Below are 288,358 nucleotides of genomic sequence, written 5' to 3' on the forward strand. Positions count from 1 at the left end.
TCTTCAGCTCCACTGATAAAGTATGAATCACAATGAAGCAGCACAAAATACCTACCTTGATGTTTGTGAGCTTTGTGACTACAGAAAGAAAGTTATATTCCACCTCTGCAGAATCTAAACTTTATACAAAAATCCTTAAAAAGCAACTGACACTAGATTTTAAAACTTCATAATCATTTTAAAAAATAATTTGATAAAGTTTTCAAAAATACTGAAAACAAGGTACAAAAGAAATATTTTATATAAGGTGAAATTCTTGGTTTAAAGTGCTACCATATCCTCAAGCATCCTTCAGCTCCAGGCCAGTAACAATTGCTCTACACATTTTATCCTCCATGCATTTCCTTCCTGGACTGCAGCACAGCAGCATCCCTGGTCTGATTGTGGAACAGGGCCAGCTGCAAGATGCTTGTCATTCTCCTGCACCTCATTTTCCATATTCATTCAGCCCCCAGTGTGCCATGTGATGGAATACTCATACTCACACAGGTAGTACCATCCCTGTGTCATGAGGGACCCAGCCCCTGTCTGAGCCTGAAAATTCCCAACACTGTGGGACTGTGGTACTGGTCAGGCTCCTGGAAAACCTTCCACCTCCTCTGTGACTTTCCTTCCATCCTCACAAAAGCCCAGGAAAGTGTACAAAACAGCTGAAGGACAATCTTTTTGCTTTCTCAATCAGTAAGAAAGAAAGCAGCTTTATCCATCCCCTAGGCATCACCAGTTCTTTAGCCATCTAAAACTGTTGTTAATCTAGTTATCTGAGTTTCATCCTGTCAGTGGAGACAACATTAAAAGCACCTCAAAAGGACAGTTCTTCCCATATATGCTAGACATCTGTTTTGACAAAATCAGTTGCCCTCTGAAGGAGGTTTTTGTCTTCATTGATTAATAAGACAGACAAGTAGCACAGACCAAGTTCTTAACTGTTAGAGAACAAAAGCTAAGCAGATCTTGTCCCTGATCATATATTTTCTTACCTGAAGGAAGAAGCAAAGAAGACTTCCTATAAAGAGAGACAGATTAAAACTCTGAGCTACAATAAAAAAAGCAAAATTGCAAAAATAAATCTGTTTGATGCCAGTGGTGGACCAACCAGATCACTAGCAGGCATAGCTGGGTAGTACCAGGTGGGGATTGAGCAAGTCCAGTCCCTTTGATTGTATCACATACCCTGGAAGGGAAATCTCAGAGGTAGGTGATTACATCAGGATCACTGGGATGATTTACAGCCAAGGTAACAAGAGCTTTCTCTCATTACATCATTTTTTATGGCAATTATAGACAACTTCTTACACTAATCATTAAAAAAAAATGGAAAAGCAATTTGTGATTTAGGAAAGGCTTTTAAGCTGGCACAGACAATTCATCACACACTGGTATGACAGCAGTGAAATGGGAGCAGCAGGACAGAGATCACTGAAAGTCTCATTGCAAGAGCCTGCTACCACATCATCTGGGATTGCTGTAGCCACTACATTGCCAATACTCTGGTGATGATAGCCTCTCATGCACATATGAGAATGTGTAAAAACAACTTTTGCTTTCTAGAGCCATGTTGAGGAATCTGGTCAGATGTTCCTAATCCAGAAGGGCAATCATCCTGTGCCAACAAACCCTACAGGTCTTGCAGTCCTAGAGAGAAATTCTGGACTGCAGAATAAGGGCTTTGGCAATAGTCACGAGATCTACCACTCATGTAGGACATTTGCTAAGTGGACAGGTGAAGCTTGTTCACTCAGGTGAGGAATAGTCTGAAACAAGCCTGTGATGGATCCCCACTCTCCTTCTCCTCAGGGCCATGAGAACCCTTGGCAATCTCTTCACAAAAGCTGGGTACGGGGAAGGGATGCCTGGAATTCCTGCAGCAGGGCCAAGGTGTTCTTTGCCTTTTCATCCCTTACAGGAGGCAAATATAAATGGGATATGACAGTAGAATAATTATGACAGTAGAATCATTTGCAGTCCTTGGTGTTTTAATCAGTATAGCAAATTCACTGAAAATAAAAATTGGCAAGAGAAAGAGGGTCCATCACTGGCAGGAGAGATGGAGCTGGGGACACACTCTTGGAAGGAAGAGCTCCATGTTAAGGAGTTAAAGGGAGACAGCCTGTGGCTTGTAGGGACAACCCTGGTGGACTGTGGGAATTGGTCATCAACACTAGGGAAAGGACAGCTCTGAGGGACTGTGGCCAGCAGGCAAAACTGTAAGAGGCATGAAGGACAGAGGAAAAAACAGCAAGAATGACAGACACCCAAAGGAATACCAGTAAGGAGAGTGGAAAGGCAGCAGACTAAACCTATTGTGTATATGGCCCCAACCTCTGGGATTATTCAGTGTAACCCACATTAAAAACAGGGGGAGGTGAGACTAGGGAGAATGGAGGAAAGGTGTTCTGCTGAATAGTGCCTGGGGAAGAAGAGTCAAGAAAGCTGCTTACCCAAGTGTTTGCTTAATTGTTCATGGTTTCTTTTTCTCAACACCCAAATCAGTATTAGAAGCTTCTGTTAATTGGCAATAAAGTAAAGTAAGTAAAAGCTCCCTGAGTTGAGCCTGTTTTGCCAGTAACACCACACACTCTGCCTTTTGTTCCTTTGCCTCTTTCACCTTTTGCAAATACTCTTGCTCTCACTGCCCTGGTGACACCAGAGGACCAGTTTTTCCACAGATCCACCTCCTTTCTATCCTGTCTTGCATCTTATCTCTTCATCCATATTTAGTCTTTGTTCTCCTGGCCTGATCAGCTCAGGCTAACAAAAGACAAAGTCACAGCGGAGTCTGGTGAGCAGAGAGCACCTGGACACGCTCAACAAAAGAGAGCAGCTTCATCTCTGTGCCCACGTTGTGAACCCAGCCAGCTCCAACAAAGGACAGTTTGGGACTGAGGGCAGCTTGTGGCTTCCTGTTGATGACTGACAAGCTATTGGAGCCCAGGAGAAAATCAGCATGATGCATTCTTCTGAACTGAGGTGTAACATTCAAGTAATACAAACCATATCAAATACAAATAGGAAGGAAATGGTTTGCAATACTTTGTTTGCCTATGGCATCTCTTCTTACATTTTTCACAAACAATTTCACTGTGTTAGACTCCTGCTGAACTTCAGAAACTTCTGAACAATTTTGGCCTTTCTGCTCCAGAAATATTTGATAGCTTTACCCTGAAGGTGCTTGAATGTTCAAACCTGCTCTTTATTTCCCATTTGAATTTACCTGCCTGCCTCTTCCATTGCAGCTCACCTACCACTCTGTTCAGAAACCCGGGAAAAAACCTTCACATGGTGTAAAATGCAGCATTGTCTCTTTGCTGTTTAACCAGAAGAAAGCACTACACTGCACTGTTGTTATTCAGATGAGAAACAGAACAAGCAAGAAGCAGTGGAATGGAATAAAGGGCAAGAAATGGATTTCACCAATATGCAGAAGGCCAGCACAAGTCTCATATATTAATTACAGGCTGAGTGAGAAGGGGTCTGAAATCTGTTTGGGATTCAGGTAGCACACAGCTGTGTACTGGCATGTACACAAGTCCATGAGTTTCACCTTTCCAGCCTCTGCCCTTAAAAGAGTGACCCCTACCTTGTGAAAGGCCACGGGTTCCCCCTGCCTGGTGAGGGTGGTGGGTGCCCAGCCCTGCTGGGATCTGCATGGAAAGGAGGGAACCAGGAGCAGAGCTGCTGAGTCCAGTAGTGAGATCTGTTGAAAGATATGAGCAGCCTGAGGGTAAGGAGACGCTGAGAGAGACAAGAAAACTCCTAGGGAGTGGTCGAGCTAAACCAACAAAATTCTTTCCCATGCACATGCCTAATACTTAAAATAATAAAAACACCTTTTGGGGACTACTGAGCCATGGGAAAGCCAAACAAAATCTGTTTTGGATTTACTTTAGTCAGCAGATCAGGAATATCAGAGACTCTGCTACATGAACTGGATACTTAAATACTACAAAATTCCAGAGAGTGCGATAAAGATGGACTTTTATTTGCCAAGAGGGGATGTGCTTGTGCAATGTTCTCAGCACCAGTGCATTTACCCTCACCAATGGAGTAGTGCTTTTCCCAGAACTGGTGGGATTGCCTCCTTTACTCAGCCCTTCAGCCCAGTGCTGAATCCTTTAGTAATGACTTGGCCATAATGCAAATAGCTCAGCTATGGACCAGCCCAATCTCTCCATGCAGAGAAATGCTGTGACATTTACACTCACAGTTAAGCAAAGCAGCCTCTACGTTTTGCATTAAATTTTGTTTCTGAATTTTGATGGGCTTTCTCCAGGCTGTCCCCAGTCCCTGCTGGACTTCAGAAATTCAGCAGCTGCAGCAGCAGCAGCTCCCAATCTGGGGTGGGCTGCATAGTTGGATCAGCTCTGAATAGTAGGAGCTGTTTTGGCAGCAATGCATGGGCAAAAAGGCCATGGTGAGCAGAAGGACCTCAAGCTGAAAACCCCAGTGTGTTTTCCCAGTCACTGGGGAAGATAGCTCATCAGAAAGGTACTTTGTGTAGAAAATGTGTTCTTGAGTATGTTTGCCTCTCATTTGGCCTAGGATCAAATTTTGCCTGATGGTATCACTTGGGCAGATGTCTTCAGGCATTCCTTTTTCTTAATGCAATTGTATGCTGGTTCTTTGAAAGACACCAAATTTTTGCTGATTGTGGCTTAGGTGGTGGAGACATCCCTATGGAGACACGGTGTGGAACTGGCAGATGGACACTTTGGCCTCTGCCTGCACTTTGAACAGGATAAATTCTTGAGAGTGAAGGTGATTGGGTGGCAGAATATCTGGAGGACTGGCTCCCCTTCCATGCTATTTGTCCTTTTGCTTTGGGGAGTGCCATGTACATGCAAGATACCCTTTGTGTCTGCCTTCACCCTGGGAAGAGAATCAGGCACAGTGGGGAGCACGATATGGAGACATCTGAAACTGGTAACTCAAATTCAGCACAGTGTAAATATCGCTGGGCTGCTTCCAGACTTGTTGCAGAACATCTGTGCACTGCTGCACACAGCCAGGCTTGGCCTCTCACTGCTCAGGAATCTTTCCATCACGGGGAAGGCAGCCTGCAAAGATGAGCAACCGCTCAGCTGAGGATCAACTGGATGAAGAGATGTGTCAGAAGGCAACGAACAATAGCAGTCATGACCAACATGGTTGGAAAGCACTGAACTAGAGATGTAAGGGATTTGCTACAGATATGTCCCCAGATTTTTCAGGGCCCCAAAAAGAATCCAGGCCATAGCTTGATGATGTTGTAAATACAGCTTTAGCACTCTGATTAGGTCAAAAATGCTGCATCCTTATGCCAAAAAAGCTCTTTTACAAAAAGGGTGAACGGGTGAAGTAGAAGCAAGCACTGTATCTACTATCCAGCCTGCTGATTAAGTGTAACAGTTTTACAGACATATGGCACAGCAATTTCTCTCCTCAGATGCTGTGTAAAAGTGAGATATAAAGAATCTTCAGAGGAAGACTTGGGGCGGGGGGAGGAATAGCTGAACTGAAAGTGCATAACATCATGTTTACAAAGTAAACAATCTGGGAAGACAAAAGCAAACCTTCTCTCAAATCTTTACTTAAAAGAGCCTTGTGTACAGCATGCAGCTATTAGCACCAGCACAGCACAGATGAGACAGAGAGATTTGAAACTGATGTTCATTTAAAGAGCTTACCATGTGGTGCTGCAGCATTAGCTGTCTCTTAAAATCCTGGTTTAGGAACAGACACTATTTACTGGATTACCACCAAGCCTGTCACCAAATTTATTTCCAGTAGTTGTATCAATAGGCACTGAGAACTAATGTCAGTGATAGACTGAACCTGCATCCCCAACAGCCATCAACTACAAACCAACTACACAAACCCTATCCATCACTTCTCCTAAAGGTGCTTTTTGAACCACAGAGGGGATTTGGAATACTTCAGTGCAAAAAGATGAGAGCTGCCTTGTGCAACTGCAGCTTGCCTTACATAGGGGATGTTGCAAGTTTTTCTCCATGTAGAAGAAAAAATCCACAAGTAACTGCTGCACATGGACACCCTGAATAATTAGAGGTCCATGAACAGTGTAAAAACTGGGCTCACTAATCCATCTCTGCATCTCTGTTCCTTCTGTAACCCCAATGTGCTACACAGACATGGAGGCTGTACCTTGAATTACTCAATGAAGTTACTGCTTAGCTTCTTTTTAAGCAAAAATTAGTCAGGTTTGCCTTTGCTGAAGCCAGGTCTGCCCATGAGTGGGGGGCTAAGGTGAGAGCTCCACACAGTCTCATATTGATGCACTCTCACTTAGTGAATCCTGATGCAGGAACTGGCCTCAGTGGCATTTTGTCTTCCTTGGTCTCACTCTTTTTTTTCCCCACAAAAGCCTTGTGGTGATATCCAGAGCTACTACCTTGTGGTAAACCATCAGGCTACTCCATTGTGGATGGGGTTTTGGGAGCAGCCAGTTTTGGTGTTCTTATTGCAGGTGGTAATCTGTCTGTGCAGGGAACATAAGAAGGAGGCTTGAGAAAGGCAGATGGCTGATCATGGCCAGTCTGTGTCCCGGCTGTCCCAGGTGTTAATCTTCCACAGGAGGGCCTGGCCAAGGATGCCTGGGTGCCCTGGTCTAAAAGACTGTAGGAAATTAGACTATAGGCATTCAACACTGAGGCCATTCTTCTCCCAGAATGTGGAAAATTCACTCCTGGATCAGAACACATCCTTGGCTCATTTTATTGGCAAAATACCCTGGAAATGAACCTCGCAGCTCTCACACAAAGGCCCAGAGAGCTCTGGTTTCAGAGGGGTGGGTGAAGGCGGTGGGGCGAGGGGTGGGGGGGATTATGCCTGGCTGTTGTTCTGCTGAAAGTCGGTTTGTTTCTGTCTCATAAAGTATGCAAGAATGTTCCCATGCTCCGCTCGGGCCAGCCCCCAGCAGCATGCTTTGCACATTAGCAGCTGATGCTGGAATGCGGCGTTCCCAGGGCAACTGGGAGCCCCCCATGGGGCACAGCCAGCCCCCAGCATTGTGCAGCCCGGGCTGACGCGGCTTTGTTGGGTGAGGTAATGCCGTGTGTATGCAAACCAAGCCAGCGGCACAAATGGCACTTGGAAACTGTTCCATGACTTCAAAGGGCGGGCTGCCTGGCCCCCAGGAAGGCTGCTTCACCCCAGCCTGCATCTCCCTACCGAATTTCACCTCCTCTGACAGCATCCTGGGCTGCATCATTTGCACAAACCTTCCTGGTATGGTTTAGTGGTACTTGGTCAAAAGTTGGGCTGGATGCTCTTGGATGTCTTTTCCAGCCTTAATGATTCTATGATTCTGTGAAAAGAAGTGTAACCAACAGGTTGAGGGAGTGGTGTCTACTCCACTCTGGTGAGAGCCTGCCTGGAGCTCTGCATCCACCTCTGGGGCCCCCAGTGTGAGAAGGACATGGACCTGTGGGAGTGAGCCCAGAGAAGGACTGTCGTGGTTTAACCCCTGCCAGCAACCGAGCTGCACTAACCACTCTGAAGGAAACTATCCCAGCTGAAACCAGCACACTGGGCCAAATCAGTCACAGGGCTGGAGCATCTCTCCTGTGAAGACAGGCTCAGAGAGATGGAGCTGTTCAGCATGGAGAAGGGGAGGCTCTGGAGACACCTTATAGCAGCCTTCCAGTACACAAAGGGTACTTTTTACACAGTCCAAGGGAGAATGGCTTTAAACTGAAAGAAAGTGTATTAGATAAGATCTAAGAAAGACCTTCTCTTTACAAAGCAGGTGGTAAAACACTGAAACAGGTTGTCGAGATGCCCCATTCCTGGAAACATCCAAAGTCAGACTGGATGCAGTACTGTGCAACCTGGTGAAGTTTAAGATGTCCCTGCTCATTTCATGGTTGTTGGACTAGATGTGCTATAAACCTTTCCAACCTGAAATACTCTTTTCCACAACAGCCCTACCAGAAGTGTGGTAGGAGCTCTGCAGTGGACAGGACTCAGGTGTTGCTATCAGCTTGTCAGCTCAACTTGCTCACCCATGTCTCCCTACATGGACCTATAGCACACAGTCAGAAGGCTTTTTTCCAAATATTTTTATTTCTTGATGCTGGAGTCCCCTTCAGTATGGGACTGAAAAAAGTGCTGCACTGTAAGAAAGAAGAATGATCTGTCCTCTCAGATCCATATTCCAGCCATGGACACAGCTGAATTCTTCTTAGCCACTGCCTTCAATAATTCAACTAATTCTACTACACTGTATCCTCAAGGGATACAGCTTCATATTGATTAGAGGCTTGGGATCCAGCAAGCAGTGACTTGATGTATACCTAATGCTGTGTGAATGTTAAGAAACGTCATTCTTGTCCCCAAAGCTTTGCTGCATTCTACAGGCAAGGAATATTGAGAGAGGAATTAGAGGTTTGCCACCAGATACAAAAAGAGAGAGCAATGTTATTGTTACATTTAAAACCCTTTTATTAGATAGCTGTCTAAATTACATGCAGAAACAGAATACATCAGGGCATTAAAGGGACAAATCAATTCCTTAACACCACCTTGAGTTTAACAAAAATGTTGGCATCAGACTATTTGCTTGCCAGATTGATTGAGAAACAACAGAAATCTGCCTGTTCTTTGAGCCTAGTTTCTGTTCTCAACAAGAAAGTGGAGGAGGTATTTCAAAGGATATTAAAAAAACCTCCAAGTGGAAAATATGCAGTGATCAAAACAATCTTTATGGTATTTTTGGTTGTGCAACAGCAAACCAATATGTAACTACAACTGGGACTGAGAAAACTACTGCCTGGGAACCAAAAGCATCCCAGTTCCACACCTATTTGCAGACTGCAGAGTGCTTTAATTCTGACATCTTGTCCTAGTACATTTTGGCCCAGTTTTTCAAATACACATAGGGTGCCAGAACATGCACATACACATCAGTGACTTAAGTGTTTAATGTTTTGGACCATGTGTCTTCCTATTTGTGTCTATCACTACCAGGACTGTCAAATTCTCAGACATTTCTGTAGCACTTCTGAGAGGCAGGCAAGTCAAGTGCACCAATGATGTTTTTTACCCAGTTCAAAATCAGTAAGCAAAATGGCTGGCACTTTGGTCACTGTCAGTAACAAAACAGGGACAAGAAATCCTCTTGATTCCAGGAGGGTGGGGGCCAATGTTGCTCCCTCAGCTTTCTAGCTCACCTGCCATGCATTGAGGCGATTTCATGATCACACAATGCTTCTGATGGGAATGAGAATGCTCTCTGTAATAAAGATAAAGCAAAATCAAATAAAACCCCATTCTTGAAAGCCAAGAAATTCAAAGGCACTCTTTGAGCAAACTGATAATGTGGAAAGAAAGATTGCTATAAAGCATAAAACTGTCCAATGTGTTCTTACCAAAACTGCAGCAGGAGGGCTTCCACATCAGTTATCCAGCTCCCTAAAAATGAAGCTGAGTAGAGAAACTTCCTGACCTGCTCCAGTGGGACCCAATTCTGCTTCTCTTCAGCTTATACAAAGCTTCCATTACTTTCAGTGGGAACAGCTTAGCAGTTCTAGCAGAGTGAATGGATGCATTATAATGTCAGTAATAACAAATGTCATGCACATTCCATGATTAGCTAGAAAAATGATTCCAGGGTTAAATAGGCATGTCTTATTCAGATGCATGTCACTGAGCTGGGCCAATCACCTAGGTACTGGATGCCATCTCTCTCTATTTCTCCTTCTCCTATTGCTAAACATGCTAATCCTGGGCAGCAACCAAACATCACTATTGCAGGCTTGTCCAAAAACTATGCAGAGACAATTAGCCTCATTGAAAAAAGGTATCAAAGACCTCACAGTATCAATTATCTGTTTCTCTGTGCACACGCACACACACAGGCATCCAAGGGATTTCAAACATAGCTCAAGACAGCTCCCTGTGAATGGCAGTGACTTCATGCATTAAAAACTCTGCATCTCCCCCTGTGGTGTAATGCCTGTACCCTGAGATGAATGGCTTTGCTGCAGCTTTTTGTCCTGAAAGGCTAGGAGAGAGTTAGTCCCAGTCCCAAGGGAGATTGCAGCTGAACGTGCCCTATTACAATCACACTGGCAGCAGAAAGCAGGTGACAGCATCCCCATCAAAATAAACACAGGGATGAATCAAACACCACAAAGTGGACAGCATGGAAACTGGGAAAGGAGAACCTAAAGGAATACAACTGTTCTATCATCTTCTAGGGTATAAGTAGTCTGCAGCAGTAGGAGTTTGTACTTGCAGGCTGCTTTACTAGCATGAACAGCCACAGTGCTCCTGAAAAGTAGAAATTACATCCTATGTCCATCTCCTTTACATTATAAAGGTAAGAAGCAGGAGGTGTGTTCAGTTAAGCTGTTCCCAAATGTAACCCTCAGCATCCACAGAGAGCATGAGGGGTCAGAAAGATGAAAAGTTAGGCAAGAGGGTGCAACAAAGATCCAGATGTTTGCAGAAAGCTGTACATGGTCTGATGTGGCTGTAAAACTTGTGCAGCAGTTTCCATACAAAATGATATTATTAAAGGAGTATTTCTTCCTTTAAAAATGCTTTTCACATATTTTGAAACAGGATTTTATGACCACAATGATTATATTCTGTGGCTTAAAGGAGTTATTTTCTTGTTCAGTGCACGTTTATTACAAGCACATGCTGCAATAGAGTTGTGACAAAATGCCTGAATCACTAGAGTAAAACTGAGTGAATCAGTTTACTGAACACAATACTAAATCACTTCACACTTTATCATTGACAGAACTTGTCAACAGAGAATGTGAAAAAAATCCCACAACTATGTGAAACTGTATTACAAAAATTACAACTGCAATTTTTGTTGAGGACTTGGCAGAGCAGCCACAGCTCCACTAAGTCATGGAATCTGAGCACTTAGGAGCAGCTGATTCTCTGCAAACCTGCTGAAGAGCCTCTGGGCCCAAAAGCTCACTCACTTTTTACAGCTGTGTGAGCTCTTAATGCCACATAATAGCCTTTCTCTGGACCACCGAGGCTGCAAAGGTTTCAATGCTGCAGCTCTTCAAACAGGTGCCCTTTACAGGATGATCCCAAATTGATGGCCATAAATAGGCACAGCCATTCTAAAAACTTAGCTCTTAAGTCTTCTTGAAAATAGCAAGAACTAATTTCCCCAATTTCCCTTGATAAAAATATTTACATGCTCTGAAATAATTTACAGTCTACTACCACCCCTGTGGAAAATCACTGTTGTACCAGATAAGGACATTTTTACATTGAGCTGCTTTTTAAGGGCAAATTAAACCACACTGAAGAGGCTGTCCACAGCCCTTAGGAATCTGCTGTTGTTAATAATTAAACTGCACACCATTTCCTAAAGGTGGTGCTGCAGCCAAAATGCAGTTCATAGGTGGGCAGTAGAAACCAGGCAAAGTAACTGTTCTTCTAATAAGGAACGATTACTGCCTTCAAGCATAATGCTTTTGACAGGCTGGTCTAAACTCTTGTTGGGGTCACAAGGTTAATCTCAGAGCAGCCACAGGCCCCCTCAGTGCTGAGCGTGAACAATATGGTTAACATTTCTGGAATGGAGTTAAATTTCTTTGTCATTCCCAGCCTACACCTGACAGAGGCAGCCCTTTTCTCTGCTTTCATAACCTGCCATCTGGAAGATAACAAATTCTTATCTCGCCAGTTGATCTTCCCTTCAATCGCTATGAATGTTTCCCACCACCGACCAAAAGGCCAGAAAACAGAGTTTACCCACCTGAAATAAACTCTGAGCTTTCCTGAGGCTAATTCCTTCAGATCCTGCAAAATACAGGAATGTGTGACACAGCAGAGAGCTCTTAATACCAGCAGCATTCCTCCGGCTCATCACCACAAGCACCACAGCTCTCATTCCTGGGCTACTGACTAAATACAAATAAATTTTGACATTGTTTTTTGTTCACTATCTCATTGTATTTGGCTTCATTCACTACTTTATCCCAGGTAAGGCTAAGGGTAAGTTAATACAGGATGGATGATGTTACTTAGTTGGTGTACTTACAAAGAAGAGGTTGCACTTTGCTTGAGCACCTGCAGTGACAGTACAATATTTGCCTTTGGTAAATTAGCATGAACAACCAGTTACTGACAATTTCAGGAAGGGAATATACCTGTCCTCATGAAGACTTGTGTCCCAGTCAGGGGGAGTTCTGTAGATAAGTCCTTGCAAACTCTGCAAGTCTTATTTACAGTCCCAAGTCTTACCCAAATGTATACATGGCTCATCATATCTTGTACTTGGGCAAGTTTCTAGTCCCCAGAACTGAAGGTGTCACAGACAGTGTTTAATACCCAAACCTCTCTCATGCCACCTACAATTAACCAAGAAATTCCAAATTTTCTTTGCTAGCAGTGCAATCAAGTACTTAAAGTCCACATAACTGTGGTCTTATTTGCATGCCCAAATTTATTCAAATCAATGACATCAGGTGCCTATGCAGACCTGGACTACTGAGAGCTATTTATGCTGCCCAATTTTACTGTACAGTAATAGAAGAGAAAGGGCCCCCCACAGCCAGTCAGAGATAGGGTTTTCTGCGTCAAAGAAACAGAAATTAAACTGGCCCCATCCAGGGAAGAGGGGAAGAGAATGTACACTGGGAAAGGCAGGGACATCCACTCCCATTCTTCTGCCCCACATCAGATCTAGAAAGCATGAAATTTTAGATTTAGTCCTTTCTTTCTGCAAGGTAGGTGCCACTTGACATTTCAGTAAACCCTACTGAGCAGTGTGTTGCTGCTGAAAAGGTTTTTTGCCACTGCAGCAACTCCAGCTGCAGTCCCTGCCATCCCTCCCTGTATCTTGTTGGAGCAAGGTTCTTCCATTCAGCAGAATTAGAAAAATAAAGCAATTTTTCTAGGGTAGTCCAAATGGACCAATTCACCCTCCAGGGTGCACTCCAAAGAAGCAGCAGTAGAAGACAGAGAGAGGGAGAGGAGCAGAACATTCCCTTTGGCTGGACCAGTTTAGTTGTAACCTGAAACCATATAATAAATGAGGTGCCTTAAACACAGAGAGCAGGAATTTGCCCCTTGCCACCCAGGAGCTCAGTCCACAAGGCAGGGGCACAGTCAGCCACGGCCATGCTCTGTTTGCCTGCTCAGCACATCATGACATCCCTGCTTTCAGGTCCTGTGTGGGCACACTGAAGAGCAATCTTTACCATGGGGCATCCTCAGTGAAGCAGTGCTCCCTCCCCTGAAATAGAGACAGGCCTGGATGCACACATATGGATGTTTATGGATGAAGTAAAATGAGGTGATCAAATTCAAATACTTTTGGGAATACTATTCTCTGTTTCAGAGAGCTTGCAGGGAAGAGAGCAGCTAGAGAGCAAAAATGCTTCAGATATCTGAAATGACCTTATACCTGTCAGTCCAGGGACACTGGACTGGCTTTCTACACCTGATATGTGACTGAAAGCATGACAAGGGTATTTCTCTTTACTTAAAAGTACTTCCCTACTTATTTTTACCCCTGCAGAGTCACAGTAGAGTAAAAAAAAACCAAAAAAACTGATGAGCATAGGTGGCCGTGTAACTGGCATGTGCATGGTGATTGGAAATTATTACCTATTTCTAATTTTCTTTTAATTATTTTCAACACAAAAACTGAAGAAAAAATGCGTTTGTCACCTGAAAGGAAGTCAAACAACTGAAAGAAACATGGGATGGGCATTATAAAGTGCTATGTACCTTTCAATGAATTTTCTCAGTGGCCTGAAAAGGAAGATACCACAGAGTAGGATGCCTGGTTGAAGTGTTTCGGCCTCTTCAGAAAAGCCTCTTTCAGCAGCTCATATCTACATGACCAAGTGCTATGTCTGGGGCAGTGTCCAGACCCCACTGCACCCCCTGAGAATGAGACCCACCTGCAAAGAACTTCTGTGCCAGGAGGAGTTCCCTCTGCTAGAGCTCAGCCCTACCATGGAGATGGTAAGGGGTAACTCTAAAAGTTGCTTTTGATGCTACTGAGATGAGTATTTCTTCTGTCATTTTAATGGAAGGAAGAGAAACTGCTATTTTTAAAAAGTAGGACTCCTTCATGGGATCATTTCCAAGTGGCTCTGGACATCTTCCCCATGGAAAAAACAAACAGTCATGCAAACCCCCAAAACTCAATCCTCAACCTTGAATTAAAAGATTTTAAAAATCAATAATGGTTACAGATTTTATGGGACAAAGAATTAGAGAACACTTCCTACATTTTACAGATTTTGAATACATTTTGGAAGTAACTTTAAGTGAACCAGGCTTGTGTTTCTCATCTTTACTTGATGTATGATGACAAAATGAGATAACCTTGGTATAGATAGCATGATTTATTCAGAACTGAAGTCAGTGAGACATGCTTACCATCACTGCAGATTAGCATCCCCTGTGTGTATATTTTTTATTACTTTTGCCTTTTCTCCACTTACCAGCCATCATCTCCAGCTTTTACTTTGTCTTTGCCTGTCTCAAAGTAATGTCCTTTCTAAAGGACGGAAACCAATCCCACCAGGGATTATATTTCACAGCCACATTCTTTATTTACAAGGGGTTTCAGTGCTCAAGACTTTTTATACTTATAAGATACCTAAGTTGTTTTTATAACTTGATGAAATTTTTATAATGTGATGAAATATTTTAAAGAGATGAGTTGCAGCAGACATTTTAACATTTCCAGGCAGCCTCTAGAAATACTGAAGTTTGGTGAAATGTGATTATTATTTCTTGATATAAGCTTTCATATCAGCTCTGTTTACTTTCAGGAAGAAGGTATCTTTTTCTTCCTGAAGAATAACAGGTTGAAACACTCAATTCCAGGTGAATTGTTTTGTTCTGGCACTAGAAGAACCTTTTCAGAGGCAAGAGCAAATCCTAACTCCACTCTTGGGCATCCACCCAACCACTCAGAAGGAATTAATCAGGAACGAGGTGAGATCTAGAAGCCTCTTTATCTAAAATACTTAAAAATATGCTCTCTGGGTGGAATAAATCCCATACTTCAAGCACTTTTCCTAATCTCACCTCCTGTATGGACAGATATCATAGCACTCTTCCCGGTCATCTCCTGGCTTTGCATGGAGCTGGGAATTAATTCAAAATCTTTACTCAGTGCCAGGTAACGTGATGAGGAAGAAAGCTGACAGGACCTACACATTAGTAATTTTATCCAGAACATGGTGGGGAGAAGAGTATTTATGGAATGTGTCTGTTCAGGAGATTCACACTGTACAGCAGAAGATAACTTTTTGTGAATTCCAACAGCATTTTAAGTCAGGTACAGGCAATGACTTTTCTTCATGTTTGGATCTGCTTTGCCCCAAGTAATGCAAAAATTGGATTTTTTTGGCATTTTAGCCAAACTTACCACAAATTACTTCCATTTGCATTGACATTGTTGTAAATCCAAATGATTTCATTCTAAGATCTTGATTTGCTGGAACATAACAGACTTCTGACCATTTTTATAATCCTTGTTTCACTGGTTCTTTCCTGTCATATTATATTCTGCTTCTGCTGCCTAATTTCAAAGCCCTTGCTGCTTTGACACAGCATACCAGTGTTAATACATAACTGATGCATTTACTAAATGGGCAGGAGGGAAAAACAGATGAGCAAGAGCACGGTAAGCACTTGACTGTAATTATCTCTGAATAGGCTTAGGTTAGCATTGATAATGGTAGAAATAGATTTTACACGTCAGGCTAGATTCATCCTGTGGGCAATTCAAATCATCTTAGTGCCATTGCTTCATGGAAATTTTCAGCCTAAATGTGCCCCTTTTCTTTTCTCCTTTCATCCTCCATTTCTCATTTAAGAAACGGGATGACACAGCACATAAGGGTATCCCTTTGCTTCCCTTAAACTTGCAGGATTGGATGCTTATTTTTGGCTTTCTCTCCATTTTTTTTTCCCCAGTATTTTCTTATCCAGGCACAAGATTTCCCAAGGTAGGGAAGCAGAAGGTAGAGAAAAGGCTGCCGGGGCATTTGCAAGCAGTGGCCTCTGTTGAGCCAATTGTTTCCTGCACGTAGGATTTGGGAGCTGGTGGAGCTGCTCCCAGGCACGTTTCCCTCCCCATGCACTGCAGCCCCCTCCCCACTCCCCCTCCAGAAACACCAGCTCTCCTTTGTGTGGCAGCACAAGGTGCTCCCCAGGCAGGGGCTGCAGGCAGGACCCAGCAGCCAAGATTACATTTCTTCCACATCCCAGTTTGCTGGGGGGTGGGGATCAGAGGGGACACACAGGATTCTCAAAAAAGAGGAAAGGCCAATGCTTCAGGCACAAAAAAACCTGTGGTTTTGTAGAAAACTCGTTCCTGGTTTTACTGCCTTTGTAGATGAATCTTTCCTGACTCTACTGCTTTTTTATTATTGCTCTAACACTATAGAATTGCAGACATTTCTATTATTAGATCTAGGGAAGAACAGAGAAATACAGATTAAAAAAAAAATAAAATTAATATTAGGAAAAAAGCTTAACTATGGAATATTCTTCTAAATATTTTCAAAGTTGATTAGTTTATGTAAAAAAAAAAAATCCACTCTTCCCTATCATCTTGTGGTGTTATTTTTCCTTTTGAACCAAGAATATGTAAGTCAGCTAGAGAGAAAAAGTTAAAAATAGGAAAACAATACTACAGACAGTAATTCTAATCAAAACAGAAGGCTGAAAGGAAGTAAAATGAAGTGAAAAGCCTTTGTGAAACCCACATTCAGAGACAGCAGAAGCCATTTACTCCTTTGCAAGGTATGCTTTGGCAGGATCGTTGTCTTTAGGGGCTGAGAGGAAAACTTGCAGGGAACAGACAGCTGGAAAGAATTCTTTATTAAGCAGTGAATGACAATGTGTGCATATGTTTGCCCTGCCGAGGACATGGAATTATTTTAGCATTGTGATGGAAGCCTAGCACAGACATGATAAGCACTGTGAAACTCCAGGCAGGGATTTTACAGCTCTGGCATTGTTTCAAAGTTGTCAGAAAGTAACCAAAACCTCACAGTTTGAGTTTCAGGGTATGGTGAAATCAGCAGACGACTCCTGTCCCCAGAAAGGAATTTGGATCAGAAGCTCATGCACTTTGTGTGTATTTAGCTGCAGATACCAAGTTGCCAGAGCACCTGTATAGGCAAAGATGCATCAAATGGCTTCTGTCAGAGAGAACCTGACACACTCATGGCCAGTGGCTGTGCCACCACCAGCTGGGATCTCAGGAGGCTGTGTAATGAGCTCAGGTTTGGGCTTGATTAGAACTTGGGTAAGGAAATCTTGAAACCAAGGGCCCTGGGAATTTGGTCAGAGTTAGAATAAAATCATAAGCCTATAATGATGTTAAATGATTTCCTGTTACTGAAAGATTCTGTTTCTCTTTAGAATAAAATGTGGCTTGTGACCATTTTAGTAAATACAGTCCCACAGAGACCCTGCCAAGGGTAAGAGTTACAACCTCTGTGCTCTAGGGCCAAATTTGATTTATGAACCCATTCTCCCTACCCAGATTACCCACCTGGTTTTCAAAGGTTGCTGACGGAGCAACATTATGCAGCTGTTCCCTTACTACCTGAAGGTGTCTCTGTTGAAATGTCAAATGAAAAACTTAATTGAAGAAGTAAATCAGGGTCCTCTGGGATGAAAGATACAATACACAGTGACACATATGGCACCAGAGACAACAAGGTGTAAAGTAAAATCTCCCATGTCCTCCCCAGTCACATGGCACATCCCTGGCACAGGAGACATCCTTCAAGTGCCCACAAGCAGTTTATGGCTCCAGACCTGTACCTTGGCCTCATTTGCAGAGTAATGTAATCAATGATCAGCACAACAACATTGGACTTTTATTTAGTGTGAACTGGTGTCTTAAACCTCACCAATTATATCTATACCTTGCATACAGCATTTGGTAAAATGACTAATTATTATCAATAATGTAACCAATACTGCACTAGCAGATAAGCCATACTCCAACTTTATTTTTATTGTTTACATGCTATTTTAGATATTTCATACATTAAAAAAAAAAATCCCAACCCCAGAGCTCAAAATTAAACCTGATTTTGCAACATGTTAATCATGAAAGCCATAGCATGATGAATAGTCCCACTGAAGCTATTGATCATTTTCTAGGAATAAGGCAAGAGCCAGCAAAATCAAGCTGTAACATGCACTGAGAACATCACCAAATACGATTTTGTTTCAGCATGTATGCCAAGAGAAAGCAGATTATTATAATTTCATGTGTAATACCTATGATGACTGTATACACAATGAAAAACACAAATAATTGCTATTCCTGCAAGAGCTGCAGTATGGCTGGAAAGTCTCTGTATGCAGCTGATTAAACCTGACTCTGAGAATGCAGTTCTGCAAACAGCCTTCCATGCAAGACATTCAAGTAATTTTTTTAAGGCTCTCTGACTACCAGCTCGCTGCAGACACAGTTAGTTCAAACTTTTCCTCGGGATTCATTTCATGCCCTCCTTTCTGCTAATATCCCTGAGATCAATCCTTTCTCTAATGAATAGCTGACCTATTCTTCTTTGATTTGCCATTGATTTCCTCCGCTTACCTCCCAATGCTTTGCCTGTTGATTAAACGCTAGACATAGGAATGCCTCAAATTTCTGACTTCTGAGTCATCCTCTCATGACTTGAACAGCTTGAAGCCAGCTTCAGCTCCCCGACATCATTAGTGAAAACTCCTTTTGTTTTTAAACTCTACAAGCAACCCATTTCTCTCCAAGCTGAGGTGCCGCTCGTGAACTAGACAATAAATAGTAGCAACAAAATTATCTCCTACATGCACTGTGATAATTATTGTAAAAAAGGAAAGGGATACTTTTTCTGAGACAGAAAAGGCAGCCACAGCTTTCCCTTTTGCACTAGAAGATCTTTGTCTACATGCAATGCAGACAAGACCATGAGTAAAGACATCTGCTTATGCAAACTTTTATTTTTGCATGGGGTCCCTCTGACTCCAGCATGACTCTGCATGAGACATCGGCTTGCAAAAGCTGCTTTTTTTTCTGAAAACACCAGCTTTTAGGAACCAATCCACAAATCCCCCTCTCCAGCTTCCACTCTACAGAGCAAGCTGGGTGAAACTGCTTATCAGCACTGCAAGAAGGAGAGCTGGAGCTGATGCTTTGAAAACTTGCAGTGGTATTTACTTGGAACACAGATATCTTCAGACTCCAACACTTTGATGTCTCCTTCAAAAACAAACAGGCTGACACTATCTCAATTTTCCTGCAGTCCTGATGTTTCTCAAAATGCAGCTTGTTTTCTCTAGGGTGACACACAATCCCAGAAGACCAGCTATGTGCAATAATTACTACACTTCCAATTAAGGTAATGGTACCTGACATTCTGTACTATATTCCATCACAAGCACAACTACATTGGGAACATCACCTGCATGACCCACACTTTTCTTACTCTCCTACTCAGAGGTTCTGTGTGAAGGAAACAACCCTAAAGATTCTAGTGCCAATGATGAGGAGAGCAGGTTAAGGTGGTGTGCCACAGAGCACACCCCTGTCTCAACAGCCTAGACGTGATTCTTCCCTCCTGTAATAGCTAAAGCACCTTGTCACAGAAACTGGAGCCATGAGTTTGTAAACTACTGTAACATTTTCTTTTCCAAATGATCAAAACCCAGAAGAGTGCAGCAACTGTTCAGAGCTGTTTGCTAACATTTCAAGTTCTCTACTAGCTGTCAAAGCATGGCAAAAATTCTTACTTTGACCAGACTACTGTGCTCCACTGCAGGCTTTATGCATGGTACAGGGCAGGTTAAATAAGAACAGGTTCAACAACAGAGCCTACACTTGAGCACGAGACTCTGTGCCCTTCAATCAATCCTACAAATTCATGCTAGAAAACAAGAGTAGGTGATATTACAAGATGCTGACTCCAGCATTGACTGGACCACTCCATGAGACAATTTAATCCACCAACACAGCAGACCACTCTTCTAGCAAAAACAAAACCAAACCAACCAACCAACCAAACAAGCTGGGATTTTTCTGTCCATTTAGTGAAATTGACCAGTTTAGCAATCTGAAGTGCTGGTTTAAGGAAGGTGCTACAGCCATGAGCAAAGGGAGTGAAGGAGACAGAAGACGGTAAAGAATAAAAATGAACAATGTGACATGTTTGTATGGACAGAAGGAAGATGTCATGCCAAGTCAGCTGCCCGTGAAACCACACATTAGGCACCTCAGAATAGCATTAGAAACAGCTGGTGTGCTGAGAAGGCAACTACATAGACCAGCTTTGGCTTAACAAATGGACAAGCCATGAAAGACTTCACCTTGGCCATTGGGAGCTGCCTCTATTCAGTCAGCATCCACAGCCCTGGAACCATTCCTGAAATGAGGTGCCTGTTCATTTGCTCAGACAATGAGTAAGACACCAATATTTTCTCTAAGAAGATTGTTGTGAGATGAGATGTTCCCTCTGCTCACAGAGCAGTCTCACTGTTACAGTCCAGCTGGGAAGAGGCAAAAATAAGCTGTCCTCTTTATTATCCATGCAATGATAATGATCTCAGCAAGGCTGAGATTCTACTCAGTCTCGTCCAACCTCAAATGAAAGATGAAAACCTGAGGGTGAATACAGATGACCTGGTGCCCTGCTCACATCACCCTGTCAGGGAGCCACGTCAGACCAGCAAGTCAGGCTCGCTCTTGTGGCTCCTCCTGGGAAATCTCAAATTTTTGCTATGCAGTTGTGCAACACTGAGCAAAAGCCTTCCCACCTGCTCCCCTTCCAGCCTGCTGCCAGCCCAGCTCCCATGCCGGCTGCATCCTCACATGCAACTGGATATGTGGGGAAATTGAGCAACAACCTGCTCGTGAGGGAGCAGCTCAACAGAACTTGGGATGATACCCGCCTTCTTTCAGAAAATTACTACAGTAAAAAGCAGATTGTAACAAAGAATAGGGAGGGAAACAAGGAGGTTTATGCCATGCGTGCAGCACAGCACATCCCCAAACTCCAGGCGCGGAGCTCCCAGACCCGCTCTCGTCTCTTTCACGGCATCTCTTCACACTTTGTTGCCAGCATCGCCCAGCTACCCCGGTGCGGCACCCACCGGACCGACCTCCAGTGACTTGCTGCGGTCACTCTGAATTGCAATTCCCCATCGCAAACTGCACTGAGCACCCACCAAAAGCCAAGACCAGCCCCTCGCCACCGCACTCGGCGGTCTCTCCCCGCTCTGCGCGGCTCGCAGCGCCGGTCCCGTCCCGCCCCCGCGCTTCCCCTCCCCGGTGCCGCCCCGCCGGCCCCGCCCCGCCGCCGGTCCTGCTCCGGGCTCCGGCGTGCGCCTCCGCTGCCCGCTGATGCTGCCCCGGAGAGGCTCCGCGCCGGGGGCTGCCCCGCGGTGAGTGCGGGCTCCGCTCCCGGGACAGCGGCCGGGGGTGTCCCAGGGCAGCGCGGGGAGGCGGCGCGGTCCCGCTGAGCTGCCGGGGGACAAAGGCGAGGGGACGGGTCCCGGGGGGAGCGGAGCGGCGGGCGCGGTGCGGCTGCGGGCCGAGAGAAACGCGGGTGCCCCGCTGCTCCCATCGCCCGGGCCGGGAATGTGGGGCGAGGGGCTGGGGCCGGGGTGCGCTGCCCGCGGAGCCGGGAGAGGCTCCTCTGCAGAGGTCGGTCCTGCCGGGCGGCAGCGGCTGCGAAAGTGTATTTACAACTTTGTGCTGGATGGGCGGTGCGAGCCCCGGCCGGGGCGATCTCCGGCTGTGTCACGTTATCAGGGGGTTTCCCGGCGGAGGCAGGACAGCGTGGGGACAGCAGGGGCTGGGGCTCTGGACGAGCCTGGGCTCGTGGTGACTTATCCGTCCCTCGGTGTCGTGCGCCGGGCACCGCCGCGGGTCTCGCCGGTGCTGGGTGATGGGGCGATGCTGGGATCAGCGATACACCGGCTGCGCGACGGGAGACACCCGGGGCGGCTGGCCGCGTCCCAGAGAGCTGCCGTGCCGTGGCACCATGCGGGACGCGTCCCAGCTGCTGCTCGGGTGGCTGCCACCTGCCCCGCAGGTGCCCAGGGACAGTGACAGGGACGCGGCCCCGCGGGTCCCCCCGTGGGGGATCGCTCCGTCCGTGGGGCTGCCTCGGGGCGAGGGGCTGGGAGCATCTCGGGTGGTCTGACAACCAGAGGGACGGGGAAGGAGCAGAGTGCCCCAGCAGGTGTGTGAGTGCGAGAAGGGGTGGGCGTCAGAAAGGCAAAAGTCTCCATACCTCGTTGTTTTTCCACCTCTTGGGTTCTTTTTTTGGTAACGATTTACAGGGAAAGGCTTTGGGTTTTCTCTGCTGAGAAGTCGTCATCGTCTGCCTCGAGAGATGTTTCTCCTGCTGTTCGGCAGTAACAGGCTCTCAGGTTAACTCCCCTGCGGCATTTAAAATGCACATCTGTGTTTTTCCACCACACCAGAAAACTAGCACACTGTCTGAACCTTGTCCCTTCTTCAGAATACTGCTGTGATGCCCGGGCCCTGACAATAATTACTTCAAAAATGTTTTTAAAAACCCCAAACCAACAAACCACAACTGTTTGAACATTGGTGACCCGTTAATTTGTTTAGCTTTTTTTACTTTTATTTTGTTCCTGGAAAATTTGGAATGACAACAGACTGCCTTGACCTCACTGTTGTTTATTCCTCCCATTTAACTGTACAATTAAACACCCTTACTCAAAGTGTTCTGGCTTCACCACTGGTGGTGGTGGGAGTCTGTGCAGTAGCCTATGTTTTGGCTTCAGATAAAAAGTGCCAAATCAGAAAAAAATGGAATCTAAGAAAGGGGGTGAGGGTTGGGTTTCTTGAAGAGATCACCTTAAGGAAGAAAAGAGGGGAGGAAACAAAAAAATAGTAAGACTAGAATAAGTCTACAGAATGCTGTTGAAGAACATGAGTTTTAGTGGTCTACCAAAAAATACTGTCTGTGCTTTTTTGACAGTTTTTTTTCCCCCCTTAGAATTTTTATTGCTGTAAACTAGATTTTTTTTATACGAACTTGATAAAATGGAATAAACATCAGTAACACCAAAACCATTTGGATTTACATGTGGTTTTTTCATCTCAGCCTTTTTTTTGACACCAGTTTTTAGACCCAGGTGAGGGCCAAATAATTTAGGTTTTTTATGAGTGAATTTTTGTGGGTTTTTGGGGGGGTTTTTTGATTGTTATATTTTTGTTTGTGGTTGCTTAAAATCAAAGCTGATAGTACTTTAAAGCTCCAGCACTTTTCCCAACACTGCAGGTAAAAGGCGTAGGAATCCAGTGATTAGCTCTCTATCAGCTGGCTTTTGTGGTAAAGTCGTTGCCCTACTGTTCCTCCAAAGTGAGACAATGTAAATGACTTGCATGCTTACTGTGCTCCAGGGTTACACTTCTTTTCTCGCAGGAAGTCCCCTGTTACTGCGCTGCTGCGTGGTTATCTCGGTGGTACCTTAACTCGGAGTGTGTGGTTAGTAGCTGTGCACAGACAAACGGTGAGCTTGGCCCGAACAGCATCCTGTGACAAGGAGGAGCTGCTCCCTGGAGAATCGCAGGAGAAGATAATTCGCTTCTTGTTTAACAATTTATTATGTTTGCCTTTTCTTTTTTTCCCCTCTGTTTCCTCTTTTTTGCAGAAAATGCAAAAATGCAGCACTCTGTGAAGCTGGGTTTTTTTTGTTTGTTTGTTCTGTTTCTTTTTTTTTTTTTTTTTTTTTTTGTCTGTGTCTTCCCCATTGCTTTGCTGAAGTTGATGTCTGGCAGTGCTGTGTGCAGTCTCTGAAACTGCATCTAATCATAAAGACCCTGCTGTTTGTGTTAATTTTATCAAGGTATTGGCAGATTGGTATTTTCACACTTGTAACAGAGGCAAGCTGTGTTGCAGGTGGAGTTTTATCTATTCTTTTTGTCCACATAAATCAATATTCCTCTCTGCTCTGAATATTTTCAAGACTAGCTGTACACTGGGGGGGAAAAAAGTTAGAAGCAAACTGATGCAGAAGCTGCCTGGTTGGTCTGAATATTTAGATAGGGATTCAAATGCAATGAGATCAGCAGTGGACTTTCCCCTTCCTCTGGGGAAGCAAGCCAATTTATTTTTTTTTACATGGTTATTACCGGTAGCAAAGCTATTCCGACTCAGAAGAATTTGTTACATTGTTTAAAAAAAAAAAAAAAAAAAGCATGTCTCTCCTGATTTGTCTTGCAACTCAAGGTATTGCTTGTGAAATTATAATTATGCTTTGCTCTTTATTTATTTATTTAATAAAGACTTTGTAGTCTGCTGCTTCTATAGGTGTTACAAGATCTTGGTGAGAATAGAAATGAAGAAATTTTTGGACAGTTCTGCAACAGACTTCTGGAGTCGTAGGGATACATTCAAAATCAGTCTAGCCTAGCTCAAGTGAGAAAATACTATCCCTGTGAAATAAGTTGTGCAAAGACAGGCTTGTAGAAGAGTATCTCTCATCTGTTGTGCTTGAGGCAAGAGTATAATGGATCCCCTTGGGAGAAATCCTGTTTATAGCCTTGGTAGACTAAAAATGGAATATGTTTCCAGCTGGAGAATTAACTGATAGGCTTCTGGGTCGGGAGGTGTCGTGCATTTGCAATTTGCATGGTATGGGAAGGTGCTTCTCTTCTGAATTGCCAGTAGAGAGGCCAGGTCTTGCTGCTGCTCTCCTGCTCTTGCTAAGTTTCCTGACAGCTGCAGTGCCTGTGAAGGAAGCCTGGCTTTCCCTTATTGTAAAGTACTTGCTGCTTGTACTTTGCTTCTCCTGTTTCACATAGATAGAAAAGATGAAGATCTGCCATTTACAAGGCAGAATTGCCAAGCACTGGAGTGCTAAATTGAAATATCTCTGCTTTTGTTCTTACACTGAGGCTCTGGACTGGCATTGTCTTTACTGCACTTCCAGCTGTGCATATGTGTGCCCATAAATGAGATTTCCCTAAGGGTCCATCTCAAAAGAGACATGTTGGTGTTTTTGGGGGATGACAAGGTTGCTGTTACTGCATGAGTGTTCCAGCACTTCATTTCTCTTAACTTTTGCAAGATCTCATACCACATGTGTTGGGATCCAGCTGTGAAAATGGGGCTTGGCCTTTCTGACCAGGCTTGCTTTGCAGCTGCTTTGTGTGAGGTGTAATGGATACTGAGGCTGGCTCATGCCCAATGCCATATTTTGCTGTTTCTTTCTTGTGCTTCTGCAGTTGCCTAGGCCAATTGATACTTTAAATTGCCACTTACTCTTAAACTCTAATTAATGTGCTTGATTTATGAAGTGTGAGGAAGACTTATAAGTGATTGGTATGCAATAAACAAGCCCATGACTAGATTATGCAGCAGTAATGAAATTTATTGCAATGAGAAACTGTTTGTTGGTACTCAGGTGCAATAGGGTACATACTACTACTACTACTGCTTTTACCAGTCAGTGGTAAAGGATCAGTTGATCCACTGATCTTGCCAAAAGAAGATTGTTTGTCTTCCCAGGTAAAAAAGCATTTTGGAAAGGAATTGCATGCACTAGATGCAGACTGTTTAAAATGTGTACATTGCTAACTTTTGCATGTAGTACTGATAAAATAATGTATTTTAAAAGACTGCCTGTTTTGTGTACAAAAGTTCAAAGCTGCTTTCCATCACTTAAAAGCGATGGAAAAACATAATCCCTGTGAGATCCTAATTCGTCTCTTTTTGCCTGAAGCCTTTAATATTCATTGTCTATTTCTTTCAAAGAACTACTGAACTCAGTTTTGTATCACCTAAATATTAAGTTCATAAAGTGATTCATGTTGTGCTGTCCTCAAAGGGAGCAAACTGCTGAGGAGCTTTATTCATCCCATGGGAGAGGTGGATGGAAGCGTGGCAGCTTCCCTGCGTGGTCCTGCCATTGCTGCCCTGCCCTAGCAGGAGCTCCTCCTTTGGTGCTCTGTCCTTTGTTGAGCATTTTTTCCTCTCCTTGAGGACTAGTTAGTGCACCCAAAAGCATGAGTCACTTTTATTTGGCTGAGAGAGAGAGAATGCCACCATCCCTGGGTTAGGAGAGTTGTCCCTATCTTTGAGCTTAATGTCTAGGGCAGCCTACAGAGTATCATAGCAGCACAGTCCCAGGTTAGGAATGGGTGTCCACAAAATTTTGGGAGAGCCCTTCTTCCTAAGCACATTGTGCAGGGGTGCAGAGCAGAAGAGTAGAGCACATTTCCTGTTCTAGGATTCTCTTGTGCTGCTTGATGTGGGGCAGGAAGACTTCATAGCACAAAGGTGGGGAGCCTGAGCAGTCATGCCTAACTAAGAGCTGCATCTAATCCTGCAATGACGACTAGTGAGGATTGCTAGGACTTGCTATTGTTAAAGCTCAGTGTCACCAAGAAGTGCTGCTTGTGCAGGGAGAAAGGAAAAAAGGATGTTGGCTGGTATCTAACACCAATGCTCAGTGATTTCCCCATCTGTCACATCTGCTTGGGTTCACAGCCCTGGAGTTTCTGAAGGCATCTTGCATTGCACCTCTTGAAAAATCCTAAAGGAAAGGTGGGAGCCAGGCCCACACCCCTGCCCTGTGAGAGGACTGTGGTGACACCTGGCCAGGTGCAGAAAGCCTGCTGCATCTCCACCTCCATGGGCTGAAGCTGGTTGTCCCTGCTGTCAGTGTTGCACCTGTGCACAGCCAAGCTGCACCAGTTCTGGAATCCAGTTCTTCAGAGCACCCAAGGGACTGGGAGGTGTCTTGGCTTTACATGGGAGCTTCCTACAAAGTAGTGTGCAGTGTTTGAAGACAGGTGTGTGTTTTACCCCAAAAGCAGTGTGTGGATACCAAATTTGGTACCTTACTTCCCTGTGGCATCTTTGCCCTTGGATGTGTTGTGCTAGTCCTGGAATGATGCTGAGGTAGACACATTTGAAAAGTCAATGTGCTTCTGGGAATTTGCTGCAGGATGTGACCTAGTTGTCCTGACTGCTGATCACAGGTGGCACTTTTCACATCATCTTACAGCCATGACATAAAGCTATTTAGCTGCAATCTTATTTTCTGCCCTGACAAGCAACTTTGTTTCCTCTCCATCCTGGCTGATGCATCTTCTAGGAGAAATTTTCATCATTGCAGGCGTTAGTCAAAGGAGGTGGGTGGTGCTTTTTTAAAATTGCTGACAAAGGCTTACACATGCCATCATGACATCTCCTACTTGCTCAGGCTCTTTATTGCTCTCTTTTGTGGATAGTACTGGTGCCCTACAGTGTGCATCTGAGGGGATAAAACACCTGGAAGGGGAGGGGGGGTTCAGCTTTATGACTGTGTCTCATCATGAGTACAAGGCAGCCCAAGTGTGGGTTGCTGCCAAAGGCAGATTTGTTTCCAGGCAGTTGTCTGTCTGTCTTGCTGCAGGACTGCCTTGATTAAAGCTGCTTAAGCTGTTTGTGAAACTGCAGCCTTAGAGTCTAGTGTTCTTAGAAGCCTAAGACATCTTTGGATGATGTCTGGAAAATATTAAGAAGAGTCTTAATGTTTCTGGACAATTTTTGATGAGAGGCCATAGGGCCACTGTGGGAAGGTTTCCTCAGGAAGATGCTCAGTGCTCATTCTCTATCAGCTCTAGCAAAAGCAGAGGTTTTACTCTCAGAGACCTTAAGGGAGCATGTTGCCAGGTGTTTGTGAGAGAAGCACAGAATTACCTCTGCTTTTTTCTTGATAGATAAGAACTTTGTTCTGTTCTGCTTCTCTGAGTTGGTAAGTTATGGCTGGTTCATCTGTTCCCTTTATCCCCTTGAGATGTGGTTGTAGCATGACCCCAAATTCAGCAGTGCCAGGACATCCTTGTGTCATGGGGTATATGGTGGGGTGTGAGGTGTTTCAGTGAGCCATCCTGCTGACACCTGAAGCTCCTTCCTTTTCATTCAACTCCTTTTCCTCCCATGGAGGGCTCTGCTGCTCTTACCTGACTTGCTGGGTCAAACCTCATCCATTCCTGCTTTGACCCAGCAGGTGCTGAGGTTCTGGCCCTGTCCTGGGAGGCAACTTGAGGGTCTGTGGAGAGAGGAGGGAAGATTTAATTGAGTTTTTATGACCATGCTTGAGCTGCTTAGTGAGAGAAGGCTTGAAGTTAATGACAGGCATGTTTTCCAAAGATCCTCTGCATGTGTGTTTAGGTAAAATAAACACTGCTAAATAAGCTGTGCCACCACTCTGGGCACTTACAAGCCTCCTGTCTGATACCAGAAGGATACAAATAAATAGTGCCTTTGACTCTTAATTGATAGACTTGCTGGGCCTTTGACCAAGCAAAAACATCTCAAAATGCACTTCTACAGGAGCTAAAAGATGAAGTGATGTTAGTTTAAAAAAAAGCAACACAACAAAAGCAACCTGTAGGGTATCCCAGAGGCTGATGATTGACTTCAGCTTTTATTAATTCATCTGCAGTGCATTTGCTGGAGCTTTTATGGTTTAATTGAGGTTAAGAGGTTGGAATCTGTGGTAAACAAAAGAATGGCATATGGGCAGTCTGAAATTGTGTATGTTTAAGTAAGAGCATTCCTTCTGGTCACTTGTTTTCATTGGGCAGTTACTCTTGACTCACAACTTTAAAAAAAACCCGTAAAGGTGTAAACACACATTGCTAGCAAGTTAATGATTCATTGTGTTTTATCACATCCTAACATACCTCTAAAGAAGAGAAGGTTGAGCTGGGCTTGTGTTTGACCTCCCCCTTCAGATTAAGGACATTTTCTCTTTAACCCCTTACCTGTCATGGGAGGGTCCACAAGCTCATTTGTTTTGAATCAGAAGAAGAAAAACACCTTATCTTCTGCCTTTCTCACTTCCCTGTTCTGAGGGTCCACAGTTGTTCTCTTAAAAATTCAAATGGAAAAAGCAGATGTGGGGAAAAAACTTCCCAGAAACTTTTTATTATAGAGGCTGTGGGGAAGTGGGAGTCAGTTTCTTCAGCTGTCCTAAGGAATCTGTGTGCATGTGTTTGTTATTTTATGGTCACTTTTTTGTCCTACTTTCAGTTCTGTTTTGAGCCCCATGAATATCTTCACTGGCTGTGATATCCCCTTGTGAGATGGAACGTGTACTGGCCAGTGCAGCCGTTGGACAATTAAGATAAAACTCATGTTGAAAAGTTCATACTCCGAGGTCTTTATGCTGTTGATAAAGTTTATGGCACGAATTACATCAGCTGGCAATAATAGTGGTGACCTGTTGCCCTCAAGTCGTTCTGCAGACATCTGTAATTTATATACAGCTGTTAATAGTGTGTAGTCCAGAGCCTAAGAGACCATGTCAGTATAATTATTTCAATAAGGGAAGATAAATCAGAATTTTCCTCTTAATATTTAATTTAATAGCAGCCTTCAGATGTCACATAAAGTCAAATGTCTTTTTCTCACTTGCTTTTAGTTTAAAGCAATATTTTAAAAACTCCTAGGTCTTGTTAAACTAAATACTTGTTCTGAAAAGATACTTTAATAACCCCCTTGTCTGCATTTTTGGTGCACTTCTGTCTTACAAGGAATGCTCTATGAAACTTGAATCAAAAATTGCTTCATTAAGAAGCATTGTATATGCTGGCTTGAGGAAGGAGGTGCATGGAACAGTTTCTATATTGGCAAAAGGATGCTCCTGGATCTATCTGTTTCTTGCTTTAAAAAAATAATTTTTAAAAAATTGATGCTTGAATACAGAGTTGAAAGGAGAGGGATAAATCCAAGTTCTATTTGCTGTACTCTACATTATTGTTTGCTTTTCCCATCTCCCACACAAGAATTTGATTCTGCCATAATTTTCTCCTGAACCAGGGCAAATATGATTTTAAACACATGCTTTTTAAACTTGTATGTATGCACATGCACACGTGTACATGCACATACATGTATGTGTGTTGGCATAACATGGCCTGCTGTCCTGCTGCTTGTGATCCCTCATCTTCTGTGCCTTGTGGAGGGTGAAGGGAAAGCCCATGGTCCCCATCACAGCCTGTCCCCTGAAGGTGGGCTGGGCTGTGGGTGCTGGGAGAGGGTGGCACTGCCACAGCGCATTGGGTGCCCTAGCTGGGGTCTCACCTGTCCCCAGGTGTGTGGGGTTTTGGGGACAGGCATCAGCCAGCAGCACCTCTGTTGCTGTGCTGCTGGTGAGTGCCCAGGTGCTGCTGGTGGAAGGGAGTCAACCCCTTTGTTCAGGACAGCTTTACATCAAATCTTGTATGGGCATGGAGTGGACCCTGTGCTTGGTATCTTGCTGGTTCAGGTTTCTGCTGGCATTGATACCTAACCCAGCCTCAGGGAGCCTCTCCCATCAGGTGCCACAGATTACTTCCAGAGAGGAATGCTGAGAGCATTGGGATGGAAAGGGTTATACATAAAATGGTACAAGTTGCTGAGGAAACTGTCTAACCTAGCTGTAAAGTCAAGATGATGTTGGCTACTCTCCATTTGGCCACAAAGAGAACTTCCATCTCTTATTTCTTTTAATATCTGGACTTCAGCTATGAGCTGCTTGTGTAGCCTGGGCTCAAGCCTTGAGAGGAGGGCAGTGCTTACCTCACAAAAGGTGTCATAGAGTGGCTCAGCCTTTTGAGTTTGTGTTCCACCTCCTCCTTTGAGTTGAGGTGTAGAGGATTTCAGGCAGTGGCTTCCCAGGGAGTAGGGATGGAGTGAGGGGGAGGACAGCACAGATGAAGTCCTCTGCACTGACGTGTCTGTTGACAGCCCAGTGAAATCTCTGCTTTGGGAGTGAGCGAGATGCCTGGCTGAAGGATGGGGCACTCCCCCATGTCATGGGGTTTTTCAGGCAGTAGCCCAAGGTGCCACCTTCCTTATCACTTATATGAGTCTGGAAACCTTGAGTCTGGTTTGTTATTCCAGGGAGACCTCATTGCTTTATGGCAGTCTCCTGGGACTTTCAAGCTGTTTAAAAGGTTTATCCTGTGGTGCTGCTGGAAACATTGACTGGCCTTGGAAAATGGATGACTCTTGGGAATGCTTTTGTTTTTAAATTTCTCATCACTGCGAGCTGCTCCCAGCACCAACAAGCACGGCACTGATGCTCTCGCCTTTCCAACAGGTCCATGGGATGAAGGGAGCCTGACACCTGTCTGGAGAGGAGTCCCCAGCCCCTGTGGAGCTGCCCACCATGAGCAGGACCCTGCTGGCAGGCAGGATGCAGCCGGAGATGCGGAGCGTCTGCGTGTTCCTGCCCACGCGCGAGCAGCTCAGCCTGGCCGTGGGGGTGAGTGCGCCGCGGCCACCGCTCAGCCTGTTAGCTCCCTTTGTTCTCCCAAAAGCCTGCTGCAGGTCTGCTGACCCACGGGCTATTAGCCAGCTTAGGGTAATTGGTGCTCCCTTTTCTGGTTGGGCAGCTTCAGCTCATGGGCAGAGTGCGTTAAAAGTCATTGCAGTGTTGGAGGGTGGGTCTCCTCTGTTCTTTTCCTGTTATTTATGTTTGGTTTTGCTGGTAATAATAGTGATAATAATCTAACAATTTTTAAAAAATTGAAGCTGAAATACATTGATTTCTTAGCAAGTGTAGCCAACTGTTCACTCTTGTAAAGAGTCCAGCTATCCCTGGTTTTGATAGCCTGCAGATCCCTTCAAAGAGTCCAAGGCAAACAGCCACTGAGAGTGGGGCTTTTTCCCTCCTATTGAGTACCTGTACACACAAAAAATCGAGGTAAGTCGCTTCATTTCTTCGGTTGCTGCCTCACACGTCTCCAAGTGTGGGTGAGTGGCAGCAGGGCCAGCTCAGCTGGCTGCCCAGGGTGGCACAGTGTCTGCACAGCACGGTGCCTCTTCGTGCTCCTTGAACTTGGGAGAAGCTGAGCTGCCAAGAGGCACTTGGCGTTCGGAGGACAAGCGAGTCTCAAAGATGAGTGCTCTCCTGCGAGCGTGTGTGTGCACTCATGTGTGGGCTGGGGAGATTTGGCTTTGTTTTGGGTAGGTTTTTTCCCCAGCTTGGGGATGAGGAGGGGGAGAAGACAGTTGAGGTGAACTGTTATTTGGAGTACTTGATTGAAATGGTGGCTTTTAAAACAATGCGTGCTAATCTTCAAAATCCATGCCGGAATTTTCCTACCTGCTGTGTGTAAGTGTAGCATCCTTAACTGAAACAGCCTCAAGGGCTGGATGGAATAAAGCTTTCACAGAAAAATCTGGGACGCTCTTCTTCTAGGTTACTGGTTCAAACCCAGCCCATCCACTGCCCCAGAAGGCTTCTGCAATCTGCTGGCATTTGTGCAAGGCAGAAACGATTTAATTAAGTTCTTGGCAGCAGGTGTACAGGCCTGGGTAATGGTCTGTTGCAGCTGACCCTAAATCTCACCTTCTTATGGCTCTTATCAGGGAGGCTAAAGATGGGAGATAGCAGAGCTGGCTGGCCATGGGGAAGGAGCAGGCTGGTGTGCAGGAGGGCAGTGAGGCTGCAGGGCTGACACTGTTTCTGCTCCTCGCTGTGCCTGTGCCTGAAGGGAGCACGCAGCTCTTCCTTCACCACTGGGTCATGCTGCAGTAAATCATGAAAACCTGCAGTTTATCCTAAAATAAATTTGGGGTGAGAAAGACTCTTAAGATTGACTCCTGCTGCAAACATGACACTGCCAAGTCCACCACTAAACCAGGTGTATAAATGCTGCATCTGCATTTCTTTTTTTAATACCTCCAAAATATTCAATAAACATAAGAAATTGTCTTTTGCATTGAGCACAGACAGGGACAGAGGAAAAGTTCTGTGTCCCCTCCTGTTCCCCTGTCCTGTCCCAGCCTGCTGCCCCTCCAAAAATTGGAGTGGCTTGTGCACAACCATGTTGTCCTGCAGAGGAATCCTCCACAGCACCCCTTTGTATTCCTTGGAAAGACTTTTTTTTTTTTTTTTTTTTTGGGTCATTTCTGATATCTCTTAATTCGTGTCTGGGAAATTGGGAAAGTGTGTACTTGGAGATGCCTGCGTGTGAAAGGGAATAGCTGCCTGGGCCAAAACATGAGACCTCAACACACAGTTGTGTCCTAATTGCATAGAGAGTGAAACATGACCTGTTACAGCTGGGCAAGTCACCAGAAACAGCTTTTCATTTGGCTTCTGACTTTACCACAACACTTATTCAAAACAGCAACAAAAATTAAGATTTCACAGCTGGAAAGATATTTCTTTTTTTAAAGAAACATCAAGGCAATTTTCTAGTGATGTTGGTAGAACCCAAATGTAATTAGCACAACCACAGATGATACTTTGTGCATTTATTAGAATAATAACGCCACTACTGAAGATTTCCAAAGCCTTTTAACCTCTTCAGTGTGGAATGCAAATACTAAACAAGCTTGCAGCTCAGTGAGGTAGGTAGGAATGGTTATCTTTCCAGCAGAATAAATTATAGATCCTTCCCATGATAAGCACAGTGTTTATGCAGGTAAGTCCTCCCTCCCTCCTCCCATATAAATTCCACCCTTCCAGATAAGAGTTTACCTATATGTGTTTTATGTGGTCACATATAGATTGAAGCTTGCTCTTTAAATGGATTTGTCTTACACCAATCACAGAGAGTGCTGTTGAAGAGGGAAGAGCAGGAGCCATTTTCAATTCTCTTCCCCCCAATCAAGTATCTCTTAATTAGCTTCAATGTCTACCTTTCTGAATGCACAGTGAATCTGGAGGGATGGTGAGGAGTAAAACTGCCTTCTTAGGATCAACTGTGAGCAGGAGGAGAAGCAGAGCAGTGAGGGGGACTAGTGGGTGCTGCAGCTCACCAGCTACCCTGAGGAGGGCAAGGCAAAGTGGGAGAAATGTTTGGAGTGGAGGAAGTCTGGTGAGGTCCTGTGTGTTGATGAATGCCAAGCATAGGTCTGAAGTCTCTCAGTTGCTCTGTGAACAGGAGAGCCAATGTTGCAAAGCATATTTACCAAGAAAAATAGGTATAGGCAACGAATGCACGTGAATATCTGTACACAGAATGACCTTGGAGTAGCAGTTACCTTCTGTAAACTTCCACTCAGTTTCACTTTGGACTAAATTTCACGTGTAAAGAAGCCCTGAGCCTGACATGGGGCAAAGCTGAGTATCAGTGGAAGGAATGAGTCATAGTATTTCTGGGATCAGTCTTGGCACAGGAGCCACATGCATAGGGAGGAAAGTCCAGAGAGAAGCACCCAGATGAAAAATGCAAAGGGAAGCAATGGTTGCTTTGAGCAGAGGGGAGAGTAAGAGGAGGGAGAAGCAATTGCAAATCTAATGGGTATTGCATAGCCTTTAAGGCTGGGAGTAGAACTTGATACAGAAGGGAAGTGCCAAGAGGAGAGTGGACAAGGTGCTAGTAACATACCTGTTGTGCAAGGAAATCTGCTTAAATCACTCTTTAGAGCTGAGTGCCACAAAACTGTCACTTGAAGTGCTCAGTTCCCTAGAATTAAGTTTCTTAAAGCAGGTTTTTCTTCCCTTAGGTATGAAAGCTTGCCACTTAGAAAATTCATCTCATTGTGTAACATTTACAGAGTCCTGTGCTGCCAGTGACTCTTGTATGCCCCTAACCATTCTGGCTAGAGGTAGCTCACACCTTTCTTAGCAAATCCTTCCCAGGTAGGAGAACCTGCTCAGAGTTTGCTTCTTTGGCAAAGGAGACTGTTCTGTGCCCAGCTCTACCTTCCAAATGTGTGTTCTGGGTGTCTGACCAAACACTGCATCTAGGTGTGAGACTGAAGGCTGCAACCTCACATGGAGACTCATAATAAGGCCCAGATGTGGTTTTGGGTCTTATCAGAACTGTGCACTACCTCCTCCCTGCTCAAAGCTTACACATGTTTGCATTGGTGCAGTGCAGGCTTCAAAGCTCCTGATAAAACAGTAGTGAGTGTCTGGCTCCTGATGCCTTGTCAAGTAGAAGAAAATGAGTACTTAAATGACCTCCTGTTTCCCATTGTCCATGTCTAGTGACATGTCACATCCTGGGGCAGGGAGGCGAGTGCAAGCCAGTTTTTGGGGTGTGTGGCATGCCTACACTACAAGAGCTTGAAAAGTTAGGGTACTGATTGTTTCATAGGAGAATTAAGCAGTGAACTTCTGCCCTGTCACCTTTGTTGTGGGTAAGTAGCACTGCACTATACCCCTGCAGACAACTGCTCCTGGCATTGCTAATCTGCATCATCCTGCAATTCCAAGGTCCTGGCCCATTTTGCAGCTGCACCTGGCTGGACTGAGCTGAGGCTGTCAGTGCTGTTCTGTTCTCCCCATCTGCTCTTTCTCTGAACTCCTTCCCCCGTGTCTCTGTGGGCTGGAGGGTTTGCCTGTGGTTTGTCTGTGGTTTGTCTGCCAGTACTCCTGGGACAGAGGGAAATTAGGCTATAGGTAGGGGGACACTTAGTGGGGGAATCTTCCAGTCATAGTGCACATCCAGGTCTGTGCATGCACTTAACCAGAACCATGCTCCTTCTGGGGGAGTCTGTGCATTACAGGAGGCAGGGGTATTGGAAGGTCTCAGTGTGCAGGGAAACAGGCAGGGGCTTACAGGCTTTTGGTGACAGCTGCCAAAGATGAAGATGTTAATGGCTGTGTGACTACGAGTCAGCAGGAGACAGAACAAGCTCTTCTGTGTGGGGTACAGAACAGCCACATCTCTAACCTATGAGCTGCTCAGAGTCTTGTGTTTGTTTGGGTACTTTTGTTCCTGGTTCTCCTGAATGAAAACTTTTGGTGAGTTTTTTTGGGGTTTTTTTGGGATTTTTTTTTTTTGTTTTGTTTTGTTTTTGTTTTCTCAAAAAAAATCTGCAAGAGAGCAGTATTTTCATTTCTGTAAGTATTAATGATTATTATTCCATGATAATAGCAGTAATACTGAAAACAAGGCATGTTCTCTGGTGTGGTTGTGTTTGGGTGTTTTGCTTTGGTATTGGCCTGCATCTCTTCATTTTGGAGTTGCTCCATCCAGGTGTGTGAGCCATCTGTAACGTTGGATTGGTTGTGTCTTTCAGGTCAAAGCCACTGGACAGGAGCTCTTTCAGCAAGTTTGTGATTTAGTGAAGATTAAAGAGCCTCACTTCTTTGGCCTCAGCATTGTTAAAAGTAAGCAAACTCAATGCACGAGCAAGTGACTTGGCAAACATCCACAGACCCGCTTGTGTATTTACAGTGTGTGCATATATACACAGTGGCTGTGCCTGCAGGGGGAATTGGATTGTAATAAGGTCACCAAGTATGTAGATTATGCAGAGCCTTCCCAGAGCTCTTTTGATCTTTGGTATGTGGGCAGACAAATTGAGTAAAGGGGGGGCTTTTGTTCTCCACCTTTGTTCTTAGATTCCACCTCTTTGTGGAGCTTTCTTTCTCTCCTGTAGTGGGAGTTGCTAGTCAACATATTTGTTACTATAGTCAAAACTATAGGTGGATTTTAAAAGGACTTTGGGGCTGAAAGTGTTACTTGTCCTCTGAAGTCACACACAAAGAATGTGGCACTGGAGAGGAAACTCAAATGGTTGTAAGGGACTGAATGCACGTGTGGGACACATTGGGTTTTGAAATATCACATGGGAAATACAAAGTTTCTTAGACCATGAATTAAATTCAAGTTTGCTTGGTCCTATGGCTTAGTATTGGCCAGAAAATGGTATTAAAATGATGCCTTAAAGAAGCAAATTGATATGAGAGATCACATTTCTAGTATGGTGTAAGCATTGGCATTCCCTCCCACAGCCCAACTCTTAGTAATTAGAAATGGATCTGTTGTCTTGTTTATCTTGCCTCCCCATATTTCCAAAAGCACTAGAAGACTTGTCTTTCTTCCAAAAACTTTTCTCAAATGTGTTATTTACTACTGCAGTTCTAGATATTTCATTGAAATTGCAGTAGTCTTTTATAACTCCTTCTAAATAAGGTTTCTTTTGCCTCTTTATAAATATGTAGGATAAAATAAGGGTTTTTTCTAAGTTTGTCTCGTTTTCTTTATGCTCTCATTCTGTAAGAACTACTTTTTTTTGAGTGCAGCATTCAAACTAAGAGGAACATAAGCTTTTTATCTCCATAAGGTTTGTAAAGGTTTTTAAAGTCTCCATGAGATTCCTTAAACCCAATATACCTGTGATTTAAACCAGTGCAGTTTCTTTTAATGTGAAGAGACCTGAGTCTTCTTTTTTCACAAGTCTGTGTTTCTGGGTCCTCCCCTTTGCAACATTTTTTAACACCTATTTCACTTGCCTATTCCACTTTTGCCTAGTCCACTTGCAGGACATCTTGGCTGAAATTGGAACCCTTGTCCTCTCCTGTAAGACAGGGCAATTTTATTCATATTTTCTTTGAATTCTTCTCCTGTTCTTCCCATGTTTCTTTCAATTTTCCCCCCTTCACATGTTTCTTGTTTCATTTTTTCCTTTCCTCACACCTTTTCTGTGAAGCAGTTTTCTTTACTCTGTCAAGCACAGGGGTTGTGGTCCCAAAATACCCTGTTGTAGTAGATGCCTTTCAACCTGTTGGAAATGCATGGTAACCACTGCATCCCAAAGAGCATAATAAAGCTGTTGTGACTAGATTTTAGAGTACATTGTCCACAGCTTTAAGTGGAAACAGTCTTCTCACTTCATGAAAGTATTCTTCCTTTTTATAGCAGCTAATTCTTCCAGAAAGCTCTTAAAAAGTCAAAGAAGTCCAAGTAGCCTGAATTAGCATCTCTTTTTTGTTTGTTTCGGGGGTTGGTTATTTGCTTTCCTGAATGGAAATAGTTTTTCTGTTCTACAACTTGGTAGTTTTTCTGTTCTACAACTTGGTCTCTCTGCCTTGTTTTGGTCAACAGGCTGATGACCATTGCTACCTATGCTAGTTGAGGTCTTGCTTTTATAGCAAGTGTAGCACTGAGTCTGGCATTTGGAAGTAGCCTTTAAGGCATTGCCTGCTTCTCAGGGAATTTTGACTTCACAACAAGCCATCCTCTCAAAAAAGGGAAGCACTCAGGTCAGGTTAGTGGGGAGGCCTGGGTAAGTTTTGCATTCCCAGGGTTGCCTTGTGGATGCTTAAGTTGGCTGACTGTCAAGTCAGTGTACATTCCACAGAGGCTGGGAAGGGGAGGCCTGGACCTGGTCAGTCAGGAAAGGCTGGACTAGGTATCCAAAAAATGGAGAGGGAGCCATCTGCTTTTTTGAACAAGGTAAACCTCTCCATCATGCTTTCACCTCTGTGCTGCACCTTCAAGAAGACATTTCTTATAAAACAGCCACCCTGTTTTAATAATGGTATCTTTCCCAGCTTCCTAATGTGTATTTATTTTTGGTAGTCTGCTACTGCCACATGCAAAACAAGGTATTCTAATCCACCTGCATCCATTACTTTGCTGCTAATTTGTCAACAAAACCCTGACTGTCAGCAGTAGCAAGAGAATGAAAATTAAAGGATTTCCACAGAACTGTAGCCAATCACACTGCATGGATTATCTGGATTAGGAGCCCATTTGACCTGCAGACGTTGTACAGATACACTAATGCTCAGTTGGTCTCATAGTAAGTATGTGTGTGAGGGGGAGAGGTTGGGGTCCTTAATCATAAACAGAAATTTAACCCCTAAGTGTGCCAAAAAGAGAAATGGCACTGTAAAGCACCATGCAAGCCGCAAACCATGAATGCTGTGAGGTCTAAGTTGTAGGTCTTGGAGTCAGTTTCCCAGCATTTAATGCCTAAATATGTTGCCTCCTCTTCTGGCTGTTGCAGATGCTAAGGGCAAGCTTCAGGATTAAGGGTAACGGTAACAGGATAGAATTTATCTATGTCAGGATAGAATTTTTCATCCCTTCTGCTCTTGAACTGTTTTTTTAATTCTCAGGAGGAAAACTGCTTCAACCAAATATATCTGAGGAGAAAGAAAACTGGTGTCTGTAAGAAGTTGATCACTTTGAAAATCAAGCTCAGGAATGTGCATTAATGGGAGGTCCTACAAACTTTGGGACATGTTGCTCTTCTAGTTTTGTCATAGGTCATCAGGCAGGCTATACCTTGTGTGCTCCTGCTCTGCTGAAGTGCCTTTTTTTTTTTTTTTTTTTTTTTTTTTAACTCGAAGTTTGCTCAGTGAAAGATCCTGCAACCCTGTCAGGTTCAATCTGGTTCCATAAGATTCAGCAGCTGGGTCTCATATGGCAAATCCTCCTGTGGGGTCAGCCTTATCTAGAGCCCTGCAGGAGGTTTCCCCCTTGTTATCAGAAAGTGTGTGCAGCAACACATTCAGTCTTCTAAAACAAAACTGATTGTCAGCAGACAAAGAACAGCCAGGTTTCCTTTGTTGTTATAACCCAGATCCCTTCGATCCTGAGTTTTGGGGTGGTGCCTTTCTAGGAACAAACCTTGCTTGACCTAAGCAGATGGAAGCCTTCAAGACTGCAGCTCCTATACCCTGCCACTGTCTCTCTGTCCTCTTAAGAAATTTATCAGGCTGGCTTTCTTATGAAACTGAATCCCTTAGCTTCAGCTGCCCTGCCTCAAGGAGATACTTTGTTTTGTAAAGCTATGGCTGTTCCCCTTGCCAGACCCATGCTTCCCAGCATATGCTTGCCAAGGAGCTCAGTGATTAACTCTGCCAAAACCACTCTGCCTCCAGTTAACTCTTCTGCATCTGTATATCCTCCAGTCCTGAAGTTCATGGAGAGAATGTGCTGCCAGGTTATCTTTCTATTACATGCGTATCTCTTATAACAAAGGGTCTCTTAGGAGAGAAGTAACAAAAGTTCTCTGAAAAACCTTATGATAATTTCTACACACCAGTTTTTCACTATCCTTGCTTCTTGCCTGTCCTCTCTTAAATCTGCTTGCTTAGTTGAATCTCCTTTATGAATTTCTCCTGTATCCTAACCTAAGGTAGAACTGTGTTACATTAACTTTGGTACCTCAGACGAGTTAAATGCAGTATAAGAAAAACACCTGCAGAAATATATCACCTAAACGGAATTGTGCAGGGGTTCAGATGTTCAGAGAGTATAAAGTACTCCTTGGGTACTTTATGGCCTCTTTCTATGAAAGCAATTTTTGTCTGTACCTGCTGTCAATCATTTCTGCTTTGGTATACAACATCCAGCCAAGTGCTCTCCTGCCTGAGAATTGCAAAGGGTTTGTTTACCCCTGGATGAGTAGTGCTGGAAATGGTTCTGCAGCTCTTCTTGTGCAGAAGACACTGTGTCTTGTGACACTGCTGAAGTCTGAAGATCTTTGCCTGGGCATGCCTTGTTGCTAAATGTAAGATGCCAACATAAAATTCTTGCAGTACCTATCCATTGCCTTTAGCTCAGTGTTCAGAACTCAACAGTTTCTAACAGCACATGATCTCAGGCTTCTTGATCTTGTCTCTTTTCATGCTACCCTCCATATGCCTGTGTGTCCATCCCAGGTAAAGTGACCTCAGCCAGGACCTCCCTTGCTTTACTCCCAGCCTCTGTTGTGATTCTTCCCTTCACTTGGGGTACATGTACTTTTCCAGCTAAGGTTATCCTGAACCAAGTTCTTTTAGACCCTTCAGTAAACTAATCAACGACGTATCAGGAAGTGGACAATATTTATTTCTATTGGCTTGAAAAGTAACACCAGGAGCATTGAGAAGTTATGCAGAGATGGTGGGAGCAGGTGCCATGTGGTTAGTGATTTTCCCAAATTGCTTGGAAGCTTGGGGAAATCCACATGCAAAAGGAATGTGCAGCCAGCTCTTCTTCAATAAACAAACAAAAAAATCCATGCTGGTGTTCAGGTTATGTGAGGTCTACAGCATGTGTTGTCAGGTATTTTTTAGTGTGGGGTTTCATTTGTTTTTGGTTTTTTTTAAGCTTCAGCTCTTCCTAACTCTAGCATCCCCCTGTCCTGCTCTCTTTCCTGTTGCACCTCAGGGGATGTTGCCACAAAGCTTCTTGAAGCATCTGGGAAAAGTTAAGTGCAATAGCCATAGATAATTTTTTCCCTCCTCTTTTAGGCAGAAAATGCTTGCTATGTTGAAATTTGGCTTCACACTAATTCATATTTTATTTGAATCCTATTCTTCTGGACTGTCTAGTTGCATTGCTAAAATATACAAGACTCAGCCAAATTTGTTAATCTTCCTCATTGCCTGTGGGGCCTAAGCACTGACTCTTGTAGGACACCTTTGTGGAATTCCTTGGTGCTCCTAGCTCACAATGGGCACAGGCAGAGAACAGGTTTTTGGCATTCACCATTACTTAGCTTTTATGCAGAGAACTTACTTTTCTTAAAAAATGAGATGAGGAGGAACTGGTTAATGCAAAATAATGGCCTGTAGATTAACAATGACTTGCAACTGATTTGACCCTGTATTACAGCCATAATTTTCTATTCCCATTTTTCCTGCAGTGTAAATAATGCCTATTGTAAGTCTGCATCACTCACTGGAACTATGTCACCTTTTTCTAACTGGGGACCTGGCACATTATTTTTTTGCAACAATGCATGTCCTATATTTTTTTTTTAAATACATAAAATGTGCTAAGCTGATTTTGCAGAGTAGAAGTATTTTTCATTTCTGAACTGCTTATTTTGAAATGTGATTTTTACAGCATAAACTTCCAATCTCATTTGAGAGTTTTTAAAGGTGAAATTAGGAGAAATATGTAAATTGCCTTCCTGCAAAGGAGCTGGCTGTCCAGATGCATTTCTTGGGATTGCAGTGCAGTGCACTGGTGAGTTGTGCCAGGACTGGTGTCTGTACATACCTACATGGGGGAACCTTTCAAGAGAAGTTGATGTATTTGTAAGATCACCTACAGTGCTGAGATTCATGAGCTCTGTGTCAGTAGAGAGTGTATTTTTATGTGTGCATGCTTCTCAGTACCTTTCACTTGTCCTTCAGATGAGGCCAGTGAAGCAATGACAGTTTGTACCTGCTGAGTATCCAGCCCTGTTTGGATCCACAGATCAAATTTATTCTTCCCTGGAAAGGGGGCCATCTGTGCATTTCTATATTGTCCTTTATGGCACTGCTCAGAGGTGCTGCAGTTTGGTGCCCTGCTATTTGTTAGAGATGCTTATTTTCATAGCAGACAGTTTTTGCATCTGGCAAAAGATCTCTTAGGGTTTCATCACTAATCCAGTGTAAAAATAAAAAACAAACCAATGCCTCCACAAAGCTGTAGGGCTGGGGAGGGAAATACCTCTTTGTTTTTGTAGATGGAGGCTTACATTGCAGGTTGACATTCCAGCAATATTAACTTCATTAAGGCAGGAATGCAGGGCTGCATTCTTGCATGGGAGGGAGGATGCTGAACTGGGCTGGGGAGGAGTGGGACCCCCAAGAGGAGATGATGCATTGGGGTGTCCTCCTGTAGCCTGGCTTATTCTTGTGGTTTATGTGTATCTCCAAGAAGGCCTCATAATAACCTGGAATCCTCAGGTATGACATCTGTGCACTCACAAAATCATCTCTAACCTAATTAACATGGCAGATAAAGAGGAGCTGTGGGGTTTGGGTCACAAATGGCTTTACTGTAGAGTAACTGTTCTGTCACACTTTTCCCTTTCTGACCTAATATTCAGGTGTGATGGGATGGTTCAGGGTATGTCACTGTGCTTGCTGTTGCAATTTTCCTCTCCTGATTGAGGAATAATGAATGTGTTTCTCTAAATGCCTCTGGGCATGGGATCATTGTTGAGCTAGAAAGGAAAACTGACCCTTCAGCTTGTTGCAGTCCTTTAACAAGGTGTCAGCTAAAGACCACAGTGCTGGCAGAGCTGATACAGGCTTCACCCAGCACTGCTGTGCCATCAGGACCAACCCCATGCTGTGTGGGGAGCCCATAGTGGAGGGTTTGCCCTGCTCCAGGACTGCCAGAGCCCAGGGAGGGACTGGGTGGCATGCTTATGTTAACCCATACCAGCCACTTGTTGTGCAATTGATTCCCTAAATGAGCTTTTACTTATTTTTTAATACAAGCTTTATGGAGCGATGCTTACCAGCTTGGCAGCTGACAAGGGACAGACACAAGCCTAACATGAACAATCTCATCTCTCTCTCACTGACTAGGACTTCTATCAGCCTCTTCCAGGCAGTGTTATCTGATCTTAATGGACCTAGAGAAGGAAGGGCTGGAGCCATTGTAGCCCCCAGCCACCTTATCTTACAGAAGTGAAGAGGCAGGTGCAAGATGCAATCTCTGTGATGATAAAAACTCTTCCTCTCTTTGTCAAAACAGCAAAAATAACTTCCATATCATCTTGTGTGCTGCAGCACTTAAATTCCCACCACAGACACTTTCAGAAATTCCATACAGCCATTTCAGTGGTGCTGCTAATGCTGTTTTGTTTCTGTATGTTATATGTCGAGTTACTCTATAAACAGAAGTGTAGGTATATTAAAAGTAAAGCTGCAAGCAGTACAATGCAGGAGAGAGCATGGAGACAGAAACAGGACTTTTTTAGGCATTGCCCTTTTTGTATCCAGTGTTACTGCTATTGTACAGAAGGTTTCCTAGTAGGGTGATGTTGATGATTGATGATGAAGAAATAGGCCAGTTCTGGATAGCACCAGATGTGGTTTCTTTAACTCAGGATGGGAGCTGAAGGAGGTGTGATTGGAGGTTGTTGTGCTTGGTTATTTCTTGAAAGAAAGTATTTGTTGTATCTGCCCCTGTAGGATCTGGAATGCTTTGGAAGGGTGTCCATGGGGTAGCTCAGAGCCCCCTTCAACACCTACTGTAACACTGGCCATGCCAGGCCTGCATCTGCCATAAATAGACTTGAATGCAGGCTCTCATTTGGAAATCTGGGCTGGTCTTAAGGGGCAGAAGTTTTTTTTTGTGAAGGGTTCTTTTTTCTTTTTTTTCCTTCCCCTTTTTACTCCTGCTTCTTTCATGTTTAAGGAGCAAGCTCTTCATCTTGGCACTTGTGTCACCTGTCAAAACACTGTCCTAAGCAAGATCAAAGAGTAGAGGGACTGGTCAGGTGAATGTGCTCAGCTGGCATTGCTGCTGCAGCCTGCAACACCTGTCAGGTCTTGTCTTTTTTTTTTTTTTTTTTTTTTTTTTTTTTCTTTCTTAAGAGACTTGAAGACTCAGGAAAAAATCTTTCACTGGCTGAGCTGTTTGTATTTGATAATTGGTAAGCAGTGTTATGAAACATCAGCTTTGAAAGCAGCACAAACCTCTTTCAAGATGATGTGCCATTCAGGCTGTGTCTTGTTCACTCTCACTAAGGTGGAGGGCAAGTCCTGGTCCTTTAGTCTTTTGAGGCAGGCCAGGTTTCCCTTCTTTTCATTCATCTTTTCCCTATATTAAAGAAGTTGGGTGTGAGACCTTCTGAGGAAGGTGTTTGTGTTTGGTTCTCTTGTTTCTCACCCTTTCAGAGGATCCCTTTCACATGCAGAGGATGAAACCTGTCAAACATTCATCTCTGTTTACTTACTTTTGCCATGTTGGACCATGGTGCTACATGATGGCAGAATACAAGCTTGGGTAGGGCTTGCTTGTTTAACAATAAAAAACTGAATCTGTTAAGCTGACAGTACAATTAGCTGGGTAAGATGATGTTTCTCTTTTTTTGTAAATGGCTTCTTGATTATAAAGCAGGAATTCTGCATTTCTGGCTGTATTTGGAAATTTTTAGCCCAGGATCTCTTGAAGGCATGAATGATCTTCCTTCCATTCTACCTGGAGTAGCACATGTACTTAAGAGTACTGGTTTGGTTTTGTTTTTTCTTTTTTTTTTCCCCTGTCTATTCCCTGGTCAGCAAATGTATTGCTTGGAAATAACTTGTAGAGTCATCTAAATGTTTAATGACTAAAAAAGTCCAATTATTTTACACTGAATTCCTTTTTTCTTATCTTTCAGATAATGAATATGTTTTTATAGACTTGGAGCAGAAGCTTAGCAAATACTTTTCAAAGGAATGGAAGAAAGAGACCACCAAAGTAAGAGACGTGTTTAATTTTGGAGGCTGCTGCCTTTTTTATTGGACTGCACAGTGATAATGAAAACTCTTAAACTAAGGTCCATAAAGCATTTCTTGAAGATGTAGAATACTTTTCAGTAGCAAGATGCAGTGGCTTTTGCATAATTTTACAATTAATTAAAAGAGCTAAACCAGCCCCTTATACAACTTCACCTGACCAATAGTTAACACATGTTTGCTGCTTGGCTGCTGCAAACATGGAGAAAGTCAGTTGGTTAGTTTTCCATTTGAATTTAGTCTGGATCTTAGTCTGGAGACCTCATTTTTATCCTTAAGCTAAACAGTTTAAAATAACCTTTTGTGACTTGAATCTGATATGAGGGGAATTACTAGAGCTGTGACTCTTTCCAGAGTGTGTGCAAAAGGATGGTGGAGGGAGAGGAAGGATATTTTGTTCAAGACTAGTCCTGGTTTTTATGGCTAATTAGCCCTGACAAGAGAGGGAAAAGCTACATGAAATCAAGACAAGCCTATGTAATTGTTTAATGCTGTTCATTCAGATATGATAGTGCCTGTTTGTGTGTGTCATTAATAGAGGAGCCATAGTCTGGAACAAAGTATAGCATGCAATTGCTTTCAGATATCTTAACTGGGTCGTTGTAGAAGTTGTAAATGACTTTTTCCACCTTGCTTAAGGGTTTTTTTTTGCAGAGTAGGCACACTTGCAATTTCTGCTGCTTATAGAAGTTTGGAGATTACTAGTGAGGTTTAGGATCTCTCTTACCCCCAGGCATGTGCTCTGCTTTTCCCAAACGAGTGAGAGTTACTTCAAAAACAGCCAGAGTAATGCAGAGGGGTTGTCTGTCCAGCCAGTGAGAGCTTCCCAAAGCAGGTGTTTCTGGTCACCTCAGGATGGGGGATGCTTTGAGGGTGCTCTGTGATTGGATTCTTGCTACACTTTTCTGGTCAGGATAAGTATTGAACCTCTGGTGTGATGTGAATCATAAAAATCTGAATGAGTTGCCATTGGCAGTGCTGCAGTCTGATATGAGTTAGCCTGTTGGACTGGGATAGTTGGCAAGGATTTAATTCCTATGAAGAGGTTTCAGGTGAAAAGCCCAATGACTATGAATAACTTCCAGAAATAAACTGGAGATGTTTGCATGTTCAAGAAGCTGTCTGCATCAGATGTGGAGGGCATGCCATGTACCTTATCCTAATGAGATGGGTCTGACCAGCAAAGCCTTGGAAGTGCCTGTGGGAGCAAAGTTACCTGTGTGAACATTAAAGTGGCAAAGTAGGAAAGATGAGAGAATGAGCTAGTAATTTTCCTCCTGTTCAAACAAGCCTGTAAGTCAGAAAGGCTGTAGTTTTAACAACAGGCCTCATGCTGGCTTTCTTCTAAGAGCACTCCTCAGTGTGAAGCAGACACCAGCACTGCCTTTTGGTCTGTAGCAATGTGTGAATAGCTAACCACGAGAGGCTGGGGGCGGGTACCGGGCTGGTGAGCCTCAGCCCCAGGCAGCGCCTGTGTCCCTGCTGAGTGCTGTGGTGAGGTGCAGGCATGGATGGATGGATGGATGGATGGCTGCTCCTAGGAGTGCCCTGGAAATGCCAGGGCCGTGCCAGCGTGGCACGCTGCCCTGCTGCCTTGCCTGGCGCTTTGAGGGAGGCTGGGTTAAACTTGCTGCGTTCAGCACGAATGTGTTTGTGGTGCTGCCAGGTGCTGAGCTAGGTAATTCTGGGCCAGCCTGGGTGTCCCCAGGCTACACTGGGGCTCTTACACCAGCTCATCCCTCCTATCCAAAAATCTTCTGCTCTTCCTGGGACATTTTGTCGTTCAATATGTCTGAATGTTTTGTGATGCCTCATTGTCATGAGTCTTCAAGACAGTCAGACTCCCCCCTAAAACTTGCCAAGAGCTAAGAGTAGAAAATGAAAAGCAGTATGGGGAGTGAATTTCAGAGGAGAGAACATTACCAGATAGGGTAACAGGAATTCTGGATGCTGATCATAATTTCATTCATCTTCTATCTTTGCTCTAGGGGACAGAGAAATTCAGCCCTCCATTTGTTGCATTCTTTAGAGTACAATATTATGTAGAAAATGGAAGAGTAATAGGGTAAGTTCTCTTCTGTGATAATTACTGTGTTTTGAATTATTCAATGTGTTCTTAAAATGAAAGAAAAATAATGTTTCTTTCTTAAGTTCAACTCTGTGAGTTCATTGAATTAAGCTTTAAAAATCTGCTTGAATTTTTTTTTAAGACCTTCACAGACTTACTCAGCTATGAATGTTTTCTGCCTGAATCATACTCCATATCCCAAGGAAAATTGTGACTGTTTTTCCATCTGTGTTGAAAGAGCATGTTGAATGACAACATTATCAAAACACGATTAAGCACTCTTTTGCTTGTGTCTTTTGGTTGTATGAAAGGCACTGGATGAATATACCAAAAATAGTTATTTATACACCAGAGCACATGCTTTGGATCTGTTTTTTGTATTTGAGCATTGCTCTGTGCAGTCTACTCCTGGAAATGGACTTTCATACATGGACAAAAGAAATTACTTCATAAGTTAGAGTTTTTCATTTGTAGTCTGTTCACATGGAATATGGGCTGCACTCAAAACAGCACCACCCTCACCCATGGTACAGAACAAAGGATGAGGTAGTTAAAAATGAACAACTGACAGAGTTAATTTACATCAGCACTTCTGGTGTGGCTCTGTCCCTGGGGGAAACCAAGAGCTGGGATCATTTAGGTGGATTAAAATCTTTACCAAATTTTTGGCATTTGTTCTTGTCTCGAACAAAGCTTGTGGTTTTCTATGTTTTCTCTCTCCATAGTCTTTCATTTTTGGATACGGGGGAGCCTTTCTTATAGAATCTGTTTGGCTGATAAGTGTTTTTTGTTTCATTTTGCTATTTTTGTACAAAGAGAGATTGTGTATCATTCTGCCACTCCTAAGTTACATATCTTTCACCATCACAGACATATTTCTCTTGCACTAGTAGTTAAATTGGAGAGGTTTGTAGAACCATACAAAGATAGTTATCTGGCCTCTTCAAACTATACTTGCACCCTTTTACAAGCAGGCTGTAGTGTCCAGCACCTCATCTACGTGTACATGTCAGCAGCCTGCTTCCCATGATCTCTGAGGGTACAGGGTGTGTGGGTTATCAAGGCTATGCCATAGTTATTCCTTATCAGGCAATCCCTGTTTAGCAGCTTGAGGAAAAAGGCAAAAACAAACTCAGGGCTCCCATGTCTTTTGATCTACCTTGCAGGGAATTAGCTGTTGAAAAGTATCATGAGCCTAAGGCAAGGTGAAACAAAAAAGCAGTGCCAAGTTTAGAGGGGAAAGGAGGACAGGTGTGCGAGAAACAGGACTGGGAGTCCAAGGAAGTTGACACTCCTGGCTGCTGCAGGCTTTCCAGGGAAACAGAAGTGCTTGATTGTAGTCAGTCTCCAAAACAGGCATGATGTGATTTTTCTTTCATCTACCTTCTGCCCTAACTTCTTAGATCTCATGCTCCTCAAGGTAGAAGCTACCATTCCTTGTGTTTGTACAACACTTAGTGGGAGAGGACCTTGATCTTGGTTTGGTGCTCCTTATAGGCACAATTGTATCAGGGTGGCATTGGCACACATCAGACATGTCAAAGTTTAATCCCTCTTCTCAGCAAGATGATGTTTTTGAGGGGCCTTATCTGAGCTTTGTTCTTGAAGTAAATTTGCCTTTGTCTTGCAGCGATAAGGTGGCACGGCAGCTCTACTACTGCCATCTCAAAGAGCAAGTACTTATGTCTCATTGCAACCACAAAGAAGAAATCTACTTCTTGCTGGCTGCCTACAGCTTACAGGCAGACTTGGGCAACTACAGAGAGAAGGTCCATGATGGCAAATATTTTGAACCTCAGGCTTATTTCCCACAATGGGTAAGTTTGGGGGGAGGGGGGAACATTTCTGTCAACAGATTGTGCATGCAGCAGTGGCTATGGCAAGGTGGTACCTAACTGCAGCCATGCAACTTCCCCATCTCCCACTGCAATGGTCAGGCAGATGGTAGAGTATCACCCTGAAGGTCCCTCAGGAGATATCTCTTGTCTTCCCAATGAATCTGCATGTTCCTGTAGATGCACTGTAGGTTCACTCATCAGTGAGATGGGTGGTAGATCCTTCTTTGGTGATGGAGTGTGTTGGTGTCACATGAATATCTCTGACAGTGCAGGTGTCTTTGTTTAATTCTTCCATGGCTTAAGGGCTGTGTGTTTCCAGTGGTACATCAGCAAGATCTGCACAGCCCAAGCTCTCCAGAAGACCTCAGGGCTGCAAAGCCAAGTCCATTTCCCTTTGTTCCCATCTCTGTAATGCTTGCCTCAGGGATGGATAGATCCAAACCCTACAGGGTAATACTGCTCTGTGCAGTGCCTCTGGTGCCTGCTTTGTCATTAATCTCTCTCAAGTGCAGTAAGAGGAAAGAGAAAGTGTTTGCATGTTTGTTTATAAGCATGTGCATGTGACTTGTGCCCTTCAGGACTTACAGCCAAGAATTGATTTAGTCATCAAATGAAGGCAAATTAGCTAAGACTGTTAGTTGACTGCTTGTCCCAGGCAAGTTGCATCTCCCCTGTTAGATGGCACTGTCTCCTGCTTTGGAGAGAAGGTTCAGGTCAGTGACAGAACTTGTCTTGAAGACTGATAGTCAGTTTTATGCACAAATCCTAGTCTGACTGCCTTGCTGTGCAGCAGCGTGCCTTTCTCCCAGACAAAAGGCTCTCACCCCATGCCATTCCTTATTATGGGGTGCCTGCCAGGCAGTAGCTAACAAAGGGCTGGAAAAGGTGGATCTTGTGTGCTGTTTCTGAAGCAGTTAAAGGGCTTATCACAGACTGTTGCTCACCTGTGCTGAGCCACAACCCCAAGCAAGTATGTGGGTGATTTATTACATCATTACAAACAGCAAAATCTGGCAGGCATAAGGACGCTTCTCTCCCTGCCCTTGGGCTCCCATGGGGAGATAGTGAGCTGTCTCCTCCTCCAACACAATCACTTCCTTCAACACGTGCTTCATATCATTGGCCAAGGGCTGTTCCAAGTCTCGTGCCAGTGAAGAGAGGCTGCCCTGGGCTGACCCACCCAGCTTTGAACTGGCACATCTCCCTCTGCTGACACTGCACAACTGATGGCATCAATATTGTCCTCCACCAAGGCCAGCCTTCCTTGTGGGAGGGCAACTCATCTGGCAGGGCATGCAGAGGTGTTAGCAAACAGAGTAAGCAAATGGTTTAATATAAAATGTAAGTAAGTGGGAATTAGGTGGTGATGGGGTCTGGTTGGTTTGAGCCAGGACAGGTTGTTTCTGGCAGGATGTTCTCAGGTACCCGGTGCAATCTAGTTTCAAATGCCTCTGGTGGTGGGGGATGCTGGGAAGTGAATTCAGCCAATTTATCCTTCTTACCTATCACTGCCACTCCCAGCCTGAAAGGAACCAGCTGGGCATGGGAGAGGGCTGAGCTGCCCCGTAGCCTTATACAGAGAGGACACGTGGGCAAACATGGGAATGGGGCAGGAGCAAAAGGCCCAGTGCAGGTTTTTCTACTGCTTAGTGAAGCCACGTGCCTGCCAACCGCTCCTCATAGATAAAAAATACCTTGAGATAGTGTTATCCACCCCTTTGAGAATGGAAATGCTAAATAAGCCTAATGTGTAGTTTCTGGTCTTAAAAGGAAAACCTAGTATTTCTGCCTCTTCAGAGATGTTGCTGCTGATTGTGCTGGCATGCAGAGGAGTATTTGTTATCTGCCCATAAACATTTATGGAAGCCAACGGTTAGGAAAACTTAATTCCAATACTTAAAAGTGAAAAGAGCTGACCACTGTAGTCTTTGTCTGTTACAGTTTTGCCACTAGGATCTGTTTGGAGACAGTGCCATCTGTGCTGCTTTAAATGCTTATCCTCCAGGGAGGTGGAGGCAAACACAGACTAACATCTTGAGGGAATATATGAACCTCCTCCACCTCCAGCCACTGCTTTGCTGTTGATCACAACTGCCTCTCATGGGGGTTGCTGACCTGTTTGTTTTTTTTGTGGTTTAGATAATTGCAAAGAGGGGGAGCGACTACATCTTGAAACATGCCCCAGAGATGCACCGAGAGCAGCAAGGGCTGAGTGCTAAGGAAGCAGTGCTGAAGTTCATTAAGGAGTCCTGCCTGCTGGAAGATGTGCCCGTCCATTTCTACAGGCTGCAGAAGGTTAAACAAAGAGCTTCTTATTTTGAACTTCTCTCCCATCATTAATTGAGAGCACCATGGCATTTTTCTCTTTCTGTTTGTTTGAGGGACGGTTGCCTCTGATTCAGAGGCAAACAAATCTAAAATGCTCAGCCAATGAGGCCTGTCCTCACAAACAAACCATTGCCAATGTACAGATACAGCTGGAATGTCATTTTGTTCCTTGGCCAAGAAACTGGCCACAGGAATGGCAAAACTTCATATTTGTCCCTGCCTGTCAGTAGAATTGCACCAGGGAAATCAATGAAGGCTCATTTTTTCTGGTTGTAGTTCATTGAAATAATGGCAAGAGGTCAGCCAGCTTTCACACAAATATCATGTAATAGCTGAAAGTGACACTGGGTCATTCCAGCTTTCATATCTCATTCCTTCTCCAGCCCTGCCAGAGTGGTTGCTGTTTTCTCAGCTGTATGAGAGCTGTATTTCCTCAGCAGTTTCGGATTCCTACATTATTGCTTGTTAGACTCCTTACCCAAACCTGCTTAAACAGAAGGTGGTTCATTTTCACATGTTGAGTGTTTAGATCTAGAAGCAGGACTAATGAGAAGTTTTCTGTTCCACTTAGGTGAGTAAAACCTGCCTTTGCAATTAGGAATTGCTTGGGCCTTTTTTCTAAATGGAGATACTCATAATTAAACTATTTGGGTTTTTGTGCTCAGTGGGAATTATGTCTGAGAAGTATCCACGTCCTTTGAACATATCTAACAGCTCTAGTTACTAAAGAAATGTGCATTTTCTAGAGAAAATAAGTTTTGATCAGTAGTCCAGTCTTAGTTCCTTGCAAACCATAAATGCTCACCTACCTACCTTCTGTTCTCTGTTTTGATTCTTGATGTTGTTAATGATGCAGTCATGAGAGAGTTAGTTACACTTGAATGCCATAAGAAATCCAGCTGGCAGGACTGAATTTTATCTCCGGATTTTATATGTGAAAACATCAAGGCTGTGAAATTGGTTGCTCTTAATATTTAAATTCCTGTCTGACTTGAACTTAGGCATCATATATTCTTCCATGTGTTGTTTGATCCTTAATATGTCTTATTCCTGCCGTGTGACACAGTTATCTCATTTTGTGGCCAGAGATGCTCCTCCTAGGTGATGCTTGGGTCACAGATTGCCTCATCAAGTGCCAGGTGAAGGTGTTGGTATGCTGGCTGCCCTGAGATTTCAAAAGCAGTCACTTTTGTGTAAAACCCTCCTCATGGCTTCTACTGAGATTGGGAACTGCAAAAGAAAACACAACACACCCCATATCTCATTCAGACCGATAGTGATTTAGGAAGCCCTTTGTCCTTAGGAGGCAGAAAATATTTCTTAGTGACTTTGAACTGAAGGCATGGATGGTACCAGGGGCAAAGGGTGAGATAATGTGACGTTACAAGGCTTGTATCTTGTAAGCCAGATGAGGAGAGAAAATTCTGATGTAAAGTTTGAGGTCTGTGAGCCCATACATTTTTACTCCCAAAATTTTCTTTGTGCTTTTCCTCCTAACAAAAAAATGCATGTGTTCCCCTCCCTAACTCTGCTGTGTTAGGAGAGGCTGAAAGAATTAGTTTATGATATTTTTTGGTCTTCAAGCAAAAGAATCTTGTTAGAAACCAAGTATGTCATACCAAGATGCAGCATGAGTTAAAAGTCAGACAGTATTTCAACACAGCTAATAAAACTCGTGTAAAAGCACCTACTCCCAACACCAAGGTCAAATATTAGAATGAAAGTCACACTAACTGGGCATTGATTAGTTCCCCCCTAATCTAGCAAACCCCTCGATGGGAACAGATGTGCTGTGGCAAGGAGGAGAGAATGGGCTCCTTTTCTGTTTTGGGCTCTCTGTCATCTGGAGAGCCAGAGTGGTGCATGTTCTTAGGGACAGCAGAGACAGCACATGGTTACAAGAGAGGTTACAAGGTACTTCTGAGAGCATTGTCCATATTCTCAAATCACTAAGCTACAGGATTCCTTGTCCAGGACAGCTAGGACATATGCTGGTGAAATGCCTGAGCCTCCCAGCATGAGGGGATTTTTAGGAGTAGGTATTTCAGGGGTCAACAAGGCAAGGTGCACTTTACAAACATAATAAAAACCAAATGAGCTGATGGCATCTGATGAGGAGTCCTGCTACCTCTCCTGCAGTAGGTGCCAGAACAAGAGCATGCTCTTTGCAGATTAACCTTTGACTCTTCTGTTCTTTTAGGATAAGAAGGAGGATCGACCGACAGTTATCCTGGGCCTGACCCTGAGAGGAATGCACATCTATCAGGTAACAGACTGCTGTGAAAGCCTTCTGGTGTAGCATTAACTCTGCCCAGTTCCCTGTCCTCCCCCCTCACCGCAGCTCCTCTGATTCCCCTGCGAACACCAGGCTCCACATATCTCAAATTCTTGGTTGTTTGCAAATTCTTTGCACGTTGCTGGCTCCACCCTGTACCTGCCAGTCCCTGTGTCACTCTGAGTTTGATGTGTTGCAGGAGGTGAATCACGTTCGCCAGCTCCTCTACGACTTCCCCTGGTCACACATCGGGAAGCTGGCCTTTCTGGTGAGTATGATGGGATGGAGGCCATCTGCCAGTGCCTGCCAGCCTGGGATGTGGCAAAGCTGTTGGCCTGCCCGTGCTGCTGGGTCAGGTCCTGTCACTTGCACACACAAGACCACAACTATCTCTGCTAACTGTGTGGCTGAAAACATGCACTTGCTCATTTCTTTGGCATCTTTCCTCTTTGTGCAGGGGAAAAAATTTGAAATCCAGCCAGATGGTTTGCCCTCTGCACGGAAACTGGTTTACTACACGGGTTGCCCCTTCAGGTCACGCCATTTGCTGCAGCTACTCAGCAACAGCCACCGGCTCTTTCTGAATATTCAGCCAGTTTTGAAGCAGATCCAAAAACTGGAGGAGGCTGAAGGTATGTTAGGGAACACCCAAGTGAGTTTGCTAAGAGGGAGAGTGCAGTGTGTTAGTCTCTCCTGTTGTCTCATGGTGCCTTCTCTCATCTGGTTAATGGTATTTCTGCCTTATCAGGCAGCCAGTGATAGAAACAGAGGTGTTAGGTATGTTTCAAGTCCATTTCCAAGAAGTATTTATGGCTCCCACATTGTAGACTGTGGTCAGAAAGTATGTTTGTGTGAGAGCAGTAGAGGAGTAGTATGTCCTTTCAAGTGGTTTCTGTCTTTCCCCTCAGTGGGGTTACAGCAGTGGCCTTGAGCTGTGTGGGTGCAGCCAGTGGCATGTGCCAATCACCTGTACAAAGGCTCACTGATCAAGTGCCTGTGGGCAAAAAGCCCTCGGTTGTTTTGTGTTTATTAGTGTCTTGTGGATTTCTCAACCACCCTCAGCACATACAAACCATGGGAGAAATAATAAATCATTAATAAATACCAGCCAGAGGAATAAAACCATTTGTTCTTAGCAGACTTCATTCAGTGGTGGGTATTTCGAGAGCCAATCAGTGCATCTGATTTTAAAGATTGAGCACTGAAGTTCACTAATTCCTTTTTTTTTGTTTCCTTTTGTTTTGCTTTGTTGTTATTGACCTTCACTCTGAATCCTACTGTTTTCTGTATTGCTGCCTCTACCTGCCTGTTCTAATTTAGGAGATGCTGGGTTTACTGCAAGTATGACTAATTCTTTTACAACCACCTGAGCATCCATCTGTTGAGCAAACAAAATACAAAGCTGTCCCTGTGTTTGTTCAGTACCTGCAGCAGTTGTTTCTTAGTTGTTGGCTGGTGCCAACTAGATATAGATATAAGTTCCTTAAAGTTCCCTGGTTCCTCCCTTCTCTCGTGCTCAGAGAAGAAGCGCTACCGGGAGTCCTACATCAGTGACACTCTGGACATGGACCTGGAGCCGTGCGACAAGAACTCGCGTGGCAGCGGGAGCAGCGGGGGCAGCCGCAGGGAGCAGCGCCTCTCGCGCCACTCCACGGGCAGCCACGGCAGCTCCCACACCTCGGGCATCGAGGCTGACTCCCGGCACCGCGTCTCCGTGGAGATGTCGGTGGACGAGCCCTTCGGCATCGACCGCGTGCACAGCAAGGAGAAATCCTGCAGCTCCACCATCAGCTACGGCAGCTCTGGCATCGACAGTGGCAGCAAAGGGCGGGCTGAAGATGACGCTCAGGATGATGGTAAAGAATTCGGGCGTGTGGAGCAACTTCTAAGCTGACTTTTGTCTTCTCCTGCAGGAGGGCAGGGAGTAAGAGACTGTACAGCAGCTTGGAGCACAAGTGTAATGCTAACCATTCTCCTGCTGCTCTCTTCCTCCTAGAGCTTGAGCTGGCAGTAGATGAGCCAGAGGAGATGCCTGTAGATGAGCCTTTAGAGGGAGACCAGTTAGAGGAGGCCACTGTGGGAGAATCTGTTGAATCCCTGCCTCTAGATGCTGCTAGCTGCCAAGGTGAGATGGCTTTCTGCTGTTCTTTAAGGCTCTAGCAACAGGTATAATCTGAGGGTTCTATGAAAACTCTTATCTCCCAGTCTATTTACTGCCCTACTGCAACAGGATTTGCAGACAGCTCATCTAGAGTTTACAGGCCAGCATTCTGTATTGTACTGGGCTGCTCTCCTCTGTGCTCCTCAAAGTCTCCCTTCTCTAAATGTGCCAAGCTTGTATTCAGTTAATGACAAAAAGATAATTGAGGTAAACCATTTTTAGAAAAGGAATATGCTTTAATATCTTGTATGCCACAAAACAGCCAAGGAGCTCAACCACAGAATAATGGTATGGTCACAGGAATTCTTAGGTAAGGTTTTGTGGCTTGTGATGCTAGGCTGTTATGCACGAGCTGTCTGGCCTTAATATATACAGCCTTTATAGCAAAGCAAGAAGGGTGAAAATGGGACAAGTTGGCAAGAAACTGTTTTTTTGGAAGTTTTCAAACATTGATCTTTAGGGCCAGAAATGAGTACTTGTAAGCAAAACTCTTGGAGCACTGAGGGTGCTTAATAATGTATATTTATCTTAAGAGGATAGTGCTTTTTGAATGTGGCCTGTGAGAACAGCTTTCCTTTTCTATAGCCCACAAAACCTCAAACTTGCAATGCTTTTCACTTCCTGCTTCTCCTTGCAGCTATAAATCAGGAATCTCTGTCTGTGGTGCAAGTCACACTAATCAAAATGAGAGGCCAAAGTGTGGAATCCCTTCACCAGGTAAGGGAGAAGTTGCTCAGCAGGAGGGTCTGTGTGTGGGCATTGAACTGAGGTCTAGTGTAATGGAGACAGCTGTAAATCAGGACACCTGGATTAGTTTGGATTTCACTGATATTTACATGGTGCAATCAAAACCAGCTACTGGCTAGCTACTGCTCTCAGGAGTAGGATAAGAACAGCATTTGGGCTCAGAATAGGAGCAATCAGCAGGGAGATCTTGCAAACCAGTTATTATCTACCTTTAATCTTCTGGATGAGACATGGAAAATCAACTGCTTCCAGATTTTCAGTGCAATACAGGGCAAAGACCATCTATGCAGTTTGGATGTGAGTTGCAAACTTGATCATCTTGAAGCCAGAAGTAGCTTACATCAGAGCAAAACCAGATGCTCAAGCTCTAGTTGTTATGTCATTTGTGTGATTATAGTCTGTGTGTACTGAAGTCTTTGTTGTCCAGATTTTCTTTTCATCAAACACTTGAGAAAGGGAAACTATGTACGGTAAAGTACGTCACAGAAGAAGTTATATTTGGAAGAAGCTTATTAAAATGTCTTTTTAAGACTTCTTTTCAAAGTATAACTATACCCACTGGGTAGAAGTGTTGTGATTTTTTGGAAAAAAACCCAAGCAAACAAAATGAAAAGCACAAAAAAAGCACCTCTACCCTTTCTTCCTTCTCTTAATCCAAATTTGTCTTATCTGCTGAGAGAATTCAAAAACTCTTAATGAGAATTTCAATAACTTAAGATTAATTTTTTATTTTTTTTTAATTTTCCATGTTTCTTTCTGGACTCAGTCAAAAATGATAAGAAATTTTCATTTATCAGCAAAATAGCCCATAAAGTGCTGTAGGAGATTTGAATAAAGCCTTAGTTATTTTTTTCCAAAGCTAAAGACCATACAGTTCCAATTATAATGAAATTATTCCTCTATCTGAGTGGAAAACTTAAGACCTCATAGTGGACATCTTGCTTACAGCTGTAATGTTTTTAAAGTTATTGCTGTTATCATGCTTACACTGCTAAATGATCATGAGGCATCTGTTTTACAAAAATGGCTTTGCTTAACACAGGACTGTCTATATGACTGCAAAGACCTCACTGTCACTTTTGTGCAACACATACTTGGTGCCTCCTTAGAAAACTATCAAAATCTTCCTTACAAGGTCGTGTAACTAAATGCTGCAGGGTTTCCTTAGCGTTGGCCACACAGTGCAACATATTCCTATTTCTGGGGGTATAGCTGAGCCAGCACAAGGTTTCCTCAGGGCAGTTTTTTAATTCCCCTCCCATGGCTGTGAGAGAAGTGATACTGGGAAGAAGTTTTCTGCGGTGCCAACAGAAGTGTCTTAGTTTCAAAATTATATTCTTGAACTCAGCCATAATATTTAAGAGGTGATTATTAAAGAGGCAGAGCAAGAAAAAAACACAAGTGTTGAAGATGGAAATACTCTTAAATGGTCAATAACTCCTTCACAGAGGCTTGTGTAGCAAGATGGTGCCTCTGGGAATTACTGTTGATTTGTTGCTGCTCTTTATGGAACATTGTTATGTAGATGAAACTGTTTGTTGCAATTACTGGACACTGTAACCCATTAGTTTGCATGGTTGCCTTCTGAACCTTCTGTTCGGTTCATTAGACTTAATGTGTTCAAGCACTAGGGGTAGTTTTTTGTTAAGTGCACTTTGTCCATTTGAGGACAACTGCGTGGATCTGCCAAGAAGTGTGAGGTCATTCAGGTGTCAGTATCTGTTAAATGTTTCATCTATTGTATTGGACGCTGAGGACACAGGGCAGACAGATCAGGATCCAGCTCAGTGTGGCAGCGCAGCTTAATACACTTGTAGTTTCTGAATTGTTTACAGCACTTTGTTTAAACCAACATCCTTCAGAAGGCTAGTGGGGCCCTTTTGAAAGAGGGGAAGAACAATTTTGAGGAACTTTTAGCATGCATAGCCAGCATCCTAAGGCTGTGTCTGAGCTCGCTGTTTTTATCTGTGTGTGTCTTGCTGAACTGGCAGGTGAGATCGCCCAAAAGCCGGAGCTGCATGGACCAGCACAGCCAGAGTTTGGACGATATCCGCTTGTACAAGCGCCAGCACCCGTCACTAAGTGCCACGCTGTCGTCAGACACGTCCCACAGCTACACCTTTGGCTGCAGCCTCGAGGATAAGCTGTCTGTCTACGGCTGCGTGTATTCCACAGCGGACTGCAAAACCAAGTCTGCCCTTTACGGCAAGCGATCCATGAACTGCCTCTCCTTGGATCTTCTGGGAGAGGACCAGCTCCCAGAAGAGTTTGTGGTGTAATGAGATAGGAGCTCTTCGATACCATGAAACAGCTCATCATGGAAATATATACCTCATTAACACATGTGATGTCACTCTGGTTCTTGCAGGAGATGGTGAGCAGCTTTGTTATTCAGCTCCGTATCAGTAAGTGGCATCACACCTGCAGACCTGGCTACAGGGCAAATCAACTGGAGTGTAGCACTTAACACTGGCATTGGTAGTGTCTGTCTGAGCAGAAAATAGAAGTGGCCTGCACCCTTGGCATACACAACTGACATGAAAACCAAAAAACAGTGGACCAAAACTGGTACTGAGCTAGTAAAGCAAACTGTGTCTAAATGGATTAATCAGAAATTTAAAGTCTATGTCATGTTCCTGCCTTTCTCTTGTGGTCCATGTCTCTTAATTTTAGTGTATAGATAATTTAGTTGTCTTCAGTTAGTGCTGCTGCAACATTGCCAACAGCTGTCAGGCCAGAATATACTCTTAACAAATTTGGAGGGCTGTGTATGGAAGTGTCTGGCCTGCTCCAGTTGTAATGAACACAAGTTGCTTATTTGCTGCACTGGTAGCTAGACCTGCTCAACTAGGACTTTCTTCTTTTGTTGTTGTTACTTTGTTGTAAGCATCCAGCCAAATACAATGTGTGGTCTTTTTGTTTTGTTTTGTTTTTGGGTGTTTTGGTTTTTTTGTTGTTTTTTTTTTTTTTAATTTTTCTTTATTGCAACAAATGGAACTGATTGTCAGCTGTCTACAACTCCTGTGATGCAGATTGGCATTATGTACTTGGGGAGTTAGGGAGGAGATAAAGCAAATAACTTGGCTGCTTCTGAGAGTACAGAGGGCAAGAGCATTAATTGAATGGCTTTTGAAGAGAGGAGTGTGACTGGAGAATTTGTCCAGGCATGATCACCCCTTACTTTGATTCATACTTTAAGTTGTTTTTTAGTTTGTTTTTAATGAATCTGCTCCGTAGACTTTTTTTCCCTCTGCTTAGGAAGCAAGTAAGTACTGGAGAAAGTCACTTTGCAAGGACAGACAGAGTGACTGTGTTGTACTTAGTCATGGATAGGTCATGCAAATATGTGTGTGTTGTGCTGCAGGGCTGATGATGGTGGAAGCGTAGGGTGTTTGTGTGCCAGACCAAGGGTACTTGTTTGGTGATCTTGAGAGTGGTGGATCTGGCTGTGCTGGCTCTCACTAGGGAAATAACCATAATTATGCTGTTTGATTCAAGCATTTGGGGTGGAAAACATCCTTCTACCTTGTTACATGCAAATAAATATATTTGATTTCCTTCCCTCACTAATTCTCTGCATTGGGAAGCTTTTACTTGAAGGCCCAGCTTTGTGCCCAACTTTTTTTTTGACAGCTGTGTGCTCTGGTGAATTCTAGAAGTAGAGGATACTATTCTACTGGTTGGGAAAGTGTGTGTTGTGCAGTGTTGGTCATCAAAAGCTGAAGATAGCCTAATTCAGGAAAGGACGGAAGCCAGACTATGACAAGGAAAGTTTGAGCTACTGTTTTAATGGTGGGCTTGCAAGTTCAGTAGTTGTCTGCTAAATTGCATTCCCATAAGTCTTTAAGTAACAAATCCATGAAATCCATCATCTTGCTACTTCTGAGTGTGATGTAGAGACAGACCATGCAGGTGCATCTGTATTTGCTGAAGTGGGACCAGCTGCTTTATATCCTCTGAGATTAATCCAGCACCAAAACCAAGCTGCGTGCACTGTAGCCATGACTTAATTGACTGTGCCCTCTTTGATCACACTGATCTTTTTTAATGAACAATTAGGAGCTGTATGTTCACTGTAGCCTCTTTTCGTTCCAAACAAAGCCAAAATGCCTTTGAAAAGTACTTGAGATATGTTTACTGCATCCAAAATAAATTCTTCTAAGTGCATCTAAATGGATAAAGGAAATCTAGCTGGCTGCTCTTGAGCAGTCCAGTCAAGCCTCCCACTGTCAGTCACTCCCTGTTACCTGGGTCCTGTTGGGCCATCAGCCACAGGAGATGGGCCTGGCCAGGATCCAGGAGGCTCTACTACAGGGAGCAGCCTTGCAGCTGTGCAGGAGCCTTGCTTTTGCAGCCACCACCGAGCTGGAGGGATGGCTCTTACTGCAGCAGTGTTCCTGTCCATGACAAAGGTCAGGGAGAGGTCGGGAGTGAGAGCCTTGCTAACCTGTTGCTCTCCCACCCATGCAGATGTACAGTTACTTGTGGTTCTGGGAATGGTTGTTAACAGGAAAAAAAGGTCAAAATTCAGTCGGCATAGTTGTTTGAAAAGTCTCATAAAATGTGTGTGCACCATGTGCACGCTTCTCTCAAAGACAATCACGTCCATATCTGCTTCAGCCTAACCACATCACAGAAGTGTTTATTGCCACTGGGCAGCTCACTGTTCTGCTTTTGCAGTCAGCAGGCATCCAAAGGATTTGGTGAAGCGCTGTAATCCTGCTGCCTCCGGTTACAAAATGCACCAATGCCTGAAAACAGTGTAGCCGACTCTTGCAGGAGCAATCCACTGCTTGTACGTTCCTGGGGGATTCTTGTATTTATTCATGGCTGGTAGGGAAGGCAAACTACATGTCTGGCCGTATTCTCTCTGTGGTCTGTGCAGCTCCCTCCAGTACTGTAAGTGACATGTGCATATGAAGGGCAGACCAGACACTTTTGTGCATAGACTGAGAATAAATCAATATCTTACGAGCACTGTGAATATCTATTATGCAACTTTTGTATTCATATAAAAAGAAAAGAAAACAAAACAAAACCACCTGTTTTTGTTTCTGTTTAGTAATACATTTATTTTTTGTTTGGATTTAGAAGGTCTCTTACTTTTGGGTTTGATAGTTTGGTAGATGTTAGTGTGTAAGCATTTATCAGCAAATGTTAGAAACTAGCTGCCAATATTTGTATATATTTGTAAAATATTGCTGTTATAATCACTCTATTTTAATGTTAAAAGTTTCTCCTTTCCATGAAAGGATTTTCATGTTTAAAATTAAATATAAATAATTATATGTACACCTGCAATAAAGTATGGATAGAAAAAAGGTAATTGTGTAGCTTTTTTTGTGTCCAAGGAGGGACTGTGTCTTCCATTTGACATGGGCTGTAGAAATTAATTTGCTGCCAGACTAATCTGTATGAGCTGTTTGTGATGACAAACCCAGAGGCACTGCAGTCACTGGAACAACTCCTGTTGCTCCTTGCTGTTCTCAGTAGCACAATGCCAAAGGGTCTCTGTCAGGTATTAAGAACACAGCTGAGCAGGTTGGAGTCAGCAGGACACTAAAGGGGGCTAAATCTGACTGAAGAGACAAGTTAAGCTGCCCATGGTGGTTAGTCAAGAAAACCAAGCGTGTGAACTCCCAAGGCTGTGGAAAGATCCTGTCAGCATCCTCCCGGGGGCTGCATCCGAGGACAGCTGCCAGCCCACGGGATGCAAAGTGCTCTGAAGAGCACTCCACCAAAGTCACCTAACCTGCTGGCCTGGAGTCTGGCATGGATAAAGGAAAGTTTTCTTTTCTTGGGTCATAAATCTATGAAGGAGATTCGTATCTGGATCTCTTCTTGAGGAAGCTTATTCACTGGGAGCCTCTTCTAAATGTTTTTTTCCTTTTCTCTGGAAGAAAATTACTTTTTATATACTTTGATACTGTAGTGCTGCCCCTGTTCTTATGATTTCCTTTCTTGTACTTCATATTTTTGTGCAGTACCTACTATTTTTCCAGTATACAAATTTTCAAGGACTTTAGAAACTCATCCAACTTTGGCTTGGGGATGCTGGAAGAGGGTAATTTGATTACACGTGGAGCTTTGTATGGAGGAAACACTAAATAACAGATCAACATTAAATTACACAACTTTGAAGGACTCGGTCACTTCTCTTTCTTTCTTTGCTTGGCAAGTAATAACACTTTCTTGCCCTCTAGGGTGGACTGCTGCTGACCAAAACGTATAAAATGAGTCTTTCTCAGAAGATGGGGCTTCTCATGGTACCAGCAAATGCTGTGTGGGTTCAGTCAAGTGCTGCAGCGTGGGATGGGCACAATGTGGTTACTACACTGGGTCTGTTTTGAGGCATGCCCACCGCAGGAGCTGCATGGAGGTAAGGCCTGAAGGTGTGTGCTGAAGCGGATGGGTAAAACAACCCAGACATTTTGGGTGAGGTGAGAGCAGTTCTTCAATGGATTTCTTGGCAGCAAACTCTGAAGGTTGACACATTGTTGTAAGAGTCTGAACATTTTTGAGCAAGAACTGGTCCTAGAGCCTCTCACTGGACAGCCGTAGCTCCTTGCTCTCCAGCACGGTGGTTCCTCTGTCTGGGTCGGTGGCTCCTGGTTTCTTCCCCCAGGCTTCTCATGGCAGCTCTGTTCGCCCATCCCTACCCCGGTCCGCTCTGCCTCTCTACCTCGGAGCCGGTGTTCTGACACCTCCCCTTTCCTGGGGCGTGCTCGTGGTGCCCAAGGCTCCTGCCTTCACGTCTCTCCTGCACGCCCACCCCCGGGGAGGAGGCAGGGACCCACGGTGTGCCCGCCGGGCCGGGCTGAGGCGGCCGGGCCGCGCGGGGGCGCCCGAGGAGCGCGGCCGCCCTCAGGGCTCCCTCACGGCCGGGCTCAGGGCCGGGGCCGGCAGCCCGCCGGCCGAGCGGTGCCGGGTCACCCCGGACAGCTTCTGTCAGCACCCAGGGTCCAGGCTGACCGCGGCCCCTGGTGATCGGTGCCTGAGGGAGCAGAGCCCAAAGCCGGCGGTGGCCGTCGGGTCCTCGCTGAATGCCGCACAAAAAGCTGGTTCCAGGTCTCAGAGGTCCAGCTCCTGCAGGAGGGATGTGTACCCAAACTGCACTGGGGAGAAAGCTGATGCCCTTTAGCCTCTGGTGACCCTTAGCACGGGATAATTTAGCCGTGAAACGCTGATACAAGTTCAGAACCTTCCCTCTCTCTGTCAAGTTGGTTTAAGAAAGGCAGACCAGTTGAATGGGATGAGAAGTCCCAGGAGCGCTGGCAGCTGCACCCTGAGGAGCCGTAGCTGGGAGAGCACGGAGGTGTGTGTGTGTGTGTGTGTGTGAGTGTGTGTGTGTGTGTGTGTGTGTGTGTGTGTGCTGAGCCAGCTCTGTGCCTTCTGTGTCACGCACGGCCGTGGCAGGGGACAGGACGGGTGTGAGGGAGCCCCAAACACCGCTCAGTCAAGCGGCTTTTCTCTCCGACTTGGGGCGAGCTTGCTTTCTGCAGAACCTCTCCAGTGTCAGGGCAGCACCACTGGGTATCTCCCTTAGGTGCACCCAGGGAATCAGACCTACTGAAATTTTAATACCATACTGAATTTTTAATGACATCTGAGTGCCATTGCAATCACTTGCCCACCATCCAACCCCAGCTCCATGGCCCCTTTGGGTAGCTGAATATTAGGGCTGGGATGCTGTTTGTTCACAGCTGGGCCCTTGTGCCCTTGCCTTCAGCCCATTTGGAGCAGGAGCAGCTGGCACAGTGGCTGAGCCCATAGCTTAGAGACTGTGCCTCTTGCACAACATCTCCTGTGGTAGCCCTGGCTGGTGCAGGGCTTCAGCAGGAGGGGAGCACAGGAGAGGGTGAGTTTGCTGTCAGCAAGAATGCCTTTGGTCAGCAGGGGTGGGCTGGAGGAAGCAAGGAGATGATGGAAAGAAAACGAGGAATGCTGCCCAGCATACCTGGCTGAAGGGAAAATCTGGCAATAGGAGTGCTTAAGGGACCCATGCCAGAAAGGCAATAGAGACCTCAAGCACAGGTGTGTTTTGGAAGATCTAGATCCAAACCTGCACTTACACAATGCCTTGAGGCTGGGAGTGTGGACTGCTCTCCTGGAGCAGCTGTGCCCCGGGCCTGTCCCAGCCCAGCCTGGCTGGCAGCACTGGCATTCAGCTATAGCCACATCCTGCAGCAGGATGAGCAGCAGGGTTTGCTGTGGGAGCAGCTAGGTATGAGTTTGCTTTGCTTAGCATGTGTTCTGCAAATAATAGAGAGCCATTACTTTCCAATCTGCTTCAGCACAAACCCATTTCAGCTCCAAAATTTTCAGCATTACTACTGAAAAGCATAGGGCAGCTTAGGCAAACTTTGGGAGAGCTCCACAGCCATAATGCCAATTTTATCCTGTTTCCAGGATAAACAGAGGTAGATAGGAGCTCTTACAGACTTCTTTTTCCCAAGGACACTGCCAGAGCATCAGCTGAGCTTTTAGACAACCCAGTATCGTTAAGGTTAACAAACTTTGAAGACTCCTCAAAGCTGCTGCCTCAGACTGCTACTGCCACCACTCTGGCCCTGCTACATTGAGGCTGTCCTTAGCTCAGAGCTGCCTTTCTAACTCCAAGAAGGTGCTCACAAAGCTCCAAGTAGAACTTATTCTCATTTCAGGATGAATGGTTAAAACAGAGATCCCCACAAGGCATAGTGACAGCAGGGATAGTGAAGTGGTGACATCCCAGGTGTGGAGAAGCATGAAGTGGTTTCTGGTGTCTCCAAGCCTCTCTAACAGCAAGAGTGCTCCTAGTGGCTCAGGTGTTTAACTTGCTGCAGCTGGTGGCAGGTCCAGCAGGAGGGTGCTCCAGAGGAAGGCAATCAAAGCACAGGAAATGAGCTGTCTTTCTGAGGTGAAGAGCCAAGTAAGAGAAGGGCTCAGCAGAAGTTCTGGGAGAAGTGACCAGAAGGCTCCAGTGTTATGGTCCTGTGGATGAGCTGTCCAGGAGAGAAGTAAGGACAGCCTTGCTGGGGTAATGGGTAGGGGGTGTTTGCTTCCTATTCTTTCCAAATGTTGTTCACTCTAAGAGCCATATCAGTTGCTGGGATGTGTCCTGCAAATTTCCTACCTTCCTCCTATCTGGGGTGTCCTAATGGTGAAACTGCTGACTCTTCCCTGGGATGTGCTCCACGCTGTTGCAAGTGTTATGCCAAATCTAGCAGGTAAACCAGATTCTGGTGAGGAAGCAGAAGTTAGCCTTTCTGCTGGATGGACTCTGGGAGGGCAGTGGAGGGCACATCTCTCCATGAGGCAGCATCAGTGGGGCCTGTCCAGAGGTGCAATGCCCTTTATGGCCCCTTGAGTTCACTGGAGATAGCCCAGGCAGAGGCTGTTGCATTGCATGGTGCCTTCCCAACACCTGAGTTGTTGTCCCTCTGGGCTGAGCCTTGTGCCATCTCCATGAGGTGTCCCAGTTTAAATACTGCAGTACTGGAGTGCCTCCTGTGAACTTTGTCCATTCTCTGTTGGAAAGTGCTTCCCACAGGTCAGACACTATGAAATAACTTGCCAGATCTGACTGCCTAGGCTTGGTTGCGTTAGGAGACACTGAACATTAGCATGTAAATATCTGCTAACGATTTCCCATGGATTCAGCCTTGGCAGCAGGGCCCATCAGCAGCATGAGTTCCTCACCTACCTTCTTTCTAGGTAGCACACGGATGACTGCAGGCATCTACCCACACTGCCTTGGGGAGGGTGTGGGACATGGGTCAGGAGAAAAGGACTGCAGACACTCAGATTTCAAATGCAAACAAAACTTATCAGAGCATGTGTAATGCACATTGGGACAGGAACATCGGTGCTGCTTGGCCAAAAGGCTGGAATTATGTGAGGCCCAGGAGTAAAGCTGAAAGTAGCAGTGCTCACTAGTCTATCAGCTGCCCTGCAAAATACTCTCATTTCTGGGCTGAGTAGTGTGTTTTACCTGGGGCTTGCATAATTTAAAATGACAGCTCAGAAAATGTAGGGGGCAAAGTCTCTGTGTATGTGTGCATGCTCAGAAGGAGGTGGAGGAGGCTCATGCTACAAAAAGCCCAGACATCTGAAGTGAGGGAGGAGCTATCATCTTCCGTCTCTTGCAACTTCAAAGCTTCTGGTGTGCCTTCCAAAACTTTTTATAGTAGTGGGGTAGGGCTTTTTTGTTGGTGGTGCCTTTGGTTTATTTGTTTTGTCTTGTTTTATGTAGAAGAGGGACACAAATAATTAGTAAAGTCCAGAGGAAAGCGAAAAGGAAAACCACTCCTGGTGCTGCCTTTAAGTGAACTGCTGAGCACTGACTCATTCCAGCCAGGAGAGCAATTTCATGTAACAGAAAGAGGGAATATGTGTTGGAGGAGATACTTGCAAACATGAAGCCAGGGCAGCTGGGAGAAGGGGATGATAATTTGACTTTATTGAGGCTCCCCAGGGAAATGAGCAGAGGTGCAACTTTAGGCCTGCAAATATGTGGATAATCTCATGAGATACTTGTGTGAATTCAAGAAGGCTCAAACTTAATCTTAGATTTATTTTTTTTTTGTAATAAAAAAAATAAAAAGGGGAAGATGCATTGCAATGCATCTGGTTTGATAAAAGTGGATGTAAAAATAGTTGTAGGCAGTGTATCCTTGCTCTCATGCCCTTCAATTAGATCCCCCTTTGCCCTCCATTATATGATATGTGGCATTTTGATCTGGTTGGGGTTACGGTTAATGTCCTTGTTCAAATGCCAAGTTGATTTTGTGAAAGGCTACAGAAGCTTTGGCATCCCTGCACTCTGGGCCTGTTTGCTCTCCATGAGCAGATGCTGCTGTCTCTTCTGGCTGGAAGGGACTTGCAAGCCCATCAGCTTGCGACTGCTTTTTCACAGCAAGAGCCAAAAGCCTTTTCCAGTAACCACTTTATTCTGCCTGCTCCTCACATTTTGCAAGGGTTTGGAAAAGTGCTTCATAAAATGGAATCAGCAATTTAATAACAAATTAAACATTTTTGTGAACCTTCCAGTGCTGATTATGGTTTTTCTAGCCTGGCTAAAAGCAGGTTCTCTTTGTGGTGTGGCTGCTGCCAAATCATGAAGCCACACATGGAAATTAAATATATAATTTTCAAACGTCAGCATAGGTCAAGGTTTTGTTTAAGAGTGGGCAAAAGGCAGTGGCTGGTTTAATTACTGGTTTGTTTTAACCCCGTGATGATATGCAGCTCTCTTAAGCAATGGTGGATCAGAGTGCTTTCTTGGGCTATATTGATAAGAGTGTTCCTAGGTGGTGAGGAAGATTAAGGGCTTGTCTGGAGGGGGTGCAGAGTGCTGTGAATTGCAGTGTGAGTTTAGCACTGAAAGCTAAAAAATGGTAAACTGCCCTGCACAAAGATGTATCTTGAGGTGCCAAGTAAAACATCAGAGAGAACTGATGGAGACATGTTCCTGTGCCATGTAATCTGCTCTGCCTCATCTCATGCTGCCTTTCCCTGTTCAGAAAGCTGACTGCTGCAAGGGAACTGGGGACAGATTTGCAGAAGTTGAAAGGCACGTGTTAGACCAGCCCTGCAGAGTTAGGCAGGCATGGTAGGGTTCAAGACTGAAAAACATAAGAGAAAACCCCCCACAGCCATTGTATGTTCTTAAAGATTCTTCAAGATCCTGGAGCAATCACTTTCCCTGGCTGTGATAAACTGGGAGTTGGTGCTCTAAACCATTTGCCTGGACTCCTTTGCTAGACTAGGGAGACAGAGTTATTGCTGAAAGTGGATCTATCTTGTTAATCCCTTTTCTTTGGCTGCAAGGCAAACCACCAACCACAGCTGATAAATTCTGTTTGTAATGATAAATCCACAGAGAAATGTGGGCACCAAACTCTACTTTTGGGCCAAATTTTGGAGTTGTACTTTAAAGGTCATTGTGTGATTCTAGACAAGACTAGATTTCTGCTAACTTTGTGTGGATTCATGTGTACGCATATCTGTGTATATTACCTTAGACAAGCACTTGCTGCTATTAGACTTTGGGGATTGGTCTGGCAGAGTCCCATTTTCTTTGTACCATCTCCAGATCTGCTGAATGATCTTCAAGCCAGAGCATTCACATGGGAGAGACAGGAGCTTAAACATTTGTCTTTGAACTGGATCCAAAGTTTCTTCTTTCTGAGAGGATGTGGGTTAGGAGTGTGGAAGCTGCTTCCACTTTTAAGTAAGTGGGGTACATCTGCATGACTGTGAGACCTGGGCCTCCCAGGCAGGTGCGGTGCTGGTCTGGCTTGGCACTGTTGGCTCCTTGGCCACCTGGACACTAAACTGAGATGCTGAGTACCAAAAGTATTCACAAGAGCAAATTCTCTTGTTTGCTGTGGTTTCCGCAGTGGGCAGGCTCTTTGAGAAAAAGCTGCAGGTTTCTGGATACTGTTGCTGAAATTATTTGCTCAGCTTGCTACAGGTGAGGAAGGCAGCAGCATAAATTTAAGAGGAGCTCCCGAAGGGCAGTCCCACGGGTAGCTGGTGTTTGTGGTGCCTTGGAGCATCACGTGGATGTGTACCTATTTCCTAGGGCCAGCCAGGGGAGAGTGCAAGGTGTGACACAGGTGAGCAGTGACTGAAACGTCACAGGAGAAAGTCGGGGCAGGAGGAGAATGAGAGCCCAGCAGTGGAAAGTTAATGTGACTGCCACCAAGGCATGTGGATCGTGATTGATAGGAAACAGCACCCCTCTGTACTGAGCAGCACTCTGAGACAGTGACTCAATGACTTGTCTGAACCAGGGTTGAGTGTGCTCCAGCTTCAGTGCCCCAAGACACCAGCTGAATGCTGCTTTATGCACTCATGGACTTCACTGAAAGGATCTTCTGATTGATGTTGTTTTTACTCTCATTTGCTTCTGCCCCTGCCCTCGCAGAGAGCAAAGCTGTTTTAGCATATAGACTACACGGGCACTCTTAAGAGCAACCACCTTGTCCCTGGTGCTTCTGCCCTGCTAGCTCAGTATTTCAAAATGCTTTCTTCTTCTTTTTCTTTCTTGTCTTTTCCTGTCTTTTCCTTTTTTTTTTTTTTTTTTTTTTTTTTTCTCCCGGTGTTAGTATGTATATTTCAGCTTTACAGTGCCAAGACAGTGAGTACTGGTTTATCAGGATAGGCTTTAGTCAATGATGGACACCTTGAGGCCAGCTCTGTGACTATCTGTCACATTTGCTTTTCTAAAATAGATGTAATTTCAAAGCATGAAAAATCTAAACACTGAAAAATGACAGCAAAGATGTATAGGGCCTTGCACATGCTGTTTTGCTTGCTCCCCAAGACATCAGTTACATGTCAGGCCTGAGAAACTCTTGGGTCAGAAGACAATTCAGCTTAGACGTGGGAGTAAAGACATTTCACCCTTACAAATTTTACCCTTCTTCACTTCTGACACTGGGATTGAGCAATCACATCTCTATAACCCAGGAAATTCCAAACCTGAAACTTGTTAGAACAAAATGTTAACCCTGCTGCCCTGCATATCCTGTACACTCCACTGTACAGGTCAAACAGTGAGCGATATGCTATGCTGACAAAGAAAACAAGAATAGGGAATGCTGCATATTCTAAGTTTGGCAGAGTTAATGTTAATGTAGAAACTTAACCTTTTTGCTCATATTTGAGGGATTTATTTCTCTGCTTCAATAGTAAGTATTGCTGCTGTTCTCCTACAATAAAGATTATAAATAAATCCAAAGTTTTAAGGGCAGTTTTTCAGAAAAAGAAAAGAAAGTACAGCTCATGGCAAGTTGCACTTCTTTGTAACACTTAAAAACGCCAAATCCTTAAAATACTTGAACTTACTTACTTATTATAACTGCTGATGGAATCAGCCCTTGTTACTTAACCTTTCTTTGAGCTCTAATCCAGGCTGCTTTAGTAGCCCAGCTGTCCAGAGACTAAGGTAACCTTGATGTTGCTCCTGCATTTTGTTTAACAGGCTGACATTCCTCGCTCTGACACTTTCTCACCTGAGATTGCTTGAGTGACCACTCAGCTTCCTAAATTCCCTTGGCCAGATTTGTTTTCTACCCCTCTGTTACTGCTGGAATCAGGTAAAGTTAAGGCATTTTTTACTCTCATTACATAATTTAGGAAACCAAGTGTTATTGCAGCTCTCTGGTTGGATACTTATGTTCTGAGCACCAGAGCACTGCAAGCAACACAGCAGCTGTCATATATTCAAGGATGAAATTCCAATAATAGTATGCTACATAATCTCTGGATAAATATTTGTGCTTGCGAAGGTTAAGTGACTTGGAGTACTGTAAACTTCAGCTTTTGGGGCAGGCCACTGCAATTTAAGCCTTCTTTCAGTAACCTAACAATGACCTCTCTCCCAGTCTAGGGGCAGAGTTATTGCTGGTGGAAAAAAAAAAATTAAAATTAAGAGTGGCTCTTGAGGCCTCTGCTGAGGAATAATTTAGTGCACAGAACACATCAGCTGTTGCTTGAAGCCAGTTGCTCATCTTGGACCCACTTCTCACCTCTAACATTGCTTAAACCTCCTTGAAACTTCTCCCACTGCCACTTCATTCACAAACCCTGTATGATGTCGTCTTACCATTGGTGTAAAAGGGTGAAAACCTCTTGCAGGTGAAAACAGCATATCACAACCTGCTTGTTGGTGTTTTATTCATGTGGTTATCATTTTTTTAATCTGCAGGCATAGCTTAAAGGTTGTTATGTGTTTAACTTGTTTCAGACATAAAGTGAAACACAGGCCAGATTACTACAACAGTTGTACAAGTTGGGTCCCATTAGGATCTGTAGTTTAGGGCCTCTCAGCATTCATGGAACAAAAATACCCCCCCAAACAGGGAAAGCTGTGGGTTTAATGAACTCACCAGAGCTAGGACTCATTCCAACTATCTAACTTAAGTGTGTTTTCAAAAAGTTGTGTAATCCCTCATTTGCTTTCTAAGCTACATTCCAGAGGGATAACAGATATAGCCTTACTCATTTTTCTCCATCTCACTAATGCCATTATTTCCTACCCAAAACCCAAGAACAAAACTCCATTCAGTACATCTGATGGGTTCCTTTACACTCCTACCTGTCGCTAGTGCATTGGGAATGACCCCATCCATGCTAGATAGAAGAGCAATAAAAAAATGATGTGTCTCATCCGGGAGGAAGTATTTCACTTGCTGCTTTGAAGCACTGGAATGATATTTAGACTCCTGTCTTCTACGGAGAAGACAGAGTGCTCCCTTGGCCTTTCAGAAGTGAACCATCCTAAATCAGGGCCCTGTTGATTTACAGCAAGTAGAACTAAGGAAATAATCACCAAAGCCACAACTTAAAGTTCAGTTTATTTCTCTACCATTCCACCATGGTGGGTAGCTGTTGCCAATACTTGCTATTATCTTTGGAGCAAGGACATCATTAGCAGGTTTATTGCTTACTAATGCCGTGTTGAGGATCGTTTCTTTTATCTGGCAGTTGACATCTAAAAGAATGGCCTAAGGACAACAATATACATTTCAGTCTGAGGAACTCATTAATGACATTTAAATCCAGAGGAGTCTAAGGTTTTATTTTCCTTTACTCGGCACTGGGAAAGCTTTTTCTTGACTTGTCCTCTCTGAACTTGCCGAGCACGAGTTCCAAATCCCAGAGACTGCATCGTTTCTGTTAAGTACTTTTGGCCAGGAGAGATGCACAGCATCACCAACAGTTTAGCATCACCTCCTAAAAGCAGAGGAAAGGCAAAACATACTTATTTACCTCATTATTTTCAGTAAGTCACTTACCATACTGATCTACACAACAGTGATCATAGGTTACCATTGATTTCATGAAGCAGAATGCTCCTGAAAAGGGCTGTTGAAACAGACAGCTCTTCCATGGGGAGTCTATATCTAACAATATGATATTTGCCCCCAAGTGTTTCACAATTTATAATGCAGATTTTTTTTCCCCATCAGCTTCATTAGTTAATAAGTATCTATTTTATGGGTCTGGACACTTACTTAAGTTTTGGCAAATACTTTAAATTTGGGGTAATGGCAAAATGGCCTGTGTGACGACAAAACAAAACAGTCTTGAAGTTTACAGACAATGATTAAACAAAGGAGGAAATTGCCATTTTCAGCACTTCACCAAAATCACATAATAGACTCGGCTAAAATCAGGCTCAGCACCCATACAACATAGGTCTTATTTCTCTTTTTGGCTTTCCCTTTTCACAGCAGGGACTCCAGTACTAAGTGAAAATCAAAGCAAAAAAGCAAAAAATTCATAGTATTTCAGAAACTCTGAATAACTTATCTCATTCACTGTCAATGCCTTTAACTGGAGATTTAAAGCATAAGGGCTAATATTTTCTGGCTGAAGAAAAATGGACTAATGTACTATACCCATACACACAGATCTGACATTACTGTAGGAATAACACTTGCTTTAAAACTGTGTAGATGAGGAGCTAAAGAGAAGGAAGTGACCCCAACACAAAAGAAAGTTATAGCACACTGCCATGTCCTGCCTTCCTCCTTTGTCTTGCTGCTACAGGGCACAACATTAAGGAATGTGCAAGTAGGTGATTATACCCTGTAGTAATAAAGATTAAACTTTAACTTTTAACCTGCACCTGACATGAAACACCAGTGAAATGCAATTTTTACTCTTTACATGATCCTATTGAGATGCTGTGCTTCAACTGATCTTTGGAAACAGCCAGATTCAGGAACTCAGAACTGTCATTGGGTACTCACACTCTCCTGAACCAGAGTCTTTGAAATAAACGTGACGTTCAAGCAAGGAGTATAAGATCATCTTCTAGTTTTACACAGCAAAGGAGAGGAAAAATCAGGAGAAGAAATCTATATTGTTGAACAAGAGTCAGAAAAATCCCTCACCTACAGAGTCCTGAAGCAGGTGTGTAAGTTTGCTGTTCCGATACGGGACGTGAGCTCGCTGCTCTGCTATTGCTCCCAGAACATCAGCCAGGGCGGACAGGCTGCGGTTAATAAAGGAGGTCTCTCTCAGTGCTGCCCCTGTCACTCCAGACATACCTAGTACAGCATGGAAAAAGGCTCTGGTAACACTAAGCAAAGCTACTTCAAAACTGTAACGTGGAGGAAAGGTTAAAGAGTATTCAATGTGTACAGATGTTCCAAAGCATCTCATGCTAAAGCTCTGCAAATGTACAATGCATTTTTGGCTCCATATGTATTAAGAACAAGAAACCAAAAAAGTAGGAGCACCTTAAGATCAGGCAAGACAACACTGCTTGTGAAAACATGAGTCTGCAATGGTCTCCATGAGAAGCCTGTTTTATTCTACCATTTTTTATAATCATTAGCTGCCCCATCTGTATCACTTAGGAAAAAGAGGAGAGGCACTTATGGCATGAGCTGCAGAAAGAAAAACTATACAACAGGCAGCAGTGTGAAGTACTTGTGTGCACCAAAGCCTGTGGAGTGGTGTTTTATGGCATGAATTGCTGTAAGCAGATGGATAAAGGGAAATCATGCCCTTCTACCACCCACCCAGCATAGTTGTATGTAGCTATGCTGCCCCTGAGCAACACTGTAAAGGTCTGGTTTGCACCACATTGCACCAATTCAAAGAGGTGCTGCAAGCTCAACTCGTGGATCAGTCTGGATGAGGGTGCAGTTAAGAGTAAGTCCAGTTGTCCTTACCTTTGCCATTTGGGGAAAGAGAAATTTGCTATTAGCATTTAGCATCAGTATTCAAATTCAAGCTTTCTTGAGGATAGTGGATGAGGTACAGATGCACCCACAGTCACTTCTCCTTACCCAGAGCACAGGATCCATGTCAGGCAGAGCTAATGGCAGCAGGATGATCAGATGGGGCTAACAACTTCCTCTACTGCCTACTCTGCTATCTCTAGACAGGTACAGGGAGTGGCTAGAGATCTTGTTTTCCTCTTAGGCCAGCATTTTCTAGCAAAGGAGAAGTTCAAGAGGGTAATATGAAAACGTACAGCATTAGCAAAAACCCCAGGAATCTGAACAAGGAGGGCTGTAGAACTGTGACTGTGTGAGGATGAGTTTGGAGTGGTAGAGTCTCCAGTTGTCAGAAAGAGAGAGAGCAAAACAGTTTGGAAGACCCTGCCAAAGGGTGGGTAACAATCCAAGACAGCATGAATCTCAGGATAATTTTACTGGGGTCATTATACATACAGCCATCCCCAGGCTTCTTGTATATCAAGGAAAAGTGGACTCCTGGGATAACAGCTATCCCCCTAAAGGAGAAAACTGCAAATAGGGGAGGGGGTACATGTTTAAATTGCTGATTATCTGCATTTGGTTAGATTAACTTTGACAAAGCATTTAGCTGAATTTTCAAAGTGAAACATAGTTTGCTAAAAAGGGACCAATTAGCTTCTAAAAGCTGCAAATGACCCAGGCCAGCTTTAGAGCCAACAGGGCAGGGTGCTGATGTGTGTGAGAAGGTTGAGGTACTGCTGCCCACTTAGATTTGCCCACATTTTAAAACAATTACTAGTTAACACTGCCCTCACTTTCAACAGAGTATGTCCACCAGCACAGATGATGGACAGAGGTCAGTCTGCTGCCCCAGTGTGCTGGGCCACATCTAACACTAATGTGAGCACAGCTCTTCTGGCTTCACTGGAGGATCTGGCCTGCTGAGCCCCAGACCAAGGAAATGTTTGTCCTGGTTTAACTGAGAGAACAAACACACACCCTGTTGCTCAATTACATGTTTTCAGCATTTAGAGCAAATGAAAAAATAATGTATTATATTAGGTTTCTCTGTAGAACAAAAGTTAACAGTGAGCAACAGCAAGAATTCTTGGCAGTAAAGTAAAAGACTCTTTCATAATACTGGTTCACTTTTCAAAACATTATTTCTGGAATGATACATTTGGCTGCATGGTTTTTCTTGGTAAGAAAACTTGTCCTTTAGGAAATAATCAAGTTTTTGAAATTATTGTGTGCATAGAGGAGGCAGGAGGAAAATGCTTTGAAGAAACTATGAAAACAATATTATCTTTTCAGCACTAATTCCCTCCAAGACATTTTCCACAATAAAGCAGAAAAATCCACACATGGTGATATCAATTATTACAGATATTTTTAATATTTAAATAATTTATGCCCTTTAAACATTTCTGTACCAAAGACATGCTAATTTTCAGAGTAGAAAAACAGGCCTAATAAAAGCAGTCTGAACAAATAGTGTATCTATGATATGGGTAACTGTCCTGGGTTAATTTCAAGCTTATACAGCCATATTTTCAGTTAAATTATACCAGTGTAGAACTGGATAAATCAGCCCTCAAAATTTTGTTTATGCCAGGATCTGTGGGTTCAAATCCCTCCTGTGTGAGAGCAGGGCAGCATGTATCCTTCCATAAAGAACTAAGGCATTTATTGTAACTAGATCTGTGAGGATCCATGCCCACAAACAGACATGTTCACTTACCAACACACTCACTCCCAGCCAGGTCCACCAGCTGCAGTCTTGTTTTGACTTGTTTCATTTTCTCAGTTGCTTCAAGTTGCACTGGTGAAGAGGCTCTGGAAGAAGAGGTGGATTTATTGTCTCTCATTTTTTGTGGGAAGGTGCAGGAAGCTTCTTTATTTAGTCTCTGACTGGTTTGTTCATCTTCCCATGAAGTACCTGGTTAATGAAAAAAACCAAAAGAGAGCTTCTCACTGACATTGAAAATTGAAATAGGGAAAAAATGGGGAATTAGTAGGGGATGTACAGTATCTGCTGCTTCAGGCTATTCTAACAGAAGCAATGTACAAGCCAGAATTCGTGGCACAGGCAGGCTGAATGACTTTTTCTATCCCATCTAAAGTTTTACTCATCAAACTAATCATACCAGTTGGTAACAAGCTTTGGTGTAGATTGTGTTGTATCCAATATCCCCATTGTTCACACATCTGTGTGTAAAACATGAAATGGAAGTCCAGTAAGGACTTTATTGAGGCTTTTTAAAATAGTTTTAGACTGAGTGCAACCAAAGTGCAATTTCAGATGCTTGGGAGCAGTAGACTGAAAACTGGTTCTATATATTTGAAACATCACCTGCTGGTGCTCTGACAAAAAGATAAACCTTATCCTGCCTCTTCTATATGCTGTTCTCCCTAGACTTCCTTTAGTCCTCATATTCCACTGCAAGATCACCACATGATAAGCTATTAGCCTCAATACTGTGATTCCCATTTGTTCAGGTTGGCTACTAGAACCATTCCTCAGCAGAAGCATCTGGCTTTCTCTCTTTGCTGGGAAGGAAGACAAAATTCCTCTGGGAAAGCTGCTTTCACATTAGCTTAGCCGGAATATGTGCAAAATTGATTTCTCAAAGCAGTTTGCTTTTTGGGTTGTTGTATTTTTTTTTGTTTGTTTGTTTGTTTGTTTGTTTGTTTGTTTCTTAAGTGTTCTGGTTTTCATCTATCTCTTTCTCTGAAAGAACAAAAAAAAATAAAAGCACATTCTGCTACAGGTCATAGAGAAAACAGACCTCCTTGGGTGCTTACAGAGTTCTAGTTAGAATAGTAGAAAGTTTCCAACTGCAAAACTTGACTAAGGAGCAGACTGACTTGCACTAGAGAAGTACAGAGCTCTGCACTTCTCCAAGTAGGCTGCTGCTAAACCCTGAGCCAGCTCTTCACTGTGTAGGCAGAGCAGCTGTGTTGGTTTACACAGAATAGATGGCTTCAGGCCAAATAGTGTCAAACTAAGTGTTTTCACTGCTCTTCAGTTTTAGACAACAAAATTTAGAAACAGCACTCCTCAAACAACAGATAATACTGATCAAAATGCTAAAATAATTAATCAAACCTGAAAAAGTGCTGGCTTGTCAACCCTGGCTTGAGGTGCAGAACTCATCACAGACTTTACAGCTTTTTATTTAGTGACTAAGGTATCTGACATTGAGATATTTGACAATGGCTTTAAAATCAGGATCCTTCCCTTTTAAACAAGGCAAGCAGTGCTATCACACACTGCTGCAGTGCTGCTCTGTTTCTTTACAGTGCACATCTTCACCCATATGCTGTGAGTCAAAAGCTAGTGCCTGCATTCAGCAACAATCAGACATTGCTGCAGAGCTTTGCTGCCACGCAACATGGCATGGTGGGGTGGCTGCAATTAGAAGTGGCAAAGAGAATTCTGGACTAGACAAGATGGCTGCTGTGCTAATGGTGCAAGCAGTGAGTTTCAAAAAGTACCATCAGTCTACTAGACAAGAATCAGAAGCTGGCTAGAGTTAACATCGGGAATGCTGGAGCTGCAACTTGTGAAGTAACTGTGTCTTTTGGCAAGGCCAATAGGTAAGAGAGGGCACTGTTTGTTCTGCTTTGCTGATACTGTTGGTTTAAATTCTGATAGCAATCTAAGGGAAAAAATGTTAAATATTTCCCGCTTTTTAAAATCTTATTGTTGTTGCAGAGTATGGAGGAGATGGACCACAGCACTGAAAGCAGAGAGCCTAATTATAACATGAGCAAAAGAAAATAAAGTTATTCCCAAGAGCCCCAAAAGAAAATTGTTCCTCAACCAAGAAAACTGGTAAGTCTTGGTGTGGTAGTGAAAAGTAGAAATATCAACGTTGCCATAGTAAATAGGACAAATATTTTGTCTTTTCATACAGTGGCCTATTATTAAAAGTTCAAAAGATTTTGAATTTAAGGGACATTTTTTCAAGGCAGAGAGTAAATAAATTTAATTCTTTCTCAACCAAAAACATATGATGATCCCTAAAATTTATGGTTAACTTAACCACAAACTTTGTATGATGTGTAATTATTCATTCTAAGTGATTTAACTACTTTGAGTATATACCTTATCAAGATCTTTACTATCTCATACCTTATCTTATGACTTTCTGATAATATTTATTCATTATTTACCTCATGCAATAAACCTTCAACAACTCTGTAAGTCAAGGCATACAAAGAAAAGTGCTAGCATTCAAACATTTAGTGCTAGCATTTATTTAAGAAGGAATGTAGAAGTCAGAAAAATGGAAAAGAACTGAGGGAATGTATCAAACATTGGGAAAAAGGAAAAAAAGCAGTATGAAAACCTCCCAGTCCACAGACTGTTTTTCTAAAACTAACTGTCTCTAGATGTATTTTAGTAACATCCTACTTACCAAAGTTATCTCCAAAGACAACTGTGGTTATGGTCAGTGTCACTACCAGATGAGAACGAGAGGAATGAGCATGCACTAGTGTTGGGTGTGTGACTCTCAGCTGTAGGCCTTTGTTGACTAGATGCAAAAATTCAGATGCATTTTCAACAGTCCTAAGAAGTAAAGAAACAGAAAAGATATTTAACTGACTGGCAGGAAAAATCACACAACAAAGCTAACAACTTGAATGAGAACCTCAGCATTTCCACTTTCCTGCTCTTCTCCTTATACTACTCTCAGTTTTGAGCTGCACAAACAACAGTATTAGACATTTTCAGGTGGGATAAAGATGAAAATTCAAGCCAAAAGCTGTGATGCAGTTCTGAAAGTGCTGCAGAAGTGGCCTGCCAGCCTTGCAGGTCCAGAGCAAGGTCCACCTCTTGAAGCAATAGACATTTCTATTACTTGGGAAGAAAAGATACAGGTCTAGACATTGCTGGAATCTCTGGTCTTACAGAAGTAGATTTTTCCAATTTATGCTGAGGTAGCTCATTTTCTTAGGTACAGAATTAGGCAATACCCACCAAAATTTCTCTGGGCCTCTGGAAGTAATATTTCACATTCGAAATTAAATCCAGAATCCCTGAAAAAAAAGTCCAGTTCCACTGCTCAATGAGCACAACATTAGAATAAATAGACATAAATTTATATTTATAAATTTATGTCATACTATCTATTTTCTTTTCCTGTTAAAGGAAGTACTGCAAATATGATCAATCCAAGGGCAAAGACCTAGCACACACAGTGAAATAAATACAGAAAATGAAATAAACTGGTTAGGTAAAGAAAAAACCCACTATGATTTTCCCTAGGTTTGCAATGTTTAAAACAAATGAGATAAGAGTGCCTACCCTTTTCTTTCACTGTGTTGCCTTCAATAATCATTGAAGGTACAACACATAAACAATTGTTTTTAGGAGGGGATATAAATTATGACTGGGTATCATAGCCTGGTCAGCTCTGTAACAGCACAACTATTAATAACTCTCATGATGGGCCACAGGCTTGGTTCCACAACACTGCAGTCAGCAAAAGCAAGCATGAGATAAAAGGCAAGTTCTTTATGACTTAGATTTGTCTGATTTCAGTAAAAGTCACACCAGGCACAAACTTATTTTATGCCATACTTGAAGAGTTTAGAGACAGAAGAAGAAAAGAAAAAACTATATTGAACTAAAACAATTTCCTCGAAAAACAAAACAAAGGCATCTGAAGCACAGAAAAGCATTTGGCCACACCATATCTATAGGCACTTAGGAGAAGGAGCCATCTTGGTGCAGATCCCTGTGTATCCAGGGCTGCATGAGGTAAATAATCACTACAGACTTCCCCTGTCAATCCTGAGCCACACATGCCAGCATCCAGGCACCCACTGGGGATGTCTCCTACTTATCTGACCTGGTGACAGCAGAGAACCAGTGGCTCTAGCTCCTACAGTCAGAGCCTGACACTGGGGTGATCTGGCAATTGCTTCACATCCAAGGAGGCACACATCCTGCCTTCCCAAGCCTTGAACTACATCTTCCAGTGGCTAGTCAGCCAGGACTGGAAGGCCTGACAAGAAAGCAGCCTTGGCTAGGATACAGCACCAGGCTGTTGGCTTCTGCAAGCTGCTGCTGTGAGCTGGCAAAGGGTCAGTGCTCCAAGCTGCTGCCCCATCCCTGCATTTGCCAAGTAAGGCAGGGCTCAGGGTGTGCTGTCAGTGCTGGTCACCTATGGCTGGGAAGCTGCAGCTGCCTTTGAAGACAAGCCACAGCCCCAGCCCAGTGTGGCGAGCTTGGCACTGTAGCTCCTCACAGGAGTGACAGAAATAATATTTTAGTATAATCTCTGCGACTTCATCGTGCTCTACGTGCCGCACGTTCCAGGACCAGATTCTACAAAGAGAAGTCCTGTTGTGGTTACGTTAAAAATTTGATGCTGAAAGTTCTCCAAAGTCAACCAAGCTATAAAAGAAGAAAGAGACTGAGGTTTTTGTGATTCAGTAAGATGAACATGTTAGCAGGAAAGAGACTACTGTACTTTAGTGGATATGTGGAGAAGCCAATGAGACCCAGCAGGCCAATATATTCTAGATGAAATATTATCATAAATGAGGATGTGTTTTTATTCAAAGCACCAGCTGTTTACTTTAGATTTTGGGCAGCTGGGTGGCCTCACTCAATGGTTCCTTTACTTTGTTTGGGTTTGTTTTTTCTTATTAACCTTTCTATGTAATTATTAATATAACCTGTTTATGAATTGGACTTTCTTCACTGCTTGCATTGTAATTGAGATTCAAGTCCATATTTTTATTTATGTTTGCATTAGAATTTCGTATTAACTGATTGAGATAAGAGGCTTTTAAGAGTTTTAGTTCAAGGCTCCAGGTTCCTTTGCCATAAATTAAAATTCACAGAAATAAACAGAGCAGCCATTTTATTAACTAGAAGGACAAATGAAACCTTATTGCAGCTTCTTTTTTTCTGTCTCTATGGCACAAGTCCCACTGCTTCTCACCTCTACCTTTCCCAAAAACCTATGAAAAGAGATGGGTAACCCACTAACTATGCAAAGCTCCCTTGGGAAGTGGAATAGGCATTTTTCAGGAATAAAATTATGCCAGGCCAGCATCTTAGTTACTGAAATACCATAATTAAAAACTACTTGGAGGTTTTGATGAAACAGGGAAAGTTCAACTCCCAGCATGCCTACACTACATGCACCCGTCTTCACTTTCTAAGTCATATGGCTCCTTTCCTGTCTAGTCAAAGGAAAAAGATTAGCTCCTCCAAGAAAGATTCAGTACACACAGGCTAAGTTCTGCTCCCAGCCTCTTCTGGAGTTTTTCATTCCCTGGACAGCAGAGCCTTAATTAGATACTCAATGTAGGAGTAGAGTCACAGTCGGGGAAATACAAGAATAGAGACAAACTCACTTGTCAGCATAATACAGACAGAGAGGGCAAAAGGATTCATCACTTTAAGCTCCAGTCACTTTTCATTCATTCCATGTTTTTATGGAGCAGAGTGCAATCAAGCTTGCAGAATTTCTATGGAAATTGTATTTAACCTCAAGACCAAAGAGCAGTCAAACCCCAGATACAAATGTTAATCCTTCTGAGAATATTGTAGTGCTTATTATTTCACAGAAAGAAAGGAGAATCCTATAGCTCCCACAGTGAAGAAAACTACTTGACAATTTCTCTGAGCTCACACTTTTCCATGAGCAATTAAATTGCTAGAAAGTACAAATCAATAAATGGATATCACTAGGTAGAATAAAAGTATGCTTGCACAATCCTCCAGTACATTCTTGTATTTTTATCAGGCTTGCTGGGAATAGCATTAAATCCACATAAACAAACTACTGGTCTGCTTATGTGACAAAGTCCCACAGGACAAAATTATCTCCACTGATGGTGCATTTTATTTATTTGGCATGGGATGCATTTCATATCTGACTTCTAATTCCTCTTAGAAAAGTAGAGATTAGACCACAACAAGAATTATTACAGAGAAGCAAAGAAAAACATCACATTTCCTCAGAAACATAGAAAACAGTAATGCTGTTCTAAACATTTCAATAGAGCAAGATGTTTCTCTTCACAAACATTAGTTACTCAAGGAGAAGGACACTTCTTTATGTGACATTTCCATAATGCACATACTCCCTTCTGGAATCTGTTCTCATGCTGGGTGCTCACAGAGAGATGTCCAGTTTAATTCCACTGGGTACCATCACCTCTCTGGTGCTACTAGTACTGCTTATCCTAAGTTATTTTTTTTCTAGCTAATGTTGACACTGCTAGCGTAAGGCCCAAAGAGAGGTCACAAAAATGGTGAAAGGCCTACAGGGGAAGCCACATAAGCAGAAGCTGAGGTCATGTGCTCTGTTCAGCCTGGAGGAGAAGGAGAGGAGACCTCATTGCAGTTACAACTTCCTTGTGAGGAGAAGCAGAGGGGCAGGAACAAACATCTTCTCTCTGGAGACCTAAGGGAATGGCCAGAAGTTGTGTCAGGGGAACTTTACATTGGATATTAGGAAAAGGTTCTTCACCCAGAGACTAGAATGGGATTCTTGGGACTGTCCTGTGCAGGACCAGGAGTTAGACTCAATGATCTTGTGGGCCCCTTCCCACTCAGGACATTCTATGATAAATGACACAGCCACTGCTAAAATGAAGCACCTGAAACAGATTCCCTCCTGTTAATAGATGAAATTTTGTGAACACATGCTTTTTAATAACTAATTACCCAAGGTAAGTTTTTTTATATGTATAAGAAGAAAGCACTGTACATTTGCTTCGTATGCCACACTTTAGTAATGCCAAGAATCATTCCCATCAGTACTAGAACAAATCTTCATAATGCTTAGTAAGTAAAAGAAGGCATTAAAGTAAGTATGGTTGTAGCCTTAAATACCCCTAGCTCTCCCTACACTGTCAAGTTGTGTAAATAAGGATCAAACCTGGCATACACCAGTGCTGGGAAGGTACAGCTTAAAAGTGATTGGTGAGAAGCTTTGCTGCTTCTTAGCTTTTAGTTTGAAGAACCTTGATTTTCAAGACCTACCAGTTCAAATGTCAACACAAGAATTCCAGCTTTGACACCTCCAGTTATGAAGACAGAACATTAAGCAATATTAGGATGGGTATTTGTATTAAAAGATCACTTAAAATCTTTTACTAAATTTTTGCAACTCCAATGCACAAAGGGAAAGCTAACACCCTCCAGCTGCCTATTGGCAACTGGTATGTAAATTTCTATTATAATCTGTAAATTTTATGATTCAGTAAGACTGAATGGAAAGAGCTTTGTGACTAGATTATCCCTTCTTTTTCTACAGCTGACAAGATGCCATAGATCCAGCAACAACAAAATTTGCAGCAATCTTCAGTCATTCTGAGTGGAAGGCACTTAACACAGGAGTATAATTCAAATTGTACAGTTATTTCCGGAAGTATTTTGACATTTGCAGCCAACTGCAGCCTAATAGGCTGAGCTAACAGAAGCATTCCTTTGCATATGGTAAGGACTCATTGTTAAGAAGCAATCTGGTGCTTATAATGCAGTTTTGTCACAGCTTTACATGGCATTAACACCAGACTGTGTTTGGATGGTAGGAACAAGCTGGGTACTCACTCGTGCGTCAGCAGTGGCACATCGCTCTTCCCTTCTCTGGTTGTGACAACATCACGTTTGATGCCAAACACTTTTCCATAACCATCTTTGGCCAGAAGATCAAAAATTTCATTATTATACACTTCTACAACAGAAACCTCAACCCAGTAACTTCCTGGTGGCTTTTCTGAAATAAGTCTGGCAAATTAAAAAAAAGAAAAAAATCTCAAGAAAAAAGCCCAAAAATGTTGAAGTCAAACCCCAAATGAACAAACTGTAAATAGAGATCTATTCTTTAATTTTATTATAATTACAATCTAATAAAAGCATTTACTAAGTATCTGCAGCCATGAAATTACCTCATCCATATGCTAATGTTAACTTGAAGAATCAGCATATACAGTTTATTTATACTTGAAGAAGTAAATAGAATTTAATTTTCCAAACAGCTGTGCCAGCTAGTTTTTTCCACTAGCCTCCCACCTCAGGATTTTTTTTTATACTATTTCTCTGCTGGCAGTTACTGCACTCAGAGCTCAGAGTATATAATCTGGCAGAGTGCAAGCAATGAACAGAGATGGGAAACTATATCTATAAAAAGTTATCTGTTCTCAGTGTCAGAAAATCCATAAATTAAGGGCTTCTCTATTCAGGAGAGTATTTACAGTTAGACAATTAATTGCAAAATTGGTTCTTTGATTTAGCTTATACCCTTCTCCAAAACAAACAGGCTTAGCTGGAAAAATTTCTAACTTCTACTATAACATAGCAGCATATCAGTTCAATTGTGTATTAGGTTCAACTAAAAGAAATCTAAACCCTTAAAACAAGAACAGATTGTAGTTAAAAATTTTACTATCCTTCTTCCTTGGGACTGCATTCTAATCTAAATCCTCCTCATGTATTCCAGTCGTCAATTTTCACAGAACTTTTTGGAACTTAATTATCTTTTGGACTCCTACAGCTATGGTTGAAATATTTACAAAAGTTTAATCAGAGTCCAAAAGCCAGATAGACAGCTAACACACAGTAAAACTGCATAATCTTATTGTTTTAGAAAACTGGATTAAGCAGGAGAGACTAGAAATCTATATAGAACCTCAAATATCAAATGGTGGTCAGAGAAGCTATAAATATTGTGAAGCTGAAATCTGTAACGATGAATATGTTACTAACATTATTTCACCCTTTATACAGTTTAAAGTGACTGCCACTGACAGCAAGGCTGTACTTAGTTTTTACCTGAACACTTCTTGGCTAGCTCGAGGAATAATTCCAAGTTCTGATTCTTCTTCTAGGGAGAATGCTAAGTTCCCCTCTAACTGTGGTCCCAACATTGTGTATGTCTTCCCACTTCCAGTTTGCCCATAAGCCATGATACACACATTGTACCTGAAAAACAGAAATGCTTTAATTTATTTTACCATTACCAAATGTGTCTGTTAGGTGGCAAATCAAACTCCAAACAATTTAGGAACACAAACAAGAAAATAAAAATGCTACTCCTGATTTCTTTCTGCAGATCTCAAGGTCCGACAGTAATTACTGTTCATAACATCACTTAAACAGATTTTACTTTTTAAGCAGAGTTGAAGGGATGCTTTTAAGTAGAAGTTTAAAGGATCCTTATCTTGGAATGATTGATGCCATTAGACCTCCTTGCCTGCCCAACTTTCAGCTTTTGCACTACTGAGCTTCTTTTTTTAATCAGCTCCTGAACCACTGCAGTTTACAGTACAGCATTTCAAAGTAAACCATTTCTGGGCTTGATTTGTGTTACAGTGCTGTGCTGCAAACCGCTGCACTTGTATCCTAACAGCTGGGAACTCTTCATGTCTCATAGCCTTTTTCAGGCAGGCTCCCCAGTCATAGTCCTCAGAGAAAACAGCCCTAAGAATAGGAGGCATAAATTTTACACCAAGAGCAGCAGTTGAGAATGAGCATGCACACAATGACTACTCTGGAACAAAGGGGGCAGGAACTGCTCTGATAAGGGCAGGTAAAAATGAAAATGCACAATATCAGTGCAGAAGAACAGGCACCTATGAAGCATCATCTCCTGAAGTAGACAAGCAAATATGTCTAATGAACAGATCTCTGAAAATGTCTCTTGGCTGCACTGAAAATAATAATAGAAGAGGAATTGTTCACAGCTGCGAGCACTGTTATGGAGTCTGTGCCACCAGGATCTGAGCTGAGATATACGAATCCTATCTAGAAAGTATGTTGCTAACACAATCAGATCAAAGTCAACACCTTAAGCAAAATAAGTGGGTGGATACAGATGCATCCAGCCACAGTACTGCTTTGTGTGGAGGACCAACACTGTGCTGTGCAGCTGAAGTTTTGCCCTGCTTGGCTGTGCCTGCTCCACTGCCCCTGCCAGGAACTTGATGTTGACCACAGTACTGTGCCAGCCAAACCCTTGGAAGACATGCATTTATGCTGACAGGACTGCTCTCTCCCTGGACAATCCTGCTTGTTTGGAGATACAACATTAGCAGAACCTTCATACACAAGTACTTCACAGTTTGCAGAAACTTCTGCTCTACTAGAGAGTTGCAAGAACCAGCCTGCTTCTGTTCTGCCAGGGAATAAAATTTCACTGCTTAAGCCACCTCTTCTATGGGCAGACCTGAAACAGCTGCTTTTGATTATCTGATGCTTTTCCTCATATCAAAAATGTAGTTTCAAGCACAAGCCAGGATATTTCAATGAACACCCCTCATTTAATTGTTTTGAATGTATGGTTTCAAGTCATTAAATACTTACATGCATATTAAACATACCTAGAAGCAGTTATTTCAGGGGGATTATTTTGAAAGCTTTCACTTGTTAGAAAGAAATGTGGGCTGATAAGCCACATGGAAAATACCTGGGTACCCTTTCTGGGAATGTGAAGTTAAAGCTGCAGTCAATGAATCTATAGTAAGGTCCCTCCAGATTTTAGCATGCACTGCAGAGGATAAAATATGAGTCTAGTCATAGATTTGATGAAGTAAAGGAGATAACTGTAATTGAAAACAAAGAGCACTACAGTAAAATTAAATGTGCAATTAGGGCTGTAAATCTGAAATGAAAGATTTCTTGAAGAGTTCACTGCTGACATAACTCAATAGAAGAGCTCCCACAAATTTTGGTGGTTTTTAGCTAGACTAACAATGAGTAATTTTCACAGTTCCACCCCTCATACATGCTGCCTGACTAACCTTATTGAGATTTCTATCCCTATCTCAAAATTAAACAGATCTTTGGAACAAAAAGGGAGCCAGATGTTTTTCCTTAGGAAAAACAGAATTAATATTTTTAGAAGTTTCTCCTAAAGGACTTCCCTATAGTCTAGCTATTTAAATTTTCCTTAATTAGACAATAAGCATCATGGAAAAAATAGTTTTGACAAGAGACAGATTATATAATTAGAAGTTTAGTGGGCAGAGGATTGTAAGATTAAAGACAGAGGTGCAAGTCGGGTATCAGTCAGTGGTAAGTTCTCTGCCAAAGCCAAAACAGTGTTTCAGTCAGCCCAAATGAGCCAAAACTGGCCAAAGCAGTATCAAATCTAAGTAGGTAGAGGAGATAATGAGTTGTTGGGGGATTCAACGAGAGGACAAGCAGCAGATTACTTTATATTTATCTATATAATGATAGTTATTTATTATAGCTTACTTCATTGGTGTTCTAGCTCCAGCATAAAGCTTTCAAATACAGAAGTCTGAAGGTTTTTGACTATGATTCACCTATGTGCCCTGATATTTTTCCTTCTCCACAATATTACGTATAAAAGTAATATTCTTGTTTAGAAAAGTTCTTATTGTCAAGCTAAAATACCAATAGCTTCATAGCACTTCTGTCCTGAAAAGAGTGTGGGTGTTCACTCTAGCTTACCCTCGGAGAGAACACTGTTCAAGGAAATGAAAGGAGGAGAAATTCATTCTTTAAAACAAACAAACAAGCTGGATTCTTTAACGCTGCAGAGAAAAGAAAAGTTATCTTACTCCCTTGTTGGCCCTCTATGGCTCATGGCAAACTTTGAAGACTGCTATACATTGTCTGGTTTACATATGGAACAATCTTTTCTTCCTGTATATTTGTAGTGAAAAATGAAACAATCCATTAAGAAAGAAAAAACATAGAACAAATAAGGAAAAGGAGAAAACACTTTCATCTACTCAAGCTAAAAGTTGTTACAGACCACTTTGGAACCCAGACTAAAACAATCAGAAGCAGCAAAGAAGTTCAAGGTTCAGACTAAGTATGTCTGTTTCCCATTTACAGCGGGAAGGCTGCTGTGCTCATATGCACAGACTCCCCTTTCCTGAGAATCTGCTTCTGTTTAAACAGCACTTCTGGAAGAACAAGACAGGACTTTGGTTTTCAATAACAGAACATTTCCTAACTGAATACAAAAGTCTTAGCTTTTAGGACAGGATTCTCCCCACGTAAAAATTAGTATGTGGGAAGTACAGAACATCAAGGTACGGATCAGATACATCTAAAGATGCTTAAGGGATGTGTTGAACCGAGGCAAAATTATGACTTTTGCAAAAGTAAAAGTAGGGAGAGCAAGCAGTAGTTTTAAGACTTCTTTAAACTTCTGCAACTTCGTGATCCCTAGGTTGATCAGCTAAAGAAACTGTGGTTACTCATCACTGGCAAACAACAATAATGCAATCTATGACTTCCCTCAGCCAGGGAGCTCTTCGGGGCCTCTCTGTGGCATACGGAATTCCCAATATTCACAGTATCTTTAGATACCTCTTCTAGGATGGTTTTAAGGAAAGGAAACTTGGAAACTTCAGTGTGCAGGCTCCTGGGAACAAAGATTGCCACTGTTAACTCTGCCACTGTGAATGGAAAGGGACTGTCTTTTCCTCTGCAGGGAGCAAAAGGTCCATGAGAGCCCTACCATATAATTAAGTGGTATTGGAACAGGGATGAAAAAGGAGCAGAGAAGTTACATGTAAAACTCAGTTCAATCCTCAACAATTATAACAATATGCACATCAAAGCTTCTTTGAAAGAGTAGCTTAAGTTAGCTCAGTACTTATGAAAAATCATACTTGATGAGCTTCAGTAGCTAGAAGTAATTTCATGCATTAGTTAGTTCTTGTTACTGATCAATTTTGTATTCAAACCACAATTCTGTTTTACCCCAGTGCCTGAAGGAGCTGTAGAATGACTGAGAATGCCCAGTTCTGGTTCAACCAGGAATAGATCACACCACCTCCTATGGCCTGTGCTGGACACAAAACCAGAACAGAGAGTGGCCCCAGCAGGCCTTTCACATTGAACACAACGCTCACAGTGAACACACTGTTGGAAAAGATGTATCTTACAGTGTCTGCAACTGGAAAAGTTATAAAACATAACCTAAAGAACACAAAGAAAAAAGACAACATCTTTCATTAAAAGCATCAGATTGACAGAAGCAGATCAGAGGAAAAAAAACTGTGGATTTTTCCTTTTATTTTTACTAATTTGCCTGCTCTGCTAAATTTGATTAATCTTATTTTCACTGTTTATACTGGAAAACAACGTTCACTTGGTGGTGAGCAGAAAGAAAACAGGAAAATGAAAGCCATAAAGCTTGACTAGATCACCATTATTAAGTTTGTTTGTTTTTTTTTTTTTCAATTGATAGATTTCAGTAGATTAATTGCACTTTAGCTTTCTTACTGCAATCTTTTAACTTACCCATCCAGGAGAGATGTTAACAAAGGGGCCACATCTGCAAATACTGCATCTTGAGACTCCAAATCATTGTAAACTCTGAGGAACAAAGTACAATGATTAACCAAAGAAAAAATATAAATGTTGTCACAAGAACACAGACCATAGAAACTGTAGGCCAGTGACATAAAAACTGGGACCTGCTGACATTTCTGTGTCAGAGAAATGAAAATTAGAACTCCAAAGTTCTCATTCACATTTTGGGAGCTGTTGTGCATTTTGGGGAGAACAACACATAGGTATACCCTTGTGGACTTCTGAGCTCATCCTAAACCTCCTGCCTGCCCCTCCGGCACACAGAGTCTTTTTTTAGGCTGTACTGGATCCTGCAACTTTTCCCCACCTACTAGAACATGAAATAGCCCTGCTACCTGGGCTTCCAATATATCACATTATGGAAGAGAGTGGTCAGGTTGTACTGCCCTTTAGACGTGGGTAAAGTTTGGGGGGAAATAAATAGGAGGGATGGAGACTGCAAACTTGCTGAGGACTTGTCTCAGAAGACTGAGTGGCACAGCAGAAATCAGGATGCTCCTGAAGGTCATGTTTAAGGATGCACTGTCTTTGTGGGCAATATTATCCCCAGCCCTGGTGAACTACCAACTCTGAAATCAACACTTCTCACTCAAGGGAAGATTTTCTTTTACATAATGATATGGAGTGCAGACTTATTTTTAAACAGAATGGAAGACAATTAAATTGCATGAGTTATTCCAGCTCTCAGAAAAGAGCAATGACAGTTCAATACTTGGGCCAATACAATGATGTCTGAAACAACTCCATATGTTTTTTGAATGCAAGGAGAAAGAAAACCCAACAGTTATCTTCAAAGAAATCTTTCCTCCAATCCTTTCAGGTTTGTACAACATAAAATCAAGACCTGAAAAAAGGAAATAATCAGAGAGAGGAAATTCTCATCATAAAACGTGGATATCCCTAACTGCAGCACACCAAAAATCTATCCTCCCCAAGATTACAGCCTGCAGCACCCATTGTTTATACAAGATGAACAGAATCTGAAACATGAATGTCATTACCCACAGTTAAATATTTGAGGTATGAATGTTTATCTTTTGAAAAAGTTTTCTTTTCTGGTATCTTTCTGTGGTGTTTTGTTGGGGTTTTTTTGTCTTACACTGTTTTTCAATAGATGATAGATGTTCTTTAAAGCTCATAGCAAAATGGCTAATTAGAAACAGGAATTTTGGTAGAAGGAAACATTACAGAGTGTAGTCACTTCTCTGTGTATACAGTACACCCATACACTTCACTTAAGAGTATCCCACAGATTGTACAGGATACTACAAGGTTAACTGAATAAAGACAAAATGTGCTCTTCAGCATTTACTCAAGCCTCTTTGTATATCTGACCATGATCTGTCTGGTACAGTCTATAGACTGCACAAATAAGAGTTTTTGTATTCATGCTCTCCATAAATAAGATTATACAGACAGATCACTGATGAACAGATACAGAATTGGAGCCAATGCACTGAACTCAGCATTTTTCCTGACAACAGACAGAGGAAGGAACAAGAAACAATATGGTGGCCAGAGACACAATAATTCATCTCTGTTCCTCATCCTAATCCTTAAAAGCTGTATACTGGCCTCAAAACTGAAATATGAGTTGAATCTCTGTTTCAAAAAAAATATTATTAGAATTAGCATTCAGTTTCTTTCTGCATCTTGCTAAATTCTTGGCCCGGAGCAACATCCTGTGGCAACATGATCCACAAACTAATTGTAAGCTGCATGAAAATGTACTCTCTTTAATCAGGAAAGGAGCACTTGTCTAGCTTGATAGACAAATAGTGCTTGTATTGCCATTCTATTGACATGCCATCATAGTGCACTAAGAAACCAACAAATATGCAGGGATGTGGCACAGTTTGGACTGGGAGGACACAGGCACTGAATAACTGTCCCTGCTTTGCATGCACATGAGCATATGCTTCAGTAAACTTTGTACATCCAGTCTGCAAGGTCAATATAAAAGAGCAAAAGCACTTCCAAACACTTTTCTCTGCTTCATCTACCATCTACAATTGATGAAATATTCATTAGGACCCAGTTCTCCATCTTAACCAACTAAGTCGCCAACAGTATGTATTGAAATATTTTTTTCTTCACTCATCAAAACACCTCAGAACTACTATGTAAATTAAAAAAAAAAAAAAAAAAAAAAAAGGAAAAGAAGAGAAAATACTAAGAAAGGCATTTTAAAGATTAAAACATTCACAGTTGATGACTTTTGTTGCCTAAGAAAGCAAACACATGGCTACTGGCCACAACCCACAACCCCACCAACCACAATCAATCTTAGCAGCTCATTTGCACAGCAAAGTAGAATCACAGGATCAGTTAGCTTGGAAAAGACCTCCAAGGCCATCAGCTCCAACCTCTGACTGAACACCACCTTGCCAACTAACTCATAGCAGTAGGTGGTGTCACATCCAGCCATTTCTTGAACACTTCCAGGGATGGTGACTCCATCACCTCCCTGGGCAGCCTGTTCCAGTGCTAAAGTGCCCTTCTAGTGAAGAAAATCTTTCTGATGTCCAACCTGAGCACAGGCTGAACACACACCTAAGCCCTAGTGCAGCTCGAGGCCATTTCTTCCAAGTGCAGCCACAGCTGGGGTCAATACAGCTATGTTAGGGTCAGGCTTCAGTAGCTGATCCGAGGAAAGGCATGTGATTCCACATTACAGTAACTACTCAAATATTTACTCAACTTCCTAAACGGTTTTACTGCCACTACTTAGCTGCTGTGGTTCAAATGCTATCCATACTGAAATGAAGAGGTTTAAAGTAATCTTGAACTAGTTTATGCTACACTGTAACCACAGCCTTGGCTGAAGCATGGACACCCACTTCATTATCTATCTGAAATCATGAAAGATGCTGCAAATCCAAAGAATCTCTTTCTAAAACCCCATGTATTTTTACCAAAATGATAGATTTGTCCCGGTGTACTGATTAATGTGAATTTCACATGGAAAATTCTGAGCTTCCTTTTTATTTTGCTAACTGATTTGCCAATATAATTATAAAAGCATAACATGTTGAAAGCTGGAATTTTCTTCCTGAGCTGAAATAAAATATTTTGACATTTATTAGTTCCATAAAACATTGCTAAAAAAATAAACATTTTAGAGTTCATAAGAAACATATGCTTTTCTGTTTATAAAAAAATAGCTGTACTGGGACACTAAAAAAACATTCCTGGAGAACTGCATTCCTTGGGGGATTTACATTTTTTAACCCTTTTCCTGATTACCAGGATCTACACCACATTTCCAGAATCACAGCACCTCTGGAGTCCTGTGTCAATACCATTAACTGTGCTGCTCTACAGACTTGAATTCCAGCATTATTCTGTTTACTTCAACTGGTATGGCTGAGTTAGGTACAGCTGAAGAGTGAAAGGAATTACTTTGAGTACCTTAGCAATCAATATACGAGGGGCCAGGTATCCTAAGAGATCTCATATGCTTTGAATCAAAGAAGCTCTATAATTTGTGGGATCAGTAAAGCTCCCCCAGGATCTGCATTATCTCAGGATTTTTTAAGTGCTTGGTGGCCTACATGACAGCCATCCCCATTCTCCTGTGCGTAGCAAACTGCAGCACTTTAGAAGAAAACCTTGAGGAAAGGGGCAGTGACTAACCACGTTTAGCAACCCTACAGGAATTTCAGCTGAACAGGCTCAGACACCAAGTTTAAACCAGGACAGATAATTCATGCCAGGTACATCTGACTTTAAATCAAGTTTTGCCTTCAGGCAAGGAAGCATGAAATTGTCCTCCTGTATTCTGTTTTCAGAGGGTTTTATAATGGTTCAGGGTCGACAGCCTCTTGAGTCATTGCAATATATAGATGCAAAGTTTGCATTAGAAAGAGTCATTGGGGTGAAATCTTGTATTTCTTCATTTACAGAGTTCTCATTGTATTATTTAACTTTTCATTCCTGTTTTCAGAGGTCCAGGCCAGCACCATTTCAAGAGAGAACAGAAGGCACCCTTCAGCCTAACTCCCAGCAGTTTTCTGTCTCACTGACAGACTGGCAGTGACTCTGGTATCCCATCAACACCCTTATCACAAATGGTGCATTCAAAATCCAATTTATGACTGTGGATTTTTTATCTAATACAGAAGTAGTCCCACTGTAGCCTTTCCTTGGGGAAGCTCTGATTCCCACGCCACTGCTTTGCCTTGCTGCCTCTGGTCAGGCTGTTCAAACATCAACTTGTACAAGTGCTCAGCCCAGTTTCTACCAAAGTCATGCTCTATGTCTAATGCTGAAATCTTGCAATCCACCCCAACTCACAGAACCATTGAATTGTCTGAGTTTTAAGAAACCTTTGAAGGTCACCTTGTCCAACCCCCTGCAATAAGCAGGGATATCAACTAGATCAGGTTGCTCAGAGTCCCATATCACCTGTCCTCAGTTGTTTCCAGGAATCTGATATCTAAGCTCTCTCTGGGAAATATATTCCAGCATTTCACCGCATTCATTGTGAAAATATTCTTCCTTATATCTAGTCTCAATTGACCCTCTTTTAGTTTAAAATCATTACTCCTGTTCCTATTGCAACAGGCCCTGCTAAAAAATTTGGCCCTATTTTCTTATGAACTCCCTTTAAATACTCAAGCCAAACACTTTCTTAATTTAAAACAGTCTGCTAACTTGCAACATGTTGCAAGGATCAGGACAGCAAAAGATTTTGAAAAGAGTCAAGGAAGTCTCTATAAAGGTTTCAAACTTAGCCGTATCAGAAGTCTTACTGAGAGGAAAGACTGTTATCTATTCCCTGAAATGCATTATTCTGTTCTGGGAATAACATAATTTTCACATTTTAAAAAATGCAACAATTTTCCTTCTGTGTCCCATGCTCAAAAAACCCAGCCAAAACTAAAAAAAAAATTAGTCTTCACTACACAAATCTTCCAGCAATTCAGATTTTCAGATTGCTACACAGGACTACCCACCTCTCAAACTGAAAAGTCTTGTTTACTGAGGCATGACCAGGACGGCTACACTTCACAAGGACGGTTTCCTAAGAGAAAAAAAGCAAATTATCTATACTTAATATCACAGACACACACACAAAACCAAATATGCATAAATCCTAATGTATCTGGTGACAGCTTTAAGGATCAGGAAGTCCAAGGCCCTTGTCCAGCAGTCATCAATTCATGAGGCCTTAGACTATGTATAATGCAGTGAATTTGCAAACCATAACAAAGGATCTCAAAACATTCATTCAGGTTATTAAATAACAACCAACACAAAATATGCACTTAAATTCAAGAGAAAGATCCAAACCTTACCTGAACTTTTTATTGGACCTAGAAATTCACAGGCAAGTAAACACAAGCACCCCAACTGCAACTACAGGCACAAAAAAATTGCAAAAGAGAGGTTTTTTTTGTTGGGCACTGGCAAATTTAGCTGAGTACTCTGCTACAAAATGGCCTGACACAAAAATTCTAATAGGATCAGTAACCAACAGGCTCTGGGGGAAGGAAAAAGGAAAAAGCTGAAAAACATACAGAATTATGGAATACATTTCTGATTCAGATATCAAATTGACTTGCAGACCAGCTTTCTCTAAGGTGAGAAATAAGAGAAAAAACCCTCTATTTGCACAACATAGAAACAAAAGAATTGCCTATCAATAGGCAGAAGTTTCACATGAATATTTGTAATGACCACGTCCAGTCAGGTTTTGAATCTCTCTAAAGGTGGAGATCCAAACCCTCTCTGGGCAACCTGTGCCAGTGTTCGACTACCCTCACAGCTTCTTCTCATGTTTAGGCTGAATTTCCTGTATTTCAGATTGTACTCATTCCCCCTTGGGCTGTCAGGAAGAGTCTGTGCATTCAGTACCTCCTCATCTGCTCATCACCTCAGGTAGTAACAATACTAGCATTGTTCAGTGTCTTAATCTGTGTGGAGTGGTTCAACTTGATGTGTGGTGTATACTCATTCTCCATGGTTATTGCACAAGTTTCAGAAGAAAGGCTCAGACAGTTGTTAATGTTATGTTGAGGAGCTAAGCATACACAGGACAAAAATACTTCAAAAATCTTAAAGTAACACAAAAACTGAAATACAATACTCTTCTGTATATCTAGTAAAATCTTAAGCCTTTCTTAGACTTAAAATCAGAATAATGTTTCTCTAGACAAGAGGAATAATATGTTAGAAAAGACCAGGTGTCTTAATGATATGAATTTCTAAACAAATAAACAAACAAACAAACCCCACAGAGACTAAATGGAAGTCATGTAGTCTCTGTGGATCTGGTTGTCATTTGTGGCTCTGCTTTCTAACACAATCATGGCAAATAACTGCCTGGTTATGTTACACACAAAGTATTTTCAGGAAAAAAATCTGGAGAGACAGTCATGATCTAAAAGGCAAAACTAATAAACTCAGCATTTCTACCACATACAGTCTTCCTTCACCTTGATCTAAAATGTCCTTTAAATTGTTGTCTGGGAAATGGTTAACTTGTTTCCAGAAATATAATCTTTGACTGTGTTGCACCTAAAAGCTCAAGTCAAGCCCCATATTTTAATCTCAAAATTGCATATTTATCCTAGTCACAAGCATAACAGCTTCAGTTGTTAACAGCTAAGTAAACAGGCAATAAACATTGTTTTCCCTTTACTTTTGTAAGATTAGTCTAAATCAACTGCTTTTTCTAAGAAGGATTCTTGTAACAATTTTTTCTTAAAGAATGATAAATTCATAGTAAATATTATGAATTATTGTTCATAATATGAATAATTCATACTCAACATAAAGACTTCAGGTATTTGATCAAAACTGGAAAGTATTTCAACTAAATAAATGTCAAGGCAAACCAATAAAACATTTGAAGTCTATGTTGTGTTTTTCAAAACCAAGATATTAGTATTTGGCAAATTTCATCTCTCAATCAAGCCCATGCTTATATTTATATTCCTGAAATATTTCTTAAGATTAGCATATTGAAAGTCACTCTTTTATACAAACTAAAACTCATAAATTGGCATAAGTAAGTAGACACTGCCTTGCCTGTAAACGTACCAATACTGTAATACATCAGATATCTATATTAAATAATCCAAAACCTAAATATTGCCTAATTTCATCCTTATGCAATAAAATTTAACAGGTCAGAAATGGTTGCGGTATTTTATAGTACAATAAAAGTGTCAGGATATCCAGAATACTATGTCTACCATTACAGATCTGTTTTTTATCTCCTGGCATATTTACTCTTTCTTCATCTCTTTATGAGCTCCATTAGTTACCTAATTGCACACATATAGATATGGATATATATAAATATCCTTATTATGTAAGTGAGATCTGCCTAATGAAACAATAATTTGGGAGATTTAAATGCATAACATACTGTAGGTCACTTCAGCAATATTTTATGCACTACACTATAAAAGAATTTGGTTCATCACCATGTAACAGTGAGCAGTCAACTAAGAACTATAGCAGCTATGAAAATTAAAATCCAAGTTAATATTTGACCTTAGCTCACACTACTGTGCCTTTTTAAATTTTATATCTTGGTAATGGCCTCAATTAATGCTGGAATGTCATTTGGATTTGCAGCCTCAATGACCATTCTTCCTCCAATGGATCTAAGCCAGGATACTTTAACATGCTTGACTGCAGCACCACATAGCCTGCTGTGGTTCATGAGGTATCAGATTTCTGTCCTAATGCATGAGCTGTGTTGCAATAGTAAAATTAGAAAAAAGTCTGACATAATTTTGGAAATAGCTACAGCACATACAAGTGGCTCAAAGGGACTGACAGCAGGAAGTCAGCAGCAGTTTGACTGATGCAAACATTCAACCATCAGTTAAAGGATGGCTGCCCCAGGAGAAGCTCCAAGCTATTACCACTACAAAGAGTCAGGATGGAAATAGCACAAATCACCTGCTATTGCACCCATGGGTAATCAAATCTAAGCACCACCTGAACTTGTTGTTTCGGCTTTTTTAAACTCATTATTCTCATGGCCCCTCTTGTTTCTTCTTCTAGTATCTATGAATGTGCTATTGAATTCCACCATCAAATACTCACATCATCAGCTGCATATGCTGCTTTTTCTGAAAAGTTTCTTTGCCTGTGTGGGAAGAAAAAAGCATCAATGCAGGAAAAGAGGTAGTTTTCAAACTGTAAGTCTTCCACCTAGCTGAGAAAAAAACAATGTTTAAAGTGTTTGTGAACTACACACTGTCTGAAGTATTATTGTACCCTATGTACATACTAACACCACAGTTAATTTTGAATAAAGAACAAATTAAAGTGCAATCAAGCAAAATAATCTGCTTTAGAAAAGACATTTAGAACAAACCAAATTAAGATGAATGCATATGCAAGCCATTCTATTATTTTGAGATTGTTGCATGAGCTTGTAACAAGAGGCTTTCATTTCAGAAAATTAGTGTGAAAAACACCCTCTTTTCTCTGATCTCGAATCCATGATTAGTCCAAACACTGACTGGGATTACTAAAGTGTATAAATCTATTTATGTGTGCAAGTTTTTGGAGAATCAGTCCATAGTTTTATAGGTAAGTTTTATTTAAATTACTTTATTGATACATTAAGAAAAGTTACCCTTAACAATTGTTTGGCCCAGTCCATCCTGTTTTACACTGCAAGTCAGCACCTGATTGCACTATTTCATACTGCAACAAAGTGAGTGGGTTCCTTCCCAGGTGTACCAAGCACAGGTTAATGCAAGTTTCAACTTCAGGCTTCTTGAAATATCTTGTCTGTTATGTTTGACATTGGTTCAATTAAAACGATCCTTTTATTTTTTTTGTAAGATTTGCCAAAAATTAATAAACTTTAAAACACTGAGTGTACTCTTTTAGAACTACCAGGCAGTAAAAGAAAGCTCCAAATCAGCTATTTACTGATAAAGCAAATGATAATATTACTGGTTTCTAGCCACCCACCTAGCCCTCCCCTTCTTTCTTTCTTTGTATATACTTCAATCTCTGCTTTCTTTCATGTTAGTCATCTATGGAGAATTCAGCCTGTTAAGCAGATACTTGCATCTAATCCTCTTTTCCTTTTGGATCTTGGAATGTTTTGACACATCAATTACAGTAAACGTTTTATAAATTAGGGATGCAGAGCCAAATTAGACTGAAATAGAATTACCAATGTTTGTGGTGACAGCCAATGTGTTCTATAGCATTTCAAAACAATTGTAACGCTGAGTGTGTTTCTCTACCCACGACTTTTGGCAGCTCTCACATTACTGCATCCCAGAATTTGTATAGGATAGTGAATACACTCTAAACTGATGGCAGCTGTGTTGCTTCTGCCAAACCAAGGATAATCCTGGCTTGGCAGAACAACCATGGCTTTCTATTGAGATAGACATACTTTTAGGCAGGGGGATGAGATTGGCTAGAGCCAATTTAGCAGGAGAAAGAAAACAGCAATTAGTTTTTATGATATCATCATTGTCTCCCGACACACATAAAACCAGAAAAATCAAGGACACAGTTATTCTCATATAAACATAACTATTGTTTTCTCTGTATTTGAATTAGGAGTCAGATAGGATCTAATACAAGCAAAACGGATTACCTGTCTTGTGATACTGAATGTCCAGCAGCATCATCAAAAGGTAGCAATGGTCGAATCCTGCAGTGGACTCTGATGTTTCCTCTCAGCTCCTGGGATAAGAGTATTAAGAAATATTTAACATGAGTTACTGAAGTTTGTCAAACAGACATGAATATGTTTAAGAAAGCCAGTGTTTACCATATTATAGCTCCAGACTCTGGGGGGGAAGACTAGAGTCAATACAAATTTTCTTAGTAAGGTAGGAGAAAGTACTTGAGGAGGTATGAGCTCTTCAGAGCACTGGAATTGTATAGCCCTCTCCAGTTCATATGGACAAAAAAAAAAACAACTCTCTGAGACATTTTTCTCTTCCCTTCCTTTTTCTCCTTCCTCCTTACCTTTTTCAGATACCTGTATTAACTCAACAAGACAACATTACACAGTCCATTTCTCTTCCACCAGTCCTAAGGAAGATATGGAATATAAAATATGTTGTTTATTTCCGTCTCCACTGTGTTCCTATATGATTAAAAAGCCTGTAGCTGATTTTTCACTGTAGGCCATTTTAGACTTATCGCTTCCATTTTGTTGATGATCAGTTCTTCTCATTTTGTATGACTGAACATAGCTTGCCTGTGAGGACTACTGACCACTGGTATTAATGCACCACTGCTCTGGGGAATATCCTTTCAGCAAACTGCAACACAAGGGAAAATTTAGAAGGCATGTACTTTTTAACAAAGAGATTCATTGCCCCAGGTAGAAAAAATTTTAAAAAAATTGTTTGAAGGAGGCTTGGGTTTCTAAAAATCAGGTCCTGAATCAGGAAACTCAACACTAGTCATTTGTGGGGATGGCAGGAAGAGTAAATTTAAAGTACAAATAGGAAAAATTAATCCCAAATGAACCATCACTAATGGCTAAGGAGGATACAGCCAGAGATATTTGGAGAAATAAAAGATGAGTACTTTGCAATACCAAGTTAATAATTTTAAGAATTTTAAAATAATTTCAGAAGCTGCAAATTTAGAGAAGGGGATGAAGTAACTCAACTTTTGTCCACTATTCAAAATGGATGATAATCCTTAGGGCAAGAGGTCACAGGTGCATTTGGAAGATCTTTGTATAAAAAGAAACGAGTGGAGTTTAGTATAAGACAAATGTGCCTCAGCAAATATACACCACATATACAAACAGCTGGGGCAAGTGATATACCCATGTGAAGTACATTCTTTACTTATATTAGTGAGGAAATTATGGGAATAGTTTCAACAAAATAAGCCAATGTTCTGTTATTAAACATACTTACAATTAAGTTGTTATGTAGAGCCTTTCTTTTCTGCTTTTCTTTCTCATATCTCTCTGTTACCTCTTGTAGAGACTGCTCAAGATCAAAAGCTTTTATCCGAAACACTAGAAGAAAGCAATTTCAGAGATATAAACGCCATGATTTTACAAAAGGAATTGTCCAGTAGCACCTCATGAAATAGAAGCATAAACCTTCTCAACTTCTACCCAATTTCAGTTAGGAGGGTTAGTTTCTGATTTACTAGACACTTATGTAAAATCCTATCATAGTTCTTGCTATGTGACGCTACAAATAATTACCACAAGTACACACATAAAGTCTTGAAAAGCAATCAATAATGTAAGATATTTAAAGTCAGTTCAAATGTGTCAGTTCAGTTAGAGTGATATTACCTGCCAGCGAAGCCTGAAACCTATATTTGATGCAGCCTGCTGCTAGATGGGATTGTCACTTGCAAGGCTCATACCACATCTGCACTTATTAGACTCAGGTGGACTAACTTTACAAAAAGTTAACCTGTCATCAGCCTCAGCCTCACTTACAGTGCTGGTAATTCTTTACAACAGCTGTAAGGTTCCCCTTTAAGATGGGTCCATAACTCTATGAGGAATTAATAGCAAAGATGGATCATTTGAACTCTAGAGAGTCTCTTTCACCAAACTGAGAAGACTTGTACGGGTCATTATAAAAGTCTTCTAGCTTCACAAATAGTTTTATTTCAGCCCAATTACATTAACACTGAGCAGGCCTAAAACAAAACTACAGCCCAGAAGACACATTATGTGACTGTAAGCCTGTGTAAAATACAAGCTTTTAGGAATCCCAGTGGGAAATCAATACTCCCAGCAGTTTGGAGATGTAGTGTATCAAGCAGTCAAAACCAGGGTCTGAGAGCTGAATCAGCAGGATGGCCAACAGCCTCAGTGTGTGCTATCTTGCAGAGCAAGGAACAGACTTAGTATCTCAGCATGGTCACACATACAATTTAATCTCTCTGGTAGAGACTAAAAATCAGATCATTTCAAGGGACATTTGTGCGCACTAGAGATTTCTCAGATCTTTCTTTCCTAATAACCATGCCGTTCACCTCCAGCTCACAGTCTTCCTCCACAAGTGCATACATGCAGGGGAAGCATGATGTTAATAGCTGGGGAATCAATGTCTAGGAGTTTCACTATGAAAAATCCTTCTCTTTCATCCAGCATGTGGAGTAACACCAGCATACTTTGGTTTGGAGAATCCCATGCAAGTATGTTCCCATAATTTTTCAGAAGGGCCACATATAGTCACTGACCCCTAATCACAATGTAATTTTTAAAACACAAGGTCAGATTCCTTTGATTATTTAAGCAACCTCCACAATAAGTATATTCATTTACATATTTGTGTACACACACTTTGAATTTCCTGTCTCTTAAATAAGCAGCAAGGTAAAGCAATCGATGCTGAGGGTACACTTCCATTATTCAGTCCTGAAAGAAAAAAGTTTCCTGATGCATAAATTATTTCTGAACTTCCATTTTTTTCTGAAAGTAGAGTTACGCATTTACAAATATAAACACTCATTTAACATTTTCCTAGTTTTCTGCTTGGAGTTAGATGCAAGCTATACAGGAGTTCCATTTTTATCCTTAACCTAGTGGCAGACACTGGGTACGTCTGTTTTAAAATAGTAATAACACACTCTTCATTAGACAAGAAAAGTAATCACCACATGAATGCAGCCATTACTGACATCTCTTTTCCCCATCCTTTGCCCATTTCATTGATCTATATGGAAATTTTCTGGGAGCTGGGAATAACAGCAATTTTTCGTTTTAAATCTTACTGATCACAGTAACATCAGTCTAACAGTTGTGATGTCTTGCAAGCATATTCAGGACTGTAACCTTTGCAGTTCCTTTCATTTAACTGACAGCCCCAGAGGATTTTATTCCCTCCTCTTCAGTGGTGCACCAGATGTTTTGCTGTGCTCACCCAACTGTTTCCTCAGTTGCATAAAGGTCTAAAAGTAATCCTTCCTTCTGAGCAAATTCTGTCCTGGATCAACTCCATGATCTGTTCTGTGTGTGGTTTCACAAAGAGTTACACAAACATAACAGAAAGGTCCATAACAGAGACATGAAAAAGGGACACAAGCACCATAACCTAGCCCAGCCACAGCACATCTGAGATATAGATGTGTAGCTGTCTGCATAGTTCCTTGGGGTTTTTAATGTTTCTTGCCAGTCTAGAGTCCATTTCTTAGAAAGGAGATCAATCTGATCGTGTCTTCTAGGACATAGTGCAGCTATGATGCAATAGACCTAATACCAAAACTTCCCTTGAATTCAGCTGTGTTTTATATTCCACACTGTAATATTATTTTTATCATGGCCTGTTGTAATAGGTCAAAGGGTAATGGTTTTAAACTAAAAGAGGGTCAATTTACATCAGATATAAGAAATGTAGTTGTTACAATGTGGGTGGTGAAACACTGGAACAAGTTGTGCAGAGGTGGTGGATTCCCCATCCCTGGAAACATTCAAGGTCAGGCTGGATGGGCTTCTGAGAACCTAATCTAATTGAAGATGTCCTTACTCACTGCAGAGGGAATGAAAAAAAGATGACCTTTCAAGATCTCTTCCAAACTGTTCTATGGATTATTTTTTGGGCTGCCTCAATATTTCTGTTGCTAGATCCAAGGTACCTCTCTTACTTCCCTACTCCACACTAAGGGAAATGCTCTCAAAAGGCAGCTGAGCTGCTGAAAATCATCTGTGGAGTTAAGAATAAAAGATGATGGTAGTTCACATTCCACTGATACAAATCATTAGCACAGTGCATAGCTCAGCTTTCTCCAGCAAAAGCAAAGCACATAGGTGTTAGCACATAAACAAAATGGGAAAGCTCCTTTTTTAATCTTCTCCAGCCCAGAGAGAAAATGCCCCAGAACCTCAGAGCCTAAGTCACTAGGCTTGTAAGTCACCACAATTTCCTCTTTCTGATAATATCTGCATGGTGAAGCAATCTAAAAACTAATCTAAAATTTTTATGAATTCCTACCTTTCCAAAAATCTGCTGAATTACTGCATCTGTCTCAGTAGTATCGTTTGCAGTTTGGCAGCCAATACTTTTAGCAAAAATTAGAGCAGCTTTATCTGAGGGAAACAGGCCTATAACAACAAAATAATAGGCACTTCTCTCTCTTATGAATTGCTACTGCTTAAATTTCAGTGGGAAAGGTGGCAGTAGCCTGGTTTTCAGATTCTGAATTAATATTTCTAAGCAAAGGACTACTCAGTTATTTTAAGAAAGTTTTACAGTTTGTTGCATGTCAAGTACAGCCTTGAAATTTACCTAATCAAATGTTTCTTCTGTAATTTTCTCCCTTGCTTTCAATCTCTATTTTAAGACTAAACTGGTAATGTATACTGTCTCCAGAATATATACTTAGGGCTTTCTGTCTACAAAAGATTACATGTAATTTAAGGACAGCAATTCCAATGGTCATATTAAACCTTAACAATAGAATCTCCACCTAAAACCCTTGACAGAGAACTAAAAACCAGCCAGATTCAAAACAAAAGTCATCCACCAAAATACCAACATGCTATATTTTGTTATAGCTCGGGAAGTTTCTCCTGCTTATGATTTCAAAGAACAATGCACCAGGAAGTGCAAATTTAGAACAATCAATGCAATTTTGCCAGACCTCCAAAGGAATATTTACTATTTATTTACACCACAACAGTTCAAGTGCCAAATTCAAGCTCATATCTGTTCAATTAGCCCCCTGCTTCAATAAGAGAAAAGTTCACTTTTTAGATAAAGTTAATTCTCAACTTTGAGATTTTTAACTTGATGGAACATTTTCTGTACAAGAATAATACAGTAATCAAATAAATTTTAATTATAACTTAGTACTTAACATACAGGAATAAGTTCTGTAAACACCCATCACCAAGAGTGCTGTTTGTGGTTATTGACATGAGGAGTCCCATCACAATCAAATTAATCCCAAAATTAAATAATTCAAGGAAAGAAAAGTACCTTTTAAATGGCAACATATGGATATCAGAGCATCACAAAGGGTCTCTGATTATAAATTTGTATATTTGATGTAGCTCTACAGGCAGCTACATGTCAAATAATGTAAGCATTGCATGTGTCATGTGATTCTCAGGCCTGGCAGGAGCTTCACCAGAATCAAGGATATTGAAAGCAGGTGCAGAGATCCATACCATGTGATCCAGGTACATGACCAAAGCACTTAATCCTCAGTGATGAGGGCAGAGTGCACCAGGAGCTCTCTTTCCTATGTAAACATGAACAAGGAAGTACCTGAATTCCAAAACAGCAATCCATGCACTGTTAGTATCTACAGTATCTAGTCCAACAGATGCAACTGGTTTTTGATTCTGAAGTAATTTTTTCCACTAAATACACAGAAATATTAAAAATCAAGTCTCTCCTATTTTCAGGCAGTATTTTCAGAAACCTCTAAAATCAGCCAAGTCCCTTCCTGGTACAGTCAAAAGTAGACAAATTTCAGCTTTATAAAGCAATGTGTACTCTTTATTCAGCTCTTCTAAAATAGCCAAGACAACAAGCCTGAGAACTTCAGTTTAAAAATGTTACAGCTGAGCCAACTCAGCAGCAGTCTAATAGCAGCTGTAATCCACATAAAAGACAAATCCAAATTATCAATCATAACCTCTGCAGAGTTATTTGTACTTCTAATGCTTCTGAACTCCTTGATGATTTAATGTCAAACAAGAAACAAATGCTACAATTCCAGTGACATGTTTCTCAAAAATCAGACTCAACCTTTAAATGTTACTAACATTGAACAATTACACTGTTGATGTTACATATTTGAAATCTAAGTGCAATGAGCCTTACTTTGCATTGCTTCAGTCTGCAGCTGTATCCCCTGGACTGCTGCCAGAACCTGGTAAAGACAAGTCTTGCTTTGACGTTGAAACTCTTTTGAAAGCTCAAGAGCAAACGAACGAAGGCTCTTCAGGTCTTGCTTAAGCCTCTTGTCAGCAAGAAGAAAAATATGTTATAAAGACACAGAACCAGCAGTTAAGAAGAATCAATACAACAACCCAAATTATTATGGTGAGACATCACAGGAAGGAAGAACCCTCTACTTGATGGAAGGAAGCCTTCAGGAGTAAATCTTTCAGTATGTTTAAAGAAGAATCGTGCAAAATATTCAGCAATGTAATTTCCTAAAACAAAATTTCAACAAGACTTTATGGATCCTTATCATTTTATCATACCTGTTTTGACCATAACAGAGCTCCAGGTATAACCAAGTCTCTTTGTTATTTCATCAGGCAAAAATAAGTGTGAGCATGTGTGGGTTCTGTCCACTTTCAAGTCATATCTAGAATTAGTAGTGAAAAACTGTGATCCATATTTCCCTTATTACTTTCATTTTTCACGATTTGATCAGGAGGAATTTGCTAGGATTCACTCAAGACATTTCTTGTATAGGCTAGTTCTATGTCCTCCAATCAGAACAGATGTATTTTGAAAAGATCAGAAACTGATGTTGTTCAGAAAAGTATTTGTATTTTGGATGTAACTCAGCGTAATATACATGATGAACTTTTAAATGTTTGTAAGATCAGCCTATATTCACTCACAAGTCCATCTAAATAAAAACAAATTGACCTGATTTTAGGATAAGTAAACTTCTTGATATCCAAGTCCTGAAATGGACATGTAAAGCTATCTTTAAGGTGAACTTAACAATATCCTATGTCACAGAAACACTGTGATATTTCATTGTCAGCCAGTGTTACAAAGTGTTACATATTCCGTGACATTTTATTTTTCTAACTGTGGTATTCACCTTGAATTGATTAACTAGTTTCAACAATAAAAAGGCAACCTAAACTAAAGGGACAAATTCATTGCATTTCTCACTCTCAAAAGCCACACAATGTAAATGGGAAGGAGTTTTTTGTTATTATGGGTATAGGATGACTCTTCATTTAGACATTTATTTAGAGAGCTGTGCTCCCTCCTAGTATTCACTGACATCTGATAGTAAACTCTCTCGATCCACTGGTATTGCATCACAAGAAGTTCTGCCACACTAGCTAACCAAAAATGTGAAATACCACCACAAAACTTACAAAGCAGAACCACTGTAATTAAACCGTACAGTTCCATTGGAAGGGACCTACAACAATCATCTAGTCCAACAATGCTACAGTTAAGCTGCATCCTTCCCTAAAAGGAACTCACTACTCTGTGGAGTAACGGCACAAAAGAACACTTAAACAAAGGAGAATATTATGGTACTGGGACTAGGATATGCAAAATTAAAGTCTGAGTGAGCACACAGCAAACTACTCTTCTTGTGAGATCTGCCAGAGAACTCTTAGTAATCAGTGGAGCTCTCAAATGCTTTTTTAAAAGGATTTGCCTATCTAAAGTATATCACAATTATTGTTGTTAAGGAAGTCTGTGTGACAGTCAAATTGGGAATTCTAAAGTTTTGATTACAAAAATATCTATCTCAGGTATTAATAGCACCCTGTATGTAAGATCCTAGAGCTCAGAAGAATCCACTTTTACCAGTCTCTCAAGTGACTTTGCAGCCCATTACAGCAAAATCACTATGAAATCACTGCTACACCTCACTGCAAGCTCTGTTGTGAATACAGTAAAGCCACAGATCACATTAATATCACAATACCATTTTCTGGAGTTTACTATAGTTGATGAGTATATAGAGAATTGATTATGTCTACATTATTACTAAATTCCTTTACCTTTATTGCTCCATGCAGCTGGGTTACAGCAGAACTCCTCTGCAGTTTCATCTGTTGGCCATGAGCAGCATAGAGCTGCAATACTTCATTAGTGCTTCTTCCAGCCAACCCTTGATACTATTAAAAAAAACAAAAAAAAACCCCAAAAAAACAAAAACACCAAAAAAACCAGAAAAACAGAAAAAGTTACTTAAAACGTTCTTGTTTCCTATTGCATTCTATCCCCTTTTTCTCTGTAAATATTTGTAATTCGGCTGATTACTTAGGATGTTGCCAATACTTAATTTCTTTGCTAATATCTTTTTCTGAGTCACATGAAGAATCACCTCATGGTAACAAGCCAATATCACAAATTGGCCTGTTAGTTGTAAACTTGAGCACTAGATTATTAAAATGCTTTTGCAGTACCTACACCCTCTTACTTATGCTTGAGGTGGATCTAAAAGGTTAAAACTGTGCCTTCACTTAGGGAAAAGGGCTGGTTACACAGCTGGATTAAGTGTCTCTGGAAACTACACTTAATGCAGAAAGCACTGAGGAAGGACATGACAGAACAAAGGCAAACATACACGTGTTAACTGCTGAAATCCTGAAGTAGTTGGTAATACACAGCCCCCAGCTTTGTGCTCCCTGACAACAACAGCTCCATTACAATCAGAGGGTTGCAATGGTGCCAAGCTGGGCCAACAAAGCCTTACTCTAGGTCTTCAGAAATCACAGCAACCAAAGCAATTTTTAAAGGTTGTGGAGAGGAATGCCTTCTGACAGTCTAAAATTACCTATTATGCAAAAGCAATTTTTATGGCAAACTTAGGAATTTTTTTATATGTTGAAATCAAAAGGAAAATAGAAATAATTCAACTTCAAATATTTACAATCATGCATACAAAAAGAGTCATCTCGGTAAAGACTTCTTGTGGAAGAATCTGCATTCCACTAAAAAATGCATTTTTTGTAATTTTGTGACAGTCCTGGTGCTTAAAATGTGCTGCAACTTCTTCCCCTGCCACGTGTTGACACATCATTCCTTAACCAATACCAATTACCTCTTCCTCTAGTTTTGAAATGCACTTGTCTCTTGCACAGACTTATTTCCTACTTTATTCACACCATACATTCTGTGACTGCAATTCCCTGTTATTTAAATTAGCAAAGCATAGAAGAGTAAGACAAAAGACATGAAAGAGCTAAATCTACCCACACAATGGATTTTATTCAATTCCAATAATCTGATAACAATAGGTAAATAGCAAACATTTAATTACAGTTTAAGTACAGGCAATTTCGGCAAAACCAGTATAACATGCTGAACTGTTAGGATAAAGAAAGATTGTATTTTTAAAAAAAAAAAAAAAATAAAAAAAGCAATATTTTCATGTTGCTTTTTCACCTTCGCAAGGTATTAATCTTCTATTTACACATGCAAGTGGAAGGTCTGTACAACAACCTTAGCACTAATAGAAAAAGTTCTTACAAGAAATAGATAGCAGGAAGAGGGTAGGTTTCTAAACAAATTGTTACAGGCTTTAAGATCCCAGGTATCGAGACTGATTCTGTACAGTGTTTACACGCTCTGAAAATCTAAGGATTTTCAAGACTCACGTTATTCAGATGCAATACTTAGAAACAGCTTCAAAAAATGCACACAAGTAGTGCACCAGAATTAGTATCTCTAATCACGCGTGAAAAGTTAAGCATATGTAAATAAGCAATTGCAGTACTCAAGTCGTGTTGTTAACTAAGCTTAGGGTAGTTAAAACTCCTTTTAGCACCTAATCTGCACCATCTGCAGAGATTCCCCTTGACTCTCCACATTTCTCAACACTAAGATAAAAGCGGAAGGGTCGGTGCTACTGTCATTGCATCACTTCCACTATCATCTTTATTGCAATTGTTGCCTTGATTTTGGGGTTTTCTCCACTAAAATAGTTTTAACATTCACCAGGGTTGTTCATAGGCCAGCACTTGCAAACCTGAGCTTGAGCACAGAAGCAAAAAATGGATTAAAACATTTTTATAGTCAGCTTTACTACAAGCAGAAGTGAAAATGAACTACTCAGTAGTGTTCTCCAGCGTGAAATCTCAGTTTTGCAATTGGATCCATTCTGGCAGACTTGGCTTTATGCGGTGAAGGCTGCAAGGTCAGGACCTCAAAAACTGCTAGTAAAAGCAAGGGCTATGCAGCCAGATAAACAGATTTCAACCAGGAAAAAAACAGGGCAAAAGCTGGTCCACCTAAAAGAATCTGACTTCCTACACTGGGTAACAACCCCTCCAGTATGCTGCTGGGATAACAATATACCAGACAGCAGAACACAGGAGAAGTGCTGAAATTCATCACTGTCTCAAGGATGTAAGGGGAGGTCTATAGCAGGAGATAACATTTCAGTAAGACTGATGCAACCTATAGACAAACATTTACACTGCAAAACCTAATTTATGGCAATCCTCATAAGTTTGTCTCCAAAGCTTCCCAACTCACTCCAGCCAAAATGAATCCAATTAGCTTTTACAAGTTAAGAATGAGACCTCTGTTAACCCTGGTCCCTGTGATTTAACTTGTTAAAGCTCAATCACTTAGGCAGCTCCCCAACAGATCCGAAGGACCAGGGACAGACAGTCAAGGGCAGTAGCTTTTCTCACCAGCATGGCTGGTAGAACATCAGGACATATGGTGCACTATTGCACAACCTTAAAGATACTAATTTCAATTAGTATTGCTTTTAATAGAGTCTTCAATTAAGGTAAAACTATTTCATACATGTCAGTTCAGCTCATATTTTCAGATTGCTGGGGCAAATTAACCAAGAAGAGGCAAAATTTTTAATTTTTTTAGTTTAATATCTAAATAACTGCCTAGATCAGTGCAAGAACCATCAGAGCAAGATTAATTGCAAAGGATTTAATTTGAAATTGTTTCTGACTGATGGTGGTAACACTGCCCACACCCCTCATGGTAGGTACCCATTTTTTCCAGCATACTTTTCAATAAAATGAAGCAGTGTTCTATTTCAAAAACAAGACTTCATTTTCTAATACACAGGCAACTCCTTCCTACATCTGATACACCTTACTAACTAGAATAATTTCTTTCTTGTGCTTGTGAGGATAAAAAATAATCAGCTGAAATACTGAAATATTGTAAAGCAGAACAAAGACAATAAAAACATTTCCTCAGAATAAATTAGTGTTCTGTATAGCTAGCAAAACTCATTTCAGATATACCACCTGTTTCCAGTTAGACTTTGAAAAATGTTAAACCCACTTTTATCCACGTGTGTTAGCAAACCCACAGGGAGGGCAAATGGCTTCCCTGAGGTCACCCAGCCAATTAATGTTTCAGCCCAGATTAGAAACTCTTGGCCAACAGTTTGTATCACCACTAAGACTCACAGCTGGCGCTGCTCTAGCAACCTAATCTACATTCAGAATTCTTTACATCTCTGAAATCTTCCCTTTGAAGGTCCCAAACATTATCACAAGCTGCTCCTTATTTCAGTGAGGATCTAGGAATAACCTATGCTTCCGTAGAAGGATATAAAGCAATGAGGGTATCCAGTTGTTGCTGTATGCTCTGTAACAATGCACATGTGCAACAATACCAGCACTGCAAAAACACACACAGCAGGGCATCCCTGGTAATTCTACTCCCAATCAAGTATCTCTCCTGCATTCTGTGAACAGCTATTTTCACAGCATCATCCTAATTGTGTCAAAAGTACTCCTGAAAAATCTGCCACTGTCTTTTTGACAAACATGTTCCCTGTAAGAAGAAATAGCCCATATTTCATGCTTCCAGAGTAATTCCCTCAGTTCACCTTTCTAGATTTAACACAATAGCAAACATTTAAATCCACGCTGTCTTCTAGTTACTTAATCAGCCTATTACTGCTACCATTCATGATTTTGAAAAGAAAGAGATGCTGAGCCTTAATCCCTGTATAGATCTTCCCAACTGGTAAAGAGGGCAAAACCTGAAGAGAGGAAGAAAGATTTCAGCATCTTTTTTTTCTATTTCCACAAGAATTATTTTTGAAAAAAAAAAACAAAAACAAAAAACAAAACAAAACCAAAACAAAAAAACAACAGTCACCTCTGCAAGTTTTAGATGAAGAAGAGCATTTTCAGTTTCCAGGACAACTATTCTTTCTTCTTTGGTCTAAGGAAGAAAACCCACCCAAATACACAAAAATGAAAACTTTAAAAATATGAGTCTGATTAATATAGCTTCATTATGATACCCTTCATCACAGCTGTTTCTCAAACTTCTGAGATCCATGGACTACCTACCTTCATCTCCTAATCACAACAGTATTTACATATGAGCATGCAAAAATTAGGATCAACTCTTAATTTTTATTTTTATCTTTTCTGTTATATTGCTTGCTTGTGTGGGGACGCACAGGCACACAACTTAAAGCGCTTTTGCTTTGCGAAACCACCTCCTCCCGGCATTTTGCAGAACCGTGGTCCTTTGAAAAGCACTATTTTATTTATTTATACATAAGCACGTAGCTCCCATTTCCAAGTCAGCACTATTAGAAGTGTCGGACGCTGGGCCGGCCAGGCGCTCCCTCAGCACCGGGGCACCCGAGAGCGCTGAGGGAAGGAGAGCCGCTCACTGCTCTGCCGCTCTCCTTCCGTGCCACCCCAGCCGGGGCAGCTCCTCCAGCACACGGGGCCCAACCAGCCGCACTCGCTGCCGGTTCGGGATCCCCACCCCAGCCGGGGCAGCTCCCGCAGCACACGGGGCCCGTCCAGCCGCACTCGCTGCCGGTTCGGGATCCCCAGCCCAGCCGGGGCAGGCTCCTCCAGCACACGGGGCCCGTCCAGCCCCACTCGCGGCCGGTTCGGGATCCCCGCCCAGCCGGGGCAGGCTCCCGCAGCACACGGGGCCCGTCCAGCCGCACTCGCGGCCGGTTCGGGATCCCCGCCCAGCCGGGGCAGGCTCCCGCAGCACACGGGGCCCGTCCAGCCGCACTCGCGGCCGGTTCGGGATCCCCGCCCAGCCGGGGCAGGCTCCTCCAGCACACGGGGCCCGTCCAGCCGCACTCGCGGCCGGTTCGGGATCCCCGCCCAGGCAGCAGCGCGGCCCGGCCGCGCCCCCCAGGCCCTCCCGCCCGGCGCGAGGCGCGGCCCCGCAGCACGTGCCCGCCCGCAGGCCCCGCCCCGGCCCCGCCCCCTCACGCGCAACCGCTGCTCCAGCTGCCGCAGGCGCTGCGCCCACACGGAGCCCGCGTCCAGCCCGCGGCGCGGCCGCATCATCCTCCCGGTCCCGCGCCGAGGCGGAGCGAGAGCGGCTCCGGCTGCGGCTGCGGCTGCGGCTGCGGGGGGGATTTAACCCGGGACGCGTCTGGGGCGGCAGCGCTGCTGCCATGGCGACGGGCCCGCCTCTTCCCCGCCCAGAGTCCAGCGCCCTGCGCTGCGATTGGCTGAGCGAGCGCCACAGCCCGCCAGCCACGCCTCGCTCCTGAGTGGCACGGCGGCCAACCAATCCGCGAGCAGGGAGCGGCAACGGGGCGGGGCCACGGCGGGGGCATGTGCCCGAGGGCGCCCCCAGCAGGGAGAGTGAGCGGGGGGCGGGCGCGCTGTCCGTCGGGCTGTGGATCCCTCGGCCTGCAGAGTCCCGATCTCAGAGGCCAAGGCCAAGGATAAGGGCAGGGAGTGCAGGGGTAGAAGGAAAGCCTGGAGCTCCCAAGGCTAGTGTAAGGCCACCCGGTTCCTGGGCCCAGGGGCACAAACCTCACACCCGGGCAAAGGGCGAAGAGGACAGAATTGAGAGCTCTGATACCGGCTACAGGAGTTCCCCCCTAAGCAGCTGGTGATGTGTGCTTTGGGCTAAGGCTGTAAGGGCCACAAAGAAGATTAAGGGATAGGAGCATCTGTTACCCGGAGTGTGCTGGGGGAAGCGCAGCCTGGAGGAGGGGAAGGCTGAGGGGGATCCAGTCAGTATGTGCAAATACCTGATGGGAGACTGTCAACACCACAGACTGTGCTCTGCGGTGCCCAGGGGCAGTACAAGAGGCAAGAGTCTAAGGATAGTGTGAGGATAGTCAAACACTGGCACAGGCTGTCCTGAGAGATGATGGAGTGTCCACCCTTGGAGCTACTCAAGCCCCAATTAGACCCAGCCCTGGGCAAGCAGCTGTAGCTGACCTTGCTTTGGTGCTGAGCGGGATGATGCACCACAGTCTGTTTAGTAATTGCAAACACGGCCGGCATTAGGGCTGTTGTAGGACCGGCACAAAGCCTGTGGGTTCAGGTGGGGTGGGACTCCCAAGAAGCTGCCCACGGCAGGAGCTATTCATTCAGGCTATAGCTGGGGGCCTCACACTGAGGTTTCCAAGGTGAAAATGTGACATGCATTAGCGATATTACTTGGTACTCTGCTGTACCACACTGAAAGATTTACATGGTCTTGAAAGCAGTCATTATATTTTTTGGCTATAAAATATGTAAGTATACCAGATACAGACATGTCAGCTTCTTGGAAGTGGGAAATAGTGCTATTTTTGCACTGTAGTTGTTTGGGTTTGTTTTTTCTTTAAACCAAAACCAACATGATAATTACAGAGGAATCCAGTTCTGCAAAATAGCAAGTCTCAAGTTACTCTCTACTGAACATGGCAAATGTGCTCTCATGCGGGCAGTAGAAAATCCAAAGACACAGAGCAGTGAATCCCTCCATGTTTAGTACAAAAGGGATAGTGCTCCTTTACTAAGGAACCCAGATACAGCCCACCTATCAAGGCCAAACCAAACACCCCTGTGCAGCTCTATCCACCGTCTTCTGGGATCCTCCATCTTCAACAAGTTACTATAATCTATAGCCTCTGTTCAGACAAAAAGACCCATCTAGCTGGTTGCAGTTAGGTTTGGCACACAAAAGTGTAACTCAGCAGTTCCTCCTTGCAACTAGGTCTGCTTTGATTGAAAAATGAGAACTGACAAATGGATACAGGCTAAAGAACAGTTCAAAAGTGCTGCAGTGGTGTGGAAGTTACAAGATGTTGGCACTAAGGCAGACAGGATTTTAATCAGTATCAGCTATTTTGGGGAGGATGATTCAGTTGCTTGCAGGGTGTGACTCACAATTCTTGACAATGAGCTGTGATTTTATATGTACTGCTTATCCTGCACCAGTAATCAAGTCAGAACAATGTTATTTTCCAGCAAAACTCAGCTTCATCCAGAAGGATCGCCTCTGAAGTGTAATGGTTAATGTCTCCCTTACTGTGGATTTTACCCACTATTAATGAGATTAAGGATCTTGTTTCTGTAGGCTGTAACAGACAAGACTTAATTTGTTATTACTCCTTGAAGTAATAACCTAAAAGTGAGCATTCACTACTCCTATTTAGTAATTTCTCTGTGCACCTCTGAAGATCAAATAGTACTGAAAATTTTCCCATCAGTAGAAAAACAAAAAAATCTCAGTATGATGAATGACTGATTATAATAGCAGCAAATCTCCTTAGGGGTCTTCTTTCTATTTCCAAAGCTTAGAAGAGATTGCTTGATGGGCAGGGAACAAAACAGCCTGTTGGTGAGAACTGGGCAAGAAACAATTATAAAGTCCATCTTCTAGAAATGCTGCCAAACTGTACTGCAGCACACTCTTCTACACTGATTCTCTGCTTTGAAGAATCTCAAATACACCATTTTTTTCTTGTACTAGCTCTTTTGTTTAGACTGAGGGACTCATATAGAGAAGGGCAACGGATTGTTTCCATTTTCTTCTAGTCTGGACAGTCTACATTCAAAATTAAAAGTTGAGTTCTTTTGAGGTTATAAATGGCTCTCAATCCCATCTTCAGCAGATGTACAGCTACAGCAGAAGGCATCTACAGCACTTCACTGGGGCCTGGCTTCCTCCCCAAGCAGAGTTTGAACTGCTGACTCCCATTAACCACAGCAATCCCAGTGGGAACCCTGCACACACTGTTTACTTTTCAAGAGATGCCATGTTCTAGGTTCCTCTTTGCTGTTAGAAAAACAACTTTGCACTTGAGGATGATACAGTGCGACTAGTCTGTAAATGGACACCACTGGTATTTACTACTACTTAAATTGCTGGTTAAGCTATAAAAATCACATCCTTCAAGTCAGCACTATAAGTGTCATACATTAGACTAAGAAATTATCCTCTCTTATTAGTTAAGGTCAGTCTCTGTTGATTGTCCATGTAAAATTAATTTGAGGTTTTCAAATGAGATACACTGACTTTGCTTGTAAATACATTTTAAGAGGACAAGCAAGGCAAAACATTTTAAGAGCCCCTCTGGTTTATGATAATGTTGTTAGGAACACAGAACTAAATAAGAATACAAAAAACATTTAATGCAAAGTTAAATACAATACAAACTTTATTAAAAATAGGTTGCAAGTGAAATACAGTAGAAATGGGAAACTACAGCAGTTTTGATGTTTTTTTTCAAATAATGCACAGACAAATATGAAAAGCACTTTTACACATATTCACACTTGACCCGAATGCCCAATAGCGGCCAAATCCACTCAACTGAAGGTTATAGGTATTTTTTTGCTAAGCCTTTTTCAGAGTCTAGCAGCAACAGTAATTCAGCCACAGCATAAGTTTTTTTCCTCAAGAAAAATTTGTCACTGTAAGGCTGCTAGTGTTCTCAAGATAAATTGGGAGAGGCTTGCTTTTGCTGATGAACAGACATAGCAAGCATGCAGATCCTTCATTAACACTTTGAACCAGTTTAATCTTCTACTTCATATTTAACAGGTGAAACGGTAAAAGCACACTTTCAAATAAGAAACCTGAAATACGTAAAAAATATTTACACTCCAATTTTCATTAACTTGCATTTATTTATCATACAACTCTTATTAAAAGTGATTTCTTTCCTAAGGCAGTGAAAGTCTACCCCTTTGTATTTGGAAGTGTGCACAAATCCCTAAATATATATTTATAAGAGAACAATATGATACAGGAAAAAAAAATCATCTAAAGCCAGTAAAGGGCTTTGTCAAATAGAAAATTTGTTTGGAATCACAATATATGTTGTCTTAACATCACACAATGAGAAAGACTCTGATGAGGTCCTTATTCCCAACATCATCAGCCACATAAGCATAGCTGAGGAAATAGTGGGAGGAAAAAGATTAACAATTTAAAATTAAATAAGGCTATAACAGTGTGTAAAAATAGCTTGAACTGCCAAAAAGGCTTTCAGTACGACAGTAACAGGATGTCAGTAAAGCCAGCTAGATGGAAGAGGAGCTCTCTAGCACTGCTTCCTCATGTGAGCAGGGATGGTGCCTTGCTAGCACACCAGCTCTGTTAATGACCTTGTGAACGTTCCCATTTCCAGACTGCAGTATTATATTTGATGCTTTACACTTCATCTTCTTCTCTAATATGCCAATTCACATCTCCATAGACAACAAAAATCTATTGCTGAACTGATAATAACATCAATAATTATCAATACTGTTCCAGGCCCAATTGTCCAATAACTTCTAATCTGAATTTCTCAAAAAACATATCCACGTGTTCTGCTCACCTTCTAACAGGAATCCTCGCCTTTAACACACTACTAACATTTTGGTCCTAGCTGATGAAGGGCCACTAAGTGTAGCCTGCTATCTATTGCTTATGTAGTTTTTAATGAAACAGTTATCCAAAAGTTATCTTCACATTTTCAAAGTCTGAAGCACATGTAGTAGGGATGCATCAACAAAGACTTTTCCATAACTACAGATAAAATCTTAGGCATCCATTTTAGACCCAACAAATACATAGGAATAGAAACATTTTTATTCCAAGAGAATATATCTAGAGAATGTGTGTTATGCCAGTACTAAGTAATGGTAAGATCTGTATTGATATGCTGCTCCTTCCATGAACACCATACAGTATGTCAAACTTGCATATGAAACTTTATTTAAGGTGGCCCAGACATTGGCTTCTTGTTGAACAACCTAAAATACTCATTTCTAGTGCACAGTATAGTTTAGGCAGTTCAAGCTATTCTCACTCTCTCTGCTCAGCAGCTAAAACAAAAGTGTGTCTGTAAAACACCAGGAAACAGAACTTATCTTTGACAAGTGCTACTTGGACTGGTGCAAAAGAACTTAACCCCCAAAACAGAAAAAAGTTACCTTCACGTGATTCATATCTTTAAAAATTTACAGTGCTTTCATTGTATAAACCACAAGCTCCTGGCAAAGTAATCAGTTTTCTTGCTATTGCAACATCTCTAAGTCTTAATTAACAGTCTTAGATATAGAGGAATCAAAGTCACTCCTTTCAGAAAACATTCATTTTCTGTTCATACTTAGTAGTGTGCCCCCAATCTCAAACCCTCAATTTGGAGATCATCCATTACATCTGATAAGGTGCTTTAATCTTATTTTGTGTTCAGCTCATTTTCCAGTTCCATTAGTTTCCTAGAAGCTTTTACTTTATTAGATACATCCTGACCCTGTGAAAAAAGTCGCTGGCGTTCCCTGAACGTCAAGTTTTCTGGTGCTCCAGGTAAATCTGCATCTTGACTGCAAAGGAAACAAAAAGTATTTTTTATAAATCTCATCTACAAGATCCTTAAACATAATCATTCTTGATGACATGTAATGACAGCTTCTTTGACTACAGCAAAGGAGTCCCCGTTCTGTGTTCTGAAAGGTTTTGTTCCTCACACACTCTGATATTGTGCTATCACTTAAGAGAAATGTATGACTTGACCACTTATGGCATGTCAACATAAATGGAAATGCTTGCCAGTTTTCAACATGAATGGCAGGTATAAACTAAGGCTCTGCCTGTATTAACAAAGCATTACTGCTTTGGCTAAACTAGAAAGCTTTTCCGTGGTGGCACATTTCTAAGTAAAAGCACTGGAAAACCATTGTCCCATCTTCAGTATGCTACATGGTAAAACCCGTATGAGATATATATGCAGCTTATATTATTTATGCTTATTACAAATTTGGTAAGAATTCCACTGGAGAAGTACTGTTCAGACTTATAAAAACACCTAAATCAGTTCAAGTTACTCATTTACAGTGATCATTTTGTTTACTTAGTTGCAGTGCCAAAACTCGTTGCTGTTCAGCAGTGCTTCAGATCATCTAAGGACTTGTGGAGAGAACTTAGTTGTGTTTTATAGTAACCCATAATAGACCCAACAGCAGAATTCTTGAATAGCCCCCAGAGATACAATGAAAATACTGCAGAAGTTAGCCAAGTCAGTTTATAAAAGTTTATGGACTCCTGTATATCACCTTTTAGATCTTTTGTCTCTTGGATCCCGATAAACTTCCCCAGCAGCTGCTCCTGTAGATCCAGTGTATGAATTTATTCCTTATGGAAAAAGAAGTAAGTAGTAAGTTAAAGGACTGCAGTTACAACACAGAAGTTTTATACTGTATTCCTTCAAAAAGGTGCAGTGCTTCTTTCAAGAAACAATCTCAAATGAGAATAGTAAATAATAGAGGTCATCTGACGTCTAGAATATTTAAACTCAGTACTAAAAAATTCCAACCCTCTTAAAATGGCCTAATTTTGTTTGGATTATCCAGCATATGCCAAATCATGGTCTTTAACTTATTATGGCTTATTGTACAACAGACAGCTGCTCAAGGAGATCAACAGAAAGAGCAACACTCTTCATTATCCTGTGACAAACTCCACAGGAAGTAAGTTAGCTGTAGCTCCTCTCTTTCTGAGGCTGAAAGTAAGCAAAGATTTCTATATACCATCTTTGCAATTTGGCAGAATCAGATTTTTAGTTTCTGTTAAGTCTCAGTATACACACAGTATCACTCAGAAGATGGCCCCTTCCTCCCACCCCTGAATTTAAATTTCAGGTAACTCTTGCAGCACTGCACCTTTAAGTTGATATAACAGACAAGTTTTACACATTATATTAATTCTTTGTAAAGGCCACAAGACAAAACCTTTTATTTCCAATCAGAAGTTTAATAATTTAGTTGACATTTAAGACCATATTCTCTTAATAACTGTCAGGAAAAGAGTAAAAAGAAGTGTCAGTACACTACTCAGATTTGTGTTCAGACAGTTCTGGTTTCAGTATCATACATGTTATGTCTTGTGAACCTTCTTTGGTACAAAAGGAGATGTTTGCTTCTTCCACTGGTACATCTAACTTCCCAGAAATATTCAGAAAAAATTCTGAATGAGGCTAGAATATACAAGCCAATTTAGCTAATGTGTTGTAGGCCAAATTTTTTCCACCATAAATTTGCAGCAAACCAAATCATACTAGGTATGCCAGGCATATCAAATTTTTTTCCTCTCAATTGTGAGTCTTACATTCCTGTAAGTACTGCCTTCCCGACTTTGAAAAGCTTGTGGCTGCATCCACAAGCTGTGGTTTATAGCTTTATTTGCATTAGGATAGTGGTTTTCATTTGGGTGTTGACTTTTTCCTTGGTGAGCTGAGAGACTCAGTGGTCTTCAGAGACCCAGTGGAAGAAGGCACGAGAGCAAAATTTGCAGAAGCATGGTTTACTAGAGTTAACACTCAGAACAAGAAAGAGCTGTAAAGGACAGGAATGTAATAGAGTCAGCGAGATGGGAGATGGTCAAACTGCACAGTGAATTCTGCATTTTGTGCAAACGGCTTTGTACGTTACGCAGGCAGTCTTCAGAGAAGCTTGAGCAATCAAGTGAAGTTAACCTGTTCTCATGGCTAGTTTAAAAATTATGAAATAAGAGTATTCAGAATTAGTTGTATGGTTTATGAATTAGGCTATTAAAGGCGAAGCATCATACTACAATACTCCTTACTTATTACCAAAACCCTAACCAAATCTTTGTAAGCTGTCCTTTCAATTGTTTTCCAGGAAAAACATATGTGCACACACAATACCACTGAACATTTCACTTTCCTGAGATTCATTTCTCAATTAAAATTAACAGAAAGCAGGATTAGAAATGCTATTATATACTAAATGGCATTCTGGGTTGTGGATGATGGGAGGCAGGGAGAGTGGTGGTGACAACTAGTGACTGATGGCTCTAGGGTTGCTTAATTCATTACTTGTAAAGCCTTCAAAGTGCCAAATAGGGAAGGGAAGCAAGGGCTTTTGCAAGCCTATGTGCTGTGATGGAAGGTACATTTTACTCTTTATTACAGTCAGTTTCAAATAGAAATTTCTAGAAAAATAAAGTCCTTTGAAAAAAAAAAAAAATCATTACAGACATACACTACCAATGTTTCATGTCAGAAGCCTGCCATTTCAGAATATTCTTAATTCTTTGTGATATCTGGTGTTCAAAAGCTGAAGTCGTTCTGGTACAAAACTGGCTGAGGGTTTAATCATGCTTCACATGCATGATGGTTAGGCACAATGGTAGTCCACAGCAGGTAGTCTACTTATACTCCAGTCTAATGAAAACACACAGAAAAGCTAAAACCTTCCCTCACCTTCCTTTAAGATGCAGAACTTATTACAGAGCCAGACAGGAATGACAGATGGGCTTGCAGAAGAGAGGCTATTACCACAGAGACTACTACATCCTGAGATCACACAGGCAACACCAACATAAACGACCAGGCGTCCCTTGCCTTTACAGGAGAATCACTGTGGATACTTTTTTATGCAACTCGGATGTTGTGCTGACCACAAACAGTGGAACTACTAATCATCAATGCACCAGTGGGACCAGTATTTGCAACTGAGCAAAACTGTCCCTTCAGCAATATTAAAAACTATGCAATACCGTGCAGAGCTTCTCTTCAGCACAGTTCAACTGTAGCAGAAGCTAATTTGCCCTGCAAAGGAAAAGATGTTAATTTTCCTTGTTGGAAAACGATGACTTGAGCGTCAACTGACAAGGATGTGGACAAGCAGCTCAGTGGCCTCGTATATATCCTAAATCAGATTCACATACATATTGTAGCTGGATTAGAAGTGCTTCTAATAGACAGAACCTATTTGGAGGATTATATCCTCCCTGTGCCCAGGGCACACTGCTGAATAAAGCAAGTGAGTGATTTTCCTAATTTGTTAGGTGGCCAAAAATGTGATGAGATATAAAAATTATAGGATTCCACCTCTGCCACTGAGACTTGAATCCATCAAAAAAGCTGACCATTCAGCTAGAAGCCAGCATAAACACTTTCCCTTGGGATCTCAGGTGACTTTTCATTTTAGAAGAATGAACTCATCACCTAGAGTTGGTTGACAGGCATTTGTTAACCTCCAGCATAAGGATAAACTAGGAGAATGTCATGGCCACCACTTTCAAAAGAATATAGAAGAAAACAAATGTAGAAGTACCAGCAGAGGCTGCTGCTTAAAGACAAAGTATTGTATCAATAAAGTTCAATCTTATCAGAGCAAGACACACTCAAAGAGTCAAGTATACAAGATTTCTCCTATACAGCAGCAGTTTAAAAAAAAATCCAAAAGCTTTGGATTGAATTAGCTTTGAATTCAGGAGTATAGTTCAACTAGTACTCTGCAGGTAAAATATGGTGCTGAAGTTACTGGCAGCTAGAGCTCTAACTGAAATTAAACTTCATTATGGCTGGCTTGGCATTATACAGCAACAAGATGAGAAGTCAAAGAAACACAGAGGTGTAGAAGGGAAGGGAATGAGTAAAGCAAACACTACTAAGATGAAATTTAGATTTTTGTCTCTCTGCAAGGACAATGCACTGTACAAACAAGAACTTCAGGAATGGTGCCTAATACATGAAGCTAACTGCAAGACCTGTGTTTCTCTTGGTGCTTGTGTATTTAAGAACTTCATCTACAAATGTAATTTTTAAAGCCATTTGCACAGACAATTAAAAGAGAGAGAACCCTGGTACCAATAACAAAGCAGAAGATAAGTTCTGTCCATGAACCCATTAGGAGAGGTTTCCTGTGTTCAAGAAAGGTGCACTTCCAGATGCCCTGAGTAAACAGTGGTCAGTCATACAAAACATATCACTTAGAGATACAGAGTGAAAGCCAAAACCAACAGTACTTCAAATTGATTGAGTAGCAGTTTAAATCATTTCTGATTCATACATGAAAGATAGAATTTTTGCTTTTGAAAAGTTTGGGTAAAGAGCAAGAAAATTTGAGAGATCAAAATAATTAAAAACTGAAGGATTCATATTAATATCAGGATTTAAGTTAGATCACCAGACTGAAAAGTGATTAAGGGAGGGGGAAATCACAAAATAAGTGATTGAATCTAGAGCACTGGAGTTGAAAATATGAGGATAGTTTTGTAGAGATGACTAATTTCATTGTTTCTACCTTTAGAGCTGCTGGCATGGATGAAACTTGGTTTGTTTGATGGGGGCGGGGGCTGGCTTTTTTTGACAGTAGTACTGTTGGCATTGACAGGAGATGACTGGAATGAGTTGGAAAGAAAGATGCCATCTGAAACTGGGCGAGGCTGGCGGGAGGGCTGCTGTGGTTTAAGGGTGGCAGGAGGAAAGTCACCATAAGATTTTCTTGTGCTGGAGTACTTATCCTGACCTGCTAGATTGGAATCCTCCTCCTCCTCATCATCATCATTGTATGCAACAAACTTGGCAGTATAAATCGTGTCAGGGGAGAGGACCTGTGTTTTGAGGTAAGAGGTGTTTCGCTGAGGTGGGGGAGGAGGAGCGTTAGATGAAGGGGTTGGGGATGGGAGTTCATATTCCCGTGGAAGTGGAGGTCTGTACAGACCAGGCTCGTCAGGTTCCAGCAATCTTCGTTCAGCTTCATCGTGCTGCCTGCGCCTTTCAGCCTCTAAGCGACTGTAATACTCCTCTTCCTGGCGCCTCTGAAAGCCCAGAGGAAACAGAAATACAGTGGTCAGACATTTCAATCCATGAGATTTAGGCTTTCCATCCCTGAGCTACAAACATCTTCCGTCAATCTTTTGTCTCCCTTTCTAGCAATAAGCAGGGCACCTATATGGACTCGTACAAAGAATATTTACTAAGAGTGAATGATTTCATGGGTGCACTGGTGTTTGGTCAGTGGCCAGACCGTCACATTTGCAAAAAACCAGCAGCCAGCCAATAACACAGTGTAGCCATTATTTACAGATTTACCACTGCCTGTGGTCACTAAGGGAACTGCCTGTGTAAACTAAGGGCATTTCAACATTTATGACTCAAACTGTAACTACAGTTAATAAGGTGCAGATTTACTAAAGCTGTAGAGAATCTGTGGGAGAAGAAAATAACTAAAATTAACTACCATCTTAAAAAAGGAAGTTTGTAATTTTGTTTCATGCTTATACAATGTAAATTAGCCAACAGAGCCTTGGAATAGATGACTTGTAACAAACCTTCTAGTATAAACACCAGGAAAACTACTTTCACACAAAAATCAATTACAAAGAACTTTTCCAAAGCAGGCATCAAATAAATGCTGCTAAAAAGCATTTAAAACAGAACTAGGCTAATGATATTTATATGAGGTTACTGACCATTTAAAAGGTCATGAAATATCTTCTATGTATTCTTCCTCTTTAAAAGACTGCTCTGCTTTGAAACTAAATAGCATTTTATTCTGTTCAGCTCTTGTCTCAGACACATTGTAAATTAATACAAAGGTTTATTCAGTAGTTTGATAACAAATTAGGTATATCTGGGAACTGTATGTATGTTACTAAACTCTTCGGGTATAAGCATAGTGTAACTTCTGTTGGGAATATATGACATTTGGAACAACCATCATTTCTGGTTTTAATCCACATGTTTTAAAAAATCCACCTTATCTGCTTATCTGTCTAACACTGAGTCAGTTATCCTGAAAAAATAATAAATTGATCTGAACTTGTTCATCTGCAGCAAAGACATGAAACTCATCTCCTTTCACTACTCTCTAAAACCATTTTACTGATGGTACTGATTTCTGAGTTGGTAGAAGTATCTCAGCCAACAGCTGTCAGTGAAAACTCTTTCAAGTATGGTCCAAATGTTGTTTAGCTGCATCACTGCCCGAAGTTAAGAAAGCCATAGTTTTCTCTTGGATGTATTTTTTGAAGCTCCCTAGTATATTTTTAAATACTTTCCTCAGTCCATATACACCTTCCTCACTTTTGTCTTATTACCACTTCTTCCACTCATCAACCTATATCGTTTATAGGAAACAATTTAACAAAGCTTGAAAACTAAATGACTGTAGTTAAATATATCTAAGGTTTGGGGGCTTTTTAAATGTATTTGTTCAATCTTCCAAGATGAACAACGTGAAAAGCTAGCCTTCTTTCTTCCTTTTGAAATCACTAACAACCGCCTTCTCTTGGAACAAAAAGGTCTTAAGAAACATGCTGAGTCGAATAAGTTGCTTTGTCTTCTAGTTTTATCAGTAAAGCTTCTTATATTAATGTATAATGTTTCAAAGGAACCTACAAGCCTGAATTTTTATAATTTGACTGCACACTTATCTGCTGAAATTATTTACTTGCTTTACAGAAACCACTTCCCTCCCACAGTCCTAACATAAAAACCAGTATGGAATATTCATCACTACTCTACTGTATTTCATTCTTCTCTGTATCTATATTAAAAATACTACAGAAATATCTAAATGCCATCTCAGGGACACAGAAAAACCCAACAGCACTAAATGAGCCATGATAATGAAGAAGGTATGCAACTTATGTCGGCAGCTGAAGGGAAACAGGAAGTACCTGATTTTTCCATAATTTTCAGAAAGGCTCTTAAGTAAGAGCCTTGCCACTGCTAAAAACCTTCAGGCACTAAGCCCACAGTACTATGTCTGCAATACCAGTCAACTCCAGCCAGCAGGAATGGCCTGTTTGTTTAATTACTTTTTGGTTTGGATTGGACAAACTGAAGCCTTGGGCCATGACCCTTATCAGCAGGGCTAGCTGGTACTGGCCAGGCTGAAGAGGAAAGCCTGCAAGAACCCCTGTGGCACTCAGAAGACCACAACCTTTTCTTCAGCCTCTCTCCTGGTCCGCTCCTCCTCTTGCTGTCGGCGCTCCTCTTCCTGCCTGGCCCTGTCTTCTGCTTCTCGTTTCCGCATTTCTTCCAACTGTTGCTGCCGTCTGCGTTCTTCATCCTGTAACTAACAGAGACACAATTTTAATTGTCATTCACATGGACAAGCTGGCTAAAGAAAGATAACCAAATACTGGCATCTAAAAATAACCCATTCAGTAGAAAATGTTATGCTACAGATCCATCAATATAATTTCCACCCATTATGAGTATGCTTTGTTACACTGGATTGCCTAAAATCCATAAGGAAAAAAAACCAAAACAGAGGTGCACAGAACTACATACATAAAAGCACAAATTACACACGGAGACGTTTTTAGCAGTCATGTATGAACCCCAGTAGAAGACTGAGGTGACTCATGTTCCAAAGAGCTTCAACAACCATAGTCTCACAGGTATAGTAAAGTGAAATTAAATACTTGGAACCAACAGTCCACAGCTCCGGCAGTCAACTGTTTTTTTCATTCTGGATTAGAATTTAAGCACCGGAAAATCATGACTCATTAGTCAAAGGGTCAATCCATTTAAAGTAACAGGCTCATTCAGCAAATCTGCAAATAGTCTCAGGAGATAAATAAAGTCTCCCACTGTATCTGCAGCAGATGTGTTTTGGAAAAAGCAGAGAGTGAAGGAAAGAAAACTTTTGACTACTGGGATTAAAGAGCTCACAAGAACAACTCATGTCCAAGAGACAATACTGGTTTATATATGCATATGATGTGCACAGATATGAAAATTGAGCACAATCCAAACTTGGCATGATTCTTTAAAGCTAACATTGACAGACAGGAATATCCACTGGCACAATCATACAAATAGAAATTAGCTGGACTACATGTTGTATTATTTCCTACTGTAGCATATGTTTCAAAGTTGGTTTTTTCACTCCATGCAATTTTTTATTCTTATTAGTATAAATCAAGAAATTATCTGATCTTGCTATAAACTGCATGTAACAGGGATACTTTTCTACTCCTGGATTTTATTTTACAATCCAATTTCACTTACAGAAAAAGACCCCTAGGACACAAAGCAGTACAAGACAGAAAGAGAAATTAAATCTTAATAGACTTTGTGAGGACAACCTTCATGTAAGTGTCTTCCTCCCCCAATTAATTAATAAAAAAGTCTAAACTACATATAGAAAAAGGCCCTGAACATGGCAGCTACTGCTCCCAGGTTATGGCATGGATGCCTTATTGTTTAGCAGTGAATATTTCTATTCAAAGCACTTAAACAAGAAAGAATTTTCAACTCAATTAAAGAGAAAGTAAGACTGTTTTTTTTTTTTAAAAATAGTCTTCTGACCATAGCTAAAGAAAGAAGGCAAAAATCACCAAGGTGCCCACCTATGAACTGTTGTTAACATCTGAATCAGAAGAATTGTGAAGACACCTGTATCCAGGTCAGAGGCTATTCTAAACATGATACCTATAGGAAAATATCTAAAAAATATATGGAAGGCAGAAGTGAGAATACAGCAACTATGAAGATATGACATTTCATTGTGTTATGTTCAGTAACAGGTTTCTACTTTGGAGCATTCCCAGACCAAGGCAGGGAGCAGTGGGATGATGAGGTATGCCAGAGCACTTGCAGGGATTTGTGTCTGTTATTCTGTGTGTACAAGAGTACACAGTTCTAAGTTCACCCCAAATTTTCAAGATGAAAAGGAAAATCGGCTTTACATCCCACTTCTAGTGAGAAGCCTGTAAGATTCTCAGGTTGAGTATTTTGACTGGATGCTTCTGTATCCCAATCACTTTTTCTCTTGTTTAAAAGTCACATTTTCACCTGATTTACTGTACTTCCACATCTCCTCCAAAGCCAAGTGTTTATATTTTAACAGGGAAGAACAGCTAATTCATACAGCCAGAGTGATGGAGAAAAACATTCTCCCAGCTGTAATGGAGCAAAGCAGCTGAGCACAAAGCACCAATTCTTTTCTCCTGCTTTGACCCAGCAAAGTGCCAACTGTTTGCTCAGCCACACAACTTTGTCTTCCTATTGCAAAAGAAGTCCACCTTTACTCTGAGCTATTGCTCCTTTATTGCTCTGTTTATGTCTCAAAAGTCACATGAATGGGATAAAAATCATGAAATTATGAAAAAGTGGTATACACACCGGGTATAGTGTTCAACTATTTCAGAATTAGCTTGCTGCCTTTTTTAAAGCTAAATTTATGAACATCAGAAATCATCGACTGATTCAGGCCATGCATACATCTAACCCAGTATTCTGCTGTCTCTGACCTTGGCAAGCAGAGCTGCACATGAGCCTGGCCTTTTCTTCTAGCATTCCCCTGGCACTTAGCTCACTACTAGAGATGTCAGCTGGTACAGCCTAGTGTAATCCTCTGAGTAGCTGTTTTCAGGCGTGATGTCTATGCATTTGTCTAATCCATTTTTCAAGCTGATGATACCATCTGCCTTAACCAACCTCCTGTCGCTAAAAGATACAGATATTTGCAGTCTGCTTGGAAAAGTACTTTATCTATCTAGTTGCAGCTCCAGAAATCAAGGTTTGAGCAAAAAATATAGATGTAGTAATAAAAAAAATATTGATAGGATACTAAGTCTGAAAAATCCATTACTCCTGGCTTAATTCAGAAAGGTGAAATGTTTCACCTGTTCCACAGCTGTAAACTGTTTAACACTCAAGTAACACACAGATACAAAACTGAACTCCTTAGATTTTATAAGTTACCTGAAGTATGCATTCTAAAAGGTGGTTTTCTTTTTCATAAGGCAGTGCTGAATATCCAAATGAATATTTTGAACTGACACATTTACAGTTTTTTCAAGCAGCAAAAATTAAACTTTACTAACAGGACTTGCAAACATCACCTTTCTTCCAAACTGTTACCTAATTATACAGAAATTGATTTTGAAGGGGATGTATTTCTGCTCTGGAAGACTATTAAACTCCTTTTCCGTGTTCCCATGTCCAATGAGTGCAATAAAATACAGAATTAGCTGGAGTCATAGCAATTACTGCTCCAGTTTGAAAGCCTGTCATGTTTTAGATACAAGAGAATAGTATTAACCAATTGAAACTGAAATTGTACTGCAACTTAATGATTGCATGCTTATACAACCAACTTGGAAATACCACTTCGGAAGTAATTTCCAAGTTTACAATCCATTTTTGTGTTAATGCCAAAACCAAACACCTGTAGCCCCTGCAAACAACAGGGTGTCAACATGTGCTGAAAAAGTATGCTGTATTATTAGCTCTCAGTACAATTTCCCTTCAAACTGGAAAGGAAGTGTTCTCAGAGCTCTTCTAAAACCCGCACGGGTGCGAAAGGGAAAGGAAGCAATCTTACCTCACAGCCTGTTCATTTGAAATTATTAGTAAGATTTTATAAACAAAATGGCACAGAACACCAGATACAGTTTTATGTTAGAACACTGCTGCAAGAAACAAATCAAGTCTGCAAGCAGAACACGACATCTAAGAGGAGGGAAACACAGGGAAAGGAATTACATCTGAAAACACTCAAATGCATGCTTGCAGTTAACTTACTGTATCATAACGATCTTTGAATACCCAAAGACGCCAAATCATCATCCAAAGCACATAGGGATGTTATTAATAATAATAAGGAATTGAAATGGGAAAGAGATATTGAAGAGAAAGAAACAAACATACCAAATCTAGAACAGAGATTGCTGGCACAGCAGTCTGCTGCAGGTAGTAAGAAAGGGGAAAAAAAGAAAGATGCACAGTGTAAATAAAGATAGGTTAGATTTGTGCTATTTCAAAAGCATTTTCTTTTATTTGTTTAGTTGGCTGCTTTAGAATGGACATAAAAGTGATATACAGAAATGAAAACAAATAATCCAAAATTTTTATCTGTATTGACTCATGCACCACCTCAGTAGTTCTGCAGAGATGCTACTTAACTGCATCTCTGAAAGTGGAATGCAACCAAAATGCAAACATGGATTCAGTTCAAGACAACTGTTACTTTTTAGTTTCAAAATGTTCCAAAAAGCTGGAAGAACTTCATGCACAAATAACATTTTAGACCAGCACTTGCAGAGAATACGAATATTGTTATGCAACACAACTGGCTTTTGTTTTTAATGGCACATTTCTTTCTTAGCCTTGCCACTGTAAAATTTTTAAGACACTCTTTGTTTAAGTGGCAGTTCTACATGAATTTTTAATGGCCATAGGTAACTGTCTATGTGCCACAAATTGCCTGTTAGCAATGCTGGACTTTAGGGCAACCTGCTTGCCAAATATATATTTAGTTTTCCTTTCTTCAGTTTCCAAATTTGAGATATCTATTGTTTTACACAGAAATAAAGTTAGGCACAAGAAAAAAAGGAAAGCAATGCAGACTGCAGCAAATATGAGAAGAGTAAGTTTAGGAAATGAAGCTGCCAAAACAATCCTGAACTCAAATTCTATTCAAGCCACTAGCTATTTCTGAATGTCAAAACAAGCATGTCCAAACATTTCTCAGGAATTAAACATTGCTTATCACAGAATTAAGTCAACTTTTCAAGACAAACACACAGAAGACACTGAACATATTACAGAGCTAGCTTTTAAGCCTGGAAAAGCATAGCTGTTGGTATATAACTTACGAATCCATGCTGTTATTCAGAAAAGAGCAGATTTTCCTATAGAAACATTTTCTCAATAACAGTAGATTTAGCAGTCTTGGGAGACAACAGCCACCAGCAAGAGTGGTTAAAAAATTGACCATATTATTCAGTTGTATTATCTTATTAGCTATATTATGAGCTTTCACAAAACTGAAGCTAAGGTAAGCAAACCTCTGATGTTGATTAAATTGGACACCATGAAAAATCCAGGCCTGCAGGAGTTGGAGCTCTAGACAGGGTATGTTAATTATTACGCCACCCAAAACCATGTGGCTCAAGCAATGCTCCCTCCACTGCTGAGGTCAGCACTGAGAGGTAGCAAAGGTACAGGTAGCAGCTGGATCAGACCAGCAAGTTGAAATACCTGTTCAGCTCACTATTCCCTGGAAACAGTATGCATTCAGTGTCTGTGTTCATGTCCCAAGACTATGATAAAAGCTTTTAGAGGTAAATACACTAGGGAGGGGAGGGAGAAATCACACAGTTTTTATTCCTGATTCTCCTACAAACTTTCATAATTTCACACATTTTTACTTACCTTTCTGCAAGCAAATCTCTGTCATATTTTACCTTCTAACCAAACTCTTCTAGGTACATGGCAAAAACCCTTTATCCAAAGGGATCTTTTCTCTCCACAAAACCAGAAAAGTAAATTCAATCACTGAAGTGAGTTCTATAAAAGGTAGCTTTGACACTTTGATAATACATTACTCAACTGATGAAACCACTCTCGTTATTAATTTCAAAATTCAAGCCATTTAAAAAAGTGCATTCTCCTTTACCCTCTAAGAACATCAAAATACTCAAAGCATGAAAACCCATCAAGCTAGAAATTTACAGTATTTTTTTCTAGAAAGGATTTTACCCTTGCTCTTCTTTCTGCCTCCAGTCGCTGCATGATGAGCATAGTATCCACCTCATCATCCTCCTCTTCATCATCATCTTCATCCTTTTGCTTTGATTCTTGCAGTCGCTTTTGGAACTGCCACTCGAGCATGAGTTTGCGGAGGCGGTCGTTTTCTTCTGCTGTACGATCAGGCTTGTTCTGAAGTTCCTGAATCTCTTTACTCAGCATGTCCACAATGTGCATCTGTTGCTGCTTCTCCAGTTTCTCCTTCGCATCCCGTTTCCATGGATCTGGAGACAGGCTATCACCAGAGGACAGCTCTTCCTTGCTGATAGTAATGTATTGCAGATCTCTTCGCTCAATAGTCCGTGGCTGCTGTTGGGGCTGCAGCTCTCGAATAACTGTTTCTTGAGGCCTCTGCAAAGTTGAGGGTTTTTCTGATTTCACTTGCTGAAGGGGGACAGGAGGAACCACAGGCTGAGCAGGAATTAGTGGCTGTGAACGCATTTGGCCCAGTTTTCTCTCCTGCTCACGACGTTTCCTTTCTCGTTCTTCTTCCAAACGTGCCTTTTCCTTTTCATACCACCTCTGATGCTCTTCTCTTTTTTTACGCTCAGCAGCAGCTACCTGGGAGGATGCTTGTGCTCCTATCTGATTTGGAGGAGGAGGGGGAGGCAGAGGCAAATCCATTTGTAGTTCGTCAAATTCGGCAGCATAATGCACTGGAGGAGGTGGTGGTGGAGGGGGAAGATCTGTTCTGATGGGCTGGGAAATGGCCACTGGAGTTGGCTGGCTAGTGGCTGGAGTTTTCCAACGGCCAGGTCCACTTTTAGTTAAACCAGAACCAGGCGACACTGGTTTGGAGGAATGGTTCAGGTGCTCCTGGCTAGATGTGCTAGAATCCACAGAAGAATTCATCCACTGATCGCTGTCCGACTTCCGATCAATGTACTCCACATCTTTCCGTATAACAACTTCCAAGCGATTCCGCTCTGGCTGGAAAGCTTTGTCTCTGAGCTCTTCCTGGGAACGAGCTACACGCTGAAAAATATTAAACAAGGCATGTGTGTCACAGTCCATCCACAATAAAACATATTTGAAAATGGCTTACAAAACACACTACTGAAGGTAATTACTTTTAATAAATTTCAGCATTTTCATGCCCAGTAGATTTTCCAAAACCAACAATAAAATATTCTTCTCAGTCTTCTTAACTCATTCAAGCGACGGAAGACTTAGCAAGCTCCTGGGAACTGCCTAGTAACTGGACTGGGAGGAAGGATGAATGCAAAAGGGAGTTGAAGCTGAAAACCTCCCCAGCTCACACAGTTTCTCAGGAGTATCCCTGACACCCCCTCCCCCACTTGTGAGTACAATAGTCCTGGTAGCTCTGAGCAGTGGCTCAGTCACACCAGCTCTGCTATTCAGGCTTCAACTGGCTTCACTGAACATCTTTCCTATTGGGAAAGCAAACAGAAAGGCTGCAGAGAGAGAGAGGAGCGCCTCTGCCCACACTCCTCCATTAACAGGCAAGATGCCCTGCAGGAAACTCCCATTACTAACACAATTCAGGCAGGCAGTCTAATTCTACCTGCTCCTGGAACATGAGTATAATGGTCTGAGATTTTTGTCACTTAAGTGCATCAAATACCAGTCTTTTTCTATAGAACCTCTGGGTCCCATTACACTGAACAACCACCTGAAAAGGAATACTGGACCATAAACCAGGATTATTAAATCTGTTAATGATTTTCTTGAAGCAAATATTCATATTTTGAATGTTAGGAACTGCTAAGCACTGAACACATAATGCACCAATTATCAACAACTGAGAGAAGACTAACAAAGCAAACTCCCTTTATTTTCCTCCATCAGTGACCTTAACCATGACCTCTAAAGAATGCCCTCTTTGAGAGGAAACAAGTGTATTTTTTATGCTCTATTAGTCCAACAGAGCTGAACACACAGTTATTTGTGTTAGATTTCCTGTAAAGATGCACCTAGCCAAAGCTTGCTAACGCCTTCAGAACAGAAAACAGGCATTTAACAGCTTTTTTTACAAGCCCAGCTCTCTCTGCAAAGATTAAAGTGCATTTTTTTTATTTTTGTAAAGATTTTTCTTCTGTTTTGTTATAATTTTCAACTTAAAAGAAATATTGTCTGGCAAGGAAAAACTATGAATGCTTTCAGTGCCTGTAAGGCGTTAAAGCTTTATTTTGCTTTAGCAAAATTCCTTTCTGCCCTGCTTTCAGCCTTAAGGCTATAGCTCTAATTCAGTGTCTGTCAACAACTTTAATAGATGGGCTTCATCTTTACCAGTCTTAACCACCTCTTCTAAGCTACTCACTTAAGCTTGTTTTAAGCAGGGGAGAGATGCATGTCCAGGCAACAATTATCATAGAATTCAGTTAAGACAAATGGGTAGGAACCATTCTCTGGAGACAACCACCACCCCTTCTCCCATCACTGACAGAGAGCATGTAGATGTTACCATGCAGCTAAGATTAAGTGAGATGAAATCATGAAATGTGGAAGAGTTAAGCATGGAAATTCAGTAAAACATTTCTGTATCTATTTGCCACAGTTGTTCAACTTTCAGCACTCCCTTTCAGCACTCCTTTTTTTTACTACCTATTTGGGGAGTAAAACATCTATGTTTTTTTAACAACCATAATAAGGAGAATTTAATCCCTATAACTCTATAACTGAAAAAACACTAAAAAAGAGAGTGAATTTTTCCTGAATTCACTTGCCCCTATATGTGTGAGCAACCAATAAACAATTCTTTCTTTGCTTACTTAGACAGAATCTCAAGATAATTTACATGACACTTTCTCAAAAGTAAAAAGATAAGTCTGGTGTAAGGCTCTGCTCTTATCATTAGAAAACAGCAAAAAAAACCAAACAAAAAACTCTATATATTTTTAAGTCTGGTGGATTAGAGAAAGAAGATCATCCATTAACTAGATTTAGTAGATCTAGGTTTAATTTCCTGTATGGATTTGAGTGAAATTCTCACTAACAGGAGTAGAACAACACTGTGTTTGAATTTCTGGAATTCAATGGGTGTAAATTCATTCCATGTCAAGATGCATCTACACTTTGATAATAGATACAATTTGAAATTATGTATTTCTTTTTTTAACTAAGAGCAGGGAATGTGTTTGAGACCTTGGATAGGTCTCAAAGTACTGTTTTATTTCAATTTGAATACTTTACCACTTAAATAACACACCCTTCAGGCAAACATTTTTCCACATAAAACTTCTTGGGAGAATGAAGACTGCTTTTCAGAAAACCAAAAAAACATTTTACAGTATGAACCCTACTACCACTTACATCCCATTACCTCTAACGGGGATTAAAATATTTCAGATAACAGGTCTGTAAGAATATGGTAACAAATGGTAACAAATTCTGTGAAAGGAAAGGCGGAAAAAAGACAAAATGAGAAGGAAAAAAAAACCCATAGGATTCCTGAACCCAAGCCTATCTTGGCAGAAGTATAGTTGTTGTCATCTTGTGGTATAGTTACAGAGAGCTGACTATTCTGAAAAAAAGTCTCTAGCAGTCCAGAAGTGGAAAGCAAGCAGTTTCTTTCTGGTTTGTTTCCTTATATTGAAAAAAATTACTTCTCACCTGCATGGTAGTATTGATAGAATGATTACTTTCTGCCTGGAGCTGTGGTTTTTCTTCATAATTTGGCCACTGACCCTGAGCTGGACCCATTCGATCCTGGGACTTTGAAGCTGGGAATGTGAAATATTCTCTAGTATAGGTCTGTGTTGGGATGGGATAAGCTTCAGGTCGTGGCGGCAGAATCTGCTCCTGAAAAAGGCAGAAAAAAAATAAGGCAAAATTCACATAGATCTGTACGGAAGTTTGCTCTGAACATGCATTTTCCAAATACTTTCTTTTGGCTCCTAAAAGCATTACTCATCTGGGACAGGAGATAAAGATGTTGCCTAGTATCAAATATAACTGTGGCTATGACTCATATTTTTATGGTCTCAAAGCGAGTATGCAATATTGTACAAACCTAAGAAATCACAAGGACAACTTGATTAACAAAATTTAATGAAATCATTGAAAACTGTCTCAACCTTTCATTAGCTGTAATAAGCAAAACCCCACCCAGCCACAAGCACCAGCACTATGGTTGAATAGTTCAGTAAGACACTGGTTTAACTCAAGCACACTGACACTACTGATAGATAGAGAAAGTTTAATAGCCAGCATTTTGCTTGCCACTTCTGACCTCTGTACAAAGATTTCCAGTAGAGACTGAGGTTATTTTGGTGGTAGTTCCAGATGCGTAAGTATTTTTTCCCCCAGGGCTTGGAGGCTGATCTGTTGGAAAGTTAAAGGAAGCATTTACGTGACTGTTAATAATAATTTACAGAACTTAAAAGACTTAATAAAGTAACAGCATTCATAAAATAACTATGATTTTGTGTTTAGGTATTTCTAGCAAGAGGCTTGCTCCAAATGTTACCACCACACTGGTATTCTAAACTCAATCCATTTTTAAAAACAATCACCCCCTTTTGAACACAACAGCCTCTAAAACTACTGGAGGAGGCATCTATCCTCAAAAGAAGGATAATTTTTCTTACTTGCTACATTGGGACTGGAACGATGATCGGCTCTGTTCTTCATCAGTCTGTCATCCCCTGGCAGCTTCTTTGGTTCGCTGTACTCCGTCCATGGCAGCTGAGGACTCTCAGGTGATCCGTTTTGCGTGGAGTTGTTATACAGCTCAAAGCCTTCACTCTTTGGTCGGGGTTTACCTGAGCCACGGCGGTCAGAAACTGTAACAGTTGGATATGCAGTTTCTCTTTTCACTTAACTACTGCCTAGCAAATTTTTTTTCAAACCAGAGCTACCTTGAGCTTACATTTAAAAATTCATTTCCCAGCAAAATGAATGCTAGATTTAAAAATCTTTACTTCCTCAAATATGCAATCCTAAATTTGTATCAAATATACAGAACTCCTTCAATCTGTATTCTTCAAAAGAACTTCTGAAAAAGTACCAAAACAATTGGAAAAACTAAGTATGTTATACTGAAAGGTCTCTGGATGACTGAGGCATATGGCATCTGGGATGGTGTTGTGAACTGTGATAATAAGGATTTGTTTTTTAACCCATTCTTTCCTATACTGTGGTACTATCCTGTATGTAGAAAATGTCTTCATTGACAAAATAATTTCCTTTACAACATTATTTTATATTGCACTTTTATGTGTCTTTTGTTAGTACCCTGAAGTAGGATGATAAAAATAAAACATTGGAGAAGCATCCAAGAACTTCTTATGATCAGACACTAATACTTAAGGAGATATATTTCAACATTTCTAGTTAAAAAACAAAACAAACAAAACAAAAAAAAAAATCAATGGCAAAATACATTCCAGGGCTTCTGCTTACATTGATTTCTCTCCTACTAAATTACACTGCATTCTTTGGTTACAAGGAAGATATATTCTGAGAGGAGAGAAGCTTTTATGAAAGGGACAAAAAATGCCATTAAGTTTAATGCCCTTTCTATTCATTATATTCTATTTCTTAAAACAAAAATTAATTAAAATCAGAACTGTTTAAATGCATAATTAAGTTTTGAAAGGTACATATGCAAAGGATTGGTTAATTACTAGACTAGGAAAATTTCAAGCAGTATTTAAAACAGATGAATTTCTGTGAAGAAAATAGATTTCTTTCTTTCTGTGCAATTATATTTCTTTTCTGATTCAATATTATTGTAATACTTGGTAAGATACTGTAAATTATTATATTTTGTGCATTCTTATAAATGCAGATAGCAGACTTACAAAACTGTTATCACTATCTATATTAGTATCTTTACCTCTTTGCATCATTGGGGATGGCTGATTAAGCAGGGTTGCCAGACCATGGTAAATTGCTCCTTGTTTTGCTACTTCTAGTGTTACTACAGAACCTGTCCTGGTCATTAGTTCTGCTGCCCTGCAAAAAAAGGCAGAGCAAATAAAAGAAAATTAAATTTGGCACTGTATTACTTAGTTACTCCTATTGTCAGAAACCTGTTGCTTGACAAAGCACTCTTTTTCAGATTAATACTTAAAATCACTTGGAAAAAAAATACAAGACAATGATAGAAGATAGGCTTATGCACCCAGACAATACCTACTGGCAAGTACTATTTATTTCCAGTTTCTGCTTCAAAGGTCAAAAGCTACAATATTTAAAATTAGAACTAAAAAAAGACTGTTCAACACGAAAATCCAAATGTATATTACAATCTCGTCTATACAGATAACTCACATCATATGAAAAGAATAGAAAAATAGTACATAAACAATTGAACTTGTTGCTAAGGTTATTCACAGGCAGTTATGAAATGCCAAGACAAAGCCTAATGTGTAAAAAAATATGAGCTTTGTTACCTTATTAAGCTAACATTGTCTTCACATAAAAACAACCAAGGAAAGCATTCTGTACCTCTCCTGGGATAGGCCCACCAAACTTCGACCATCCACACTAAGCAACTGATCCCCTGCGGCCAGACGACCATCCTAAATACATATTCAAGAGAAGAAAATTCATACACCAATGCTAACATGATCTCCATTAAAACAATAATCATTCACACAAACTAGTAAACAAAGGACTTTAAAGCACTTCCAAAGGCTCTACTTTTGAAATTGATGATTAAGAATATTACTAACCACATCTGCAGCACCTCCTTTCACTACAGACTTGACATATATTCCAAGTTTGTCTTGACCAGCACCCTACAGAAAAAGAGGCATTAATTTAGTTAATTTATATTTGATCACTTAAGCACTCAACCAACTTTAATCAAAACTTTACATGGCTAAGTAAACCTCCACTTTCTCATTAGTTTTATATATTTTAAAACTGGAGAAAAACCAATTATACAAAGAAGAGTTACATTCAATTAAAGTCATATGAAAAATTTAATATTAGGCCTATTAAAACTGCCAGCTTTGTTAGAAGCAAAGAATATTTGGTCTTAATGCAAGTTTGAAAAAGAAAAAAATACATTAACTAAAACTTACACTTTAGAAGTTTGCTCTAGTTCTCTTCCAATAAGAAACACTTATTTGCACTTTTACATGTTATTTATACCTCTTTGTATCATGTTTTTAAAGAAAGCACTGTACCCCAGTGAAACAAGGCAAATTGCAGATTACATAAAAAAGGAATAGAAATGTTTTTTACATTCATTAGGACTGTAAAGGAGCCAGGGTAAAGGAACGAAGAGTGCTTTTAGCTTTACATAAACAAGTAAAGCAGACATAAGTAACTTAGAATTGACAGAGCCAATATTTAAGTACTGCAAAACCATGCAATTTTTTTCATTAAATATCTTTCTCAAAAGTGTTCTGCTACATTTTGAAAGGACTGTTAACAGTGAACTTATTGCAAGACAGATACCAACAGATACCAAGATACAAGAATGAAAGCATCTATTCAAGCCATGCTGTTGTATCATCCACATGCTCCAATGTACAAGACGCCACACAAATCAGTCCAAATGTTAGTATCACAAATTGTCTCTGATAATGTAAGACTATTACTTGTCATTTATCTGCTACAGCAAACAGTGCCATTTGACTCTGCAAGTCACTTAGGAGGGTGCTAAGTACGTTTTCAACAAAGCACAGACAATTATAACATAATTTTTCTAATGTAACCGCCCAAGTTGCTTTGATATTGAACATACAGCTTCCTTCTTTTTTCCCTCCTCCTTTTCAACTCTTTTCTTTTGGCAGCAAAAGCATGCATTGCTCCCCTTGTTATAATAAAGTAAAATAAGAATCAATGTGAAGATTATTCAAACCTAGTGTTACACAGACATGGTTCTCTACAGAAGTGAAAAACTTATTTTCAATAAGTGTTATGTTAATCCTAAATATTTACACAAATGCTGCAGAGAAATAACTCCAAGTCTTACAATTCCAGATTAACATTCTAAGTGTCCAAATTTTTAATAATTGCTTAAGCTATACTTATGGATAAAAACGGAAAAAAATTGCAAAAAATAACTGAAATACAAATACTTTCTTTGTCTAGAAGGAATACAAAGACAATTAAAAGAATTTAGTTCCTTTTTGTTTTTTTTTTTTAAGAACATTAAAGGAACATTGCTGTAACTACAGAATAATTTTAACTTTATACTAGAAAAATTGACTAAAGTTATGAGAAACATAAGTCAGAAGACAGCTAGATAAATGTAATGAAAAATGAAATCATGCTTCACAAATCTTTTTTTTTCCCCCAAGCAACAAAGATGTACATGAGGAAGGATGATCTAGCTGAACACCTAGACTTCTAAGATGGACATCACAAGATCTTTTAGCAGGAGTTCTTCAAGACTTCAAGGTGATACGCAATAAGACAGAATTTGTCCTTGTGTATTAATAATAGGTTCAATAATGGATCAAAAGTTGTTAGTCTTCATAGGGATTGGAAGATTGCAGAGGAGCCCAAAATGAATGTGCTGTTCACCATGCTCATACGCATTCCAAAATAAAGGCAAACAATAATGTAACTAAATGTACCAAATAGAAGATTCATCAAATAAGTCAAAACCAAGAGCTGGAGATGGATCACATGATGCTGAATACTGGAGCAGTGATGGGGTGAAGATGTACTTCACTGGTTCAAATGTGAAGTAATGTTTCAACCTTCTAATGTGCTGGTTCCCATCAGGGCAGAACCAGTTACCACCTTCCCTTGCTTGGAACTGAAAATTAAATGACAGCATTTATATGTCTTCCTCTTCCTCCAGCCACTAAGTATACTTGAAGGGAAGCTCCTTGAATTCCAAAGGGCAAAAGAGTCAACAGCAACTCGCCCACCCGCCCTTTCAGTTACAACTTGATGCATCACATTTGTCACTGCAGGAACCAAACAGCAACTTTTCTTGGTGACCACACTGATCAAAGATAACCTGATTCCCATGAAGCCACCTGGAACTGACAGCATTTTTATTCAGTCCTAACATCAAAGGATGCTAACAGGAATCTCTTCCCCTTAGGTCCAGAAATTCAGACAAAGATCTGTCTCATACAAAGATTAGGTAAAAACCAGCAAGCCTTTGATAGTGCACACATTAAATATGCAACTTTGGTTGCATTAGACATGTATTCATGTCTAATCATGTAATCATGTATTGCATTAGACACTATATTCATCTATATACATCACCTTTCTCATGCTTGATTATGACTCTTAAACAAAGATTATGACATTAAACGAAGTTGAAACCTTCTGTATAAGACCATGATATGTGGCTTATATTGGTTTGCAGATAATGATGAAATAAACATTTTCAATTGCACCAATACCTGTAAGAGTGGTTTCTAAAATGACTTTAACTCCTAAAATTTAGTCACTGTTTTCAGAGCCATCTTATATCAGCTCAGAAATCTGGAAGCCAGCAGAACAGAAAAGAACAAAGCAGAAACCACCATGGTCACTAAAAATCAAAAAGGGTCACATCTACACAACTTTAGAATTCTGATTACTCCCTTACAAAATGACACTAACAGAACCATTAGGTTCAGGGAATAACAAGAATCATCAGAAACATGGAATACCTTTCTTAAGGGAACCAACTAAGCAGACAGTTGTTGCTGGGCTCCTAAGCTCAGCAACAATCAGGGAATCGAAGGCCAATGGGATTATGAGTTGCACTGATAAAATTATTTATCATCTCTCTGATCAGCCATAAGAAAACATTTTCTTACTTCTCCTATCACATCTATCATGTTTTAAATAGTAAAACACAAACAAAATGCAACAAACCTCCACCCTGTAAAACATTTTTCATAGGATATCATAATTAAATTGGGAAACAGCCAGGAACAACACTGCTGAAAGATCCCAAAGTGTAAACAGAATCCAAGATTCTCAGTAGGGTTCTTTGAGGCTTTAGAGAAAAAGACAACCAAACAAACAACATAAACCCCTCCCCCCAAGCCAGATATAATAACACTCTGAAATTACAAAGAGCTAGAAACCAGGATGAACCATAGAATAGTCTGGGTTGAAAAGAATCTTAAAGACCATTTACTCCAACCCCCTCTGCATAGACAGGGAAACTTTCCACTAGACCAGCTTGGCCTTGAACACTTCCAGTAATGGGGCTTCCACCACTTAGCTGAGTAACCAGTTCTAATCCCTCACCACCCTCACAGTAAAGAACTTCTTTTAACCATCTAATCTAAACTTACTATTTTTCTGTTTAAAGCCATTCTCCCTTGTCCTGTCCTTCTAACAAGTCTCTCTGCAGCTGTCTGGCTGGCCCCCTTTAGGTATTGGAAGGCCACAATTAGGTGACTCTGGGGCTTTCTCTCCTAGCTAAACAATCCTAATCCTCCCAGCATTTCCTCAAAGCAGAGAAAGATCTTTCACTTATTTTTGTTATGTTCTTTGGCTAAAGGCACCACAGCTGGAAGATACCGTATCAGTTGGATTTTTACTCTAACTGTGCATATACTCTAACCCTGACAGTAATTCTTCATTATGATTCGAAGGAGATGACATTTTACTCCTCATTGACAAAATGTAGGCAACATAAAAGCATTGGAAAAGAAGCAATCTCTTTCCTGTTTTTTTAAAGGAAGTTATGAGGAAATGTGTTAGCTCCAAGTCATCTCACTTAAATACAAAACTAATGCATTTTGAAAGCATAAAAGTTATTTTAAAATAAATCTCAGTTCAGATGACATTTAAAAAAAATCTTTATCAGTTACCACATCTACTCATGTCTTATTAGGACCAGTGAGCTTGTCCTCTAATCCACATTATTTAACGTGTTTCTAACAATACACATGTGCTTTCACAAGCTTGGGAAGACTTCTCACTAAATACCCTTAAAATTAACTCATCATCTTCCCTACAACTTTTACTCTAAGCTTTTCAATAATTTGAATCCAAATTCCTAATTTCTGTTGAAATATAATTGATTTTGGTTTGGTTCTACTTTCCAGAAGGCTGCATTAGAAGGAAATACACAATTATTAGAAACACAAAAGGTTCCTAATAGGTAGTCACCCATATTAAACTCCAAAGTGAATAAAATTCTCATACATGTCACATGGGTTTTCCTGTTTTCATTTACTGACTTTACAATAAAACAGATTTCTTTGTGAACTACTTATTACACTGCTTTTCCTTCAAAGGAATGTGAAAGTCAACATAATTAAAACTATTCCCCCACAAATAAAACAGAGCAATAAAATGTGTCTATCAATAACAAAAATATGATAAACCTTCTTTTCACTTTGTTTTTTCTGATCCTTAATACCAGAAGTATGTGAATCCATACGGCTTTTAGTCCAAACAGAACTGTAAGGGAGTCAGATGACTGTGGAAAGCAAGAATGCAGTAAGCAAAAAGAGATGGCTTATTCCATTTCCCCAAGATTAACATACTGAAACCTACAGTATATTTTCTCAAATATAAATAACCAAACATAAAATGTCAAAAACCTTTATAAGTATTTTTCAAAAAATAATGTAAGACATTCTATATTTTAAAAAGCCTCTCTAGACCTACCAATCTACCCATTTTCTTTTACTCTTGAAACTTTTTCCTGCAATCCTTGCAGAAAGTAAAAGATACCCTTTGGAGGAAAATATTTGGGAAATCCTCCCCTTTAAGTAATAATTTAAGGAAAAAATCCACTAAACTATTTCTGCTGTTTCAGTTAACCTGGGTGACAATATTCCTGAAGTGAACTGACTATAACACTACTCTGAAGACCTCTAAATGATATCTACTTCTACAATATGTAGACCCTAGGGGAAAAAAGTTTTATAAGAAGATATTAGCTGAACACAATTCAACAAATAATGAACTGGAGACTGAAGAAGGGAACACGGTATTTAAAAATGCTGATGCCTGAAGTACATCAGACCTAAGGCTCAATATGAGAAGCATCTCCATTCTGTGCTTTTATAATCCAGTTAAATAATCAGTAGACAAAAACCTTTATGCACAAATAAAGTGCACAAAGCAGAGAGAACCAGTTTGGAGGCCAGCAGTAAAGCACTATTCACACATTTCAGGATTTTTAAAATACTCCAATAGTAAGTTCATTACAGTGACAGTAGTAGTGCACTTACACAGAGTGTCAGGAAGAAACCCACCTCTCTGCTCCCATGTCTCACACCTGGAGCTGTGCAGGCAGTACTGTATTGTGGCAGGTCCCATGACAGACCTGGCTGTAGGCTCAGCTGATCCCCGTCTCCAGCTCCCCTCCTCCCAAATGCAAGCTTTGTTTTCAACTTAATCAGCTTCCCTAAATTGTTTACAGCACAGCATGACTGTTCATAACAGTGCAGGAAAGCCTGGATCATTAAGGGAGGTTGATTCTATTATTTGGTGAAAAATTTTATTTTCAGCCCAACAACCTAAATAATTTGAAGTTCCTAAATCCTACTATAGCTCACCTATTGACTTTTCAAGGAGCTTTGTGTAATGTCTGCAAAACCATTCTAGTGGGAGCTGAGCCCCAGAACAACTGCAAAAACAAACACCCACACACAGGCAGGTTCCTGCACAGAGAACTACACAGTGGAAAGTATCTTCATTTCACGCTTTTGAACTCCTGCATGGCAAACGCACCGAAAAGATACTTCCCAATTCTGCCAAGTCCCACCCATTCCCCTTCTAAGTGTAAAAAACAATCCTAAATTTAGCAAGGGATGGAGATGAATGACACATGTAGAACTGATGAAAATGCATCTGGCTAAAAAACACATTGCACTTTTACTTGTGTAGTTGCACAATAGGATAAAAATGTTGTATTCCTGCCCAACCCCCTCCTCTCCCCGCCTTTTATTCCAGAAAGCTCTATTAGGTCCCTGAGGCAGGACATGAAAAGATTCTAGAAAATAATCTCCTCCATGCTTGGGTTTATTAATCTTTAGGATGCACAAAGCCAACACATGGGGGAAACTGAGGCAAGCTATTAGATGCAGCACCCAAAATGAAGATTTGCATGAGATGCAATACCTGGATAAAGATCTTCTAATCATCTCACACTTATCTTAAGAAGTAATTAAATGTTTTAAAACAGCACAAGTTGAAAGATGTTAACACATTGCACTTGCAAGTTTGTCATGCACTTAAAGTTTAGTCAGAGTATGAGACTAATCTAAACTTGCTGTGGTTTACAGGTTGGAATGCTATGACAAAGGACAACTTTTCCATTTAACTGGAATTTTAATAACTGGAATTTTAAAAGGTTTTCTAACCCTACTTGGGAGGTAAAAATAAACACAGGACGCTTCTGCATACTGAAGTCAGTTTAGAATGGTAACTTGGGTCTTTATTCTAAACCTAAATGAAGAAAAGAATGTATGGGAAAATGTTTAAGTGACCAAACTACCTTGTAAAAAACTAAATAAACAAAGAGTCCTCCCTTACTGACAGCTAGAATAAAAGGAGCTACAAGGCAAGAGGATAAATGAAAAACTGAGGTATGAAACACTATCAATAAATCCAGAGATTAAAACTTACCAGAAGTTCTACTTTCCTTCCATCTACTTTTATTTCATCTGTGTGGCCCCATTAGGGTTTGACAATATTTAAAGTGGGACTGAAGGAAGATAGGGAATATTTTAGAAAAGAGGAGCAGCTTTATTTTTGACAAGGCAAGCTAGTTTGAAATAGCTCTTATCACAGAACAAAAACATGTTTAGAAAAATCTTACAAAATGGGAGTCTAATGCTACAGCAATGCTACACAAAGATTCCATATCTGTTGTCCAAAAGGATATTTGCCCCCTTTGAAGCCTGCTACAATTTTCTGCTTAACTACAAAAATTCTGTCATGTTAAAGATGCACCAAGCTAAAGGACCAAGCTGGATAATGTAATCTAACCTCAGTTTTTGAGATAGCCTAACTAGAAACAAGTCCTTTTCCATCATATCCACTTAAATTATATCAGTACACAGTAGCCCATAATTCTTTGCACAATTAGCATTATTTTGGAAGCCCCTTCTTGCTCTAAAAGGATTATGCCCAAAATATTGCATTTGTTTAAAAAATCGCTATGAAAACTGTAGAAATAAAAGAGGCAGCATTAAAAAAAACCCAATCAAAACAAACTACCACAGCTACTTCTATAGAGTATTCAGACCAATGAAGAAAAGAACAAGATAAACTACAGTGATCTAAAAAAAGAAACTGCTACTCCTACATCAGAGATTTAAAACTGAGGATGTACAAAACCATAGTAACAAATTAATAAACATGACAGATTTTTAATGAGAGTGGTTAAGGAGAACAGATGTTATTGCTAGTGTTGCTCTGTCACAAGATGAGTTTTATAAAACTTCCTTGTCAGTAACAGACACAGGAAACTCTGGCTCACATAAATTCCATCGGCCATAAAATCAGAACACACCACATAGTGCAACTGTGTATAGTGTATAAAATCACAGTTTGAGTAACAGGAATATCCAACAGACTTCTTAATGGCAGCACCACAGCAATCCATGAGCTGGTGAGTCACCACAGAAGCATTAAAAGCAGGCAGAAGAAATTGTGTTTGCTCTTCCTTCCCATTTGGTATTTGCCAGGACAAGCAGCTGTAAAGGCAGGGTGAAAACAAGAGCAGCTCCTTCTAGTGAGAGTCAACATGCAGCTCCACTCCCAGATGAGCCACCCATGCTGTGACATGCTCATGGGGATCTGCCACCTGCAGAATGGTGGCTTGGAGGTGCTGACACACCACACAGCCCCACCACTATCCCAGTCTAAAGAATGAGAGGGAGTAATGGTCCATCTGTTGACCAGGTGCTAACCTCTTAACAGCTGAATTACTCCCCTCCCCACATATCCTACCCAACATAGGTGGAACACAAACCAGCTGTACTTTCTGTGAGGTTAGCAATATCCTTGCAGTTTTAGGAAACCTGAAAAATGACCTAGTTATTTCAATACCTATAATGAGAACTACAAAAACTATTATAAAAACATTTTTACAATTGTTAAAAATAATAGTAGAATTGTATTTAGTAATTAAGGAAAAACTATGCATCTGCAGAGCAGATCTGCAGAAGAACACCTAACCAAACCGGTGCTGCTCCAGACAATCAACAGGAAGGTCTTGTCATTACTTGTTCTGAAGCCTCTTTTGCCCACACCCCTTGAGCTTCATATACTTTGTTTATCACTCCAATAAAACTGAAGCAATGAACAGCTTCCAGTGAAGACTGGCAAAATCATACCTGGTTTAAAAAAATACCCTTCAACAACATTTTTTTAAATGTTAAATATATTAAAAGCTGACTTTCATTTCCATAAAATGTCAGAGTGTCTTCCTAAGGATCTTTCGATATAGGAAAGTACATTTCTGTCATAAATACATATATATGTAAATGGTTTCATATTTCACATAAATAGTAAAATGAAGTAGTCCTGAACTGAAAGTATCTTCACTCTCCAATTATACTTTGAATCCACAAGTGTCATACAGTCACCAACCTTTTCAAGAATAATACTCCAATTTAAGTGGCTTCAGATACCAAGACTTTAAGTCAAAACATTCCAGTAGTTCACACAACCATAGATCTTTTAAAATAAGTATCTTGGATTTTTCTTATTTATGCAAACATGAAATAAGATTTTGTTTTACTAATGTAGGTATGACATAAATGTGGGCACACATACATATATGTACCTTACTAAACGTATCTGGGATGTCTCATAATACTTTAGAGTCTACAGTTTTCCCAAGTCACTTAAGCTTCAGTGGTATTTTATAAAAATTAAACAGCTTAATACAGGATGAATCAACTGCAAATAAAATGTGTTTGAAGAAATAGCATAGAAATGTAGCTTATCAAGCCTGATACCAGCCATCAGGCCTCAAATTTTTTATCTGCCTACACCCAGAGCAGATTTGACTGATTTTTATCACGGCTAATTCCTGATTGCAGATTCTTAAGCTTACACAGAAGATCTTTGCAAATTGTAATAAACATCCTTGAAAGCAAGTTTATGGAACAGAATCAAGTCTTACTCTGACTGCCCTGGCAAGTAATTAGTCTAGAAGCAATTAAATAACCCAAGCTTGTAAGCATTTTTAAAAATAACAGTTTACTAAACTATGCAGCCAATTTACAAATTCACTCTGTAGGAGGCAAAAGCAAAGGTTTTTGACCACCCAAAACTTTACATTCCATAAAGCTTTGTGCATTCTTTAGGCGGCATCTGGATGAGTATATTTTATCTCTTTTAGGTACCAAACATACTAACTCTAAGACTCAGACTCACTGAACTACCTTCTGTGGGCCCAGAGGCAGGAGAAAGGCCAACTTTGTAGCTACTGGTCCCGCCTCTAGCAAGGGCAAACTTTTCTGGACTTGAAAATCAGAAAATTTCCACTTTGTCAGAGAAAACTAAGGCCTGTGTTACCTCAAGACCAATGCAAACACTTTGGAAATCTATCATCATTAGAGAAAATACTTTTCTAATATAAATGAGATGAACCAGCCTACTGTATCTAAAAGTGATGTTAGCTGTGGCTACAGCTGCATTGAGTCATGCTGTACCCTGACTCTAAAAGAATTTTAAAACTGACCCATGCTCTACATACAACATACTTCTGCTTTCCCCTCTCACATACTCCTCCAATGTCAAGGGCCAAAACCCAAGTGTTTCTGGAGCTAGATAAAGTACAGTCACAAGTGGTCAAAATATTTCCAATTAAACAAAACAAGCACTATAAATTCAAATTTTGGTGAGAATCAACATTATTCAACAGGTAAAGAAACCAAGCATTTAACTGCTATGACCAATTCCACAGCAACTTTAAATTGCACTGAGTGGGGAAAACAGATGAAAAGTCTTATTTCTCATAGAAAGAAAAGGTAGATCGGCAGCAGTACATCCAACATCTGAAACATCCAACAACCTAGAAACTTTATGTCTGGTGTATCCAGATGCTCTATGTACAAAAAACCCCTAAAGGAGTAAAGAGAAAAGACTGAAGAGTTTTGTTGCTACTTTAAATGGAATAAGGGTTACATGTTGCTTTTTAATAAAAGAATGTTTGCAATCTAGATTGACTTGCACACAAAGCAAGCAACTGAATGTACTCTCATCTTCTAAATGTGCTTCTCACAGAACAACCCAGGATGTTCTGAAATGGACCTCATGAAATGGCATTAATAAATCATACTCTACTGTACTATTGTGCATATATAGTTGTTAGGGGATTTTAACAGTGTTCAGCATGGAAAGCAGGTACACTGACAAAAAGAGCTCTAGCATCTTCTGTGCTACACAAAAATACATAAATTTATAACAGCATGGTTTCTCTCACACTCCAGGAATGCAGCTGGCTTAATATTTAATTCTAAGATTGGAATCAAGTATGCAACAGTTTCTAACTTATTTTACTTTACTCTTACTCTCATGAAATGGGAAAAATGGTAAGAAAATGCAAAAGGTTTCATACACAACATTTGTAGAAGACTAAGCAAATTTTGTTCATTCATCTTTCTTAACCTTTCTGAAAAAAGAAGCCTTCTTTATTATGATAAATGCTGCAACTTATGATATTCTACAAATACATTAAAGGCCCTCTTAATTTTCAAAAAACAGAGATTAAATACATGAGCCTGTTTGATTCTATTTCTCTTTAGTTTCAAAGGAAAAACTGAGCTCAAGGAAAATATATTGCTTGAGCTCTATTTCACCAGAAAAGGGTTAACTTTTTAATGTACATTTGCTATAAATACTCCATGAGCACTGACACACTACGAACTACTCAGTTATGCAGAAATCTACAAGTTGTACTGCAGGTTCTGTGATGCTCTTCCTTGGTAAGTTAATTCTGATATTATGTTTCACCTTAATTATGTCTGCATTTGGCTTCACAGGCAAGACATACTGGGCAGTTTATTTTGGGAAAAAAACCAACCCTGTATCTCTGTACTTTTTCAAAAAAATGGCACTTGCCTCTATAGCTAAGGATAAATTACAAGCTAAAAAAACCCACTGCATTAACTTCCACATAATGCAGGCTCTGCAGTTTCAGATGGATACAACGTAATCCAGGATCAGTGTGTACACTAACACACTATTTTAGGAACTATTAAGGTCCTAAATTTCTACACTACCTGAGAGTATTACTCATACAGTAAAAAATCAACACAGTTATCAAGTTCCAAAAGTCTTTTTCATTAGTAAAAGTAACAAAACAAAAAAAGGGAGCTATTAATACGTATCTAAACAGAATTTTCAAAGTTATTAGAATGCTAGAATTTAATGAAGCCTGGTACAGGAATTCTAGCTAGGAATTCTAGTGTATACACACTGCAATTTTAGCAGGCATGCTAAGAAGTGTCTGCATACAAGGAGAAAATGACATGTGAATTTTAAAACTCACTTTTAGAATGTCTGAAATACATGTCTAGGTCAACTATTTGCTTCATCAATCTAAATACGAGCGAATAAATAAGATAAAACCCACTCCACTTGAGCAGAACTGAGGTCTCACAGCTACTGAGAAAAACAATCACACTGTGATGGTGTAACCTTCAGATTTTACACACAAAAGCACTAACAAAATTTTATACACCTACAGAGCCCCAAAATTTAAGCAAAAACTCTGCTGGAAGTTAGGAATCAACAAAAACCAGGCAAACTGCTAACACACAGCTTTTTATTTTTTAATGATGAAGACTAAACTGGCAGCCTACATACTATTTTGTTTCTGTGAGACTGAGAAATCTGTTTTGGAAATGAGAATTATATACTGTCTTTTCCCTAAGGTCCTCCTAAGAAGCCTGTTAAGGTAACACAAGTAGTTTAAGACCACTGAGGTGAATTAGTACTGAACACTGAAAAAAAAAATAACAAAACCAACAAAAACCACCTCCACAAAACAATTTGAAATCTTATTACTGAAACATTACAATTAATTCATGCTGGGAGGAAAGGCCAGAAAATTTCCATTAATACTTAGAAAAGACAGGTACTGAGGTATTTGAAATCTTAAGACCTGGAACACATGTAAAAAGCTGACAAAGTAAAAAAAAAAAAAAGTCCTATCAAATGTCTGTATTTGCAAACACAGGTTAGAGAGATGCACATTTGTATATTGTTACCAGTATAATTAACTAGAAGGATAATTTTCAATTTTGGGAAAAAATAAATGAATGTTTAAACCTCTTCCTTCTACATGGATCTCCTACAAAATATTTGTAGAAAAAACCTTCAGAAAAATTTTACATCAAAATTGATATTCCTGTAGTCTCAAACCCTCCAGAAATTTAACACCTCGAACCAATTGCTAAACAGAAAATGACAAACAATGGTTTAGAAATTAAAGCAATTTAGAATCATTTAACTTGTCCTTAAGAAGAAACAAGGTTCACAAATAACGCAAATTATTTATGAGCAAGATGTTACATATTTGTTTTTAGAACACAAAGTCCATTCCCTGGAGTACTTACTGCTGAACTGTCATACTTATGTTTAAAATGCTTGTATTAAAAAAGAAACACCTTATCACCTCTCATACTATTTCAGTAAGCTCTACTTAGTCTGACTAGCTGTTAAAAAATCCTAGAAAATACACTCTGATTCATGTGCCAGTGGGGCCATATACATATCTATTTTAAGGTCCTTTTATGTATTTTAATGTAACTTTTTCTGTTTATACTACTAAAAGATGACTGGACAAGAAGTAGAAGTGTGCCATACTTTAAAGAACTAAATCACAGTACACTTATGAGTATAACCAGCATGCAAAGATTAATCAACAAAACTTATTCTATCATTACTGCAGAACATGGGAATCCTTTCTTTTCTGCAGTAGTAACCTAAACAGAATTTAAATGCCTCTCCTTTGCAAATGTGTTGAATAAGACACCCTAACTGCAACAAATTTGCAAGTTCTAGTCTTTTCAGAAGGGTCTAGAGAGTATTAAAAATCTTACAGTTTGGGACATCTATTTTAATTATCCTACTAAGATTTTATAAGAAGAAAACAGACTTTTAGAGGAACCTGGATTAAAGCCAACTAATATGACAAGTAAACAGATCACAGGTCATGCTATTCATGCTCTGGCACAGTAAAACAGTAGTTATGACACCTAAAACTTTAAATATTAATAGTCACTTCCACAATTTCAGAAGTACATATGAAGAACAAGCTAAAAAATTAGTTTTTTCTTTCTAGATTTTAGGAAGTTAGCTACTAACATCTGACTATATTTAACTGCATGCTGTATTACATAGTTGCTACATGAACAAATAACTACTGGCAGGTTTAAACAGGCAAGAGAGCAGGAAAAAGTACAGGGATAGTAAAACTTCAGAGAAAAACAGTCCCAACAGAAACCTGAACGGACTTACCATGGATTCTGTTCTTCCAACAACAGAAAACCACATTTTGATCTCCGGGACTACAGATCCTTGAAAGAAAAAAAACAATTCTCCACTTCTCTTCCAGCCCTCAACAGCAACCACCAGCTCTAGTCTGCTGGATTTTCCAAGATACCCATCAAGATAACTCGGAGCTCGATGCTATGACACAGTGTAGCATTTATCAACACCAGCTATAACCAATACAATATTCAGACTCTTACGTAATCAGTTATGCTCTGACTTCCATTTACTTTAGAGGCTTTATTAAACTATGAAAACTGCTAGAAAAAACAAAAACGGAGCCCTTTTGTACTAAAGACAAAAAACCTCCAAATTAAACAGGAAGTAATGTGCTGGCCCACAGATGGCTAAGAAGTCACATGCGAAAGCCCCCAAAAAAGTGATATATTTTTAAAGTAAACTGCATGCACACGCAGCTTCCAAATCATCTGGATTTCATAAAAACTTAACCACAATGTGGTTGGGAGTCTGGCAGCTTTTAATATCAAAACATCTTTCAGGGTTAGAGCAACCAAAGTCTGCACACAACCTCAAAAAGCAACACTGCTCCCTGTTCCCTATGCCCGACCACTCCTACCAACTACATTTCATATACCTATTACAAAAGCTATTGCTAATAAAGCTACAGAGTATTACTGTAAGAAAATATGCAATATCTACCAAAGGGCAGAACAACAAGTTATTCTTCTGGATTACATATGAAGCTATACAGTTTAATTTTAAATAAAAATTTGTTTAAAGCATTCAGTTTAAGAATTGCTGTTAGGTATTTTTCCAATTTAAAAAAAAAAAAAACAAAATCCAAACAAGCACTACATTGTTTACACTGCTCTGGAAGCTAACAGCTGCTTCATAAGTAAACTTGTTTTCTCTGCTATGTTTGCATATAGCATATGCACTTACTACATGTTTGCTCAGAGGGGCTGTCCTGCCTCAGATAACACCAAAGTGAGGTGAATTAGGGGATGCACTGAATATCTCCTCTCCTGGCAGGCCTTTAAAACTTCTAATTAAAAAAAGTATGAGTAGCTGTGATTAGAAAGTGAAAGATGCAATGCACTTAAACATTTTACCTATCCTCCTATGTGGGAGGAGGATCTAATACAGGGCGCCCCAGGGACCTAACACATTCATATACTCCTTGACTCACCCCTTCAGGTTTTGTTTTGGTTTTAATTACATTAATGTATACATGTTTGCAATCACCTAGGATCCCAAGGTGATACTTCTATCATAAGAATAAAGAAGTGCACAACATTTCAATGCAGGTTGCATCCCTTCTCCTGCTTGTACAACCTTTGCTTCAACTTCAATCCTTGTTTTTTAATTGCAGAAGAGAAGGTGCAACAATCACTTGATAATTAGGAACACTTGGCGTGAAGGTATTATATAAGGTATGATTTCTAATTTTGTCATTAGAAACTCTTAATTGGCACAGAAGTTAAGCTAATGAAACCTCAAAACTTATGAAAACACAAACAATTATTTGATTACTGATTTTTTAGAGGTTTCCTCAGAGATGAACACAGATTTACTAGGAAAGCATGCATTTTTTTGCAATGGGTAGAAGGAAGAAAAGCAGTCCATTGGTATTATTTTTCTTTATGCCCCCCTGAGAATCTGCCCATTTTGTCCACCTCTAGAACAGCATCAAGCTGCAGGTCAACAAACTTCATCCAAAGCCTATGACAAGTACGAGAAGCCCTGTAACTCATAACAAGAAAGGCAGGTCAGCACTGACATGCAAAGATATTCTCACAACATGCTACTGAAAGCAAATATTTTGTGCCATCTCAGGAAAAGAACTGTTTTCCTAACAAAAGCTAAACAGATTCAGAGTTGTCCTTCACAGGTTGGAGCAGGGCCTGTTGACCAGCTGCATTTTCTACTGCTACAGCCCTTCTGAAGCACTGTAGAAATCATCCAATAAACACAACTGGGTAAGCAATCAAACTAGGCTCCTGTGCAGGGCAGCAGCAACTAGGTATTTCTGAAAGTATGAGCTTTCATTTCTTCAATTTTATGAGCACTTAATAGCCAACCATTTACTATTAGAAAGTTTAGAAAATCTGCATCTAGTCTCACACTTGTCTCTCACTTCAGGTATTCCATCCAATTAATGTTTAGAAAATTTTAACAAATAGTCTACTGAAATTCTTTCTACATCTTCTAAGTTAAAATTGAGTATTTTAACTTTTATGCTGCTAAAAGATATGCTACAGAAGACATGTAGAAAAAAAATGCTAGTAAATATCAATAATATAAGGAATAGAAAGAAAAAAATGCACCAACCCTTCCTAGCTTCTCAGTCACGCTCACTCAATTCTCTAAGCTGTTCTGCTCTGACCATATTGAGAAAATTAACACTTGTGTATTCTTTGTATTCTTCTTTACTCTTTTTTTTAAATGAAGCCTATTACAGGAAAAACATGCTGATAATAAGTCACAGTAAGGAACATGGAACCTCCTGAAAATAATCCTACTTAACTACTACAGCAACTTGTTTCAAACAGTGCATACGATCATTTATATGAAATGAACATTCTGATGACTTCATATTAAGCAGAAGTTTCTGTCATACATACTCCAAAACGAAAACAATCTGTTTCTTGCTTGTTTCAGACAAAGATTTAGAACTGTTTTTATATCAGAATTCCAATATTAGGGCAGCATACAGCAGTAAGACGAAATATGACTTCCTGAACCAGTGTTTCTGCAACTGTGCAAATGAAAACTCTTCCTTCCATGACTGATCATGATGAAGAAATCATGAAATGTATTAAATGACTTGTAAAAAACTTTCAGATCAAGCTTACAGTAGCACTGTTACATACTACTAATGGAAGCTAAATGTCAGTTGTTAAATCAACATCTAGAAGCCAGCCAGCTCCAATAAGAAAGGAAATCTTTTCCCCCTGTAACATGCTGCTTCACTCTAGATGAAAAATTAAATTTCACAGAGTAAAGTGGAAAAAAAAAAAAATTACTTCCATGGCACATTTTGAAACATTCAACAGAAATGCAGATGGCAGTCAGAAATTTGATACATATTTAATCCAGTGTCAAGATCAAGTATTTTCTTCTCAAATTATTAACCCACTCCACTAAAATCAGAGCAGAATATTGAGTTACATTTTTCAGATCCTGAACTGTTTCCTCAATAATTGCTGATTGTTTAGCACTATACACCTGACATTTGTCAGAAATAATTATTAAAAGTTGATACAAGATTACCATTTCAAGAACAGACTATGAAAGGAGTGAAGGTTGTAAAACAAAAACCAACCAACCAAAAAAAAACAAAAACAAAAAAACAAACAAACAAACAGGGCTGTTTAGAAGCAATTAACTATGTGAGGTAACTTAAAACAATCATGTTTTCAGCTCATGCACTGAGTGCCAAGGAGTACCACAGTATTCAGAAGTTTCATGTACTACACAGTGAAGAGACATTAGGAAAGACTTGTTCCATCCATTGCACACCACATAACCACAACACAGACTTTTGAGTATCACTGCTGCATAATTTATAACAAGGTTTAAACTCAAAAGATTATGCCTGCTATTTGATTCAGTTAATAAAGCAAAACCAACCAACTAGTGGAGTCTTCCATCTGGTGGCTGGAGCTGTATATGCATTCTATACATTACTATGTAGTGCTACTAGCTACAGCATACTCCCACAATTTTGGCTATTACACTGTAGGTCTCTACTGCAAAGAAACAAAACTGAAGCCATTCTTGCACCTCTACACTGTGCAAAAGAAAAGGTGCTATCTTCAAGGCAGAAAGTATTCAAACTTTAATGTACACACTTGAATCGTTTTTCTTATTCATCAGTTAACCCACACACATTCTTTGTGTTTACTTCTTTACTTTCAGCAGAAGCACTTAATACACCTGTTTATTAATTCCATTTAACATTACTGCTGATTTTTGGCTCTGAAAAACTGGAATAAACCTGTAGCAGAGGTTTGAACTGAAATGTCATAATAACTACATCCATATTATGTTTCCATTTGTATTGTCCAGATCTCTTCTGTATTTTACAGAAACATTCCTCAATCAGAACAAAAGCATGATCAACACAATGTGCACAACCAACTTAAGGGAAACAGACTTTTTCCATTAGCATTTTCCACAGCAGGCTGATAAAACCAAAAGTTTTTTTCAATAAGATTTAAACAAACTGACTTCCATACCTTGGCAGCAACGATGCTCAGTCCCATTCCATTTTGTTTTTTTAGTGTTACAGTGATAATTTCAGGTTCTTTTCTCAAAGGCTGAGCCTATCAAACAACAAAGGGTAAAGAAGAAAAAATTCAGAAGTTCATGTTCACTACCAGGCTTGGAAAGTAGCTAAGCAAAATGGTTCATTACAAACAAAACTACTTTGGTAGAGCAGCAGGTCTCACATCCAAACTAATATATCTGGTATCTATTTTACAAGCAGAAAATCTAACATTTAATTAAGATTTAATTAAGTACTACACCTGTGTTATACTACACTGCTGAAACTTTGAGGTCTACTCATTGTTTCTCCATCTTTAATCCAGTAAAGAGATTACTAATGAATCAGAAATCAAAATGTAACAGGTCCATAACACTGTAGTAACTTTTAATGAAAACTGAAGTTCAGACTCCAGAAGCCCCTATTACAAAGGTGAGGGTGATCTACACAGAGAGCTCAATTTTTAGTGCTGCATCTAGAAGATGGTATTATCTTTGCAGAATTATTAAGAAGCCAATTAATTTCAAAGGCAGAGTTAACACTTTGAAATAAAGTATCAAAAAATTTCACTTCTGAATACTCTTGAATACAGATGAAGTCCCCAGACATGTTCAGTAATTTTTTCTTAAAATCTTTTAATACTGCCAGTTCCTCAACTCAAAAAGTTTTCATCACAATCTTCATTAGCTGAAGCACGTCAATTGGAGCACATTAGCTTGTATTCATACTGAAACAACTACAAGCTCCACAAGGCCCATGACAAGTAAAAATATAAGCCAAGGAGAGTTAAAAAAATATATTAGTACTTTCTGATTGAGTTAAAGTATTAGAAATGCAAGTAGTTTTTAAGCTGAAAACACTAATTAAAAATATGACGCTATTTCTGTTTAGTTGCTCTAAAAATTATTTCACATAAAGCCACCATCTTTCCAAAACTAAGCTATTCTGTAACTTTGATACTCAAACAGATAAGCAGGAAAAACCCACCACAAAACAAACAAACGCTTACAACAAAGAAAAGAAAAAAAAAACCCTTACCTTGCACTGAACTGAGACCCTTTCAAGTAAGTATAATGTAAAGGAAAACTAAAGTGGGTTTTTTTTAGGAAAAAGCACTAGAATAGAATTTAATACTGAATATTTGGTTGGCAACTGCCAGTTTATAAATAAAAGCAGCCTGCAGTTCCCTTCATAAGTTATTTATAGATCCATGTCCATATATATTTTTGTCTGTGTTTAGAAGAAATTTCTTCACTGTTTATTCTCAGAGTGGGCGAATATGGCAAAGTTTGCTTATGTGAAAATTATAATCATGCTACAGCCTAGAAAAACTGTGACTTTAAAAAAATCTCCAAAAAGTTCCTTAAACGCACCAATTCACTGATGAATTACATGTTTAATAATGAAGCCTATTCTTCCTAAAAAGGACTAAAACTGATCACGTAAAACTCAATGCCTTGCCAAGACTGCGGTTAATAATCATTCACTGAATCAATACTTACCAGCTCAGCATTCTCATGGGACAGGTGACTTTCATAATCTGCACCTTCAAAGTATATTGTCCACGTTCCTGGTGACCGTGGATGAGGTGTTAGTCTACAAAAACCTAAAAGAAAAAGTAACATCAGTATAGTCATGGTATTTTCTCATGGAATTAATTTCAGTAATCATCTTTTTTATAGTCATTAATGTGTCAAATATTATATCTCAGATGCCATTATGGGCTTTGCTGCAATTTTATGTTATTACCTAAAAAATCCTATAGTTCTATAGCTGTTGCTTCTGAGAAACATCCTTATTTAAAAAAACACTGCAAGCTCATAGAAAACTCTGGGACTGCAAAATATCGCTTTTACCAACCAGATTCAGAAGAGACATGAAACACCAAATCATCTTTTAGAATACAAACTACTTGAAAAATTCCCAGAATTTTGAAAAAGAGGCCACATCAGTTCAGAAATATCCAAAATTTTCTCCTAAATCAGGGACATTGAGAACACACATCACACAGAAATTATTAATCACTCCATCCAAATATATAATATTCTCCTCCTCATAAAAATCATTCTTCAGCAATTCAGTTAACACTGTTTCACTCCAAAAAGTCCCTCAGCATAATTTAGGGGACGCCCAAAAAGTAAAATTTTGACATGTGCATTAAAAAAGCCTTACTTATAACAAATATACAGCCATTTGTATGACAACTGAATTATACTTACTAATTAAAGAATTTATTCTGCTAGTCTCCTTTAGTCTCAAAACTACATCCTCCGTTACTCACTGGACTTTCAAAACAGTCAGTTTCCTACTTTTCTTTTAAATGCAAGAATATAGCTTTCCTGTAAACTTAGTTAGAAACAACAATTGCAAAGGTTCACTGTAGTATATACAGCGTGTCTAGTTTTTCAACAGTCTCCTTTGCTACAGCCTTTTATTTACCCTAACATTCCTGTACAAGTTTTTTAATTGCTTTTAAGCAGAAATTAAGAAATTCTAATAAAACTGAGTAGCACCAAATAAAGGTTATATCTTGTTCATTTACTGTAAATGCTCAGACAGACCCCCTGCTTTACATTTGCAAGTTTAAGCCAGTTTCATGCAACCCCAAGATCTATCATCTACTTGTCTTCTGAAATTCTGTAGAACTACAAATGCCCAAACCGTAAGTTCTTACACGATCGACAGTGAAAGAACTATTTTAAGCTCATGGGATTTTTTTAATGTTACATGGAAGCAGCTGATGAGTAAAAAAAAAAAAATTATTTTAACTATTCAATTCACATTAATTTTAAAAATCAAAAAAAGTTTTGGAGCAAAGGCAAAACAATGTTTCAGCAGGCACTAGTAACTCAACACTGCTTATTCAGAACCTTGAAACTGAAAGAAAGGTACAGGGAAAGAAGGGTAAGGATTAAAAAAGCCTTAATAATTTTAATGGCTTGCAAAAGAAAACATTTGAAGAACATAGTATAAAAAGATTGAATCATACACAAAGAAAATGTGGCTTACACATAATTAAAATATATTTGCATTCTGTGTTTGCTACACAGATCATTGTAAAACAACAAAAGAATTAACCTCTTTGACAAAGTGGATCCAAAAATTCTTGTAAACCACTTGGAACATTTCTGACAACATCACAGGAATAGCCATCTTCTGGTAAAAGAAAAGGTAGCTGTAAGTCAGGATCCTCTTCCAGCTGGACTTCTCGGCCATCGCTGCGAGCAAGTTCATCAGCCGTATTTTCTGCAACAGTTACTACATTCTCTATCAATTCCTGGACAGAAGGCAGAAAGACATTGTTACCACAAAGGGATCATTTCATAAAGTTAAAAAACCTTACATTAAGAAGATGCTAAAGATTGCAAGAAAAATCAATATGAAAAATAAATTACCAGATACAAAACTTTGGCTCTGTTATGTACAGTCAGTTCACTGCATTGCTTTATTTTATGAAAACCCACAGATAATTGTATTAGAAATGACACAGAAGCTCTTACTTTTACTTCAGTATTTTCCAAACTTGTGGTGCATGTTTTTAATATAATGATAGTAATAATAAACCAAGCAACTATGGAATTCCACCTATGTGTAAAGAGGTAATATCAGTTATGTTCTTCAGCAAAAGACTCTTAAGTTTGGTAGCCAATCATAAAAACATCTCCAAGCTACAAGTCCTCCCTCCCATTCCCCCAACACCTTTCAAGCTGTTGCATTAATGCTTCTGACCTAATAAACAAATGTAGCCAAAGTTAAAAAAAGGTAGACTTTGTAGACAATGCATTCAGCCATATAAATATTAGACTGACTGCTTTTTTTTTTTTTTTTTAGTTCAGTAAACTATCAGAGTTTATCCAAAGAGTGTTTTTTACAATTTTGCAAGGATCATGGCTGTCTTTTGAATTCTGCCATGGATAAAACTTAGAACAGTCAGTCATCATAAAATATCAAGATAAAAACACAGTCTCAAAAGCAACATTATACATACATATACACAGACAAATTCCAGATATCAATGTTAATCAAAGGACAATACGTTCACTGCTTGTATGAAGGGATCCCTGGATATTTACATCCTACATGTCAAAAAGTATAGTGTTTCTGATCCTTTCCTTTGACATCTACAGATGATCAAACTTTGGACCTTCTGCTTACACAAAGAACCAGATTTTAGGGGTGCTCTGTTCTCTCTTCTAGTACATTTCTGTATTTCATGACAAATGCTGTAAGATGCAGTGACACCTCTCTGAATATGTGCAACATGGAATGGTACCTTCCTTTCCAGCTCAATGTAAGAGATTTTTGGTAACATCCTGCTTGAGTCAGTGAAGTACATCCACCCAAGATAAGATAGCAGTTCACAGTGGGTGGTTTTTTTATCTTAGGTATGTTAAAACTACACGATGAGTGATAGAAGAGACTTACTGTTGGGATAAGAGGTTCATCTGGAGCACAGTGATAATTCTGCAACAAAGCTTGTAGCTGCAGAGAATTTAGCTTAAAGCAAGTACTGTTAATATTTGGAACATCTGCATGTGAGTATTTGTCCATGGTAAGCAATGTGGTTGCCTAGAGGGGAGAAAAAAGTCCCAGATGACAAATTCAAACCAGAATAAGACTAAGCCCTGTGTCTAAACGTTCTTTAGATAAAAGGAAAAGATAAAGGAAGAAAGCAAAAGAAAGCAGATTTGTAACAGAAGCAACATAAATAGCACCCCAAACAAACACTAAATACTTCTGTAGCAAAAGATGAGTTAATACTAAATCTGTCATAAATGAAGCATATCAAATTTTCAGCTAGTCTTCCTGTCTCTCTGTCTCTGTTCAGCATAGTTACAGCTCAGTTATTTGATATATGGAAATTTAACAGCCATGGTCACTATATTAATTTCACTTATAACTTAAACATTAACAATACTGTTTTCTGTCTTTACCTCAATGCAACCTCAACATTCCAGGACTGATTCACACAAGCTATACTTGTCCATATGCTATTTCTAGGAACACAGCAGAGGCAAATATTCTCTTTGAATATAAGAACATGTGAGAAGTGTTAATCACAAATGCACTCACCTGTACTATTCTGCTCAGGTGGCAATCAGCAGCCAATTCTAAACCTTGTTTTTCTGCCCAGGCTTCAATGTGGCCGAGTTGCTGGCGAATGATAGCTCCCCAGTAATGTGAACATAACCCTGAATCTGGGGCTGTAACTAATCTGTTAAAAAGCCACATGTTGATAAAATGAAACAGCTGGGAGAAGAGCTGTATTGTCAGAGCAGCATTCACTCTACATCGTCGCAACAGGGACATGGCTCCAGTCAAGGTATGCAGCACATCATCTACAGAGATAAAACAGAAAGTCACACATGTTCACAAACTGCAGGGTACACCTGGATTAGGGGAAACAACACAAGGACACTCAAGTCAGGCTACGTGGAACCTACATGTATTTAAGTTACACAGTCTTTCAGAAATACATTTACTGCTCCACGATTTTGAAGATAGAGCAACATTAAAATGCTAGGTGGAACGTAACCCCTGAAATAAAAATAAATTATTGGGGAAAATATTTATCATACATAAATAACAGTAAATAACTGGCTGTACCTGACATTTAATTCACATCCTCACTTTAATAAACCGATTTTTGTATTAGTTTTTATAACAAGTTGCAACCTTCATATTCTGCTGTTTCAAATGCATATTCCAATTATTCCACAGCTTCTTCTAAGTATCAAATTGTACTCAGAATTTTCAGCAGAAGTTATTTGCATTGTATAATGCATTTAAACTATAGAATGCACCTTCTGTTTACACATCATATCTTTAAAACATCATTCAAAATCCCATTTTCCAATTACTCCCTTGCAGTATTACCTAACAGACAACAGGGACGTCTATCAGCATCATCAAGAGCAAACACCCTCATATGCTTCCTAGTGGAAGCAACACATTTATCTCCAGGTCTCCTTTAAACAATACTTTTAATCTGAAATCTCTTTTGAAGAGACCATTAGTTTTTTAGATTTGAAACGCAGGATTGTGTCTGAAAAAAGTATCTGCAGTTTATAAGAAATCCATAAGGCAGCTCAAAAATAACTGAAATAAGAACAGCATCTACTTTTATTCCAGTATTAGTTTGCTACATTTTCCAGGTTTATCCCCCCAGAAGTACTCTCACAGTACAGGGCACTACAAACATAGCAGTGCACCTTCAGATTTCCTTAAAGGTTCAATGCAGGAGAAAAAGCAAGAACAAAAAGCTTAATACCTAAAGTACCAGAAAGTATTAAGGAAGTTGTACAAACACTCTTCATAGTTCAACAGAATGCTCTATTTAATTGCTCTGCAGATCACCTTTCCTTCAATTATTGAGGCACTAGAAGTCTGAGCACAGTCACTGAGCCAGGATTACAGATGCAGGGTGATAGCACACATTGAGCAGGGTGCTCTGCTGGACAGGAACAGCCCAGAAAGGTTCACTGCTGTGAAGCAAGCATCGTGTTTCAAGTATTGTGGCAGGGAGCCCTGGCAGGAATCTACATGGCCAGTCAGCCTGACCTTAGTAGCTGGGAGGTTCCTGATCAGGTTCTCCCATAACATCTCTACAGTGAAACTGCCGAGGTGAGGATAAACGGATGGCAAAACACAGAGAGAACTGGTTGGACTTAGTGAATTTGCAAATACAATGTCCAGTTGGCAATCACGGATTAGTGGCTTCCATCACATTTTAAAGTGAGACTGATACTGTCTAATTAATTAATGACTTTAATTAATGATTTGAGCAATTTGATGAAGCACATTCTCAGCAAGTTCACAGATGATAACAAGAGGGGGCAAAATACTGATACACTAAAGAGTAGCAATATTTTTCAGAAGGGCCTCAGTAGGCTGGAGAAATGGGCTGACAGGGACTTCATGCAGGCCAAAGGCAACTGCCAAGTCCTGCATGTGGGACAGAGAAGTCTGTGCAACAGCATAGGACAGGTGCCACCTGGACAGAAAGCAACCCTGATGAAAATTATGGAGAGATCCTAATAAACATCAAATTGAATGTGACTGAACAGTGTGTCATTGCTTGAAAGGTACCCAGTTGCACACTAAGCTGTTTAGTCAGCAGCACTGCAGCTAGCTGGAAGGAGAGAGGGAAGCAATCCTTCCTATGCATTCAGCATTGTGAGACTGCATCTGGAGCACAGCATCCAGCTTCAGAATCCTCAGCACAAGGAGGATACAGATTTAAGGGACTAAATTCAGCAGAGAGCTGAATCGTCCATACAAAATTGATCCAAATAATTCTCAGGGGTTAAGGTAACTTGTAAATGTAGTACCACTAGTAATAAATAGATTTTTTCTAAACAATTAATGGTATGGTTTGGAAGACACAAAGATCAAGTAGTCTAACCTATTTTAGGCCTCTGAGGATTATTTTCTTCTGGATCATCTAGGAATGCTGGCATGTAGTTATTAAGCTCTGACTGCAGACAATGAACCAGGTACCTGGAAGGGAATGGGGGAAAAAGTGAATTTTAAATTCTCTATGTGTTCATTACAAATAGTTCTAAAGAAAAGAGTTCTATCAAATTACAAGATTCTTGAAATTTATGTCTTATGAATGTGAACCAAATAATACTTTTTAAAAGGCCTGAGAGACCAATTTTCCCATAAATTTCCTAGAAATGTTGGACAAAGAAATAGGTTGCCTGGGAACAAGCTAAACAGACATTTACATGCAATATTGCTACCACACTGGTAAGAGACAGAGACATGCTACACGAAGAGATGCTGTCAGGACAATCTTGGGTTCCATACATTCGCAAAAATATTTTATTCCAAACAGATATGAATTTTTTTTTGTTTTAAAATCTAGCAATAATAATAAACAACAGTAATAAAATTCATGTGGTGACCCAACACACAAAATCCTGAAATGGCCCTAGGCCTTTGTGTGAGAAATTTTTTAATTCTTCTATTTTTCTTACATTTAACTACCCTGAAATGAAAATCTGTTTTAGTATCCTTTCTCTTCAAATAATTAAACATTCTCTTTAACTCCGCTTTTGCTAATTCATTTATACATTTTTGTTAAGAATTAAAACTAAAAAGTAATCAGATTGTAAACACATGTATACAAGAAAATATTTCATGGCTTTTAAAAACTCCCCCTTTGTTTTACTGGAAACATTTTTAATGAAATACCCTCACTTGCTAGAAATTAAATCCATGGCAATTTCAACCAGTCCTGGAGGATGCCAGTTACTATCAAGTGACATCTTCACAGCAGACTTCTTTCTGTTCATGCTTCAGTTGTGCTTTTTTATTTGCCTTCTAAGTACATATTCCAGGGGGCTCCAGAAGTTTAATACATGCATTTGGAATCTGCCATGTTACACTATACTAGGGAAAATCCACACAGCTAAAATTCATTTTGCCTCCAGATTGCTCATAATGTAGAGAGAAATACAGCACCATTCCTTCCTAGCTACAGCAATATTCTGTCTTTGTTGACCACCTAGCGAATTAAAGTAGCAGGAAGTTATTTTAACACCTGAAGACATTGAGCTGTGGCAAAAGGCATAGCTTCATCAACAACTAATGATTTAGAGATGCTATAAAAATTTAGACTTTGTCACAATAGCTGCTTACTATACCCTACTTGCCCAAAATTTACCAACAGAGAAAAAAAAAGAATCTGTGGGAATCCATACAAAGGAGTCTGGTGCTCCCCTGAAATCCTTTGGAAGTTCAGAAAGCAATGACAAGGTTTCACAAACGACACATACTGCTCTTCTGAAAAACACAGCCCCTCAAAGCTAAACTGTTCAACCATGGTTAGGCCTCCCAGTCCTGTCACAGTTCAAAAAGAGCATGCAATACAGTATTTCATATTACAGAAAAATGAAAATACTGTACTTATAACATTCATCCTGCAAGTGGGAGTAGGCTGGGTCTAAGTCACCCAAGGCACACTGGGACTTCTCTAAACATTAGTTTCTGATTTGCAAATTTCCTGAGAAATACTTGCTCAGTAGTGGCTCAGGGAAAAAAAAAAATCTGAGTATTAACAAAAAAATTAAGCCTTTCTTTTGATTAATGCTGTGCTCAGCCAATATTGATATCTTTATTCAAGGACACTTTCTTCTGAGGGTTTCCCTTCCCTTTTGGATATTTCATTCAATTTTTCCTTTAACCAGTATTGTAATTGGCTGAGCTAACAAGTATAGCTTGGTTTTTACTCCAAGCCAAATCCTGCCCTTCATTTTTTAAGAAAAATCTGTGCAAAAAAAACACCCCACTGTACAAATTGCTATTTATGAGAATTATGAAAGCAGATTATATTTAGAAGCCCTTAAAGAGCATGAGATTCATTACTTTAAAGACCCAGGAATATTTAAGCCTACAAACTAACAGCAAAATTAACCTCTCCTCACAATTTCACATTAAATTGAGAGAAAGCAATCAACACAAATTTCCCTAAAATTTTCATTGGCAGCCTCAATTATCACAAGATCTTCTAACAGATGAAACTTGTGCACAACATCCATATTCATGAAACAGGGCGTCTGTCTGAAGAAGTAAGTCTAGGCCATTCTTCTAAGTTTTCCTCTGAGATATTTAACAATACACAACGGACATTATTACAAAATCTAAAATGCAGCAGAAATGCAGCTGTTCTATATATAAATCACAGAAACAGAGAAAATGATAATTGAAACAGAAGTTTGATAGCCTTACTTGAATGCCATTTGAACCAAGTGTGCCAAAACATCTTGTGCATCCACAGTAATTCGACTAAGATCTCTGTCTTGCTTTATGAAATTGAGTAGTTCAGATGCATTTGCCATCCAAAAGGCAAGGGCCCCAGCAATATTCTTCTGTTTCTGTAAGTGGAAAGAAGCAAGAAATAATACAGGGAAATAATTTTCTGATAAAGCATGGCAGTTTAAAAAGGCTCCAAAAGATAGACCAGTACCTCTTCCCATTTCACCAAATATCTCTCAGATACCAGATATTTGCAAAATGTTTGTACGTAATACCGCAATTTCTGTAACTACTGAGTTCAATTTTAACATGTTCACTGAACACATGAAATGCTACTAAATTGCCAATAGCCATATCAATGAAAGCCACAGTGTAAGCATCTAATTACACAGTGCTAAGAGCTTAGCAGATGCAGTATCTGGTAATCTGTGCACTTTTAAGCGCATATTCACTACCGCCCACTGCCACGCTGATACTGCGCTCACTGGCTTTGATACCATGTGATTCAGTATCAAGTACTGATCTATCTCACCATCTCCCGACCACAAATGCCAGGCCAGGCAACCTCAGATGAAATCCAAAGAATAGGAACCACAAACAACAAAAAAAGAAAATAAAGGGAAGAAAAAGAACTTTGGTCATTTCATATCCACATTGAAGTGCGTTAAGCAGAAATTATGGAATGCCGTAAAAGTTGCAAAGTCAAAAAAGGATTTTAGTACTGCATGTTCCAGTTGCTGAATGAGTGTTATGAACTGTTCAAGTCCAGTTGTTTGAGTATTGTATTTTGATATGGAAGCAGCATGAGAAACTGAGCTAAGCCAACATAGCTAGGATCAGTTCCCAGCAAATATATCCTACCTGATCAACCTGGTCTACCTCCTGGAGAAAAACGGACGAAGGAAATCAAACAGAATAGAAGAAAGAAACTTGTGAACAATCATGAAAGCTTTAGAAATCAAACACTAAATATGAAGGTACAACACATGTTCACAGTTATACACAGATGCATTAATCAGTAGCTACGATGCAACTGAGCTCCTTCTAAAAAGTTAATTATTTTAATAAGACCAGTAGCACAACAGCTACGAACTGAAGTGCCTATATGTCACAATTAATTCAAGAATTAATGCCTTAAACTAGTTGCCATCCCAGACTGGTTATTCCATGCTCAGTGTGCCAGAGAATACACCTGTTTATTGCAGAAATTTTTGCAGGCAATGGGGTAACCAGCCATCCAAACAACAGATCCTGGGAGCCATTTGCCCACACTGCTGCAATAGAGACAATATACAAACACACACAAAGAGGGAACAGAAACCCCCCATACAAAAAACAAAAAGAACAAAAAAAACCCAAAAAAAACAACCAAACAACAACATTCAAAAGCAAACAAAATACACAGAACACCTAAGACAGACTTAATACATGACTTTTCAATTAAAGAACAAAAAGATTATTTGAAACAACAGAAGAGACAAATGAAATACCACACTAAGTTTCTTAAATGTTGGTAAATATAAAGCTATGCTGAATTGAAAGAAAAAAAAGAACCCACCAGATGTTTGTCTGATTATTTAGAACTGAGCTCTTAATTATTTTTTGCTTTCTGTTCAGATCACTCTCTCCCACCTGCAACACAGCGAGCTTAGATGCAAATATTTGAGGTGTTACTATTTTAATTTTAGTTTAAGCTCAAAACACCAAATTGCTGCTTTTTTTTTTTACTCCCCCTTTCAACCAAAGCACTCTTAACTGACTGAAGATGTGTTGGCACAAAACAAAAGGACATGCTTCTTCTACAAACAAATGTTAAAATTTAAAAAGAATGAAAAATGCCACAGAATGATTTGGGGAAAAAAATAAGGATTAAAAAAAAAAAGGCTTTTTAATATGAACTAAATTTCTAATCCTTCTTTTTTATTGAAAGCACTGAGCCTTCTCATAGACCTCTCCTACTTTATACCTACCTTATATAAAGTAATCTATTATATTTGGATACAAGTATTACATATGAACTCACAGATTAAATTTGTTAGCAAGTATTTCTTGAGTAACTTCACAAAGAGACTTGATAGCTTTCTGATCTAGGCAGGTAAAATTAGGATCTCAGCCACTAACTTACTTCCATAATACAGCACAAGAGTCTGTGCACCTTTGCACTACTTCTGTTTTGGGTGCCTGTCTTCCCTTGCCTCTCATTTTTCTGTCTCTCACACCACCAGATCCCCTTCAGTGTAGGAATGCTTTTCACTTGAGACACACAAAAATCAATTGTGATACAACTTATTTGACTGTGGTAATTTGACTGTGGTAATTTGACTGTGACCACAAATATAACCATTTATGTTACACCTTAGATGAAGTAATTTGACTCAGCTTGTACTGTTTCTACTCCACTAAAACAGGTCCAAGCTAAAGACATTTTACTGGTCATTGGAATTGCTGTATTTCTTTGCCTTCAGTCTATTTATCTTGAAGGTCACTGAAGTTTTACTCTTTTGTCACAGGTATATTTCCCCCCTTTCCTCTGGCTCCATCACCATGACATTTTAATGAACCTCCTCCCAATTTTTATGCAACATGTGACTCCTTTCAGTTTATTTCTTGCAACAAGGCCAAGACCTTTCACAAACCACAAACACTGCTTCCTTGCTGATGTGTTTCTTAAAATTTAAATTGGAGATTAGATTGCAGCTGAAGTTACAAGGATGTAAAAAAGGCCTTTCACAAAGGACAGTCCAAACTAACTGTTGGGTTTAGCAGTTTTGTAATGGTATTAGCAGGATAATAGAAAATACATTTGCTTACAATCATAAGGCTACATGTGACTTGGGAAGCCCTTCTCAGTGTGGTAAATGAACATTTTCACAGGATAATCTACTTTCTAGCTTTGATTTGTTTTCAAATCAAACTGATGTTTGAGTCCACCCCCCTAGGATGTTCTAGCAGACACCTCGCTAGCCATTCAAGACTAAGAATAGAAAACCTTCTTTCTGTTTTCCCACAGGACATGCCTCTGTCACTACAAGTCTTTTTAGGTCCTTTATAACTAGTATACTTTAGTTATATAAAGTGAGTGACTTTCTTTGATTCAGACCTGTAACTTCCAGTTTAGCCTACCCTTGAAGCCTACCCTTTTGTTTAGTTTCCATTCTAGCTCCTGAATTGCTTATGTGCAGGCTCTTGCCAGTTCATTTTCTCCCCTATAGCCATGGTCGCCTCTCTTCCACAGCCAGATTTTTTTATTTATTTATTTTTTTTAATAAAAGAGCCTGGATATTAATTTTTGATACCATTTCAATTTTATCAAATATCCACTGACTGTGACACCAAGATTCAAATGACTGACATCAACATTCAAAGCAATACTCTAGTTCTTCACTTCAAAAACAAACTGCTGTTCAGTCTCTGATCAACTTTGGAATATATACAGAAGGCAAATCTTTCTTACTGCAAAGTGTCCTCAACACCAGCATTTCCTCCCCATCTTTCTTGTGAAAGGTGGGAACCTGTTGTATAAGATTACACAGGTGTCTAGAGCTAACATTCTCCTGCTGAAAACTTCACTAAATCTTTCCAAAACCTGAACAGAAGCTGAACAGTTTTGGTTTGCTTTAAGTTTCATGCCACTCCTGTTGTTTATTTTCCTACTCTCCCTTAATCAAGCTGTGTGTAACACTTGTATTGTAAATTGTCTAAAGCAGGACTAACACATTTTTTTTATGCCTGTATAGCACTCAGTGTAGCAGGGTCCTTGCCACTAGTCAGCACTATTTGCAACAAATACATCTGTTTTAATAAATATAGAAACAGATTTCAATTTTTCTTCTGAGAAAAACCCGCAGACAACCAAGTTTAATTAATTAATTACTGAGGATACATGAACTAGCACTCCTTTTTGAGAAAATGACCAATCTGTTTTATCAATGCAATGTACTGCCTAATACCACAGATAACCCAGTGGATCTTATCCTGCTTTTCTACACAAAAAAGAATTCCCCCTGTGATTCTGTAGGAATCTTACAGATACAGTAGTAAGAGTGTTAGACTACAAATAAAATGTTGGATTATTTGAGAACTTGTATTTCACTTTACAAAGCAGTTGTGTCAGCTTGGTTCAACATGTCCAAATTTTATGTCCAGTTTTATGTTCAAGATGTCCAACCATTTTCGTGATTACAAAAGTTGTAAAAGTAACAGGGTCAAAATTAAAAAGTCATGATCCTTTTTAATACATTCATTTCAAGTATCAATCAGTGCAAACAAATGCCACCTCTTCAGTATTCTTTAATAAGCCCATCCAACTTGTTTTACAAGGGTTCACAGCCAGAAATGTTTGCAAAGATCTTACCTTCTAGAAAAGAGTCACCTCTTGTCAGAGAACAATCTTCAGAGCAACAGCCACTCCCCAGCTTCCCTCATTGCTCAGGAGAGAGTTTCTTACCACTGACATTATTCACTGACATAAAAGCAGTGAATGCAGGTAATCCCCTCCATAAGGGCAGTCAATGCAAGTATTACTGTTTAAACAACTACTGTTAAGGGTCAGACTAAGAAAAAGGCTAAGAAGTTTGCTAGATTATCAGCAAAATGTAGGTAATTCCCTTAACATATTTTGGCAGAGTAACTCACCTGTATTACTCCTTCCATCATGTTCACCATCTTGTTGACTATTGCAATGACTTTGTGAGTACGCTCAGCAGGAGTGATGTCAGGTCTGTATTGGCTGGACAATACATACCGACATGTCATATATAAAACATATGTTGGTGACAGCTTAAAATGAACTGTTGAGCTATTTGTATAATTTATAATGGCAGATAAGAAGGCATCTTCAGCTGTAGACAAAGAGGAGAAGAAACAGCATGTTGTAAATCCAAAGACAGAAAGAAAACAAAAGAAAACAATTTCATAACATAAGGCATAAAGGATTTTCTTTGGGAAAAGGAGAGGAAGAGGGAGCAACTTACAGGAATTTGAACTCTGACTTGCCTATTATGTACTACAATTAGTTAGACACACTAACAAAACACTTTTATATAAAGCCAGAAAAGCTGATCACTGGGAAACATTTCTCTACTATTTCCTATGTACTGAAAATTTCCATCTTCAAGGGAACAGGAAAATGCAAGATTTCTTTTGCACATTCTACTGCAACAAAGCTCTCATACTAATAAAAATCAGTCTTTGCTTGCTCACAAATCTATTTAGTTTCTAATATCCAAAGTACGGACTACCTCTAGTATGTTATTTTTCTACTAAATCTGAGGCCCTAAAAACCTGGGGACCAAGGTAATAGAAAATTAAACTCTAAATAACAATGTAAATCTAATCAGATTTTATAGAAAATTGATTTTGAACATGACGCCATCTATTACACAAGGCATAGAGAACTATATAGAAGACAATGAATACAAGGTACTGTTGAGGAGATGGGATTAAAATTTTTTCATGTTTAATCTGAGTATCTGGAGATACTGATCTGCAATCAGAATTGAGATATGCATGAACATGCCTCAATATCTAAAGTATCTGTTCATCCTCCCAACAAAACAAGCTATACTACTAGACTGTCTAGCACCTGTATAGATATAGTTTCTTTCAATGTTTACTTAAATCACCCTTAAATTTTCAAACTGACTGAAATATCACAGTATAGAAGAATGTGTTAACAGGTATTATTTGTAACTTCACAATTTACTCACAGCTTTCCCTGAATTCAATACTGGCAGGCAGTATCAGTTCTGGTCCATGGGTATCCTGAGATCTAAAGAAAGATGAGAAAAATTGAAACAAATAATCCACATGAGTGATATTAACTATTGTAAAATTACATATTTCTCCAAATACACTGGTTCCAAATATTGACACAACGTTCCACAGAATAACCCTTTTTTTTACCTTTCCTCCAGAATCATTCAAGCTGTATATGCCAGGAACAAAACAGATAAAAATACCGACTTGAACCGTGGAGTCTGTGATATCAATGAACATCCTCTTGTACACAGCACAGCAGACTGATAGGATCAGTCTGCCATCTGCTATTTACAGGATTCAAATAACAAATTATTCATGGATACATGAAAGAAATTGAATGAAGCTCTGCCTGAAACATCAGCTTGGTTACAACAGATGTACTTTGCTGCCTTTCATGCCCTCAAAATTTATGAAGACTTAGTCAACCTATTTATCCTTTTTTCTGGTAAACCCAGTCCTTATTCCCACCTAGCTGCTGCTACACTTAAGAAACAGCAGTCAGCCCCAGAACTGTCCTCACTGGAACTGACTGCAGAGCTGTTTATTACCAGAACCCATCAGAGAAATCATAGAGTAGAAAACTGAAGAGAGATTTGACTTTCCTGGTGCCTGCAAAAGGTTAAGTATGTATTTCACAGAATCACAGAATACCCTGAGTAGGAAGGGACCCATCAGAATCATTGAGTCCAACTCCTGGTCCTGCACACGATGCCCCAAGACTCACAGAATATGCGTGAGAGCATTGTACAAATGCTTCTTGAACTCAGGCTGGTGCCATGACCACTTCCCTGGGGAGCCAGTTCTAGTGACCAACCACACACTGGGTGAAAAGTGTCATTTCCTAATTTCCAGCCATCATTATTGCCTTAAGAAAAGGCACTACCTGAACTGTTCTCTGCAGCTGGACACCTATTTTTAGGAAATGAGTAAAAGCTTAAGATCTTCTGCATGCAATAACCATTTTAACCACATGTAACACAACAAGCAGCCTTCTACTTTGCCCAACAACTTTGATAAAGAAAGGAATGCAATATAATTATATTAACCTCATTCTCCTGAAGATTATTAGTTATGCCACAAGGCAGAGATAAGTGAATAAAGGCTTTCAGTGTCTTATCTCCAGTAGTAAAAAATCCACAATGTAATTTTGATGGCTGATGTCAAAAAATCTAAAACTAAATTTTAGCATATTGAATCCAAACATCTGAGGCACCTTTGGGTTTTGGTGGGGGTTTGTTTGGTTGCTTGCTTTTTTACAAACTTACAAAACCTTAAACCAGCAGAAAACTCAGGTTATGCCATGCAGATAATGCTTTATTATAAGAAGTGCTAAGCAAATCCCATTTCTGGGGAGTTGAAAGTTAAGGAATAGCAGGTACAGAATGTCAGTATGTCCACAAATTTTTGTCATTTCAGTTACATTTCAAACATGACAGCATGCTGTCTAATGAAAAGCACACAGCTGGTGTATAAATTGTAGTATTTTGTGTCTTTTTATTGCTATAAATTTAAAATCAACTAATTTGTCACTACTTCCACACTGTCAAAAGTGTACCATCTTCACTGATGGAATTACTTCCATAGAAAAATTATTAATACCACAGCATTTTAAAACTGAACTATAGTGACAACTCCAGAGAAATTTTTTTATCTTTCATTATAGGAATGGTAGTAAGAGAAATATTTTAACAAACTGCTTAGTAAACCAGTGACAGATTTCAGCCGATGATTTGTTTTATTTTCCTTAGAACAAAATAATATTGATCAATTTCAGCACAAACACATGAAATGGATTCCCAGCCAATGAGAGAGAATGTGTCATGAATAACGAGACCTGATATTTATGCAAGATTGTTACAGATTTCTGGAAATTTGCCATAAGAGACAAATTAAATGAAAGTATTATTTTAAAATTGTTAATTTAATCTGTAAATTAGTTGTTTAGGAACTGATGCAGTAATCAACTATTTAACTACCCTAACAGGAGTTCCCAACAAATCATGGATTCATAGGATGGTCTGGGTTGGAAGGGGCCCTTGAAGATCATCTAGCTCCAACCCCTGAACCATCTTCCTCCTTCCCCTAAAAACACACAAAAGAAATACTCTCTAATTAAGCTTTGCACATTAGGAATCTAAGTTGAAGTAATTCTCTGTGTTTCTGATATGACAACACATTTTACTGGATACATTTTAAGTGTATATTGTCTTTATGCTATTGCTCTTATAGATAAAGCCCCTCTTTGGTGATGAAATTCTTTTAGCTAAACCAGTCTGAAAGTCTAGTTAGGTTTAGAAGGGCCATAAAATATTGATAGGGCTTGCCTCCTTTCTTAGTATAGTGTAAGGTAATATTACACTTTAAAATCACATTAAAAGCAATAATGCATTCTCCTGATATTTCTGCATTCTCCTAGATTGTCTCTGATAAACTGCATAAAAAAAATGAAACACCCTTGCATGATTGTTTTACTCAGCATACTAGCTATGTATAAATTTTTAAGGCATGTTAAAGCAAGGAATCAGGTAAGCATCTGCATTCAGTTAACACCACTTATATATCCTCATACTTTTTTCCAACCAAATGCATCTTGAAGAATTCCTGAAAGGTATCCAAGGCAAAAAATATTTTCCCATTTTTATTATATGCTTGCTTATGTTAATTGTAGGCAGTTATTTAATGAGCATGTATGACCATAATCCTGAATTAAACAGTCATTATGTTTGATTTCCAAGAATCAGATGACAATCAGAACAATCATACCCAGTAAGTAAACTGGAGTTACGCTCTTGGATCTCTATTTCTCTTTCTAGAAATAAAAAAAACATGGCAGCCAAGTTCTAATCTTTGGCCTTCAACCCACTCAGTGAGTTATTGGAAGAAAGTCTTATTATTCACCCTTAGAGAGCAGTGATGAACACAGAGTACCCACAAGAACACTTACTGTGGGCTCAAAGTTGAACAATAGTAACAGCCTGAAACTTGCTAATGAAGAATTTTTGATTTTTAAAACTAATCAAGAAGTTCACAATTACTGCCCTTAGCATTTACAAAATGAGAACAGTGTCCCAGAGGAAACCAAATTAATGGTCCACAAAATACTTCCAGAAAGGGGAAGAATTCCATGTATTCAGGCAACTCATTGCCCAATTTGTCAAGTCCTAATCTAACATCCTGACACTATGTTAATTTGTTCTTCTCATGAACACAGTGAACACATCTGAGAAAGAGCATATGATAGAAACGCCTTATTTAGATAAATAAGACTCATTACACAACACATACTTCAGACATGTAAGATAATATACAAAAATAAAATATCACTGTCAGGGCTGGTGATGAAGATCTCTGAGACTGTACTTGTCACAAATTTAAGTGTGATCTAGATGCCTCTAAAAATATTTTCTGTACACAGGAACCATAGTGAAAAGACCTTTGTAAAAACTAGCAGTGAGTATTCTCTTCAGAAGGAATTTAAGAAGTTAAAAACCTCCCAAGAAAATGAAGCCAAGATACAGCTCACAGATGGCTGTGTGTTTTTGAAATACTGAACTACAACACAAGATAATACTCTTCATAGAAATTTAATAAACTTCATACATATAACGAGGCACAGATCAAAAAATATTAACAGCAGAAGCCTCGAGAACTTCTGACAGCCTATAAAAAGTTCAGAAAGAAGTTTTGGTCATCTTTTATGAGGAAAATTGCCATTAAAATACTAGTAATTCAAGAAGGAGTTAAATCTCCACAACCTTAATAAAATTCTAAAAAAGAATCTGAAGATTACCAGGCACTCTTAGAAAACAGTGCAGAGTAGAACAGAGTTGTATTCTAGTCTAACTTCACTGAAAGTATTTTAAAATGCCCCTACTACAGAACACTTGAACATTCAAGTGGAAGCACAATTTTCTGCCCTTTTTGGGCTGTATTTTTTTCTCATATCTCTGAATTTTTCTTTCTGTCTAGTGAATAATATATCAATTTAAAGGTACAAAAAGCTTCATACTGCAAACTTCACAACTTGGATCACTTCACGTCTTAACCCTGCAGCACATTTACCTCACCTTATCTCTCATCCATTTATCACAGCTGTTGACCTAAATGTTAAAGTTGATTTATGTAGACAGCAATGCAATCTTGTATTTTTTGAAAGATTTGAAAAAATATTCTATTCACATTCTCACTGATTTGCTGAGGTGTGATAGGAGACTCTAGAGATCATTTGATCCAATCTCCCTGCTCAAAACAGGGTCAACAAGAGCAAGTTGATCACTACCCTGTCCAGTCAAGTTTTAAGCATCTTCAAGGACAGAGACTCCACACCTGCTGACAACACCACAGCAGACACACCAATGACCTGGTTATTTCACTGTCCAGTGTAAATCATCTTGCCACTGACAAATGAAAACTTTAAGTAATTGTTCTTTTCATTTCATATGACATGCCTAACCACAAATCACCAATGATGTGACGTGACTATCAGCCTGATTTTACAAAAAGAGAACCACAAATAACAGAATACTGAAGCAAAGGATTTGGTTTTTGGGGATTTTTAAAGTATTGTAAAGTTTTTCGATTTGGTTGTTAATCCTGGGGTTTATTTGGAGAGATATCTCAAAGGAAATCTCATTCTCCATACTGAAAACCAGATCATTTAGCATACTTTAACACAGCACTTGGTCTACTGGACAAACAAATCCATTCTTTTGATTCTGAGAAGCAATGGATCACGTTTCCTACCTGCTGTCCTGTCTGCGGTAATCCTGCTGGTCTATTCTGATCATTGGCTTCACCATTCCTCGCTCGGCTGTGCTGGATGCAGATGATGTCCTGTCACCATCCAGCCTGCTGGTGCTCTAATTCAAAACAACAGGACAGGTGCTTAGCATGCAAGCACTGCACGAGCCAGTATTTGTGCTAGCACCACTAAAATGAAGCTGAGGGCTGAAGCTTGAAGAGAGATGGGGAAACAGAAAAGGGAGTATGGCACAGAGAGTGACAGCTCAGCAGGTGTTTTCACCACAGTGAAGCACTGCAGAGCCTGCTTCCAATTCAACAGACAACAATGGCCAGCCAGGAGCAGCTCTTTGTAAATGCACTGCTAGAATTTATAATGCAGCTTTCAAACATCTTTAATCAAAAGTTGCATAGCTACAATACAAAGTAAGAATGAGTAGGGAATCAAAACTTTAGGTAAGAGAGAAAGCTAAATATGTTTACAAATTTAAAACTGGCCGTGCTCCCCCATTCTGCTTCTGCAATAGCTCCAAGTGTTCTCACTACTGATCTATCTAAATATAACTTATCCCGATCTTAAGAAAAGCCTGATCTGGCAGGCAGTACAAAATTTCCAAGACAAGAAGGAGAAATTCAACCTGTGTTTTTGTTTTTTTTTTTTAATGTACCATTTCATTTGTTTTCTTTTGGTGTCTCATGCTTCTTAATAGGAAGCTTTTAATTTATGATTTCTAATTCATGCAAACCCTATCAGGAATGGGACAAATACACTAAGCAGCAAAATAGAGAGCAATTTTTTTCAGCATAAAGAATAGAAAACAAGACATCAGTAAAACTGAAAGCATTTCAACTTTTCATAAGAAATTTCTAGGACTAAATTATCTACTTCAACATAGAAAAACCTGCCAACAAGTGCATCTCAAAGCAGGAATTTGAACTAAATCACTTTTCACCACCACGTCTCAAGAGAACTTTCATTAAACTTACTGTTACCCTTTTTCCAAACAGAAAAGCAAACTTAGAAGAGAGTAAATGTTAGAAAATAAATTATTTTCTAGTGCTTTTTTAATCAGTGCTTTAACAAGACGTCATACACAATCTCAAACAGTACAACTAAAAAAGAAACTAAACTTTCCCATCAATGCCTAGGTCCACTAGAGGTATTTTTCTAGTGACTGTGAATAGGATATGAAGCATGCTATATCATAAAGCCAGAAACTCTCATTCTGAAAAATTTTAAGACATTTTATTAGTTTATAAAGTTTCTGCTCTTCCTTCTAAAATATCACTAAAATTCTTATTTGAAGTAGGTAAAGAATACATGTAAGATAAAAGAAAGCACTATCCGATGCTACAATGAAAGTAGAGAAACTGAATCAAAAGACTGTGGTAAGAAAACAAATAAGACTAAAAAGATGTTCAAAAGCTGTCAGAAATATTAGTATCTGCACTGCTGCATTAATATCACTAAATATTTACAAGCATTTCAGTTTTGCAATAGTAGAAATAAAACATAAAAGGGAATGCAGTTCTGGGAAGATTACTCCATTTCATACTGCTGAAATAATTCATTCTTTCATTTCATCTGAGGCATGTGATCATAGCAAATAAGGCATTAACCATCGTGTCATTTACTCTATTTGCTTGCTCTTGGAAAATGCAATTCTGACACAAAATCTATTAACAGAAAGTGCAGAAAGAAAGCAAGAAAATATTATCATCTCATAAAATGTTTATAATTATGACTGCACAGACAGTTTGTTTAGTCAATGTGTGTACAGGAGCTCTATTGAAGTCTGAAGTCACATCCATTAAATTTTAAAAGCCTAGTTAAATTAAAATTGAACAGCCTTTCACATTTTATATAAAGCATTGATTTACCCCATCACAAATGACAACAGCCATATGCTACACACACAAGGTAACAATATACCTACCAGTTCTAACAAGAATCTCTACCTGCATGTAATCTGCTTTCCATAAGTCAGTTTGGGGAGAAACTACTTCAGGTTTGGAGAGTTTGCCTTTCTAAAAAATGTTACTATTCTTGACATGAAATGCATGCCCAAAGCCAATACAAATTTAAACAAAAGTGTTTTGGAGAAATACAAACAAACAAACAAATATAAAATAATAATGCATATAATATCTGAGCCCATCCTCAAGGAAAAGCAGCTGGGGAGACTGATAAATTGGCCACGCTTCCCCAAATACTACTGATGTTGTAATTTTGATTTAACTTTCACATGCTCTTATTTATTGCTAACTTAGTCATAATACAATACCTTGCTTGCTGGTAATGCTGTTCCACTGTGAATATCTCCCTCCAGATCAAATGTGGTTTCCTGGACAGCTCTATAAGCAAGATAACATTTCCAGTATGTTTTAGAAATTATATGGTCAAAACTTTAACAAACAAGAAACACAGTAACTAAAATTAGTAAATTAAAATTCAAGGCTTATACCATGAGTCTAGTTAATATTAACTTTTTCTAATACTGCATTAATTCTTCATATTAATAAAGCCTAAAAATATTTATTTAGATAATTTCATTTGGAAAAGCAGATTCTTAGCTAATTTCTTCCCAGTCAAGTGAGAAAATACGAATACACATAAACGTAATACACATAAACCATGCTTGTGGCATTCTATTCACTACAGTAGACTAGATACATTTTTTACTCAGCTCTTTAGTATTAAATGTACAATATCACATAAATAATTCATAAATCATAGTCATGCATATCTCCTTATTCTAAAGATTTTTAAAAATATTTGATTGTTCAAGCTGCCATAGATTTTACTGTCCAGATAAAGCTCTGCAGTAATACAGTGCTTTCCAGTTGACTGTAAATCTGCAAGAGCACATATTTATTGATCTGCAGGCTAAATGCAGAATGAACTCAAGATTTAAGCAAGAATATTCCATGACAGCTACACGGCTGGAGATCCTCCTGCAAACAGGGCCTACAAAAAGCATAGCGTCCTTCCATAAGAAAATACAGTGGAGAAAAAATAAAAATGGATAAAACATGCATCTATATTAACTCAGGAGATAAGCTGCTTTTCTTCTCTCTCACTCATCTCCAAGCCAATTTGTTACTTTTCTAAATGACATTATACAATAATGTATATATTAACAATAGTAGCCTCATTTGGACCCAGAGAAGATGGAAAATAGAAGGTTAGTTTTTTTCCCCTCCTACACAAACTGATTTTTAGATTGTTTCTCCTGAATATTTCTATAGCCATTGAACAAAATACGTGAACCTCTATGAATCACAATATCTATGATCAGTATTTTTATTATGCATCTATCAAAAATATGAATGAGAAACTACAGGGTAGACTTCTGGACTGTCAGTCATTGCAACACAGAAACTAGTGGGTAAGTAATCACACTACAAAAAGTGGTTATTATATTGAGACATATAGTTCCCTATCTTAACAGTCTCATTTCATGACAACTTCATTTCAAATCCTTTTAGTGGAATTTTGGAAGTTACTATCTGAAAGAAAACAAAACCCAAACACTCTGAAAATATTCAGCAACTTCTTGACTTTTTCTGGAGCTTGGATGAACTGTGAAATACAGGAAAATAAGCCATTATAGTGTTTTTCAAACAGAAGTGAGCATGAGGAAAACTTGTTTGAAAACTTCACAGTGAAAAAGACACTTGCTAATCCTACATAAAATCACAAGGTGGAGCTCAAGTATTAAAATTATATATTTAACACTTTAAATGAGTTCACGCACTGGTCCCTGGCCATTTATAATACTCATATTCTGTATTTTTTCCCAAGGGCTCCCTTTCTAACCTCAGTAGAATGAAAATAAATTTTACTCACCCAGCTTTGTGTCTTGGACCTTTGACCATAAGACTTGCATCAGTAGATCTTTTGGAAATAATATGGTCCTGAGTAGGATCCACAAACTTAAATACATGAGAAGACCCAAACTGAACCTTCATTCCACTTTGCAGCATGGTGGTTTCTGAAATACGCTGACCTTCCACGTAGGTTTCAGCATCAATGCTTCTCGGGGTTACAGTAACAACTCCATCCATATTAGTGAGGTCACAGTGGTGAGGCTGAATTCCTGGACCAAATAACTGGGAATAAAATTAATTAACATAGAATAAACTAAATTATACTGCAGCAAAAACAAAAACAAAAAAAACAAAAAAAAGCAAAACAAAGACTAAGATGTAGCTTATTTATAGAGTAGTTATTTAACTTTGTTTGATAATGAATTTACAGAGATGAGGGGATGACGGGTACTAAAATCAGTGAGTTTTACTTCATTATTCAATGCAACAAAAATAATAAAACACATGTCAGCAGACGTCCCTTAATGAAAATTTTTCACTGCTTTAGTCATATACTGTTTTCTTCCACTTGCTGTTTTATACAAAATCTCACAATGCAAATAATTATAAATCGACTAACTTCACTGACATGGACCCAGGGTACCGTAAGAGACTCCCTGGCATGAAATTCATACAAATGTTTGTTTTATACTCTTAATCCCATAGAGGTAGGATTTTTAAGACTAGGACTTGAAAGCCATTAAGCAGTTGCAATAACACTGAAATACACTACTTGATCCAGTTACAAAAAAGAAAACCCCATTTTAAATAATAAACACCTTAAATAATAAAAACTTCCCTTAAAATAATAAAACCCTTCTCTTAAATCAAGAGTGGAAGTAAATTAAAACTGATAGTTAAGACATTATTACAAAATTTCAGGAATATTTTATCTTTCAAGCCTTGAAGGGTATTTACAGCATATTTTATTAAGATTCCACAATGACATATAACACACCAGAGATCAAATCAGTACTGTAATATGAGTCTGCTTTTTTCCATACCTGAATGGAATTGTCATCAAATTTTTCAGTTCCAACTTCAGTGACACTTAATTGTAGACGATAGAGCTTTGGCTTGTCCCTGGAGTCAGAGCCATCTGCACAGCAAGCCACAAATATTAATTTGCAAGTTAATAAAGTTCAAATATTCACACAGTATTTCTACATTTACTGCAACTTAGTTCAGAATAGCAATGTTCACAAAAAAAAAAGAAAAGCTGAGTGACATTCTTTCAAGATTGTTGGGAACTTGGTTGTTCCTCATCATGTAAGAACCCTGAAAGCAGAGAAAGTCTAATTGGAGCAGCTGTTTGTTAGAAGTGCAAAGAGTAAAGTAATCAAGAACTACTACTCTGAACATACTATGAAGAAGCTTTTCTATTTCCTTAGTGGTTTAAGCAATACAACAGTTTTTATAAATCTCTAAGATTTTATATGGGTATACCAGTATGGATATAGAAGAAAAATAAAATAAAATACCTGAAGACCCCCACATTAATATTATCTACTGATCTTACTAAAGTACACGTTATCAGCAATATCTGCTGTCAAGTGAGATCCACATACCAAACTGTTTCTGAACAGATGCTGAATTAGAACAATATTAAAGACGATCCTACAAAATGCTTACCTATGACAGCTTTAGTGTTAATATACAGGACTTAACACTTCCGGCCTTATCTTTATAGTTCCATTGACCTATAGTTTCATCTCACAGAAAATGAGGTAAAAAATAAAGTCCAACTTCCTACTCCCCTCAGAAATATGTACTGCCCAACAGAACAAAATTTCACAAGTTCCACTGGACATACAAAGTGTACACAATTTAGCTGGTGCCTTCACAGGCTAGCACAAATGGCTTTTGGCATAAATATAAATCCTCACCACTCCTCAGAAAATCCTACAAGTTTAAATATGAGTGGAAACTGAAGTAATACTGTCATTTTTAACTTCTCTCCAATCTCTTCTCCAAAGCAAAGTTGTAAAGAGAGAGGCTGCAAGACAAAGAATGTCTTAGCTGTGGAAATGAACAATGATTTCATCTCCGAAAAGGTTTTAGAGAATATTATTAAAGCCATGGCACACACATTGATACAGTCTGCACTAGGCTACTAGCTATCTTCAAATTTTTACGTGGAAGTGAGTACAAACAGAAGCTTCATAAATCTAGCTATAAACTCCCAGAATCTGTTTATTAAAATCAGAATTCAAACCACTTAATCATAAAAAGGCAGCTATTAATAAGTTTCTTCTGCAGCTGTTGGGATGTTATTGGGACCTAGAGACACCAGGCACAGATAGTCCATAGACTGGTACCATAAATATTAAAGTTAAGCGCTGATACTACAGTAATAAGCAGTTATTGAACAAGGAAACGCTATCATAACATTAGTATGTCATCCATCACAAAAGAAGCACCCATCATAAGACCACTCATCCCTCTAAACATCTTTCATGTAGAAGGATAAACCTTTTATGAAATCTCTGTATTTGAGTTTAGAGAGGCATTCATCTAATGTCATGATAACCCAGAAAAGATAATGCTAGTACAACGTCTTCAGCAATTTGAATTGTGTGCAATTTTAAATACTTAATAATGCTAAATCAGAAATCATATGGCTGCTTCTTCAGTATCACTAAATGCAGACATGTAATAGATTACTGAATGCATCTGACTTCTTACACCAAATTCCATTATTTTTCATTATATCACCCCACAACTTACACATCAAAACCTAGAGTACCTCCTTTATTAATTTATTTATTTATTAATCCAAAAGTAAAGTATTTCCTCCTCCTACCCACATCCTAGTTTGGTAAAACTGGCACCCAGGTGTGCATGCTTTCAGGCAACAATTGCTCAAGAAATGTATATTCGTATCACAGTGTTTCTGCTGATGCAAATTAAGACCTTTGTTTCTCTGCAGCGTCCATTGTAGCAAGGAACACACCCTGTGCTAAAACCACAGCACTAGAAACAAATGCAATTTTTTCTTCCACAAAAAAGAGAAAATGTTAAGGAGTTATTCAAAGCTATTTGGGTTATTTTTTATACTCCATCAGTAATAAAAGCCAATTTCTACAGTAAAAGGTATCTTAATCTTGAAGATAATCCTTCAAATCCTAAGAATAATGGAAAGACTTTTTGTTCTAGAGGAGGGACGCAGAAGGGAAGGACAGTTGTGTTATACTACAGTGAAAAGCGTATTTCCTGGTTTTCAACAGCTGGAACCTCATCTAAATGGTATTTGGAAATGTAGCAGAGTATATATTCTGTTATATATGAAGACTGATCTGAGCAAAGCATGCAATACAAACAGATTTCATTACTTGGTTTATGCACTTGAGTCACCATTCACCATTCACCTTTCAAATAGCAATGTTATAAAAAGATCTGTAGTGAACAGAACTGAATAGTCACTGTAAGGAGATCAAGTCAGTGGTTTGAGGCATAAACATGTATATTTGAAACAACAGAAAAAAAACAAGACAGGCCATCCTTCATGAATTTGTATTTTAAATGTGTTATTTCACCACCAAAAGGTGAATACTACATCACTCTGAAAATTTATATCACTAGTCCAACACTTGAAACAATGCTGAGAAATAGTACTGACTTAGCACCAGACCAAACCAAATGATGAAGATTAGTTCATTGAAAACAAGTACGCCCAAAGTTGAACAAAAATGGCCACACAATGGACTTTACCTATTGAGTTAAAATTAGTTAAGTCTATGCTTGAAAAGAGTATTTCCTGTACAAGTTCCTAACTACTAAGGGTTAAAACACTAATTATCTTAGGACATGGTTGGGAAGATCTGAAATACCATGTCAAATTCAGGAGATAATTCTACCATAAAATTTCAGACAAGATTTGCACTTCCAGCAGAAGGAGCCAATAGTAAATTTTTTTTTTTATTGTAACAGACAACAAATCTCCATCAAACTCATGCACAAAAACATGCTATACTGCAGTTCTGTTCTCAGAAAGTTGGCCATGAAAACACCCTGGCCAAGCTTCCCACTTCTCCAACCTTCTCCAGTTCTTCTTTCCAAGTTGTTATACCTCCATGTCCCCCTCATCTCCCACTGCTATCTCCTCTACAGCTCGAGTTTGCTTTTTTTTAGATGAAGCAAGGAAAAAAGCCTCATGGGTTTGCCTTTTTATTTTTTATTTATGCTTTGTAATTTTAATTTTAGGCTTGTAGGATCTGAAGCTCACATCTGAAATAATGGGGGTTTGCCATTTTTCTCAGTCTTTAAATATTATTATTATACAACTGAAGTTATTACCATCCCATAACTCATCAAAAGCCATATTCACAGATAATACAAACAGAATCAGCTATTCAAAGTGCTGCTGAATGTCACTCCAGTCTATTTCTATTACTATCAGATTCATCTTGCTTTACTGTTTCATTCACATGACTTGGATACAGAGACAATTGCTGACTGCCACATGTACGGCCACAAGCTACTGAAGTGCATCCTCTACCATGCAGAATCTCATCTTCAGTCAATGAAACAGCAACATTAGCAGCTGTGGAGAAGTGGCAAAACTGGAGATACCTCACTAGCAAACTTACTGAATTTGTGCAATTGCACAGGGCATGAAAGTGAGTCTGCTAGGTTCTTCTGTAAAAATATAAACAGCCTCTGTTTTGACAGGAGGACATTTCCACTGCAGTTATTTCTATAATACATACAAGTATCCTAAAGTGCTTTTATTCCAAAGACACAGTCTGACATTAGAGTATAAAGATCTCTTTTTCACACACTGAGATAAATATTTTAAAAACTCTTCCTTTCCACCCCATCTGAAATTCCAAAGAATAATATGAAACACCACAGAGTAGAAAGTGAGTTCATTTTCCCAGGGGTCCAAACACTATTTCACATAACAATGATCACAGATTTCATCCACTGCATCAATACAGTCAAATACTGAAAAGGGCAGTTAAGTTCCATGCCATTTACTCAATAACTGTTTTAACTACAAATTCTGTAAGCAGAGGGATCAAAGAACATTTAGTTCTACTACAACATTGCTTGTAAACCACCTCCTGAAATTTAGCTGTTAACCACAGCTGGAAGGCTGAACTCTTTGGATAACAGCACATTCATGATGTATTTGATGTTTGTTCACAGATCAAATAATTAAATGGCAGCTGACAAAACAGATAACTACTTCACAGCAGCAGTCCCTTGGAAAAAAAACCCTGAAGGTAAGTAAGACAGCCCTTCATTTGTCATAAAGAAACATAAGATTTACAGTTAGAGAAGTTTTTAGTGGCTAATGAGAGAACAGTATCAAATACAGCATTACCTTCGTAAGTGTGATAGTTGTAGTAGGCAAAGTGATTCCTTCTCCCTGGGGTTAGAAACACATGCAGAGGACCCAGGTGAAGGCAGCACCAGCAGGACAGATACCATGCAGAACATGCGCAGGAAGGCAAGAAAAGAAAAGACAGGAAAGGGTGAAACTGTAGCCAGACAACTCCTATTCAATTTATAAGGATTAAGTTCATTAAACTCTTTCAATTTTAGAAACTGTGTAGAATATAAAGACATCAGTACTACAAAGCTACTGAATGAAACAATCCTTATTGTTTAGAGAAGTATCAACAAGCTGTTAGAAGAAAAACACGAACAGCAGGTCAGTCTCACAGGCAATGTGAGAAGCTCAGCACAAAGCACTGACACCTGCAGCACTGCAGGCTGGGTTTTTTCTCTCCATTATTGGGTATCTCAGGCCACTGCCCGAGAACATTTTAATGACAAAGCACAAAATCCCATGAAGAGTAAGAGAACAAGAAAAGAAATCAACAATACTACTAAAAGAATCCAAAATATTAATGTGTAAACCAAAGCTCAACCTGTAGAACATCACAATACATTTCATATATTCTGCGTACTGATAATTTCATCTGGATTTAAAACCTACAAAAAAATCCCTCTCACTGTTTGACCATAAATTTAACCTTTTTTTTTTTCAGTTCTGATCCAGCAAAGATTTCAGCACCAATTTCCAACCTTGCTTCTCAAAAGGTACACAACCAGACTTCAAACTGTAACATTTACTTGAATATCTGAGTGTACTCAAGTTACACTTAATAGGAAAAGAGCTGTATATAACTCAATCACCAAAAATGAAAGCCCATATCCAAATCTATAAACATGAGGATGACAAAAATTAAGACACAATTCTTGTATGTTTCATACACAATCAATCTCCCCAGCTTTCCCTAGATCATAAAACTACTTGCACATTACCACAAAGCCCAGAGTGTTCTAATTATGCCAAAATAAAATTAAGCCTTGCTAGTGATTTGAAAGTTCCATATAGGCTAAAAAATGTTTAACATCTAAGTTTGATTTAAAAATTCATGTTCTTGCCCTGTTAAAAAACGTGATTTTCCATGTATGGCACTGTCAAATACCAGGTTATGCTACAGTGTACTTGTGAATGTAAAGCAAATCAGATTCAAGCTTAGTAAATAATTTCTCCCCTTCTTCTCACTCCAAACATTTGCTGCTAAGATTTTGATATTACAGCAATATGCATCTCTACCGTTAGAATTGTTACCTCCTATCTGGAATCTGACATCAGAAGAACAACTCACGTGGCACAGACTTCCTGCCACACAGAGTTCCTCGTGCTTACAAAGAATGTATTATTTTTGAAAAATTCAAATGACCATATTATAATGCAATTTAGGTTATCAGATACCCGGAACTCTTACCTGGGCTTAATTCTACCAAGTATGGTAGTTTCTCAGGAGGAAGGCAAGAGCCATAGCCAGAACCATCAATTCTTTCCTTCCCCTTTAATTGCTTTCCATCAGCTATCTTCCTGGTCTTCTTGGGGACATAATCAGGAGGCCGTCTTTTCAACTGAAAGACCAGTATTCCTAAAACACAGTATTATACATCCTTTGAGTCACACTACTAATGAATAAGCACACAATCAACATCTACTAATCTGCAAGTGTCCCATAGGATTACTTCCAGTTTACTAAGTTCCTGTCACTTCTTTAGAATAGTTTTAACTTAAAAATAACTACACACAGATTAAAAAGCATACTTCAACACAGTGAATAATTTAGAAACTTTAGGACAAAACGCAAAAGCTTTCTACTACCTAATGATGTAATACTATAAACAGTAGCTTCATCAGCTCAACAACACAGTAAATAACTCTAATACCCTCTAGTACTTTAAGTGCCCAAAACCAAAACACACTAAAATGTATGCTAGAATTTCCTCCTTTACAGAGACTTCACAATATGGCTTACAACTCAAGCACAAAATATGTTAAAGGCTTTTGGACATACCTTTATCACTAGGCCACTCCCTGAATATCTGCAGTGGACACTCATCATCATCAAGAATAGTTTCTTTAGCACCTTTATCATCAGAGTGCTGAGCACCAGGAGGCAACATGACCTAAAAAAGAATTATCAGTTTTCAGAGCTGTTAGTGGACAATTAGAAGAACACTCAGGGGTATATACTCTGATAACTTTTCTTTGCATGTGTTGTTTATAACAAGAGATAAGGCCAAAGAATTCAATAACTTGGAATGTATTTTGTTTTCCAAGATTTTTCTAACACTCCTCTCTCACCTCTTGCTACAGTTATATCACATTTTCCAGAACACCAAATAAGTCTAAAAAGCAATGAAAAGCAAGTTACACTTAAAGTAGGCAAGACCTTCTTTCAGTAATAAAAATAAAAAATTCCAACTTCTCATTAGCTAGACAAAAAAAACCCCAAAAAACCAAAAAAAAAACCCCCCAAAAAAACCCCTGTGGAGATGACAGTTAAAAAACAAAACTGAACTTTCCATTATTATTTCCCACACTGGCATCATCCTTTCATTTGGCTAATGTCATTCTGCTACCATAACACACATATATATATCTTCAGAAAAGACACAACGAGCTGGCAAAGACTGTCACACCTGCTGCATCCTCGTCTTATCCAAAATTTACCTGGTGTACACAAGGGACTAAGGGCATAACTGCAGCATTTCACACAACTGCTTCATGCTGCCTAGCTCTAAGGAAGAAACAAAACCAAGTATACTTTTGGAACAGAACTACAGATTGTTCCTACCTGTTACAGCTATATCCTTACAAGGCAGAAGAAGGGGGAAACCTTGATTCATTAAATCTGATCTTAGAGGAGACACAGCCTGTAATTTCATGCATTACTGCTCCCCACAGCAATCAAGAAAAAGTAACAATGACAGGCAGTATTACAGTTATTAAAGACAGATCTTTCAAAGCTGAATCAAAAAATAAAATAAAATATACTGTACTCCCACATTTGTAATCCTAACAATGTTATTTAAATTCATAGACAGTTCTATTTTAAACAAACTACTCCAAATTATTCCCATCTCTGAACTGAAGCATGACCAAGGTAAGACCTTCTGAAGTGTTGCAGCCATTGGCTACAGCACCCTACTACACTGCAGCCCTCTAGAGACTTTCCACTCTCATTTGTTCCCTCCTTTGCACACTCATTTCTGTGTTAACCAAGTTCTCACAGATCCACCTCAAACATCCTTTCATCTCCTTCCAAGCAGGAAACAACTACATTTAGGATCAAAAGTATGTAATCCCTAAACCATTTTCTATGCAAAACTTGGCTAAACATAGGCCTAATTAAATTATCTTTAATTAGATTTTCAAATAGACAAGATATTATAAAAGAAGGAAAACATTAAAATGTATAAACCAGAGGAAATCAGAAACACATCTACAATCAAATCTTATCTTGCCGAACTACTCTATTTCACATCTCAGATTTTAAAATCAATTCCACATATGGGATAATTAAGGCAACACTGTGTTTCAAGCCATGTTCAACAAGCAAAAATGTGAAAATTCCAAAGCCCTCGAGACAGCAGGTAGCTAGTTACAAAGCACAAAATACACACAACACCAGGACCTGACCAAGACTGGACAGGGGAGGAAACTAAAGAAAAATCAAACACAGTGAAGCCAGAGGAACAGATGTGTTACAAATGCACAGGTGCTTCTTGAACCTGATACTATTCTACCATGACACTTGGATAAGCATCCATATTCAGCATTGGGTTTAAGGGCAGCAATGGTGAACTCGACAAGCTAGAGAAGAGGGGTCACAAAATGTACTGCTCCCCTCATCCTCCCAGTCAGCTGCCATTCTCCTCCTTTCTCAGGAAGTGAGCAGATAACTCAGACATCCCTCACTTTACAAAGGTCAGTGACCTAACCTGTAGAAAGATACAGAACGGACACCACATATCCAAGCTTCTGCAGGCCAGGAGGCTTCTAATCATTATGATGCCATTTTAGAAAATACCTCTGGTTTAGGCAAACCTCAGTGAATACTGAAAGCTGCCTCAGTGCCACACACAAAACTGAAATTCCTACTTTTTAGAATAACAGAAAAGCATGAGAATAAGTCTGTATAACGATTGGGTTTTGGCTTATAGGTAGAGATTTGCTTGAGTTTTTCAAAACAGATGCACTTAAATACGCTTTTGCAAATTTTCATCTATAAATACTGCTGAGATCAAGCACAGACATTTCCCTGATTTCTGCAACAGCACAGGAAATAGAGATGGGTCAAACCAGCCTAATATCACAAGTTTTGGAAGCAGTCTATAAACAGAAACAAACACAAAACTGAGAATTAGGAAAAATACACTCTGCTTCATCATGAGTGTATTCATAAGCAGATAAAAATTACCATAGTTATTCCATTCTATATTTATTAAATTAAAATGCAGTGAAACATGTAGAAAATACAAGCTAAGAAATTTAAATGAAGAGTATAGCAACTTCAGACTTAACTTTCAAAACATTTGCCGGAAAACAGTAGCTAAGTATTAAGGATTAAGCCCCCTGTGTTAAGTATTATATAGGCATCAAGTTACCAGACCCATCCGTAGTACAAGTCTCACACGAGAAAACCCTATGTTGTAACAGGTCTTCAATAGGTGCTTCTGTCATTTTAAAGTAAAAAGTCATGAATCTACTTAAGTACACCTGCTTATTGCAATTAATTCACCTAGAAATTTCCTTACAAGCTGGGAACACAGGCTCCGCTCATGCCCCTACTAGAACAACAACAAAAAAAATCCAACTAACAAAACAGCAGCAACAACACCACAAAAAACCCCACAAAACTCCCCCAACAGATCTTGCTAGAATACTTAATGTCTTATGTCTGTAACAACTATTCCTTAAAAAAAAAAACCCAATAAAACCTAGTCACCATGAAATGCATATTTTTGCCTGACGTTACAAAAAGTTATTTATGTCTTACCCTCAAGTAAAAAATAAGTGCATGCTAAAAACAAAAGTCTAATCAAGATTCTACTTTCAAGAGTTAACTGGTTTGCTGCATGCCTGAAGTCTAATGCCCTGAGTGAATATGCACAGGTAGCTTGGAAGACTGTCTAATTAATTTGACATCTTCAGAGATGTGCAGTGAACCCCACATTACTCAGGGAAACTCAAACCAAGCAAACTGAAACAAACAAAACACACACATTGGAACAAACTGCTGTCTACTTGCTTACACAGAAAAGTAGTTTAGAACCAAGCATAAAGGCACAGCCTGATACACTGCAAACCAATGTACAAAAGCAAACAACCAATAGGAAAATGCCATTTACAATAAAAGTTGTCAAAAATGTTATGAAAATGTCTTAAAATGTTTATCTTTCAACTGAAATTTAAGGAGTGATCTTTATTGCAGGTACTTGGACCGCCTTATAATGGTCTTGTCCTGTAACTCAAAATTCATCTTAATAGTTAAGTAAATGTCAACTGCTTAAATCTTCAAGACACTGCAAATAATTTTGCACACAAATTTAGGTATCCACGGGACGAACCATTAGTTTTTACATCTGTGAATCATCAGCATATTTAGTGGTATAAAACCACAGTGCCCAATGAAAAAATGCCATTTTCAGTATTAATGCTTTTCTATACAGCAAGCAGTAATTTGGTACAATTGGAAGATTAACATTTTAAAAACAAAAAACCTGGCATGTTACTTCACAATTCCTGACACTGTTAGATTTTGGGGGGAGGAGGGGGAACTTAGTCACAGAACTATCCAAGTCCTTCTATTTTACATGGAGGCTACTTCAAGAAAAAAACCCAACCAAATATGAAATGGGAGAAGATTGTGTTTTAGTAACTTACACAAGCAATACAATAATCCTTGGGATTTTCTTTTTCCAGGCCATATTTTTCCAGTGCTTCAATAACTGCAAAGTCTGCAGTATCTGTAGTGGACAGCAGGATTGTCTTGTACGGTATGTTTGGTTTTAAACTGTCTGCATAAATTCTCAGCGTTCCACCTTGGAAACCAAATGGAATCAACAATGCAATCAGAGAACAAAAGGACAGACATAAAGTCATTTATTACATTTCTAACAGAATATAAGAAGAAACCCCTTGAGAAATCATCTCATTATTCTACTAATACAAGAAAAATTACGTAACATCCCCAAAATAGATTTATCTCTGCCATTGGTAAAAATCTCCAGTCATATTTCCGTAATTTATCTAATGAAGTAGTTTTCCCAGTGTTTCACCATGCTTACTATTACATAAAGTTGAAATATGCAATGACTGGTTGAAGAACAGACCTTTCCCATCTTGACAGAAGACTGTGCTGACCTCCCTTTTTTCTTAAACAAGCCCATTTAAGATTTCCCTCAAGACAATGTTTTCTACACCTCTCACTCTTTCTTCACTACTCTTCCATGAACAGAATACATCATTTGAGATTTTATCAGTTCTAACATTGCTTCACTTGTTCTTTTTTAATGGTGTTTATACAATCGCTGTTGTTATATCCCCACCCCATGAATGAGAATCACTATTATTCACAAGATCTACCAGAATCCTTTATGCAGAACAATCAGTCCTTTACATCCTTTATTTATGCTACTGATTAAATTTTCTCTTTCGGGTCATTCAGCTTGTTCTTAGTACAATGAATGTCAGTTCTTTCAGCCAGCCTCCTCAGTTTGTCAGTTTAAGTCCTTCCTTCCTTCTTTCCCAGTTTAGAACTGACAGAAAGCTCAAGGAGCATACTCTCTCTCATCAGTCTGCCCACTACTGAAAGCTTTGACTCACACTCATCATGGAACACCCTCCTGTGGAATCCTACCTTTACAAACCCTTCCTTCAGTTACACCACAAATAAACTAGCCATGTGCAAAAAATGTTGAGAAAGCAAAACTTAGGTCAAATTTACAGAGTTGCTGGCCTTAAGAATGTTGTCTGGGTAAAAAATTTAACCAGGGGGTAAAATAACTTAACCAGAAGAACTTCAAGTACCTGAGTCTGGTCTGCCATCAGAACTGCGAAATTCCTGCATTCTCTTCTCTAGTTTTTGCTGCCGCCGCCGTTTCATAACCACCTCAGGATTGGATATTGTGCGAGTGAAGCTGGTCTCAGGCATATCTTTGTAAACCTCGGCTGCAAGGCGAAAATTCTCACTGCCAAGTTAGTTTAAATAAAAAGAATATCATTAGAAGCTTAAAATACATATATCCCTATTACTTCACCTAGGATAAAAAAGCAGTAATATTCGTAGACACAGGAGCTGATTTAAGTTATTGTAAGATGGTTTCTACATGAATTTCACTTTTACTAAGGTTAATGCTGTTCATAAACCCATGCTCACCTGGTATAAAACACCAATTTAAGGACCACTAGTTGCTAGTTTTCAAAGAAAACAAGAGGTCTTCTACCTCTTAAACAAGGGGGCAGGGGGAGAGGCATTAAAGAAACTTTACATCATATCCCTAACTTAATTATGATTTCCAATACTGCAAAGCATGCACTTGCAAGTCATGGCTTCGCTTCTGCAAATGCACTTAAAAACAACTATAATATAAATTTTAAAAAGTAGGTTTAAACCACTTACATGTCATCCCCATGAAGAAGCCTATCATCTTTATCTGACGCTTGTCGCAATGCCTCTTTTTCACGCCTCTTTTTTTCTTTTTTTTCTTTTTTTGAGAGAGTTCGCTTGAAATTCTGAATTACTCCCTCTTTTTCTTGTTTTTCAGGCCCATTACTCTGAGCTTTCTGAAATAAATGAGTTTAAAATAGCTTCCATCAATTTCAATCTGAAGAAAAGTTAGTATTGGTTTTAACTCTGCAGATGAATCCATTTAAGACACGGTATCACTGACCCAAAACCAACACTCCATTACACAGTGATGGGAGTAATGCTCTCAAGGGAAACACAGAGAAGGCAAATATAATGTCATGTTCCAAAGAAGGCATGAACTGATTCTACTCAACAAAGGGAAGAAACTGTAAAATTTTACTTGAGTAATGCCTTATATCCACTTGGCCTCAAAAGATTAACTGAAGGCCGCAAAACAAATTTTTGCTTCTGAGTAAAAATACTCTGTAACAATGTTGTGCTTAAACTGCTTTCAAGGCAACTGTGTTGGAACACCAGATAAAAATAAACTGCAGAAGGAAAAACATTACGGAGGAGATAAGAATAAACTGCAGAAGGAAAAACATTACAGAGGACTTTCCCACAATGGTGTATTTTTCCAAGATGTCATTCCAGTGTTCTCTTCAATTTCTACTCCTTACATACACAAGATACCTGCAATCCTAGGCTCATTTGCCTTCTCTAGAGAAGATTACAGAGCATGAGAGAAAGAAGATGCAGATTTTCTCACTTCTATCAGGAAGTGAAGAACAGAGAAGGAAGTTTGCAAATCACTTAATTAAATTAATAGGAATAGCAGGGTTGGTTCCTGTAGTGCAAGACAACATTAACTTTCCCTTCCGCCCTGTAACATGGATATATCCTGTAGTCAAAACCCAGTACAAGCTCACGTAGCTATACCTAAAGCACTTCTAAAATTAACAAGCTCTTAATTCCAAAAGCAAAGGAAATTTAGTACTTAGTACATGATCAAAAACTTGCCTTAAGAGAGCCCATACTGAACAGCATGTTTCCCATAGCTATAGGCAACCAAGCTACATACAATATATATCATTACATGACTTCAGAAGCCAAAGTCTAATCTAATTTAATGTTTAAATTGCTAGTATTAAAGCAAAGTTTTGTACAGTTGATGCTGGCAGCTCATTCATTTTGCATTTGTATGAGAAAAAAAATAATCAACAACCAAAAAAGCAAAACCAAAGCAAAAGAAAAAACCCTGCACAAAAGGAAGGAGTCTTCCATAATTTTTTTCAAGAAACAGAACGTTACCTAAGGAGGTAATAATTTTTAGCTCTCTAACTCCCCCTGGCATTCCTCTTTAAAAGCTTTGCAAGAGGCAGGATTACCTCCTGGTATTTGGCACCATATACTATTTGAGAAAATCTTCAAGCCATCATAATAGAACAAAGCAAGCTTTAAGCTCTCTAGGCATTACATTCTCCAGTACTAGACAGTTACATGGATTACAGAATCACCAGCCATAAAAAGATAACAAAAATGCTGTGATGCAAGATGCACTTTAAGTACTGAAAAATACTTGCTCCAGATATTGAAGGTCATGAGAAGCAGTTGTTTCCAGGAATTAAGAAAGTAAAAGTTATGTTTTTCTATATAATAAAACCCTACAGATTTCAAACCTGCTGTTACCACTAGCATGCTCCGTGAAGACTCACCTTTGGAGGAACTGTATCATTTTCATTCTTGAGGACAAACCTTCCCTCGCGATCATCTTTGTTCCAGTTTAACTGTACAACAAGAGGCTTCTCATCCACATCTAATCTTCTTTCTTCTTCAAAAAAATGAAAAGCAGAAATAGTTTCTTGGTATCTCAAGAGCAAAGATATTTGGAAATAAGTTAAGCTTTTTTTAAAAAAACGGATCGTTTACTTAACAGAACACATCACTTGATGTTTTCCTATTAAGCATAGGGGCAGAAGAAAAGCTTGGGAATGTAGAATTAATTGCATGTCCCCTTTCCAGCAACAAACCCAAGTGTATTCTATCTATCTATGTATGCTAAAGGTCTCCATAAGGTGGTCTTGTATAACTCCTTTATCAGAACTAAGTCTGTGAACACAACATTACCACTCTGGAGGAGAAGTTAGATCTAGAGTTCAAATGTTTAGAACTTCATAACATCCTGGGACTTCCAAATACTCATTTTTCTTATTTTAAATTTACTTTAAAGTAGACAGTCTGGTTGCAGCCCGAGAAATACTATTCTAAAAAGACTGTACAAAAATAAACAAGATTACAAAATTTAAATAATAAAGCAAATCAAAAACCCTCACAAGACAAAATTTCATTTAGTGTATTACATCTATTTTAAGTATATAGAAAAATAAGTGACAGAGTAGTTAAAAAACTTTAGCAAATTTTGCCACTTAATTTTCCATTTGGAAAAAAGGAGACGGCACATATACCCAGGAAAACAACAGAGTCTTTGTGGGTTTTTTTATGAGTAAGAAGCACTCTATTGACCTTGCATGCCTCAATTATTTTTTAAAAATCAGGAACCTGCTCTGCAAAGAAAACAAACAATTTCATTTTGAATATAGGTACAGTGCTAACAGATTGTAAAAAAATCCAAACTAGAAAAAATTAAATTATTTTCAGTCTTTAAAATGCAGAATTTAAGCACTCGTGTAAAATTCTCAAGTCCAAAAATAAAAAGCACAACCAAAAGATAGTTTCTCCTATATGTCTCCACCACCACCACACACGCTATCACCTTCTAATCTGAAACAGACAAATTTTAGCAGTACCAAAGGCTGTTTAGATATCTGAGTTCTTCACAGGTAACACTAGAGCATCTGTTTAAGAAACACAGTGGCTTCAAACAATGTTAAGCTGAACTTCCCCCAGTTTAGCAGTAAAAGAATGAGTTATAAGGCTACCACATCAAAGGCCCACAATTTCAAAGAACGGAAGATATACTCGTAACTGCTCTAATTTAACAATCCTAATCTCGCATAAATTTAGTCTTTACATACTAATCCTAAAAATAGCAACTCTCTCACAAATGTCAACAAACTAACAAGATGTCAAGTACAGCATTTAATAGGTCATAATCAAATCTTACATAAACTGCAGGCCTGGTACATGTAATTAAGTCTTGAAAGCCACTCCCCAAAATTAGTATTAATATCAATTAATATTAACATATTTAGGAATAAAAAACCAAAGTCTCACATGGTTCAGAAACTGGGCGCAAACCTAAAGATACTTTGGCTTGGAGTAGATATGATGCTGGTGTGGATGTAGGAAGGACTTAATGGATAAATACAAACCTCCACTAACATGAACTTCATAAAGTGAGTATTTAGGGGATGACAACATTCGCATGTCTGGTCGAAACTTCTCTGCAAGAGTTTCTATCACATCTTGAGTTGTGGCAGTACTAGAGACACGGATACATTTTGTTGCAAAATTTCCAGCTGCTTTGTCTTGAAAATAGAATCTCATTACTCCATGAAACTCGAGATCCTGTAAAGAAAGAAAAATACAAATCTGAGTGCTGGCTCAGCTATAAGGTTCAGACTTCTTTTATTATTTGTTACAAATTTATTATTAATATATCAGACCTTCAAATACTACACTGGTTTTCAAAATTTTCATAACAGTAGAATTTAAAACCAGGATACTATAAATTAGAAACTAAAAAAGAAAAAAACAAGGTTATCCAGCAAAAAGAAATTAAGGACTGTCTATTACTGAAAAGACTTAAGTTGAATTTTTAAGTATTCAAATTTAAAACCATTAGAGAATTAATAAAAACCCTTTTCTAAAACGTAGAGACACATCTTGAAAAATAACTCAGAACAGGCCCCTGCAGCCCAAGTCAGTAAAAGTGTATGCTTGAGGAATAGCAGCATGTCTTGAAGAGAACAGCTTGCTGTCACAGAAGTCACAGGATCATCTTTTCACCCCTTCACGCACTCCTCTCTCGTGCTGGCAACTGTTTGTCCCAGAAACATCTTTTTAAGGAAGTTAAACCATTTGACTTGTTTGTATTTTTTTATTTTAATGAAGGTTACTCGTTGGTACAGCTCCCTAAACACTCTGTGAGGGAAAAAAAGCTCCAGCACCAACACAAGATGAAGAAAGCAACCACAGCTGTCAAACATGTGGTTACACTACAACTGCTAATTTGTTCAAACTATTGTAAATTCACATCCTCAAGTGTTTTCATTAGCCACTGGAGCTTATGCCTTACTGCAGCACACCAAACTTCAGGAGGATACTGTCTGCTTATGCTACTCCACTACTGCTCTGAACAACTCCAAATTCAAATTTTAGTTCCCCAGTGCTCTCCACACGGCTAACTTTGGCCCCATACATAAATCTCAGCAATCATAGGGCTCTGCACTCAAGGGGAAATCAAGGATATCCAAGTCTCCAGTTGACTTTGCCAAGTTTACTCTAGTTCATTGTTTACTTTAATCATGGCTCCTGTCTCCACTCTCCAGGGAAATAAGCAAATCCATAGGTGTTGAGCACAGTGATAGATTTTATGCTAAGCACAGCCCTTTCCAGTACTACATCTGATCACAGGACACACATCACAATGCTTCTTTGAAGAGCACAGATCCAAAATATTTACTGAAACTACTCTATCATTCAGAAGACCTTTGCAAAAAGAAAGGAAAAAAGAAGAATATTTAAAAAGGAATTAAATAGTCAAATAACCTACACTTAGACAAACATCTATGCCACCTAGATACATGCAGAAGTAAGCACTGTTCTTCCCAGGATACTCCCAAGCCTACACCAATACAGCAGTGAATGAAATGCACCATGGACCTCAACAATGGCCAGTTGTGTTTTATTCTCTGTTGTTATCCTAACAATTTAAAGAATTCATCTTTCTGAGCCTGCATTGCTGTTCCCACAGAACTATCTATTGTACTTCCAAACCAGGGTTCCTTCCTGCAAGAAGTTACAGTTCCCACATTCCTCTCTCCAGCTAACTCCCACACCTGCATACACTCTGAACTTCACTGCAATTATACAACTGTGGGTATAATTCTTCAAAAGTGAACATTTTTGTAACAGCTACTACTCACTTCTGAAAAGCATCCTGAATACTTTACTTCTTCTCTTTAATTATATATACCGAATTATTAACTAATTATCCATACAAGGACTTACTACTCTCATGCAGAAGGCAACCAAGTGACTTCTGGAAATACTACCTACCCTAGCAAATTGGCACTTCCTTACATGTTAGCTCTTGCTAACTCCTGCAATGAGCTCCAAAAGGTCAGAAGCACAACTTCTTTTTTAAGTCCTGCTGACCTTTCCACAGTCTATTATAACAGACACCACGTGTCCATGAAGTCTGTAGGCTAATGTGGTTTCTTCTCACAGAGATAATATCACCAGTGCAATACGGGCTTCACACTGCATTTGCATCCAGCGACCTGAAGGTGTCCACCTAATAGAGCCATTGCAGACTACTTAGTAAAATTACTTCATCTCTCACTTCCTTATTGGATGAACATTCTCTGGTTCTAGTAACTTGCTTTCTTGCCTTTTTCTCTCTTAACAAATGCTGATTTGAAAGCAATTCAATTCCTGATTTTTTTTTATGTCATGCTTTTATATTCTACTTGTCAGATTTTATAATTTTCCTTATTTGGATACTACTTCAGCTTTCTAGTAACAATCTTTGCCTGATGTTCAGTCATGCCAGCTTCCTTTCACACTTCTCTCGATAGCTGGCATGCTTTGGTCCGTACCTCCAGCACAGAATCTTTAAATCTCAGCAGGGGTAGGTACTTGGCTACTTATTTGCCCCTTCTAGCTTTAACAAGCTTTCTAGGGCAGGCAGGCTGCATTTCCAACTGGGTTGAAAAGTTCTGTACCTTTTGCAAAAAAAAAAAAAAATAATCCAAGCATGTCATGATCTCTAGAAAGGAGAGCATTCTCACAGGTAATATTCTGAGCCATGTTCTACACATGCTTTTGAGCAGATTTGATTTAAATTGTTGCCTCTTCTGCTAATACTCCATAACCGTCATGCTTCACAAAACAGACACCGTATTTTCAATCCACTTGTTTGATCATTGCAAAAGACAACACATGAGCCTTCTGCAGCAGTATTACAAAGCACAGTCATGTCCCACTGAGAACATTTATTTCCTCATTAAACAAAGGTTTTCCCTACCACCATCTCAAGGTACTGCTGAAGCAATAATTTTAAAAGAGAAAAATGAGCACACTATTGATCTTTTCCATGCATTATGTACTGTGTGAGTTCCTATACAGAGATAAGATTCCAGTAGCCTTTTTTTTTTTTTTTTTTTTTTAGGTAGACGAGATTATTTTGCTGAGGACACATTCCACTGCCGACTAGCCATTTTTAACCTGCAGACTTTTTAGCAACACAGCAGAAATTGAAGAAGCGAATGCAACACAGGTCTTAGAGAAGATGTAAAGAACAATCTGTTAAGCTTTCTAAACTACCATGTTCTTTGTTGTTGTTGTTGTTGTTCATATTAGTAATATCAATTATAATAATAAGAGAAGTTAGAACTTATTTCTACTTCTGGGCACTAACAAAGCAGACAAGAAAAAAGTACATTCTGAATTCTCAATATACAATGTCTGTATAAGCAAGTTTTGTTTTCATTTTCCAAAAGAAGTAATGTGTTTTTCTAATATTGCCAATTGACTATCTGGATATAAAAACAATAGAAAGCAGTGGCCACTGTCCATTTCCCTAACCTCTTCTACAGCAGTTTCTCAAGCTGTGTCCCCACAAACCATGTTCTACTCTCCTCCCCCATATTTTTTCCAAAGTTTTTTGTTAAAAAAAACTTTAAAAGACTGCACAACAGCATCACAATCTTCTATCACTTCCCCATATAAAACTCCTTTTATTGTTTCATTTCCATTATGTTCCAAACTGTATCTTGGTGCATTGCTGGACTACTACAGATTTAAATAGAAGTATTTGATGATATGGAAGCAATAGGTTTCGCATTTCAAAACAATCAGGAAATAGAAAACTACAAAAACAAAACAAAGAAAAACTCTTTTACTCTTTTTTTTTTTTATATATCACATGTGCATTTGTGTGTGTGTATAGATACAGTTCAAGCCATATTTACCTTTCCACACACACTGCAGTTTCCAATATGAACTTGTGTCAAGAAAAGAGGCCAAAGAACAAAAACCGCTTGTCCTAAACCAGATAGATACAGAAGTATCCATTATTCCCTGACATACTCTTGTAAGCAAAGGAATATCCCCAAAACACTTAAAAACCTCTTGAAACCATCTTTCTCTAAGGATAAGAACTGTCATTTATCATTAAACAAAAAAAAATTAAAATGTTTTCTGGATTTCAAGAGTGACTAATTACTTCAGTGTATGAACACTCAATTTCCTCTCAAGGCATTTATATGCATTGTAGCAATTTTACCTCTGTCATCTGATCACGTTTGACATTTTATGTATCTGCTGTTCAAGTTCATGGCTCATGTAGGAATGCAAGGATACAGACCAGTCTTCAGCCACAAAGTACAGTCAATTTTCACAAAATTTTAATTCTGATAATCTAGACTGCAAAACATATTTTGAAAAGCATATAGCAAAAGTCAGCTTTCTAGGCCCTTCAAATAATAAAGGCCATTTTCCTCAAAAAAAAAGTGTAATTATTCTTTTTTATCACTATCAAATGAAGTTATGGTAGTTTCCAAAAGGATATCCTATTCAAAAGGTTTCAACTTACATAATAATTGCCAGTTATCCACTGTTTCTTGGTTTTACTAACAAAAGTAAGCTGCACCTCCTCTTCATTAGGCAAAAAGGAGTTCATAGAAGCATTTCAAATACCTATGTTATGACTTTTTGTATAAAGTCAATGACATCCAGTAACTGCTTCAAAACCAATAGGTTAAATGTTCCAAAAGTATGTCTTCAGAAAACAAAAATAAAAACACACAAAAGCATCAGAATGGAACACCTGAAACAACACTTTCACAAAGTGAAATGACTTCAGAATTCTACAAAATCTTGTGAAAAGCTTTGATTAAACATTCTTAGGAAACATCTGCATTCTCAGTGCTATCACTCCCCTCTTGACATTCTCCTCGAGGACCTCGGACCATCATCAAATGAAAAAGCACTACAAAAGCAGGAAGCAAGCAAACTTTGATACATAATGAAGTCAGTCACACAAAACACCCAAGTCACACTTAAAACTGAAGATGTGAGGTACAAGTTATCACATCCATTATCATCGTTTTACATGAGGCTTCACAAAAGTAACTCCTGTTTCTCAAAACAGCTCAATCTTTAAATCTAGTTCCCAGTTACTTATTGTTAAGGGTGAATTTCTGCTTTAAAGCAATAATCAGGAATAAGCAAAATCACTCATTTGAAGCTATGCTACAGAGAAATGCAAGCAAGTAAAAGATGAAGGGAAGTGCACCTCAAGCTCCTCTCTCCAATTACAAAGAGTGGTCATACACGCACATGAAAAGTGTTAATAATTACAGAAAGCAAAGGTGTTTAATACGTTGGAAAACGAAAACAAAATCGCCATGAAAAAAAATTGTCTCTAAATCTCTCTTTCTGCCAATCATCCCACTCTTTTTACACAAGAATATAATAGTCGAGAAGGAATATGAAAAAAGAGTAGAAAGAGATAAAAAGATTGTACTGCACGTGAAGCTCAGAAAAAATCTGCAATGTGACACAATGGGATTTGCAGCAGGGAAACCTGGACTTCCTGCAGAATCTGAGAAGCTTCTTCAAACAAAGCAGTAATATCCAGGAGCCATAATCTACAGCCATGCTCACATATGAGAAAGGAAACCCCTCCTTTAGAGTGTCAGAGTTAATGAGAGAGTATTTATTACAATATGTAGGGCACAGCAATGAATGAGATCATGACTACTATACTCACAAACCAGCAAGGAATAGCCATAGGCTTTTAAAGTATCCCACCTGTATCCATCACAAAGCACTACATACTTCAATATTTAAGAATATTACACACTACCCATTCTGTAAACTATTCAATCTCTGGAGCAGCAAAGAATATACAAGTTACCCTTCAGAAATCCTCATCTGCACCCCCTCCAAGAGGCTTTGATCTCTTTCAGCTGCATTGATAACACTGTTTGCCTTGCAAGTACATTCTGCATGACTGCACCTAGAAAATACCAAAATCCAGCACTAAGAACGTCACATCTTTCTTCGTGCCCCATTCAAATTCTGCTGGCAAAAATCTACAGAGAACTAAGTTGCAATTACTATTCAGGTACATGTCTTGTTGCTCAGGAGTTTTGCTAATAGAATATAAATAACAATAAAACAAATCCACAGTGCAAAAATTAGAATTAAAGCACTACAAGTTGCTTTCAAATGAATTCGGGTCACAATATTGATTTAACAGGTCAACACAGCAACAGTATTATCACTGCAGAATATTCTGAAACATTCATATAATGCCCTTTTTATCGGACCTGTTGTCAGTCTACTCAGTAAAATGGAATTGCTTCCTTTGCCTCTCCAAAAGCCATACATACAACAAATCTGTGGAATTCTAATGAATGCAAGAAAATTTTGTTTAAAAATATTTCCTACAATATTTTAAAACCCACTTAAATCAAATAAGCACTGTGAAATTACATGAGGGTGAGGTTTCTAGCTCTCATTCCCAGCTCTAGCATTCAATTCCCATAATGACTGCTCAACTTGAAACTTGAGGACAGTCAATACTATTAAAAAGGAATTCCAAATAGGTTTTTTTTAAATCCTGGTAACTGTTATAAACTGTTTTCCATGTAGCAAAGAAAGTGTTTTTGTTAAGTTACAGTTTTTTAATTAACTTCAGAAAGTGCAGCTTCATATAAAAGATTGTCTTTAATCTAACAGAAAAAAGGAAGAACAATACAGATGAAAAAACAGCTCCTCTAAAAAAACTAATTTTCAACAGCTTTACTTCCTCTTCCAAACCTTTGACACCTGGATCAACAAAGACTTTCCACTACAGAATGACTCATTCTGCCACAACAGTTTTGACACTGTAATGTTCACAGAAGCGGGACAACAGCTGAACTTTCTGTCAGAGAGAATTACCAATAACCCACAACACAAAGATCATAATTAAGTGAAACCTCCTCTTTATTTTCCTAAGGAAAATGGCATCTTAGGAACCAGCCCCACTACAGTATGAAACAAAACCTCAGGACCAAAAGACAAGAGGTACTACAAACATTTTCACAATATAAATGTAATGCAATGAAGTCAATGCAAAACTGACTGCAGTATATAACAAATGGTACACAAAATCTTAAACTAAGGCCAAAATTCAAGTCCATAACTATCACATCCACTAGAAAAAGGATTAACTTTCACAAATGCAGTTTGAATGCCCATGTGAACATTGAATTATCATAGATGTACATATTTTACTGTATACTTTATATGCATTGTCCCTGTTTCCTGTTGCCTGTCCCCATCAGCAAGACTAATTAACATAAAAACTCTTGGGATGAAACAAACATTACTGTAATCTTCAATACTTTCCTGCTAACTTACACCTCACAGATCAAAAAATTAAGTTTCAAAAGAGACCCATCTACACCAGGTAGATGAAGCAGCATGTTTCCTACCGACTTCAAAAAGAAACAAAACAAGTTCTTTTCAGAGTAGTCTTTTACCAAAGCTACCACATTTTGTGTGCAGCCATCAACCACACTTCATTCTGAATACACCAAAGTTTTCATAACTTTTTACAAAATATATTATTACATAAGCAACATGAAGTGTCTTCACATAAGATTTATGAGTTGAAAAGCAGCTGCTATTAAAAATGAAAAAAAATTTGCCAAGGGCACTACCCAAAAGCACGACAGACATTACCTTCCAACTCTTAAGTTTCAAACCTACAGTATGAGATCAGCAAAATCAGCACAGCACTTGCAACACAGCTGCTGCCTGCCCCCTGCAGGGTGTGCTTTGTTAAGCTGGGATGGACAGCATTTACACAATCAACCAGAGAACATGGAGATCTGTTCTTTGTGCAAAATGAAACCTGCAGTTAACTGAAGAAATCAAACAAAAATGTAAGCACTACCAACAATTTGGTGACTATTTAATTATTCATTAGATTGATGAAATTCAAAATAAAAATAAAGCTACAGAAGATTAAATCATATCCCCAAGTTAAAACATACCACCCTTTATAAACTATATTGATGCTGGTATCATATAGAGACTTTACCAATACCCTTATACTAAGGACCTTGCAGCAACTGCCCACTCATACTCTGATATCAAAGAATATACCCAAGAAAAGCTTGTTAAGAAAGGTGTTGTTGTTACTATGATTACGAAAATTGTTTGAAGGCAGCGATATGACAGTAATGAAACAGAAAAGTGATTGATATACATCTGGTGTATCAAAATACCCTGAAGGTCTCCAACAATAGAAGAGAGGTACAGGCAGAGCTCAATCATACCTGAAAACCAGGTAAAAAGTTGAGTTAAAACCAAACAAAGCCTCCTTTGAATTAATAATGTCATCTTTAAAAGAGGAAAAATAAATAGCAACAGGCCTCAGTAAAATATTGCTTACCTTTTTACTACTTATCTACAACCTGTCACTGTTGTGCGACTAAGACAATTGCTAAGGAGCAACACCAGAAAACTTAGAGAAGAATTAAAAGTACAGACAATCCTCTATAACATTTTTCAGCTCCATCTTAAAAACCCACTGAAATAAATCAAAGCTCTCCATACTATTTACTGTGTTAAAGACTGTTACTTTTGAACCAGTCCCATTTAGAGGAAAAGAAACAGGTTATTACATCCACCTCAAACAAAAATGCAACTGGAAAATTGAAGAGGGAGAATGAAAGTTCAGGCACTGAACTTACACTGTCATTGCTACTTGCAGAGCTGCAATCCCTGTACTTGAAGTACCTTCAGGCATCAATCAGGCCACAAAAAAGACTGCCCTTACTCACTTTAACATTAGAAGTGCAGACACACAGTCAGCAACAGAAACTCTGGTGCTGCAGAAAGCACTTCCTCATACTGACACACTCATTCCCAACTCCTCTCTTATGCCAGGCACCAGCATCCTGCAGCTGTACAGCAACATGAATCCGGTTAACTCGGAAGATATTTCCCTTCCCTTCATTCGGTGTGGAGGAAATTGTCAGTGCTAGCAGTTGGGGGAAACTGTCCTGCTGGCACCCTGTATCAACTTGAAGGAACCATGAAACAACCACCTCTGCCAAGCTGGACACTTCATTCCCACTTCTGCACCAGCACCAGCACATACCTGACTCCAGCACCAACAGCAAGCAGGCACTTGCTGTTTTTTGTCTCAGGATATGCTGGCTTGGCTGTGAAGTCTTGACACAGGTCAGACAGGCACTAGACCAAAGAAGGCAGCAGAAAGGCTGCAGCCTAGCAGAGACAGGCAGCCCTGACGAGCTAAGTGGGAACTGTAGTTTGTTACAGAAATGGCTAATCTCTCACATATTTTTAAAACTTAGTTCACAAACACATGGCATTTAGATAAATTAATTTTCTACAGTCACAAACTAAAATTTATAATACTGTAATCTTAAGGCTATTTCTATAACTGGCATACAAATTGTTAGATTCCAGAGTTACATGATAGTTTCTCTACAACTTAAAAAAATTAGAGTTTTTTTCCTCTATAATAAAATTCTGGTAGAGAAATATCTTAGAAACAGTCTTAAATCCATACAAAATGACAATACAAGTAGTTTGCAAATTCATCTGTGAAGCTACTAAAAGCTGAAAAGATACTTATTTTTGGGTGAAAACTCAGTATCTCTAACAGAAATGTCAAATCTACTTACAGTAGAAAGCTGCATTACTGAAAAAAAGCATTTCCACCAGCAATCAAACTCATGAAGCCTGGTTTCTTGTGGCTGTCTTCCCAAAGCTGATCATGGTTTTATTATAGATGGCACAAATAAAATTGCTCTTAACTTTTCCTTCCCACTTGAATTCTCTGGTGTCCAGAAGTACATACACTACTTAGTACAAACTAAATCAAGTATCTCATCTCTTTCTGACCACTGACAATGGCAACTTCACATTCCCAATATAGGTTGAAGATTCAATCAAAGAACCAACATAAAAATTAAAAGCGAAATTTGACAAGCTGGTACCCATTGATAAGCTGTCACCAGCAAATACATAGAGCAGCTCAGAAACCACACCCACTTCAACCACCTGACATTCACTTGACAAAACATATTCATTTGTTTTCAGTATAACCTCTGTATTGGAAATACACTACATGACCAAAAAAAAGTGACACCAACAATCCTTTAAATGCACAGCTGTCTGGATTCATTTCTTGTAATTAGTAAAATTATTTTTACTATTTTAGTGTCAGGCTTTAGTATGACGAGAGTATCAAAGAAAACCATAAAAACAGAGTCATTTTTACATAATGCTACATGGGTCATGCCATGTATTTATGCTGACACAGCCAGTAAAGTTTGAGCCAACTTCTACTCTGTAATGATAAATTTGATTGTGTTACCCTGGCTTCTCAGTCCTGTGGATGAACTGGAATCAGCACAATACAGGGTTAAGGTATCCAGCTACACTGACTGAAGGAGAGAAATGCTGGTGCTATCTGATACTCTGCATGCAGGAGCTTTGGCAAGCAGGCTAATTAGTCAGGAGTTTGAACTAGGAATGCTAACAAGCCTAATAGAAAAACAAGCACCTGATTCTCCTGAAGTAGTCAAACTGCAGCATGGAATCTACATAAAAGTACAAAAAAAAAAAAATTACCCCAAACCTCAAATCTCAACATTCTGATTTAAAACAACCTTTGACTAGATTTCAAAAAGTTATTTCCCAAATAAGTTAGGTTAGTCAAGCAGGTTTGAAGTGATAATATAAGGCCAAAATGTACCACAAATTGCAATTTTATTGTAAAAAATTCTATAGAAATGGGGCAAAGGACCTCTTTTTGAGCTACTACTGTTTTTCTTCCCTGCCTGAAATACATACTTTCCCCTTTCAAGGGCAAACTGGCCATACTTCAGCTATGGAAAAATCAACATCTACAAAGATAGTTCTGAAAAAACCTCCAAATTGAAAATCTGCACTGATGAATGAAATTTATTGAAATTATCCATGTCATAGCCAAAGACACAAAACCATGCTGCTTTTATATGCAGCTTTGTCTAGAGTAAACACACACATACACAAGCTAAGGCAACCTTCTGGTCACTTCTTCCACACATTCAGAAAACACAGTATTTGTTCACTACAGATACAACAAACATAGCCAAAGTAACACATGAAATTGCGAGTTTTTGACATCAGAAAGCATTAACTTGAGCACTTAGAAAGAAATACGGGGTTGACATTACAACTTCCAAACAGGAGCATGCCCCAAAGAGAGCTGTGTTTTTCTTTGTTTGTTTTAATTCAGTCACTCAAAACCTCCTTCATGAAGTCTCAGTTTGAATTATTTGTTTTCATATTTAAAGAATTTGGGTCATTTCTTAAAACTTACAAAGCCGTTTATTAATGCCATTAATTATCTTAATGTTGGTTATCTTAATGTTGGACCGGCACGGCCACAGATACCTTGTGAAAAATCTATAGAGTAATTCTAATAGTTTGGTAAAATTCATCTGTTGATAGCCTTCTCTCTGCAAATCCTACTTAATCCTGTTGTATAATCTTTGGCAACAATTTCATCAAGCACTGTGCTTGGTGAATGACATTCAGCCTCAGTTAGTTGCATTTAAAAACAACTGCTGACAGCTAAAAAAGGGCTTTCTCTACAGTAAGACCATATCCAGTATCTTCATACTGACAGTGGTTTTGCACTCCCTGTTTTGTGATGTTTTCTTTTGACTGTTCTCATACTACAAAGTCCTCCATTCTAACACAAAAGCTAGCTCAAAGAAGTCCCACGCATATAAAAAGGTTTCTTCCTAAGGCACCTGCACAACCAAAACATTACTTTGCTTCTGATTTTACTCTGTTTACTTTTAGATTTGAAAGAGAAGATACCATGTAGCTATCAACATAACAATACACTTGAATGTTTTGTACTTGAGCAGGCTCCTTCGCACTGAAGAAGCATTTTACATTCCAATTACCTACCAACTTCCTTTTCTCCAGTGGGGTTCCACACTTGCTCCCAATCTACAACAGTGTCTGTTTTGTCAGACTGAAAGCAACTTCATTGGCTGAAAGATCCTGCTCTCTTAAAGGGTTTATCTAACAAGAAAATCTCTATACCTGAATACTTTCTTCTTTTATGTATCTTCCACGTTATCATTATTATCATTAGGAGCAGCAGTAGCAGTAGTAGTACAGAAAACAAGATGTACTAGTCAGACCTAGAAATAAATTCCCCACAAAGTCCCTAACTGTTGACAACTGGATGGCTATGTCAAGAGAAAAATTACTCCCTCCGAAAGTCCTGTTTGGGAAAACATGTTTCCAGCAAGGGAAAATATGACACTAAGCTAATCCAATGGTAAATAACAGCTACACTGGAAAGGGCTTTCTCTATTCCTATCTACCCTCACTCCAGCTGGGTGTTATTTTAATTGTTTCAACACAAGCATTTAGGGGAACCTAAATGCCGTTCAGAGAGAAAAGCCCAACAAGAACTCATCCTAGTCTCCCAGCTTCCCTAAGAACTTCAGCATGGAGTCACATAAAACCCAATGCCAGCATAAAGGAGGGATTAAAAAAACCTAAACAAACCTGTTCAACTGAAGAAGGGGTGAAGGAAGCACTCTTGCAGCTAAAAAGCCATTTTACCAGCTTAAGCTATAAATATGAAATTTCAGCCACATACTTTTCCTTGGGTAGCTATTGACACCCAAAATAAAACCAATAGCAGTAGTTTACAGAGGTAAGGAATGCTTCTGCAGATCCAGAAATCCAACCAATCAGCTGTATGATAGAGGCTGGCTTCCAGAGTAGAAATAAACTGGTTATCTGTGGGAATGCAGGAATTTCATCATCCCTGTCTAAACATCTGTGTCACTTGCCTAAGGATGAACAAAACATTATGAAAGTAATACAGTATTTGAAACTCAGTATAATAGACCTAAAAAAGGCTGTTAAAATAAAATCAGACTATAATTCAATTATTAAATCACTTAACTGAGGAGAACTAAAGTCGTGTTTTTGTAGTACTAAAGGACATAGCAACCCATGCCTACACACAAACAGTTTTCTACTGCTTCAACTAAAAGTAACTAAACGTATCAAATACCAAGGTGATATTATTTTCTATTGTAAATAGTGTTTTCTCCAAAACATCAGGAGCCACCGAGTGCAGAGTACATCAGAGCTCCAATCACCAGCTCCTAATTCTAGCCTCCAAATTTTTTTAAATGTCCTGAGCATAAAAAGGCAAGGATTCAGCTCAAACAGGAATGACACAAATGCTACAAAAATTACTCAGCAGTGCCAAGAGATCTTCCACAAAACACTGCTGCAGCAGATGTTGTCTCAGATGTTGTCCACACACAAACACTGACAGTTTTACAGCCCTGAGAGTCTCCTAAATCCACAGACCACAGTTGCACCATTCCAACAAAACAAGCCAGAGGAGAAGAGTAAACAAAATTATTAAAAGACAATGAGATTTGAAAAAGCAGTCAATTAACAAAGCCAGTCCAGAGACCGGGTGGGCTACACATGTTTATAAAGCTAAATTAGATCTGCCAAAGGTAACATTTCATTGTGTCAGCAGTCATTAAAACAGAAGCACTCAAAAGTTTAACTATGCAGTAAAAAGCTACTTTCTTTCTGTAACTGAAGTATTTCAGCCATGACCACTCTATTTTCTTTTTTTCTCCTACTGCTTCAGTCTCTTATTCCATGCTCAGGATAACAATGCAATCGCAGCGACTGTGAGTAATCGCCATCACTATTCCTGATAGAGGAAACAGCAGTTGACCAGTTGATTACATAGGAAGCTCCTCATTTCCTTTGCAGTTCTCTTCATAATAGCAGAAATAATCTAGAGAAAGGTATCATGTGGTAGTAGCATAAAGACCAATTCCAATGACTTTTTGTCAGAAGGAATTCACTTAGAAACCACCATTACTTTTTCAAACAATAGTCAAGATATACACACCCCAGTTAAAAAAAAACAAAACCAAAAACAACTCTGACTTATTATTTCATAATTGTTGACCATAACCTCTCAAATATTTTGGACTTGAGTTTCTCATTATAGTAAGTGTTCTGTGCAAGACTACTCACGTTTTATGAAAAATTATGATTCTCAAACAGTAGCAAGGCAGCTAGTTTCCCAGTTGTAAACAATAATATATCATTACTTCTTTAAAATTACGTAAGACATCCTAAATTATCATTTGGTTGCAATATAAGGTAATGCAGAAATCTGGCTTCACTTTTAGACATGATGAGGGGTTGAAAGGCAAGTATGGGATTGATTCAGTTGATTAAGTGCTCAAAATTTGAAGTAGTCAAGAATCACTTGCTCACTTCTCACCTTAGCATCAGAACAAATCTAGTCTGGTAGATCAGCAACCCAACTAATACTGCCCCCTCACTTTGTAGTGCCCTGCTCTTTGTTTCACAAAGGGTTGCCACCGCCTGCTTACAGAAGAGTGAGGAAATTTCAGAGGGCAGGTCAGTCAGATCATCAGTTACAAGGCTGGGTGTGTGGAGACGGGAGGAGGTAGGAACAACAAAAAGACAACTGAAAAGCTGAATACTTAATCATCACATAGGCATCCTTCACATTACTACTCTCTTCCTCACCCTTCCTATACACCCTAGTCTGGAATAATGAATTTAAAAATAAACAATGAATTTCTGTATTTGTACACTGCTTAGTTGAGGAAGCAGCTTCATTCCTAGAACTGAGAGAGCAGATGATTACAGATCTTACAGAATAGAACTCAACATCTCCCTTCCAGAGTTTGCTCACCCAGCATTAAGATTTCATGTTGTCATAACTTAGGCAGCCTGCCCCCACTCACTACTATGACTGTCTTCAGCTGAGCAGATTCCACTTACAAAAGGAAACTATCAGAAGGATATTTTTCTTGAGGAACTCACAATTCTGATCTCTGAACTTCTGAGGCAAACCAGTCCTGATCTAATTACTTTCCGGGGTGCACAATAAACCTTCTTAACCGTGTTTTTTGGAAGGAAATCCTAGGACAAGCATCTGGATGTAGGGATTAACTGTCAAAGTAGTAGTTAGCTACTTAAGAATGGCTAGCAAGTTTGCATCAAAATAACATGCAGAAAAGATGACTTAAAGCTTCTCTAAAATTAGTACCAACATATATAATTTAATGCTGAGTTTCTGAGGTTTTTATTACTTGGTTTATTTCAATTTTAAATTCCTATTATACTAATACTGGCCTAAAAACATTTGCAGAATTAACAGATTAATACTACCTAAGTTTCAAACTAGCAATTTAAATTTTAACAGTAAAAATGCTCCACTGAAGTAACTAAGTAGTTACAAACATCTGTGGCCAGAGGAGATTATAGTATACTTTCAAAGTTGTACTTCAACATTTCTTCCATTGAAAATGGTACACTATCAGCACAGCCTATTTTTCAGCATCGCACAGACCTCCATTCACAATAGCAGAATTTAAAACAAAGAACATGAGGTTGAGTATGAGTAACTGAACAAGTCAACACATCATTCTGTACAAATACAGTTTTATACACTAACAATAATCAGGAGTGAAAACAAATCTTTATTCCAAATAAACACATATCAACAAAAATAATCCAGCACAGCTGATTCACTGCAACTATCTATTCCAGTAACTAGTACAGGTATGTGATCTGGAGAAGGAAGAAGCACAGAGCAGAAAATGGGAGCAAAACTCTGTGCAATTTACACAACTTAGTTCCCATCCTGCAGCACTAGGACCTCACCCTATCTCCCCTCCTATCACACAGGATACACTGACAAACATGGTTTGCTTAAGTCAAAGGATACATGAAGTCATCCTGAAACATTAAGGTATTTTCAGTCCTGAAGGTTGTGTAGGATGGGTAGAAGAATGCTGTGCTCAACTTCAAGAAGAATCTAAGCATTTCAACATTCAAAGCTTTCAAATACATGTCTAAATTAAGTGGCAGCATAACATTTGTAAATTTCTCTTCAGGTACAAGCCCAACTGGTAGACATTAGAGACAGTAAAGCCTATGTAAGTGGCTCTACTACACATAAGAAGAGTCATTAAATAATGCAATGCAATCCATCACAATTGGAAATAAACTGGGATGCGTATATATACCATGGAACCATCTAAGATTACAAAATAATTCAGGAAGAAAGGAACTTCAGGAGTTTCCAAATAAACCTCTTGGTGAAAGAAAGGTCATCTCTGAGGTCTTATCAGGCCCTTTTGCAGCTTTATCCAGCCTGCTCTTAGAAATCTCCATGGAGAGAAACTGCACAACCTCCCTGTGCAACTCGTTTCACTACTTGACTATTCACTGGCATCTGAGCAGTTTTCTTCTGCAGAACACTTTTGTAGTTAGTGAATTGCATAATGATTTCACTTTTAATACAGATAAAATGAACTGCATGCCTGAAATAATAGTTCTTTTAACACAGAAGTTCAATCTTCAAGAAAGATTATGTAACCAAATAACAATGAAAAATCAGAAAACTCAAGAGAAACACAGAAATTTAAGGCAAAAACCTTGAAGAAGTTGCTTTTAAAAAAGAAATAAATTCAATATTCCTCACCCTCCCTATATCCTCAAACCAGTGAGACTTCCATAGGTTCTAAATCTTACTTTTGAAAGCAGTTCAGTCCTGAAGCTCCACACAAGCATCTGAGTGGAAGAAGTGAAGTGATTCACTACCATCATACGTATTTGTGCTATCCTATAGTTGCTATAGGATGCATTTTTATTAAAGCAATGCAATACTTTTTCTTCCTTAACTATAATTTGTTCACTATTTAAATTCCAATCCACTGGAATATACTTCGGCTTTATGAAAAAATTGCTTGAAATGCTTTTCATTCTGAAAATACAATCTAACTTTTTCAATATATTGAAGTAAATTTTACACTGCAATTTTATACTTACAACTGAAGTTTTTTGTAATACGCGTCAGATATACAAAAAATATACCTTTTTTATTTGTATGGAATATTATTATATACTTTTTTCAATATGGAATAAGAAAGTGCAAAGTATTTCCCAAGTCAGGCAAGTAACTTTGCTCAGGGGAGTCTACTCATAAAAATGCTCATTTCACCTTCAAATAGCACATTTGGTTACCAAAGAGCTATGTTTTAAAAAGTGCTACCAGCTCTATTTTACAGATTTCTTCCAGAAGAGAACAAATTACTGGTTTTATCATGTAGCACTGGTCAAAAAACAAAACTGGTCTCTACAGCTCTGTTAATTAGAAGTTGCCAGAAGAATGTTTGCCAGTGTACTGTGCATGAACTCTTACTTTCAACAAGTCCTGCACTTCTGCCCAGTAGTTAGTTTTGCAGCCAGCCAGTTTTTCACTTAAATTCCCACCTTTCATTTGTCATCTCTACATTTCAAGAAACTACCAGAAAATTAAATGGTTGATTACTTTCAGGCATTTTCTTGCTCTAAAACATAATTCTATCAAATACCCTTAATTTTACCCTTATCAAGGGACTGTCATTTGAGTGGCACACAGAGCAAGGACAAGTTATAATACAAACATTAACGCAGATGATTAACTGTGAACAGGACTACTTCGAGTTTAAACAGGCTCAGATTACAAAAGCATTCAGTAACTTGGTTTGGCTTAGTCAGATATTAAAATATAGTTAATGAAGGCATAAATGATACTACTGTACAAAATTTCAAGTATACTCTGAGTCACAGTGAAACAATTTAGGCATTAACTAACTGCTGATATTAGCCAAACAATCTCTGTAGCAAATCAGAATTAACACAGCTGAAAAGTTAAGAGGTCTATCCTCTCATTAGTGAAGGAGTATGACACAAGAATATGAGATGACCCAAAACAAAAATGGTAAGGAAGCAAAGATAGCAGCATGCAGAAGTGGAAAGGAATTTAAAAATCTAAGGAATCTCTAGCTTCTTTTCCTTTTAAGCAACAATAATAATGTCTCCCAGTGTAATATGTATGCTGACTACAGCATGTATGTTTCTCTACTACTGAGGACAGTAAACTTTTCCAGACTTATTCCTACAAATATGTTTTATTTGTGTAAAAATAAAAACAAATGAAACAAAAACCCAAACCCCAAACAAAAACACATGCACATTTCACATACTCTTAGCATCATATCATTTGTTCTGTGCCTTTTTTATTACTCTCCACAGTGAAACACAAACTTTCCTTACGATTAGATACTTAGAGTAACTCATTCAAAAAGATTTCATTTTTTAAATTACTATTGCAAAGCATTTCCGGATTTTGAATTTCTTTGTATTCAATACTCACTTCAAAAATCTTAATAAAACATATATGCTTGCCTTAATTAACAGCTTACAGAAAGTTACATATGTGGAAAAAGGAAATTACTGGGAAAAAAGCTAGGGCTATTCTGCTTGGATTCTTCAGCCTGGAAGAGAATGTTGTGTGGAAATCTCAAGCAACCTTCCAATACCTGAAGGTGGCCTACGGGGAAGCTGGAAAATGAGTCTGTCAGGAACTCCGAGGACGGAACGAGGAGTAATGTGTACAAACTGAAAGAGGGGAAAGATTAGATATTAGGAAGAAGTTCTTTATTGTGAGCATGGTGACACACTGGAACAGGTTTGCAAGGGAGGCCGTGGATGCCCCAATCCCTGGCACTGTTCAAGGCCAGATTGGACAAACCCTTGAGCAACCTGGTCTAGACGGAGGTGTCCCTGCTTATGGAAGGTGGGGTTGTAACCAGGTGATTCTTAAGGTTTATTCTAACTCCTTGGCAGTTTGATTCATCAAATCTGGAACTTAAGTTACCTATTTACTGAAATGAGGAAGTCTCATGTATATTTGATACAGAAGTATTTCTGAAATAAACAAAATCACAAATATGATAATTATTCAAGTTTTCTATGAAGATACATAACACTCTGTATGCTCCCCAGTAGAGAAAAGGAGTATTCTTTGCTATCCCATACAACTCACTTAAGATTTAAACCAGAGATGGTGTGATGGTGCTGGTAGATGACACTAAGGGTGATTAACTCCCTTCCCCTATGTTTCATAAGGTGCAATATCAAATTAGAATAACTAGAGAAAAGCATACATTTATAAAAATCTGGCTTCTCTTTCTGGCTCTGTAGTAACTAAATTTATAACAGTTTTCAACACCTTACTTCGTGTATCGGCATCACTTTTCCCATCCTACTGTCCTAGAAACATTATAACAACATGAGAACATTAGATGTCTTTTACAGGAACCAAGACAGTTTAAGAAGACGATGCAGCTAGTCACAAGTACAAGCTACACATGATCTCAATAAATATCATCTCAGAATCATAGAACAGCTTGAGTTGCAAGGGACTTTAAAGATCATTTAGTCCCAACCCTCAATTTTGCTAATAGCAACAACTTGGAGAAGCACTCTAAGGGGAAAAAAAAATCAAATCAAGTAATATAACTCAGTTCCAAACATACTTGAATGACCATTGCCCACTTTCAAGAACTGGACTCAAAATTGCTCATTATATGAACAAAATGTATCATTCTATCTACAAAACTGGTTTAGATAGATAGCCAACAGAAGGAAAAGTCAGATTACCGCATTATTTTGTACTGGCATATACAAACAGGAAAGCTAAGTAATTAAAGGAAAAAGTCTCCTTGCATCTAGCAAGTAAGCAGCTTTTCCCAAAAACAAATGCAGTAAGCTTTAGCAAAACATAAACTTGTTGAAGTTTTGTTGGGTCTTCTTTTTATTTTACCTAGATTTCATGTATGTAAACACAGAAATAAATTTTTGAAATAGACTAAGCACCAATTTTAAAATGTTGTCAACATTTAACGATGTTTAAGTCAGACAGACCTTGGGGGTGGAGAATAAGGCAGAGAAAGGGATGGCCAAAGCTCCTGAAAGCCATAGTAAAAAGCAGCATACAAATTTAACTGCTAACATGTACTTGTGGTTGCTGTAAAAGTCAGTATGATCAACACCACAGAGCTGGAAGAGAACCAACGATGGACAGTTCTGCGTGGCAGAAGACAGAACCCCATGACAGCCATCAGATGGCAGTGATGGCAGGAAGAGGGTCAACACTGTCCACTTCCTTTCTGTGCCTCAGAAGTGCTGAGAGGTGGGTGAAGAAGTGGCTGCAGAACACAGTGTGTGTACTTGTTAAAGTGTTCATCCTCTTTTACAGTTGCTGAGGTGGAAATAGCTTCAGATTACTCACACATCCATCAGCCATGACAAAGAACATTACTATTCAACATTTCACTCCATAAATTGAGGATATAAAGGTATGAGAAATATGTTGGTACCTCACTCTGTTTGCAGGTTTCTACTACTACCACTAACATCATGATATTGCCACAGAAGGAGACAGCTGACACTAGGAAAAAGGCATGTCTATCAAGGATCAGAGAAATTGTCCGGACCCTTTTCAACAGAAACAACCTGTTTATCCTCAGGATTTGGATAAATTAAGCTCTACGTGCTTCGTACCATCCTTATTACTTCTCAAGTGGCTAGGAAGGAATTTTTCCCCTTGATGCAAGATTTCCTTCTCAGCAGCTAAGGAATTCAGTATAAGGTTAATCCAGGAAACTCAGTCTGCCTCTACCTAGAAGATATCCAGAAGAGATGACACAAGCCTAAAGCCTATTAAAAGGAATCCTCTCCAAAATAAGGGGAAAAGTATCCATGGTTATAACAGTATAGTATAGCAAGCAAAAAAAAAGCACTCCCTTAGAAGAAAACCCAGGTGTCACAGCCACCATCAGCACACAGACTAGCTGGTTACAAACAGGTCCAACTGCAAGGTCACTCCAAACTACAAAGTCCACATGGCAGGTGTAGAGGATTTAATGGCTGATCTGTAACCTCGGGAAACTTCTGACAGAGGCAGATAATCATAAGGCTGCTCTCTGAAGCCAGCATAGCAGGACAAACACATTTGAAGACTGCTCTAATTGGCATTTTCCCCTGAAAGTAGAATATTGGAGTGTCTGGTTTAAGGTTGTGGATATGAGATTTTTGGTGCAGACTGAGTATGGGAGGAAATGAGGGAGGAAAGGTCTCAACACAGATAGGTTTATTGAGAGAACTAGATAAGTGCATTTATAATTATATACATGGGAATCTATGAGCATCTGTACACACAAAAATGTTCAAAGACCTGGAGACAAATGTGGAACACTGAAGGTAAGACAGACACTTAAGCACTGAGTTTCAAAAGGTTTTTACAAACCACCGGTATCTGAACATTGTATAATGCTTGAGCTTCAGTGCATGACTGTCTCACATTACTACAATGCTAGCAATTTTTGTGCTGCCACTTGACACTTACCACTAATCACTCAAAATGAATGAAGACTACTTTGAGAAGACAAAAGTGTTCAATTTCGTCTAATCTCTCAAAAATTTGATGCACCAATTTTTTGAGTTCAAGCTTAAACTTAATGCAGGTGAGAAAGCAAATTATGAAACAAAAGTATTCTGGAGCTTGTAGTAGATCAAGAACAATTTATTTTCAACAGTAAGAATTAGTAAGTCATTCATAACTTCTAACACTCAAGATACTGAGCCAGTATCAGAATGTTAGGAGTTATTGTTGATTATTGCTTCAGAAAATTTTACTAGAATTTTGAACACTGTAAAATTCAAACACTAATTTCATCACAGATCCTATCTTACAGGTCACCTTTGGTTAAAAGCTACAGACAGGCAGAAATCAGAAGGTAATAGAAAACCAGATGTTTTACTGTAAATCCTGACAAAGGCTTCAGGAGAGAGCTATGTCCTCTCTTCTTCCACTTTTATTTTTTTCCTATTAAATGGCTAGAACACCTGGGACAGACTGCAAATACTGAAGTATTATTCATATATTGAAAACTTCCTAGAACTGCAATAATGTCATCACTTTGGGCTGGTTTGGTCTTTGGATGCTGGTAGATGGCTTTGGTGAATATACCAGCAGTCAGTTCATAAAATTACTTCATTGTTCTCTTCCTCTTTTTTTTTTTTCATCCTACATATCAATCCTTATGTGTCTGAAAACAGTTTGCTATAGGCATAACAAGTGAATTTATTGAAATAGCCCTCCCTGCGCTATGGCAACAAGAACAATTCTCATGAAATACTAGATACAGTTTCAGTATTGCTGGAGACTTTATCAAAAGTATTACAATGCATCTCACGCAAAACAAAGAAGGGCCTTGTTAGAGCATTTCACTGATTTTTAAAGAAGGAAACAGTTGTTTTGCCTTTTATTTTTTTAAAAGGCTTCAAAAAGCTGAAGAGTTAGATCATAAAATGCAGTAATCTTAAGTAATTCTAGTTTTGACCTTCTTCACTATACAGCAAACACTAGACCTAACAGGCAAATCCATCAAAATCAATTATCAGGTTAGTAAACATTGTCTTTCCATCACAATTTTCACATCATTTTCCTTTTCCAGATATAAAAAGAAACTATCTCAATCTTTCAACAGCCAGAATATATATAATGAGTGTTAAGCCTTAAAACTTTTATTCTGTCTACATTGAAAATAAGTAGAAGTCATGTTCAGTAAGGCTATCACTTTAAGTGGAAACAACTTACATGTTTCCCAATAAAATGGGCAGCATTCTACAAGAAGTATGCAATGCTTGGATATGATCGTAACGCAGAAAATATCAAACTGTACATGGAAGATGAATGCATACCAGATTTCTCAACATAAAAGAAGTGATATTATGAAAACCATTTTAGCAATGCAAATCTTTCTAAAACACAGCCTGGTTCAGTTTTGTTTGTTTATTCCACATAGACACTTTCCCATCCAGGAGGACACTGTATCACAGACATCATTGTCCCGATGGTTTTTAAAGTAAGAACATGACACAACTCTTTTTTACTGAAATTGAGAACGACAACAAAATATTTCAAGGGCCCATTTCAATTTCAAGCTGATGTACTGCTCAAAGTAGAGCATCTTCTTCAGGGCAGAAGGAATGAGACCTTTTCTCGTTTTAGACATTGGGGGAGAGTTTCTTTGTTCTTTCAACTCTTGCCCAACTACAGGCTATCCAACAGTCCCTAATTTTCATTAAGAAGTGAGATTCTGATCTTCCAGTGGGTTTTGTAAGCAATACATTGTATGTAAAAACAAAATATAAATACATGTAAAGGCATGACATTGACATCAAATTGTGTATCTCGCCTCTAAGAAAACAGAGGATTGTGGACTGACAAGTCAAGTCATCTAACAAAGAGAAAGCTCTACTAAATACATCATGGAATGCTTGAAAAGTCTATGCACTGAAATCTTAGTTCATAGATACTGCTCTGACCAACATACTTTGTACTCATTCTTTTTCACACTATAGAAGATATTCTTACTACACAGTAAAGCCAGATATTGAGCCATGCCCTGGGACACCACTCATCAAGTGGAAGCCTTAAACCAGGTCATCAAGAAACTATCATCTGTTCCTAAGTAGTTTTTTGAGAGCTTTCATACTCCTGAGTTCTAGTTACAAGAGTGCAAATTATCAAAGTAGTAAGAAAAACACTGACCAAATTAAAAAAAACCACACCCTGCAGCCATTGTTTCAGACTGCCATCACTCTATAGCAACTAGTACTGTAGTGCATAAAATCCATTCCAAAATATTTACCCAAGAGTTGACCTAGCATTAGGAGTCATAGCCAAACACATACTCAATTTCCAGTTCCATAACAAACTAGCCAGTTTTCTAATGTCCGTGAAAAGAATCACTATAGTAACTCTTATTTTTTAAAGTTAAATCTATATTACTCTCTTGGAATACATAAGTAAAATAAGAAATCAATTTACAGTAATTCTTAAGATATATCAAGCACCACTTAATAAAAGCTTAAAACTTTTAAAACTGATGATGTGTAATTTCTGCTCTTCCCTGGAAGAGTGACATGAACAACTTAGAGAAGCATACACAATTTTATCAGTACAATCAAACTCTAACAGAATTTTTTTATTAATATGATGAAATTCAAAGACAAATTACAAATACAAGTAACCAAGTAAAATTTATGTTTACATTTAAGTGCAAATTTGCACTTAAAAACTAACACCCTGTACTGATCTTCTGGATGACAGCCCTAGTCCTAGGACTTTTTCCAGTTCTTCCAGGATTCAAAATGAGTAATCTACAACGAAATTTTGCAAGACAGACCAGGACAATAAAGAGCCCTGTTCTACACAGTGCATAGAGAAATGAAGCAAGCAGTATCTAGACAGAGGGCGTCTCCATAGGAGACAAGAATGAACAAGAATCAGAGGAATGGCTCCCTAGTAAGAGCATCTGTGCTAGAAGATGAACTGAAGAGGAGCTGTCTAACTTACAAGTGAGCCCACAAGGGAAGAAGGTAGATCTAGAAAATGTAATTAAATACATAATACCAATCAGTTTATAACCTTGAGGGCAATGTCCATAACAGAAGATGACCATTACCCTGAAGCATTACACAAAATGGTTTTAACAAGTTACATGTACCTAACACAAGAAAACATTAAATTCATGTAGAATAAGAAAATATGAGAAAAATAGGTGATTGCTGGGAAAAAAAAAAAAGTAACAAACATTGGACTTCATGTCAAAGCAGATTTTTTGTCTTACTAGAGAGCCAAACTAAACAGTAGCAAAAGTCAGAATTGCAATTCAATGACTGAAGGCAACCAATCACGTGGGAAACTTATCCCTACACTGCACAAAAAGTTATATTACAATGTTATACATCTTCAGTAGGGAAAAGCTCATGAGGCACAATACAGTCCAGGAACATAATTTGACTGCTACTGCTAGGTCCAAACCATGTCTACAGAGTTTTATCTCCGTTGACTCAAGTTTTCATCTTAGATTATCAAGCTTCTAGACAGAAACAGTTACAGAGAAGCAGTAATTTTTACTCGTAATTAAAGACCTGAGGGGAAGGGGGAATCTCTGCAAAAGATTTAACAACAATGATGAGCCAAGTCATGCATGCATCCAGAACTGCTATCAGTTACGTCTTTGGTTTATCTACCTAGCAACCTTAACAGCAGAAATCAAAAGGCTTTAGCCTTTTCACAAGATGAAATGAACATCACTCAATATCTATTCCACATGTAAATATTCTTCTTAGCCAAAAATCTTGAAAAATCAACAATTACCAAAATAGTGTTTTGCTCAAATACACCTCAGAAGAGGCTTCCATTAGCATGAAGCTCACTTTGAAAGATAAACACTCCATGAAATACCTGTAATATCTGCTAAATTAGATTTCTCTTAAGTTTATCACAACCTTTAGTTTACTAATTCACACTGTGATTCTTAATTCCACCTTCAGCAGAACCACTGGTCAAAAGAAAGAGTTATTTTCTTTATGCATATTCTGAAATTCACACATCTACAATTTATTTCCCTTCATTCATAGCAAAGCAACCACTCCAACAGATACTGACACAAAGATAAACTCAGAGTGGTTTCTTATCTACAGCTTTACCACAAACACCAGTTCATGTCAACTTTTATAACTTTCCAGCTAAGTTTTAGCTTTTGTTACCCCCTTATATGACAAAAGCATCTAGACACAATAGCAGAATTTCACTAATTATAAAGCTAGGTTTCCCCTCAAAAATCATAAAAGTGTGTTCCATCCATCTTGGTTTTACCTCTCTGAAAGAGGAATTATTTTGACAGAAAAAACACAATTGTACAAACAAAGCGAATTCCTTATGTGTCTAGAGGACTCGGGGGGTTTTCAGATGAAAAGTAATGCTTGTCAATGGCATTTTAGGCAGGGAACAGATTCACACATTAGGAGGGAATTCTTAAAGCCAGTATGTCTGAATTGTATGGACCTAATCAGCCACTAGCTCAAGAAATAACTTTTATAAGGAATATTAAAAGCACAGCCTAAAACTTCTTCCTAGAATTATTTTCATTACATTATGTTGTCTGTAGACTGTGGTCAGTATCTTAATTCAAACTTATAACTGGAATTCTCTAGAGAGTACTAAGACTTAATTTGTAATGACTATTCACTTTGACTCAATTAAAGGAAAACTGGTCTTCAAATGCCCCTTTTGATGCACATGAGCAGGCCTGCATCCCTGACTTCCTTTCTCCAACCATTTTAATGCAGAACTAGAGCTCAACAGACTCAGTAAAGCACAATTAGTAATCCCAAACCTCTAACTAAATGCCTCAGTGTTTTTATGTCTTGAACTGTGCCTGCTTAGTGGTAGCAACTATTGAAAAATATTCTGTTCACTAAAAAGCACAGGCATCAGTCTTCAGGATTCCAATTACCTTCCCAGACTGATTAAATATTAGTTTAAACATTAGTTGCAGAGAGAGTTTACTTTCCATACCATTGGTTTGGCAAACCTAAAAGGACAGTATTTTCAGATATATTACCAGCTTCCTGAGTTCTATGCGGTATGAAGAGTCGCACTTGCTTAAACTACTGAAAGTGGGAGAATCCAACTAGAAGAGGTAGCAGAAGCATTTCTAGCATTTAGATGGTGCTTCCTTAGCTCCAGACTTGCATTTCCACTACTAGTATCACCCACAACACAACAGCTTACCAATTTTAAGAACAGGTCTTAAAAAAGCCTCAGAGCCAGATTTTTAAAAGGGTGAGATCTTTTTATGGGTGTGCAACCATGCAGATAAACAGCACGGGGTTAAAACCTAAAAATTCACATTTCTTATTGCTTTAACTAGATTAAAATAACAAGCTTGCATAACTACCATTAAAAGGCTATAAGTTTATGTCATAGACCAGTCTTCCCTGTGACACTTAATGAACCAGAATCAAGACCTTAACCCAAAAAGTGAAGACAAAAATTCCATCAGCCCTAAAATATCCTGCCATACAGTGTATCATGCAATGTTTTCTATTAATATTGCTTACTTGTACTTAGAGCCAAAGAAAACAATATAAAACACACTGAATAGACCAAACATATATAACACAACACACGGGAAGTCAATATTTTTTAAAAAAACAAAACAAAGCAACACAAAAAAAGCCCCACCCACATTCTGAAGGGTTATTTGAAATACCTCATTGCTAAGACTACATAATTTTTTTCAAACAAAAAATAATCAAATAGCCATGAAGACTTTTGAAATTCCTTCTTTTTTTTTTTTTTTTTTTTTAATGATGGCCATTTAAAAGTCAAACTCTCATGAGTTATTCTTTAATGCAAAGCATGTTATTTCCCTGAGCTTTTTGATTAGACCTTTCTACTTTTACTAACACAGAGGTATATTAGTCTAGAACAACATTCTCCATCAGAAAACAAAACTACAACAGATCAATGTTTCTGACAACAATACCCCAGCCCTTGGGCAATTGTTATAAAAAAAATCCCACTTGTTCTAAAGAGTGTCTGTCTCAATTAAATACAATTCACATTCCTAGCCCACAAACCACGTTTAGAAAAAACACAACACTTCTCTTCCTCTCATATACACCTAGGAAAGCATACATTAAAGATGAAACCAACACCTAGTTGAGACATGGCATCTTATTAGATGCATTCAAACAGTGATAAATGCATAGCCTACAGTAGCTCTCCATTCCTCACCCAAAACATCCACGTGCACTTGTTTTACCTAATAATCAACTCCAGTTAGCACTTTTATTAAAGGAGGAGGTTAAAAAAGCTATAAATTATTTGCTACTACAAATTTCCGAACAACTCTATGCACTTATTACAAAATCATTTATTCAAACTTACTCCTTTTTGAAAACTTTGCGTGCTATAAGCACCCAAGATAATAAACTATCATTTTATCTTCTACTGCGAAAGGTCTAAGTCTCTTTACTGTGTTTCTGTGCCTAACAGAAAAAAATAAAAAAAAAAATTGAAAAAACATTCACAAAACTTGGCAATACTTGGTACAAGGGCAAGGGGAAACAACTGAAGAAAAGGGTTAACATTCTGTTTCATTTTGGATCTGTTAATTTATCTACAAACAAAAACATGATTCACCCCACCTTCCCCCAAAAAGTCCAGTACTTTTTTCAGACTTGCCAAAGTGAGTAACTTGCCTCATAAGTTAAAGAAAACACAGTAATGCTTAATTAAGTTTAAATGATGACCAGCATTACAGACATCTCTAGCAAAGGTCTGTACCTAGAAGTACTCCTGAAACATTATCATTTAAACTTCTGCTAATAAAAGCAGAGTTTTGGTTTTGTTCATTTATAAGCTTCTCAAGCCACAGTGCTTCTCTGAGCTACTTTCTGAATAAAAAGAATTCTAAAATTTCAGAGTAAGATAATGCAAACAGATTTCTCAGAACAGCAACAATGGTTCAAAAAGGTAAACACAGAAAAAATTTAAAATTAACCACTTTGCTATCAAGCATTAGTCCATAGATTACTTCAGTGAAAGCAAAAGAAGATATGAAATCCTCATTCCCAAGAAGTCTTCAGCTTTCCTAACACGTGATACAGAGAGAGGAATACTCAACCTTGAGCATGCAACAGAAAGTTTTCATTTCTGTATTGCTGGGGTAAAGCAGCTCTGAATGACTTAGTTAACTACTAGAGTCAAAGGGAAGTTAAGAAAAAGTTAGGAACAATTCAATATGCCCTATCCAAGGCTTTTGCTGTTCAATGTCTTACACTGAAGTAAGTCTCACAAGAGGCAAGTAAACAAGTATATCTCTAATCCCTTAGGACTAGTCTACTCAATAAAATATTAACAGGAATTCAAACAGATTAATTTCATTAACCACTTCTCTGAAAAAAAACCCACACATTTGAACTACTTTCAAAATACTGCCCAACCTTCAAAACAAAGTCACATTTTACACGCTGCAGTAAAGAGAAGGGGATCTAAGGGAGTTGGAACAACTGTATCTCATCAAAGAATTAGACCTTTCAAACTAATACCAAGGTACATCAGTCGGACACACACAAATTCCTTTCACTGTCACTGCACAATCAATACTGTCAGAATTCTAGTCAATTTACATTAGATTCCCCTTTCCCTTTGCTTTACTGAAAATATAAATCTCTCTGAACCCCACTATTACGGTTGTGATTAACCCCTCAGGAAAATCCTACTCTCTTACACAGGAAAGTTACAAGACAAGTCACTTAAACCAGGGTATTTTCACTGAGGAAATGCCTGAAAAATCACTACAAGGCATCAGCTCTACATCCAACCAGCAGCTCCTGGATGACAGTCTGCAGTTTGGGCTACTAAGTTAACCCAGCAAGTCAGTAACTATGTCTGGACAGTTTAAAATTATTCATCTTGACCCAGCTCAGGCACACAGGCAAAAGTCATATCCAGGTTACTGCATCTTCACAGATGCCACAGTTGCTACAGTCTCTACAAAAAGCAAGATTTGCCTTATGGTCAAGCTGATCCTGGAAAAACAGTGAAACAACAGAGGATTGTCAGTTCTCAAGCAGTCTAGTAAGAGGGCTTTCATTTAAGCTGATAAATAGTACAGTGTGAATCACACCATCATCTGGGTTGAAAATATTGCCAAATTTGTGTCAGCTCAGGGTAAGAGTGAAAATAAATGTGAACATTCATAAGTGTAATTATCTGGAAGGAAAATATACTTTATCTGTAAAACTGTTACCTGCTGCCAGTTTGATGTAAATGCACCTGCAGTCTTATCAAATGCTTTTAGAACCAGGAGGCTAAAGAGCTCAAACATTCAAGGATATTATGCATGCACTTCATTTTTTACTTTCAGTAGTTCAATTGAAATGTGATCATTGACAGTGGTGAGTATGCTCCTATACAGCTCCAGAGGCTTAAATGCAAAAGTGTGAAATGAATGCAAGTAAAATTAATTTTTCTTTCAATAATAACTATAATGAATCTGGTGACTTTTGTGCAAACTCTAGTTAACTACGCTAATAAATATGCATGGCTGACCTAAAGAAAGTATGATTTGTTAAACTACTTACTAACAAAACCACAGAAGTAAAGTCTGCCATAAACACGAAGACGACAGGCTGAAGTTAGAATGTACTGGGAATGGACAAACACATTAATAAGACAAGAAGTTAAGACACAGGCAACCTACAATTCCAAAGACAGTGCTATGTCAAACAGTCATGAAGGCTTCCTGACACTGGCTTCAGCCCACTTTTTTTGCGACAGTGACTGTCAGCCAACAATGACACTCTTAAAAATGCAATCAAGGAACTCTAATTACGATAAATCTTGCACGATATAGGGAATAATCACAGAAAGCCGTCACCTTTGTGTTCAAGAAACTGTCTGCAATGAGCAGAACTGAAAATACCCGAAGGTGTCGTAGTTCCTAATCTTAGAAGTGCTCTCAACACTTTTTCGTGGCTCTGCTAGCAATCAGCACCTAGGTGCAGGAACAGGAGCCAGCTCCAAGACCAAGCCAACGCGATTTCTCAGAGGCTTCTGTTAATAAACAACCACGGCCAGGCCAAGAGCAAGTGTGAATTTCCTCCTTTTCCCTGGGAACACGCACATGATCAGCCTCCACCCTCCAAGCAGGGAGCCCGCTGTCACACACAAACAGGGCTGTAACCTGCGTCCCCAGCCCTCCCCCTACCCCCCCCCGCCGCTTTCAAACCAGACGCGCAGCACGAACCAGCCAAAGGGAACATGACAAGGGGCAGCGGGAGGGTGTGGTTTGACTATTACATTTTTTTTCTTTTTTTGAAAAGGACAAAACCCAGCCTCTCTCGGCCATCAGAAACACCCACTTCATTAGGCAGGAATTAGCCGCTGTGTTTTTCCAGTACAACATGTGAACTCGGGTCTACGAACCTGCTCCTGGTATTTACTTTAGGCGGCGGGCTGGCAGCCTGCAGGCTCGGAGAGCCAAGGCTCCGTCCGTCACGCCCTGGGAAAGCCACTCCAGGGATTGCACCAGCAGCCCAGAGAGCCGCCCGACTACAATCGGCAGGTTGCTTTGTAAGAGGCGCCTTCTGCACAACGACGAATATTTAAAGAAACAAAAAAGCTAGCAACAAAAAAAAGCGCCGGCACCGGGATTCTCAATCCTCCTCCACCAGCCGCCTGTCGGTACTGTTAAAGTCACAGACAGACAAAAAAAAAAAAAAAAGCCCACGGAGGTACCCGGTGCCGGGCTCGGGACGGGGGCAGCTCCTGTATTCTCGCCCTAGCCCGCCCCTTTTCGCCACCTCCATCTCCCAGCGGGTTTCTCCCCAGCCTCGGAGCCGCCTGTCCCGCAGGGTCAGGCCGGCATGTGCCTGCGGGAGGGAAGAGAGGGAGGAGGGGAGGGCTCCGGCCCTTCGCTCCCGTGCTCTCCCCGGCCCTGCAACCTGCCTTCACCGGGCACGGCGGGGGGCCCGACCCTCGCTCCCCGCCCAGGAGCGGAGCCCCGTTCGCGGCCAGCGCAGGCAGCCCGTGCCCGAGCGTCCGGCCGGGGCGGGGGGCGGCGCGGGGGCCCGGCTGCCGCGGGGCGCGGCCTGGCCCGGGCGCGGCGGCTCACCGGGCCGGCCGGGCGGGAGGCCCTCGCCGGGGTCGCTCACCTCGGTGGGGTCGCTGATCTCGAACAGGTCCAGCCGGTTCGCGTTCCAGTGGTTGATGATGTCGGCGAGTTTGCGCCGCTCCTCCTCCCGGCTGCCGCCGCCGCCCGACATCCTCGCCGAGCCCGCCGCCGCCGCCGGGGAGCCGCCGGGGCCGGGGCCAGGCCCTCTCAGCCGAGCCCCGGACGGAGCGAGGGGTCCCTCAGTCCCGGCCGGGGAGGGGAAGGACCGGCTCTCCCCGCGGCCGGTGCCGGCTTGGGCGCCGCGGAAACGCCCCGAGATTGTGCCGCCGACTGCGATCAGCTCCGGCGGACAGTGGGGAAGGAGAGAAAGAGAAGGGGGAAGGGCGGGCAGGGGGCGGGGAGGAAGAGGAAGGATGCCCCGAGTCGGCAGCGGCCGCCGTATCTCCCGGCTCGGCAGCGCCTGTGGCCGCTCGCCTGCCCTGAGCCGAGCGAAGCCGCCGCTGCCGCCGCCTTTCTCCGCCCCGGGATCGCCCTCCCCTCGCTCTCTCGCTCACACACCGGCCGTGCGCGCCCCCGCCCGGCCGCCCGCCCTCCTCCTCCCCTTCCCGGCCGTGTGCGCGCCTGCGCGCGCTCCCGGCGGCCGTGGCCTGCCGCCGGCGCGCGCCTCCGGAGGGTGCCCTCCGCGTCCCGCCTTTCCCCGCCGCTTCCCCGCTCCCGCCGGCCTGGGGAGGCAGCCGGGGCGGGGCGCGGCCAGGTGCGGCGGGAGTCCCCGCACGGCGGCCGGGGACACGCGGCGGGGGCAGCGCGGTGCCGGCAGGAGGCCCCGCGGGAGCGGCGGCGGGAGCCCCGGGTGCCGCCTCGGCCCGGGGCCCGCGGTCGGGCTGTGGCACCAACAAAGCGCCGCCGCGGCCGCGGGAACAAAGAGCCTGCGGGCGGGTCCCGGCGCGGCCCCGCCGTGGCTCTCCCTCGCTGAGGCGGGCGGGAGTGGATGTGGCCGCAGGCGGAGGTCAGGGCACGGCCCGGCCCGGGGGTGGCTCCCGGTCAAGGCCGCCCCCTCGGCCTGCGGCCCCCCGGTCACCGCGGTGCCTCGGCACAGCCCGGGGAGCCACGCTCCGCTGCTGCGTTCGATAATGGTTGTGGAATGCTTTGGGAGCGCCGCGTGCAAGGAATTGTCTAAAAAGGCTGTATTGACAGAAATTTCCACAGCTTGAGATGAACCTGATAAGAAGCTAAAGCATCAGATACGTTTTAATGGATTTTAGGCACGTCATTTTCCTGTGGTTTCTCACAAAACGTGTCAGTTGGCCCTGAGAGGCATCGCCCATTGTGTAGACGTTGGAATTCAGTCCAGCTCTGGGCGTTTGGCTTTGTTTCTTAACCCGCAGAAGTAATGCATCCTGATGGTTCAGCGGTCATATTTGTAGTGCATTTGGCATCCTCTGAAACCTAGTACTTGAACAATGCTATTTGACCTCGGTTGTCCAAGTGTGTATCTTTTTTGGTTTCTTCAGGTGGTTAAAAAGGGGGAAACACTGTTTCCTTTTAGCACACCTGGCAAAGTATTTCAAGTTCTTCTTTGCTGAGGGAGTTCAGAGGAGTGAGTTTTGCTGATGAAGTTTTGATTTGGCTGGGTTATTTAAAGAAGGAGATTCCTCAGAGGCCTTGTCTACATTAAGCAATTAAATTATTGTTTTTATCCAGTAGTACAGCACCTGTATAACTACCAGAAGTTCTGGTTTTACAGGTGAAGGTCAGTTATACTTTTGCCCTACATATGTAACTGTGCCATATCCAGGCTTTCCAGTTCCAAGTACGGAAGGGATTTTATTTTTTGAGTCCCAGACTTTGGGAGGTGTTGAAAGCTTGTCTGAGAGCCCTTGGAGAACTTAGCAGGAGTGGAGGGGACACAAAAAACCTCAATTTTTCTTAGTGCCACCACACTAAAGCTATATTGTATTCCTTTTAGATGTAAAGTGTAGAGAAAAGGAAAAATCAAATATAACTCTTCTTACATAAAAGAAGGAGGGGAAATAGGCTGATTTTTTTTTTTTTTTTTCCCAAATCCAGAGTGTGCTACCAGATAGCATTGGATGTTCTGCAATGCCTGCCAGAAACCATGTAAAATCTGTGATGTGATAGGTCACTACCCAAGGCAGATATCTGCGTGCTCTGTCACAGATGACATTTGCAGAATGTTGTGCTGGTTTGTATGCTTCGTTCTGTCTGCATATTGGTGAAATGGGTTGGTTCAACTCACAGGGTTAGAAACAGTGGCTGCATTGCTTCAGGATTAGAAAGGAGACTTAGGTACAGAGTGTGCACAGATCAACATTTTGCTGTTACAAGCTACATAGATAAAATTGGTTTTCCTGGGAAAAAGAGGTGGTTGTTCTGGGAACACTGGCTACTGAAAGTAATTGATTCAGCGTTGCTGGCATGCCTGGGTTTTCAAATGCCAGGGAGCACCAGGAATGAAATTATCACTGTTCTGGACCCACACAGTGTATATAATCAGCTGAGAATTTATTTCTATTTTAACTGTGTCTAGTCAGCATTTCTAAACCATAGCAAGACTCCAGCCTGGATACAAACAAATCCCTCAAACGGAGCAGAATTGGAGCGCTAATAATGTTTAGATGTCACTTGTCAGACATCTCAAGTGACTACAATGTATTTCTGTGTAGCAGCAGCTATGGAAATGCTACTGATGGTCAGATACCAGCAGCAACTGTGCTGCTGATTAGTTCTGCCGTGAGCTGGTCAGTGCTGAAGCAGCAGTGAAGACACCAGGCCTGCTTGTACCTGCTGAGCAAGTTGTTGCCATCAACAGTCAAATGGTAGCTTCTTTAATACAGAATCAGGATTTAAGAAAAATACCAGTATAGACAAAAGTTTAGATGTCTGAGTGAGCCAGCAGGACCAGCATACAGAGACTGTGTTGTGGAAGATAAAACATAAGCCCTGATTTCTTGGAAAAGCAAGTGTGCAGGGAACTAAGGCATGAAATTGCAGTGTACCAGCTAGTTTACAGTGGAAAATGTGTGCTGTTTCACTTTCAATCCCTATTGTTTTTTCTCACAGGCCACTGCAATGAGAAGTAAAATAGCTGCTGTAAAGCCTGCAGAGTGCCACGATTCCTTTGAACAGTTGTAAAAAAATTAGAGATATTTATGAAAGGAAAGCATTATATGAATAAAAGACATTATAAACAGGATTGTGTGTTTGACTGTCCTCAAGGCATCTTCCATTTAAGGTAATGCATAAAGTTACTTAAATTAAATTCTCTTCTCTATTCTTTGTAAGATTTTTATCATTTACGCAGTGAGAAGACAATCCTATTTGAGGCATTTCCAATTCAGGCTATCATACCTGCAGGTATTCCCACTGAAGCTGGTGGCAGAGTTAGATTTAGGTCTTTAGAAGATCACACACTTGATAAGAAATAATAGGGTAAGTGAAGCAAAAGAACGGGAAACAAAAACTGCTTTCCTTGCAAGTGATGGTAATTTTTTTTTAATTTCTTTTCTTGCTGAAGTGTTCTTTTTCAAGGTGCTTAAGACAACTAAGCTATGGTAAGCCATTATTCTGATTGTTTGTTCAGCACTCAATGTATAATATGCATTTTACAGAACAAATAAGATAAATGCCCTTCCCTGTAGAGCTTGCAAGCAAAATTTTGTCACAGGTGAGAGCACCAAATAGAAGAGAGAACCATAAAGAAGAAACATAGATATACAAGGAAGCCTTTACAATCCTCTTGATTCCCTGGACATCACAAGTGCCCATGTGATTACCTGCCACAAGGGTCTGTCTGCTGTCTGTGCAGCTCCTCTCATTAATCACATTGCCATACGTCGGTCCCTGTGGGATCTGATGGTTATGAGCAACAGCCATGTACAGGATCCCTTTATTTCTGTTCCCTGGCTAGTGCAGTCCATGCAAGCAGTTCTCTTGCATAGGGAAGGTTTGCATGAAGGTAGGGTCATGCTCTGCTGGTCTTCTGGCCGCTTGCCAGCTGCCCATATGGTTGCCAGAATGCAGCATTAATTTTCTGAGGCAGCATGCGTCTGATGTATAGTGCCAAGCTGTGTAAGTCCAAAAAGTACTGAAAGTTATACAGTCATATGTAAGACTGAAATTATTAAAGTAACTCTTCTCATAGCTTCCCAAGTGTGCATGTGGTTTGAGAGCAGAGGTACCAGAGCTGTAATTTTTGCATAATGCAGTGCAAAACCTTATGTTAGAGTAACATTAACAAACTTGGGTCATCAAACTGTATGGATGACACACCCACTCAGGAAAATAAATTATCCAGAAAAGGATTGCAGCTTTGGACACTATAGGCACACATAAACCAGGGAGAGAAAACAAGTTTTTTAATACGCAATTATCTCACCTGCAAGAATTGCATTCACTGTGTACATCAAAGTATCAATTTCATATCTGAATTGGTACCATGTAGTATTTACAGCTACATGAGCAAATTCACACTACATGAAAAATCTTTACTATGTATTTAGTTCCTGCTTTTCTTACTGTATTAAGGCAGAAGCCTATATTTAATAACCTTGACCTCTTTGAAATACAAGTAAGAGGGGAAAACAGAGGAAGTGTAGTAAGTTATGTAATTGGGTTTTGGAAATCTTTAGGTTTCTCAGTTCAATTATCCTCGCTCTATTTTTAGGGAGAGGGAAGCACAGAACTGTATAAAATGGCAGCTATCTTAATAAATGTATTTTACTTTTTGGTTTATGTATGGATGAATTACAAACACTGTCAAGAAACTTCCCTTAAGGAAGATGCTTCATTTTTATTATGTACAGATCTTTCAAAATAATTTATTAGTAAACACTTCCTGGATCAAAAACTCTAGAGTTATATTTGTACTAATAAAATAGGCAATGTAAGGACCTTTCTCTAACCCTACAGCCAACTGACCTAGCCTGGCTACCTCCATGGTTTAAAATTGTTTTAGCTCTAAAACAGTGGCTGCATGCAAATTGCCTACTGGAGTGGTCGCTGGCACATGCTCCTTCCTAGTCTATGCCTGGGAGTTGTCTGAGAGCTGGCATGAAGGAGTGGATCTGGATGCTGAAATGGCCCAGGGGACCATTTAGCAGTAGAGAAAGAGCCTGGAAGCTCTTCTTGTGCATCTGGCCTCAAGGCAGGGTCCTCTGCCAGATTGGGTGCTCAGGCATACCTGTTTGTAGGTTCAGAGCACAGACAGCCTTTATCCTGTCTTTACTGAAATGTGCTGTGATCCTTGTTCAACACAGTGGATAAGAGTCTGACTGCCTTGTAGCATTATAGTGGGCATTCAGGTTGACTTCAGCAAGATGAGTGTTTGTCCTCAGGTGAGCAGCTCCTGGAAATCAGAAGCACATAAGAAGAGAGTTGGGTCCCAGTAAGAGGTTAATACTCAGTGTTATCCTAATATCTTGCAGTATTCAGATAAATACTGGATGTTTTTCTTGAAAACTCTTTGCACCCAGGGAGTGCTTTTTTCAAAACAGAAGTATAGAGGAGAAATTTAGTGACTGGTATACACATTAGATTATCAGATGGTATCTTCTAGACTTATCCAACATAATCGAAAATGAAATCAGTTAAAGTGAAGTTCAGAGCTGCTGCAGGTATGAAGAAAGTTTTCTGATAGTTTTTATTTTTAATTACAGATATCTACTTTAAACTATATTCTTGCCAACTCCTGCATTGTGAAAGAAGATGAGAAATTGCCTGGCCATAAGAAATAGAGTCTATGTAAAATTCTCAGGTGAACTGTGTAAATAAACTGACATCTTCTGTCTCCAGAAATTTAGCTCATCTCTCTGTGGTAGGCAGCATTATTTTTTAAAATAGTAAAGATTCTTAGGTAGAAGTTATGCATTTCTTTTAAGCTGAGGGTAGCCCTCCAACCAACAGTCCAGACTAGGCTATTAGTTACAACAATGTGTAATCATTTCAGGGCTCTTTGAGCAAGATGTAGTGGGTGTTTGGTCATGTAATTAACCTCCTGCCATTGGCCTTACATTCTCTCCACCCTGTAATTACTTGGCTGAAAAAATAACACCTTTCAAAGCATACATTGTATAGAAAATTAAAAGAGCATTAATTTTAATCTTCCTTCACACTCACACAATGACTATAACTCCTATGTACATTTCACTTATTAGCAGAAGTTGTTTGGCCACATCTGAGCAGTTTTTGTTAGAAAAGTTTGATTTGGGAGCAAACTGGGTCAACATGCTCTTGGTTTTTTTGTTTTTATTTCACTTTTTAGAACAAGTCCAAAAGCACCAAAAGGATTTTCATGTAGAAATATCCAGTGAGCTGAAAATGTAATGGATATTAAATTCTTTGGTCCAGCAATTGCAGTTCTTTTAACTCATATAATATGCATGAGTTCTGTATGTGGAGAGCTTCAGCCTTAAAACAAATACTTCAGGAAACTTGTTGGTGAAAACATTAATGTAAACCTGTGAAATAAGAGTAAAAAAGTCAATCTTCCCCTCTACAAGTTTTCCATAGTAATGCTGCATTTTTGAGGTCTTCATCCTGAACTAGTATGGAAAAGAAGTGGAGTTTATATGTACAAATAAAAAGTAACAGAAAGCACCAGAGAATTCCTGTGTAGAAACCTGGAGTGGAATTAATATTAGCTAACCTAAATTGTCTAAAAGTTACAGCAAGAGGGTAATTATTGGCTCCTCTATAGGTAGTGCAGACAGCAATTGACAAATATCTGGTCACAGGTTTAAACCATAATTTTATAAGGCTACAGAGAAGTGAGGTGAATCCTCCTTTGAGGGCAATTCTGCTATCCCCCATCTTCCTCAGAGCTTTAGCCTGTTGATTTTGGCATAGGCTTCACCTCCAAGCCCTGCATTTCTTTAGCCCATTATGCTATTTTTTCTGTCAAGTATGGTACACTCTATTGGTGGTCTCATTTACATGAAGATGAGTCTTTCGATCTGTGTTAAACCAAATATCTCAAACTCAAGGAAGGAGCTGTGTTTCAATTTACAAGTGTCACAGCTCAGCCCTGCCCAACCGGGTAAAAAAGGAAATAGCCATGGGGGGCATATTAGGAAGTAGGTTTACACTGCAGAGATAGAGCTCCTGGGCTACATTTTAAAACATGTCCTTTACAGGTGGCTAAACTTATCCAGGTGAATTTCTTTCTGTCTCACCTCCTAGACAGCTCTTTGTCATGTCTGTGCTCAATACTACATCTGCCAGTGCAGGAATACTCAATAATTACACTTTGAAATAATGGAGCCTTAACTCTTCTCTGTGAGATGAACCTTTAATACCAGGTTTTTCCTTTTTTTTAATTGCTTTTATTTTTCCTCAGTCAGACACCCTCACCTTTATCCCATGCCAGTCCTATACTGTGGGAAGACACCCAGCCAAAATCACAAAGGTACTTCCTTCAGAAGTACTTTCTAAATTACTACAGTTGTGAAGCTTGTCAAGTACGAGCACGTGGATAATGCACTTGCTGTGGTGTGATCTATGTTTGCTATGTTAACCACAAACCTCACATTTTTACTGTTTTCCACATCTTTCCCCTTTCTGTTTTGTCATTATATTCCTTTATACATTACTGTGTTTCAGTATGTATTGCATATTGGTTTGTGGCAGGGAGCAATTTTTTGTGCACCTGTACAGCAGTTAGCACAGCTCAAAACAGAAGGGGAAGGTTGCATCACCATGTGATTAATATTAAAACTTGCTGGAAAGCAAGTGGGACTACCAGACCCTGGTACAATAATCATCAGCGTTTTGTATCCTTGTCTCTCTCTCTCCCATGAGTGCAATTTTGTTCCATAACAGGGAATGGAAAAATAATCTCCTGGCCAGTACAGTCAGGCTGACACAATAGCAGCTACACCTTGCTGTTAATCACCCTCGTAGGTCACTGAAGAAATGTGTAAAAGTGTCCTTACTTAATGTCATCCAGCAAGGCACTGTGGAATTTATTCACTTGAGCAAATCTTAAAGGCAGCATAGTCTACCTTGTAAGCACCTTCAGGGTCAACACCTCCCAGACAAATGTTCCCAAATGCAGTTTTTCTAAGTGCAAAACTTGTCCCTACATTGTTTTCACATTGTAGAAGTGCATTTAGATGTTACCTGACAAAAAAGAAAACCAGACCATAAACAATTTGAAGTAGATCTGACACAAAGAAACTACTGTTTCCAAGGCACATATCCCATGGAAGTTTATTCAGATCCAGCCCTTCAGGCCAATCAAATGAGAAACCAAGAATTCAAAGATGGTTGTAGACAGAGTTTATGGAGGACTACAGCTCTGTAAGTGAAGGATCTCCTGAATTTCATTACTTCTACATTTCAAAATTGGAAGATACTACTTTCTTGCTTTCTGACTAAAGTTAGAAACACATGCACAGAAATAGACACCTAGATTAATGACCTGTTTTCCAAAATGTCATAAATTCCCAGTCATCAAAGGCACCTTGAAGTCTTCATTTACAAATCTAGACCACAAGGCTTGAAAAATGTGTCCTTTGCCTCTCAATAGCACCTAATATGGGAATTCAACAAAAAGGCTCTGCAAAATTGCTTCACCTGACATGGTTATGGCAGATGGATGTAAACTGCTTAGTGTGACAAATCGCCAGTGCTGGAGGCACTGCTCTGAAGATGGGGCATGCTGCCAGCCTGTGGGTTTTCCCTTTTAGGGGCTCTGCCTGCTCAGCCCTAGCCCCAGGGCACCATGACCAGCTGCTCTAGGCCCATATGGGCCCAGAGTGATGCTGTGCTCACTGCCATGTGTTCCTATGGGGCTGCATTGGCCACTCTGCCTATTGCTAGCAAGGATTCTGTGGCAGCAGGGAGCTCTGCAAACCTCACTGGGCATGATACTGATCCAGGGGTCAGTCTGGTAGACCTCTCTGCTACCAGGGTATGCTGCTAGCAGCATTTTACAGCTAAGGCAGTGTAGTCATTCCAAGACATGGGCAGTTCAGTGTGAGTAGGGTGTTTTGAAGTCCCAAACCTATGCTTTGGGACTTCAAAACACCCTACTCACTCTGAACTTTCCTTGGAGTTATTGACCTTAATATGATGTGAGAAGGCAATATGAAAAGATCACAGCTTCTTCTCACTATAACTTCTGATTTACAGTGGACTAAGCTTTATCTGCTAGGGAGACATAGTATAAAATGCTGTGATGTAGGCATGGCACAAATGCCACTGTACAGAAGAAGCAATGGAAAAACTCTGTATGAGGGAGAATGAGCAGCAGATTTGTTCTGGCTTGTTTAATGCAAACTGTTGAATTTAATTCAGCTGGTCTTTAGAGTAATTCAGTGACTTACATTTGGTGAAGTCCCATCTTTCACTACAGCTTGAACTCAAGATGGCAAGAGACAGAGGATAAAGAACCTCATGGGGTTTGTTTCAACCATTAATCATCCTTGCTGCTGAGAGATGTGTCGTATCCAATGTGCCCAAATCCAACTTCCAGGCACTAGTACTTGTCACATTTCTCTGTTTTGTTGAATAGCCCTTTGGTACATTCTATTTTCTCTCTTTTAAGACACTCATATCTTTCCTGCTGGTTTAAAGAGACATCAATTTATCTTCTTCTTAACAAGCCAAACAGACAATCCTCTCTCTCACTGTAACACACTTTTTCTCGCTTGGAAGTAAGCACTAAGGCTGTTCACTGCACTTGCAAGCACATTCTGACTTTTCAGAAAGGAGATGCTAGCATCCAGCAGAACAACAGTTTATATTTCTGGCCGTAGGAGTTGGAGCACAGAGCAAGTTCTCCTGGCACAAAGGTCAACTCTGCATATATCAGGCTGTACTTCTCGTATCAAGTTCTTCCTGAACTTCCAGTATTGTATTGTTTCATTTGAGAGTACAAAGCATTACCAAATTAATTTTAAGAACTGCATATTAAGACAACATTCCTTCATATGCACAGTAACATTCTTTCTAGCCATATGTCTCTTTAAAAAACATAAAATATCTTAAGGAGAAATAAATTCTGTCTGCAGTAATACAATTTCATTTCTTAAAACCACTACTTTGATGTCTGAAAGTCAAAGAAGCTTCTAATCACTCACAAATCTCTCTAAATGGAAATAAATATATATCTAATATTGGAAATTTTTTTTCCATGTCAAGTTTTTAGGCCAAGAAATTATGTGTTAAGGGAGTCAGGGATGGTCTAAAATTCAGTCCTAATGATCTGGTGGGTTGCTTATGGAGGAAATGCTAAAACATCCTTAAGGGAAGCAGCAGTGCCTGTTGGCAGTGAAACACAGATTGCTTGCAATGGGTCTGAAGACTGTGTGTATATATGTGATAACTCTTCTATTGTTTAGGATTATAGACTGTTCTATTATTGTCAAACACAATAGTCAGGTCAGAGAGGACATGGTTAAAAATTCCTGTGATCCACAGCATTGCTCAGTGGCCAGTTTGGGGGTTTCTGTCTCAGAACAAGATACAACACATGCACTTCAAAAGGGAGAAAAAATATGTAGGGGTATTAGATGTGCTTTCAGAAATATTTGCAAAATGTTTCAAAGTCCCAGTTACTTGTGTTTTTCCCTTGGAAGCAGATATATATCAATGTTACAGCCTTCAGCATTTCATCAAGGGTAGGAAAGTAAAGCAGATTTAAAAGAAAATATCAATTTCATACTGTCATATACAGTAATGTCTAGAGCTCAAGGGGCTCCATTAGACTGAACAGAGGAAAAATAGTCTTCAGAAAGTATTATTCCTTTTAAATACAATTATTTTCCTTAAGAAACATCTTAAAGTGACTGCAACTGCCCAGCCTAGCTCTGATATCTGTACAGCAGCCTGTTGGATTAACTGTACAGGAGATTTAAAAGGGTTATTCTAGATTCCACATCACTGTGGAAAAATAAAATTACGCCAGACCCAAACTGAATTAAGTAGTTAAGAACCCAGCCTAACACATTATAATCACCTTCTTGCTACTGATGTAATGTTTCTCAAGAAAAGCCACTATGATCTTTAGCCCCTGCTATAAATGGATTTCCTAGTGACTGTAGCGAAATCAAAATTGAGGCTCATTTGTGGTTCAAGACTTTTTGCAAAGTGATTTGGCACACTTAATGCTCAGTGATAAAATAAAAGCAATATTGAACCTGTAATAGATATACAGGGAAGGGATGAGAGTAGAATAAAATAAAACCTTGTCCATTGTAGAAGAAAGTTCCTTTTCCCACTCTCCCTTTTCCATTTTTTCTGTTCTGTGTTCCTTCTTCCTTCCCTCTTTCTTTCTTTTACTTACTTTTCTTTGTGTAGCCTTGCCCATTCTAGAAGACAGTTCTAAATTTGCTGAGTTTCTCTCTATGAAGAGTATAACTCAGCTCATGCTATGCTTACATATCTTTCCTGACTACAGATATTTAGGTGAAGTCAGACCTTAATTAGAATCTTCAAAGACTTCTCTAGCTGATAACAAGATGCTAACAAAGGCAGGGAAAGCCACACTCACTGCATCTTCTCTGTTGTTTGAGACAGGCTTTCACTCACAAAGGGCACTTCAGGACAAGATCCTTCCTCACTGTTCAGAATCAACTCCTGGAAATTATTTTCTTCCTTAATTTAGAAGCAACAGTAGGAAATCCTTTCCATATCACACACCTCAAGTCTCATCCCTTGTCAGACCCCACACCCTTTGTGTGTAAAGTCCCACACCCTGGAGCAAGGTGTTTCAGTCACTGTTTCTGCAGTTCATGGTGAGCTGTTTTTGTCCCCCATGGGGCTGGAGTGGGCAAATGAGCCTGGTACAAGGCAGGGGGGCAGATAATGTGCTTCAAGCTCACTGCTACCACATCCCTGGGAGATGAGGGACACCCAGTCCCTCAAAGTAGTGTCAGCTGCTGCAAATATCCTTTTCCTGGCCCTTCCTTGGGAGAGAATGCTGGGTAAAAACTCAGGTTGATCAATACACCACACTCATTATACTACATTTTCTTGCAGGATGAGCATGGCACACCCATACGTGAACAATGAGGAAGAAGAGAAGACACAGATGCGTGTTCCAGAATCTCGTGTCATGTCGTGGTGGATCCTCCATTGCTCGACATTTTCACAACTCTTCCCCAGTCTACCTTGTTTTGGCACTCTTGTTCCTTCACATCACCTAATGATGTCATGTTCTTGAACAAATGCCTGTGCTACTCCTTACACAGGACAGAAGGAAATTCGCCCACAGCAGAGGGTGATCCTGATCCTATCTGATACAATTTGAATATCCAAGACTGGCAAACAAGTTCCCTTGTGGGAATACTACTCTTCTCTGACATGCCCAACCGGTGGGTTTGGCTGCATTGTTGAAACTGTCATATCTCAGAGTGGGGTATAAACCTGCCACATGAAAAGGTTCAGTATCCACTGACTATGAGTCTTTACAGAGCTGAGGAAGGAGTCAGATAATGATCTCAGTTTGATTTTCTCTTTGACAGAGCTTTTCAAAACCATGAGCAAGCCTAATAGCTGCTTATGAAAATTAATCATAACATGCTTCACCTCTTTTCATCCAGCTATCAAAAGTGGGCGTGCACTTAGAAACTCCCATTGTACAGAGAAGGAAGCAGATGCTGAGTGACTCAATGAAGCAGAAAGAGGAAGCAGTCTCCTGACTCCTCCTATCCACTCACCCCCTACCTGTTTTGCTGCTCTAGGCTGTCATTTTCAAGAGGTGTTAGTAAACACAGCTATTCTTAGCTGTCCCTGGGCTGAATACTTGTCAAGTACCCTAGATATGTCCAGGGACCTAGGCAAGTGCTGATCCACATAGTTTCCATTCCTGTGGAGAGGGTAGATGGGAGGCAAAAGTGCCTTTCCCATATTCAGCAGCAGTCCCAGCACACCACTTGCCTTGTCAAATTCTCCCAAAAAGGGCTTCTTGTGGACCTCCCCACTCACAATCTGTTCCTGTGGTGTACTATTTGCAGGTGAAGAGCTTTGTTGCAGAGGGAAACTACATTTGAATCTCAGCAGCAAAAGTTCTACCTTCAAAGGCAGGACTCCACCACACTGTTGTGAGTTACTTGGCAAAACTTGAGTTACAATTAAAGTCAAAACCCTCAAATTTAGGCAATTCCTAGAAGAGATCCTAGAAGTTTGGACTATGCCTGAGACATCTTGCTGGAATATGTCTGGTAGATCAGCTAGCAGCAAAACCCACAATGCCAACATGGAAGCCAGAATAGATTGCAGAGAGTCTTAAGGGTTACTGAGATTATGTGCTCATTTATGTCAGCAGTGCTGGCAATTTGCCTTCTGCATAGTGGCAGTGAATATCAGCTTAAATCTAATTTGTATCTCTCTAAAAAATGAATGCATTTTCTTGCAGAGTGTTAAAGGAAAAAAACAAACTAAATGCAAATTGACTTGTCCATTAGACAGGAAGAAATCAGCCAGTTATTTCATTATTATGTTCAATATAAATAATTTCTTTATCAATACATAATAGTACTCTGACTATAGCTATGAGACAAGCAGAACCTTAGTCATATGGATGAGAACTGGAAGAAGTGATTAGCAGCAGAGAGGCAATTTTAACAGTTTTGTGTTTGATTCCCATGGAGAATTTCATATGTCACCTACATTTTCTAAACAAAAAAATTTTTGGCAGTCTTGTGGAAAGTATATATACAGATAGACTCATTGGCTTGCTTTCACCCAAGCCTGTTTTGATACAAAGAGATAAATGCATTAGTTGTTTTATGAGTGTCTTAAATTTAGACATTTAGCTAGTACAAGTCAGTGGGATTTCAGTGATTCAGGTCTGAATTAAATTCACCAAAGTCAAGGCAATGCACTGCAGTGAAGCTAAACTGATTTGCACTTGCTGAAAAATCTGGTGAATTTTTTAAGCCTCTTTTGTAGTGATATAAATACAGTGCAAAGTCAGTGTGAAATCATGGATACATAAGAATTTTAATACTTGGCTGTAACACATATGTATGTGGCTATGTAACTAAAAATGTATGAATGTTTGTTTTACTCACCAGTGTTTGTAACAGGTTTAACATAGGGGAGTACAACTGAGTGACCAAAAGTCCAATTGTTCCTTACAAGTGACACTTCTGGTGCCTTTATCTGTAGATACAGGCTGGCCCTTACACGGTACTCATGTTCCCTCTGTATTGCTGTGGGAATTGTAGTTCAGGCAGGTGTAGAAACTCACATAGATGTGACCACCAGCAGTTGTCCATCAGCCTAGGCTTCCCTCTGTTCTGACTCTTATAACAGCCCTGGTCAGGAGCTCCTGGCATATCAAATATCCCATGCTCAAGTCTTCTGGTGGAGGAAGAAGAAACATAAATACTAAGAGTAAAGACTAAAAATGACAGATGGCAGGAGAAGAATTAGTCCAGGCAAGAGATGCAAAGTAAAGCATGTAGACCAAGGAGGCATGGGCAGAGATAAAGATGGCAAACCATTTCAGGGCAGAGACTATAGAAATAAGAAGAGTTTTTTAGAAATTCTGGGGGAAGACTTCCGCCCAAATCTCGGAACCACAGCTTTGAAACTGTCTCTGAGTCATAGCTCCTGATGGTCTCTCTCTGTTAATCTATATCTGCAGCCTGCAGAGTCATTCCTTCTCAGCACTGGCAGTTTCTGAGCAGTTTTCTGTTTGCTCTTCTTATTGTGGGTAAATGACGAAATCTGCCTTGTAGACACTCTGTCATGGGACAATTTCCCTATAAGAGTATACTTGTAGTACTAGTAGTTTTGCCAACAGGATGGTTTAGCCCTGGTGTTCAGGACAGACAAAGAATTAGTTGGCATTTATGCTTCTATTCCCATCTAAGAGTCACCATGGCTGTAATGTTTTATGCCTTGTTAATCACATTCACCAGCACAATGTTTATTTTCTTCTGTTTGCTCTGACTTCAGACAAAAGGTGGCTTGCTGTGGGATTCAAGGAGAGGATGATGTAAATGTCTGTGTGGATTCACGTAAATAATATTTTCTACTGCTGCTGGTATTATGAGGTGGTAATATTCCCATGAATGCAGCTCCCAGTGAAAGTAACATTATGAAAGAAACTATTTGCTGTATTTTTCAACAATTCTCTGTTCTCAACAACACAGAGCTGTGAAGTCCAGATTTCCAGCACAGGAAGATGAACTAAGGAATGCAAATCTGCTATATACAGTTTATTCCTTTACGTGAATTTCTCTTCTGAGCAGCTTTAAAATACTTTTCTGTTGCAAGAGGAAATTTCCAGTTGACAAACAGCTTGACTTGGAGTCCATTTGAGTGCCAGTAAAGCATTATATATCAGCTGTTTCTGGTAAAAAAAATCACCATAGTGAAACTTACCTTTAAAATAAACATGCTAAATATCTCTGATGGGCACATGCTTGGAGATGAATGTTTATCATAGTTCCTTTTTAAGTAGTGACTTCTATTTTTATGCTGAACTTTCTCTACATTGGTGACACAATGTTATCTCAAGACCTTTCAACCAGATAAGACCACACCAGTTTCCTCAAAATGGTCTTCTGTCTAAGGATTTTTTTCATAGTTGGGTTAGAGAGGCACTGTGGGAAGTAGAGCGCTGACTATATTTAAATTACTTTTTAAAGCAGAATTCTTAAAAGTTGATATTAGGGAGTTGACCTGAAAGTTTTTGGCAGCTGACATGAATTCAAGATAGGCCTCATACCAGAGGCCAAAAACACTTTGGACAGATACTCTGGAAAGCAAGAAGAGCCGGCCCTCCCAAAAAAAAGAAAAATGTAAATTCTCTGTGACCATCTACCTTGGGTAGAGAAAAGTCACAGCACCAAAAAGCACCCTTACCAGCCTGTGAGTAGGCATCTTGAATTCAGCTAAAGTCTGTTCAAAAGATGTGATGACCAGCACATCACCATCTGCCTTATTGTCTGCAATCCTAGGTTTTACCTTGTATGAATTCAGAAACCTGAAAGAGTTGATATCTTCTCAGACTTCAGCTATCTTCAGGAATTTATTATTCCCTTCCTCCTCCCCCCCTTATTCTTCTATGGTGTGAAATGCCATGGTCTTTTTATGTTCCCTAATCTGATGCATGAAAGTAGGCATATCAAATGCATGCATGAGCAAGCATAACTAGGGAAGGTTTTGTTGTCCAAATAATATTTTATAAAGTTGGTTTTTAGAGCCTATTGTACATTTAAAACTCTGAAAAGAATCAATTGTCTACAATTCTTGGTAAATAAAGTTTTTAAACTTCTTATCAAATTAATAAACATCTCTGACGGTAGAGGCAGGGAAAAGCAGCAACTAGATTTTCAAGGTTGCCAATATGATTTTTAAAAGCACAGAGAAGGCTGTCTGTTTAAGTACTCAACCATTCAGCAACATAATTCTAAGAAGAAAGCTTTTATCATGGCTCCCAAGACAATCAAATTGTCAGATGGTAGTTTCATTTTAGCACACAGAACACTAACATTTTCAATCACAATTTCACAGGTTTTGGCAAAAATCTCTCACTTTCTAAACAGAGGACATCTCTCTTCTTTGATTCTTTTTAAAATGCATAAGGTAAGATCTGATTATTTTCAAATTTTACTGGATTCCTACATAATATTGAGGCTCATCTGATTTTGGTATGGCAGTTGTAATTAGTTCTAAATTAATTATATTAGAGCCAAACCTGCCAGTGTTTGAAGGCAGTGACCCTGGCTGTCCATGTGTCCACTGACGATGCAGTGAAATCACTGTATAGATGTTTGGGGGTGCTTTAGCCATTTACTTAGTCATTTGTGTGACTTAAAACTTTCTTCCTCACTGCCTCTGCTGTCCTGTTTGTCATGCAGATGCTGGAACTGCTTGTGCAACTGTCCCTCTGCTGCTGCCATTCACAGAGGGATGTCTTGAGCAAACCAAAATCTGCAAGGCTTTGCTTTCCACTGCTTGACTGGAAATCACAGAAGCTCAGACTTGAATAATGAGCAGCACAGGGCCAGGTACAGCAGGCATGTGGAAGATACCTAGAGGATTATTGTCTCATGCATCATTCCCCTGCACAGTCCACTCTTAAAACAGAGGCTGAGGCTGTTGTCGTGACTCTGCTATAGGGACTGTGACAGCTGGCAGAGAGGTGGCAAGAAGCAGAGGGTAAGAAATCTCACAGTGAGTTGTGAGAAAAACATGAACCAAAAACCTCAATGGATCTTAACCTGAAGAAAGAGTCTGCAGATAAATCTGGAGCTGCTGGATTAAATGAGAAAGATCTGTAAGGAGGGAGAGCCTTCCTGCAGCCTGCCTGTCCCTAAATAAAGCAAATGATTTTGGACAGCTGCCCCTTGCTTGCTCAGGCAGAGCCATGTGTGGGCAAAAGCACAGGTGTGTTTGGTGGCTCCCATAGTGTGATGTAGTTCAGAAGTAGACATGAAGAGCTAGATCCAAGAGAGTTCAGGTGGTTATAGAAAATCTTGCATCTAAACCAATGTTCAGAGGCTTGATTGCCTAGAGTGAGCACAGGGAAGGTTCAGTGACTCAGGACACAGACCAGCCAATGTCAGTGTGCTGCTGCCAATTGTTCCTGTGTAGAAACACTGAGTGCAGCTGCCTTGCATATTCTTTAAAAAACATCACCGTACTTGCTGCTTGTAGCTAAATGTTGATGAAGAGTGTGCATTTCCTATGTGTAAAATAAATCAGTGGCTAAGGAAACTATTAAAATACAGAAGGCTTCACACATCCAGGGGCTTGCAAGCACAAAAGCAATGCACTGCATTCTGCTTAAAGGAAAATTGCTCAGTACTTTTTCACTGGCAGGCTGTTATGTCAGAAACTTATAATTTGGGTTGTAAGCATGCAAGTATTCATTTGATTTTATATCTGTGTTGCTAATTTCTGGGATGAAGATTAGTGCTTCTGGCTCACTTTATGAATTCTGAATGCCATCTGCATTCCAAAATATCTAAACAATGACTGTTCATTAGATGCACAAAGAAAATACTAGTATTTTACAGAAATTGTTGCATACATGTCACTGAAGTGACAGGCAGAGCACACTCCTATTTTTTTGTTCGCCATATGTCATCTACTTTGAGCAGCAGAGGGGGGAACTAGAAGGTTCACAGAGGTTCCTTGCAGCCTCAACTGTGCTTCTATGGCTTGGTGATTTTGTGCATAAATTACTGGTTGAGGAAAATTCTGTTTTCTTGCTAGGTGTCGTTTTAGGCTTAATCTGTTTGTACAACTGGATTTGCTTCTGAATCAACAGCAAAGTGAAGATGCTGATACTAAAAGACGGCTACTTTCACAATTTCTGAAAAGAGTGGAAATGAGAGAAATCACAGTTCCCTCAGTTTCACCAAAAGGAGAAGTAAAAACCACAGGGGAAATAATTGAAACCAATGGTGTCATGTATTCCTGTATGTAATTGTTAACTTGCTTACTGTTAACTCTCAGTGAGTATCTGGTGCATTTATTTAATCTGATTAACTGTTTGAAGACAGCTCTGTCAAATGCAAACTTCCACAAACCATCTTTTTATGGTGAAGATGTCTTCTCTCCTACTCAAAGGCTAAATTCTACCAATTTGATTTAAAAAAAAAAAAAAAGGAAAAAAAAAGTAATGTTCTTTTTAATTTAAAATAAGATAAAAATGGAGATGAAGAAGGGGTAATTTAAACACCTTTGTATCACATCTGAACTCAACTATAAATCCTTCCTCTGGAAAATTTTCCTTCTCCCACCTAAAGTTAAATAACAAGAATGCTGAATCAAATTTCGATTAATTTTTAACTTGTCAGAACTATGATTTTGATTTCAAGATTTGTGTAGCTGATCTTCTGAGATCAACTTAAAAGGTAAGTTTTTGGTTTCTTTTTGACCTTTTGCCTGCTGCTTGCAGAGGGGTGACTGCCAAATTGTTCAGTGGAGCACAGTGCCTGCTGGGTCCATAGTGCCAGCCAGCCACAGTGGTTCCCAGCCAGCAGCCACTCTCTTGGCCCTCCACTGAAACCAGGGTGACCTGCTTGGCCTGAGCAGCACATAGGGCAGCACACCATCCCTTCCTCTGCTGGGATCCCCCAGCACTGGGCAGATTTGGGGGTTGGTGTGGGGAGGCTTTGTTCTTCCCCTGCTCAGAGGTCTGAAGTGACCTGCCTGGGGATCTCTCACAGTTTTCTCTTCTGCACACCCTTCATTTCACCTGTCCCATTGTGCCATTTCTTCATTAGGTATAATTTGTCCAGCAAATTAAGTGAAAGTAGCACTGCTCATTTGTGCTTTTTCTGACATGTGCTGGGCAGCAAGAAACAGCTTTAATTTTTTATGGCCAAAGTACTGCCTTGTATGAGAAGTGAATATAGACCTGGTCTATTCCCATCATGGGTCAAAAGCAGGAGTAAAACATATGTGGACTTGAGCTAGGGACACCCCAACTGCTGTCTGCCCCTGTGCTGCACTGCACAGGTCAGGGACCAAAGATTTGACCTTGCTGCTTTGGGAAGGGCCCTATGACCACAGAAGGTGAATAGGACAGTGCACTTCTGCTCAAAACATGGTCTTCCCTGAAAGTGCCATCACAGTCACAGGGATGGTACAGATGAAGAAGTACTGTGCTGGGAGATGAATGCAACCAGGAGGAGGAACAGCTTAGATAGAAATCTGCCAGTCCTTTCAATGTGGCATCTATATAGCACTTCTTGTCGACACATCTCTAAGTGCTCCCTTGTCTTTGATTCCAGATCCTTGTCTGCTCTCTTTTTTTTTTTTCACACCTTGCTATCAACTTTCCAGTAAAGGAGGATCTGCACTGTGATGATTTCCAAACCCAAGATTATTTTTAAAGGTCGAAGAGCAATATAACTCCTTCTAAGACATACAGGAATGCAATGCTTGAAGCTATTAAAATGAGCCCCTTTTTCCAGTTTTTTTTTCTTTGTTTTTGTTTTTTTGGCTTTTGTTTGTTTTTTGGTTTTTTTTTTTCCCTGAGCATTCTGAGTGTTCCTGGTAGCCTTCCTTTGTTTTCTGTAGTGTCACTGGTACTGGACACCAGCCAAAGGGGAGTTCCGGGGGCCAGTTGCCTGTGCCCTTTCCTGACTGTGAAATAACATTCATGCAGCACGTTGCTGCAGTGACAGCCACCACCTGGGAAAGGGACACAGTGGCTACCAAGCACATATGGGAGTGGGAAGGCAGGTGAGGAGATGCACAAACCTCCCTGGTGCTGATCCATGAAATGCATAAGGCTGTGGGTCATATCTGAACATGCTGTCCCCAGCATCCCTCTCTTGGGCTTCAGCTCTCAGTAGCTGTAACCTGCTGTGCAGGGGTAGCTCTTTCTGCATGCTGATGAGCAGTGCTGAAGGCAGGTGTGCTTGTTTCTGGGCTGCATTCTGGCTGGGCTTGTGTCAAATGCAGCAGGGCATACTGGAGGCTACAGCTCTCAGTGTGTATCCACCAGCATGCTGCTGCCCACAGTCCCACTGGCTGTCACCTCCTGAGGTCACCCACGTGCACCATTGCCACGTAGAAGACTGTTCACACACATCAGCAAGAGGCTCACTACCCAACAGACAATGCCCACTCATTTTTAGGGTTTTTTTCACCAGGACTTGTGTCCCTATGTTGGCAGCTACAGTGCAGGTCAGGAAAGGGATTGTGGAAAATACTCCCACTCTAAAGCACAGACACTGGCTGTGTTATTCCTTGCACTGTAGGAAGGCCTGCTTTTAGCTCTTGCCTGTTCTCTCATCTGGTTCATCTGGTGCACCATGGCTTGCACAACCGAGCAGCCCCTGAGGAAGGGCTCAGGACTGCACACCACTCAGGTGTGGGCTCAGGTCCCTGCATTCCCATGGGCTGTGCTCAGTGCCAGCCCATCTGTGTCTCCTCCTGAGAGCTGCTAAGGGCTTGAACAGCAGGGGATGAGGAGAGGCCCAGAACAGAGGACAGAGAGGCTGTGGTGCAGACAAGAGCCAGTAAGAAATGAGATTGTAGCAAGCACGAGTTTCACCAAGACCATGGCAAAAAACACAGGTTCATGATGTAGCAGAGTAGGGAAGTAACAGGAAGAAAAGAGCAAACAGAGATTTGGAAGCAGAGGGGTAAGAGGGGAGAAAAAAGGATAGAAGACAGAAAGAGAAAAGCTGATGAGAAGACAAATAGCAATAAATACTATTATTAAATAAATACATGTCAGTAGCAATCTGCTCAGTCTACTGGGCAAAGGATGATGAACTTGCAATCAATTAGAGGTGGTGAATATGCTGTATATTAGAGTCAGCCAGCCAGCACACAATCAATCTAGCAGTGCAGAATTGGAGGATGGGGAAAAATTCTAATAGTAGACAGGTGACACATACATTGCCCTCTTGGTAGGATACTGTTAGAAGGACCATAGACTTGCATGTCTGGAAGTCAGAAACAGGAGGAGAGGGAGAGTGCTGCCAGAATACTCTTGCACATCAAAGAGGTGGCAAGCTGGAATGGCTGTCAGGATACTCATACAGATTCTCTATCACATTTCAGATGTGCTTTGAATTCATGTCACACCTTGAGGAAGAATACAGAGAGCTGTCCATAGAGTTTTCTCTCCCTGGAAGATATTGGCAGGTAAGACTGGAGTGCTCAGTGACAGAAGGTCAGCTCTGATAAATTATTGGATTGTGGATGGGATTTTGAGGCTCTCCTCCACCCCCAGCCCCCCAGTATATATGCAGAGAATTGCAACTACCTTTTCTACTAATCTTGCCTACAAAAAAGTGTTCAGATGCTGCACATAAAATCAGTCTAACTGAGAGTGGGCAAGAAAGCACAGCCTAGATGTCCCTATAACTGCATCATTCTCCCACTGTTCCCTAAAACTGCTGGCAAACCCAGGAGTTTGAATCTAAGAATTCCTCATAGAACACAGGGAGGATATAATTAATCTGAGAAAAAATATCTGCTGATCAAGATAAAATACAGGTCATCATTAATACAAGAGAAATCACAAAATGTATGCAAATTTTTTTTTTAGTTGCAAATTTTAGCCATAGGGCCTGACCTGAATGCCTGGTACACATCTCTGAAAAATATCCTATTCAATTTTAGCTTTAATCTGCAGCTCCACTGGATTGCTGCCATGCTCCCAGAAGTGTGCTAGGTGGCATATGCATGTCTGTTGCACTATCTCCCAAAATATGTCAGAAAGACACATATTTTATAGAACATGCCAATACCTACTCAACATCCTATGCCATCCTGTCCTCCTCCCAGCCAGAGCTTTCAAGCTGTGGGGTCTGCCTACAGGAGGCACCTGAGCACAGCACCCTCACCTCCTCCCACCCCTCTGTTCACCAAGCCTTGCCATATGTACCATGCCCAATAAAGAATGAAGAAGAGATGGGATATATTATACAAGGAGGTAAAGACAGCTCAATCCGATGAACAATTTGCCGTATGAGCATGTGGCAAACCTCTGCAGAAGGGAGCAGCAGTCACAGTTTCCTTGCAATGACCTATTCCAGCTCATCTAAATGATGGGGTGAGTGAAGGCTAGCTTTAATTTTCTTGCATGCCATTCATGTTGCATGGCTCCTTTGCATCTTGTGCATGCTCACAGGAGTGCTTGTTGCTAGTTTGTGGACTTCCAAAGTGCTGAGAAATGCTGTCTGAATCCTGAGCTGTCAGTGGGAAAGAAGCTGTGCTGCCAGGCTCTAAGATGCCTTAATGCTCTTTATCATGACGTGTCCTTGAAGCTACACAAAACAGCTGCTGCTGAACAGCTTCTCAAGACCTCAGCTTGCAGGAGTCACAGCATTTCTGCCTCACCACCTGCTCTGACTGACTCTGGGTCAGCAGAGTGTGTTGGCATTTTACACTGAGCAACTTGAACGAAACAGAAAGACTGGAATGATGCTGTGCAAGTTGTCAGCATGGCTGCTGCTCCCCACAGGAAACAGCTGGGATGATACTAGGTGTTACTTGGCAGGAAAAATGCAGCCACCTTTTCGTTGGCCTCTACACCACAGGGTAAATTTCACCTGGAAAGACATTGGTCCCACATTTCATGGCAGACCTGGAGGCTCCCAGCATAGGTACCAGTCAGCATCCTAAGAGAATGACCCTGGAAGCTGTGAGAGCAAGAAAGATGTGGTCTCCACTTCTGTGCTCACAGTCTGCTGTAAACCTGATCCTGCCAAGCACTAAACAACATGTGAGACCTATAGGGTACCCTTTAGTAATCTGTATTTCACACTGACTGCATGTAACTAAGATCAAAAGCAGTGAATCTTTTTTTACTGCTCCATAGAGCTGATAACAAACATTTGTCTTGCTCTTGGGGAAAGGTGAAAAACTCAAATTATCCTGGAATCCACGGTTTTTCTCTTGGTGACTATCCCTTTGAATGTGTGTCCAAGGAAAAAAGAAGTGGTGTTTTGTGTCTTGTTCCAGTGTGGAGCTGCATGATGGCATATTGCTTATGAGATATGTCTAAGGTGCAGGAAAAAATTTGTGCGTCAATAAAGCAGACTGCCATCCTGGTTAGAGCTGCTGGATGGATGACAGATTGCAGGAGCACAGAAGAAAAGGAGAAGGCTGTGACCCAGGAATTAGGGGCTCCTTTCAAGTGGCAAAGAAATCTAACAGAAAGGGGCAGCCAGTGGCCCTGCACAGTGAGTTGAAAGGCTAGAGTATGGCCCAGAGTGGAAAGTATGGCCTTGCAGAGAGTTACCATTTTCTGCTTGTACTTTCTCCCACAGTCCCTCAGAACAGGGAGAGAAGAGGATAAAATAAATCTTCTGTTTTCCCTATCAGAGCCTTGATACATCTCCGCAGGCAGCATCGTCCTCCTTCTTGGCAGACAGACCTTTTTTCTCTCCCAATAAAATAGTCTCTGGAGAGCAACTAAAATGAACAACTCACTGGAGCAGCTTAGGACAGCACGTGCCGCCCTACATGGCCAGATTGAAATCTGACCTTCTGCCCCTTCCATGTGCATGAGTTCATATTTTGGCAAGTCTGCAGAGTTTCTAAACAATTATATGTTTAGTTGACTGGTTCTGAAGGGGAAGCCACTCCAGATGAGTAAATAAGATACAGAGATAAGTTTCTTGAGAAATTAGCATCTCAGTGAATACACAAATATACAAAGGATATATAAATAAATCACATTTAAAATAGTATACTTGGATACCATTATTCATACTAGCTTTCTTCTCCAGTTACTGTTAAAAAGAAAATCATTCCATAAGCATAATTTTCTTAACTATATTCAAGATGGCCAACATGATGGCTTGAAATCATTAGAAAACACAATAAAAAGATGCTGCCTCCCTACAGTAAAAAGAAACATTCCTGTGTAATGCCTCTTATTTTAATTTAATACATTCAGAGAAGTTATTAGTCTTGTTCATCATAAAACAATAATTTGCCCTGTTTTCCTGTTACCAGTAGCAGGGAGCAAGCTCAGTTTCCAGTGTAGTTCACCAGAGCCTGTGGTTGCTGTGAGGACAAACAGGAAAGGAGCAACCAAAATGAGCTGCAGCCCCTCCGTACTTTTCAGCCACTCCATTAAAAAGCTCAGCTCAGAGACATTCTTGGAGTTTTTTGTCTGGTTGTTAAAATATAATCTAGGAAAAAAAATAAATCTGTGTGTTATACTGCCCTGTAGACCTGTGTGGGTCTCACTTGTCAATTTTACTTGGGGATGGTGCCAAACTCACACTCCTTGTGCTGACAGTGCTCCTCTGCAGTAGAAGGAAGCATTGCAGATCCTTTCCAAGTGGGCTGCAATGCCCAAGGGACAGCCCAGCAGAGCACCTCTGAAACACCTAACACAGGTAACTTGCTCAAGGACACACAAGAAATTGGTAGCAGAACTGATTTTGAAAGTTAGAGCATCAAACTCACATCCATCTTCCTAACTGGTCTTTTCCTGGCAAATATAAGGGCAGTATATCATTAACTGGAAGGTGATGGCTTGGGATTTTCAGAGTACACTGTTCATTACTATAATGTTTCATGGTTTGAGTTCCAGTTTGAGACAAAAAGTCTAATTTTCAGATCAAAATAAACTCACTTTCTGACGAACTGACTTTTTAGATTCTGTTAAAGTGGATACTTCAAATATGAGGCAGCCAAAAATCATTAACCTGGTTTGCAAATCTTTCTGCCTTTCAGCCCTCATTTGCCTTAAAAAAAAAAAAAGCAAAAAAAAAAAAAAAAAAAAAAGCAAAGAAAAGAAACAGAATTTCATTCATTTTAAGAAGCTTATGATGTCACATGTGAAATGTCAACAGATAGCAACTTAGACTAATCCCTAAAAGATGACCTACTTGAAGGTGTTTGACATACCAGTCAGTCTCTCTATACTGCATCAATGAATGACATTCTTATAAAGCCAGATTTTAAATGCATCTAATTTTGTGCTAACCAGATGATTTACTGTTGGATCAAACTCTGATTTCCTAGTCTACCACTTAAGTCAGAGGCTGTTAAAGACACAATAATCTCACAATAACCTACAGACCTGAAGTTTCACGTTCCTTTAATTCATTTTTATCTGATCTGTTCCTTTTTATTACCATAGATATGAAATGAGAATTTTCTTATAATTGCTCTTCTTTCCACAGAGATCTAACTCCCTCCAGGTTGATGGCTTGCTTTTCCTACAATCAAGGTAGTGTTAGCCACAGACTCTGGTGGGAGTAGAAGTATAAGCTTAACAGATATAGATCAAAATTACAATGAAATAAATATCATGTGAATAATTTTTATTAAAGGGAAAAAGAAAATTCCACCCAGTCTAGACCTTTCAAATAATCAGGGAGGGTTTTTTCTCCCAGCAGAGGTATTTTTTTCCATGTGACACCAAACCCAAGAGACTGGAGATTACCTCAAGAGAATAAAAATGTTGGCTGAGCAAAATTCAGCCCTGCCCAGAAGGGCAGCCTAAGGTCTTAAAAGTTCTATAGGCTTTGTGCTGACCCCTGACTGACTATGCAAATAAAATGGTAGGCATGCCTGCACTGAGGCTGGGAAAGGGCAGGGGCCAAGTGATGTTGTACAGGCCATTCATTTCATGCTCTTGTCTTCTTAATTTCCTTGTTTCATCAGTGCTTTTTGGGTTAAAGCTAATGACTCCTGGATGTGCCTGTAAGAGGTCTGCCAAATAAGAGGTATTAGGTCGGGAATGATTGCATAGATCTGCTGGAGGTGCTGAGAGAGGGATTTTGACACCCATAGCAGCCTGTGTGTGGCCAGATGGGATGCACTGGAAATCAAATAAAATCAAACATCACAGCTCCCATGTCACAGGGATAGGCATAAGTGCATTAGCAAGTGAAGGAGATTAATATTTTAGCTGGAGGTTATTGGGTATAGAAACCTGTTCTTCTGTGTGCTGCCTGTTGTGGAGAGACTCGGGATGGGCTGGTTCCAGGACCTGCCACTGATGGTTTAGTGAAAATGGAAAAGGTTGGTGAAAAGAAAAAGAATACTAACATAATGGAGTAAGCACTGCAGAATTAGGATCTTTCAAAAGGCAAGATCATTTTGGGAATGTTTATGTGACCATGTTATATGCCTAGCTTATTTTATAGCATTAAAAAAAAAAAAAAAAAAAAAACCAACCCAGCAAGCAATCACAATAAAGATGATGCAGTAAATAAAACATAATTAATATGTGCAAACCAGCTATATTGACAGTGACTACTACACAGACCAACTTTGTATTCAGGGACAGCTTCCAAACCTAAGTGAGAAGCAGGGGACATAAACAAATCTTGCAATGCAGAATCAGATTTACGGAGGTTTAATTTCTTGCCTGTGTCTGTTGGTTTCAATCAAAACTGAAAAACAAGAGAGAATGGATGCAATTCTTCTTTAAAACGCAGAAGGAGTACAAAAAACCAGGCCTTCTGGAATGTTACTAGCTGTTCTCCACCTCCACAAAGGGAGAGTGCTTATTACACATCACTACTACATTTTTCAATAAAAGTAAAGCCTGGCACTTTTGTGAATGGTATGCATATTTTATTGATCTTATCCACCCACTGTGGATCTGACAGAAATAACTTTTTAACTTAAAAGAATATTAAAAGAGGAAAAATAAAACTGAAACACCAGATAAGCAACTGTCAGAAAAATTCGGACTTATGTGCTTATCACATTAAATGAAATTATACTGGGTCTTTACTATGATAAGCAGTTATCATGGTGGTCTCATCTGTACCTACTTGGATTTTGCCCATATTTTATAGGAAGTGTATTAATATTTTAGGGGCATTTTTCTGCATGCAAGGGAAAAAAGCAAATGGAGGACAGTGGGATAGAAAATCTTGTAAGCCTATAATAATGGAAAGCTCAACAAAGCTTGCAGTAGACAACAAGTATGGATGAGAAAACAAAGCAGCCTATTTATTATAACACTACAATTATCCAGGCTGCAGATCAATTTTGGACAGACTAGCTGGTTATTTTCCTTAGGTCTATAATCCTCTCTTTGACTTTCTGTGATATGAACACCAACTGTTCAAATGAACCAGGGAAAACCTGTTCTAGTCTCTGCGATGGTCTGTGTTCTGGGGGACTGTCACCTGTGGCACCCTTTTAGTATTGCCAGCACAATCAAGAAAAGGGCATGGATAATTTTCCCTCTTTTCAAATAGTGGTGAAATTTCTGGAGGGAGAACTCCTTATGACCTTGTGTGAACTGGAATTTTACTGACAACTCACTTATTTTGGGAACAACAGAGAAAGCGTGTGCTGGAAATTTTGCTTGACTGCAGAATTGTGTTCACCTTTGAGTCTTCTTCAGAAGATGTGCCTTTTGGTTTGTTTTGTTGTGCCAATACTGCCTTATGGCTAAAAAATTATAAGAATTCAGGTGTGGGCAGTGAAATACTATGTTTAATCCTTTTTGTTAACAAAAGTCTCTTATAAAAGATAGGAAGCAAATACAAATTTTAATTGCAGTCTATGATACAAATTGTTATGCAAACCTGGCTTTCTTATATATTAAATTTCTACTGCAAGTAGTAAGGTTGTGCATACTCTCATATATGCTGCAACACTTATTATTTATTTTGCCAGTTTTTGTATATGTGTATTCCTATGTATATATATATGTACAACTACATAGAAGATAGATATGTGCATGTATATTTATACACAAAAGTAAAAGCACAGTGACAGTGTCAGTGTGATCTACTCTCCCTCAGAGTATTTATGAACTTCTAAAGTTGTTAAATGAAGATGAAAAATGAATACTCTAAGAAGGGACATGAAGTAACTCAGACTTAGTGTTGTACTGAAGTTGGCTATTCAGCTTAGGAAAAAACAACAAACTACCAAACTTCTTTTTTTTTTTTTTTTTTTTTTTTTTTGGTGAAGGGGCTATTTTCCAAAATCATTGCACAAACTGGGAACCAGTTAAATTAAACCTTCCTCTCAGTTTTCCTAGTGTCTGAAACCTAGGTCAAAAGAGAATGAAAAGTGAAAGTCATTACTCTTTGGGGTAGAGCCAAGATGGGAGATGTTACTCACATCTCTACTTGCAGCAAACTGCATGAGTTATGACCAGGAGTGAGCCCCTGAGGGCATTCTGCCTTTTTAAATTCTCTCATCCCCTGTCCTCTCTGAACAGGCAGAAGTTTTGCAGAGCCATGCTACAAAATTTGTCAGTGACAAAATGCCATTTTGTAGACAGGAAAAAGAATGTTGAAATATGAACTTTTCATAAAATGTATGCTTATACATAGAAACACACTTAATGTGTAAATAATATTTTTAAAATTTATTTATTTACATTTTAAAAAGTGACTTCAAAACCAGGCTTTAAATGGAAACTTGAAATAATGGACTTTCCAGGGGACATCATAGTGCAGTTGAGCTTGCCACTAAGGTAACTTTTGAAGTATTTCTTGAAAGTTTGCTGCTTTTGTCAATTTAATGTCTTTGTCCCCTGAATGGAATAATCACATAGATTTCTGAACACTGGGTTTTCTGGAGGATGGTTTGGTTTTGATTTTTGGTTATTTGATACCAGATTGTGAATTTTGCTTAGTAGTTTTGGGGTTTAGATTGGTTAGGGTATTTTTTAGGATTTTTTTAAGGGCATGCTTCTGGTCCATCTGTTTTAGTTAATGCTACACAAGTTCCTGATAAATCCCTGCCAGGTATGCTGGTTGATTTTCTGCTCCTAAACTTTCTGCAGCTGGGAAATGAGCAGTCTTCCAGCAACAGCCTCACTCCATCTTTTGTCAAAGTGTGCCATTAGTGGAGTCAAATGGAAGGACTATGATCAATTGAGGGTTCATAGCAAAGTAAAGATAACCTAAATATTTGATGATGAGCAAACCAGCAAAGAATATCCAGAAATGTATGAGTGAATGTCCTTGTGAAATCCCACAAAGAGTGATTTATTCTAGACTAAGTTGGAAAATCCCACGTTTCCAGATAGCCCAAATGTTTCTAATTTCTGCCAGGTTTTCAGCCATATGCAAGGCTGAAGATTGTTTCAGAGCCAATAAATGAGACTAGGATTTCTTAATAGGAAAAAGTTAATAGAAAATCCCTCTAATTGAAATTAATTAGTCTTGCTTGCTTCAGGAAGAGGAGAGCAGTGTCCCTGGACCAGACCAGGGGTCACCATAGCCCACTCCAATGCTTTGAACAAGAAGTCCAGGTGCCTAGGGGCTTGCATACAGTTGCTTTTTTTTGTTTTTTTTTATAATTTCCCAGCTTCCAGTAACTTCTGGTCTTCCATGAGAGAGAGAAAGTGCATCTGTATGTAATTCTCAATGGAAAGTCCATGGAAGAAAAGTCACTTCTTCAGCCCCCTCATCCCCAGTCAAGGTACAGCATTATCCTGGGGATAATGAGCCTGGACATGAGCCTCTGCTGCACATTTTTGTTCTTGCAGTGGCTGGAACATTTGCAGCTCTTGGCAAGGGCCATTTACTTACCAGTGATTCAGCCTTCAGTAATCAGCACAATGGTGAAACTGTTCCATGGCAGCTCTGGGACAAACTTACAAATCCTATCAGCACCTCCCTTCCTTGTCCATTTTCTTCCTTTTTATGTTGTGGGAGGAATGATGTGAAACCTTCTTTTGACATTTAAGTACATGATCTGATGAGTTATTTCTGAAAAACACCCAAAATAAAAAGAATGATGAGGAGACACTTGGTTCTTCCTACTAATCAGCTGTAGCAACTTTTTATCTGCTAGCCTTTTCTAAACTTCTGCATTAATATTAAATTTCCTGCTTGTGGCATTTAGACTAATTATGTATTTCACAGTTAACATTTATGTTACTACAATTTGCTTATGTTTCAGATTTTTTTGGAGTGTCTGTTCTCTGCCTCTAAAACAGAAGATAACTTATATGCAATGCATCTGTTTGTTTAGAGGCAGTTGATCTCTTCTGAACAGGAAGGGGAGGCAAGAGCATGAATGATGACTGACAGTACATACACTGTTTCTCCATTTACCTCACTGCTCCAGACATGCTGGTTTTGCATGCTTTGGCCAGGCAAGAGCTAGGGAAACCAAGGGGTTATGCAGCAGATCAAACTCAATTGCTGTCTAAGGTGTTCCACAAGGTCCAGACATGAGGTAGGCATCAGCCTCCCACAAAGGGTCCCTCCCCTGGAGGCACCATGTAAACAAGCCCAGGCACACTGTCCACCTGTACTCATCCCCTGCAAAGAATGTGATCAGACACTCTTCTGGACTCCAAAATGTTATTACTAGTAGTTCAATTTGTGCACCAAAGCAGTGGCAATGTGTCATACCTAGTCTGTATTCACCAGCAGGCAAGGAATCAGGAAATTTAGCTTAAACAACAGGATCTAAGTCAATCAGTTCTATCAAATGTAAGGATTCAGTTAGATATGGATTAATCCTACTGTTTACTGTCATTTGGTCATATTTTTCTGACAATAATGCTCAGCTTCCCCTGAACACTTTTTGCAGAACTATATTGGAAACACACATGACCTGTGCTTGGAAATGGAAGCTGGTCACTTGGGGTGCCACCAACCATCCTCTCAATCCAACTGGTACAACATTCTTCAGTCATGTGAAGACATGGGAAAAAGAGAGTGAACACAGCACCAGAGCTGCCAGGTCATGATGATGGTGCAAGCTGGCACAGGCTCCCTAAAGTACACAATTGCTAAACTGATAGAAATGCAGCTGAGGGCTTGTTCCTGATATGTATTAGACTTGTACAGTCAGATGATCTGGTAGATACAGAGCTGTTATTAATGAATGTTGAACCACAGACTCAGTGAATAATACCTGGGTCAAGCCCACAAACTGCTGCTGCTGCTGAATGTATCCCCTTATGCTACTCAATGAACCCATGTGACGAGATAGAAAACATTTTATTATTTATATTGCTTCAGGCAAGAAAGGGGATGCAGGTAAGGAATATAAGAATGATTAGACTGGCAATTAGAGCTAATATTAGTCTGACTGACCTGCCTTGACATTATATGCATTGGAGAATTCCCTCTGCCATTATAAAATGTGCTTTTCTACATAAGTTTAATTAAAAGGGGACAAGTTTCATGTGCGTGCCATTAGAAATGTGTAAGGATATCTCAGCAGGTCCATGATGATCCTGGTAGCAGCAAAACCAATGTGGAGGTACAATATGACCACTGGCTTCAGAGGGAGGTGGGCTGCTACTTAAATTAGCAGAAAAAGGTGGCCAATATTAGTTTAGCTAAATTTCTATCTTAGATAACATAGCAAATAGTTCATGACAGCTAAGTGTGAGACATATCATATTCTGCTCATCCAAACTGGTGAAAGGATGTGAATAAATAGTGAAGGGCAAGGTCCCCCTCTACCTTCCAGCATTTTATAAACTGTGCACTCCTTTCCACCAGATCATAAAAATCACAGCTCAACCTTAAATTCTGCAAGTCTGTTTTCTCCTGCAGAGCCATATCTGGGAGTCCATTAAAAGCTTGTGCATATCTGCAAGTTAGCACATAGGGCTGGCAGCTTCTGTGCCTCTGGTGAAACAATTGGCCTTACTACCACCAAGATCACTGCTAAAGTGAAGAGTGGTTCTTCTCAGGATGTTCTATGGGTCAAGTGTAAGTGTGATGTAAGTCAGTAATGGGAGTGAAGAAAAGTGCAGGAATTTTAACAGCTTTTAGGTTCTGCTCTCCTCTTTTGCAGCCCAGCACCCAGGCTAGTGGGATATTTGGCAAGTAGTGTCATTCCTGTGACAGCTTGTTTATCATAACATTTGAATTCAGCTGGTTCAGCATGGTGCATATGTTTGCTGTTAAGCTCAGCTGGTACAAAATGCTCAGTATAACTGATGTGCTGGGTGTAAGAACACAGGAAGCAACAAATTGGTCTAGACTCAGAAGGTGTTTAGATGTGCATAAAGAGAAGCTGAACGAACCATTGAAAAAGAAAATTACTTACAGGATCGAATTCAAAGCACTTTTTTCTCTGGTAGTTAATTTTTAACCAACTCACAGTGAAAAATGCATTAGGTTCAAAATATACATATTATTGTACAAACAATAAAGCTTGTGCTGAAAACAGAAGACCACACTAATGCCATAGCCATACCCCTGGAGAGGATATAGTGTGGATAGAACGGGTCTGCTTTAAACACAGCAGACCTCCCGTGTGGTGCACATATTCCTTGTCCATACTAACAACCTTGATACAGATGTCTTGGCAAGCCTTCCTGCTGCCTACAACTCTTCAGTATTTTTAAAGATGAAGAAGAGGTTGCCAGCAGGGAATGTCACAGCATGTAGGGAATTAATTATAAGTGATAATAATCCAGCAGACTTTTACTGAGATTGAAATGTCTCACAGAATTGCTTTTGTCCTTGAAAGGTGGATACTGGCTTTTTTGTACAGTCTAATCTAGGGACATGCAGAAAAAAGCTCCCTTGCAAGTCCTAAAATGAAACAAACCATACCAACAAAAGCACTTTCCCACCAGCAAAGTGCCATAGGGCATCAGCTAGCAGAGCTGCAGCAGTTTGCACACTTTCCACACTACTGGCGAAGCTCAAAGATGGACAGGTCCCAGAAGCTTCTGAAGGTTTTCCACAAGTCAAACTATAGCTTTCCAGTCTTTTGGCTACCTGTGCCATGAGTTTTGGCAAAGGGTATGGTCTAATAAGATGATGATCTTGGTGGCCAATGTATTGTATCTAAACCCATAATAATCACTCCATCACCTCACTAGCAGTTTGGGAGGCAACAGAGAGTGGCAGAGTCTCCTGCTAAATGATTTGTGCAAAGGTACTGCACACAGGTGCACTCACTGTGGCAAGGTGGGTACCAGGCAGCAGCACAGCCCTTTTGGCATTGCCTAACGCAACCCTCATCCTGTGTGAGACTTATTTGTGGAATGGGAGGGCTGCAGCCTCATGATCACACCTGCCCTGGGTGCTGCACAGTGGCAGAGCAAGCAAAAGTGGAGCTGCTGGCCCAGGGCCAGGGCAAGTGGCTGGGAGACACTGGCTGATCCCTTAGCTGCCACTGATGTGACCTCACTGTGTATCCCTCTTGTATCCTATTTCCTCTGAGGCAGGATATGGTTTGGCCTTCCAACAGCCACAGAAGGCAAAATAGGGGTTTAAAATGGCAATTTCCAGCTTCTGTTATCCTCAGTACTATGGGGATGATGGCAGGGGATGAACTGGAGGTTCAGAGGGGAAATAAACCTTCCAGGCCAAACAATGCACCCCAATGCTGCCCACTGCCCTTGGCTGGTGGGATTTCACCTGCAGGCTGAAGCAGCTGAGAGGAGGGACCAGCCACTGCTTCCCCTTGCCAAAGACAGGTGTCCAGAGCTTTGCTGCTCCTGGGTCTCCCAGGCCCTGTTTCAGCAAGGTATTCATCTTCAGATAATGCAGGCAGCTACCCATTGTCACACTGAGACTGTGCATTGTTTATGGTTCTTGCTGAATGGGACCCTTAATGCATCATGGGGAAAACATTAAGGAAGTTGGCTTGAAGGCTTGGAAAAATCAGACTGAAAACACAAATTGTTTATCTTTTTTTTTTTTTTTTTTTTTTCCCCAGGTAATTAACAGATCCTAGTACATGATAATTAACACCTGAGCTGTCAAACCTAACACCGGTCATTTTTCCTATTAATTAAACACTGTAACAGCAGATGGAGTTTAGAATAGATATGTTTATTAGATTTGGGACGAAACAGTACTTTTAGAGGAAGTATCTGGTATACTGGTTTGGGGGTGGTGATGAAACAGTGTTTAATAGTCATGTTATCTTACCTACTCATCACACAACAATCCAGGAGCAATTATCTAGTATCTTATGAGAAGCTGTCTGAGCTGCCAAACTTGCTGAGCGAGTATCTCAGCATCCAGATGGATGACAATAGGCTGGGAGCTACAGGACCTGCTGGGATGTTGTCTGTCCTGTCCTGGCCAGGAGAGCAGCAGCATCCCCAGAGGGCAGCCAGGATGGGCTCTCCTCATGGGGGATCCTGCCCACACTGATGAAAAGCCATTTATCTTTCAGAGGCTGGGAAACAGACTAAAAAGCCCAATCCCTCACAGACTCAGAAGTGAGCATGACCTTTTCTGAGCACATTCTCCTTTATCTTCTGCTGCTCAATTTCAGTTTTATCAATTCCCCACATATTCAACCTACTTTTACTCTTTTCTCACTCTCTTCAGACCCACTGCAGGCATTGCAAGAGAATGCAAAAAAAAAAAAAAAAGGAGTTTATTCTCTGTGGCTAAGTCTCATGCTGAGGCTGAGGTGCCATGGGCATAAGCAAGCAGAAAAAAAAAATTAAAATCTAGATAGCTGCTCAGCTGCATGACGTAACACTCCCATTTACAAAAGACAGGAGACACACCTAGAAGACCTAGTTTTGAAATAACAATAACAAAGCAACATGTGTCCTATCCACCCTGCTTGAAGGGCAAAGGCACATTGAATGCTTAGGGAGAAGTGGTTCTGAAACCCAGTTATTAATGTTGTTTTCTCAAAACAGAGTCAATTGCTAAAGGTCAACAAGGCCATGGCAGTTCTCAGGCTGCTCAAGGAGCTTGAGAATGGTGACACATTAAGACTTCAGAGCAGCAGAAATCTTGATGTTAACCCGGATGTTTAAACTTCATGGTGTTTGTTCATTGTTGTTGAGATTAAAGTTCTTTAACAGATGATACAAATAGTGGTCACTCTCAAAAAGCTCAGATTTTGAAGAGTTTCACCAGAGGGTATTCTGGTTTGCCCTACAGTAAGAGGCTTTTGTTGTCAAGTCCCAGAATCTGGCATCCTCTGCCTGTACAAACTTTGTTTATAATGTAATTGAGAACTTTCCCACATTAGCCCTTCTATTTGAAATGGCAACATGCACTTCCTCATCATAAGCAACTTGGTTTTGCTCACCCATTACAATCCAGGATATTATTTGTCCTTAATCTAAAAGCTAACTATGGAAATTTGCAGCCAGCAGGGCAAGACTGGGTTATAACTTCAACAGAATTTCATCCAGCTGCTGTCTGAGTTGCTAGAGCAAGGAATACATACACACTTCTCTTACATCAGGGGACTTGGATTTTCCTTTGGATCTGGATTTTCTTTTGGGTAAGTTTAGTTGGTGAGCTGCTGGACTTTGAAGCCCCACTCATGCCAATGACTCTGTGGGGAAAGAAGCATGCTGGGGCTCTTACAGAGTCTTAGGGATCCAGCTGTACTGGGGCAATAACCAATTCAGACATTTAGTCCCCTCATTACTGACCATCAGGCACTGTACATCTCAGGGCTTTTTTTTGTTTGTGAATGCAACAGCAATACAAGGACTCTCAGGGGCAAAGCCTCCATGTAACACATATTGGTTATGTCAGTAAGGTCTCCCTGGAAAGAAGAATGACTTTGGAAAACATTATTTAAAATCCTGGATATGAGGGATTACCAAGCAAGTTTCTCCCTGACAGAATGAGACTTGTAACTGAATTCTGATCTGAGTAGCCTGCTGCTGCCTCATGCCATTGTGCAAATGTGCCATTACATGCCACCACCAAGCCTGTGCTGTTGTGTACCTCTGAAATTGCCAAAGAGCTCAATTAGCTAACCCCATCATCATACACCTACCACTGTTAGTTGTTTTTGCCTTTCCTTTTTGACTTAAAAGGGTGGAGGAAATTAAGTAAGCACATTGCTTATTAGCAGTTACCACCTGCAGTTCCCAGATCTCAGGAAAGGAGCGTTCTTGGTGATAACTGGCAACACAGGCCATGTATTTGCCCAGAGTCCCCTGAGATACCCAGTGCATGGTGTGGGCTGGGTGTGTGAGCAGGCTGTAGAGTATGCCAGCCTTGCTTATAATTTACTCAGTCAACTCACAATGGCCCCTGTATCTCTGGATAGGGAATCCTGGAAATGAGTGGGCAGAACACATGTGCAGAGTGTGTTGGGTGTCTCAGACCTCTAGCACTTATCCCCCACAGAAACATAATATGTCTGAAGAATTTGGAACAAGTTGAGCCTGTATCATGTGTGCTGTACAGTGAAGTGTGGTAAATCAAAGGTGTGTGCCACATGTGGGACTTGCTGAGGAAGTGGGTGTCACTTTGGTAGCACAGACACAGATGGCCTCCCTTGTGCATCATTGGTGTAAGAGTGTATGTGTGTGTGTGTGTGTGTGTGTGTGTGTACAATGACTCTGGAGCCAGTGTGAAGCTGTCTGCTGAGACAAAATGTATTTGACACCTGCAAAATCTGGAAAAAGTCCAAATTCCTTCTGAGTTTCCTCATTTAAACAACAATTTTATGCTGAAAAAGAGGGCATGCTCACATAACCCCAGACTTACTGGACCCTAAACTCAAAGTATTTTACTGAAAGTGATTGTATGGGTGGGAAGACATTTTTAATACTTGACTCAATAACTCCCATGGAAAAGGGAGAATTGTATTTGCTGAAGCCAGTGAAAAAACATTATTCAGGCTACAGGTGTCTCTCACACACCTGTGCTGCTCTGCTCAAATTCAGTTGCTGGTGATGGATGTGTAATTGTGTTTGCCCATGTGTATCTGACTGGACCTTGGAAGTGTTTGCTCAAGAACAAAAGGAGCAGCACCCAGTCCACTCCCCTTTGGCTCTGCAGGGAGAACTTGAGAAAGCCAGAGCTTCAGGTTTGTCCCAGCCCTGACAGTGATGGAGATGCCTGCATCACCTGCTTTGCATTCAGTGCCCTTGCAGGGTTTGCAGGGCACAGTTTGGGGAGATTTTGAAAGGTGACTCTGGGCCTGCCAAGCAAGCAGTGTTGATGTGGGAATGCAGGGCAGACACTGAGCACCAGCCCTGCCCATGCCAGGGGCAGAGGCGGCCAAGCTGCCCTTCCCTCCTGCCCGAGGCCCAGCTCCCAGGTCCTGCTGCTGCCTTCCTGCACCCAGCCCACCTGCTCATCCCCCTCCTCCTCCTCCTCCTCCTCCTCCTCCTCCTCCCAGTCTGACTGGCTGCTCCATGCCCTCTGCTACCTGTGCTTCTCTTGGCAATTTCTCACATGCAGGTCGGTGGCTGCAGGCAGCCCAGGCAAGGTTTCTTGGAGGGAAGCAGGAAGGGAGACAGTAGCCCAGGGCTACAGAAAGATAATCTACTGTGCCTACAAAATTAATCTGTTGTGTCAAGTCCAGAATTAAACTATGCCCCTGTTCTTCTCATCACTGTGTTCGTCAAGCTACTCTGTGCAATCACATAACTCATTAAGTGCCTTATCCACACCAGGTCCTTCCTGTAGGGCCTCTTCCTGCTCCTTCCTTTTCCCCATGGAATAGATCAGAATATTATTAATTTGCAAGCTGTGACTAGTCAGTAATCCCATCAATATATTTTTCAAGGACACTAGTATATAGTTGATTCTGGGCATGTCTGCAAAATCCAATTGTTTTCAGTCGAGGAACCATCATTTTTGATTACTGTGCTGCCTCCACACTCATTTTATTGTATTTTATTCAGCTTCTGTGTACTGATTTACAGCACAGGAAAACCTACTCAGGGAAATATCCACTGTCACTGATAAATTCTGCATGACATACATGATTAAATGTTATTTAATTTTTTAATGATGTTCATAAGTGTATGTGAGTGTTCTCCTGGGGAATATAAATTTCCATGAAGCAACACTGAGCAATAAGCTACTCAGAAACCTGATTTGCTAAACAATGCAGAAAGGTCAGATGATCAAATGTGACTGTTACAGGTTTAACATGGTTCCTGATGAACAGAAACAATTTTACCATGCCTGCAAAAAGAAATCTTTCCTTATTAGATTTTGTACTACAAGCATCACCTGGCAACTTGTTTGTAGCCTTGCCTCTCATCTGAGTACATCCATCTTGATCCATCCTTCTGCAAAACCATTATGCCTTTTACCTTGATATTGATCTCCTTGCCAAGGATTAGCATACAATTGTACAAACCTCTTAAAGCTTTATCATATCTTTAATGCAAAACTCATATAAGCCCTTTTCTATTATGACAGAAGAGTCTGTATCACATCCCTTAATCTGACAGGCTTCTGCAGGAATGAAAGATGTAGATATGATTGCAGTTTGAAAGTCCTGTTCTAAGCTGGTCCAGCTGCCTGCCAAAGGAATCTAAAGAAGATTTATCTATGCATCCTGCTTGCCTCCATTGCTTTGCTAGAGTTTTGTAATGCAAGATGCCTGTACCTGATGCTTTAAATGCCCCATCTGCAAGTGTATCATTAAGAGTATTCTGTGTCCTTTAGAATATACCAACAAAAATCTCTTTTTAAAGATTGATTTTACACCTTTTTGACTATCAAAAGCAAATCTTCTTTTACACAGAATGGAATAAATTATCTGTGGTGACAAATATTGGGACAGCATTAGCATAAGCTGAAGACCAGTGGAACAACTTTCATGTGCTGCTGAAAGACTGTAGGTAAATAATGATGCTGGAATTTCTTCCATGGCAGTTTGTCTTCTCTGCTAAACCCAGTGCTTGTCAAGGATGCCAGGAGAAGCATTTGTTCTCTTCTTCACTGCAATCTTCTGACTTGTCTTGAGCACCTGTACAATATTTCTATGGCTAACTGGATCAGAGTAGAACATCAAATTTTTCTAAAACAATAAATGAAATGCATGTGTTGTTATAATGACCATAGCACAGGTGGCAGAATTAATTTCTTGCCTTGCCTTCATACACAGCCATGGGATCTGCTGCTTCCTTTTCCTGCTGTCCTTCCCTCCTACTCAGGGTTCTCCTTCATTTTGCTTTATTGAATAGCTATTCTTTTGATTGGAAGAAGTGAGAGGCAGCAGGATGGGATGCCTGTGGAGTCATTTAACTGTCACAGAGTAGGTACTGGGCTCAGGATGGAATTCTGTCAGGCCTCACTGCCCCTCGTCCCAGCCTTGACTAGAAAGTTGCCATCTGACAGTTTGCGAGACAGGGACCTTACACCCAAAACCTTCTGAAGTAAAGGCGAGTGTCTAGTGAAGCACAGACTGGGATGCTGGCTCCCATAGGCATACTGCAGTGCACAGTGCATCAGAACACATGAATTCATTGGGAATTTACTGAATAAATCTACTGATTTATTTGGATGGACTTCAATCAATTTTCTTCCAGTTTACTGGAAAGTGAGTCTTACAGAGGACAGAAACTACTCGAGTTACTATCACATGAATAATTACATTCTGGAGTGCATTATACAACACCTTCCTTTTCTTTAGTCTGTGAACAGTTAGCTCTTGATGTGCACCAACATCTCTCCTTTTTTAGACAAAAGAAACTCATATTGAAACCAACAGCAGTTTTGCCTCCAATGACTTACACTATAGTACCACAAACTAGGCAGAGCTCAGCTGCAATCACCCTTTTCTCTCACCAAGATACCCTAATAGTTTAGGACTGACAGGCTGAGATGGCCCAGTGTCACAGCTATACTGGTGCTAGTCCAAGGACACTCTAATGAGAGGTGAGAAAGATGTTCTCAAAGTGACAAACTCTGGATATAAATAGAAAGCCCCCCACACCCCTTGTTTCCAGTGAGTGATAATAATGACTGGTGTGGCAGCCTTGTTCTGGGTGGGCTCTGCAGAAGCTGGTGGAGAGGCAGATAGAAGATAATCCTTAGAAAGAACCAGAAATGTATGCAGGGGCTGTGCAAGGAGGGAGGGGGCAGGCAAAGCCCAGGGAGAGGGCTCCATGCAGCAACCTTGCATCGAAACCTGGCCTTTTCTTCATTGCCTTTACATCTGCATTTCTCTAGCAGAGAAATCATTCGATAGTGAACTTCCTCTGTAGACCTCAACATGTTTTCCCTACCCAACGTTATATGTAGGCAGGCAAGCGTTTTGAGTTCAGATTTCTAAAGGAAAGGGGGAGAGAGTTCTTTCCTTGAAGTTGGCTCTGAGTAGTGTTCTGTATCTGCTGTTGCTGGTCTTCTGTATTTCCAGGCTCTCCCTCTTCCACTGGAGCCCTTGCTGCCCATCTGCATCAGGCACGCCATCTCTTCAGTGACTCCTCCCTCTCCATGAGTTGGTGGGGTCTCCTTTACCTGGGTATTCCCTTCACTGGACTAGAGTGTCCTGTTTGAGCCTCCTATTTTTAACTTAGGGAATGATGCTTTTGCAGTGTCTGGTCCAACACTCAGTCAGGACCATGCAGCCAAAGCACTGTAGAGTAACAGGAGCAGCTCCCCTCACACTCACTGTGATCCCCTTAGCAGTATTCCCTGGCCACCTTTTAGGAAAAGGTCGTATTTAGCTAGCTGGGTTTCTTGCCAAATAGTTTGTAGATCCTAAGCCAAAACCTCTGACACAAACAGGACTGGTATGCGACAAAGTGATACTCAATTATTCAATCAGTTTCTATTCCAACTCAAGCTAGCTGAGGAATAATAAATTATACAAAATGCTGGCTCCCCAAAACATTTGGCTAATCGATCCCTTTATTTCTGGATCTAATCAGTGTTCTGAGCTAATATGCATTCAAGCTTGCATTAAATGCTTTTGGTGCTGATCCAAATCTCTTGCTCTGCATCTTTGAAGCCCCTTTGCTGATGACCTCTTAGCAGGGGTGGTGGGTGACAGCTGTCCTGGGGCTGAGGCTGCACCCTCCACCTGCTGGGACTGGGGAGAGCTCAGCATCACGCAAATGCTAGAGCTAAATTGTGCCTAAGGGTAAAAAAATGGGGGGAAATAAAGGTGAAATCTGAACATAGGCAGCATCAAAATGAGACTGGCACATCAGCTCACGGCAGCTGGGGGAAGGGACAGTGCTGCAGACTGCCGGGCAGCTGCTCAGCACTGCCAGCACTGCCTGCCAGCACTCAGGCTTGGATTTTTATTTTCTCTTGAAATCTCTTGAGGGGTGAGATGCTGAAGTGCAGTGAAGAACAGGACTGCAAATCACCGGCCTGTCTGGCTGCAATGATCTGAGGGCATGATGTTATGTTGTGAGTGTTCCCCATCTGCATCCCCCTCTGGCAGGCACCCCAGCTGTGCCATGCCCTGCTGTGCTGTGACCTAGCCAGCACAGGGGCACAGCCTGCCTTGCAGCCAGCTCTGCCAGGGAGGGGAGGGAGAACCCAGCTCTAAACCCTGCTCATTTGCCACTTCACATTGAAATCCTGCAAGAGAGGGCACGGGAGGAAAGATCGACATGTTCAGTAAATCCCATTAGCATTGCTGCAGTCCCTATTTGGAAATACCTAGTGTGCTCTCCAAGGTCCCTCAACAAAGTGAGGGATTTTTATTCTATAGGGAATAAAGGTAGGTGATGCAGTGCAGCTGAAGCCAGCCTGCTCTTTCTGCTTGGTGCTGGGGGGAGCAGCCTGGCACATCACTGAACAGGATCCACCTCTGACTCAAAGGCCAAGCAGAATAAGCATGTGGACCTTTCTCATAGCTGCCATTTTCCAGTCACTTAGGCATAGAAATACTGGGCATTTGCAGGTATGCATGAGGTGATACATGTCAGTAGCCCCACTTTGGCAAGCAGGCTGCTGCTGAGGAGGGTGCAGGAGACTCCTTGATGGATCAGCTTGACTGGAGCCTTGGAACATCAAATAACTTTTTCAGTGTCTTTCCCCTTCCATTTTGTCAGCAGCCAGTAAACTCCACTGGGAGGGGGCCCCAGGGCATTGCTCCAGAGAAGTTGCTCTGCCCTTCTCTGCAGGATTGAGATCATCCTGGTGCTCCTCCCTTTGGTCCCTGTGGATCATGATGCCAGCTCATCATGGCCAATGAAGTCTGGAGAGGTGGAAGGAGGGGCTTGGGGTGTCCACGGCTATCGAATATGGTCCAGCCTCCTTGGGCATTAGGAGATTCTTGGAAAACTGCTCTTATTATGTCAGGCGACAGCAGGAGTGAGTGCACGCATATCTTCAAGGGCTCAGTCTGGAAAAAATTACTAGAGCAGATGAAAGGAGGACAGGGGAAGGGATTTCATCCACTTTATTTGAAGTCACATTTAGTTTCTTGGCAAGGAAAGCCACAGAGAATATTTTTTTGGAGACCCAGCTACCTTGAAAGATTTGAATCTGATACTTCTTTCTGACTTGAAACACAGGAGAGAGAAGGGATGGTTGGTATCTGTGAGGCAGATCTGAGCACTGTGAGTCATGCTTATCACCATCCCACTAATGCATCTAATTTGGACAATTATGTTAAACTTGATGCTAACCTTCCCCACAGTTCTTTGAAAGCAAACCAAAGTCTCTTTTGGCCAGGGGTACATAATCCTCCATGTTCTGTGATTACTATCAAAGGGCCAGCGTACAGCTTAATTTGTTATTGGTTGCAAGGTATGCTTAGATCTCAGGGTGGTTGTAATAGTGCAAAATATATATTTAATAATGAGTAATAGCTCCATAATCTGTGGCTCTTCCTTCCTTCTTGATGTGTTCTCTTCCCAGCCACAAAGCACAGGAACCCTCGAGCGTTCCTTTATGTCATCTTAAAACCATTACTCCAACACTTTGTTCTGTTCATTTCTTTTCTCCAGATTATAGCTACATGTTCAGACTACAAACTATATCATGCAGAGATCTCACCCTCACTATACATGAAAAAATATTTGCAACAAAATAGAAATATTGGTAGCAGAACACTGTAGCAATTAAGTATTCACTGAATTTTAGGACCCAGTGGTAAAAGTAGGTGTATTACTTGGTCCATTGCTAGGACCATTACTTGGTCCTCTGACGCAAGGATAAGCCCCAGTCTGCTGCAGCACACACCATGCCCTTGTGGGAGATGAGAAGCAGAGGGTGTTAAGTGATTGTCAGAGAGAGACCATAGGGAGGAGAAAGACCAGCATAAACTGCTCCTTTGTAGAAAGAACTGAGCCTGTGGGTAAGGCCATCCCAGAGTTCACCTTTGGTGTTTGTTAATAATGTCACTCTCTCTATACATGATGATAATTTTTTGTTGATTTCACCATTGCTGTTCCTATCATTTTTTGGTATTTTCACCCCGTGACTGCAGACATGGTGCAAGAGCTTTATTGAGGCAGCAGATGGGTATAAGAGATGCTTCTGCAGCTTCCTGGCTCACACCTGCCAATGGCAGTGCCATTGGGATGAAGCCAGGGATGCCCTCTGGTCGCATCACATTTCACTCAAGCTGCATCCAGCAGCATTCAAGGACATGGAGCCCATTAGCTGCAAAGTCTTTCCCCTCACCCCACTGAATAATCTTTTCTGACATGGTGTGTAGGATCACTAAACCATCTCTTCTCATCTTCTCCCTCTGAACTAACAGGGAAGGAGCAAGATGCAGCAGCTGGGGACAGAAAGGGCAAGGATGGGGTTTTTTTTGAGGGCCAACAAGTGCCTCGAGAGCTAGTCACAACACCCTTTCATTGATTTTGTTCAGCACTCAGCAAATGCAGAGCCATTGATTGTCCACTGAATAGTCTGTAGAGCTCTGCTTTTGCTGAGCTGTATGTGGAACTGAGCCAAAAGGAGAAGAAATAATTAACAGTCTGCCCTGTCCATATGTTTAAAATATACTACAAAATGAAAACAGTCCTGTGGAGAGTTCTCTGCATTAAAGCTTTTCCATCATGTGGAGTTGGAACATTCCCTCTGTTCCTTAGGGGGGAACTTAGGATAATATTTGAGAAACCAGAGTTACTATTAATCTTAAGGCTCTTTCTTTCCAATTCTTTCAATTCATTATTCATATATCATATGCCTGTATAAAAAAAAAATATTATATGAATAGAAACTACTTCAAATGTTCAGAATTCATAAGTATAGTAAGAAAAAACTGAAATGAGCTTAGATTCTGATAGCACAATCTGGAAAACAGAAGGATCCTATTTAAAGACAGAATTTTACTGAAACTTTATGGTCCAGACCAATTTATTTAAAATAGATTTGACATCACCAGACCCAAACCCATTTAAAGCAACTTTGGGTTGGTATTTCACGGGAAAGAAATAACATTCAAAAGCCTAACAGTAATAGGAGGTCCTTTTATGAGAAGGAGTTCATGTCAGTGTCTGCTAATGTGATCTGGAGTGTATGTATCCATGTGAATGCTGCCCATGCCTGTTTAAACAACTAATATCAGAAAATCTCCTAAGAAAACCTAATAGCTCCCCTGCTCCTATCAGTGCCTGTTGGCCTCATTATCAGACAAATTGCACTTGCTTTCTGGTGATTCACCAGGCAAAGGGAAGGAGGTCAAAGCAGAACCAGCCAGCAAAGTATCCTCACCTCCCTGAGAAGTCTAACTACACATCCAGTGTAAGGACCTGCATAAACATCCAAACTCTCTTCTTGTTGCTGCTGATGTCCTCCCCAGGGCTTTTCAGGCCCCTGCATCAAGAGTCCATGAAAGTAAAACTGGCATGACCAGCCTGGTTTAGGACAGATCCCAAAGTCAGTCATCCAGCCTGCACTGAACTCAGTGGTATTCCCAGCAGAAAAGCCAAGTGCTGAACAACCTACAGAGCAGCCAGCAGCTCGACCCTTAAACATGGTCCTCTGGATTTGCTTCACCCTTTTGGCCCTTTGGACTGATGTTCAGGTCTGCTGGCAGAGCCAAGTGGAGATTTCATTGGCACAACCCAGGCTGCACCTGTAGATGTTAATCTCTCTAATCATTAATCTGGCACCTCGCAGTGCAAATACTCCAAGTGGATGCAGAGCCCTCTGGGTTGGCTGGATGTGGATCAAATATTCCTTGTGGAATCCCAAGCATCTGCTTGGCACAGACATTGCTGGACCTGGCACATTGGTTGTCCCCAAGGGTAAGCCAACTATTAGCTCCCCAAACAGCTGGGGATGGTTGTTGTATAACATCAGCATCTTCTCCCTGCTCTCCATGTCTCAGGGGCTTATTTTTTCTGTGGTCCCTTGTCCCACAGCTCTGACTGGTATGGCAGGTTTGCACAGAGTCCTGCTCATGTGTTATGTGTTCACAATTGGAGCACAGCTAGAGCTGCCTATGGTGGCAAGGACAGCAAAAACTTCAGTGTCAATCCTCTACTTTCTGGGGAAAAAATAAGATCAAATTATATCTAGGGCTAAGAGATACACATCACTGGGTGAACAGGAAGGGTGTCAAAACCTTCTCCTCTGAGAAGATAAAAGTTTTCTCCACGGGAGCCAATGCTCTTGTCCTGCCATATTTTCCCAGCACAGTCCGTGTGTCCCTGCTCATTGTTGCCCAGGCCTCTTCTCTAGCTGTGAATGCCAGAATGCAGTGGCAAAACACAGATTTCACCTGTCTTTTATTGTTCCACTATCTGAAAGGTCAAACGAATTAAAGAACTATGTGGATAATTCAGTAATTAAAGCCTTGTGAGGAGCTGTAAAAGCTAATCACAAAAATAAATAGTTACCCAGTAACTTCATTACATTAAGTTAAGAACTGTATATGCTGCATAATATAATAGGAGCTCAGGGAGCTGAAACCACTGAGAAGCTGTAAGTCATAGTTGGAATCACAGGAGAAGCTCCAGAAGCAGCCTGGGAAGCTGATCTCTGGGCACAGATGCCATCTTGACATCTTCCTAAACTGAATTACATGCATGCCCTTGGGTACTCTCTACCATTTGCATATGTGCAGCCTCCATTTCCTGAACTGCCCAGGGGCCAGGGGCCAGTGAAGGAGTGGGGACGGGTAGGCTGGAAGTCCTTTATGTTGTCACCAGCCTGGAATTTTACAAGCTCCCATTTGAGGAATTTGCTCTGGGAATTAGTTTTCCAGGTAGAGTCAGAAGGGCTGAACAGGAGTCTTCACATAAAATGGAAAAGGGGGTGTCAGGGAAGTAAGGAAAGTCATTATCATACCAGTAATGTCATTTAAATCATTCTATCCTGATCTTGTCCAGAGGGGAAAAGCTGGCAGGCATCTCCTGACAGCAGAGGAGGAATGTCCTGCAGAACAGGTTGCACTTCTCTTTCCTCCCCAGGCAGAACAGGGTTCAATAGGGAAGAATGTTTTGGGATTCTTGAGTATTCTCCCAGCACCCTTTCTGCTGTTAAGGGCAATAGACAACCATTCCTCCAAGTTCCAGGTCTCTAAAAAATATGTCTGGATGAGGCTATCATAGATCACAGCAAGGCAGGAGCAACTCTGCTGACAGCAGCTCTTTGTAGACACAGACATGTCCTATGAGGTGAACACAGGCTGGACATGAAAAATGGTTTTACAGATCTGGAAGTGTCTCACAGCCTAAATAACTTGTACCTAGCTTTTAAATCAAACCACCAAGTCCCTGGTAAGTGGGTAACTGCATCTTACAGGTGGCACTTGAGCAGAAGTCACAGCAAGATTTTCAGTGATGGTGAAATCAGCCTACGGGTAAGGGGAAAATACACAGGCAAGATATTTAAATAACAGCAACATTGTTATTTAAATAAGGAAACGCTCCTTTCTGAAGCAGCTGAAAGGACAGTTAAGTCTTTGCTAAACTGAGGGCCTTGGAGCTAAAAGGGACACCTCCACTGGGTCTTCAGGAGAAGCAGTCCAGGGAGAACCAGCCATCCAGCATTGTTCATAATACAACTGACACAAGGGAAAAAGGAAACCTTGTGTTTTGTTAGACCTCATATTTTTCATTTCTGTTAAATCATTTTGATCGTGCTGAGGTCATAACATTCAAATCGTTCTTTGCATTGCAGAGTTAAATTTCTGTAATCCTCAGATGCTGAATTTTCTACTGATCCTTCAGGGCAGCCAGTCCGAATGAGAAAGGGAAGAGGGGTCCCTTGTCCAGACTTTTTAATTTTAATTTGTTGCAGTCAGTACTGTCCTTTACCACTGCATAGCTAGGGGGAAGGGGAGAGTTGAGCCTTTAGCTGGGGAATTGCAGTAACCTTGGTGTTCAAACACACAGCCAGTGCACAGCAAGAATCTGCTTTGCCTATTATATGCTTTTCCCCACAATACTAAATTAATTCATTTTCTTAAAATAGGTCTTCCTAATCCAAGGATCTATTTTAGCTACAAAGTCAGCATTATGAAGTGCAACACATCACATTTTATACTAATGAGTTATGAAAACAAGCAATCAAAAGCTGAATCTCTTCTGTGTCCTTAAACAACTGTTTTTCACTCATCCCAAATAGTAGCTGTGTTATTAGTAACTAGAGCAACACAGTCCTACTATTTGCAAAGCCCCATCAGCTCAGATATTTAGTAAGCTTTGGAATTAAATAACCCAGTTTCAACATCTACTCTTTGCAGAATGTCAGTTTTAAATGGGAAGAAATCTATCTTCAAATAATATGAAAGAAAATAAAAATTGTTCAAGTAGGAGAAATCTAAATTTTCTGAAGCATTTTATGCTTGTAAATTGTTAGTAAATTCCATGCTAAAAATTGGACAATTCACCCTATAAGCTTCACATTATCAGTATGTAAACTGACTGAACATGAAAAATGTGATAGTATCTACAGGCCTCAATAAAATTACCTTCTTTTGTGTTGGAAAGGTCTGCAAGGTTACTATGCTGGTACAGTATTATTTCTCACCAGGCAGAAAATCTTCTGAGTTTACAGATCCCTGAGTTTTTATCACTAACAAGGCTCTTATTTGAACCATTAAATCACACCATGTTCCCCCAATTCAGCAAGATGCTTAAGCACTGAATCTGAGCTTTAATGCCAAATAAACAAGCATATAATACTGTTCTGCCATTTAGGCTGCTATACAAACTGAAATAAAATGTGTGTAGCTTAATGTGTTCATTAAACATTCTGTGTAAGCACACAAAATTACAATCTTAGTATTGTATAATGAAATCATAACTGCTGCCTGCAATAATCTCAGCATAAATCTTCCTGCTTTCCCAAGGAAGCAGTGTCAGACTTCTCTGAAATCTGCTCTATAAAAGCAATTAAGTCATGAAAAAACAAACAAGAAAGGTCAGTCAGGACTGAGTTCTCAGCAGGCAAACATTATTATGCTCCTAGAAATTTGACTTTTGTTTGTATTCCCATCTTCTGAGATTCATTCCTGTACCATCCCTTCCTTCCAGTGTGCTCTTTTGGCTGTTGATTGGAATATCTTGCAATACTCAGCATCATTACAAGCTATGACTTCATTCCTGTCTATTGGTGTGTGTAGGTTTATGGCTCTTTGCCAGCCTCTTGAAGTTGTGATCCAAACCTTCAATTTCTCATGCATGAAAGCCAGAAAAGTCTAGATAGCATTCAGAATGCCAAAAAACAACTGATGTTGGCTTTCTTCATGTATCAGATGATGCACTGTCAGCAGTGTTTACAGAGGCTGGACACCAAGAAACCCACACCAGGCATGTACCGATGATCTTTCTACAACTCACATTGAAATACCTTGCTGACTTTTGTTTCCTGCTAAAGATGGGAGAAAACTCTCTTTTCAGCTCGTTAACAAGCACAGGTCTTCATTAATGATTATTAAACCTATCTAAGCAATCTTTTTGCCCATCCCTGCTGGTGGGTCAGGCAGAGATGTGAGTACAGTGCTGATGGTTTACATTTGCCCTCTGGGCATGGCTCCCCTTAGCAGAAGTCAGTATCACTCTCCCAAGGTGCACACCCCATAGTCATTGAGGGCAGAGGTAGAACACCTGGCTAAGAATGGGTGGGTGCTCCAAATCCGGGTGGCAGCAGGTTGAACCTCATCCCTGTTTCCCTCTGAAGCAGCCTGAGGAGTGCCCAGCCCGGCACTGGCACCAGCGCCAGCCTTAGTGCTACCCCAGAAGGTGGAAGAGCTCTAGCCAGGACTAGACTCAAGCTGTAGTTACCAGAGCATTTAGGCATGCTCAGAGAAGCACAGGTGAGTGCTGTCTGTCCCCTTTTCCTTCCTCTTCAGCTCCATCAGCTGCCTTAGTTTAAGGCTGAAAAGTTCTGAGGGAGAATGGTGTTTCACAAAACCTGCTTGCACCTCATGCTTCTATGGCCCTGAGCAAGCTTCTGTCTCAAGTCCTTTCCCCATCTGCTGTTGTAGGCAGCTGAGCCCTCTCACCAGCAAGGCTTCCAGCTGAGCCCCAGGCACAAAGGGACCCTGCTTGTGTCAGTGCTCGTGGTCTTTGAGGCTTCCATGGGGCTGGCCAGGGAGCCACCCAGCCTGCTCTGTGTCCCTGCTGGGCATGCAGCCTCTCCCCGCATTAATGAGCCCTTCTGTTCACTAGATTGTTGCTGGTTCTAAAACAAAGCAGGCAAGCAGTGCCTTGGTTGGGAGGATATATGAAGGAAACATGCCTTGAAGAATAGGCTGTTATTGCTTTTGCATTGAGATGGAGAAGCCCTGAGGACGAGACAAGGAGGAGGCCGGGAAAGCAGACCCAGAGCCATTTGAAGTGGACAGACTGGATTTATAGTGCTAGACACTGATAGCAGGGATGCTGCTCTTTGATTTGCAGCCTCTGTGTTTGCCTGATTAGCAGAGTGACATGTAAACACTTGGTAAGGAAGCTTGACACTAAGCTAAAAGCAGCAAGGGTTGAAGTTGCAGGCTGATTTCAGGAAGGCTTGGAGCCTTGTTATTTTAATTGTGTCTGGACCTCAGCTTTTGGGCCCAAGCTTAGTGCTTTTGGCAAATCCAGTCCTCATTCTGAGTCAAAAAGCTGCTACTCTTATGATATTACAGAGCATATTTGGAACATATTATCCAGCCCATGGCTCCTCCTGCAATTTCTCAGGTTTTCATAGCCTTCCATTCAATTCTTTCCAGTCTGAGAAACACCAATGCTGCAATAGCCCTAAGGATAAAATCTTAATTTTAAAACAAAACCACAGAGGCTGTTGCATAGAAATCCTTAACTGTGTCTTGATGCCAATAGCCACCTGAAATAAATGAAATGTGCTGTTGTATTGCCTAGCTGTGTTTGGTTAACACTATGCCAGAGAAATATTTCATTTTATTAAAATGGAGAAAAAACATAAGTTTGGAAGACTTGAAAATATTTTTCATTACAGGTAGAATGTGGCCCAACTAATCTAGCTGAAAAGAAAAGGTGAAAAATTGAACTACCATTTCAGCATTCAAACACACCCAATTTATTTTAGAATGAAATTGAAATTTGAAAGCAGAGAGAGGAAAATCTTACAAAAAAAAAAGAAATAAATAACTTTAGCTTTTTTTTTCCCCCTTTTCTTGTTTTCATATGATCACAGACTGGAGAGGGGTGGCATTCAGCTACATGGAGAACCAAAAGAAAACAATTGTTAGTTGTGATCTAAAGCTGATGTGACTCAGCTGAAGGACATCCATGGCCTGCTGCAGGCTTCAGGAGAGCTGGTTTTAGCTCTAGGAGAGACACTGTGTGCATTTCACTCCAGACCCTCAGAAGTATCCAGGCAATTGTGGGCCCTTGAAGCCAAATTTAAGAGCTTTTGAGGCACCAGACGTTTGGGGAAAATGCCCCAGGATCTCCATCAGTCCTCAGTGGCCTTGGGACACCCGAATCAGAGACAGCTCAAGCTGCTTCCCTCTCAGGCTTTGTATCTGCAGCTCTGTATCTTGAGGCTCTGGCTGGAGAGACCTAGTACAAACTGTTCTGAGTAGATGTTCAGGATCCTCTTCCCTCCCCCCTCCTTTGAAAACGTGCTCACAAGGTGGGTCTGCACCACTGTGCTCTTTTTACCTGCAGGAGACTGAGGTGCTGCCTGTGGGAAGGCTGCCAAAACAGCAGCAAGCTCTTCCCATCAGTGCCAGGAAAGCACAGCCCTGTTTCACACTGTGCTGCTTTATCTGTCCTACATCTCTTGGACACCCACAACCAGAACAGAACTGACTACAACCCCATTAAATGGGAAAGGAATGGGAAGAGGAGCTGGATCCAGGTTTTATAAACAAGGTGGATTAGTACTAATTTTGCTGCAATCTAGTGAGAGGGGTTCCAGCTTCCTTCTACTATGAGAAAAAAATGTGTTATTAACTTCACTACATCCCCTTCTGTCTGTCTGTCATTCACATGCTCCATCAGCAAGGTTTTAGTTGGCTGGGTGATCTTGAACACCACCCAAGGCAGAAATGGTCTCAAAGGTGCTCCTGAAAGATTCAGTAGCATCAGCAGCTGGGTCCAGTCAGGACAAAACAGAGCTTCATTAGCTCTATTGTTCACAGAGTGGCTTATAATAGTGTAAATATGCTTAATACCTTATTGCTTCTGTCTTAGAAATTTGCATTTAAAAGAAGAAGAGAGCTTGCAGATTGAAATGTGTAGTTAAGTCTCCCTAATTATATTTCTCAAAAATTCTGACACCAGGTAAGAACACAGGTGAGAACCATAGGCACAGAAGCATCCAAATTTTAGCCTTGTGTATGTGAAGGACAGAGAATGTAGTTGTTTCTATCTATGCAGGGCTGGAAAAACCAGGCTTATTCCAAAAGATAAGCAGGGCAGTCTCGCTGACACATGGGATTAACATAACGAATTATCACACAATGTGTTGCAGTTTGAGGCACAGAGATTAATTGCTGAAGGCCAGATGGGAGCTGGTATGGGTAAATACAGCCTTTTGTTGAAGGGAAAGGAGAGGGCTGACTGCAAAGCTGCAGTAAGCAGGAGGAGAGTGTGACCACTCCAGGGGTTTGTGTCTTGCCAGGGCAGACACAGGCAGAGCTGCCTCAGGGAGACCTGTCCTGAGCTGAGGAGCTCACACCTTGTGCAGAGTCAGCACATGAGCACCCCATCATCCATCAAGGAATGGGGGGCACTGTGGTGTCTCCAGGTGTCCCTACATGGTCCACCAGGATGGTGCCACATGGCCTACCACCACCCCTCTCCTTGCACCCTTGTTCCTGGGGCTTGCCCATTCCAGCCTGGATGCCAGCTGTAATCAAGCTGCTGCTTCTTGGCTAGCAGAGTTGAAACACCTTTTTTTTTCTCCTTCTGCCGTTCCAAGACCTGGCTAATATCCTTCTGAAGGTTAAGGGTTTTAAAGTGGTTCATGGAGATGACACAAGTATAAAGTCATAATTCATATGGTGAGAAGTTGCATGTAGATTATTAATGAAAGCTGGCTCGGGCAACTAATTTAAGTCATTACATTTCATGTCATCACTGAAACAGGAATGCTTATTTACAAGAGAAGTCACCTCTATTTTAATATGGATCTAGAAACCATTCCCTACCAATTTGCTGAATATGTCTAAAAAGCCTACTTTAGAGGATCCTGCCTTCCAAACATTACCATCTAGGGCAACATTTTGATCTGACATTTAAAACTGAATTGGTAAAATGACTGCCAGTGGGGCTAATTTACAGGAAAGTGCTTCAGCAGCACACAAAGATTATAGAGATGTTTCCCATTGTAATTTCAGCATTGATGCATTTCAATTGATTTACCATCACAGAAAGCATCTGAGCCATAGCCCAAGTGCTGTATCATTTTTCTATTATTATTGCTTGTTGGTTTAGGGAGAAAAAAGAAATTAACACAAATACTTCTGTATTTACTGGCATTTACAGAAGGACACATTAAAACATGGTGCTCTGGAGCACTACAATGTTGGGTAGCATTTGGTGTGTATCTTGAGAGTGAATGGAGAAGGAACTGATATGTGTTTGGTAAAAGCAGGAATTGCTGGTGCCACTGACAATTATACTTCACCAAATCAAAAATACTAATGGGTTTTAGTGGCTCTCTAATGGCTTTCCCAGCCATCCACTGAAATAACATGTTATTCCCCTCTCACACACATTATAAGCCTCAGTTTCTCAGGTAATACCAAATAGGACCATCTATACCACAGTAAGGAACTTTTATATAACTCCATCTTATGCTTTGCTGATAAATATTTTTATCTGTCTTTTTACAATTGAAAACCAGCATTTGTTTAGTTGGGGAAGAGGTACACAGTTTGTGGAATGTGTGAAGTAAGACTTAATACATGAAAGGGGCAAAACACCCTGAGGAGGACATCAGTAGCCCAAAGACAGACCTAAATCCTGGCCACCTGAATTTCACTCAACAGACTGAAATCACTGAAAGACCTGAACTACATCTGCTCAGACATTCCCAATATAAATACTCAAAACTAAGCAGTTTTTGTTGTAGCTGTTCAGTTTTGAGAAGGTTCTGTTGACAAAATTCCATTTAGTTATGTTTCTCGTCCCTGAGTCAGGCTGATGTGGAAGCCCTGCTTCCAGAGTCTGGTTCCAGTATGGTTTCATGGAGACCCCACCACAGAAAAGTCTCACTCAAGAGCTTCAGACTCACAGCTGCACTTCAGGGAGCCTTGAAACTTGCAGAGCCTGCTCAGGCCAGGGATTTCAGAGTTTAAGGTTCCCAGGCTTGTAGGAACTGGGCACAAGCTGTTGTTATTCAGGTTGATTATTTTTTAAGGGGAAAAACACCCCCCAAAAACAACACACGGAATTCAGCCAAGGAGAAGTATTCTCACTCTGGAAAAAAATTAAAATTCCAGAACTTATTTTCTCCATGAATTCCTGGAGTTTACTGCCCTGGTTCTAGATTTAGCAATGTTGGAGTTTTCCATGAATGGAATTTTGACAACTTTTTATTTATCACCCTCCCACTGAGAGGACCCAAATTCTCAAGGCACAGGAGATAATGTTGCAATTATCTGCATGACCTTCTGGTTCTGATATCTCATGTTGCTGGGATGGGGTGGGGGAGAGGAGAGGGAGTTATTTTGCAGGCGATTCTGATTTTCATCCTTCCTTCCCAACCTCCCTCATAATCTTAGCAAGATAAATTTCTCAGAAATCTAAGCCTGTGTTTCTCTGGAAACTTACTGAACAGCATGTGAGTAGTGGAACTGCTGAATCTAAGCAGCTGGTAGGTCTATTCCCTTTCATTTTTGTTTTAGCTGTTGAATTTCTGCAGAGGAAAGTGTCATGTTGCTTCCAATATTGACCTCTGCTTTGTAGGACTCCATGCATATTTCCAGTCATCAGGGAAACAAAGAAATCTTACCATATATAACATATGCCTCTCTTTTCAGTAGTTCATTCTGTATTGCTAGAAAAAAATGTAAATGGATGACTTCTATTAGAATTTAAGTTGTGAAGGAAGAGATAGAAAGATGTTCAACTTTTTTCCTTGCCAAATAATGTGAATGTCCATTTTTACATAATACTCTCATCTCTCAGGGTATATAGCTGTCATTACCTAAGCCAAAACTAAAAATCATTTCACTATAAAATATCTTGTCATATTTTACAGCATAAAAAAGGTCTAAGGGACAAATAGATCAGGGAAATAAAATAATCAGAACCAATGTATCCTGACCAGGGCTGCAGCTGAATGAGGTTTTGAGATGTAGTATCAGAGCTCACATGCAATTTAATTTTCAGATGCAGAATCCTGTGAAAGACTCACTAGCTATTCATTAGGCCACCATGCATTCTTTAGTTGTATTTTAAAGTCTAAATTTAGATGATGGGAGGGCTATTTCAGACAATTCAATTAAAGCTAACACAGACACAAACTGATATGGGTAACTGTTTCTAGAAAAGGCATTGATCTACTGCATGCACTTGAAATTTAGCTGGAGGAAAGATTTGTTAAAGTTCTTTGTATTAAAAAAAAAAAAAAAAAGAGAGAAAACAAAGGTCCCAGATTAGCTAAACATTATAAGCTTTGACACTTCCTACTGCTTTATGTACACTGCTTTGAAGAAGAAGCTACTTCTTGCTGCCTTTTAGTCAGGAGAGCTGAAGAGCAAAGATGACAAAAGGTGTGGTAGATGACAGTACATGGGCCATGCAGGACCACAATTCCTGCTCCTTATGTGCCAGATGAGAGCAAACTCCAGTGCACTAAGCCACAGTTAGGAACTGGATGCTGTGCAGGTGCTAGCATGAAAGGCAGCTGGAAAGATTTGTGGTGGAAAGCTCAAATACCTGAACTTTACCTGAAAGTCTTATGCTTGGGTGGAATCTGACAAATCCTTGTGCTGCGAGTAACCACATAAATGCTGGTAATGGGAAGAAACTCTCCAGCTGAGCAATCATATTGGTGCAGAAGTGAGAGAGAGCACGAAACACCAATCAGGAAAATAGTTTATTAAATAGGAGTCTTCCAAACAAGAGATCTCTGATCATGCCAGTATTCACCAAGGATCCAAGAAGGTCAACCCAAAATTTAGTCACTGTAGAAGAAATTCACTGTTTAGAGCATTCGCCTTAGATGTGGGAAAGCCAAGCTCCAGCCTGTGACTGAATCATTTACACAGATGATTTGTGAATGTGTCTTCTGTGAGTGCCCCAGCCAGCAAGCTTCTGCCTCATTCCAGGAAGGGAAGATACCTGGAAAGCTTTTCATTTCATCCCAAGCAGAAGCAGAGAAAACTTCTGAACTCTTGCTTGTTTTTTTTTTTTTGACAGAAGATTGTGTTCCTCTTCTGATTCTGGTGTGGTGTGAAATGCCATTGGGCACAGCCTTGGGCTTGCACACAATCCCACAGAACAGCTTACCTTAGAGAGGATTGCTCTCTTAGCAGACAGGAGAGTGTGACTGCTGCTCACATGCTGAGGTGTCAGCAAGCAGACACAGCAGCAGGGTAGGAGTGAGGAGAGACACTGCCATGCTGGAGAAATCCTCACTGACTGCTTTGTGCCCAGAAAGCGGCACTGGGCTCAGCAGTCAATTGCTAGAGCACAGGGAGAAAAATCCTCAGGCAGGAAAAGGTAGAGGAGAAAGAGGAAGGAAGAAACATTTAGACCATTCCTGTTACCAATCATAAAGGCAGCAAAACTTACAAGTCATCAAATTAATCTAACCAAGTGCTTTCTCCTCCTTCCCCAACAGTTTGCCACTTGTTCTAGCATGTACTTTTAAAATGTAAGCCTTTGTACAAGCTCTGTCCATAGCTGTATGAGATAATCCAGGAGAGGATGTTCAGGAGAGGATGCAGGAAGGCTTGGAAGCTGCACAGTGATGGGGGCTGTGAGCACAGCAAGCCTCTCTGGCAGCACACGGTGCCAGAAAGGGGATCTGGGCACCCTCCTTTCAGGAGGGTATTTCTCACATACAGCATGCAGTGAATGGCACCTTTGCTTTCTCCCTAGAGAGAGGTGAATCCATGAGTATCCAGGCCTCCAGGAAATGGGTCCCAGAGCCTGTGACAAGGCCAGGAACAGCCCCAATTCCCATCTTCCTTGCGCATACCGTGATGCAGCAGAAAGCCTGCCCTGTGGATCTGTGCCAGATGAATGAGCAAAGACTCATTTCCCTGTCCCCAGTGTCCTCTGTTTCCTTTCATTCTGCAAGTCAGGAACAAGGCAGCGTTTGGCCCCAAGTGTGCTCAGCAGTAGAAATGCAATAATGACTTCACAAGAAATACTGGACAAACAGCTGAACAACTCCCATTGCCTCACATGCCTGCTGTACATGAAGATGAGTGGCTTTTGGTCAACTACTTATTTACATAAACAGTCACATAAGACTGGTCTGACCTAAAAAAAAGATGAAATAAAATGTCACAGACTCACATAGTTGCAGGACTTGCTTTAACTAGGACAAAAGTGCATGACCCTCCTACAGTAAATGGTAAGGGTGGAACAGGAAAGCTGATGTTCTGTCAGGAATAGCACAGAGAAACATTTATTTCAAAATAAACAGGTAATTCTTTAGCCTCTAAAGCCAGTGTGTTTCTTCCCTTCCTGCCAAGGATGACTGAGTAAGGGATTATTCTTAGATGTGTGACTGAGAGTAAAAACAATCATTACCCCTCTCCAAACCTTAAGAAAAAGTGTGTCTAATGTTTTATTTAAACAGGTCTTTGCAAAATTCATCTGAACTATTCCAAGAATGCATCAACAAATTACTCCACCGCCCTTAACACTGGGGAGAGGTGACATCTGTCATGCTGTCTGTGACCAGATCTCAAAGTTCAGTAGGTGGTTCTGGCCCTGCCCTGCCTTACTGTCATCCATGGCAGCTTTGCCTCTAACCTGCGCTGCAAGAGCTCAGTCTACTATTTGTACAGCAAGGGAATAATGTTCCTGTGGGAGACCTGTGGGACTGTGGATCTGGTCTGACACAGGCTTTAGTCTTATCTCCAGCATGGCACCTGGCAAAGCCCCAGAAGCCCTCCCCAAATTTACCTGCTGCTCAAGGAGAACTGCAACCATCAGGGAAGGAAGGTTTGGGGCACAAGGACAAGCTCTTGACCTCAGCCACCCCAACAGTTCCACAGTACAATTTGTCATCAGACAGGGAGGTGTCTCTGGATCTCATAGATACCTATGCAAGGGTACATATGCTATGGCAATTGTGGGAGAAATGCTGATCCCCTAGATTATTAACGACTTCAGATTTGTAAGTTAGGCCTGTAAGTAATTTACCATCGTGGTATACTAAATCTTGTATGAATCCTTTGCTAAATAGTTTAACTTAGTTATAAGTGAAGTTAAATGCTGTGAAGTTAAGGTGCTGTTCAGTTTAAGCATTGAGAGCTGTTGGACCTTCAAACCTATTCACTTTTATCCTTATCATTTCTACCATTCCCCCATCCTCCCAAACCCCCCATTTTGGTGTTATTTCAGTGTGGTTTGATTGACTGGACTTTTTTTGCTTTTCCTTGGTGTGCCTTAACCATCTGGTAAGCAGTGGAGTGAACCTTGCCAATGAACTTTATTGTGCTGTCACTTCTATATTAATTCTGTATTTACTGATACCTTTGCCAGTAATTCTTTAAGCAGTCTTAAAACACTAATTCACAATACTGGGCAAGGAACTCCCCCAACAAAAAGACATTGTTTAGGTGCCTGCTTGCTCCTCCACACATGCCCACACAAATTCCCCACAGGGAGCACATCTTCTCCATAAGAATCTCAGTTAGAGGTTAGCTTACATTTTTGTTAGGCTGGCTCTACATGAGAAAAAAGTCTCTTCTCCTGGAGATTGCTGGATGGATTGCTTGAGCAAGTAGGTTCAGATGAAGTTCAGATTAGCATCTAGACTAAATTAATAAGCCTTTTTGGTTGGCCTATTATTACTTCTAAAGCAGGGAGACCACATGAATTTCTACACCTGTGACTGACTGTAAACATGCACATGTAGAGGATTGTCAGAAAGCATCTACTGGGACTCTGTCTTGGCCCTGATTTACTGGGAAAACCACTTATTCTTTGATTTTTTTACAGGTCAGATTCTCTGTACGTCATTCCAGAGAATGTCATTTACAGACAGTTGTTATGTTTACTTTGATCCTAGAGATACTCAGTTGGAAAGAAGTACAAGGAATTTAGGGGCCATAATTGCTAGAATTCCTTATACCTGCCAATCTGGCTGCATTGTGAAAACTCCATTAAGTGTATTGGAGAAAACCTCAGGAAAGACAAGAAGAATTGAAGCATTACTTACCTTATTAATCTGTCTAAAAGCATTGCTCCAAAGAGGAGGTCAGGTATAATTTCCATTGTTTTACAGCCACTGCAGTTAAATACCTTCAATTAAATCTCTATGACTGTATAGCATCATAATAATTCCTTATACCTGAAGGGTCTTTAATCAAAAGACCTTAATAATTTTATAAATCTCCTTTCAAAGATTAAGAAGCTGGTCTTCAAGCTGCCCCCTGAGACAGGACTAGACTTCAGAATACCTATTTTATAGAGCACAACCAAAGCATTCAACTGCTCTTCCTCCAGTTATGATGTCCAAATAAAAGCCCTGAAGGACTCCCACTGCAGAAGCTCTTCTCACACAGGTCTGTCTTAGCAGCCTCCACAGCCTGGTGCTTTATATCCTGACTCCTCTTGGGCTGCAGAGAAATTAAATACTGAAAATTCTGGTGCATACAAAATGGATTTAGGCACTAACTGTCAGGAACAGTGCTATAGTGAAGAAGAAAAGCTACAGAAACAATATGCTTGCTTCTGATAAATATATTATAACTGTATGGCACAAACATGTCCACAAAACACAGAATATGCCAACTGCTTTAATGAGATGCATTATTGTTAAGACTAGTCTTTAAATGCAGCCTGTGCCCCATAGCTGATTACCACAAGCCCTGGTGTGTTGTACAAGATACTTCATTTGCAGATAGTGCAGCTAACAGGTGAAGGAATGGCTTCTGAGATGACCCAGGCTCCAGCAGCGAGCTGCTGTGACCCCTCCTCATGGAAGCTGAGGATATGCCCCACTCAGCTTGGATAACTGGCCTCTTTGAGACAGGAACAAGTCTCAGAGCTGTCTCTGATCCTTGCCCTTCCCATCATATCACCTGCTGTCCTCCATCTCCTCACTTCACCTGACAGTCATTGGACTACTGATTCAGGTCCCACAGCCAGCCAGAGGGAGAACTGAAGAGCCTGTGATCCCAAAGAAGCCACAAAATAATTCTGCTGTGACAGCTGATGCTGCACACATTTTTGCAGTGGTAAAATGGCACCTCAGCCTGCTGCTTCTGTGCAAGCAGTGATGGGATTACCTAGAGACTGCAAACACAACACAAATAAAGCAGCTTCTTGCTCTGTGCCTCCATTTTAATTCCTCTTTATTTCAGTCTGAAGGACTTTTGCCAGTTTCTCTACCCACCCCTCGAAGGCAGCAGAGGGCTCAAGAGAGGGGAGGGATATATCAGCCTGACACTGCCAGCCCAGTCTAACACTATCCCTCTGTTCAGAAAGTTGAGTATCTCCATGCACTGCTCCACTCTGAAATCAGCAGATTACAACTTTGAAACAAAAGTTGTTCAGTTACATTTCCAAACCTACTTTTCTGGATTGGCCTTTTCTCCCATCCCCAAACTAAAGCCACTTTGAGGCTTTGCATGTCACAGAAACTAGCTAGCCATGTCCTGACCTCTCTACACATGCTGCTTTGGTATGGATGAGAGAAAGGTCCAAAACTGCTTCAGCCATGTGATGGTGGCTTTCCAAGGACCCTGAATGCAAGGCTGGCAGCCCTGCCATGTGCTTGTCAGGGTCACAAAAGTCCAGGAACACAACTGGCTACTAGACCAATTGCAGGGGGTATTTGGACCAGACCATGACTCATTCCTCATCTGGATGCTTGAGGAAAGGGGAGTTTCTGCAGCATCACCCCCCTCCCCACCCCACTCCCCTGGCAAATGTCAGGTTTGTTATTTTATCCCTATGACTTCGGTATCTACCACTCCCTATCTCCAACACCCCGTGAACAAGCAGGATGGCACGTTGTGAGCAGACCTGTTTACTAAGCACACAGGAATTTCCAGGATTTGCTCTCAGACAGGCCAGGAGGTTTTCTCCAGGAGACCCAGAGACTGCCGTTCTTGTGTTATTGTGTGCAGAGTTCTCAGCATTTCACGGGTCACTGTAAGTGGCATTTAAGGTTGCTAATCCTTTTAAACTCCTGCACCGGGTTTTTTCATTAGGTTACTATACCCAGCAATTACATATGCAAGGCAATGGAGAGCTCAGCTTTTCTCTCTCCTCTGGCTCAAATTCTCAACACTTTGGGAAAATAAAAACAACCCACTGTATAGAGGCTGTCACCTTAATTTTGTGGATTTTGTCATCAAAAGGCAGCTTTTTTGCATAAAAATGTTAACACAAGGGTAGCCAAATGCTCATCCAGCCTGTGTCTTAGACAGCAGTTGCAGACACCTAGATTGAAAGAAGACAAGCAGAGATACTTTCTGTGCATATTCTCTCAAACTCAGCTCAAATTTACTCAAAGTAAATTCTTTGTATTTGGGTTCCCCACATCATCCCTTCCTCCTGCATTTCCCCAGTTTGTTTTTTTTTTTTTTTAAATTTTTTAAATTTTTTTTGGACTCATACATTAGGTACTAGAGGTTTACATCATGTCGTACTAGTATGGAATTTGCCAAGGCACTATATGAAACAGACTCCCCCCCTTGCTTCTTCTGAGCCTCCCAAAACCTCTTGTTGGGGGAGACTGCTTAGAGAGCTTTTTGCCAGCCGTGTTTCCACCCCTCTCCAAACACCACTATCCTGTGGATTACTGCAGACTTGCACTGGTTAATGAGCTGCCAGGGAGCCATTGTCACGGGATATTCACCTAGAATAATCTCACAAGTGGGCATAGCCAAAACCTAAAGGGTGAAGGAGAGAAAAGACAGGTTTAGCCTCGA

The 288,358-nt window shown here is 40.2% G+C and overlaps 3 protein-coding genes and 1 long non-coding RNA gene across 31 annotated transcripts; 2 read left to right on the forward strand and 2 right to left on the reverse strand.

The window, feature by feature from the left end:
• Nucleotides 1-21,308: 21,308 nt before the first annotated feature.
• On the forward strand, nucleotides 21,309-61,594 carry FRMD1 (FERM domain containing 1). Of its 3 annotated transcripts, none has more exons than XM_056487166.1 (14): nucleotides 21,309-21,393; nucleotides 31,069-31,233; nucleotides 35,955-36,045; nucleotides 44,772-44,851; nucleotides 46,878-46,954; nucleotides 48,588-48,774; nucleotides 50,935-51,090; nucleotides 53,324-53,389; nucleotides 53,598-53,666; nucleotides 53,856-54,030; nucleotides 54,919-55,254; nucleotides 55,395-55,523; nucleotides 56,197-56,276; nucleotides 58,298-61,594. In XM_056487166.1, exons 2-14 carry the CDS (start codon nucleotides 31,138-31,140, stop codon nucleotides 58,583-58,585), a joined length of 1,830 nt encoding a protein of 609 aa, XP_056343141.1. In that variant the 5' UTR covers nucleotides 21,309-21,393; nucleotides 31,069-31,137; the 3' UTR covers nucleotides 58,586-61,594. The 3 variants fall into 3 exon arrangements, with proteins under 3 accessions (XP_056343141.1, XP_056343143.1, XP_056343142.1); XM_056487167.1 differs by lacking the exon at nucleotides 21,309-21,393 and adding an exon at nucleotides 30,874-30,922; XM_056487168.1 differs by lacking the exon at nucleotides 55,395-55,523.
• Nucleotides 61,595-63,207: 1,613 nt separating this feature from the next.
• LOC130250954 (uncharacterized) lies at nucleotides 63,208-105,347 on the forward strand. 6 transcript variants are annotated; one of them, XR_008840073.1, is made up of 8 exons: nucleotides 63,210-63,621; nucleotides 77,733-77,852; nucleotides 83,305-83,400; nucleotides 90,256-90,365; nucleotides 93,292-93,418; nucleotides 95,154-95,228; nucleotides 97,371-97,507; nucleotides 105,125-105,209. It is a non-coding gene; the product is annotated as an uncharacterized LOC130250954 (long non-coding RNA). The 6 variants fall into 6 exon arrangements; XR_008840078.1 differs by lacking the exon at nucleotides 93,292-93,418 and having other exon boundaries at nucleotides 63,208-63,621; nucleotides 95,154-97,283; nucleotides 105,125-105,347; XR_008840077.1 differs by lacking the exons at nucleotides 95,154-95,228; nucleotides 97,371-97,507 and adding an exon at nucleotides 92,595-92,705 and having other exon boundaries at nucleotides 63,211-63,621; nucleotides 105,125-105,347.
• Nucleotides 71,635-112,381, reverse strand: KIF25 (kinesin family member 25). 3 transcript variants are annotated; one of them, XM_056487170.1, is made up of 15 exons: nucleotides 112,189-112,381; nucleotides 111,095-111,160; nucleotides 107,002-107,118; nucleotides 105,110-105,248; nucleotides 100,226-100,329; nucleotides 98,938-99,026; nucleotides 97,413-97,455; nucleotides 94,304-94,371; nucleotides 89,274-89,348; nucleotides 84,822-84,971; nucleotides 83,601-83,777; nucleotides 78,439-78,590; nucleotides 75,756-75,953; nucleotides 73,199-73,354; nucleotides 71,635-72,032 (listed from the first exon to the last, which is right to left on the reverse strand). In XM_056487170.1, exons 1-15 carry the CDS (start codon nucleotides 112,264-112,266, stop codon nucleotides 71,842-71,844), a joined length of 1,803 nt encoding a protein of 600 aa, XP_056343145.1. In that variant the 5' UTR covers nucleotides 112,267-112,381; the 3' UTR covers nucleotides 71,635-71,841. The 3 variants fall into 3 exon arrangements, 1 of the variants encoding a protein (XP_056343145.1); XR_008840072.1 differs by lacking the exon at nucleotides 71,635-72,032 and adding an exon at nucleotides 74,102-74,248 and having other exon boundaries at nucleotides 73,220-73,299; nucleotides 112,189-112,325; XR_008840071.1 differs by lacking the exon at nucleotides 71,635-72,032 and adding an exon at nucleotides 74,102-74,248 and having other exon boundaries at nucleotides 73,269-73,354; nucleotides 112,189-112,325.
• Nucleotides 112,382-115,349: 2,968 nt separating this feature from the next.
• Nucleotides 115,350-227,471, reverse strand: AFDN (afadin, adherens junction formation factor). Of its 19 annotated transcripts, none has more exons than XM_056486563.1 (34): nucleotides 226,914-227,471; nucleotides 195,515-195,710; nucleotides 193,898-194,010; nucleotides 192,174-192,337; nucleotides 191,582-191,742; nucleotides 190,436-190,593; nucleotides 186,561-186,672; nucleotides 185,970-186,137; nucleotides 184,553-184,597; nucleotides 180,228-180,322; nucleotides 179,204-179,466; nucleotides 177,639-177,708; nucleotides 175,357-175,472; nucleotides 170,562-170,623; nucleotides 169,489-169,694; nucleotides 165,715-165,735; nucleotides 164,827-164,972; nucleotides 162,497-162,591; nucleotides 160,165-160,430; nucleotides 159,517-159,660; nucleotides 158,170-158,368; nucleotides 156,594-156,697; nucleotides 155,063-155,149; nucleotides 137,141-137,206; nucleotides 136,914-136,987; nucleotides 136,300-136,418; nucleotides 135,050-135,244; nucleotides 134,692-134,783; nucleotides 134,073-134,261; nucleotides 130,452-131,474; nucleotides 124,897-125,031; nucleotides 122,251-122,767; nucleotides 118,255-118,333; nucleotides 115,350-117,525 (listed from the first exon to the last, which is right to left on the reverse strand). In XM_056486563.1, exons 1-34 carry the CDS (start codon nucleotides 227,022-227,024, stop codon nucleotides 117,381-117,383), a joined length of 5,736 nt encoding a protein of 1,911 aa, XP_056342538.1. In that variant the 5' UTR covers nucleotides 227,025-227,471; the 3' UTR covers nucleotides 115,350-117,380. The 19 variants fall into 19 exon arrangements, with proteins under 19 accessions (XP_056342538.1, XP_056342537.1, XP_056342546.1 ...); XM_056486562.1 differs by having other exon boundaries at nucleotides 193,898-194,013; nucleotides 226,914-227,357; XM_056486571.1 differs by having other exon boundaries at nucleotides 122,476-122,767; nucleotides 226,914-227,114.
• Between the last annotated feature and the right edge of the window lie 60,887 nt (nucleotides 227,472-288,358).

This window comes from Oenanthe melanoleuca, chromosome 3, assembly GCF_029582105.1.
Source record: "Oenanthe melanoleuca isolate GR-GAL-2019-014 chromosome 3, OMel1.0, whole genome shotgun sequence".
In the NCBI taxonomy this organism is placed as follows: Eukaryota; Metazoa; Chordata; class Aves; order Passeriformes; family Muscicapidae; genus Oenanthe; species Oenanthe melanoleuca.

Coding starts and splice junctions, on each gene's coding strand:
- FRMD1 (XM_056487166.1), top strand. CDS start 31,138: ATGAGCAGGACCCTGCTGGCAGGCAGGATGCAGCCGGAGATGCGGAGC. Junction 51,091..53,323: donor ATTTCTACAGGCTGCAGAAG/GTTAAACAAAGA, acceptor CTGTTCTTTTAG/GATAAGAAGGAGGATCGACC. Junction 53,390..53,597: donor GAGGAATGCACATCTATCAG/GTAACAGACTGC, acceptor GATGTGTTGCAG/GAGGTGAATCACGTTCGCCA.
- KIF25 (XM_056487170.1), bottom strand. CDS start 112,266: ATGATGCGGCCGCGCCGCGGGCTGGACGCGGGCTCCGTGTGGGCGCAG. Junction 100,330..105,109: donor GCAGACTGAAGCAATGCAAA/GTAAGGCTCATT, acceptor GCTTTCTTCTAG/TGTTTCGGATAAAAGCTTTT. Junction 78,591..83,600: donor GTGCCACTGCTGACGCACGA/GTGAGTACCCAG, acceptor TTTACTTCTTAG/GACTGTTGAAAATGCATCTG.
- AFDN (XM_056486562.1), bottom strand. CDS start 227,024: ATGTCGGGCGGCGGCGGCAGCCGGGAGGAGGAGCGGCGCAAACTCGCC. Junction 195,711..226,913: donor AGATCAGCGACCCCACCGAG/GTGAGCGACCCC, acceptor CTTTCTTTACAG/GATCTCGAGTTTCATGGAGT. Junction 118,334..122,250: donor CCATGCCAGCAGCTCTAAAG/GTAGAAACAATG, acceptor TTTTTCCATAAG/GAATAAATTCATACACTGGA.